The 221303-nt window shown below is 52.1% G+C and overlaps 3 protein-coding genes and 1 long non-coding RNA gene across 6 annotated transcripts; 2 read left to right on the top strand and 2 right to left on the bottom strand.

Moving 5' to 3' along the window:
- Positions 1-10128: 10128 nt before the first annotated feature.
- Positions 10129-57380, bottom strand: MYO1F (myosin IF). The gene is made up of 28 exons (XM_073323651.1): positions 57220-57380; positions 44654-44791; positions 35315-35404; positions 34270-34364; positions 31961-32048; positions 31222-31311; positions 30216-30347; positions 29627-29761; positions 27779-27911; positions 27036-27232; positions 25909-25989; positions 25126-25212; positions 24517-24603; positions 23926-24093; positions 22901-22986; positions 22083-22164; positions 21888-21994; positions 20914-21012; positions 20561-20705; positions 19654-19768; positions 18180-18349; positions 17513-17658; positions 16761-16907; positions 16142-16290; positions 15523-15606; positions 14489-14690; positions 13720-13886; positions 10129-10420 (listed from the first exon to the last, which is right to left on the bottom strand). Exons 1-28 carry the CDS (start codon positions 57220-57222, stop codon positions 10344-10346), a joined length of 3300 nt encoding a protein of 1099 aa, XP_073179752.1. The 5' UTR covers positions 57223-57380; the 3' UTR covers positions 10129-10343.
- Positions 57381-63936: 6556 nt separating this feature from the next.
- ADAMTS10 (ADAM metallopeptidase with thrombospondin type 1 motif 10) lies at positions 63937-166607 on the bottom strand. Of its 3 annotated transcripts, XM_073324036.2 has the most exons (25): positions 166344-166607; positions 148008-148465; positions 134150-134514; positions 127020-127179; positions 120555-120772; positions 118415-118498; positions 117668-117813; positions 113203-113246; positions 111561-111666; positions 108057-108203; positions 104062-104203; positions 98107-98214; positions 94494-94639; positions 94266-94329; positions 91785-91887; positions 79474-79607; positions 77910-78033; positions 77356-77436; positions 75182-75345; positions 74578-74704; positions 73533-73662; positions 71900-72104; positions 67814-67990; positions 66313-66469; positions 63937-65809 (listed from the first exon to the last, which is right to left on the bottom strand). In XM_073324036.2, exons 2-25 carry the CDS (start codon positions 148126-148128, stop codon positions 65700-65702), a joined length of 3363 nt encoding a protein of 1120 aa, XP_073180137.1. In that variant the 5' UTR covers positions 148129-148465; positions 166344-166607; the 3' UTR covers positions 63937-65699. The 3 variants fall into 3 exon arrangements, 2 of the variants coding, with proteins under 2 accessions (XP_073180137.1, XP_073180138.1); XR_013635032.1 differs by lacking the exon at positions 63937-65809 and having other exon boundaries at positions 66382-66469; positions 67814-68043; XM_073324037.1 differs by lacking the exons at positions 134150-134514; positions 166344-166607 and having other exon boundaries at positions 148008-148088.
- Positions 166608-173274: 6667 nt separating this feature from the next.
- On the top strand, positions 173275-200455 carry LOC140903168 (uncharacterized). The gene is made up of 3 exons (XR_012156173.1): positions 173275-173412; positions 199086-199211; positions 200422-200455. It is a non-coding gene; the product is annotated as an uncharacterized LOC140903168 (long non-coding RNA).
- A 20-nt stretch (positions 200456-200475) lies between these two features.
- On the top strand, positions 200476-220603 carry ZAP70 (zeta chain of T cell receptor associated protein kinase 70). The gene is made up of 12 exons (XM_073324035.1): positions 200476-200877; positions 205644-205804; positions 206367-206505; positions 207975-208056; positions 209857-209897; positions 211281-211335; positions 212093-212273; positions 213228-213434; positions 214135-214327; positions 217115-217255; positions 217793-217905; positions 219489-220603. The coding sequence occupies exons 1-12, from the start codon at positions 200476-200478 to the stop codon at positions 219616-219618; spliced, it is 1845 nt and encodes a 614-aa protein (XP_073180136.1). The 3' UTR covers positions 219619-220603.
- Positions 220604-221303: the final 700 nt, after the last annotated feature.

Raw genomic sequence — 221303 nt, 5'->3', positions numbered from 1 at the left:
ACTGAGCCCATCTCACAACAGCCCTGAGCCAGCAACAAGGTCCGTGCAGATGGACCCTCTACTCTACCACTTCAGGGCCTAGCGGCAAGATTTTCCAAAGAGTTTATAGGATTTAGGCACCCCACTCCTGTCAACCTTCAGTGGGAATTGGACACCTCATTGCTTGAGGCACTTTTGAAAATCCCACCTTATGATTACATTTTAGGTTCTTTAAGAACTTGCTAGGCTTGACTAGGTTGAATTGGCATGGCTATTTGTACTGCAGAAGTCCCTCCGAGCCCCAATCCTGTTCAGGGCCCCATTGTGCTAGATACTGGACAAAAACAGAACCACGAGACAGCCTCTGCCCCAAAGGGCTTTCACAGATCCTGGGTGACAGAAAAGGAGAATATTAGGTTCTCACACTTGCCAAAGCCAAAGATGTCTTTTCTCATTATTAAAAGGACCAGCAGCCCCTCCCTCCATATCCCCAAACACTGCGACTGAGCATAATGCTGTGTAAATGCTGTAATTGTACAGTAAAATCCTGGTACCTTGGGGCCTTAGAAAATGTTCACATGGGACCGCAAACCAGTCTGTGGCCCGCTGACCTGGGTCATCCACTAGATAGTGAGGGATTTCCTCTAATTATCTACTGCTTTGTCCAGTCTAGTTTTCAATAACTCTTAGTAATGGGTCTCGCAGGAATGAGATGAATGGCTGAGACTGATGTTTATGTGTTTATTAGATACAGAAGAAACCTCTGTCCTAGGTTACCTTTGTGCTATTCTTAGTGGGAGCTGTACAAACCTTTCTGAAGGGAGACTAGGCCCCATGTTTAGTAGCTCTGCTCCTTTAAGAGAGATCCTCGTGGCTCTTCTATTCCCAGCTCACCCACGGGCCTGCTGGGTGACCCTGGCTAAGTCACTTCCCCTCTCTGTATCTCAGTTTTCCCATCTGTAAAATGGCATAAGGATATTGACCTCTCTGGTAAAGTGCTTTGAGAGCTGCTGATGCAAAGGGTGAGTGACGAGCTAGGGGTTAGTATTGTTAAAAGGAGTCCTGGGATCAGTTTCTGGCTATACTGCAGACATGTGGTGTGACCTTGGACAGGCCACTGCTCCTTAATGGAGATAACACCCCTTCCATCCTTCCCTCCGGTGAGGAGCCTTTGGTCTTTAATGTACAGAAGATGCTTAGCTATTACAGCCATCAGCCCCTTGGAGAGGCCTATGATTAATGCACAGTAAGTCCTTCTTCTTAGGCATTTGTACATTTTCTGAGTTGCCCTTTGGGCCGAAGTTTCTCCAGTTATTCCCAGACCAAAGGCATGTTTAGCTCTGAGGAAGTTCCACAGGGTAGTTTTTGCTGTTACCAGGCATGGCTCTGGGTGGAAGGGGCATGTGGGGTCAAGCAGCAGTATAGACTCAGAGGCTTTAAGGCCAGAAGAGAACCCTATAATCATCTAGTCTGACCTCCTGCACCTTGCAGGCCACAGAACTGCACCCACCCACTCCTGTCATAGACCCATAACGACTGGCTGAGTTATTGAAGTGCTCAGATCATGGTGTAAAGATTTTAAGTTACAGAGAATCCACCACTGACATTAGTTTAAGCCTGCAAGTGACCTGTGCCCCATGCTGCAGAGGAAGGTGAAACCCCCTCAGGGTCTCTGCCAGTTTGACCCAGGGGAAAATTCCTTCCTGACCCCAAATATGGTGACCAGTTAGACCCTGAGCATGTGGGCAAGACCCATCAGCCAGACACCTGGGAAAGAACTCTCTGTAGTCATAGAATCATAGAATCATAGACTATCAGGGTTGGAAGGGACCCCAGAAGGTCATCTAGTCCAATCCCCTGCTCAAAGCAGGACCAATTCCCAGTTAAATCATCCCAGCCAGGGCTTTGTCAAGCCTGACCTTAAAAACCTCTAAGGAAGGAGATTCTACCACCTCCCTAGGTAACGCATTCCAGTGTTTCACCACCTTCTTAGTGAAAAAGTTTTTCCTAATATCCAATCTAAACCTCCCCCACTGCAACTTGAGACCATTACTCCTCGTTCTGTCATCTGCTACCATTGAGAACAGTCTAGAGCCATCCTCTTTGGAACCCCCTTTCAGGTAGTTGAAAGCAGCTATCAAATCCCCCCTCATTCTTCTCTTCCGCAGACTAAACAATCCCAGCTCCCTCAGCCTCTCCTCATAACTTATGTGTTCCAGTCCCCTAATCATTTTTGTTGCCCTTCGCTGGACTCTCTCCAATTTATCCACATCCTTCTTGAAGTGTGGGGCCCAAAACTGGACACAGTACTCCAGATGAGGCCTCACCAATGTCGAATAGAGGGGAACGATCACGTCCCTCGATCTGCTCGCTATGCCCCTACTTACACATCCCAAAATGCCATTGGCCTTCTTGGCAAGTGTCTAGGTTAGTAACTCTAACCTTTTCCTTCTGCCTCAAGTAATGGCTTCAGATTAAACATGGCCTCCCGATCCGTCCCCTCCCGATCTGATTTGTCCAAAGCCAGTCAGTTTATAAATAATGAAGACATGAAAAATCACTGGAAGCAACAGCCTATTGTGCACCTTTCCAGGGGGTTGTGACTCCAACAGCTGCACAGAGATGGGAGACCCAGCTATGCAGATGTTCACGCAGCATTTATTACAGTGATGAGTTCGTGACCTCACTGGGAGGAACCATGGTTGACTGGTGGCAGCATAGGGACCCAGGAGACATGGTGCAATCGGCCTCTGTCACTGATTGCATGCAGCGGTGTTGTCACCGTGTCAGTCCCAGGATATTAACGAGACAAGGCGGGAGGGGTAACATCTTTTGTTGGACCGACTGCTGTCTCTCTCACCAACAGAAGTTGATTCAATGAAAGATATCACCTCACCTACCTTGTCTCTGTCACTGATTGGCTGTGTGTGCAAGTTACACACACAGGGGCAAGTTACTAGGTCCCAGCTCCTCAAAGGTATTTAGGCACCTAATTCCCATGGGAGCTAGGCACCTAAATGTCTTTGAGGAGCTGGGCCATCGCCACACTGTGCCTCAGTTTCCCCAGCTGTAAAATGGCTGCTAATACTAGATGATCCCCACCACGCCTGTGCATGAAGGGTTCTCAGCTCTGGGGGACCTGGAGTGCAGGCCATGGCATGGGGGAGAGCCACATCCTTGGTATCGTGTCCCCTCCCTGCAGAATCTCCCCTGCCAGGGGGTTTTGCGGCCTGGTGGGGCAGAGCAGGCCACCCCCTGCTTCTGCTGATGTCTGAGCAGCTCTTTAACCGGGAGATTCTGCTGCTTGAAGAACCCATGCAGGAGCTGTGCTGCTGGAGAGGGCAGGTGCAGGGAAGCATCCAGACCAGATGCCCCGGTCTGTTCAGGATGGGGGCTCCCCTTCCCCTGATCAGCATAACCGTGGGGCACTTTCCCAGCCGCCAAGGGTGCCTAAGAGGTTTGATCAAAATGTAGCACAAGGGATTAAACAATTGCGTCTGCTTCACCTCCTGGCTGGTGAGGTTCTGGGCTTTCTGGCTGGGCGCATGGTGCCATCTAGCGTTAACTGCAGTGAATTAAAGTGATGTAAAGGTTACTACTTTCAGAGTAGCGGCCCTGTTAGTCTGTAGCCGCAAAAAGAAAAGGAGGACTTGTGGCACCTTAGAGACTAACCAATTTATTTGAGCATAAGCTTTCGTGAGCTACAGTTCACTTCATCGGATACAATCGGATGAAGTGAGCTGAAGCTCACGAAAGCTTACGCTCAAATAAATTGGTTAGTCTCTAAGGTGCCACAAGTCTTCCTGTTCTTTTTAAGGTTACTACTGTTCTTCGTATCATTAGAAATATCACATGGTAATGTCCTCGCCGGGCTTCTTGTTTAGTGTTCATGGACGCTTTCTAATAAAATCTAACAAGGCAATTCCCTGACAAAAGCTCCATTGAGGTGGAGGTCAGGCTGAGAAGGGAGATCAGTAATTTAGGGCAAACGATGTTAGGGTTTGTTTCTTTTTTTACGTTGTGGGTTATCAGCAGGCTTTGAACCCAGCCCCGTCACATGCAGAGACAGCACAGACCTCTTCCACTGCACGAAGACGGTGGCGATCCTGAAAGCGGGGTGGGGGCGGGTGCACAGTGGAGGCCTGGGGGATTTGTTGAGTGTGGGGGACCAATCTCTCCCCTCCATGTATTCTCTCCCCCCACCCACAGGCACATTCACTCAGCCCTCCTCAATGCAGGTCCCTGCTGGCCATTCTCATCTCCAGATGGGGTGGTTTTCCTAAAAGATCGGCTGTAGGAGTTATTTGGGGGAAGTTCTCTGGCCTGTGTGATACAGGAGGTCAGAGATGATCCCAGTGGTCCCGTCTGGCTTTGGAACCTATAAATCACCACCCTCCCTCAAACATTGAGCAACCCCCCCACCCCCTTGTCCCCTGCCCCCCTCCTTTGGTCTCCCACCCTCCATCCCTTGTCCCCTGCCCCCTCTTTCATCTCCTTCCTCCCCTTTTCCAAAGTCAGTTTTGCAGCAACCTGGGGGGAAAAAAACTTCATCTCCCAGCAACCCCCGTGCCTGTGTCTTGTCACTCCCCGCCCCTTCAGAGAGAGAATCTACCCCACCCTAGAGAGAACTAGCTCTAGGGTGACCAGCTGTCCCAACTTTATAGGGACAGCCCTGCTATTCGGGGCTTTGTCTTAGACAGGCGCCTATTACCCCTCACCCCCGTCACGATTTTTCACACTTGCTCTCGGGTCACCCCGACTAGCTCCCACAGCCCCTGCTCCTGCATCTCCCCTCCTCACCTCAGAGAGTCTGCCCCACCCTAGAGAAAATGCCATCACCCCCCTCACTTCCGGAGTGGAGCATCTGCTTGGCAGGCTTGGGGCTGAATGTGCGGGGAAGGGCTCCCGGGGATGGGGAGCAGAACTGGGCGGGGGGGCAGAGAGAAAGCGGGCCTGGAGGGGTTACTAGTCCGACGACGGCTGGCTGGCAGCGGGCTGGAACTGTTTGCACAGTGGGGGTGGGGAGAGCCATTGAGCCAAACTGTAAACCCTGCACATGATGGAAACCACTTCAAGCCAGGGGGTGCGGCAGCCCCCCCGGGACCCCTAGTTCCAGCCCCTCTGCCGGCTGGCCAGGCAGGGAGCACTGCGCCTGCTAGCACTGACCTTTTCATCACCTTCCCCCTGCAGACTTCCTCAAAGCACAACCAGCAGATCGCAAATGTACACACATTTGCATATATACATTTGCATAACGATAGAGAGAGGAAGGAAAGAGGGCTGCGGTGAGGAGTGATACCCCCAGCCCCTGGGGTCTTTACCCTGTCCCCACCCACAGCCATTTCGGCCCTTAGAAACCCCCTCCTCCCAAAGCATACCCTCCTCTTGTCCGGCAGCACCAACAAGCTCTCTGCCCCACTGCCCCACAGAGCGTTGGGAAGGGGAGGGTGGAGGCAGGGGGGAGTCTGAGGCCAGCCTGGTGTGTTTGGAAGAGTTACTTTGGCCCAAGGGGGTGCTGAGGGGCGGGCAGCCATAGGGTGGCAGAATGCCAGCGGCAGTGGATGGGCAGGGTAGTTGCAGCAATGGTAAACGTGTATGGAGCGGCTGGAGGAACACAAGAGATGTCCTGTCAGGTGGCCCCATCTTCCCATTTCTCTGTTCTGTGGAGCGCGTGTTATAAGATCGTAAGAACATGAGAACGGCCAGACTGCTCGGACCAATGGGCCATCGAGTCCAGTATCCTGTCTTCCGACAGTGGCTGGTGCCAAGTGATTCAGGGGGAATGAACAGAACCATGCAATTATCGAGTGATCCATCCCCTGTCATCCACTCCCAGGTTCTGGCAGTCAGAGGTTTAGGGCCACCCGGAGCATGGGGCTGTGTCCCTGTCCATCCTGGCTAATAGCCATTGACAGATCTTCTGAAGTGCTTCACACCACGGGGAATATTTCACTACAGAGTTAACTTGGGTGATGGGGTCTCACAAGAACATTTTTGATGGCCTCAGAGTGCGGCCACCAACTCTCCCCCCAACCTGAAGCAAATACTCACCAGCAACCACACAACAGAGCCACTAACCCAGGAACCTATCCTTGCAACAAAGCCCGTTGCCAATTGTGCCCACATATCTATTCAGGGGACACCATCACAGGGCCTAATAACATCAGCCACACTATCAGAGGCTCGTTCACCTGCACATCTACCAATGTGATAGATGCCAGCATGTGCCAGCAATGCCCCTCTGCCATGTACATTGGTCAAACTGGACAGTCTCTACGTAAAAGAATAAATGGACACAAACCAGACGTCAAGAATTGTAACATTCAAAAACCAGTCAGAGAACACTTCAATCTCTCTGGTCACGCGATTACAGACCTAAAAGTTGCAATTCTTCAACAAAAAAACTTCAAAAACAGACTCCCACGAGAGACTGCTGAATTGGAATTAATTTGCAAACTGGATACAATTAATTTAGGCTTGAATAGAGACTGGGAGTGGATGGGTCATTACACAAAGTAAAACTATTTCCCCACGTGTATTCCCCCCATCCCCCTGTTCCTCAGACGTTCTTGTCAACTGCTGGAAATGGCCCACCTTGATTATCACTACAAAAGGTTCCCCCCACCCCCCACCCCTCCACTCTCCTGCTGGTAGTAGCTCACCTTAAGTGATCACTCTCGTTACAGTAAAAAGCAAAGGAGTACTTGTGGCACCTTAGAGACTAACCAATTTATTTGAGCATGAGGTTTTGTGAGCTACAGCTCACTTCATCGGATGCATCCAGTGGAAACCTCTCATTACAGTGTGTATGGTGACACCCATTGTTTCATGTTCTCTATGTATATAAAGCTCCCCACTGTATTTTCCACTGAATGTGTGTGTGGACAGGAGGGGGTTGGGGCAACACCTGGGCACAGGGCTGGGCTAATGCTGCAGTGAAGACAGACCCAAAGGTCATACAAAGTGGGGCCGGGGTGTGTGTGTGGGGCAGACGGGACCGACGGCTTGGAGCACCCCCCCCCCCCGGGGAAAGAGCCTTCAGCTGGTACCGGGGAAAGATGAGGTACCAGCACTGAGGCCTGGTGGGGCTGGCCCCTGCCCCCAGCACAGCTCCCCCTCTTTGAAACAACCCATCTCAGTCTCCCCCAAACATCCCCACTCCCCTTCCTACTACCCCAGAGGGTCACAGCAGTAGGGGAGGCCTCTGGGATAAGAGGCTGCAGGGGATACCATGGTGTATTGTGTGTGTGTGTGTAACAGGAAAGTCCTGGGAGCAGGGAAGGGAGCATGCATGGGGGTCAGGAAGAGATAGTTATGTTGGGGTTCCTCCAGATTCACGCTTCCCTCTGCTCAGGCCTTCCTGCATTCATGCCCATCTTTCAGGCTTCTGCAGACATCACGAGAGGTCTTGCAAAAAAGAAACAGTTCCTCCTAGTGGACAGAGTGCTGTTCTGGGACTCAGGAGACCTGGATTCTATTCCTGGCTCCGCCACAGGTCGGCTTGGGGACCTTAGGCACGTCACTGCCCCGCTCTGTGCCTCAGTTTCCCCAGCAGTACAAGGGAGCTAATGCTACTAACCTATTTTGAAGGGGCTTTGAGATCTATGGATAAGATGAGCTAATTATTAGATTGCCACCTTGTAGCAAACAGCGTAAGACCCTGAGAAGAGGAGAGACGAGGGGAGAGCACAAGTTGTCAGTGCTGAAAAAGAGCCCAGTCTTTACAGCACACGGAATAGCCCAGCAGGTGAGGCCCCGACCCACAAAGAGACTTAGGCATTGTGACACTGAGCCTGCAAACATCTCCCTGGAAACTCACAGAAACAACACCGGGCCCTACAAAGCCTGAGCTGGGTGCCTACGGGCCCTGTGTGATAGGTGCCAAAACAGCCAGCATGCAGAGCAGGGAGCTGCCTACGCTAGCCACTGGGAGATGCCAAGGAGCGGGATATGTCCTAAGCCCCATTCCCCCATCGCTGCTTGCAAGCCACAAACTGGGAATGACAGGTGCTGCTTGCCTTAGGCCCCGGAGCACCCACAGGAAAAGCTGAGTGCTGAACATCAGCCTCTGCCCAGCGCCTCCCGCCTGCCCCACTGATCAGCGGGGGGGGGGGGGAGCAAGGAGGCGCTGGGGGAGGCAAGGGGGAGGAGCGGGGTGTGCCCAGAGGAAGGGGTGGGGCCTTGGGGAGCACCCCCTGGCACATTAGAAAGTCAGCACCTATGCCCCCTAACTTATGTGCAATCGACATGCTCGGAGGCTGCCTAACACCACATAAAAGAGCAACAAGGAGGCAAAGGCAGCCTGCCCTCCCTTGCAGCCTTGAGATCAGCAGTTAGGGCACTCACCTGGGACATCCCCCTCCCGCAATTCAAATCTCCGCTCTGCCCGATGAGAAGGGATCTGCTACCTCCCAGGTGAGGCCCCTTAGCACTGGGCTAGAGCGATTCTTGCGCCTTCTCTGGCCCAATTAATATTGGGTTATTCAGTGATTTAGTTAGAGTGGAACAACTTGTGGGAGACCTACAGCAGAACATCGCACACTACCTGTGCGGGCCCAGGTCTTACCGGCCACCCGCAGAGACTCCCACTCCCCGTTTACACGGATGTCAGGTCAGAAAAGAACAGGAACGAGGAAAAAGTTTTAGCCAACCCACAAGGACAGTTTTGCCACCTTGTTTCTCAACAAAAACCACTCAGCAACTGAGTGTGAAACAATATCCAGCCGAAGTGCTGAGGGTGTGAGCTGAGACGCTTTCAACCCATGCGGAGAAAAACAACAAAACCCATTTCCCAGATCCTGAAGGTGACATTTGCACGGGAAGAACAATGCAAATTCGGAACAATTTTGTTTCAGCTTCAGTCTGTGTTTCCTGCTTTACTAGGGATGAGACTGACGAAGATAAATCAACACAGGCTGCCCACCAGAAATCCTCTGACCATATAAGATGAGCATCCATTCACACTCAGCCCAGCATACAAAAGAAAGCAAAATTCTCCCTTTATTGATCTGCTAATTTGGGGCAGTCCAAGCTCTTTATTAGCCATGACAAATCCCTACATCGGTTGAGCCAGTGCTTTTGGAGCATCCCAGTCAACCAGGGCCATGAGACCGGACTTGCCTGAAAATAAATTCCCCTCCCCAGAGAATAATTGGCTCGCAGCACTTCTGCTAAATATTCCCCGTGACTCTTTCCCCAGGTAGTCAGATAACAGCAACACACACACACGGTTCTGTGACACCAGGTTGCCCAGGTTCTCGCACAGCCCGTGCTTTTCCGGAGGTAGCGTTGTTAGAATTCCCTGACGAATACGCATCCAGATCCCCCGTGGGGCCCACATGGTTTGCCCGAGCAGTTCAGCCTAACGTTGCGCTGCTCAGACGTATCGAAAGGAGACTGTACCTGCGCCATCTTTGGAGAATGGCCAGTTTCCTTGCTCCACCCCCTCCAGCAAAATCGTTACAGAAATCGTTACAGATACAGAATCGTCTTCTTTGAGGTAACTGTGCAGTCTCAGAAGAGCATCCCCATTGTGTTGGTCCCAGGTTGGAAGGCAAGAGTTTCTATATCACTGCAGGGGGCCCTGAGGAAATCAGTCGTTAACCATTGCTGGGATTAACCATGGCTGAAATTTCGGATCCCCCATCTCTGCTTTCCCCACAGCTCCGGGTTCAGGATTCACTGTGCAACAGCAACAATGTATGAGCGCGGTGTGCCAAGTCACACGGTCAAAGTCACCACTGCTATAAGTGAGGGCAACATCATTCTTACTTACTATTTGTCCTCTTCCTGTCCCGCCGTGCTAGGAGCTGCACAGATGTGTAACAAAGAGCCAGTCCCTGCTCCCAAGAGCTTACAATCTTAACTCGCGACAGAAATCAGTGCAGGTGACTTCCGTGGACAACGCAATGTGGCTCCAGGTCACGGACAACAGCAGAGCAGCAGCTCGGGCTGGGCAGCAGATCCACACCGCAAGGGAAAGGAAACCGGAAAGGGAGTCGAAGCACTCGGTAAAATGGCAGCTTCAGCAGAAGGGCACAACAAGCAGCTGCCAGCAGCCATCTGGAGTTAACTCTGCCCCCACCCACCCACCCAACTTTAAATACAAGCATAACTGACAACGCCAGCGTCTGGAAATCCAAACAACGCTCGTGCCATAGTCTCTGCACCATACTTGGCTGTTGAAGAGCTGTCCATCTGCTACACATCTGGCCTGCAGCTGCTCTCCCCAGCCCAGTCGGGAAGGGGAGCCGATGCTCACTGGGCAGGGTCTGTTTTCTCTTGATCAGAAGATGAGGTTGGATGAATTCATTTGTCTCTCTCTCTGCTCCACCCGCCTGGGCAGCCTGCAGACTGAGGCTTGCTCAGATCTTCTTCACGTAATTCCCAGGGAAGAGCCCTTCTTTGCCATGAAGCCGACCTTTCCACCATCCAGAGGGATCTGGAAAAAAATTGATGGGATCATTATTATTCAATGCAGGGCAAGAGCAGTGCTGTTGGCATGCCCTGCAATCTCCATCTTACTCGGGCAGGGGTGGGCGAGAGGCAGAGAGCTGGGTACATGTCTGTGTTTGTTTGGTGAGCTGCATGGCAGAGTGGTACATGTACCCATGGCTCACCGTAGCAAGCCTATATGGGTACGGCCCAAACCCAGTACGTAGCTCAGTAGCCACCTGGCTAAGAAAGCAGCCCTTTTAAGGATTGTTACTCATCCCTTTTCAGGAAGGGGTTAGAAACTATTGTCCAATTTAACCTTAACCAGCAAGATTACCACCCTGGCAAAACCATTAGCCATCTGACAAAATCCTATGGCCTGTGTTGAAGTTCTCTGGCCTGGGTTACACAGGAGGTCAGAAGACAGAACTGTATCCATCCCGTCTGGCCTTAGAAATCGACGAGTGAAATGTTCTCCAAATAGATCGCATGCCAGCCAGCTATGGAAATACAACTGCACACATCACCAACCCCTCGCAGCGGCTCCCAGGGAGCAAGCAAAGACCTCTGAGGCTATGAGCAGACTCCCTGGGGAAGTCAGATTGTCCTTGGTAGTTCACACTTCTCCGACATCGTGTGTTAATTCCACGACCACAACACGGGGAAGACGATTGTACATGACAATTCAGCTGGTTCCTTGGTCAGAGGCAGGAAGCCAGGGTGTGTCCTCAGCCCTGTGTTGCTCTGCTTGTCCATGGAGGGTCCCACTCCTGAACAAGTGAATAGGCATTCAGTACAGCACAGTCAGCTGGTACGAAGGGCAGCAGGGACCCCGAGATGGAAATACTCCCTGATGGTTGCACCGATGGCTCCATTACATTTTCCAGTCTCTGCAAACAGGTTCTATGCTTCTGCTAAGTTCTTTGGTCTTGATTCTTCCTTTTGGTTCTTTAGTCTTTTTGTCCATCTGAGGCATCTGTCTGCAGGTGACCCATATCCTCCACTGTCACCCAGTTAAGCGATACTCTGTTGGGCGCCATGTCCAGGTTCCTTTACCTAGACAGAAGCCTCTCACGTGACTGTGAGGTGAAGCAGCTACTCCTCAGGCCAATGCCCTGGTGGGCGGAGAGGGAGCATTTGGAATGTGCCTGACATAAGGATCCAACCCAAGCCATGTGGTGGGTTTCTCCTCTGCTTTATGATGGTGCAATTGTAAGCGGGGGAATAGTCCCGCTCTTGTGGGGAACTTTCCTGGCTTCTGCACGACCCCGGTGAAGTGGGCTAGCGAAAGGATCTGAGTCCTCGCTCCCCCCTCCTTTACCCAGTGGCCTCCCTGCCCTTGAGGACTCCCCTTCCCCTCTCCTGTCTGGCAGAGTCCTTGTAACCCCAACAAGGCTGGGCCCAGGATTCCTGGGGGGCTCGACCCCCAACCCTGCTGTGGTCACCTAGGACAGGGGCTAGGGCGTCCCCACTCCGGGGTACTCTCTCTGCCCTGGACACTTCTCTGACCCACTGACCATTACATACAAGTTAAAGCAAATGCAAGTTATTTAATCAACAATTAACTTGAAAAAGAATAAGGGGAAATGGGAAAGGTTAAAGGAAACACATCACCCCGCTCGGTGGCAGGGAACATCACAAACAGTGTCTCTGGAACATCAGGGCAGTTCACAGTCTGTTCCTCGTAAGTCCCAGGCCTCCTGCTCAGGCCCTGGCCGTGCTGCAGGGATGCTGTGGGTTGGACACTCGCTCTGGCGGTGGCCACACGCTCTCAGGCTCTAAGTGGCAGGACCCTTCTGCCCTGTGTCGCCCCCGCCCTGTCGGGGTTACGATCCAAGCCTGGCCTGCAGAGCCTCTTGGCTGAGGCGTCTCCCTGTGCTGGGCCTGCTGCCCAGGGTCCCCCTCGGTCTCCTCCGCTGCTCACCGCACCCAGCTCCGGACTGCTCCAGCCCCAGCTCCACCGCTCCGTCTCAGCACTGCTGCTGCTGCTCTGCCTCCAGCTCCCTGGGCTGCTTCTTGGCCCCTCTGGCTTTGGGGCTGCAACTCTGCTCCCAGGACAGGTCTGCTCTGCAGGCTGCTTCTGTGACTCTGCTCCCAGCACTGACCTGCTCCCTGGGCTGCTTTTCTGGCCCCTCTGGCTCTGGTTGCTGCAGCTCTGCTCCTAGGACAGGGTCTGCTCTCTCTGGGCTGTGCCTCTGGCTTTGGGGCTGCAGCTCTGCTCCCAGGACAGGGTCTGCTCTCTCTGGGCTGTGCCTCTGGCTTTGGGGCTGCAGCTCTGCTCCCAGGACAGGGTCTGCTCTCTCTGGGCTGTGCCTCTGGTCCCTCTGGATCTGGCCCAGCTCTGCTCCCCAGCTTAGCTCGGGCCCCTGCTTTCTCCTTAGCTCGGCCCCACTCTGTCTGACCCAGGCAAATCCAGCTCACACTGAGGGACGGGACCTCCCTGGCCTCCTGACTCCCTGATTAGCCGGCTTGCCCTGTCATTCTGGCTGACCTGGAGCATTGGCCTCTCCGCATTGTTCCTGGGGGCTGTCATCCCCATCCACCCATTCCCCATCGACCCTTCCCCCTTTTTAGTACTGGGAGCTAGCAAGTAAAACACCCGCACTGACTGTTAGTAAGGGGGCAACAGTCCCCCCTTACACAATGAACAGGCAAAGAGCCGGTGCTGCATTAACCCTCCACGCATACAGCGATATACTGACGATAAACCAGCCGGACGGCCAGTGCGTAACGTGTTGCTCATGACAGCACAAGTGGCTGGCACTGAAGCCCCGATGGCGGAGGATAATCGAGATGAGCATGTTCCTAAGGTGCCTATTGAGAAGTTCTTAAACAACTAAGCAATGGAAAAGGCTCCCAAGAGAGTCCGAGAACTATGCAAAGCTGCTAAGTGGGCAGCCAAAAAGTGTGTAATGTCCCATCGCCCAGAGCAAAGGCCACACGGGATAGGGAAGAGGGTGTCCCAGCTAGCTGACAAAGCCACGTTCCTCATGCCAAGGCCACCTGCACTGAGCAGGATCCCACACTCTTTGGACATCCCTGCTGATGGCTTGTGTATTGCCAAGACCCAGAGCAGGAGGGATCTCTAAAGACACGAGGACGTGGCTAATCAGCCACAGAGACACCTTCGGATTCCCTGGCAGCCCAGCTTGCAGAGGAGGAAGGATGCTACACCAAGGCGGGGTTGCTGCGTCCATAGACTCCTCTCCTTTCCTTACATCCCTTCACCCACTGGGCTGCACTGCCTGCCCCTGCTCAGGTGTATGACACGGGGTGGGGGGCGGACAGCAGGTGCCTCATACGTACCTTCCAGCAGGATGTCTATGACGTCCCCGACGTTGAAGCTGAGCTCATCCACGTCCTGCCCGATGTACTGATACAGAGCTTGGCAGCGTGGGCCGGTGACCTTGGGCTCGGGCTTGGGGCGTCCTGCCGGAGGGGGCCGCTGATTCATGCTTCTCTTCCTCTGCATGCTAGAGGGGCAAAGAACAAAAGGCACCGGCTCAGCGTGGTCCGTGCAGCAGCAGAATGCGGCAGGAACAGGGCAGTGGGGACCCAGAACGCACAGCTGGCTACCTTTCCCTTCCAAGGGCAGGAGGGTCACAAGCTCCTGTGGGTGGATTCCCCTGACCCCGAGCATCCAAAAGGGAAAGAGGCTTTCCAGAGGGGCACACAGGTTAGAACGCTCTTTGCTTATTCCCTAGTGCCATTGTCTGGACTTTCCCTCCCGAAGTCTCCCATTCCCAGGCTGCATGGGAGCTGGTAGGGTCACCACCCAGGGGGTAAAGCTGCAAGGGAGAAGGATGTGACAGAAACTCTCTTTCTAAACAGCCTCTTGGATCCTCTCTGCAAGGTCACACAGCCCGGGGCTGGAGATGTGATGCTGATCTCCCGCACTGTGATGAATGGGCAGGCTGTGCTGTGTCACGGATGAATGCAGCAGGAGGGAGCTGATTAGAAAGAGGAGAGGAAATGTCCCAGTGCCCAGCTCCGAGGCCAGGGAGGACCCAGGGAGTGGTAGCACGCAGTATCTCGAACAGGCTGGCAAGAGGGGCCCGACTTTTGCAAAACCTACCCTGCCACCCCTTGGTCGGGCACATTCAGGAACTCCAAGTTTTGCTCAGAGGGGGGTCGTGCCCTGGTCCTGTGGCTCATGCCCTGTTTGGGCAGCATGGCGGAGGGAGGCCCCCGCGCCTGTTTCTGGGTCGTGGAGTACATCTGCTCCCGCTGCCTGTTGTCATTACGGGGGAACTGGGCAGCTCCGTTCCTGCAGGTCCCTGAAAGAACCACCAGACGGGGATCGGTTACCCAGGAATACTTCCCACCCAGCCAGCCAGCCAGTGCCATCCGTAGATCTACGTGCCGCAGCCTTATGTATCCCATTTCCCAGACAGGGAATCTGAGTCAGTGGCCAAGCCAGGACTAGATTCCGGTTGTCCTGATTCCCAATCCAGGGGCTGCTGGCCACTGGGCCCGCTGCCTTTTCCTTCTGAAAAGGTAAAGCCCAGGACTAGATGACCTCCAGAGGTCTCTCCCACCCCTAATCTTCCCTGAATCTATTCTCTGACTTGAATTAACCCCTCGGAGGCTCCGTGGACACTCAGCACACTTCCGAAATGGGGGTGCGAGTATAGGGGCTCTGCTGAAGTGCCTTTGCCCAATCTTGCCCCTTTAATGTGAGCTTTGGGGCTGAATTCACAGCACTGGAGACAGCCCTCTAAGTTCTCCACCGAAGAGGGACAGCTCAAGGCAAGCTGCCGCCTCTGACCTGGGCTGCGCAGGGCTGAGATAGGAGCTCAGCGTCCGTAGCCAAAGCTCGGCCCCTCTGCGGAGACTGGCACCAGGCCTGTCAGCCAGAACCATCTGAGATAGTTGTTTTTTGCAACAGGGTCACCTGCTCAACAGGGGCTGGTCTGAGAACTAGCAACTCATTTCATATGTGCCACTCAACAGCCATCAGATGGCGACAGCTTTGGGTGCCAAGGAGCAAACTTCTGTATCCCCCGTCTCAATCCCCAGAGCCACTCATTCCTGCCCACCCCCACCCCCGAAGGTTTGCCTGGGGATGGCCCCTGAGGCAGTGCCCCCCTTTGGCTCTGTCCGTCTCACCTCTGGGGGCTTGTGGGGCACTTCTGGAGGGCGCTGGTTGCTTGCGGTGGCCTCTGCTCTGCTGGATCCCTTTCTTAGTGGGCTCTGTTGGGACAGAAGAGAGCAGGGTGGATGGGGGCTGGTCCCAGGCTCATAATAGAACCCAGGCGTCCTGCCTCCCTGTCCCCCTCCCTCCCCCCCGCTCTAACCACTAGACATCACTGCCCTCCCAGAGCTGGGGATAGAACCCATGCGTCCTGCCTCCCTGCCCCCCCCCCCTCCACTTTAGCCATGCGGGACAGAGACCAGAAGCCCAAATTGTGTGACATTCCTCCTGACCCCAACGACTGGGGAGTGCAGGACGCCAGGCGCTGAGCGGAACCCCTGCCAACCCGGCTCGCAGCGGGTTTCCAGGTGGGCCTATGCTGCTGTTAGGGAGGGGCACCATCGCGCAGCTGGAAGGGCCTGCAGTCGGTGTTGGAACAAAGGGCCTGATTCCGTGCAAGCGCTCGGGACAACAAGACCAGGGCGCAGAAACGGGGGGGTGCTGGGACTCCAAAGAGGCACCTTCCCAGCAGCCCACGCTAATTGCAGAACAGCCCCCTGAGTGCAAAGCCCAGGACCTGCCGCAGACACTCACTGGAGTTCTTGGGGAGCCCGTCCCCGATGCTGATGGTCAGGGTCTTGCCTCCTGCTTTGAAGACGGCCACGTCGCCCTGGCCCCTCAGGAATGTCACGCTGCGGGTGCCGCCCCCACCCCACCCGACCTTCTTCACCCGGAACTGTAGTCTGAGCAAGTGGGGAGAAAGGCTGTCAGGGCTCAGGGTTCAACCGGGGTCCCCCACACCTGGCGGGGGGGGGGGGGAGTCTTTGTTTGAAAAGCCCTAGTGCCATTGAACTTGACAAATCAGGGTCACAGGCTTCCCCTAACTACCCACAGAGCCCCCAGACTAAAATAATGACTTCCCCCACCAGCCATTCTACAACCCCACTCCCGTCTCAGAGCTGGGAATAGAACCCAGGAGTCCTGCCTCCCACTCCGCCCCCCCACTCTAACCAGTAGCCCCCACTCCCGTCTCAGAGCTGGGAATAGAACCCAGGAGTCCTGCCTCCCAATCCCCCCGCCCCTCGAACCAGTAGCCCCCATGCTCCTCCCAGCGCTGGGAACACTGGGCTCTCTAATACGTTGGTGGAGCCGAGGGGCAGATTGGCCCCAGCTGCACCCCCCAACCCCCCGGCCCTGCCCCACCGCCGCTCACGTGTCAGCGAAGCTGAGCTGCATCTTGCGCTGGGTCAGCTCCTCGTAGCGTTTACACAGCAGGCTGATGAGCTCGGTCTTAAAGATGGACTCCAGGAAGCTGTCGGCTTCCTCCTCGTGGAGGATGAAGAAGTCGTCCTGCCTCGTGCTGGCCAGACAAAGAACCAGAGAAGAGGGTGTCAGAGCCCAGCTGGGAGGAACCCTAGGGCTGGCTGGAGGCCACACGGACCCATCTGGAGGCCACAAGGGCCAGGGAGCTGTCGATTTGTGAAGCTGCCCCTGGTTGTAGGGGTGTCCACGGACTGTGACGCTTTGCCTGGGGCCTCCCCCTGCAACCCCTTCCTTGCACCCCCACCCCGGTCTGTGATGTCTTCATCTCCAGCAGGGACAGGGAAGTGTCCACGGCTGCCACGCTGGCCCTGAGGCTTTGGAGAAGTTCTTGCAAAATGCGGGGTGGCCACCAGGAAGAAGGGAGACACTGGAAAGGACAGCAGGAGAGCCCGCCCACCAATGCGCCCCGTGCTGTGGGCCCGGGGCATTGGTAGGAGGGGTTGAGCTGGGTGCCCATAGGGCTGAGGCCATAGCAGTGGGTTGGTTCCCTGGTGGTGGGGGGTGAAGCTGAGGACTTCTGGAGGAGGAGTCACTATGCCCACATGCAACCAGACCCATATTTGTGGTCCCAAGACCTTACAGGGGGCTGTGGGGGTGGGTGAGGTCCAGGCTACTAGGGGCCCTGGCAGCTGCAGGGGTCACCTGAGCGAGACTCTGCAGATGGCCTGGATCTCCACCTTCTTCTTCAGCACCTCCTTGATCTGGCCTTTCTCGGGACCCTTCTTGACCTTCTCACGGCCAATCAGGTAGAAGTACTTGGGGGTCAGGATGAAGTCACGCTTGATGGGCTGCGGAGAGAGATGGGGCAGCAGTATGAGGGGAGGTGAGCGACAGTGGGAGAAGCCTGGACCGACCCCGGGGAGTCAATTGCCACGTCTCACAGGGAGCAGCACCGGCGACCCCAGGGCAACAGCGGGCGAAGCTGGGGAGGGGAGGCCAGCACTTTAGGGTCATTGCTGGGGCAGAAGTGGTTAAACCAATAACTGTCTGCAGATTTCAGAAGGGGAGAATTCCCACCCCGCTCCCACGCCCCTCCAAAATCTCTCTCTGTTTCCATCTGGGCAAGGGGAAGCAGAGCCCATTTTCAAAACCCAGCGGCTGCCAGCTCCCGGGGAGGGAGCAATGGACACATCTGAGATCTGACCGACTGCAGCCCTGCCGGAGGAATGGGTATGGGATCCCACGGACAGCAGGGCCCTTGAGAGGACTCTCCCGTCCCTACAGCGCAGCCTGGGATTTGCCTCTCCCTTTCTGAGAGGAGGAGGAATTCCGCTGGCCCCTGCCCCCAGCCCCGGATGAGTCCAGTTACCTTGAATCTCCGGTCGTACTTGGTGACCGAGTCAGCGAAGTCTATCCGCTCCCTCTTCCCCATGAACTGACGCAGCTCAGGCCTGTCCTCCATGCCCAGATAATCGCCCACAAAATTCCGGTTGATGCTGTTCTTCCTCCTCTCCTTGAAATTGTACAGGATGTGGGAAGCTGGGCAGGGACACACATCAACAAGAGTCAGTCACAGAGCGGGTCAGTGACCCGTCCAGGCAGGTATGTCGTCCCTGTGTTGGATGCTTTCAGAGGATGGTGTTAAAAGTCCACAGAATACTTCACTGTGTAACCCTATGCCATGGGGGTGGACATATCTTCCTGACCCACAGTGTATGACCTGAAGCCTGAGGATTTATAGCTCATGGGATTTTTGTCCTAGCTATTCTAACTGCAAGTGCTATTCTTGGTCATATAAATGTCCCATCTCACTGAGCTGCTGGCTCAACAACATCCTGCAGCAGCAAGTTCCACAGGTTAATTATAAGTCACATAAAGTGTTTTCTTTTAGCTGTTTGAAGCTTGTCAACTTTTAACGATGCTGACTACCCTCTAATGCTTGTGTTGTGGAATGGGAGTGCATGCCTGGCCTTCTTTGCACCATCATTTTAGGTGCTTGTATATCTCCTTTCGCTTTTGGCGTGAACAATTTGAGAGTATTAGTAAACATCTGCAGTGGTATTAGTAGTACAGGTAGGAATACCTGCGCGTCCATATTACGTTACAAACGTTTATTAATTAATTAAGCTTCTTATCACCCCAGTGGAAACAGAGGCATGGAGAAATAAGTGGCTTTCCGGAAAACACAGAAGAAATCACAGAAAGCTTGTAAAAGAGCTAAGGATTCCTGCCTCCCACTCCCCTACCTCTCTCCCTCCCAGAGCCAGGAATAGAACCCAGGCGTCCTGCTTCCCAATTCTCTCAATCCAGACCCACAGCCAGGAATAGAACCCAGGAGTCCTGCTTCCCAATTCTCTCAATCCAGACCCACAGCCAGGAATAGAACCCAGGCGTCCTGCTTCCCAATTCTCTCAATCCAGACCCACAGCCAGGAATAGAACCCAGGAGTCCTGCTTCCTAATTCTCTCAATCCAGACCCACAGCCAGGAATAGAACCCAGGAGTCCTGCTTCCCACTTCTCTCAATCCAGACCCACAGCCAGGAATAGAACCCAGGAGTTCTGCTTCCCAGTCCCCCAAATGCTAGATATATTGCTTTTTAAACAAAAATGTATTAAAAGGCCTTGACAAAAGTTGGCAAGGGCTAACTTTGTGCCCTGCCTGCTTGTCCCCCGCCCCCAAATGGCTCCCCAGCTGCTCCTCCCTGTGCAATCCAGCAGGCGAGAAGGTGGAACGCCCAGCCGGGCTAAGTGCACTTTACCCCAGGTTGTATCAGCTCCCTGCTCAGTGTCTCCACAGAATTTCCCGCCCTGGGTCTGCTGGCACAGCTCTCGGCCCTCTTACCCTCCTCTCGCATCTGTTCGTACTTTCGGATGGCGATGTGCTTCCGCCAGGCCTTCTGGATAACGCGGGCAAAGCCATCAAACTTCCGCTCCCGCATCTCCTCCAGCAGAAAGAGCTGGTGGCAGAAAAACACAAACGCACAGGGAGCGTGAGACCCAGCCAGACCTATGCAGAGACGGGGTCGCAAGACAGAGGCCAACCCGTGCTCTCCTTAGGGGCTGCAGAAATGGTGTGAGTCGAAAGACGGACAGACAGGCAGGTTTCTATCTCATCTAAACCTCTCTCTGTATCAGCGATCACTCCCTCTAGGTTGCGCTGGATGATAGAGGTCACCAAGCTGGCTTTACAGGGGCTGCGCCCAGTTTTCTTCATTCCCCACGGGGGGTGGGAACCAGAATTGCAGCCTCCCCAAAGCCTCCTCCCTTCTACCCATCAGCTGAGCCCCTGTAAGCCAAAGGCTGGGGAAATTGATGAAAACATTTGACACCGATTCAGTTCACGTTTTTTTTTGCACCCTCTAATGTTGGGTGTTTACCCCAAAATTAACGAGCCCGGGAGCTCTCTGCAGAACCCTCCTCTCTTGGAAATGCTTTGTCATTCCTTAGATCCCCTCTGCTGATGTTCCACCCATTAGCTGCAGGGCAGCCCTGGGAAAGAGCAACACAGAGTCACTGAGACCAGGCGGGAGGCCCTTTGCCCCAATTTCATGGCGATGGCTGGTGACCGGCTACCCCTTCCGGCATCTGTGCTGGCTGGAGTCGGGTGATTTTATGGGGGCTGCTTAGCACATCCATTGCCCCACCCCCCGCCCCAAATCCTTGATAATCCTTGGGGGGCAATGGGTGAACCCACATTGCAGCAGGCAGCTCCAGTCTTAGGGGAGATGGGCCGGAGCAGGGACACTTACCGATTCTGGGTTCTTGACAAAGATCTTGCTTCGGCCCATCTGATACTGGTCGGCATCCATGTTAACAGACCGCAGCAAGTGCTGCACACCCTGGCGCTCGTCCCCGCGCCAGCACGGCCACGTCTCCGCCGTCAGGATGGCGTACCTGCCAGGAAAGGGGCAGGTTAGCTGACGGGCTTCCGGTGACTGCAGCTCAGATGCCTTCAGAAACAAGAGGTCCTCTCTGGAGCTCCCAGGCCAGGTGAGGATCTAGCTGCACTGATTCCTGGCGCAGTGGGTGGGGGCCCAGCCCTGGCAGAGGGCACCGTGCCGGGGGGGGGGGGGCCCTGCAGCACTCACGGAGATGGCCTTACCTTTGTAGAAACTTGTGAAACACCCGGCGATAGGCAAATCCTGCCCTGCGTACGCGGATGTTCTCTTTCAGCCCCAGATATTCCACTTGGTGCTTCACCCTGAAAAGCGATGAGGGGAAGAGAGACGCTCAGCGCAGGTGACCGACGCGCCCTGCGGATGGACTCTCGGACTGGAGGGGTGCCACCTGGATTTTGCCGAGTCTTGCTGGCAACGTGGGGGTGGGCATGTACATGCAGGTGTAGGAATGAGAGTGTGTGCATGTATGGAGGAGCATATGTGAGTGTTTGCATAAGCCTGGCCTGCTGGTTGGCTGTGGGCTCTGTGCCTCAGTTTCCCCCTCTGTAAAAGCTTTGAGATCTACCGATGACAAGCGCTGTATAAAATTATTATTATTAGTATTAACCCTGTCCGGAATCACAGAAACGAGAGAGAGAAAAAACCTCATGTGAAATTTTCAAAAGGGCTTCAGGGACTTAGGAGTGCAAGCCTATTTTCAGAAGAGACTCATTTTCAATTAAATTTTGGCTCATAGGGGCCAGGTTCATAAAGGCAATTAGGCCCCGAAAGATGAGGATCGTGGGGTTGTCCAAAGCACCCGAACAGATGAAATGCCTGACACCCATCAAAGTGGGTTTTTGGGTTTTTTTGTGTGCAGATAAACGGTTTTTCTGGATCTGCGGGCAGTCCCCTGGAGCTGCCTAGTAATTAATCTTTGGCTTCTTGCTCACTCACCCGCAGTGAGGAGCAGTCTGACCCAGGAGGCACTGGTGTTGACTCAGGAAACCTAGGTGCCATTCCTGTTTTGCTCCTCAGAGACCTCGGAGAAGGTGTTTCCCCTCCCACCCTTTGTTTAGACCATCAGCTCTTTGGGGCAGGGACTCTCTCTCACGAGGTGTATGTGCAGCGCCAAGCACAACAGGCCCCCTAGGCGCTACTTGTAATGCAAGTAACGAACGGCGAAGGCCTCTCTCACCTGCTTTCCTCCCAGTCCTTGGGTCTCTTGGTCTCATTGGGTTTGATGCAGCGGATGTAGTGTGGCGTGCATTTCATGAGCGTGTTCACCAGGTCGTTGGCCTGTTTCTGTTGGAAAGACCGACGTCGACAGTGTTAACAGTCTCACCAGTTCCCCGAGGGAAGGGAGAAGCTCTCCCGTAACCTCCTGTCGTACCTTGATCTTGGAGCTGGCTGTGGTCGGTCGGCCCTTCTTGTCGGCATCTAGTTTTTCTGGGAAAAGCATCCGGATGAAAGCACTAGAAGGCAGAAAAAGTCACCAGCATGAAACCATCAGGGACCCACCGAGTTTCGGAGCTCCCTGCGGCAGGGTCTGGCCAGCTCAATGAACTCATTTCAGCTCTGGATCAGGCAGGTGCAGCTGCTGTTGAAGTTCACGGGAGCTGTACCTGTTTACACCAGGGCTGAATTTTACCCCAAATTTTCCCAAGGGGGCTGACCAGCAGCAGATGGGAATAGGGAGATAGGAGATGCGCTATCAGATCAAACCAGTGGTCCACCCAGTCCAGTGTCCTGCTTCCTACGCTAGCTAATACCTGATGCACCCCAGGAAGATGAGCCCCACCCTCCCTTAATGGACTGGTGCAATGTTGCACATGAAGGGGAGACGCTTGCCTGACCCCTGCGAGCTGCTATGCCAGAGGCCAGTGTATAACCCAGCGGGCTGGGACACCACTTGTCCGAGGCCAACAAAGGGTTAACCTCAATTAAGCTCTGGGGAAGGGCTGTTTGGGAGACAGAAGGGAGAGAAAGCCACTGGGAAGGCCAGGCTCCACACTGGGAGTAGGGAGGAGTCACAGCCCTGTCCTGTCCTCCTCCCTGCAGGGACAGGGCTCACTGAGTGCAGCTGGGCTCGTTTCTCTCAGCAGTTTGCACTCAGGCACTTTCGGAGGCTGCACGTAGACAGAACTCAGGACAGTAACTTTAACAAGACCCCTGTGATGGGACCGGCTACATGGCCAGTGCGGCACTCACTATTCGCTGCTCTGCATGAGCTCAATCAGGTCAGTGAAAAGCACGTCCCGGTTCCGTTCACAAAAGCCATTCACGTCATAGGAGACCTGGAAGGAAAAGTCAGAAATCAGCCCTCTGCAGACCAGATCGACTGGTCACATGAGCCGCAGCGCCCCGTGCTTTGGAAGAAATACACATTTGCCGTCAAACGTCCCATGAGCAGGTCGCATATTTCTTGCATTTATTCCGCGTTATCCCCCCAGCGATTCCCTCGGGTCATGCTGGGTCTACAGCCTGTTTGCAGGCTCTCTGTGGGGAGCACTCCCTATGACAGGACGAGCGTCACTCTTGGAATCAGGCATCTGGAACAAATGCCTCTGATGCCAGGTGACTGCAGCTTTGCTGAGGTGCCTGACTAAATGCAGTCTATGGATCCGGAGCAGTAATAACTGCATGTGTCCATACGGTGCATATCCACATGTATACACGGGAATCAATGGGACAGCTGGACATTATCCATGCAACAGGTGCGCATCATTCGCTCTCTCTGGGCACTTACCTGGTCCTTCGCACCATCATACCCGCATCATACCTCGCCCCTGTGAGCTAGGGAGGTGTTATCCTCATTTTACAGCTGGAGAACAGAGGTACAGGGTAGATTGAGGGATTCACCCCTGTGGCAGAGGTAAAACTGAAAGCAGGTGCCCTGAGCCCTAGCCCAGTGCCCTATTTATTATTATTTGTATTATCGTAGCACCTTGGAGCCCCCTCACGGATCAGGACCCCACTGTGTTAGGTGCTGTACAAACACTGAACAGAAGGGCAGCCCCTAAGAGCTTATCCACCAGACCACCCTTCCTAGCCATTCGCTGCATATCCCCAGGTATCCATGCAGTGGGCGGCTGTGTCCACGTGATGTGTGTGTACTCCCATCGGATTAGATGCAGACGCCTGTCCATGCAGCGTGAGCGGACAGGTATCCATCCCGCGTGCTGGCGTGTGTACCCGTGTACAATGTCGCTAGGCCCTGCGTCCATGCAATATACCTTGCCTGCATAGTGGTGTATTACGAAGCCCGAGTTCCAGCTGTTAAAGTGCTCGTGAGTTCCCACCGCCGCCTGCAGCTTCTGCAAGAGGGTCTGGTCCGCCCCTTCCCCCGTCGCATGCATGGTGGCACAGACGTCATCGAGGACGCTCATGATCCCAGGAGGATTCTGGGAGAAAGAGCAGAAACAAAAGCAAGGAAGAACGTGGATGAGGGGCCCTGTGTTCGCTGCATCACTGACCTGCAAACCTGGGAGCTGCCAGCAGCAGTGCAGGGAATGCCAGTCGCACAGTGTCAGGGATTGCCCCTGAACGCTAGGCCAATCCCCGTGCCAGGCTTTGGCCGCTTCAGCCCAGCCACCTGCTGAGTGGGGTTATTCTCCACTCAGGTCAAGCGAATTAACCCCTTATGCAGAGCATGTGGGGAACAAAGTCTCTCCCCAGCGCTGGCTCTTTCCCTGCCGTTCTGCAGCTGAACACTGCACAGGGGCTTCAGCCCCCTTCAGCGCCCAGTGGGTTAAGCACCTTCCTCAGGGACAGACCCCCCCCACCCCGCCCCAACCAGGAATGACAGCAGAACTCCACTCTCTTACCAGCTTGTTCTCTATCAGGTCACACACCACTTTGTTATTGAAATACTGGATCGGGGTCCACTTGATCCCCTCCTGCACATACTCTTCCTAGAACAGACAAGAGAGGCCCAGCTGATCCAGCTGTGCCAGGCAAGGACGGAGCTTTGGAACCCACAGCTGGGGCACAAGCTGATGGGGGAGGGGGGCAGTTTCCTTTCTGGGGCGCAAACCACCTGCCTTCCTTTCATGCACATAGAGTAATTCCCTCAGGCGCAAAATTGTCTCTGGGCCTTGGGCTTACTGCAGATGCATTCAGGACTTTTGAGCCAAGATTTTCAGGAGTGGGGGCCTCAGGTGAAGTTCCTACATCCATACGGAAGCACCTGCTTTGCAAAAGTGCCGAGCACCTTGCAGCCCGCCCCCGTTTCCCTAGACTCTGCCAGGGGGCCCATCACGGAAAAGAAAAGACCATATGCAAATGAGGTAATGCATACACACAATTATGCAAACAGAGCACTACCTCGTTTGCATAAATTCTCCTGATTTCAGAACCTCCAGCCTTAATGGGTCTGTCTCTGCTCTCTCCCCAGCCCTACAGCGCTTTGCCCCGGTGTGTACCGTGTACCGTACCTGCTCCGCTTTAAGGGTCAGCTCTATAAAGATCTGCTGTAGCTTCTCATTCACAAAGTTAATGCAGAATTGTTCAAAGCCGTTTTTCTACAGAATTATAAAAGAGAGAGAAAAAGTGAGATCCCAGCTGGGGGGTTGGCTCCCCCCACTCACACCCTGCCGCTCCCAGGTCGCTCCTGTCGGGCCTTATGGGGCGTTGAGAATAACCAGCATTCTGCAGGGGGCTCCCCGTGAGAACACCCAGCTCCAGCTCGGGGCTCTCCCTCTCCTGGCTGGTGGGTCCCACGGGCACTGTGGCTCTGCAAGGCCTGGCGATTGGCTCCCCAGCTGGCTTGCAAGGGGAGACATTGGCATGGGGGTCTAGGGTGATGGCCACTGACTCCAGGGCCAGTCAGTGGGGAGGACGGGCACCAGGAGGGGCAGTTGGCAGGCTGGTCTGTGCAGAACTGGGTGTTATACAGCGGCGGGGCTGACTCACAGGCAAACACAGATCAGTCCCCAGAACAGTGGAGCCCTGAGGAGGAGGTGTGTGCCACCATTTTGGGGTGTGTGCCAAGAAGGAGCCTGGGGGAGAGGGGGCAGGTGGAGGGGGAGGAAAAAAGGCTTAGTGAGGAAACAGTGACTCTGCAAGGGAGGTACCTTTGGGTTCTGCATCTGGGAACCCCTCTTGGCAGTCTAGGCGGCAAGGGGAACCCCCGCCTTTCCCTCTCAGCTGTTCTGTACGGAGTGATCATGCCCTACGGGAGGGGGGAGCTGGCACCTCCCTTCAAGTGTAAGAAGTACCTGGAATATTTCAAAGCCGTAGATATCCAGCACCCCGATACTGTACTCCTCATTGGGCTTCTGCATGGCCCTGTTAATGGACTGCAGGGGAAGAAACGGAGAGAGGAAGTGAGTGAGCAAGCGAGCAAGATAGAGAAGTGGGAGAGGAGCAGGGAGAGCTTCATCACCAGGACGTCTAGTTCTCTAACACTTTACAGTGCGTCTTTCTGGCCTCGCGGCTCTCATGCATGGGCTGACCCTGGCCCTGGGGGAAGGGAGAGGGACCCTGGTGAAAGCCAAACCCTGTCCCTTACTCACATCACACCTAAAATGAAAGCCAGTCACAGTGGCTGCTTTGGCCCCAGGGACATCGTACCCAGCGGAGAACGTGAAATCTAAGTCAGACACGTCCCCTCCGTCACAATTCAACACACCATTCGCCACTGCTAATCCCAAGTGTGTTGGAGGGTGGATCTATCTATCCATCCATCCCCATATACCTCTCTATCTATCTATCCCCATATACCCCTCATATCCATCCATCCATCCATCCATCCCCATATACCTCTCTATCTATCTATCCCCATATACCCCTCATATCCATCCATCCATCCATCCATCCATCCATCCCCATATACCCCTCATATCTATCTATCTACATATACCCTATCTATCTATCTACCTATCTATCTATCCCCATACCCCGCCCTCCTCCTTGGTATCTGAGTGCCAGCCAGAAGCCCTGCCCCATACTCAGACATGGTTTGACAACTTCTGTAAGGGAGGGGCCAGCAGCTGCTTCTTGATGAGGAGGCGGAGTAGCTGCTGCTTAAGAGACAGGTTGAAGGGGGAGAGATAGGACCATCATATCCTCTGCCTTCCCCTCAAGTGTTGGGGCAGGGAGGCTGAGGGGAACCCCGGCCATGGGCCTCTTCAGGCAGCTGCTGCTGGACCCACAGCTGGTGAGATGGGAAACCTGAAACCACCCCTGGGTAGATGGGACTCAGTTTCCAAGGGGCATCCCATCCTGGGGCTGATCTCCCCCAGATTCCTAGCCAGGACTCGGGAACAGCCACAGAAGAGATTTCACACAAAGCCAGGGACCCACAGGCTCTGGTTAACCTGGGAGCTTGGGGCACGACCCTCACCTCCACGAGGAAGTCAAAGACCCGCAGGTAGAGCCCCTTGGCCAGGGCGTCGCGGGTGTAGGACGCCTGCTCCACGTTGAGGGTCACGTTGATAGACTCTGACCGGCCACCCCATTTGCTGTCCATCTTCCTGCTGGTGACCTTGTCATTGAGCCTGTCCTTATCTATCCCCAGCAGGTAGGCAGGGAAGGCGAGCACTGCGCACAGGGAGTGAAAGTCAGGGTGTCTCTAGACACCCCATCAGCCCATACAACTCCCTCCCTCTGCCGTTAGTTGTTGTTCCCCAGCTTAGCCACACCCTCATGGACAAGGGGTGGCTGTAGTCTAGTGGTTAGAGCAGAGGTCCTGTGTGCCAGGATTCCCGGGTCCTATTCCTGGCTCTACCAATGTCTTGCTGAGTCACCACGATCCAATTCACTTCCTCTCTCTGTGCCTCAATTGCCCCATCTCTAAAATGGGGACAGTGATGCTCAGCCATGTCTGTATTGTGCTTTGAGACCTGCCGGGTAAGGAATTTGCATACAAGTTCAAAGCATTATTAAAAGCATCTCCACCTGATCTCACAAACTGAAAAGGCTAGCTTGAGGCATTCCGGTTCTCTGTCCATCTTTAAATCCCGCCTGGATATTGTAAGCTGCTTATCTGCCCTGACACTGGATGGAAATCTGCTCATTCAGCTGCCTCCTAGTCTTCTCTACTGGCCCTTTCCCGGGGGGGAGACGGATTCAGGCTGCCGGACTCACGGTCAGGGTTCTCCACCTGGGCATAGTTGCCCTGTTCTCGGAAGCTGATGTTGCCCAAGTGCAGGATTCCAGCCACGATCTGTAGCACCAGCTGCTGGTCCTCCCTGGCGATGCCTATCACCTGCATGGCATTCTAGCGGGCAGAGAAAACATCCCATCAGCTTGATTTAGTTGGGGATTGGTCCTGCTTTGAGCAGGGGGTTGGACTAGATGACGGGCCCCACACTACAAGAAGGCTGTGGAAAAATTGGAGAGAGTCCAGTGGAAGGCAACAAAAATGATTAGGGGGCTGGGGCACGTGACTTATGAGGAGAGACTGAGGGAACTGGGATTGTTTAGTCTGCAGAGGAGAAGAATGAGGGGGGATTTGATAGCTGCTTTCAACTACCTGAAAGGGCGTTGCAAAGAGGATGGATCTAGACTGTTCTCAGGGGTAGCAGATGACAGAACAAGGAGTAATGGTCTCAAGTTGCAGTGGGGGAGGGTTAGGTTGGATATTAGGAAAAACTTTTTCACTAGGAGGGTGGTGAAGCACTGGAATGGGTTACCAAGGGAAGTGGTGGAATCTCCTTCCTTAGAAGTTTTTAAGGTCAGGCTTGACAGAGCCCTGGCTGGGATGATTTAGTTGGTGTTGGTCCTGCTTTGAGCAGGGGGTGGGACTAGAGGGCCTCCTGTGCTCCCTTCCAACCCTGATATTCTATGAGTCCCTGGTGTTATGGCTGTAAACTTATCTTGGGAAGATTTGGAAAATAAAAAACACCAGCAAAAATAAACCTGCCATGAACATTTCGGAAATGGAATATTCAGCCAAAAAAAAAAAAAAAGAATGTGGTTTTTTGACACCGAAAACGGTTGGGGTGTCCTGCGGGACTCCCAAGGGGTATAGGCGTGTCCACACATTCAGAAATGTTGCCCGAGAAGAAAGCAGCTTCTGCTCCCGGGACACAGTGAAACCCGGACACGATCAGCCCTGCTGTATCAATCTACCACCACGCTGACAGCACTAGTGAAAAGCAGCCACCTCTGGGGTGGGAAGAGAGCGACGAGGTGGCAGGTAGCGCCCTGCACAGTAGTGGCTGGTTGACGTTGGCAGAGGACACACCTCTGACAAAACGTGCCAGGGGCTCATTCCTGCACACGCAGAGCAGGCGGGATCAACCAGGTGTAGAAAGCAGCCTGGGATCCAGGGTACCTGCCTCAGGCAGGAAACCGAGTTGGTGTTAAGAGGGAGCTTGGTACATTTATAAATGGGACGGGGTGGCCCGTGACAGCAGAGGACTGGACCAGTGACCCAGGAGGTCCCTTCCCATCTTGGGTTCCTACAGATGTGGCTGAGTGGACCTTGGAGGCCCTTGGCAGCTTTGCCCCTAAGGGGTGCTTTTGGTTGCCATGCGAATGCTGGGGAAATAATACAAGATGGCAGCACCCCTGGTTCAGAGCCCGACCCCCTCCCATCTCCAAGTGTCCCCCTCTCAGACGGCATGCAGGGAGCCCAGCCTGGCTGCATATGGCCATGGGCTCTCGGCACATGCCCAGCACAGTACAGGAGGCCCAGCTCCGCCAGCCGGTCCTGTTGATGAGCTGTTATCTGGCATGTGGCTGCAGGCAGGTTGCCACTGTCCCCACCTGGATGTCCAGCCCTTTCTTTCAGCTCCAGCCAGCCCCTCTGGAATACGGGGCCGGAGGGCCTCAGGAGTGGGAGAAGATGGGGCCCAAAGAGCTGCCTTCTTGGGGGTCAATCCTGTTTTCATCCACAAGCTGGGTTAGGTCAGATCAGTCCAAAATGTACAGAGACACATTCTAACATGCCCCACTGTGACCACCCTCCCGTCCCCCCGGGCCACTCACCATGGTCTCGTGGAAGTCGCTCCGGTCATCGGTGCCGTCCACCTTGTAGGTTTCGGACTGGTTCAGATAGTAGTAATAATCGGGGGTCATGATCCCCAGGTTCTGCTGCTGCTCTTGGGAGGCCCCTTCAATGAGCTGCCGGTAAAGGAGAGGTGCAGAAGCAGGGCTGGGGTCAGCTCATGGAAACGAACCGGCCCTCAGGGACCCCCTGCTCTGCCGCTTGGGGCCGGCTGTCCCCACTTGGAGTTCCATCCCCTGCTCAGCCAGAAACTCAGGCCTATCAGCGGCTCTAGGGCACAATTCTGCTAGAGACACTACACGGCATAAACAACGCATAGGGGCACGCGCGCTCATTTCCATGCACGGATGCCAATACACAGGCCAGTCCATTTGCACACTCAGACGCACCACGGTGCCCACGTGAACGCATATGCACGTTCACTTACTTGCACGCGCACACACACACACTCGCACGTTCGTAGGCAGTCTGGCACCCACGTGCTGACGTGCACGTTCACACTCAGCCACGTTCACGCTCCTGTTCACATGCACACTTGACCGCAGCGGGCGCCCTGGTTTGTCAGGGTACCTGGTAGTAGATGTGGAAGTTCCTTTCGCTCTCATTCTGGTTCACCACCCTGGATTTCTCCAGCAGGAAATTGGAGATCTTCCCTCCATCCGGCTCACCGCCCCGGCTGAACTGGATTTCAAAGTATTTCCCCTGCCGAGGGAAGACATTTCAGCCGTGAGGCTGCAGGGCTGCGGTTCTCTGGGCACCAGCCAGAGGCTGGGCCATCTTGTTTCAGGGGCCACCCCCCCCCCCCGTCTATGGAAGTCTCTCCCACCTCCTCCCAAGACCCTCTGCCTTCAGGCCTCAGCATGTTTCTTTTCCCCACACCTGCTGTCTCTTGTCACTGGCAGCTTTCTGGGGCAGGGCCTGTCTTTGATTACATGTATGTACAGCACCTAGTACGCCAAGCTTTTGACTCCTGATCGGGGCTTCTAGGTGCTACTGTAAAACAAATAATAGCAATAGACAGGACTCGGGGCAGGGTCTTTCTTTTTGGGTCATCTCATCTCTGACTTTCTTCCTGTCCCCTGAAGGGTTATCTTTCCTTCCCCTCATCTGGGGCCCAACCCTGAGAGGCGCTGACCATCCACAAGGGCAATGCTTATTTAGGTCCTTCCTACAAACACTGCCCCGATCCCTTTCCAGGCTGCACCGCCCACAGAGCCAGCCTTCCCACTGGCAGCAACCCGAGCAAGAGCCCGTGCTGCTGGAATGGGGAAACTGAGCCATGAGTTGCTGATGGGAGTATGGGGCTCTGATGGTGAGTCCCAGTGCTGGAGAGGGATATAAGCCAGTCTGTGGGATTCAGAGATTGCACACGCAGCCTGAAGGATAAGTGTCCCGAGTAGCCACTTGCTTTGCTTGTACTTCAGGCCAGCTCTGTTCCTATCAGACTTCCCCAGGGGATGGGTAGGCTGCAGAAATGAGCCAGATACCAGTGTCTCCCATGGAACTATCACATCTCCCTATCCGCACACCCCTCCCCGGGACCGACTAGCAGTGAAATCTGGCCCTGGAGACTTACAAATCGGCTGGAGTTGTTGTTCCTGACAGTTTTGGCGTTCCCAAAGGCTTCCAGTAGAGGGTTGGACTGCAGGATGATGTCTTTCACATGCTGAGGATTAGAGCAGAGACTGGGCAAGTCAGAGACGGGGCAGGTCCGTTGGCTCCTGGGGGACTAGTCACAGCTTGGTGAGGTGCAATGGCAAAGGGCTGCCAGAAAGCTGGCAACGTTGCACTTCACTGTTTAGGTGCAGGGGATTATTGCTAGCTCTTGGCTTGGAGCGGGTTTGCTATTTCCAGCTCTGGGTTAGTAGGATGGAAGGGCATTGCTCGATGGTAGGCTGGCACAAGGCGGGCACTGCCAGCTCCTTCTTAGTGTGCGTGTGGGGGAGCGCTGCCGGATCTTTGTTGGGAGCGGTTGGTTTGGAAGGGCCAAGTCCTGGATTAGAGCAAGGCAGGCATTGCCAGCTCTGAGCATGGAGGGCAGGGTTTGAAGAGGAAGCATGGTCTGCTGCCTGGCACGTCATCACCTTTCCCGGGCTAACCTAATGTGATCTCTGCCGGCGGGGAGAGCTGAGGAGCTGCAGAAGACGGGGAAAGAGGAGCTGTCCTCTGGCAGAGAGAAAGACGATTCAAACCTAGGAAAGTGGGTGGGACGGAAGGACGGGATGGAGCGAGGCGGGGGAAATGGAGAGCAAGAATGAAGAGAAGACGAGTAGAGAGAGGGTCAGAGAGAGCCCGGGCTGCAGAGGGAGCCGTACCTGCACTTTCTCTCCACCTCCGGACACTTTGGAAATGTAGCCCATAATGTATTTGGCTGCCACAGTTTTTCCAGCCCCGCTTTCCCCACTGCAGAAACATTCAAACAAAACAGGGGAAAGTGAAATAACCTGCTCAGTGTCTACATTTCCAGACAGAACCACTGCCCTGCTGGAGGTTTCAATCACTTCTAAGCCTGCTGTGGGTCTCAGAGGCAGATTATGCTTTTGTGGGGCCCTGGGCCACAGCAAGGGGGGGCCCTCCCCACCCCTTCCACCTGCAGTGCCCCCCGTACCTCTCGTGCTCCTGCCAGGGGGCGGGGTATGGGGGCTTCCCCAGCTTCCTGGCAGGAGCATCGGGCGGGCAGAGCAGGGCAAGCCCCCTCACCCTGACCCCGCTTCCCGGCAGGAGCGCTGGGCGGGCGGGCAGAGCTGATCCATGTGCGGGGGCGCCCATTTTTACGGGCCCCCGCAGTTGGCCGGGGCCCCTGGGCATGGACCTCGTTGGCCCAGTGGCTAATCCGCCACTGCAGATGGGCAAGGTATCTCCTTGCCCAAAGACAGAATATTCATTCCTACCCTAGAACGGGGTGCAGACAGTGACAACCGTCCATTGATGACTGAACTTTCCTCTTTGGGCCTGTTTTCCTGACCTTCCTTTGTCTATTTAGGTAAACACTATGGGATAGGGATGGTCTCTTGTTCTTTCTGTGCAGCGCCCAGCACAATAGGGGGCCAGAACTCCCTTGGGGCATTGCAATAGAAATGATAAATAATTTTATAACTCGTAGACCCTTCTGTATTCTCTCTGTGTCTGCGGAAGGGGAGCTCTTGCTGGGTACAGGAGGCTGGTCCAGTTTTGAGTTAAATAGCTCTTCCTAGTCCCTGTGCCTGGTATTGCAGTGAGGAGGAGCGGAGGTGTGCAGCGATATGTAATCCTGGCTTGACGGCACTGCAGCAGGGTGGCGACGAGATTCCAAGCACCGCACACTCTGGCTCCTGGCTGACACTGATGCCTGAACTGTTACTAGTCCTGGTGCCTTGTACCTGGAAGGGAAGTCTCTGGACTTGCCCACATCCGGACAGCTTCTTTGCAATATTCAAACAGACACATGACTTGCGTCAAGGTCATTTCCTGTGCTGAGCTGCCGTCCTCTTGCATCCCAGCCAGTCATATTCGCTTTTAGCAATGTGGTCCAGGGGACTGAATGCAGCACTCAGATTCAGTAAACCTGGGCTCTATTCCCAGCTCTGCTGCAGACCTGCGGGATGACCTTGTGCAAGTCGTGGCCCTTCGTTGTGCCTCAGTTTCCCCTCTCAACCTTTGGCTGACTTGTCCGCTTAGACTGAAAGCCTTTGAGGGCAGGAACTGTCTTTTACTAGGTGTACATACAGCTCCTGGCACAACAGCGGGGAGCCATGATCTTGCTTCATAATGAAGCATGCATAGTGGCAGTGCGGTGGGTCATGTGAGAGAGGAAATACATTAGGGCTTGTCTACATGGGAAAGGTTAGCTAGTTATACCACTATATAGTCTAGTTAAAACCGCGATAGCTATACCAGTGTCCACACACACACAGGTATAACTCTAGCAGTTTAAATTCACACCTTCGCTTATACTGCTCCAACTTTCCCCTTGGGCTGGTCTGGAAGCTTGTTCTCTTTAAAGTGGATGGGAACCACAACATATAAAAGCCTAGTGGTGATGACCGGTGACGGCAGGACACAGACCCTCTCCTAGCCCAGCGTTTCATTGGACACCGTACCAACGTGCTCCCTGCTAGGAATGCAGAGTCCAGGACGTCTGCCAGTTCCTTTGATGACAACACTGATGAACAACTTCACACTGCGATGGGGCTTTCCATCCCCGAGCACTTTGCAGATTACACACATCCACGGGGCTCGCTGCACCCCACCACTGCAGGGCAGCTGCCGTTGCAAGGCAGCCTACCCGCGGCTTCCCGGCGCATAGCAACGTAGGAGAGGAAGTGAAGAATGCTGTACCCAGTCAAAACTGGAAGAGGAATTTAGGGAGGCGGGACTGGAATTCAGCCAAGACACCAGCACTAACAACCCTGACCATATGAAAAGTGTCGTGGAATCTCTAATGACCCCAAGGGGGCAGGACTTTAGCCCCACTCTTCTGGTTTACTTCTTCTCCCGAAGACGGCACCGCTCCCTATAGCACCGCAGTGGGGTATTGGGTCAGTACTGGCCTTGGGAAACAGACCTGACCCTGCTCCACAACGGAGATCGACCCCCACGTCCTCCACCCAAGTCTCTCTTATTTGGGAGTCGGCGTTCTTGCTACCTGATAATGACGCACTGGTTCTCTCCATCGATCAGCATGTTCCGGTACATGTTGTCGGTCAGAGCGTAGATGTGGGGCGGATTTTCATACTGAGCCTAGAGGCCAACAAACAGACGACGAGAACAGTGGTTACTAACTACAACGCAGAGTCTAACGCATAAACCAGAACCCTCTCGGTGAGCAGCACTTTCCCTCCACTTCCCTTCTCCAGTGAGGCAGTCGAACAACCTTAACTCTGCCCTACAGCAATGCCATGTGGTAACTATACAAGTATGACCAGTGGCTGTCAACCTACTGACCATTGTGGGCCTCGTATGCAGCACTGTGTGTGTTATGCGGGCTGCATCCACACAAAATATATACTACCTGTATGGCCCTGAGGATGTCAGATGGGCTGCCGCTGTGTGTACCTGACTGGGCTGCAAGCAGCCTGCGGGTCACAGGTTGAGAATCACTGAGTATGACAGTGGCATGGTAATGCTTGTGACTCCAGGTTAGATTAAACTGATTTTTAAAGACACATTAGAGGTTTTAAATCTTTTCCCCCCTTCAGGGCAGAATTAAGGTTTTTTGTGGGGCCTTAGCTGTGAATTTCCATATCTTAATACCTTTGGGGTTTTTTTAAGTGTAACCTTAACTCTGAAGTTCCTGGGCTTATAAAGCTGTTTTTTGGAATAACTTCAACTGCTCAGTAATATTTTTTTACCTAAGTTGCTGACATGTACTTTCAACCTGAACACAGGTTTTATTTGGAAATATATACTGCTGTAACCCCTATAGGCCCCAGAGCTGGAGAGGAGAAAGACACCCAGGGAGCTGCCCACGGTCACTCAGCAGATCACAGAGTGAGCTGGGACCAGAGCCAGGCCTCCTGACTCCCAGTCCGAGACCCTAGCCTAGCCTGGGGCCCGTTTATACAATCCGTTAGAAATGTGTCCACGCCTTGCACGTTATCCAAAGGTACAAGACAGAGTAGCCCGAACAAGGAGTCATGTCAAACAGCCCCGCCGCAGTTCTAACCCCCAAGACCAGCCAGCCTCCTCACCGCTCCTTGGTAGAGCTCAACCTCCCGGTCCGTGAAGTAAGGCATCTGCTTGAAGGGATTGACTGAGATAAGAACCGAGCCAATGTAGGTCTGAGCTCTTTGTTAAGGTCCATCAGCTTTCCTCGTGTTTCTCCTTCCCCCTTCCCACCCAGCCCTGCGCACCAGACATGCCATGGTACCCAAAGCCAACAAGACCCAAAAGGACCGCGGTAGCTTCAGGAGCGCGGTGAGGACTTTGATACAAGGTATGGGTCCAGACCAGCTCCCCCACCCCCACCTGGGGGGATTTGGGATCTGGAACAGAACTTGGCAGAGGTGCTGGAACTAGGGGTGCTGCAGTGGTTTCCATTAAATCCAGGGTTTACAGTTTGGTTCCATGGCTCTCAGCACCCCCACTGTACACATTGTTCCCACACCCCTGGAACTTGGCAGCTTATTGGGGGGGCTCACTGCAAAAAATCTCCCCATGGCGCAGTTAAGGCCCAAGGAGAGTGATGGCAGATGGACAGTTCTGGGCTTCTCTGGCTCCTTCTAACCCCGGGGCCACGGACTGGTCACACAGATTGCCACCCCAGGGGAAGGGGCCATGACGCGGCACCTTGATCAGCAGGAGAATTAAGGGGTAGCAGCAAGCGGGGGTGCTGGAACAATTTTTATACCGGGGTGCTGAGGAGGGAAACCATGGGAATCGTGTAGTTGGTGTTTGTTATTACTACTTCAAGCCAGCACCCCTAGCTCCAGCACAGCTGGCAGTAAGTAAAACACATGGTGTGCCTTCCCTGCTCACGGTAAGGGAAGAGCCGGGCTGCAGCGGGCTCGGGTGACCAGATAGCAAGTGTGAAAAAATCGGGATGGGGGGGTAATAGGGGCCTATACAACACAAAGCCCCAAATATTGGGACTGTCCCTATAAAATTGGGATACCTGGTCACCCTACAGAGGGCTAATGGCACAGCCCCTGTCCCTCCTGGCAACTTCTGACATGGGACTGCAGGAAGGAGGCACTGGATTTCCGCCAGGGGCAATGTTGGAGGAGTTTGTTCTTTGGGACCAGTTCAAAAGGCAGAAGGAAAATTGGATTCAGTGCCACCCAAGGGCCACATTTCAGGTGTTCGGCTCCCATTTTGGCACCTCGAGAAGGGCTTGGATTTTCGCCGGACTTCTGAGCTCTTTCGAAAATCTGCCCACTTAGGGCCGGTGCTTTTGGAAATCGGGCCCCAGCTGTAGGTGCTGATGTGGAGCATGAGTGAAAACTCTGCCCCTTGTGGCCAGGAGGTTTCCCGAAGCCCGCCCTTGCCCAGCAGCACCTGGCGGGTGGTCTCCCTCCAAAGCCTTGTCCTGCGGAATAACAAAGCGTTATTGTGGCGGTCTTGAAACGGGCTCCACTCACATGACATCACCCCGTGGCGAGGCTGCGTTGCCACCACAGAATATGCAGAAGGCTGGCCGAGGTAGACTGTGGGTTTGAGCCTGTATTGGAAAAAGGACACTGCACTAGACAGACCAGTGGTCATCTCCTATGCAATAGGAGGTTGGGCGCTGGGCGAAGATGGGCCAAGGGTCTGGTCCAGTGTAAGGTGGCTCTTCTCTTCTTAAGACCTCTCCTCATGATGCATTTGCAGAGTTTTCGCCTCCTACCCAAGCTCAACAGGAGCTTTCTGCAGCCTCGGGCTGGACGAGTGCCCATGAAAACGGGGGCCGCCCTGCAAGATCAGATACAGGTGATGACCCCGTTTGTAGGCACCCACCACCTCTGAGTTGTGGCCTCCCCAGCGAGTATGTCGCAAGCGAAACAAGCGGTGAAAATCGCAGCCTGTTTTGGAAGGGCGGCCCCCAGCACTGCTTTGATGTGGCAGAACAGCTGTGCCACATGAAGGGGGCAGGAGGCCCGGCTCTGCGCAAGGAGCAGAGCATCGTCATTCCAGCCTGGAGGTTAACTGGCCACAGCACTCTTGCCAGTAGCACCCTCCAGGGTCCCCAGTCACTGTGGCTTGGCCAGGGTCCTCAGGGGAGGGTTCGTGTGCAGCACAGTCGGGATGGAGCACTCTGCTGCTCATCACACGTTACCACTACTTCCGGCCACCTCGGCGACACTTGCCCCTGTCGGTGATGACAGCTCTGTGTTCTGCAGCCCATCTGGTCGCCCGAGTTCCTTCCTTCCTCGTCAGCTCCATGTACAGCAAGCCTGTCTGCACAAAACCCCTATAAAAAGCGCTGAAGTCGGTAGAGATACGCGGATTCACGCTGGCTGAAGATCTGGGTCTAACGAATGACATTTACGACACTCTGTGTGCACTTCGCCCAGTTGTTATGACCGACACTCAGCACTTCGTAGGTCTCAAAGCCCTTTATAAAGGGGGTACAATTACTGCCCTGTTACAGATGGGGAAACTGAGGCACGGAGACACCTCACGGCTTGCTTAGTGAGCCGGGGCGGGGCTGGGGAATAGAACCCCCGTGTCCTGACTCCTACAGCTGCACCTTCTGCATGTACTTGGGCTGCCTCCTTCCTATAGACCTGCCCTATGGTATCTGCCCAAGGTGGACCAAAGATGGAGGCACATGCACAGGAGACCCCAAAGGCGGACAGATACGAGGTGGTGAGCGGGAGGGGCTATGAGAACAGCAGGGCTGGGGAGAGCAGGGGGGACCGTTGCAATGGAGGGCTCCGGGAGAGGAGGGTGGGTGTTACGACGGGACAGCGTGTGGGGTCATACAGAGCTAGGAGAAGCCTCACTCCCTGCAGCAGATGTTTAAAGCAGGACCTGTCCCCTTCATGCCCACCTGGTTCAAGAGGCCAGGTGTGGCTTGTCCCCCAAGAGAGGGAGTGACAGTGGGGAATAGCGTGTCTCTTACAGAATGGGAAAGGGTGATGTAAGAGGAGGAGGAGGGGCTGGTGCTTCCTGGGTAATGCAGAAGTGCTCTGGACTGACTCATGGCTGGACACTGGGCCCTTACAGAGCAGCAGGAAAAAAAAAACCCCAAAAAACGGAAGAAGCAGGTTTCTGGGGTTTGCTTCTTTTCTAAAAAAAACCAAGCAGACCAAACAAATGAGCAGCTCCAGCCTTTCTGGGCTGTTGTCACAGGCAGGAGGAGCACCCGCTCCGAGCTGTCGCAGAGCACAGCCTTGTAAGGACACAGCCTTGCCTTCGGTGGAAACCGCAGCCCACTTGAGCGCAGTGAGCTCTCTCTCTGATGTGCTCCTCTTCCCTGAGACCTGCTGTAGCTCACTGCTCCCAGCTCCCCTGCGGGGGAACATTGTTTCCAGCCTGATAGCCAGGGAATTCAGTGCTCGGCCAGACCTAGAAAGATTTCCCTGCTGCCAGCTGGCTGCCTCCTAGTAGGGATGGGACGTGGGAGCAAAAGGCGCGCTCTGGATGGCCATTGGGATGGTGCAGGCCCTTGTCTGGGCACAGGGCCAGGCTCAGTCTCATGCTTCTGTGGGTCAAACCCCATGATAATCAAATAGAAGGTCAGGGGGAGTTTATGTTCTGAGACTGGTGAGCAAGGAACTAGCCAAGCAAAGAGCGACCCTGCAGGGTTGTGCTGACTGTCTCCTCCGATTGGCCTCGCAGCGAGCTCCTTAACGCCACTGCCCTGATATAGGCAGGATCAACATCCACGGCCAGGCGGCCGTCAGAGACTCGAGCAGGAGGGGGCGCTTCAGGCAACTCAGCCCTTCACAGAAACCTTCGCCCTTCCCTGGTGCAGTGCCCCATGTGGACGAGCGCCAGGGAAGTGCATGAGACTGAGATCCCAATGCAGGAGGCTAAGCAATATCGCAGTGACAGAACTAGAACCCTGAGCAACAGCTGGGCTGCCAACGAGCATCTGGCTGCGTATGGTCCTCAAAGACCAGCTGGGCTAGGGATGGAGGCGAGGCAGGGCAGCGTGAGGTGCAGTGGGACATCAGGGCTGGGACAGCAGGGGGTCTTGGCCTTCACAACTTCCTCTGGCAAAGAGTTCCACAGGTTGACTGTGCATTGTGTGAATAAGAACATACGAACGGCCATGCTGGTCGTCTAGCCCAGTCTCCTGTCTTCCAACAGTGGCCAATGCTAGGTGCCCCAGAGGGAAAGAACAGAACAGGGAATCATCAAAAGATCCATCCTCTGTCACCCGTTCCCTGCTTCTGGCAGACAGAGGCCAGGGACACCATCCCTGCCCATCCTGGCTAACTGCCATTGATGGACCTATCCTCCGTGAACTTATCTAGTTCTTTTTTGAACCCTGGTATAGTCTAACAGGTGCCAAAGGACAAGGCTGGGGTGCATGGGCAGAGATGTGGGGCAGGCCAGGACTGGAAAGGCAGGGGGTGTTGCAGGGGAAGCTTGCTAAAATTGCATTGGCCGAGCTGCATAGAGGGCTCAGGACTCAAAAAGCAAGGGGAGCGCAAGGGCAGGGACTGAGACCCATCAGCACAGCTGCAGTCAGGTTGCCCATAACCTTGCGAAATCCTCCACGCCATCTTCTCCTGTTTCACACCCCACCCCTCTCCGCCCTGAAGAGCCAGCTGCCGCCCGTACATGCCAGATGAAGAGGAACAGCTGAAGCGACTTTTGGAGTCCATTAGCCTATTCCCCAAATCCAGGAAGTGCTTCCCCTCCCCGACACAACATTGCCACAGAGCGCTCCCGGATCGCGTCAGAGAAGCCCGGGGCCACTTCTTGAGCCTGCTCAGCTGGATTTGCTCTCTTTGCTGGCATCCACTGACAGGGACACGTGAAATCAGCGAGAGCCCCAGAGCCGCCGAGCATGCTGTATGCACTGGGGCAGTCCCAGGATTCTGCAGAGGCCCCCATTTTGGAAATAGCCTTCGGTTGGAGCAGTGGAAAGCGTTGTTCTCTAGAATGGCTGACGCCAGAGAAGCAGCTATGGGCCACTCGAGAGGCCTTAGCATAAATCACAAAGTCAGCCACTGGATCACAGTACTATGGGGGAGCACAGCCACACCGCCAAGGTGAGGGGCTGATAGGAAACACAGCTGTGTCAGGGGACCAGGGGCAGGAACCAGGCCAGCGAGGGCTGTCTGCCTGTGCCACAGAGCACAGAAACTTTGGGCTGGGGGCTAATGGTCTTGGCACTGGGATCTGGGAAGGGTTCCAGTACCGGCCCCAGAGCCTGAGCCCTTAGGCTGGGGGTGCAAGGTAGGAGGACACCACATGGAAAGAAATAACAACCATGCTTCCTCCCTTTAAGCCCTCAAGGAAAATTCTGTCCAAGGACCTGTCTGGCAGCAGCTCTGGTGTGACGCACAAAGGCCCGGGGGCAGGAGTTGAGAGGGACTGCACAGCTTAGCTCATGGGGGCTAGCTGAGGTTGCTGCTTTTTGGGGTTTTTTTTTTGAGGACACTATTAGCTATCCTGGGTTGCAGAGCTATTTGCTAGACAGCAGAAAAAACCAGCAGGGCTCATGCTTCCTGGGTTCTGTCCGTGGCTCTGGGAGAGGAGCGTGGCCTTGGTGGTTGCACAGAGAATAGCCAAGCACATAGATTGGGCAGATTCTTTCTGAAACACAGTGTGGTTGAGACTTGGGTGTGCTATACCAGAGAACTGGATTCTGTTCTCAGCTCTGTCCGAGGTTACTTTATCTGTAAAATGAAGGGAATGGCACTTGCCTGTCTCATAGGGAGCGGTACGAAGCCTCGCTCAATTGTAAAGGTTGCACAGAACAAGTGGAGGGTGAAAGAGATGAGCCTGGCTCTCGTGGTCTCCTGGCTCCCAGCTCAGGGCACCTTCCCTGTCACAGAGATGAAGGAGGCAGAACAGTCTCCTGAATGTAGGGACCGCCTGCAAAATTTGCCAGGTGGTGCAAGGAGGCAAGGAATAGGGCCCCGATGTCCAGACCCAGCAGGGGTGCGGATCTTGCCACTTGAGCCAGTCCACCCTGAGATAAGGGGATGCGGAACTGAAATGAATTCCTTCAGCAGCGGTCATGGTGCATCGGAGGCCCAACATTTAGATTTTGTAAAGATAAAGCTGCTAAATACAGAAAGGGCCTGATTCTCCATCATCCTGCCTCTTGTGCACTCATTTACACCCGTGCAGTGGGAGTGCAAAACACAACCGTTCAGCTCTGGGAAGATTTGACACCACTTTGCACAGTCTAAACACTGGCACAAGTCACAGGGCAACACAGCACCTGGCCCACAGAGTGATGATACTTGCCTGACTGTAAACCGATATTAAATGGCAACGTTATTTCACGATTGGGGTTGTTTTATATCTTGTCCTGCTGCAGTGCTGGGAACCAAAACCCCAAAATGCTGTCCAATGGATGAGAGCCAGGAAGTGAAACTGACCAGTGTGGTTTCTGTATCTGAGCAGACTGAGAGGCACCAAGGCAATAAGTAGCATCAACGATAGGTAAACCGGTTTCTGTGCGGGGCAGGGCGGTGGGAGCATGTTCCATTATGCACCATACTCTGCACTGGCTGTCCATTCATATCGGGGGCAATGCCAGGTACCGCAATGGTCTGTGCCCCAGGTGTTTCAGAGGATGCCTCTCTCCCGGGCTCTGTTGCCAGCAGGTGTGCTCCTGCTGTCTGTCTGAAGGCTGGAGCTCATGGGAGCTGGCCGTTGGCTCCCATCAGGAATACATTCAACTCTTTTACGGCGATGCAGCTCTGCGTGCCGGCTTTCCCCTTGGTGCAGGTTCCGGATTCTCCCATCACTCAGCCTTGCTTTCTTTTGAGGCTCCCGGTACTGTCCATGCCAAACTCAAGTGGGGGGGTTCAAGCCAGCTACAAAAAGGCAGAGGCTTAACTGAAGTGCCGATGTGTTTTCCCATGAAACATGCCCTGGTGCTGCGGTGTAAATACTCATCCTTTTATAACGCAGATGGACTCTGGCAGATCGGCTCCCAGCTCTAGTCAGCTTAGTTATACTTGGCCTCATTATCCCACACCCTGGTACCCTGTGTCTTCCAGCCAGCCCCCTGCACCGGGGAATTTATACCAAGGCTGCAGTGGGCTGGCCGCAAATAGAAGAGATTGTTCTGCATGTTCTCGCTAGGACTGGTTGGAACCGTTTTTGACGGAAGATTGGGTTTTCAACCAAAGAATTTTTGTGTGTGAAAAGTGTTCAGTTTCTGCAGAAAATTTAGAAATTTCGTAAAAAAACAAAACATTTCACTTAAAAATGTCTCCTGGGAAGGGTGCAGTTCAGGTGGTGTACGTTCCCATTCTCCTCTGTGGGCCCGGCTTTCTGGCCAGACTACATCTTCCATGATGCATCGCAGCTAGGGACTCCTAATCACCAGCTCCCTTCACCAGCAGGGTAGAAAGTGGTCCACCATGGGAGATATATTCAGGTTCCTTATACTCCTCTTATGGCCAGCCAGGCTTTTTGGCTGGATTACATCTCCCATGATGCACTGCTTTCTACCTTATTGGTGAGGGGAAGAGAGAATCATAGGAAACCCTGGCTGTGATGCATCATGGGAGATGTAGTCTGGCCCAAAAGCCCAACTAGAATCATAGAATCATAAAATATCAGGGTTGGAAGGGACCCCAGAAGGTCATCTAGTCCAACCCCCTGCTCCAAGCAGGACCAATTCCCAGTTAAATCATCCCAGCCAGGGCTTTGTCAAGCCTGACCTTAAAAACCTCTAAGGAAGGAGATTCTACCACCTCCCTAGGTAACGCATTCCAGTGTTTCACCACCCTCTTAGTGAAAAAGTTTTTCCTAATATCCAATCTAAACCTCCCCCACTGCAACTTGAGACCATTACTCCTCGTTCTGTCATCTGCTACCATTGAGAACAGTCTAGAGCCATCCTCTTTGGAACCCCCTTTCAGGTAGTTGAAAGCAGCTATCAAATCCCCCCTCACTCTTCTCTTCTGCAGGCTAAACAATCCCAGCTCCCTCAGCCTCTCCTCATAAGTCATGTGTTCCAGTCCCCTAATAATTTTTGTTGCCCTTCGCTGGACTCTCTCCAATTTATCCACATCCTTCTTGTAGTGTGGGGCCCAAAACTGGACACAGTACTCCAGATGAGGCCTCACCAATGTCGAATAGAGGGGAATGATCACGTCCCTCGATCTGCTCGCTATGCCCCTACTTATACATGCCAAAATGCCATTGGCCTTCTTGGCAACAAGGGCACACTGCTGACTCATATCCAGCTTCTCGTCCACTGTCACCCCTAGGTCCTTTTCCGCAGAACTGCTGCCTAGCCATTCGGTCCCTAGTCTGTAGCGGTGCATTGGGTTCTTCCGTCCTAAGTGCAGGACCCTGCACTTATCCTTATTGAACCTCATCAGATTTCTTTTGGCCCAATCCTCCAATTTGTCTAGGTCCTTCTGTATCCTAACCCTCCCCTCCAGTGTATCTACCACTCCTCCTAGTTTAGTATCATCCGCAAATTTGCTGAGAGTGCAATCCACACCATCCTCCAGATCATTTATGAAGATATTGAACAAAAACTGATCCAAAGAGGAGAATGGGAGCATAAGTAACCAGAACTATAACTCCCATGAGGCACTGCTGCCCCCATTTCAATTAGAATATTTTGGTTTTTGGCCAAAATATTTCACCAAAGATTCAAATGGCCAGATCATCACGACATGGAGGCCACGGGTCCGACTGAGCCCGTCCTGCAGAGCTGGGGGAAGTGAGCTTTCCAAGGGCACCTGGCCCGATTGCTAACACCAAAGGCCAAAATATCCAAATACCTCAGGGCTGGAATTTCAGAAGCGCTTCGCACCCAGAAACACCCACTGAGACACTACCTGGAACATTTTCAAGTGAGCTCAGCACCCCATGGGCAAAGCTCTTTTGAAAATCCAGGCGCTTGTTTTGGTGCGTAAAAGGGAGCGGACTTCGTTTGAAATTCCAGCCCTGATTTTGAGTGCCGGAGAATTCTGCCCTTAGGGGCCCAGGGGGAGTGCGCACTGGTCCATTCAGCCTTTCAGAAACACCAGGTGTCATTGCTTCTCTTGCCTTCCTATGCGAAAAGCAGGAGCTTCCATACACAGATTGAGACAGGCATCTGGTTTTGTGGCTGCTGTTGAGAGTGCCTGCGTCCACTGCTGAGTATTGTTCAGAGACTCACAGGAGATATCCCTACGCCTCCGACGACAACAGGACAATTGGGAACTATTTTCCCCCTGTATCTCCAACCCTGGAAAGACATTGCTGATATGAGAGCCTGAGCTAGCCCCCCTTTACAGGGCTACCGCTAGATCCACCCATAAAGGGGAGACCTAGAATGGCCAGAACAGACCCCAGAATTATTCCACTGAAAGGCACTTAGGTGCAGCCTTGCTACCCCAAGCATGGCCTGTTTTGGTTTCTATGAGATGCCCCAGTGCCCCCAGCATGGCCCCCGGAAAGGATACGAAGATGTAATCATCCATGAAGCGCTTTTTAAGATTTTCCACAATAGCGTCCTCGGAGATTTTGGAGAGAAGGACCATGTCATCCACTCCGCTTTGCTTGACATTGTGGCTCTGCCAGTGAAACAGCTCCTTGCTGCCCTGTGGAGAGATGGGGGAGAATTACTGCATACAGCAATGCAAAGGAAATGCTTTTGAGAAAGCAGTGTGGTCCAATGGCTAGGACTCGGGTCTGTGAGTCAGGACCGGTGTGTGTGTATGTGTGTGTCTGATCCTTTCGCAGCCACTGACTCACCATGTGACCTCTGTACCTCAGTTTCCCCATCAGGAACATGTGAATAATAATGTTCAGGCCCCTTTATAAGGTGCTTTCAGATCACAGGAGTTACATAAGAGCAAAGTGTCCCTATTATTTATGGTTCTAACTCATTTCCAAGATATTAAAAGCGAAAGTCTCTGCTAGTAAAACAGAGCACAGCTACAGCAAAGTCAAGGGAGCGGCGCCAATTTGCAAGAGCAGAGAATTTGCCCCTTAATTTAAATCAAGTACTGTTACCCCCACACCCCCACCCCCACCCCGCCTGCGTGGTATCGCAGAGATTGGCCTGACATTTGGCACTAGGCCGTATCACGCAAGCAGCACTTGTTGGACACGTCGCCTTTGGGGCCTGCTGCTCAACATCATCCAAAAAGCTCAAAAGGCTCCTCTGGGGAAACGAACGAGGGTTGGGAGTGTGGGGGGAGAAAGAAAAAGCAGAGGCCTGCTTTGGGTGCAGGCTTTGCCATGTTCTGCAGAATCTGAAATCCCAGGCCGCCCCGATACCAGAGCCTCCTTCCCCTCCTGTGAATCACAAGCTGGAGAGGCCCAGTCTCACAAAGATGACGCCAAGGAGAACCGCCATGTTACCGCCGTCTGGTTTTGGCCCCCAGGCCACCTTGTTTTGGCCCCCAGAGCAGTCCAAAGTCAGGAGGAAGCAACTGCAGTGTACACTTTAGCTGGTGTTGCCACTTCTGAGGACAGTGGGATGAGCCCAAGCCCATCGAACTGGACAGCAGGCAGCGTGTACTGAGCGCCCTGACCGATTTCCTGGGACAATACCTCAAAAACCGGACAATCCTGGGAAAACCTGGCCAGGCGGCAGCCTTGGCTTTAGCCCACTTCCATCCTGCTGGGCTGCAAGCCGGAGGAGCTGCATACAAATCTCACCCCACTACGCTATCGAAAACTAAGCTCACAAACGAGAATGCTTCTCTGTATAGCGCCAATGCCCTGTGCTCTCCCACACCCCATATCGGCCTGTCTCCACCAGTTACCTCTTGACTCAAACATGGTGTAGCAGACCTCACCCCTCACCAGGGCACCCCAGGCAGCCAGCCACAGCACAAAGGATGGGTCCTGCCTCCGTTTCCCCTGGTCACTGGGGCCGACTGAGTTATCCAGTCACCAGCCATCTCACCTATTTGGGAAAGGAAATATGTCCTCCTTCAAGTCCAGGGAAATGCCCACTCCTGGGCATAGTGTATAACTGCAAGCTTCAGCCGTTCTCTCAGAGTAAGACAATTCATCAACCCCAAACAGGGGCTTTATAGGGAGAGCCCTGATATTGGGGGCTCTGTCTTATACAGGTGCCTGTTACCCTCCCGCCACCCCCATCCTTGCTCTCTGGCCACCCTAACCCCAAAGCCTTCTCCAGCTGCGTTGCACCCAGTTCCTCCGTCATTCTTCCAGGCCCCATTCTCACGGCCCAAGAGTGAACAAACCCCGGCTCACAGTTTCCCACGCTCCTGTTCCACGGCTTCCACACCACTGGTCTTTTACCACACTTCTTGTGACTGTTCCCCTACAACCCTCGCCTCAGGGCTCCTCTGAGCAGGCTTCCCACAGAGTTCTACGCCCCTGGCCCCTCCGCCGGCAGACCCCCCTGGGGGGGTCACCCTTGTGCTAGCCGGTTCTTCCCCTTTACCCAGGGCCCCCCGCAGAACTCGTCCACCTAGTGGGGTTCCCCAGGTCTGTCACACCAGCTCCTCTTCCCTCCCAGAAGCTTCCAACTCCTGCTTGCCCAGGTCCCTGCCACTCTCTTCAAGGACCCACCCCCGCATTAGGGTGACCATATTTTCCCACAGGGCTGGCCCGAAGCACCCCCCGACCCATGCAGGCTGTCCAGAGCCCTCCCTGCCTCCCGCCCGCATGGGGCTCGCCCGAGGTCCTCCTCCCCCTGCCCCCGACGCGCAGGGCTGACCCAAGCCCCCCCAGCTTCCTGCCCACGCTGGGCCACTCCGAGGCCACCCTCTCCTCCTCTGCGTGTGAGGTGGTCTAAGCCCCCCCGCTGCCCGCCTGCGGCCACCCCAACCCTCCCCTCCAGTGCAGGGCTGGCATTGCCGCTTGCCCCCCCACATGTTCCTCCATACCCCGCTAGGGGTCGCACCCCACGGTTTTGGCGAAACTGTGTATTTGTTCAGTTTGCTTTTGCCAACTGGTGATCAGCTGGCAAGAGCAAATGGGACAAATGCTCAGTTTTGCCCACCCTCTGTCCTGTTTTAGGAAACCTGGCCTATGAGGAGAGGTGAACGAAAACTGGGTGTGTTGAATCCTGAGAAAAGAAGACCGAGAAGGGGACCTGATAACAGTCTTCAAATATGTTAAGGGCGAAAGAGGACAGCAATCAATTGTTCTCCACGGCCATGGAAGGTAGGACCAAAAGCAATGGGCTCCATCTGCAAGAAGGGGGTGAGTTAGGTTAGACAACAGGAGAAACTTTCTAACTTTAGGGGATTTAAGCTCTGGACCAGGCTCCCCAGGGAGGTTGTGGAATCCCCGTCATCAGAGATTTTTAAGAACAGGTTGGACAAACCCCCCGTCAGGGATGGTCTAGGTTGGCTTGGCCCTGTCTCAGTGCAGGGGGCTGGACTAGACGACCTCCCGAGATTCCATCCAGCCCAACCGTTCAATAGTTTTATGACTTTCCCTGAACGGCTGCATGGCTCTTTATAGCAGCCAGGTGCCCTCTATCAGGCCCCTATGAGAGGCAGCTGACGAGTCGCAAGTGAACTGGACCTGTTCCATCTTAAAGGAACCAGTCTCCCTGTGACACTTGGGCCCAGATTCACGAAGGTTTTGAGCCCCCTAACTCCCACTGGTGCCACAGAATCATTTCCTCTCTGTGAGAGATGAGTAGGAATTGCTTGTTTCCATTTTTCAGTGTATCATGGAGGAAGTCTCCTGAGGTTGTCTATTTATCTTTGTACTCCCATGGCAGCTGGTTGGGAGGGAAGCTGCGGCCTGGGATTTAGGACTTTCCAGGCTATGCAAAGGGGATCAGAATGAACTGGGTTGTGCCAAGTTACTTTCCCTTGGTGGCTGCCATTTTGTGCTAAACTTTCATTTTAAAAAAAAGTATCTAATACTTAAGGCAGCAAAGAAAACCTTCCAGAGGGTGACCTGAGTGTAAACTAAAAATGCAATGATGCCTACCTGAGTCTGCAGGCAGCCTGAAACAACAGCCCGGAGAGAGGTTGTCTTAATAGGGTGTTAACTCTGAAACTTACTAATGACAATTTAAATATCAACTTTGTTCATCACTTAGAACCTGGTCAAAGCAGACAAGAAAGAACTCAGGTTATTATGGTGTGATGGGCTGCCCAGTCCACTGTGAGTAGCATCTTGTTTTGGTGTCACAAAGTGGTTGTGCTTGGCCTGTGGGAGGAGTTTGCTATGGGGGTGGAGCTGTAGAGAGTACAACCATTTATTTGTTTCAAGGCTGACCCCCGCTTTGGTCACTCCTCGCTGGTCTCTTCCTTTCCAGCCCAGTTCATTGCTCTAGCAAATTTCACTACGTTTCACTCAAAGCAGGAGCCATCCGGCAGTCCCTAGCTCAGTGAATCTTCTGCATGTGGCTGCTGCTGCTCCGGAATTTCCTTTTTTCACTTGACGTGCATCAGCCCCAGCTTTCACTTCTCCCGTCAGCCAGTTGTTTCTTCCGCTTCCCCTTTTTCTTCTCTTCCTCTTTTGCTTTGTTTTCCTCTCTCTCCTGGAGCCACAGAGCTGATTTTGGACTCCTGGTTTCAGACTGTGCCACATATTACTATAACTCTGGCCCAAGGATCCAGCCTGATTCCCACAGGAAATCAGAGCCGGTGTGTCCCAAACACCTGCTCCCTTTGTCCCCTCCTCTCTCACACGTACCACTCTTGTGCAGCCGGACCTCGCCAGAGCAGCTGGTTTCAGGCATTCTCTGATGAGGTCACATCCACTCGTGCGGATCAGCCCGTTTCCCATCCTTGTCATTCCTGTACCTTCTCCACTGTGTCACCTGCCTCGTGGGCCAGCAGATGCATCTCGGCTGGACGCAGCCAGGGACATGAAGCCTTTGGTATTTAGGAAACTCCAGCTGGTGTAGAAGGATGCAGCAACACAGGCTCCTGGCAGCTCATCACACCTGTCCTCTGCTCTCTGCATCGGCTCCCCGCAGAATTCTTAATCAGGTTCAAGGTCTCAATGCTTATCTTCAAAGCACGTCACGGCTTGGGCCCAGGCAATCGGAAAGCGACTAAAGCTGCAGGATGAGGACTTGTAGTTGACAATGCGGGTACAATGCATCTCTCCAGCCCAGTGAAACTCTCGACAATAAGGGTACAACTGATTCGTGCAGCAGACAGAACTTTCTCGGGGGCTGGCCTGAGACTGTGGAATGAATGCCCCGAGAAACCGAGGCCCATCGCAAACTTCCCCACCTCCTGTTCCAAGTGCAAGGCGCCTTTCTTTGCCCTTGCCTTCTCCAGTGTAACGACATGGCACCGTGTAGATTTATAAACAACAGAACACTCCACTGCACATGCGTCTTGGGGAGAGGACAACCAACATGTGGTAGAAGCTGGTCAAAAGAACATAAGAACCGCCATTCTGGGTCAGACCAATGGTCCATCTAGCCCAGTGTCTTGTCTTCTGACAGTGGCCAAAGCCAGGTGCCCCAATCATCAAGTGATCCATCCCCTGTTGGCCATTCCCAGCTTCTGGCAAACAGAGGCTAGGGACACCATCCCTGCCCATCCTGGCTAATAGCCATTGATGGACCTATCCTCCAGGAATTTATCTAGTTCTTTTTTGAACCCTGTTTAATTGCTTAATACACGACTGGAAGGTGCTCAGGTGATGAGCACGGTGTAAGAACCTATCTAGAATAGACTAGGATAGCAAGATCCCCAGGGAACACTGGGGTTAGTCGTAGGCCACCGTATGTGACTTCATGGGCCAAGTTCAGCCCTGCTGTAACTGTACTGACATCAGTGGGGATGAGCGTGGCCCCCTCCTGTCCTGAGTCACATGAGGTTGGGGGTGGGGGAAGAGGGGGAAATGATACAGTCCCTAGGTGGAGACAGATGGAGGCCACCAAACTGTGCCTCCCCGGTGACCCGAGCCACATCACTTACTAGCCTCAGGACCTGCTGTGGGGCTGTAATACTAGCCGTGAAGCAGAGTCATGCAATGGGAAGCGTGAAGGAAAAAAAAAAGCCATTATTCCATATAAACCCAACTCCACCTCCCTCCGGGTCCCTGGGGCACAAAACTCTTGCTAGACAGAACTGTTGCAGGATTGCGGCTTGTTAGCCGGGATTCTTAGCAGGAAGGACTCGGTGTAGGCAGGATTTTGAGAGACCCTTCAGAGAACTCAGCCTGTTCTTCCCTCTTTCTCTAGTTCCTCATTTGAGTTCCTTCCTCTGCCTCACTCCCCCATACACTCTTTCTTCCTAGTAAGAAGTTATGAAAGAAACCCAGTGAAGATGGCAGGTTTCAGAGTAACAGCCGTGTTAGTCTGTATTCGCAAAAAGAAAAGGAGGACTTGTGGCACCTTAGAGACTAACCAATTTATTTGAGCATGAGCTTTCGTGAGCTACAGCTCACTTCATCGGATGCATACTGTGGAAAGTGTAGAAGATCTTTTTATACACACAAAGGATGAAAAAATACCTCCCCCCACCCCACTCTCCTGCTGGTAATAGCTTATCTAAAGTGACCACTCTCCTTACAATGTGTATGATAATCAAGGTGGGCCATTTCCAGCACAAATCCAGGGTTTAACAAGAATGTCTGGGGCGGGGGGTGGGGGAGGGGGATTAGGAAAAAACAAGGGGAAATAGGTTACCTTGCATAATGACTTAGCCACTCCCAGTCTCTATTCAAGCCTAAGTTAATTGTATCCAATTTGCAAATGAATTCCAATTCAGCAGTCTCTCGCTGGAGTCTGGATTTGAAGTTTCTCTGTTGTAATATCGCAACTTTCATGTCTGTGATTGCGTGACCAGAGAGATTGAAGTGTTCTCTGACTGGTTTATGAATGTTATAATTCTTGACATCTGATTTGTGTGCATTTATTCTTTTATGCAGAGACTGTCCAGTTTGACCAATCACCATCACAGGGCCTAATCACATCAGCCACACTATCAGAGGCTCGTTCACCTGCACATCTACCAATGTGATATATGCCATCATGTGCCAGCAATGCCCCTCTGCCATGTACATTGGTCAAACTAGACAGTCTCTACGTAAAAGAATAAATGGACACAAATCAGATGTCAAGAATTATAACATTCATAAACCAGTCGGAGAACACTTCAATCTCTCTGGTCACGCGATTACAGACATGAAAGTTGCGATATTACAACAGAGAAACTTCAAATCCAGACTCCAGCGAGAGACTGCTGAATTGGAATTCATTTGCAAATTGGATACAATTAACTTAGGCTTGAATAGAAACTGGGAGTGGCTAAGTCATTATGCAAGGTAACCTATTTCCCCTTGTTTTTTCCTACCCACCCCCCAGACATTTTTGTTAAACCCTGGATTTGTGCTGGAAATGGCCCACCTTGATTATCATACACATTGTAAGGAGAGTGATCACTTTAGATAAGCTATTACCAGCAGGAGAGTGGGGTGGGGGGAGGTATTTTTTCATCCTTTGTGTGTATAAAAAGATCTTCTACACTTTCCACAGTATGCATCCCATGAAGTGAGCTGTAGCTCACGAAAGCTCATGCTCAAATAAATTGGTTAGTCTCTAAGGTGCCACAAGTCCTCCTTTTCTTCTTCCAGTGAAGATGGGATCCTAGTTCAGATTAATCATGCTGTTTTCCTGTTATGCTATTATTAGCTGGACAGTTGTATGACTATTCATAGCATTTATAATTGTGCAAGCGAAGCAAGGGGTTAATCGAGCCTCATGCTTCAGGGCATGGTCAGCTGGTCCTGACAAAGGTCAGGAAGGGATTGTTCTTCCATGCACAGCAATTCGCAAAGGGCCAGGTGCATTTTGGGGCTTTCTGGCCTTCCTCTCAGATCTCTGGGATTGGCCATTACCAGAGCCAGGATACTGGTCAGTCTAGGCAGGCGAGTGGTGTTATCTGGTGTGCGCATCCTGAGCTTGCTGCATTAAAGGATTACGGCAAATAGTTCAGTTTCCTGTATCACAAACAGGCTTTTGATCAATAATACACTCAATCCATTTCAGCCACACACTTGACACCATGGGACTCCAGACAGGTGGCTGGTTCTCACCCTTAGACATAGACAACTCACTGTTTCTTGACCAAGCTACCCTGCACATGCCTTCCTGCTCCCACATGCATAGGTGGCTCCCTGATGGAGTTAATGTGCCTCAGTAAACAGCCGCAATGGGACAATCCTGGGACAATGAGAGTTTTGTCACTGGCTTTAGCGGGAGCAGGAATTGTCCCCATGACAGTACTTATACAGCACCTTCCGTTGGAAGAGCTCAAAGTCCTTTACAACTCCATGTGAGTTAGGCCTCACCATACCCTGTAAGGCAGGTCAGCCTCATCATCCCCTTTTGCGGGTGGGGGAACCGAGGCACAGGGAGGTCACACTGCAAGTCACGCACCCAAGGTCACACAGTGCATCAGTGGCAGAGTCTGGAATGTGTGATGTGCAGGCTGTGGTCCTGACCACTATCCGCACGCCCTCCCTGTCACATACTAACCCCTGCCAATGAAAACTGTGAACACAAGTTTGTGAATCTGACTCATTCTTCACAATAAAGCTACAGGGTGAAGGGAGGCCCCTCCGTGCTAGCTAGGCCTGCTGAGGGAACTCACATGCTCACGGCTGGAGGATAGCTAGCTTCTGACTGGACAGAAGGAAGTTCTGGTCTAGGGCTTAAATCATAGGGCTAGCTGCCAGGAGGCCCAGGCTCTATTCCCAGGCTCCGGCTCCCCCTTACTGGCAGCCTTAAGTAACCATCAGCCAAGAAGGGGGCAATAAGTGAGTTTGCTTTCACAACTGTTAGCCCCCAGTTCCCCTTTTCCTTCCGCAGTAGCATCTTGTGGCTGCAGCACAAACCTCAGGCCCAGCCTCTTGCAAAATCCCAGAACTCAAGAACTAGGGCTTGAAAATGTTGCCTGCAGCATTTCAGATGATGTCAGTGGAACAGTCACATACATGCAGCCCCCCACCCCCGGGAGGAGAGGGGTTAAGCCCTCACTGCCAGGGGGCAGAAAATGCCCGACCAGGGTCCTTTTCCTCTACGTTCTCAACAGCAGGGGCCTTTCAGATACCCTGGACGTGACTCAGAGACCAAGTTCTTTGGGGGCAGGGACTGTCTTTTAGTTCAGCATACAGCGCCTAGCGCCACAAGCTCCTGGTCCATGGCTGGAGTGCCGAGACACGACTGCAATACAAACACGTAAGTAATGACAATTGTGATCATCACTCTAATCAGAAAAGGTTCCACCTTCTGTAAGGCTCCCAGGGGCTGGATTGGCCTCCCACTGGTAGTTTTAATTACTAGGGCCCCGATCCTCAGCTGATTTTTGTGGAAGTTAGGAACCTAAGTACCTTTGAGGACCCGAGTCGAGGACCCTTGGCTTGGAGCCAGGGGGGTCCGATTTGACATTCCAATGATTGGGAGAGGTTGTGTTTCACGCCCACCTTGCACTGGTGCAAATGACAACACAAGGTACCAGGCGATGGAATTTAGCACTTAGTTTGTCTCCCTGGCTTCTTAATTTCTCTCTCTTCTGCTGTTATTTCTCTTTGAAACCGCCTCATTTAACTGGGAGACAGTTTGTACGTTTAGTGTCATCCCAGCCCAACGGCAAGTGCCTTCCTGCATTCACCCAGCCCAATGAGTCTAGATCAGATTTACAGATTTTGTAAGGCCAGAAGAGACCATTAGATCATCTACTCTGACCACCTGTATAACACAGGCCATTCCATTTCACCCAGTTACCCCTGCACTGAGCCCAGTAACATGTGTTTGACTAATACACCTCTTCCAGCAAAGCAGCCAGTCTGGATCTGAAGAGATGGCGAATCCACTACTTCCCTTGGGAGCGTGCCCCGTTGATTAATCACCCTCACTTATTTCTCTGCCTTATTTCTCATGTGAGTTTGTCTGGCTTTCACGCCCGACTATTTCTCCCACACCCTCGTGGAGGAGCTGGCTTTAGGTGTGAGTCTAGTGGCTGCTACTCATCTGTTAGCTGCGATGAGTGAACACTAATAACGAAACCTAGGGCCTGATGCCCCATTACGCGGCACCTTGTGCAGCCAGCCATTCACGACAGGATGCAGAGGGTGTAAAATACTGCTAAATTGATGCCGTCAGTGACGATACGATACGCAGGGCAGCGGGGATTCTAGACCCACTTGTTTGTGCCCTAGTCTGACACGCGATGCTTCATCACTGGCTGTCACCGGCGCTTACATTTGCTAACTGCCTCTCCCCCCACTCTCCCCGACAGCTCAGAGTTTTTGCACAGATAAAGATCTGACACAACTTCACCAGCGATCTTGAACACCCTCTCAGCCTTGTTTCAAAGTGCAATTCCAGTCGGGAAAGCAAGAAGGAAAAACAAAGACAGCACAAAGCGGGGCAAAGCATCACTTCCAAAAGGGGGGCAAACTTAATACCCCCTGAACTATCCAAAAGACTGAGAGAAGGATAGTGCATTACCAGCCAGGAAAATCAAAACCAATCCAAATGACTAGAGCAAACAGGAACGGGGTGTCCAACTGCCCCAGCACAAAACCCCACCTAGGACCTGAGAACCCAGGTGTGTTTGATCTGCCACTTACGGGAGTACGAGTGACAGGAAGGATGAGTAACCTTGAGGTCAGAGCACAGAGGGGGCTGTCAAATGCCCAGTTCCCAGCTCTGCTATCAAATTCTTGTACGGCCTTCGGCTAGTCACGGAACAACGTCGTGCCTCAGTTTCCTCATTTGCAAAAGGGGGCTGATACGCCTGACTCGCCTCGCCAGGGCAGGGGTGGGAGAGCTATGTGAAGTGCCTTGAGATGCTCAGAGAGGAGCGGGGAGCATCGGAGCTTGCGGGGCAGCCAGCTAATGCGGAGGGGGGTGGGGGGTGGCAAAGCCTCTAGCTCGCTCCCCCGGCTCTGCAGGACCAGGAGAAGGGAAGGATGGAAGACACAGAGGGAGTATGTATCTTGGGGGAGGAGTCCTGCTTGTATCCGCAACCACACTCTGAAAAGGTGCACCGTGCTGCTGCTTCTCTTGTTCGGGGTGTTTTTTTTTTAATCACACCTCTCGGCATGACTGAGAGCCATCCTCACGCTGTCTGTATTTAACCCAGGGGCAGATTCAGCTCTGCACCGACACTGGGACAGAGGCAGCTGGCATCTCACCTATTCAGGATCTCCTGGCACAGGCTAGGGCAGCCTCAGAATGACTTTCAATTGAGACCAGCCAGGCTGGTGGGGTGCATAGGGGTCGTTTAAAACCAGACAAGCCAAAGGCCTGACTGTAGGGGCAAGTCTCACACTGCTCCCCACCCAGGGGACCTTTCCTGGTGTGTGGATATTGTGGGGATGGGGTCTTTGGAATCCCCTCGAGAGACAGGGCCTGCCCCTGCCTCAGTATCGGCCGCGCTTTACCCTCTGTGTTCACACTCGCTGCTGTGTCCCGTCCTGGGGAGGCAGAATGGGATTGTCCAAGCTGGAATTTTGCCTACAAATTTGACTCCTCCAAAACGTGTCATGGGCTCCTTGATGGTCAAAGCCTTGAGAGATGGTCTTGTGGCTACAGGACAGGCCTAGGGATCAGAAAACGTGGGTCCCCCAAGGTCTTATAGACTGTGATCCAATCAGCCCTTTACTTTCGCTTTGTTAAGCTGAATAGCTTGAGCTCCTTGCATCTGTCACTATAAGGCATGTGTCTAATCCTTTAATCATTCTCTCTGCTCTTCTCTGACCCCTCTCCAATTTCTCAGCAGCCTTCTTGAATTGTGGGCACCAGAACTGGATGGACTGTTCCAGCAACGGTCGCACCAGTGCCAAATACAGAGGTAAAATAACCTCCCGCCTACCACTCCAGGCTCCCCTGTTTATGCAGCCAAGGATTGCATTAGCCCTTCCGGCCACAGCACCACATCGCGTCATAAGAACATAAGAAGGGCCACACTGAGTCAGACCAATGGCCCATCCAGCCCAGTATCCTGTCTACTGACAGTGGCCAATGCCAGGCGCCCCAAAGGGAGTGAACCTAACAGGTAATGATCAAGTGATCTCTCTCCTGCCATCCATCTCCACCCTCTGACAAACAGAGGCTAGGGACACCCTTCCTTACCCATCCTGGCTAATAGCCATTAATGGACTTAACCTCCATGAATTTATCCGGTTATCTGTCTCGCTGGTTCTCTCTCCTACGCCCCCACGTCTTTTTCGGAGTCAGGACGTTAGGCGTTCCCTGCTTTGGCCTTCCCATCTGTATCTCTGGAGGGCAACACTGAGCTCCCTCTCGGTCATGTTGTGATGCCCAACAGCTGGCCAAAGAGTTACAGCTTTCTGTAGCTCCCAGAGATGGCACCTCCTGACACCAGGTTTGACAGCAGCGGAGAGGTCCCCCATTGCAACACCGACACAGCTCACACCTGCCTAGCTGGCAGAGCACGAGCTGGGCTGTGGTCTCTGCCTTGCTCTCTTCGTGCGTGGAGATGACGGGGCCGCTGAAAAGCCGAAGCAGCAGGAACTCTTCTGAGAAGCAGGGCCAGCACGTCAGGGTCCCTCCAGCCCCCTGGGTAGCTCACAGGCCCCGGTGGGCAGGGCCAGGGAAATCAAAAGCACCACGCTGCCTGAACCCCTCCATCACCATCAGTCCCTCACCCCCAGTGCAAACAGCCCCCGACAGCCAGGCCCTACCCTGGGCAGCTGCGGGTGAGAATCCAGCTGAACAACAGCCACAGATAAGGAACAAGCCAGCGTGCGGCCAGTAAGCAGAACATCCCCCCTGCTGTCAGCATCCAGCCCGCTGGGCTCCCCAGCGCCCCCCACTTCCCTGGCCCTCCCCTGCAGACCTGGATGACGCAGGGATGTTAATTCTCATTCATCCCCAGCCCCACAGGGGCTCACCTGGCAGCCCCAGGGTGTTACTGGGGAGGGAGCAATGACTCCAGTAGGTGCAGGGGCAGGGCGCAGTGACACGCGGTGAGTGCAGAGCAGGGCCAGGTGCAGTGACCCCAGTGGGTGCAGGGATGCCCAACAGTGGCAGAGCAGGGGGCAGTGTCCTGGCCTTTGCAGCATGGCTCTGATCTGCTCTACTTACCATGGTGTCCCTGCAGCCTGGGGGTCCTGCTCTTCCTGCTGCAGCCCCGAGACGGGGTGGGATCGGGTCCTCGGGGAGGGGCTGCTCTGGGCTCCTGTCACTGGGGATCAGGGAACATGGTGACTCCCTGACACTGACTCTCCTCACTTTGCTTTTCTGCAGCAACTGACAAAAGTGCAACTAAAATGAGGACTGATTTCCTTTGTCACCCCTCCCCCCCCCGCTTCCTCATTTGAAGCTGAGTGGTGAAGGGGAGGGGGGGAGCAAGTGCTGTCCACCTGTGAGAGCTGGCACTGGGCACGGGGAAGCACCCACTGGGCACCCATGCCTGGGGTGTGGAGCAGGAATAGCGCCCCGAGGAATAGCGCTCTCGAACAGCCTGGCATTTGGGCAGCAGCTAGCTGCCTGGGGAAGCATATGGCTCTGGAGGGGCTCTGAGCAGTGCCTGCTGGAAGTTGAGATTACAAAACAATTTCCATTCTAAGCAGCTGTTTTCCGACTCCCATGGATTCTGGGCCGAAATGAGCCTCCGGGCTCAAGCGGATTATGGTTTAATTTATCTACTGTTTTGCTTGTGCAAAGTTTGAGCAAAATCTCCTGGATCAGTTTTGACTGGCTGAGCCCCACCCCACTCTTGCCCTCCCCTTCCTGTCTGCAGAACTGATGGCTGCTCTGGGTGTGGGCTGCAGAGATAACTCCAAGCCGGCTGCGCTCTGACACCCGCCTGCCCAGAGCCCTCGGCAAGGAGCATGGCTTGCGGCTGGGACCATGCTTGATAAAATGGCCCGGCTAAAACGGGAACAAATCCATGGCTGCCTAGCACTTCCCAAGCATTGCCATGTGTCACGCTGCAGCCGAGCAGGGGCCGAACTCACATCCCCCCTGTGGCAAAAGCACAGGCCCCTGCCTCATCTGCTAAAGGTGAATCTCCTTTAAGCAGTACGGGGCCTATGCTACACAGCTGAATCTTTCTAATCCATCTGCTCAAGGACAGTGGTCCAGGTAAGTGCACACACACACTAGCCAGTTCATTGCAGGAATACACCACAGGCACCGGAGCCGGGATCCCAGCTTTCGGCCGAGCCCCCTGATGTTTAGGGCTGCTCTTGTCCTGGGTGCGAGGCTCAGGGCCATCGCTAATAAAGCCACAGCCCTTCTGAGCACGCTCAGTCAGGAGCCGCTAATGTACTTGTGAAAACAGCCCCTAGTGAAGCCCTGCCCATTTGTGACATCACAACCGACTGTCTCCGCCCAGCCCCAATCGGTGACAATGGAGACAATGGGCCAGGAGACAATGGGCCAATGGGCAATGAGACAATGGGCTTTGGAGACAATGGGCCAGGTTTTCGTCAGCGCCCAGCCAGTGAGCTCCCTGGGGCTCCTCCCTCTGCAAAGGGGCCGCTCCCTGCTTGGGCAGCACGTTACCGACGGCGCCGCTGGCTGGGCCAGGGCCGCCCCCTGATTCAAATGCAGACAGACAGTGGGGGAAATCACCTGCTAACTAACCAGGAAGTCATGGCATGGCTCCAGCCCATAATACTCTGGTGACCACTTTACTGCATCCCTCTTAATGTACAGCCCGGATATAGCCTTATAAATAACCAGGGGCTCTTCTCTCACGCACAGCGGAGCACCTCTCTGTGGCAGTGGGGAGCAGTGGTCCAATTCCCCCAGGCTCCTGGTCCACCAGTTCTGTAGATACCCCCGTCTCGGGCATTCCCAGCAAAACTGCATCTGTTCCTGGCCTTGGCTCCTCCAGATGGTTGCCACCCAAGGACGGAGGTGCCTGCACGTCATTCTGCTCCCAAGGGCCTTACCATCCAACCATCGCTTCACTGGACTTGAAAAAACAAGGGGCCAATTTGCTCGAGGATGGTACCTGGAATTGACGCTGGCTGGAGTGTATTGAAACGTTGGGTACAGCCCATCCCATGTCATAGAATCATAGAACATCAGGGTTGGAAGGGACCTCAGGAGGTCATCTAGTCCAACCCCCTGCTTAAAGCAGGACCAATCCCCAATTTTTGCCCTAGATCCCTAAATGGCCCCCTCAAGGATTGAACTCACAACCCTGGGTTTAGCAGGCCAATGCTCCAACCACTGAGCTATCCCTCCACACTTGGGCCCAGCTCTTTGTCTTTAGTGTAATAGGCATGGGGTTGTTTTCGGAAAGCTTGTTGCCTTAGCACTTCCCCCTCCAGGCTAGGATGGATTAGATCCACATGAGCTCTTATCTTCCTGCCCATCGATAGCCAGGTGGGCTCGCACCCAGCGCAGTCAGAGCACTGGTTCTGTATTTCCAGAGAAATCGAGCTAGCTTCATTCCCGAGCTGCCATTAATCATCTTTTCATCCCCTCTTTAAAATCCTCTCAGCAATCTCTGTGAGGCCATTGCAGGCTGGATGAGATGTGGAAGTTTGCATAGGTTTAATCCCATGTTTGTTCAGAAAGTCTTTGAATTCCATGCTTGTAAAAGCTGGTCCGCTGTCTGTGCCGAGGACTCCCTGGTAGCCCGTGTGAGGTTTAAGGCTGTTAGAGCCGTTCCCAGGTAGCAGTGCAGGTTGTTGAGCTCATCCCATGCTCATGGGGCAGTTTGATGCCTGGCATCAGGGAGGGACAAGGGAAAAGCGTCAAATCATTGCAGGTCTCCTGGGCCTTGGGCCATTGGCACACGCTGTTTGCTGCCGTCTACAAGAGTCTGCAAACTTCCGCTTTCAAGGTGGGACCTGCAAAGCGTGTGCATGTACGTGCCCACGTGTATGTGTGTGGCATGTATGTGATGTGTGCACACACGTGTGTTTGTGAGCAAGCACAAGTGTGTGTGTGTGTGTGTGTCCATACGCATGCATGTGTGTGCATTTTCTAGCCAGTGCCGATCTGACCCCCGAGCAGTAGTGTTTGACGGCCGTTACCGTCGCACAGCTCTGGGCGGCCTGTGCAAAGTGTGGGTGAATTCGCTGCAGTTCCTAGGGGAGCCCCACACTTGTCCCCCCTCGTCGGCAGCCTCGTGAGAGAGGCCCCAGCACTGGGCTGCGGAGTCGGGCCTCCCCTCTCGCATCCAGAGACGCTCACTCCCAGGGCGGGCCGGCCAACTGGCTGAGTCAAAGGGGAGTGAAGCAGGGCTGGGGCTGGGGCTAAACAGGGCAGTTCGGGGCTTGCGAGCCTTTATTTGACTCCACATTCTTGTAAAACCCCAAAAGGCTGCTGCTGATCTCGCTGGCAAAGTCAGCGAGGAAAGGACTGGCAGATAACGACCAGCTTTGCTGCTCCCACTGGTGGAGGACGCTGATGGGTCGTGCCTGGGGAGAGGCTTGTCCTGTCCTGCGGAGCTGTCCTCTCTGCAGCGCCTGAGCGATTCCGCTCATCGGCCCAGCGAACAAGACTGGCCTTTTTCTCAACCCGTAGGGGAGAAGGGGCTGGACAGGGCTGGGCTTCTGGGGCATCGGTTAGCTGTGCCTTGCGCTGCTGCATGTCTCATTGCGCCGATGGCGGCGCATTAAAGGGTTATGTCACGCGGGTCAGTTCGGCGGATGTCTATGATGGAGGGGCGCGTGTGAAACCAAATGCCAGCGAAAAAGCTGGTAGGCAACTGACACGCCTAAGCCAGCCTGGGAGCTGCATGCCGGCTAACCTTGTCTGTGCAGAAACAAAGGGAAATGATCAACGAAGAACCACTGACAATCACAGGAAACGGACGCCATTGAGGTACACCCACGGGTGGAGCACTATGAATAGCCAGGCAGAGATGGTCTTTAGAAACGCCTACTGTGTCTAGTCTCAAACCCCAGGGCGATGATCAGAGGCACCGGTCACAGCGTAACCAACAAAGGGCTACGTACCCGCTCAGCCCCCATGGGCGTTAGCAGGGATTGAAACTTGGCCCATCACCACTACGGGTGCAGGCCGCAGAGTCTCGAGCCAAACGAGAGCTCCTGTAACTGGGCTACAGTCATAGCCTCGTGCAGCTGGATGCTCAGGAAACGATACCGTTGCCTGTATTTGCAGCAGGCGTCCAATCTGACCCAGGAGGAATTAATGATCTCCGGGCAGGTAAATAGACAGGCAAAAAACGTCCCAGTTGTTTTGTTGGTTTGCTGGAGTTTTGCTCATTTACCAGGCTCAAGTCCCGCAGCGGCTCAAGTCCCTCAAGCCCCTTGTCGTTCAAATGCGCTGTTGTCAGAAACGTTCAAACTCAGCTGCCTGGAGCGAGACCCCTCCAGCTGAACGTAGCCACCCACATGTAGAGGCAGCCTGATTTGCAGAGGCACCGAATGCGCACAAACCCGCTGGAGCGGGGGGTGGCAATCAGCAAATCAGACTGCTTATTTCAGCCTGGGCTTTGAAAGGCTCTTTAAGGAAATTAGGCAGTGGGGGAAGGGCACCTATGGATTTAGGGGTCCAATTGTGGGCCCTCAGGGTTGAACATTTTGGCTTGTGTTTGCCCCTTTTCACGGCTTGGGGCCATCACTCACAAGGGATAACTAGTAGCATTTGGCAAAGAAAAGAAACACCCGTGGAAGGAGCTGGATTGTACGTGCGATCGCTTGGAAAGCCACATGCACTGCTGCGGTCCTTGCTCAGCAGGTGCAAAGAGTAGCTAAGAAGCGTAAGGGCTTATCTCAGAAGGATCTTACATCTCTGCAAGTGAAGGGGTGACTCTGTGATACGCCCTCCCAGGGCAGGGAGGGGCCCAGAATAAACAAGCAGCCAGGGTTAACGGATCTACCAAGCTCTGAACACTACAGCAAGACCCACATAACTAGGGCGCTGTTCTTCTGTGTCTCTGCAGTGTGATGCTGGTGAGCTGGGACAGGTCACCCTCCTGCTATTGATTGCTCCACACACAGGACCATATTATGGAATAAGTCTCTTAAATTCCGCCTGCCCACTGACAAATCCCTGCCCATTCGTAAGAACAGAGTTATAATGCCAGCCTCTAAATGGTAGTGAACCCACCACACCTGCAATTCTTTAGCATGCAACCAGGACTGCAGGGCCTGTCTATGCTGGGGATATCTGCATCCCTGCAATTGTACACCGTAGCGGCAACCCAGAGTAAGCCATACGGGGTCAGCCCCATAGTGCATCAGTGCAGGATGTCTGCACTAGGGGGTGGGAGGAAGGGATGTTGCAGAGATGGGATAAAACCCATAAAACCCAAGAAGCCATAAATCTGGCCAGTGGGGAAGCTGGAACAAGAGGTGATCAAATGAACTAAAGTCCTCAGCTCCACCACTGTGTTAAGGGTCATTTAGTGTCTCAGGCTTTGCTGTTAGATTTGAAAACATTATAAACCAGCACTAAGAAACTCAGCCTCCTGTTGGGCAATCTGGCCATGGCAAGTGATGGTTTGATTTTTGTTTCTCTCATATGGAATAAGAAGAAAGCAGGATTTCCTGCCCCGAAACTATTTCAGACTTGGAGGAGTGTTGTGCATGGTTGCGGAAGGACATCTAGTGGCTGATAACTGCACGGCACCCCAGGTTCCTACAGGCCGGTTTCCTTCCCTGAGATGATCATCTGGCTACGTCTGGAGGACAGAAGTTGGACAACGGTGACAGCTATTGAATCACCCAGGCCAATTCCTGAAGCAGTTCAGGTTTGATCCTCGCTGCAGCTGGGCAGAGGCAACTAGTGTTGCCAGCGCTGGGGATATTTGGGGGTTTTCTTAAAGCTCCAGCTCCTGGAATCAGGCTAGTTTGCCAGAATCCCCACGATCATTTCAAAAGAAAAGGTTCCAGCCATCATGGCAACAGAGATGGAAAACGTGAGGTGAGTGCACCTGAGAGGCTCAGAAATGAGAATGCAAATTAAAAGCCCCCCCCTTTACTAATTAAAAGAATCTTGTGATTTGGGGGGTCTGATTCCTCATTTTTGAACCCATGGAGTTGGCCACATAATGTCTTTGGGAGCCTCAGGATGCTGAGCTAAGCTGGCCACTTTCTCATATACTCAGTGTCTTTCCTTTGGCTTCTTGCTCCTGCCTGATCGCAAGACTGGCTGCATTCATCCCTTCTCCTCATTCCAGCCAGGCAGGACCCAGGTAAAACACTCCCCACCTGCCACTCACCGTGATGTCCTGGTCCATCCTTCAGGGTCATGGCGTGTGTGCACGGTGCAGAGATAGGCGTCGTCTGCTCCAGAGATGGGTGGGAAGCTCCTATGGGCTGAAGCCATGAGACAAACCTGCAGGGAGTAGCCGGCTGGGATCCAATGACAAGGCAGGAGGGGAAGGGAAGAGCGGGCAAGTCACCTGGCAGAAAGGAGGCAGCAAAGCAGGTGCAAATTCAATGTGTCCTGCCCCCAAGCTTAGCAATCATCCACCCTCCTCTGTGCCTCTAGGGATCCAGAGCTCGCCTTGTCCCGGGCCGCTCCAGAGACCCTGGGGAGGAATTTCTCCAGTCCACTTCCCCACCTTGACAGTAAACACTTTTAGATCCTCTCTTGCCTGGGAGTTATGGGGGAACCCCCGCAATGCCGATTGGGTCAGGGGAGGACAGGGATGGCAAAGGTGCGCAGTCCTGTGTCAATCCAAAACACGTCCTGCTCCCCAGGGTGGAGGGGGATGGGGGGGGAGTCCGCAGGGTGGGTGAGGGTGGCCTGGAACGGGCCACTGGGCAGATGGGAGGCAGCTGAGCACCCAGCGCAGGGCTCCAGGCCATCGAGGCAGGTGCAGGGCGAGCTGAGAAATGACACTCGGACCAGAAGCTGCCCGGGATGGTAGCTACTCCTTTATTATAAATCATGCCGGTATTTTGCGCCTTCTTCTCAGAGTTAGTATTTTAAACAATTTTTGTTATAATATATTTATATAAAATCGTGAAAACAACGCCTCCCCCCCCGGAGTAAGCGTCGGAATGGAACATTCCACCAGGAAGGAAGACAATTAATACCCACGCGCCAGCCTATCAGGAGCCAGCCAGCACCCGAGAGGCTGTGATTGGCTGGTGAGTGGATGATGCTGTAGCAGGTATATTAATAGCTAGAGACACTGGGGCAAGGGAGGAGAGAGATGTTCGTTGTTCCTGCACCGGACAGGCGGTCTGCAAATGGAACAGACCCCCGGGCTTGGGCCTTGTGTTGCTTCGTTATGATGGGATTTAAAAAAAAAAAAAATCCATGTTCTTTCCACATTGGAAACTCAGGTCCTGTCTAGCCCTGTTTTTCCTGGAAGACGCTGTGGAGAGCTGGGGAAAATCACAAGATGATGACACCACACTTAGCAAGGCAGCGGAACCTGAATTTTGACAGGAGACAGCTCTGCTTTCCACGGCTAAGGCCCCAGGCCCCAGAAGGCAGGGCCCTGGACTGGGATTCAGGAGACCCAGGTTCAATTCCTGGCTTTACGGGTGACCTTGGGTAAATCACTTCCTCCTTGTGTTTCCTCTTCCAACCTTTCTCTGTCCTGTCTATTTAGATTGGAAGCTCGTCTGTCTCTTATTATGTACACGTACAGCACCTGGCACCACGAGGCCTTGACTTCAGCTGGGGTTTCTAGGTACACCCCTGTGATACAAATAATAATAAAAGGCTTCAGAAAACCCATGTTTTTAACACCCTTCCCCTCCCAATTCATCCGGTGTCACTTCCTTGGGGACGATCAGTATCCGACCGCTTCTCCAGTCATCCACAGAGTCTTCCAGGGGAGACAAGGCTTGAACGAACCAAACAATCCCGCCCCTCCCACCCCAGCAGTCTTGCCTCATCCATCATAAAGAAGCCCAAAGGCACAAGCCAAGGGTTGTCCTTGGCAGGTTGATGCTCCACACAGCTAAAATCTTTCTCCTCTTCTTGCTCTCCTGGTTTTCCCCGGGCTCCCGCTGGCATAGGGCAGGACGGACTGCTCCATTCACTCAGTCCCCCTCCCCGGCCCGAGGCCTGCTTCCCAGCGCCATGGCAGCCATGGAGCACGCTCGGTTTCCCAGAGGCAGACAGCGATGCCCTTCAGGAGACCTGGCACGGAGCAAGGCGAGAGCAGGACCAGAGCATGCTGATTGGCTGTCGAGGACCACCCTGCCCTCCCCAGTGTGGCGGGCAGGGCTGTTGGCACCATCTGGAGGCTGTTGGCTGGTGCCCGCAGGACCCAGCTGTGCTACTAAATAAATAACAAATGTCAGAATTTCAAGTAATGTCCTTGTTGCCACACTCTCCCCAGCTCTGCTCTCTCCCGGCACGGTGACCGGCTCCGTTGTGGCTGCAGAGATCTCCCCGCTCCTCCCGTGCTTTGTGCTGCCGGTCTCCGGAGTGGCACACGCGTTGGCAGTGGTTTAACTGAGGCTCCCGCCACGGGGGTTCTTGTGGGGTTGGGGTCGGGGGGTGAGGGGGTGTCGCCGGCTCCCACCAGAAGCACGACCAGTGTTTGGGTTGAATCCTTTGGAGATTCCCGGGGGTGGAGGGGAACGGCACGGCACGGCACGGCTCGGCTGCCCTCCGGCATTGCTTTCGCCTTCCAGTTTTCCTACAGGGGTCGCCTTGCTCCTTTAATGCCCCTGGCACGTTTTACAGCACATCTGTCGGAAGTAGGTCCGACTGCAGAACTTGAACTTCAACACCAGGGGGCAGTAGGCGACCTTGTTCACATCCTTGCATTCTGCAGGGAGCCCAGAGGGAAAGGGATTAGAGACCCAGCTGTGCACTGGGGGCGGGGGCGCTAGTCTACATAAGCAGGGTAGAGAATGGGCGCCGAGCAGGCCCCCCCCCCCGAGCGGAACTCCCCCAAACTCTGGGAAAGTGTTGTTGCTCAGGGCCCAGTCTCCATGGACTGGCTGCCAAGGAGCAAGTGGGGTGAACCCCACACAAGGGCAATGAACCAAGCTTGGGATGGGGAATCTTACAGGGAGATCGAGGCCTCTTTTCCCAGGGGTCCCACAGTGCTGGGCAGGCTCACCCGGACAAAGTACATGCAGGAGCCACTTCACCCCGCCCCCCATGAGGGCTGACCCAGAGGGGAGAGCGCCCCTTACTGAGACCCACAGCTCCGTGCAGGGAGATTGGGGTCAGCACAGACCCAGAGGGGAGATTTCGAACCCGGCTGTTAGCAACGGACAGGATTTAGATTTGAAGCTCTCTCTCCTGCATCGGCGTGGCCGGTACCTTCGGGGCTCTCGGTAGGTCCTGATTTGCACCTCGCTTCACACTGCTGCATGCCCGCAGGCTTCAGGCTCTCCCCGCAGTCGCCGGATGGCTGCCCCATGTGGGTCAAGCACTGGACGGAGCGCCTCTGCTGGCCGAGGCCGCACTGGGCGGAGCACTGTGGGGGGACGGGGGACAGGGCAGAGTCAGACCTGCCCTGCGGTGCACCGCTAATGGGGAGGGGGCTGGGCCTGGCTTCTCCCAGGGCTGCAGCCCGGCCACTGTGTTTAACCCAACCCTTGAGGGCTGCAGATTGCTGTTTCCAGCTGGCTACAGGGATTTCTATGCACCGAGTGGATCAATGCAGTCCAGCTGCCTTTATAGGCTTGATCCAAGCCTACTGGCCCTCCCCCTGCACACCCCTAAATAGCTGTTATGTTGGAGAGTCCAACCCTCCACCCCTACACTGCCCTGAACTACAGAGCCCAGTTCTTGGTACATTTACTAATCCAGCCGTCCACCCATCAGTAACTGAGGCACTGCCTAGTCCACGGAGACAGAGGCGGCCTGCCTGTGCCCGAGTGGAGGGAAGATCCATCAGCTCAGTTTCCCTGGCTGGACATCCCTTAGTGGTTGATAGCAGAGGGCTTCAAAGGCTGGACTCCTGGGCTCTCGGGGAAGGGGCTGGGATGCTAAGGGGGTGGGGACAACAGCCATGCCCAGGTAAATAAGGGCCCCTTTTGGGAAGGAAAGAGGAACAGACTTAAGGGCACCTCTCCCCTTTATCTGCCCGGCTCCCACCTGGCCACGGCTTGCGGGCTCCTTGTCTCACTTCTCCCCATTGCAGGCAAGAAGCAGGGGCTGAAACTTCAGGGCTGAGTAGGAAGAAGGTGCCTGGCTGACTCCAGGAGGGGGCCTGGCGGCTGGGACACAAGGCAGCCTGATCGCTCCACCTACCCCGGGGAAGGGGGACAGGGAGAAGGAGCCCCAAAGGTGGCAAAGCAGCAGCTCTGAGCTCGCAAAGGGAGGCGTTTCATTTGCCCAGTGGGCTAGTCAGCACAGGGACCCCAGGGACCAGGCAAGAGATAAGGCCTGAGCAGCTGGAGGAGGGCAGAGCGCGGGGCTCAACTGAGAGGCGTCCCAGGGGCACACGCAGCAAACCCCCGCCAGCCAAGCAGGGACTCCAGCCAGGCCTAGGCAAAACTGGCCCAGACGACCAGGAGCCACCGCCCGCCACCGTGCTGGTGACCACTGGAAGCAGAGCGCTCCCTGGCATGCAGCCGGGTGTCTGTCTGCGGACTCCAAGGGCACGTCTACATGGCTGCTAAATTGCCGTGCAGACGTTGGGCTCAGGCTGGAGCCTGGGCTCTGGGACTCCATGAGGGGGGCGGGTCTCAGCCTGGATGCCAGCCAGACCCAACGTCTCGTCGCTGATATCATGGGAGATCACCTGGGTTCCCCACCCCAAGGCCACTGAGTGGGCTGGGAACTCCTGGGACTGTGGCAGGAGATCATTCAGTACCTCTCCCCATTCGCCAGTCACCCACCGCGGGGGCGGGCAGCGTCGCAGGTTGCACCTCATGCTGGTCGGGGGCTTGGTGTTCTCAGGGCACTGCGAGGTTGCCAGGGTCGTGCTGTGGTCGCCGCTTTTGCAAAGCACAATGCGGTGGCGGAAACCAGGCCCACAGCTCGGGGTGCACTGCAAAGAGGAGACCCATGAAACTTGCGGTGCCCTGCAAAGGGCAGGCTCAGCTTTAGGGGGCACAGGAAAAAAAAGTTTTAAGAGTAGCAACCGTGTTAGTCTGTATCTGCAAAAAGGAAAGGAGGACCTGTGGCACCTTATAAGAGACTAACAAATTTATCTGAGCATAAGCTTTCGTGAGCTACAGCTCACTTCATGCATCCGATGAAGTGAGCTGTAGCTCACAAAAGCTTATGCTCAAATAAATTTGTTAGTCTCTAAGATGCCACAAGTACTCCTTTTGTTTTTGAGGAAAGAAAAGATATACTGATCTCAGGGCGCATGGAGAATCTCCCCATTCCCTCTCCACCCAAGGGCGTGCAAGGTAAAGGTCTGAGCAACAGCAGGCCCCATGCCCTTTGTCACCCACACATTTCAGCCTGCCAATGCCTAAGTGAAGAAGACACCATGCCAAAAAGATAATACTGAGTCCCGCCACGAGTGCAGGGGACCGGACTAGATGACCTCTCGAGGTCCCTTCCAGTTCTAGGATCCTAAGATCCCAACTCCGGGAGGCAAATATGGGTCATGCAGGAAACTTACAAAGGCCGTGGGATCCCTTCCCTTAGCACAGCTGAGTTTGTGAGCTCAAGGCACTCCCATCCTGCTCAGCACTCCCGACCATGTACACCCCAGGCTCACACATGACATTACACAGAGCAGTATCTGGTCCACTAACAGTCAAGTATTAGCATCTTCGTGGCCTTGGGCTGTGCCACTGGGCCACTGCCCATCACGCTGGCCAATACGGCCTATTGTTTCCTTGCGCTCCCCCATCTGTCTGTGCCCCAGGGGTGTCGCTTGTCTATTTAGAATGGAAGCTCTCTGGGGCAGAGACTGTCCTTCCATTGTTTGTCCAGCGCCTAGCCCAGGGGGGTCCTGGGCCATGACTGGGGCTGCTAGGAGCTACAGTAATACAAAAATAAAATAATGAATAAATGACACTTTCTTTAAATTAGGTGCCAACCAGGACCTTGTTTCGAATGGGGGGGTCTCTTCGACCAGAGTTTCTAAAGCGATGGCTCAGTACCTTTGGATTTCCCCTTCTTGAGGCAAGCCACAAAGCCAGCAAGCTTTATCCCTCCTGGCTGCTTCGGCATTCCGGGCTGAGATGCCAAACTCATTTCACTTGTGGTCAGAGGCTAGGGACGTACTGACCCTCCGCGCTACCTTAGCTCTCAGAAGTTTGTGGTAACACTAGGCTAGACATGTCAGCTAATGAAGCCCTAGGCTTGGCCCTCCCAGCTCAGAGGATGGCAAAACTTAGAACTGGAAAAGGTACCGAGAAGCACAACCAAAATGATCCAGGGCATGGAACAGCTTCCGTATGAGGAGAGATTCAAAAGACGGGAACCGTTCAGTTTTGAAGAGAGACGACTAAAGGGGGCGATAGGCTGGAGGTCTATGAAATCAAGACTGGGGTGCAGAAAGTGAATAGCGAAGTGTTATTTACTCCTTATCAGACCTAAGGCTGCGAGTCCATCATGGATTTCGTGACTTTCCGTCACGTCTGCAGCGGCCGGTGCTGGCTCAGGGGCTGCGTGAGCCGGGCAGCTCCTGGGCCAGCAGCAGCAGTTGGGTGTGTGGGAGGGGGCTCAGGGCTAGGGGTCGGGCGGTGCAGGGGGTGCTTACCTCGGGGTTCCCCGGCTCCCACTGGCATGGCCCTGCAGGTCCTCCTAGGTGGAGGGGCCAGGGGGCTCCTCGTGCTGCCCGCGCCTGCAGGCCCCGCCCCTGCTGCTCCCAATGGCTGCAGTTCCCAGCCAATGGGAGCTGCGCAGCTGGCGCTTGTGGCGGGAGCAGCGAGCAGAGCCCCCTGGCCCCTGCGCTGCCTACGAGCTGCAGGGACACGCGGATTGGGTGGGGAGCCCCTGCCAGCCCGGCCAACCCTCCCGCTCCCAGCACCAGGGGGGGGTCCTGGGCTGCGCGCCACTGCCCACTCCCCCCAGCGGGATCCTGGGTCACCTCTCCCAGCACCAGCGGTGCCCCCGGAGCACCCCTCCGGAGCACCCACGGCTCCCGCCCAAGTTTTAGTCAGGGGTATATAGTACAAGTCATGGACAGGTCACGGGCCGTGAATTTTTGTTTACTGCCCGTGACCTGTCCATGACTTTTACTAAAATACCCTTGTCTAAAACGTAGCCTTATTCATAACACAAGAACTAGGGGCTCACCCAATAAAATGAATAGGCAGCAGGTTTAAAACAAACAAAAGGAACCAAATCAGAGGGGTAGTCGGAAGTATTTCTTCACACAATGCACAGTCAACTTGTGGAACTCGTTGCCAGGGAATGTTGCAAAGGCCAACATTATAACGGGGTCCAAAAAAAGAACTAGGTAGGTCCTGTTAGGATATAGATATTCAGGCCTGTCTGTAAAGGCCTATACTCTAAGAATTTAGGTGTATTCTTATCACTTGGCTAGTGATAGAGGTATAAAAGAAAGAATCAAAACCACTGTCTGCCAGTGTAAGGGCCTTCTCTTACTGTGACAGTTTGTGGCCCTGTGCTTAGGCTCAGGCCTTTGGCTAAGCAGCAGAGGCGGGGAAGCTGGGAAGCGAACGGTCACATCCTCACATTCCAAACTAGTCACATTGAAATAAGGTGCTATTGGGCTGTTAGGCACTATCAGGACAGGATTGTATTCCTATCACCTCCAGAGAAAGGGAAGTGCCTAGAAAATGTAAAAGGAAACTTAGTTTGATAGCATCCTGTCTGGCAAGAACTCACTTATCAATAGCTGGGATGTGAAATCCTCACTTCTGTATTGTTTTGTCATTATAGTTCCCACTTTGCTGTTGTTTGTCTGTATAATCTCTGTCTGGTTCTGTGATTGTTCCTGTCTGCTGTATAATTAATTTTGCTGGGTGTAAACTAATTGAGGTGGTGGGATATAATTGGTTACATAATCATGTTACAATATGTTAGGATTGGTTAGTTAAATTTCAGGAAAATGATTGGTTAAGGTATAGCTAAGCAGAACTCAAGTTTTACTATATAATCTGTAGTCAATGAGGAAGTGACGGGGGTGTGGGTGGGGGTGGGCATGTGGGTGTGTGAGATGGGAACAGGGAATGGGGGTAAGAAAATTGGAATCATGTTTTGCTAAAGGGGGAAATGGGAACAGGGAATGGGGGTAAGGAAGTTGGAATCATGTTTGGCTAAGGGCAGGAATGGGAACAGGGACACAGGTGTAAGGCTTTGTGGTGTCAGAGCTGGGAAGCAGGATACTAAGGAAGGAAACTGGAATCATGCTTGCTGGAAGTTCACCCCAATAAACATCGAATTGTTTGCACCTTTGGACTTCGGGTATTGTTGCTCTCTGTTCATGCGAGAAGGACCAGGGAAGTAAGTGGGTGAAGGAATAAGCCCCCTAACAGGTCCATCAATGACTATTAGCCAAGCTGGTCAGGGATGTAACTCCAGGCTCTGCGTGTCCCTAGCCTCTGACTGCCAGAAGCTGGGAGTGGATGACAGGGGATGGATCACTCAATAATTGCCCTCTTCCGTTCATTTCCCCTGACACACTTGGCATTGGCCACTATTGGAACACAAGATACTGGGCAAGATGGACCATTGATCTGACCCACTCTGGCCGTTCTTAGGACCTGATGCAGCCCAAGTGCTCAGCATGGGGCAGACACTGTGAAGTCACCCAGGTTCCCACCCAGTGGCAAAGCCTCGTTAGGTCCCACCTAGTCCATCTCCTTGGTAAGTGCAGGACTGTGCCCTGCATGGGGCAGTACCCCTCCCTCAATGGCACTGTAGGCCCTGGACAGCCTTAATGAATGGAGCCGTAATGAATGGAGAAGAGCAGGGCCCAAGCTATAAGGAGCCAGGGGATTCTGAGAGCCTGTGCGATGGGCCTTACCTCTGACCAGTCCAGAGCAGCCCATTCTGGGGGGCACGTTTGATTGTTGCACGGCTCGTGCATCTTGGGCCTGGGTTGGGCACAGGAGCCATCGTCCAGGATTTTCTCTTCTGTGGCAGCGATTTTCCTGCGGCAGACGACGCTGCGGGTGTGGACGCCCTCGTTGCAGCTCCGGCTGCATTCGGACCAGTTCCCGATCACCCAGCTGGGCAAAGAGACAAGCGTTGGCAGCTAGGAGCAAAGCTTGACCCTGGGCAGCCGTTGTCTGAGCCCAGCACTAGGAGCCAGCAACCCCAGAGTACATCTACGCAGCCCGCGCAGTGAGCCTCCGAGCCTGGGGTGACAGACTTGGCTAGCTCGGCTCGTGCTAGCCCTCTGAAAACAGCTGTGTAGACAGTGCCTTGAGGTTGTGGCTCGGGCTAGAGCTCGGGTCCTGAAGCTACACAGCTATTTATACAAGTCCTGCTACCCTTAGGCTGTCTGCACCCTCTGGGCTAAGAGGCTGGCTCCCACAGGCTGAGTACACATACCCCGAGTCCTCCCCGGCCTTGCACGGACTGGCTTTGCACCGGTCATTTAATCTCTGCACGTACAGCGGGGACAATAACACCAACTTGCGGGGCTGGGTCTGTGCATGTTTCTAAGGAGACGCACAGAGAAGATGCTAATATTGCGGGGAGAGGGGCACATGGTGGGGAGAGGGGGTACAATGACTCTTGGAGAAATTCCGCTTTACCGATGAACCTTCTGGCCAGCAGACCCCCCCCACTCGATGAACCCATCCCCTGCACTAGTCTAGTGGATAAGGGCCCCGGACAGGGACTGGGGTTCTAGTCCTGGCTCTGCCACTGACCTTGGGCAAGTCACTGCCGCTCTGTGCCTCAGTTTCCCCCGCTGTATCATAGAATCATAGAATATGAGGGTTGGAAGGGACCCCAGAAGGTCATCTAGTCCAACCCCCTGCTCAAAGCAGGACCAATTCCCAGTTAAATCATCCCAGCCAGGGCTTTGTCAAGCCTGACCTTAAAAACCTCTAAGGAAGGAGATTCCACCACCTCCCTAGGTAACGCATTCCACTGTTTCACCACCCTCATAGTGAAAAAGTTTTTCCTAATATCCAGTCTAAACCTCCCCCGCTGCAACTTGAAAACTGTAAAATGGGGACAGTGCTATTGTCCTCCTTTGTGAAGCACTTTGAGGTGAAAAGCTCTGGATATTATTATTAGTGAGAGAGTGGAAAGATAACATAATACCACACCCTTGCCATCCTCTGACACCTTTCCTCTGGGGAGCCCAGTGGTGCCACACAGGCTTTAGTGCCTTGCCGAGTATGATCATCACCCCCAGAGGCTGGATTGACTCCACCCAGGAGCCTGGGGCCATGTCTGGAATGGAACCACAAGGATCATCCTTTCTCCCAGAGGGAAGAGAGACGGGAGAAACTGATTCGGGGGAAGAAAAAAGATGGGAGAACCTGCTTCGCTGATTCAGGGAGAGAGCAGGCATTACATCCATTCTCCACCTCGATCCAGCCCTGCTTCTCCAGCCGAGAACCCCGCCAGTAGTTCCCCAGCCCAGCCGCCCCATGATCCCCAACAGCAGACACCGTTCCCAGACCGGTGACCGCACTCACGTGGGCGGACATGGCTCAGTGTTGCATGGCCTCTCCTTCTCCGGTAATTTGGTTTCAGGGCTACAGAAATGGTTGAAGACTGTGGAGCTGTCGGCCTGTTTCTTGCATATGACGGTCTGGACTTGGCTGCCTGCGGGAGACCGGGGGGAAGGGAAAGGGAAGAGAGGAATAGCTCTGGCCTGGTTCCAGAGTTTAGGATGCACCACCCAGCTGCTCACTCTGGGACTACAGGGGGGCACAACCACTTGTCACTCCAGAGACAAGGATGCCCTTAAGTTTCTATTTAAAGCCAAGTTTTCCATCATCTCTAAAATCTACAACACCTGACAGGTTGGGCTGAAAACTGGTAGGTCGGGTCAGGGCCCAGGGCAAAGTTTGTCGAGAAAATTTGAGGGCATTTGATCAAGGGGTTCGTGCACCCAGAAAAAAAACAACCTGGTTTTGAAAGTCTTGTAACCCTTTTTTGAGGAGGATTAGGGGGGTCTATCCTGCAATCCCCTTGCTGAGGACTGCTGCCCCGTGCAAAACCAAGGCCCCTAACATCAAAGTTGAAAGATCACTCAGCCTTGGTTTTGAAAGTGCCTCTGTCTTCTTCTGAATATTTGCTCAGACCTCGCAGCCAGGTTCTGCCAGACACCCCACAGAAACCACGGCTTCAGCCCAAAGGATTCTGGGAAGCATCTGTCTGAGGCAGACCAGTTCACAGATGCAGAGATTTAAAGGCCAGAGGGGACCATTAGTCCAACCTCCAGCCTAACACACGTCTTTGAATTTCAAGTGTATCATTTCAACCCAGTGACCTTTATCAGCCACTCTTGGGGTCCAGCCAAAGAACAATGTCCAGGACATGTGACAAGACCTATTGTCCATGCAGCTTTGTTGACTGACACTGAGTTGCAAGCGGCTGAGTGTGAGGTCCTGGTCTGAGAGCCCCATTAGACCAATATGGCTCCCAAAGCAAGTCCCCATGCGTGGCATCTTGTGCCTGGGAGTCAAGGGAGTTGCAGACACTACACTGCTGCCAAAGTACAGTCAAACCTCTCACCCCCTGCACAGATAGCTGAGCATTTGGTCCATGGGGTGTAGTGCCAGGAGTACTGGGTCAAGGAGCCTCGGGTGATGGGCGCGTTGAACTTGTACTGAATCCCCGGCAGCTCTGCCCGCACGAGAACCTGTGGAGAAAGGGGCGGTCAGTGCACTGGGGCCAACGCGCCACCAGAGCCGAGCGTGGGCCCATCGCGTGGTGTGTCCCAGGACCCCCACCAGTCTCTCCAAGCTCTGCTGGGCTTCCCTTGCCTTCCCAGCTCTGAAACCACCAGGAGTCGATATCCATCGACTCTGGCCACGGTGCAGCGGGGCAGCATGGAGGCGTGAAGCCAGTGTGCTCAGCAGAGCAGTGATCAGGAGGGACCACGGATCCGGGGCAGCCAAAACCCGCTTTCTTTCCAAAGCCTGGCTCTGTGGTGTAATGGGCCCTCTGCTCCAGGGCAGGGATCTGAGAAGAATTTGGCCCCTATGACGCCAGTGTCCCTGTATCCCGGATTAGCGCTAATTGTGATGCATGTGTCAGGAATGGGGATAATCGATTGGGATGGGTTAGCCGTGGCCAGGCAGGCAGGGCCAGGGGGACGGAAAGGGCCATTACCAACCATGACAATGAGAGTGGCATTGGTAGGTCCTAAGGCCTCCAGCGATTCGGGGTCATCCTGAGATCTCCTGTAGTGGAATGTCGTCCCGGCGACATCAAAGTGCCTGGGCGGGTCGATGGAGAGCTTCCCGTTGATGAAATACTCGTCGTTCTCCCCTTTCAGCGCTGGAAGGACAGGCAAGGCGAGGGTCCTCAGTGCGGAGGGGACTGCCAGCTATTTCCCAGCCTGCACTGCCTCCCGCAACCGAGTTAATGGGTAAAGCTAGGAGGCTATGGAGTCTCTTTGAAAGCAGCTCTGCCATGGGAATCACAGGGCCTGGCTTCTAATACACCCCACACCATAGTATCAGGGCACTGGGATTTCCTCCACCCCCCGTGACACCATAACAATGCTTAGCCTGCCATCCAGTGCTTTCCAGCCATTGCTCTTCATCCACTGTTACAGCCGGGGAAGTACCATTGTCCCCATTTTATAGATCGAGACACTGAGGTGCACGCAAATTAAGTGACTTGGTCAAGGCCAGGGACAGAGCTGGGACTAGCAGCCCAGTATCTGGATTCACAGTCTGTGCCCAAGCCACACTAAAGATGCCATAGTGGGACAGGGCTTAACCAGCCAGCTTGGTGGCACCGGGGATAGTAACCAGGGCACCAGACTAGCACATGGCAGTTCATACCCCGGCAGCGTAAAACAGTGGCCACAGGCTATACGCAGAGGCCCCAGCACAGCTGGGACCCCACTCGAGATCTTCCAGGCCCGAAATGCAGCTTCTAGACCCTGTGCTAAAGGAATACCCCGTGGGCGGTGAGCGAGTGGGCGGGACTACAGCTGGCTATTGTAGTCGCCGAAGTCGGTCACTAAAGGGAGACATGATCTCTCTCTCACACACCCACCCTCAGCCCGTGTGTTACACGAAGGTTCACGGGTAAGTTTGTAATGGTTGCACTGTTGTTGTTGTTAATGTGCTCTTTCCCATGATGCTTTGGGGCAGGGTGGATGGTCCCGCGTTGGTGAGAAATGCGGGGGAGACTCGTTCCCCTCCAGGCTGGAAATCGCACGAGCACTGCCTGGACAGGCACCGCAGCTGCAGGGGACTCCACGGTCCTGTGCTGGCCGCAGGGAGAGATGCTGGCTGTTACCCCGGGGACAGAGGCAGGTTTGGGTAGTGCCTTTCCACAGGTATGATGGGCTCACAAGTGTCCCAGCCAGGCAGGCCCCATTAGAGGAGGGCGTAAAATCCCAGCCTGCACCTTAGCCAGGAACATCTTCGGTGACGTGTATGCACCAGTAAATCATTCCTGATGGACTGGAAAGACTAGGGGAGCCCCGGTCTGTCCGACACCAGGGCAGGCTCTGCTCCGGGACGCTGCTCCCCTGGAACCGGCACAAGGGAGCCGGCCCGAGGGGTCCTTTACCCGGTCCGGCACCAGCGCGGGCCCTGTTGGCAAATGCTGCTCCCCCCAGAACTGCAGGGAAACCCCAGCTTAAGGGAGCTCCCTCCCATGGGACCTCAGTGCAGGCTCTGGAATCTGCCATGGTTTAAGCTCACCTGGCAGGTGACCTGCCAGGGGATGTTTACATTCCCCTCCCTTCCTCTCCCCTCACTGTAATGGCTGCCGATCGCTTGAGAAAATTAACAGGCCAGAGTCTGGCTGGAAAGCCGAGCCTGAGCAAAACGCGAGACGGTCTCATTTTGAACCCCCAGTTGAACATGCTGGCTCCAAGGGAAGTGCCAAGGAGCCGGGGCGTGGGGTTTGTGTGGGGTTACATTGCTGACCAGAGGTGGAGCTGCAGCGAGATAGGGGGCATCTAGACCACACACAAACACACCACTGGCCCCGAAACAGCTCCCCCATCATGCTTTGCAAACCTCACCAGGCACCAGGCTTTGCCAGCAGATGCCACCCCTGGGGAGGGGGAAAAGCTTTTCTCAGTGGTTAGCTACCGAGTGTTGAGAATACTTCACCCAACTGTTCCCTCAGGCTGGCACCTAAAACCCTCCCAGCTCCCCCTCCAGAGGAGATCTGCCAGGCAGGTCTTGTCCACACAGCACCCACAGAGAAGCGTGCCTTGGCACTGAACAGGCGTCTGACTGGGATTTCATTGGCTCTCCATCGTGACTCTCCCTGACCACCAGCGTCACCCCTGAGCTGCAGACCCTGCTGTTTTCTCACCCAGATAGTTGAGAGAGAGGTTCAGCTCCCGGATATCAATGTGCACCGAGCCCTTGGGGATCCAGATCACCTCCCTGTAACCTGGAAGACAACCCCAGGGCGTGGGGTTAGCAGGGCAACCAAGCCATGCTGGGATTGGAGAGACTGTGTGGGATTGCCTGGGTAGGAGGAGACCACCTGAGCCCAGCGCAGGGAAATCAAGTCAAGGACCCCAGAATAGCCCAGAGGCATATCGGCACCCCAGGGCAGGGAGCCCATGGGCATATCCAACCCCCACCTCAGGGAGCCCATGGGTGTATCTGACGACCCCCACCCCACCCCGGGGACCCAATGGCTGTATCTGACCCCCATATCCCTGGGAGCCCACGGGTGTACCCGACATCCCCCACCCCGGAGAGCCCACAGGCGTACCCGACCCCCTCAACCCCACCCCAGGGAGCCCATGGGTGTATCCAACCTCCCCATCTCCTGAGATAGAGGCATTGAACCAGAAGGAAACGAGGGGTGGGTAAATCAAGCCTTGTTGTGTCCCAGCTGGGCCGGACGCTCCTTACCCCCCTCAGGCAGGGACTGGTTGAAAATGCCTTCGATGGTCTCGCAGGTACTCCCGTCTCCCCCACACACGCGGCACTTGTCCTCCTTCAAGTCAGAGCCAAGGACGCGGTCACAGCCCACGTGCTGGAGGGACAAAGCAGGGGGGATTATGCGCCTGCAGGGGGTGCTGGCCTCCAACTGACCAGACCTCCAGATGGCCATTCTGGTGTCACGTGGGGGGGTTCAGACATCCCCTTTGCCTCCCTTTTACTCCTGCCCCCTACCCCTCCCAGCTGTGGGGGCTCAGCACGGCTCCCCTGTCTTTCTGCCACCCCTGGGGGCTGGCAAGAGAAAGGGGTGTGAGCATGGGGCCCAAGGACGAAATCCGCCTCTCCCCATCCGCACCCCGAGTGCCCTGGGTGAAGGGCTGAGCATGTGTGTGTGGGATGCCGTGATGGAATCCACCCTCCTTACCGGGGGGAGGATTCAGCGCGTCCTCTCCACAATCTGCTTGGAGGCTCCTGGCACATGGAGCTTCGGGAGCTCCCTCTCCATGCCAGGCCATTTGGGTATGAGGGGTGCCCCCTTTTCCCGTGCACAGCCCTGCCACTTCGTGAAGGAAATGCCCCAGGTCTCTCTGGCAATGGCCAAAGCTGTCCCTGATATCTGGAGGGCTTGGCTCTGCAGCACCTGGCTGGAAATCTCATGAGGAGAGGCTCCATGGTCCTTCTGTCCTCCGGCCAGGCTGGGCCCTTCACCCTTGCTGGGTCCTGGACCTCCTGCTGCAGGCGCAGGGTCAGGCCAGCGTGTCTCCGGGCCCTGATGCTGAACGCTCATCGGCTGGAGGCGGAACGTGCAGCTGCCCCGAGGGAGGAGGACGAGGAGGAAGGCGACATTTTCAAAGGGAGGAAGGAAGGGACGCCCTGTGCTTGTAATTAGCAGCCCCTGTGTGACAGGCTGATTCCTGCCGGGCTTCCACCGCACTCTGGGGTCCTTCACAGCACAGGCCCCAGCAGCTGGAAGGGGTAGGCTGGGCCTACCTCCAACTTCCCAGAGACTCCTGCTTATGTAGCCATGTCCTCTCAGACCCGGGAGGGACTCTCAGGCTCCGCCAGGTCCCGCATACCTTCTCCAGAGCTCTGAGGGCTTTGTCTGTCTTCTTCTCAGGGCAATGCACAGCTACCTTCATGGCCACCCACTCACCCACTCACGTGGGGGAAGCCTCAGGCCCTGAGCCTGTCACACAGTAATGCTAAGCACCCACAGTGCACTCCCAGACAGGGCACGCCAGGACTATAGCCCGCGCTCCACAGATGGGGAAACTGAGGCACGAGAGGTGGGCTGACTTGCTCCAGGTCACAAAGAGTCAGCAGCAGAGCTGAGTCCATGAGACCCCAGGCAAGTGGGAGAGTAGCTGGCTCTGCTCTTTAACTGCTGTGCCGTGAGGGGGCAGCTGAACTCCCCACTGACAGCCAAGGCACATGAGAAGGGCCCGCAGAGCACAGGAGAGGGGCTGAGTGCCTGCAGGGAAGCCCCCGCCTCATCCCAGCTCCCGCCCCAGCACCCCCTGACCTCGGCAAGTACCTTGCACTCCCCATTGACACAGATGTCATTGGAGTCCTGCCGGCAGGGCGTCCCGTCCACCACGGCCGCTGCCCGCTCCGTGTAGAAGTTGAAGCCCTCAGCCAGGCAGTTGAGAGAACAGGATTTCACACCCCCTGCAAGAGAAAGGGAGGTGGTGCCGCCTGCTCCAGCACAGCGACGGCCAGAGGAGAAATGGCTAGGGCCCTCCCAAATTCACGGTCCACTTTGGTCAACGTCGTGGTCATAGGGCTTTTAAAATGGTAAATTTCACGATTTCAGCTATTTAAATCTGAAATTTCAGTGTTGTCATTGTTGGGGTCCTGACCCAAAAGGGAGTTGGGGGGGGTTATTGTAGGGGGCGCTGCGGTACTGCTACCCTTCCTTCTGCGCTGCTGCCTTCAGAGCCGGGCGGCTGGAGAGCGGCGGCTGCTGGCTGGGATCCCCGCTCTGAAGGCAGATCTGCCGCCAGCAGCACCGCAGAAGTCAGGATGGCCCTGGTACGGTCTCGCCACCCTGACTTCTGCCCTGCTCCCTGCAGAGCTGGGCGCCCGGCAAACCACCGCTGCTCTCTGGCCGCCCAGCTCTGAAGGCAGCGCAGAAGTCAGGGTGGCAATACCGCCCCCCCCCCCCGCAAAATAACCTTGTGATCCCCTTGCAACTCCCTGTTGGGTCTGGACCCCCAATTTGAGAGACGCTGGTTTCCCCCGTGAAGTCTGTATAGTATAGGGTAAAAGGACACAATAGACCAGATTTCACAGTTCGTGACGCATTTTTCATGTGCGTGAATTTGGTCAGACCCTAGTGATAGAGCTTCCCCACCCAGCCAGCTTCCCCCTGCTCTCCTGACGCCCTCCACTCTGTGCCTGGCCTAGGCTGCTCCGAGGGGTCAGGAGGCCCCACTGCCAGGCAGCAAGTTCAGAGCAGCGTCAGGCCTGTCGCTAACTACCCTGTGGGGCTTCGGAGCAGAGACAGCCCCCCCCCCACGCCTTCTGGGAGCAGCCACTCAGAGCCGTGCAGCCCTCCAGCCTGACAGGGTCTTCTTCCTCCGGGCTCATACCGCACTGAGCCCCAGCTCCCTGGGAGCCAGGACTCGCCCCTCCTCCCTTCAGAGTGCACATCTCTGTGACACAAGAGCACCCCCACTGCGTTGCTGTTTGTACTATGGCAGCGCCCTGAGCCCCCAGCCGAGCCTGAGCCCCATCGCCCTAGGTGCTGTACAGGCACTCAGCGAGAGACAGCCCCTGCCCCAAGGAGCCTGCAAGCTAAATAGAGCAGACAGTCCAAGGGTGGGAGGTGCAGAGACTTACCCAACCTCCCACAGCCCGGCATACGCAGAGCCAGGAATAGCCCAACCTAGCTCTCATGGAAGTCACTGGCAAAGCTCCTACGGGCCAGCGAAGGGAGCAGGACCGGGCCTGAAGCAGATACTGTAGCGTGTGTCATTTGACAAGATCTCAGCCTTCAGAGAGCAGCTGAGCATCTGCCGGTGACTGGAAGGCTGTACCCTGTCTCCTACCAACTATGGTGTGTTATGATTTCACCTGCACCGTCTTCCGCAGCACTGGTACTAAGCAGGGCAGCGGCAGGAGATCTGAGGGATTTTTCCTGAGATTCAGTTCTGGAAGAAATTGCAGCAGAAGAACTTTCATCCAGCGAACAAATTCTGAGCCAAGTGGCAAGGTTAGACCAGATGGACTGGCAGAACCCAGGACTGGCTGGACCAGTGGCCTCACTCCTCTGGTAGGGCCCAGAGCCAAGGCGCTCATCCAGACTCCAGGAGTGATCTGAAGCAGCCTGGCAGGAAGTGGGATATCAGTGAGAGGGACGAGCAGGTCCGATCTGTTTTGGAAGAAGGCTGCCTATGGGACTAGACTCATGGCAGAAGCAGATTCCTAGGGTCTGGGGACAAAAAGAAGAGGCTCAAAGTGGCTAGAAAACACACACACTCTCTCTCTCTCTCCCGACTGGACCTGTGCATTCAGGTGTTCACTCAGTACCGCAGTATCCTAAGGCAGGTCAGCAACATGTAGGAGACTCAGGGGAAGAGGCATCCCCCAGGGCTGGGACACAGGCAGTTTCCTCCTTGCGGTACCGGCGATGCTCAGGAGACAGTAGCTCAGAACCACCTAGCTGAGTGAGAACCCCAGCAACTGAAATCTGCAAGTTGTTACTGAAGATCAAAGGGGCAGATGGAGGGAAGAGGCAGCCCAGCTGCTTGTCTGGGAGCCTGCAAGTTCAGTGAAAGCAGATGGAGGGGGAAGGAAGAGGGAAGTTACATGGGGGGCCGTTAGAGGGGAGTTCAGCTAGCTCCGGGCAAAGCCGTTGAAAATGATGCCTGGGCTAGGCACTTGGTGAAGGGGGTTGCATTATCCCGGACTCTCTGAGAGCCAAGGACTATCATCTACCGAAACTCTTTCCCTTTGACCTCCCCTCTATCCTTGAAGGATGCTGGACTGACAGTGCTACAATCAAATCACAGGCCAGGGACAACATGGGCAGGAGCCATACAAGCTTCTCCTTCAGGCTCACCACAATGTGCCTCGACGCTGGCTTGGGGGATCCTTTTTAAAGGAGAGCGACTCCACAGCACATTCAATCCTCAGCTTCCTGTCTGAGCTCACCAGGAGTGGCGATCGACTCTGTCACACCGACCCCCATCCGCTGGGCACTCCACTGAGGCCACCAATTCATTTCACAGAGGCCACCAGGCAGCCGACAGCTGGGCAAGGCCTTTAGGTGGGCTCTACCCTTGGGTGGATTTGAACTTGTGACTGGAAGGTCAGAGGCTCAGTGTCCCACCCTCTAGCCCTTGAGACAGCTGGGCCTCTGCCGCTAGTTTAGTTCTCTTGGCCACAGCATCCCAAAGCTCCTGTGTCCGAGAGTTCCTTCCCCGAGAGCCATTACCGTACGAGACAAGTCTGCATGCTGTTACTTGACGTATTTTAGTGCCAGCAGGTGGTGGCTTCCCACGAGGATAGGGTCTAGTGATTTGGGCTAGTTCAAGGGCTAAGTGCCTGCCCAGACCATGGCCACAGGAGCACCTTTGACTGGCCTTTACTGAATGTATTTGATACCCTTGTCTTACTCTTCTCACTTCCAGACAAAACCACCCCAGCCCTTGCAGCCTCTCCTCCGCTGGAACCTCATTATCCCCTCCTCCCCCCGGAAAGCAGCTAAATCATGACACAGCCTTGCTTCCTCCCCCTTCCCTGTCTCCTTCTCCATTTCAGCAGCTGTGGGGTCCTCTCGCTCTTTCCTAGAATACTCTCTGATTGCCGCTGTCCTATGCCCAGCCTTCAGTGGCCCAAACACCTAGCCGCAACTGGCCCACGGCGGAATCATCACGGGCTCAAAAAAGCAGCCAAGACGGAAAATGGGAATGAAAAATGTAATACAACGAAGAGGAAAAAAAAGGGATCAGGGATTGGTGGCGTGAAGGCCAAATTTCTTCCTTTGCCTCAAGTGCCCTGGCTTTGTTGCAGCACCTACAGAACGGTGCAGGGCGTAAGAACTCGGGAGCGAGAGGGAAAAGCTGGCAGGTGTGGATCCAGCTCTGGGGGGAGGCTCTGGAGTTTCCTCCTGGCCTTCTCCACATTACAGCCCAGGAGGGTGGTTTTTTTCTTTCGCTTAAATCCTTCAGAATTCAACCTTCTTTCCAAGGGAAATCAGCAACTAGAAAAAGCGAGCGAGCGAGTCCTCGAGCTGAGGCCAGCAGAGTCTGGCTCCTAGCAGGTCAATCAGGGGTAAACTCCCTTTAGGCTCAGCTGCCGATGGAACACCAGCATCCTGTGTCATGTCTTGGCGGTGGCTATGTGCAAAGGGAGCCCAGCCAGCAGGCAGGCAATCTGGCCGAGCAGGCTAGTCCGCTCAGGTGACTATAAAATCCCAGGCCTCCCGGCCTTCTGCTAAATGTGCCTAGCTTATTAATTTTATCTGAGGGGAAAGTAAAACTGGAAACCGTTCATTTTGATCTACTGGGTTGTAACCGGTTAGGCAAATTGACAACCCATTTGCCCAGCTCAATGGGCAAGATGCCCCAGTAGAAGGGAGCAAGCCAGCTTGGGCTACTGCATGGGAGATCTGCTCACCGGGGTGAATTATCCAGGATAAAATGGAACAGAAGCTCCTACAGTGGGTGTCTATGCCCTTTCCCTGGCTGCTTGTACCAGCTACCCTGCATGGTTATATGCAAATACCAAGCAGCTAGTGTCAAGTTGTGCCATCCCGAGAGGTTTGTCTTGTAGATAAGGGCAGCGGACTAGGAGTCAAGAGAGCTGGGTGCTATTCCCAGCTCTGCTGCTAACCTATTGTGGGCAAGTCATTGCCTATATCTGTCTCCACTCCTGCCCTTGGCCTGTCCTGTCTGTTTAGACAGTGAGCTCCTTGGGGCAGGGGCTGTCTCTCACTCTGTGTCTGTGTGGCACCTGGCACACGGGGCCCTGATTTAATTGGAAACCATTGTCACACACAGAACATTTCACCACGGGACCACGATGCCTCCCCGTGGCTATGATGCATCCCCCTTTATGCCTCACGCCCTGGGCCATCCTACGGTTCCCTACGGCTTGGGTTCCGGTGTGGAGGGGTTGGGGGGTGGAGTGGCGGGCAAAAGAGCGGATCTATTGAGAGGAAGCACATCTCGGGGGGCCTCCCACAGACTGCTCCCTGCCAAAGCTCAGGATGGCCCAGGGTCTGAGAAATCGCCCTGTGAGCAGAGGATGGTTTATTGGCATCTTCCCCTGGCCAGCTGTTTGGCGGGGGATTTGAGAAAGGCTTGCAGCTGGGAGAGCTTTTGTTAAAAAAAAAAAGGTTTTAAGTGCAAGGAAATTGAGAGAGAAACCTTCTCCCACACGGTTCTCTGCCTCGCTCACTCAGGGCCTCATCCAGAGCCCACTGAGGTCCCCGACAGTCTTTCCGCTGACCCCAACGAGCTTTGGATCAGCCCCTAAGCACGCCGCTTGGCGAAGGCTTCCCAAGCTGTATTTGTCCAAGGAAGCTCATGGCAAGCAGGCTGCGCTCCTGCGAATCGGTGGCAGCACCGGCCGGTATCCCGGCGCAGCCTCCAAGAGAAATAAACAAACAGGCCACGAAGCAAAGCCGCTCGGCTCCTTTCTAAGCCAGAAAACAGGGAGCTCGTTGCAGCCTTCTTGCTATTGGCATTAGCCGCGGGCATCCTGATCACCCCCCTTCAGACAGGGATGGTCCCTCCTAGACCACTCTGCCCCAGCACGGGCCACGGAGCACAAAGACTCGTCCCTTCTCCCGCAATGACTGTTTATGATTTTGCAGCATCGGTAGCTCCGGTTTCGGTTCGTGCCGTGCACACACAAGGCAGAAGAGCTCGCCGTCCATCGGGGCACAAACAAGCCACTGCTAAATGGGAAACGGCTCTGCGGCTGGGACCCGATCTGGATCTCCCCGGCAGCGGTGTAAAGCCTGGTGGCGGAGTTACTTCGGATTGGCGGATCCGATTCTGGTGGTGGTTCATGTATTTGGTTCCTCAGTGGAGGGAAGATTTAAAGAAAAGAAAGCATGCGAGCTGCTGTGCAAATGAACTGATCCCCAATGGTTAATTTGCGGGCTGCCGCCAGGCTACATTCTGCTGTGATCACGTAAACAGCAGGGCCAAGCCACAATTGTATTTGGCGGGGGGAACGACTGAGCGATGCAAGAAGAGGTGCCAGCTAGGAAGTAGGCGGCAATGGCCCAGCCTGGTTCTGGGGGGTGCTGCGCTGCTCTCTAGATACCATCATCCAGCTGAGAGGTGAAATGGAATTTCATGGTACTTGGCGAGCCTTAATCCTGGTGTCCTGGCCAAATTCCGACTTGGGTTATTGCAATGGGCCAAATTCTCCCCTGGCTGACGTGCTGGGCCATGCCACTGCGGCAAACTCTGCATTAACTTACACCAGTTGAACCAGCGACAGGAGTCACTAAGGGCAGAGTTAGCCTTCAGACTCCAAGGGGATCACAAGGGCAGGCAGTGCCAGACTTGTCCCATTCTGTTTAACTGATTCGCACCCACTGCTTCCCTGGGCTCCTGTGACACTCCTCACTTCCTGTCCCAATTCTGAGGAGTGCTGGCTCACTCCACGCCCCTTGCCTTTCCATGGGGGGGTCAAAGGATCTCTGTCTATCCCTTACACACCTCACAGGGACGCTATGGGGCTTTCTCAGTCTTTGCAAAGGGTTTGGAGATCCTCCGATGACAATGCAAATTAACGAAATAACAGCGATACTGAGAACCGACTGGGCATAGCCGCGTGGAACAAAGCGGCTGGAGTGGCTGGACTGCACGGGGCCGATTAGCGCTTTGCCGTCTCTGTCTTCCGTGCTTCGTCCCGACCTGCCTGACTCCCGCTGGTGGCTGGCCGTGGCTTTCACCAGCACTCTTCAGAGAGGTGGCTTTCACCACCCTGTGTGTAAAAGCAGGTACTGCCCAGGGATGGGGGCAGGGGAACCCGAGCGGCTGCGACTTGTCGCTGCTGCTCTCCGGGGTTTCCGATGCTGCGGTTTCTCTTTCCCTCAGCACTGGATGCTGTGGAGTAGCTGAGCTGGCTCAGCAGGGCTCCCAGGCCATTCAGTAAGGAATGGAGGAGTGACTTCTGCCCCTGGTGTGGGTGTGTGTGTGTGTGTGGGGGGAGTGGCCCAGTTCCACATTCTTAAAGTCCATTCTGGGGGGGCCTTTGCGAACATGCTCAGTGGGAGAACAGACAGAGACCAAATCGGTGACCCCAGGGGCCTTGCTGACAGCTTGCTGGGAATCTAACTGGCTTGCGAATTTCAGAAAGACATTTCTAAACAGCAAAATTCAAACCCAGTCCTGAATTCTCCCCACGTTCAAGGGGGTTTGGATCCAGCTCATCCCCAACTAAAGGCACTTCACTGTATTACCTGCCATATTTGTTTGCACTTGCATCTTTCTGGCTGGATCAATCGAAATGGCTCGTGGGCTGCATTGACCAGCAGGGAAGTTTTGCTGATGATCAGCTTTCTCCTGACTGCAGGGGCAGGGGCTGGTCATACTGTAGGGTCCTGTGATGCTCCTTTAGGGATCGGGGCATGCTTTGGGCTTCCCCCATGTGGAAGCTGAGGGCCAGATTTTCAGAAGCATTCAGTATCTGGCAGCTCCCATTGTTCTCAGTGGAAGGGACAGGGAGGGGGAATTGTTCGCAGGAGTCAGTGCTGGGTGATGGGCTCTTTTGAAAACCTGGCCCTGGCTCTGACTCCAGCTGAAGTGACCATGCCCTGAGAAGAGGGACACTGCCATGTCTACCAGGAGTAACGCTGCTGCTCATTGCGAGCGGCACGGCCACGTCACGTGGCCTGCGCTTGTCTGAGAAGCCACTGACTGCGGGATTCATCTGGGGCCTTGCAAAGTGGCCCTGCTCTGAAAGGTGACTCTGGAAAATGGCACAATGGGATCAGGCTCCATGCTAAGATTGCTCAGTTTATGAGAATGGGGTGGTGGTTGGGGGGGTCGCCTTTCTGTGCCGTGTGGTTCACCTGCTGGGATCATCTGGGTGCATTTCATCTAATCAGTTCCTTGCCATTTCAAAGTCAGTGGGCTCTTTGATCTCTCCTGCTCTCTGCCTGTGGCATAGACTCCAGTCACCTGAGGACTGAAATAGCTTAGTTTAACTAAGGCCTTTGGGTTTAATACAGGGGTGAACATTAATGGCTTGTGTTATACAGGAAGTCGGATCTAATGGGTCCTTCTGGCCGTCAACTCTATGATATGGGTTATTGGTTGTTGTTTTTTACCTACCAACACTACAAATTCAACTGGGCTCTGAGATTCAAGTGGGACTCTTTACTTCTCATACATCCTGGCCAGGAATAAAGGTCTACTAGCCTGAATCCTGCCTTCCTTAATTATTACTATGTATTAATTTAAAGAAAAGTGCTAGGCCCTTTCCAAACCCAGAGAATCAGTCCCTGTGCCAAAGGGCATCCATACCTAAAAGCCAAAGATAGATGAAAGAGGCCAGGGGATGCAACATACAAACAAAGGGCCTGATTCTGCTCCCTCCTACAGCAGCGTAAACCAGTTCCACTGAAGTTAATAGGGTTACACGGGAGTAAAAGTATATAAACAAGAGAAGAATCAGGCCCAAGGATGGCAGATCTTTTGTTACCCTATTGTCTTCAAATTTGGCCCTCTCTTACTAGGCAACCTTTCAACTTCATTGCAATTGCTTGGGGTTAAGTGAGATCAGAATTTGGCCCTGCATCTCGAATGGAGGTAACCACTTGTGTTGGCCATGCTGAGCCAGGAGAGAATCCAGCTCACTCTCTCCCAGCCGAGTTGGCTCTGCAGGGCGAATAGGGTTGAAAGCTTCTTTGTGCTGAGCAGCCCTGGCTCTGAATATACCCAAGGGGTGGGTTTGCTGTGTAAGAAGGAGCCACTTTCCCCCACTCCTTTTTCGGGGCAGAACCATGCTGGTTTGTTGGCTTTCTAGGTGTTATTCTGCACCAGCTCATAGGCAGCTGGGAAACCAAAAAGACTGATGGGACAGAAGCTCCTGAGCAACAAAGGATCATGGGTAAATGGTGTGAAAATTCCATATTTTGAAAACTAGGCTGATCCACAAAACATTCATCAGGAACACCAAGATGTGTGTTCTTCGACTTTGGTCCGGTCCATCCAAAGTCAATAAGAAAGAACAGCCATGGGTGCTTGCATTTACCCACAATGCTTTGCCGCAGAGGACGTGTTTTGTTCCCGTCCCCCCCTTACCTCCCCCAGGAAGGAATTAAAGTGCATAATAGCTTATGATGAGCAATCTCTCCTGTTTTCAGCAGACCCCGCTTCCCCACCCCGACCCCATGAGCTGCTCCCCGCTCCCTTGGCTCTGACATTTGCCAAGAGCCAAATGAATAACTAAGTGAATAAAACAAAATAAACAAACAATTAAAGCCACATTCCAAGAGGTATCTGCTGACTGTTAAACTTGGACAGGCTGAGCTCAGTGCTTCTCACTGGGTCTGTGTATCCTGCACTCCCAGGGTCTGGGTTCCAGGACTGTTATAAATCACCACCAGGAAAACACGCCATACCGGCCCCATGCAACACCCAACCTCAATTCGCCAGTGACCCGGCAGCTGGCGCCAGGCTTGCAGCTGACTGCTCCTACCCTCCCTGGGAACCGGCTCCCTCCCCCAGCTGAGCCACAGGGATGCTCTGTGCCTTTAAACCTTGCTAATAAAGACAAGGGTTGGCCCTAAGCAGGATCTTGCCCAGCACAGGGCCTCCCTCCCTCCCTGTCCCATGCAATGGCAGCCATGTTGGCGAAAAGGTGGCATCCCGGTGCAATCACACGCGGGACATCTTGATGACCCTTGCTGGGGGAGCCGGCCAAGATCTGAGAGCCGAAGCTGGTTACCTCAGACAGGAGCCTATCTGAGGGAGCTAGTGGAAGGGGGAACAAGGAGCCAGAGGCACTTGGAGCTGGCTTTACCAGGTGCTGGGTACCAGATTTCCCTGCAGGGTGAGGCAGCAGCTCCCAGAGGGTCTATCCCAAGATGGCACCAGCTGAACGAGCAGAGAGAACTATGGGAACTCAGAAGAGACTCCAGGACGGAGCAGAGTATGTCCCAAGGGTGGAACTGATGCCTGGGAGAGAGAAGGGGACCGAATCCCTCTCCTGTCCAGCAGCCAGACAGGAGGGAGCACACCCCAGACCAGCTGGGCGGCAGAAAAGGAGAGAGAGAAGAGCATAATCCCTGACGGATCCTTGGAAGCTCTGAGGGAAAAATATCAGATGCAAATGGAGGCACCTGGACAGGCCACTCGGCCTCCTATATCTGGGAATGTTGAGTCTGCCTCTTATTCGCTCAAAACAACAACATGGCAGATGGGATTGCCTGAGACAACCTCTTCCTCCTCCAGACAGACACGTAGCAGGCTCCCCTCTGGGGTCGCACCATGGTCTTCAGCAGACTTGCTCCCACTCCCAAAGGACACCCAGCATCACTCCCTCTGAGCTACCCTGATCCCTGGGGAGTTGGCCGGCCAGGCACCATTGCTGGCAGGGTCACCTCAAACCAGCCACTGGTATTCTCATGCGCAAAGCAAGTTGCGATAGTCCGGCTAGCGCCACCATCCCCACTGAACTCTGGGGCCTTCATACGGGGCCCAGTCAGCATTTGCCTCTCAGTCCTCAGTTTCCCTTTCTTGCACTTTGGTGGTCGGGAGTGTCCTCTAATAATACTGACAACAGTCACCATTCAACATGCTCTCTGTCATTGTAAACTAGACAGCATTATCACAATGGACACAGTACTGCCTGGCTGTTCCCAAGGTAGATGGAATACCTTGGTAATATCTAGCCAGTAGCTGGGACAGTAGGTTTGGATTTGGGGTACCTAGGTTGTATTCCCACCTCTGCTGGCATGACCATAGGCAAATCGCTTCCCTTCTGCGTGCCTTGCTTTCCCCATCTGTGCAATGGAGCTAATGACACTGACTTGTCTTTGCAAAGAGCTTTCAGGTTTGTGCATGAACCGGGTGCATAAGAGCAAAGTATTGTTATTATTAGTTATCATCACAGCCAAAAGCAAAACCAGGATGTTTTTAAAGAGCGACAACTCCCCAGTGCTTTGCAGACATTAACTTATGATGTCTCGTGTCCTCCTCAGAGGAAGAGGAGTTTTATCGTCTTATTTTTCAGATGGGGAAACTGAGGCAAGGAGCAGGGCAGCACCTTACTCAAGGTCACAGAAGAAATCAGAGTCAGAGGTAGACTGGAATGCAACCAGCCAATAGTTCACTGCACCAAGCCCCGTAGTCAGACACTAGGCCACGCCTATCTCTCAGCTGGCACGGAGCAAGAGGTCCAAGCAAGTATTTCAACTGCATTTTCCACTGTGAAATCCCTCGGGGGCATTGTCTGACTTATTGCTTTGCCATTTTATTACATTTTTATTGATCCATTCCCTGCAGCCACAGCACATCTGTTCCTGATGCAGGGTCCCCCCAGGGAGGTAAGCTTATTTACACAGCTGCAAAGGAGTTCCCCAGTCAAGTTCATTAAGTACATGAAGGAGACGCACTGTTCTTTCTCGTTATTAAAAGATTTCTGCCACACAGATCTCCCCCTACCTCCTCCCTTTTAGCCAGTCACTTCTACAAGACCCGTTAGAACTGACTGAAGAGACGAGGGGGGCACTGCTAGCCACCAGCTATCTCAGAGGGTAGACTCCGCTCTCTTCCCTAGTTGGGCTGGACACAGTCTAAAATGCCAGGTGGTGAAACGTGAAATCTGTGCGTGTGAGTGAGCCTAGTGCATTATGGGAAGAGCTGGGCAAACATTTCCCAGTGAATAGTTTATTTGCTGAAAATTACAACTTCAGGTCAACCGAAATGGTCCACCAATTTCGGTCGAATAATTTAGGCCAGAAAAAAACCCAAGGGGTGGGTGGGTGGAATTCTGAAGTAGTCCAACCGTTTCAATATTTTTCAATATAAAATGGGTCAACTTTTCATTGAGGAACAACATCTCATTTGGAAATTAAGCTAAATTTCTCTAAACAACTCCCCAGAGGGTAGAAACGTACCCATAAATGGAATGTTTTGTTTTTTCATTCGACCCCAAACAAAATTTGTCTGGTTTTACATTCTGACAAGAAACACTGAAAAACTCATTTCATTTGACTCAAAAATACCCTGCCTCCCCCGCCCCGGCACCAATTGTCCATCTAGCCCTAATTATGGGAGGATTTCCCTTTCCCTCTATGCCCATCAAGTGTTGGCCACGGCCAGAGGCTGGGTAGTGAACTAAAGTGAGCAGTCAATACGCAACTCCTGGTTTTATGTCTCTGGTCTTCTTGTTTATACCACTCAGAGATTAAGGAACAATCGGATCCAAAGAAATAAACTAAACAGCCCCTATCCTTTTGGATTTTTGTCTGCATAGCTAGGAATTTAAAAAGCAACTGCATAGAGTAACACGAACAAGAGCAGGAGAACTGCTAGGTAGTGTCATCATGCCAGTTTCTGGAGGAGAACAATACTTCCATCAGCGAAGTGTGTTTCCACTTGTCACGCAAGAGTCACTCTAAATGTGGATGCAGACAGCTTTTAAAAAGGGACTGGGATGCCACAGGAACGGGGGACCCCTGGAAAGACAGATTTGACGAAATGTGCGAATCTGCAAATTTGATGAGTTTGCACATCCCTGCAGAAGGTGTGAGTGAGCTCCTATTAATAAGACTCTGCTCCAACTCCGGCTGCCAGAGCTCCCGAGGCCCAGAGATGCACTGGGGAAGCAGCAAGAGGACCATTGCCGAACAAGTCCTGTGCCACTCACCTCCTCGGTACGTTTTCCAGGTGTAGTATTTCCCTCGGAAGGGGATGTTGTCGAACTCGGCGCACTGCAGCTCTCGGAAGTCATGGGAACCTGGAGGGCAGTCCTGCGGGACACAGATTCAAGTGAGATTAGTGGCTTCCCTAGAGCCTAGTGGAGAGCCAGGTTGACCATGCATAAGACCTACAAGGAGGAACTGCCGTATCAAAGCAGACCCATGGTCCTTTCAAATGGGCATCTTGCTTCCAACAATGGCCAATGCTTGGCACGTCAAGGAGAAAGCCAATAACCCCTGCCAGTGATGTCCCTGGCCAACTGTAGAGTGCTATAGCATGGGAGGGGCATCTTCTTTCTAAACCCAGGGGTAGCATGAAGGCCAATGGCACCTGCCATTGGATCCCAACCAGCATAGGCACCGACTTCTCCTCTGCCCAGTGGGTGCTCAACCCCTGCCCAACTCTGGCCCTGTCCCCATTCCACCCCCTTCCCCCAAGTCCCCGCCCCGCCCTGCCTCCTCCCCTGAGCACGCTGTGTTCCCACTCTTCCCCCTCCTTCACGGAAAGTCCTAACTGCCACCAAACAGCTGTTAGGCGGTGGGCGGGAAGCGCTGGGAGGGCCGGGGAGGAGCAAGGATGTGGCGCGCACAGGGAAGGAGGAGGAGGGGGCGGGTGGAGCTTGGCTGCCCGTGGGTGCGGAGCACCCGCTAATTTTTCCCCGTGGGTGCTCCAGCTCTGTGGAATCATTTGTGAATCATGTTAGGGGCCTGATACATAGCCAACTGAAGGCAATGGGAAGGCTCTCAATGACGAAGGGGGAGGTTCTCAAACTGGGGGTCGTGGCCCCTCGGCATTGCAAGGTTATTAGGTGGCGATCACGGGCCACCCAGCTCTGAAGGCAACTCTGTTGCCAGCAGCAGCGCAGAAGTAAGGGTGGCAGTGGAGTGCTAAGTCTGCTGTGAAAAGTGAGACTGGCAAAGTTTCTTCGCGCCCCCCCAGTATTAAACAATCATCATTACAAAAAACAAACTTTAATGCTTATAACAATAATTCAATACAAACGTGTTTTAGTCTTAATTTAAAAGTGGCAAGAAAAGGTACATTCATTTTAAAAAACAGGGTCATAAATTTAGCATTTCAAATAATGTTAAATATAAAAATGGGGTTTTAATTTATAAGGGGGGCTCACACTCAGAGGCTTGTGTCGTGAAAGGGGTCACCAATATAAAAGGTTAGAGAGCCACCGGACTAATGCCATCAATGTCACTAGCAGCCTGCAAATGAATATAAAAGTCACAATGGTTGGAGAATTGCACAGATACAGACTGTGATCTGAGAGCTGGCAGCAATGAAATCCCAGAATCATAGACGTTAAGAGATGGCAAAGGCTCTATTCAGTGGCTCTCAACCTTTCCAGACAGGAGCCTGATTTGTCTTGTGTACCTCCAAGTTTCACCTCACTTAAAAACTATTCGCTCCCACAATCAGATATAAAAATACACACAAGTGTCACAGCACACTACTACTGAAAAATGGCTGATTTTCTCATTGCTACCCTATAATTATAAAATAAATCGACTGGCATATAAATATTGTACTTACATTTCAGTGGATAGTATCTAGAGCAGTATAAACACGTCATTGTCTGACATTTTAGTTTGTACTGACTTCGCTAGTGCCTTTTATGTAGCCTGTTGTAAAACTAAGCAACTACCTAGATGAGTTGATGGACCCCCCTGGAAGACCGCTGCACACCCCCAGAGGGACCCACACCCCTGGTTGACAACCACTGTTCTAGGCCATTCAGTCACTGTCCTTGGGACAGATGCAGGATTGTCCTCTACCAGATGCCTTCTAGTCTAGCTTTACGTTAACTTTCCATTGGCCTCTTATAAGGCTTTCACCCCTTCCCTTGGGACACTGCTCTGCGGTTTAATGGAAGATTTGAGGCAGGGACTTTTTGTTATGTTTGTCTTCAGTCCCTAGAATAGTGGGGTCATGATCCCTGACTGGGGCTTGGAGCCGCTATTCCACCACAGTCATCAGCATTATCTCAGTGTCAGAGAGTTCCCCTCAAATTCTCCTTCGTTAATTTCACCCCATGGTTCCTTGGCCTTGACTCCATCGACCACACCAAATAGCTCCTTTCCTGTCCCTGTGCTGAACCCCTGCCAGTATGTGTAAGATGTTGCTGCACCATCTCCTCACTTAGCCACATCACTCCAAGCTTCAGTCACAACTGAATCCCTCTGATCGTCTTGTGGCTCTTTTCTGCACTGCCCCCAGCTTGTCAGGGTATTTCTGCTTCTGTGGATGCCAGCACGGTACCCGGCATCCCCCGAGCCATGCAGAGAGGAACGACCATCTCCCTGCTGTGCGATGTAACCCTTCCCCCAGTTGCTTTGGCCTGGGTTGTAGTCGTATCCCATTGCAGAGCCATATCTGCCTCACCGTCCACCACCCCCCTGAGAGCACCTTTGCTACTTACATCAGTGTTGCATGACCGGTAGCGTTTCCGTTCGCCCAGGCAGTACTTCCCTCCAATGGTCGGCCTTCCAACAGAGAACAAGAGGGGAGAGAGGGGGCGAAGTGAGATGGGTCGTGCTGTGAAGGCAAGGATGCCCTGTGCTGCTCGCAAACTGCGGTGGCAGGGCAGGAATCCAGGGTGCTCCCCAAGGCGAAGGGCTGCATTGGGGAGCGCGAGCAGTTTACCTACCGTGGGCTGTCGCAGTGGCGGATGGATGACGATACGCCTCCCCCGCACGTCCTGCTGCACTCCCCCCAGGAGGACCAGGCCCCCCAGGCACCGTCCACTCCCTCTGGCCGCGTCCCGAAGGGCACACACTCCCTCTTGTAGCACCACTGGGGAAACACAGAGCGTCAGCGTCCGAGAGCGCATGGCCTCCTCGTGGGCAGCTCGTCAGGCCGGCGCTGCCCAGGGGACAGCCGGGATGGAGCAATGTGAGATGGCCAGGAGCGAGTGACACTAAGCACGGGGCCCAGTTCGGCTTGTGGAGGTGCAGGGATGGGTCGGACAGGGAGGCCTCCGAGGTGCATTTTAGGGGGTGGCAGGGTGGGCTCTGGAATTTTGTCAGCTCTTTGGAATCATAGAATCATAGAATCATAGAATATCAGGGTTGGAAGGGACCCCAGAAGGTCATCTAGTCCAACCTCCTGCTCGAAGCAGGACCAATTCCCAGTTAAATCATCCCAGCCAGGGCTTTGTCAAGCCTGACCTTAAAAACCTCTAAGGAAGGAGATTCTACCACCTCCCTAGGTAACGCATTCCAGTGTTTCACCACCCTCTTAGTGAAAAAGTTTTTCCTAATATCCAACCTAAACCTCCCCCACTGCAACTTGAGACCATTACTCCTCGTTCTGTCATCTGCTACCATTGAGAACAGTCTAGAGCCATCCTCTTTGGAACCCCCTTTCAGGTAGTTGAAAGCAGCTATCAAATCCCCCCTCATTCTTCTCTTCTGCAGGCTAAACAATCCCAGCTCCCTCAGCCTCTCCTCATAACTCATGTGTTCCAGTCCCCTAATCATTTTTGTTGCCCTTCGCTGGACTCTCTCCAATTTATCCACATCCTTCTTGTAGTGTGGGGCCCAAAACTGGACACAGTACTCCAGATGAGGCCTCACCAATGTCGAATAGAGGGGAACGATCACGTCCCTCGATCTGCTCGCTATGCCCCTACTTATACATCCCAAAATGCCATTGGCCTTCTTGGCAACAAGGGCACACTGCTAACTCATATCCAGCTTCTCGTCCACTGTCACCCCTAGGTCCTTTTCCGCAGAACTGCTGCCTAGCCATTCGGAAAGGGAGGAGGAGCCCTATTTCCACTATTTCCAGAGCATTGGGGTGGGGGGCGGAGAGAGGGAGGGAAGGGCAAAAGTGAAGATATTGGGGCCTGGATTGACCCTCCTGCCATGAGCCACTGCTGCTCAGGAGCCTTTGGATCGGCAGCCCCAGGCCACATCCAGCCACTGAGGCAGACAGTGGCCATGTATCCATTCCCCGTGCCCAGGGCTAGCTGGCCTGTTCTTCCCAGCACTTGCATATTCTGACCAGCAGCAGTCGGGCGACCAGACAGCAAGTGTAAAAAATCAGGACGGGGGTGTGTGTGTGTGGGGGGTAATAGGTGCCAATATAAAAAAAAGCCCCCAAAATTGGGACTGTCCCTATAAAATCGGAACATCTGGTCACCCTAGCAGCAGTGGAGGAAGGAAAGAAGCCTGCCCAGTCACACGGGGCAAAGATTATGTCAGCTCCAACACCCCAGAGTCCTGCCCTTCTTTTCTCTGACTCATGTCTCCCTCCCCAGCTCTTCTGCGATCTGCCTACAGAGGGTGCCAAGGAGCAGAACAGGCAGTATGGCCTGGACCCTGGGGTAAGCGTGAGCAGCAGCAGCTCTTGGTACCAGACACCATGCAGGAGCCGATTCCCAGAGAGCAACTACGACAGTCCATTGGAAAATAACACAGAGAGCCTCGAATCTGGATTATGCAGAAATCTCAGGGCTGCCATAACCCAGAAGGCTGGTGAATCAAGAGAGTAGGCAGAAGACATCTTTATGTACCACTTAGAGCACAGCAGCGCCTCTTTCCCCTTCAGTCCAATCTCTGATAGCCAAAACCCTTTGCTGTTTCTTACAGCTTGATCCTTATTCCCCCACCAGCCAAAAGGGGAAAAGACAGCGCAGACCTGAAGGTGCAGATCTAGCAAGGTGTTCAGAGTTCGGGGCTGGCCCAGCAAGCAAACCAAGGAGGGAGACAGCCAAACTCTGGATTACCAGGAACTTTGGCTAACCGGGGTTCTGAAAAAGCAACCTTCAGTTGAAGGTTATATCAACCAAAGACCTCAAAACACTTCATAACCATTAATACATTAAGCCTCACATTCCATCTTGAAAGATTGATCGGTACCATCATACCCATAATACAGATGGAGAAACTGAGGCATACAGAGGTGAAGTGACTTGCATAGGGATATATAGTGAGTCTGTGTCAGAGCTGGGAACCCATGAGTCCTGGGTGCTCTAACTCCTCGACACATTGCCTCTCTTTGGAAAGCTGCCAATCACTAGCTGAAAAAATGACTGGTAGAAAAGGGTAAAAAAAGAAAAAATTACTAGAAAAAAAAATCATGAAAAATTTTTTTTTCTCATGGTGTATGGCCAAGCCTGACCAGCAGGAATGCCCAGTTTCTAGGTGCTGTTTAATACATTTCAATCTGATTTACAGCCGAACTGAGTGGACCATTTGCAAGGAACAACAGGCTTATCAATTTCTGCCTCTTTTTCTGCCTGAAACTCACAAACCTATTAATGATTTGAAACGGTTCTTGAATTTCTTTGCAACAAATTTCCCCCTATTGGAGAAACTCATGTCCATTTCATTGTGAATGTTCAGAGCCTGATTCTTCATCATGTACATCTTGCAAACGGCACGTTAGTCATTAATAGCCAGATTTAGTCACCCTCGTCACCCTGTCTGCATGAGGTCCCGGGCAATGGAGAACCAGGACGTCAGTAGTCAAGCTCTGAAATTCATGCTGGGTTAGCTAGTCACGTGGTGTTGATCCTCTTCCCTGATTGGGTGGCAAGCAGCTAACCAACACAGCGTGAATGACGACCTTCAATTTCGACCTTCAATTTCACAGCCTGACGTTAGCACTCAGCAAATAGCCGTAAACGTCACCTTACTCTAATATCGGCAATGGAAATCCTGAGCGAACACAGAAGTGGCGTGGATGCTGCCAAATCACAACTCACTTTCCAAATAAATAGCCATGGCAAAAACCAAAACCAAAACCGTCCACGCTCAGCTGACTGGAAAAAGTGATGGGTTAATAACACTGAGCTTTATCTAGCCCTTTTCAGCCGTAGATTTCAAAGCGCTTCACAAGCCATTATCCTTGCTTTACAGAAGGGGAAACTGAGGCATAGAGAAGTGACTTGCCCGAGGCCACCCAGCAGGCCAGAGGTGGGAACAGAACCCACATCTCCTGAGTCTATCCATTACACCACAGGGCCTACCTACCGCTGGATTGTGCTGTGGATAATTCTGCCATCAATAGACTTTTTGGGCCTCATGAGGGGGGTAATATAGTCTCTCACTTGAGCCTAAAATGAGTTGAAATTCAATTGTGCTCCTTGGTAGATTCCAGCCTTAATCTCCCCTCCACACTGGGATGCAAGAGGCAGGGGTGGGCACACAGTGCTTTTAAATCGCTCACCAATGCAAACAGTAATCACACGAATCATCCGACAATTGCTTCAACCATGCATTGTCAACTCACTCTGGGGCCCTGGGCTTCCTTACCCCCTTTTCAATGGTATTGGTTTGGCATATGGTCCCCTCAGCAGCCGGTATGCTGTTGGTAATGCAGCGGTTGCTTTTGCTCAGACACCATAACTCACTGCAGACTTCCTGGAAAGGGAGACGTGGTCGGGGCGGAGGAAAGAGAAAAAAGAAACAAACAGATTAGGAATCACTTGTGCTCGCAGCAGCTAGGATTGCAGTAGCAGCATGTTGGTGTCTTTGAGAAGCTCCAGCTGGTCTGGGACATTCTCATAATGGAAAGATTTTCAGCAGGGAAAATACAAAGATGGGGTCATATCTGGAGAGGCGCTTAGACCTCGCAACGCACACTGAGTTCAGCCCCTCTTGGGATCTGGCCTGAGGATATTTCTGGTTCTTTGGACGCCATTCATTGTCCATTCGGAGACATGGGAGCAGAGCTTTCAAAGATTTGCACCTGTGTTGGAAGCACCAAAATGGCACTAAGGCAACAAACTGCGCCTCCACCACATCTGAACTCAGTTTTTAACAGAGGATGCCTCGCAGAAAAAGTGTCTCCCAGGATTACCCGGTACATCCAATTCTAACCCAGTGCGTCCAGCCCTTCCCCTTCTCCCAGTCCTTTCCTTCTGGGGTGATGCTCGCGGGAATGTCTCCTTCTCTGGATCTCCATTATGAATGATAAACACGAGGGAACAGATCCTGGCCCCTCCTGGTGCCAGGTGGATGGAGATCTGTGTTTACAGGGCAACTGGGAATCCCCAAGAGGTGTAAAGCTGGTTTAGATGGTTTATGCCACTTTTCTCCTGGCTCCCCCAAACACCACAGGAAGTCCACTGTCCCCAGATGGTGTAACGGTCCTTAGGGGACTGTTCCCGCTGGAAGAATTTAGATCTGCCTTTAGGAGGCTCTCAGTTATGCCAGGTGCTGAACTGGCCTTCAGTCAGCTCCAGGACTGGAGGAGACAGAGGCTGGCTTAGAGTCTCCTTCGCCTTTTCTCTCATCAGGTCCTGTCCTGAGTGCATCTCGGCCCTAAAATCCCACTCCTCCTTTGGAGCAGCTCTCTATCCAAGTTCCAGCTTCTCAAACCCAGTCCCACCATGACCCCTCCTGGGCTCCAGGCGAGCTAAGCTCCCCTCGGCTGGGCCTTTTCTCCCATCAGTCCATTTAAACCCCACCCAAAAGTCAGTTCTATCACAGAGACTCTGCAAATCCATCACAGCGGCTCAACTGGAAAACGCAGACCCTCGGAACCTGCTCTGGGCCCCAATCTTTAAATCCAGACTTCAGCACTTGCAAACCGCAACGCAGCATCTAAGGAGGGTGGCTGAGTTGGTTGCCGGATCTCTATGGTGGCCCTATGGTTATTAGAACAAGCCTATTACACAGAAAATGACTCCCTGGGGGGAGTTTAACTAGGTTTGTGGGTATTTAAAACAAAATTATAGTTTGTTTTTTTATTATGGTAGAAACACGGCCTGAGATGTGAGAACAGGAGCTAAAGGGCCATGGCCCTCCATTAACCCAGCCTCGGCAGGGCAGGGATATCCGGTATGCTTGTGGTGAATAAAGGCTTTATGGCGTGGATTGCAAGACCTCTTAAAACACTGCCACCTACCAGCTGAGTCCTTTGCTCCAGCCACTACACGGCATGAACAGAGCGGCAGACCCGCTTGGCAATGTCCCAGCAAACAGGAAGGGGGGGGGTAAGCAGCACTTGCTGTGGCCGCAGATACTGGCTTTGGTGAGTCTGGCAGCGGCCAAGATGACCAGGTGCTGGAAGGAGGTTGGCAGCAGAGAAGTGAAGGCCACTGGCTAATACAGAGGGAGGACCAAATGGGATTCAGGATCTAGGGAAGGTGGCTGCTGGGCCTTCCCCAGAGATGCAGGGACAATGGGATTTGGAATCCAGTGCCATACGCACAGAATCAGGACTTCATCAGAGACACGGGGCTTACGGCACGGAGGACCCGGTGGCACGCACATCACGCTCTCAGCCCGGCCGGCTGTGATCGAGCAGGAGAGCTGAGGCCTTAGCTATGTTCAGCCAAAGAAAGCCTTCGCTCATCAGCACTACAGGCTTAGTGCTTAGGATTGCCAACGCTCCAGGATAGTCCTGGAGTCACCAGAAATTAAAGATTAATCTAAATGAAAGATTAAGTCGTCGGATGAAACCTCCAGGAATCTGTCCGACTAAAGTTGGCAACTCTACCGGTGCTGCTGATAGAGAACGAGGCAAAACCCTCCCCCACTCTGGCCTCCCCCTGCATCCCCAAAGCGGCAGGACCTGACAGTACCACGCTCATGCAGGCCGCCAACCTGCAGTCAGGTGATAGGCCATTAATCCCGCCTTCCTCTCTTCTCGGAGCGCTTCAGTAGGAAATTCTTTGGCCCCAGTGCAGGCAGCGCTCAGAACAGGAACCGACACCCTGTGATCATCAATGAACTTGTTCAGCAAGCGGGAAATCCTCCTGATGGGTGCCGAAGGGGGCAGGACACTGTGGTGCTGCTCCCGTTGTTACTAGAGTTACCATACGAGGGGACTAAGGAACAAGAAAACCGCAGCATCCTGCGGTGATGGCCCAACACCCTACAGCGGCTGGGCGTCTCAAAGGTCTGTAAAGGATTCCGGCACCCAATTCCCACTGAGGTTCAGTGGGATGCGGGCAGGCGCCTAACTCCCTTAGGCAAATCCCAGCCTATAACATAACTACTGCCCCTGATTAGAGGAAGGAGAAGTCATCTCTGCTTATTGATGTGTCTAACACTCTTCATGCCTGTTCGCCGATACGGGGATGGGAGAGGGAGTCGGCTCCTTCTTGTGCATCATCAACAGAATTACTTGCTAAGCTTCTACCAGATACATCTGGGCAGCCCACTGAAGGGCAGAGGCTCCACAGGCACCACTGGGTGCGTCTACACTGTACACTAAGCCCAGGCTCTGACTCTGGTTTGATCCTAAGCCCCCTTAGGTCCCCACACCAATCAGTCTGACTTGGGTCACCCAACACTTAGGACTTGGGTTCTAGGACCCTGCTAGGGGAGTGGATCAAAGCCTGAGTCCCACTGTGACTGGGTCCAAGCCCTGTCATTTTGCAGTGTGGACGCAGGTTGAGCCACAGACCTGAGATAGGTGGTCTGTGTGATGCAGGACGGACAGGTTAGCACAGCTGGGAGACCCAGCTCCAGCAATTGTAAACCCAGGTTTACATTACAGTGGGGACACAAAAGCACAGACCCGGGTTTAGTGTGCAGTGTAGACAGACCAACGGAGGGCAAAACTGGAAGATGACCTTTCTGTAGTAACTTGCTTTTTACATGACGCCCATCACTATAGTAACAGAACTCCCAGTAGGGCTGCAAAGGTGTCACATGAGGACACAAGTCTCCTTACTCGTGATGAGGAGCAAGGAGGAAAGAACCCAGCTGCTCTCAGATTCCAGGCTGCAGGGCTGGCAAGAAGAACAGAAATCTTTTCACACATGAACGGGGCACATTGGATCTAGACTCAGAGAGAGAGAAATAAACATGGCATCGACAGACACAGTTTCTGTAGTCGCTGTTCTGGGTAGAACTCTACTTGAATTCATTAAGGTGAATAAGGAATGTGGAGGTCCTTGGGCATCACATGGTTATGGGAAGCTGTAGTCTTTGGCCCCATTACTCTAGGATACTGCAGGTGTTTGTTTTTCTTTTTTCACACAGGAAGCATCTACATAAGCTAAAAACGAGCTGGGGAATGGGCATGTGAACTTGGAAAGGTTCCAGTCCACATTTGCAAGTACAGTAACAATCAGCAAAGCCTCCCTGCTAGTATCAACCCTTGTCCATGGATTCATTTAAGACACTTTAAGGCCAGAAGGGACTGTTAGATTATCTACTTTGCTCTCCTGTATAACACAGATCATAACATTTCAACCAACCTTGACTGCATTGAGCCCAGTCACTTCTGCTTTAGTCGAACACACGCTACAGAAAAGCCTCCCATCTTGCCTTGAAGACCTCAGGATATGGAGAATCGACCACTGCCCTTGGTAGTTTCTTCCAACGGATAATCACCCTGACTGTCAGAAACGGGGGACTTATTTCTAGTTTGAATCTGGCTTTAGCTTCCCACCGTCAGTTCCTGTGTTCTTCCTTTCTCTGCTAGATTACAGACCCCGGTGAGATATCCCGATGAGTCCAAGCTGATTGATAATCATCTGTTTTAATCCTGCCAGTCCCACAGATCTGACACGGCCACAGGAGGGTGAGCAGGATTTTCTTCTGTCTTAAGCATCAGGTCAAATGACCAGTTAAGTTCTGATATCAGAATCGTTTCGGTTGCTGATGATGCTAGAAGCAGAGAGAAACCAGCGTGGCCATCAGATCCCCACAATGAGCTGATGGTGGCTGCCAATGAAAAAGAAACTCACTTTGCCTTGTAAGCAGAGTGAACTGCCGTGGAAGCTGCTGATGGATGCAGAGACGCCATCATTAGAGAATCGTCCTCTGGGTCATAATTGCAGTAAGTGAATTGCATCCAAGGGGCTCTTTGTGCATCTCTAGAGCAGGTGACGGGCCTAACTCTGATCTCAGTTACACAGGTGTAAATCCAGAGCCACTCCATTGGCTTCTGTGGATTTCCTCTGGATTTACATTGGTGTAACTGAAATCAAGATCTGGTCTTACTGTCTTTTCTTCCGGGCTGTTTTTCTTTTCTAACCCTATGTTGGCTTCCCCCACGGACCCACCAGTGGTGAGCAGAGCTGGTAATTTTACTTTAGCCTCTGCAGTTTACTCCTCATTTCTCCTTGGCCTCCCCAACGCCAACAGCTTGAACAGACCCATTGTGTGATGCCCTCTGAGACCTGCAAACCGCTCCTCCATTGATCGGTGTGGAGGCCTGAATCCCAGGCCACATCCCCAGGCTGAAAGGCAGCACCCAGCCCATCTTTTCTCCTTCCTCTTGGGATGGTCTGAGTCTTGTACTTTTCATGCTGGAAATGAGTGAGTTTTGAATCCCTCCACCTCCTTCCCCATCTAGGGTGAGTCCTGCTTCCCCCCACTAACAGGACACACTTGCACTTGTCCAGCTACATCCCTTCCAGCCTGACAGCAGAGCTACTGAGGCACCTTACTGCTGGATTCAGCCTCCTACCCAGGTGAATCTTCTGTCCCCTCTATGGGAAACTGGGCCTTTCACACACCACATTTAACCCTTTGGTGCACAGGCCTCCCAGCTGAAGTTCCAATCAGATGGGCTGTTCAGACCCAGCGCAGGAGGGGAATGGATCAGTTATGGCAGGCATCACTTCAGGGACAGGCCCGGTGGCCGATACGGTTCACCTCCAGAGGAGCCTTGCCTCCCACAGCAGACATTCCCTGGCTTCAAGCAGCTTCCCCCTGAGTTGATTGGCTGAGCGTGACAGAGGCGGAGGGGAATTCCGGGAAAAGGCAATGGCTGGTTCATGTTCCAAAGCACTTTCACTGCTGGCATCTGAGCGAGACCGATCCTCTGTGAAGGGCATGTGCCAGTCTCCCCAGGAACGAATTCTCACAGGAGGGGTTTCTCCTCCTAATCGCACGTGTGTGAGGGATTTCTCCAGCCAGCTCCCAATAACCGCGATGAAAATGACCAGTGTGACCAAACCCCGGCCATCACCCACCATCTGCAGAGTGGATCAGATGAGAAGACTGCCACCTGGACTCCAGTGAGGACTATGGTGCCCCCTCGGCAGCAGGTGAAGCAGGCGAGCGATTTGCTTCTGCCAGAGCTGAGCAGATGGAAACCGAGCTGAGCTGAGCTCACCCTTCGCAGACCTGACCTGGCCCCTTCCGCCCTTTCCCAGCAAAGCTAACGGGGAAAGCGCTTTCGTTTCACGCAAGCCAGCAAAGCATCGTGGGAGGTGGAAGAACGGCCCCGACGGCCCAAGCCCTTCGCGGCCCAGCCCTCCACCCCCTCAGAACCGATAGTAAAGCAGGAAGGCTCTCTACCCCGTATTTACACTGGCGAGATTTAACTCCGTACTGGAAACGGCACTGCTCATCCGCGTCGTAGGCCTGTCCGGGAGCCACCGTTGGGTAGACGAAGTCTTGCTTGGGAGGAGCGTTGTTCAAGCACAGTCCCATGCCTGAGCTGGAGAAGAAATAGAGAATCACAGATGGGAAACCTGTGCAGACAAATGGGGTTATAACCAGCCGGCTGAGAACGAGTGGTGGGCAAACAGCTACCGGCTTGGAGGTTTGGCTCAGGTGAGCCTGGGCTACCTCACCAAGCAGCTGGAGTCTGCACAACCAGGATGGAAACCTCAGTGGGACAGGCTTCGTCCAGGTCACGCAGCGCCTCCACCTCCAGACAGAGCTGGGAAGTGCAGAGGCTGCTGGGAAACTGACATGAAACAGGCGGACAAATGAACCAAACCCTTTGGAACCTCACAAAAGGATCCATCTGAGTTTTCGGCAAGGACCCAAATATTACAGTGATGGTAGCAGTGGAGATACCATAGACACAGGGACCTAGAGCTTCAGACTGGTTCTCCTGCTACTCAGACGGGAGTTGCAAAGCCTGGATCTGAGTTTCAAGCTTTTCTTGAACTCTAGGCCATATGGTACTGGGGTTTCAGGTCTACCCATTGTGAAGTCTGGACTGATGCACTCACTTCCCACGGGCCCCCAGGCAGAAGGAAGAGAATAAGAGAAGGGAAGGGAGTGGGAAGGTTAGTCCTGTGACCAAAACGCAAGGCTGGAGCTCAGAGGAACTGGGGTCTGTCCCCAGTGACATGCTGGCCGACCTTGGGCAAGTCACCTAGGGCAAGGTTGTCAAACAGGTTGGCCTAAACTTAGGCAGCTAAATCCATGTTTGGGCCCCTGAGTTTCTGAAGATGCTGAACACACCCAGCCTCTAGCGGCTGCGGCAGGATTTGCGTGTGTTCAGCTCCTCTGACAGGCCGCTTCCATTTAGGCACTGAAATATGGGCTAAGTTTAGGCACCTAAGTTTGCAAATGTTGGCCTTAATCTCTCTGGAGGGGAGTGAGGTGCCCAATTCGCTGTGACTTTCAGTGGGTGCCTAACTCTCACAGGGCCCTTTGAAAAGTCAGCCCTCTATCTGTAGGCTGGAGATAATTATACTGACCTACCTTACAGGGGCAATTTTGGGACTTACTTAATGTTGATAAAGTGCTTGGAGACCCACCCTCTGTAAGGGCAAGGTACTAAGGCTCTGATTCAGCACATCCTTAAATTTTGGTATATAAGTGTGGTTGTGTGGGCTGCTGGGTTTGAAGCACCAGCCGATGGGCTTTGTGTCTTGTTGCCCACCCCGCTAAGCGATCCACTCTGACAGCTGGCCAGTTGGGTATCAGATCCGACAGAGAATGCATGGCTGGAAGGAGCAGGTCTGAGTGCAGAGCTTCTGTGCTTCTAGGGCCCAGTATCAGGTGCTTGGAGTTAGCTGGAGCCCTTCATGCAGAAGGAGCCACATGGCACAAAAATGCTACAATTAACAATGGCTGGAACACTCCTGCTTTTCCCAGCTTGCCCCTGTGTGTGCCAGGCCGTTGTGGGGATGCCCAAGTTTTGCAAGAACTATGCCTTTTCCTCCCGAACCACGGTCCCTCCTGGCTGCCATGTTCTTTTCTGAAATCAAGTCTCCAATCATCACTCCCATGGCCTTGGGTTCCATGGCCGTGTCCTGTGGCACAAGAGGACCGTGCAGGTCCATGCATCTAAGTGGGGGTGGATGGAAGGGATGGCAAAGGGGACTAAAGTCAACTCCCCATTCCCCGCCAACCAATTGAGACTCTTCAGGGCTCTGTGACAACAACGGAAACCTCTTTGGTGAGGCCACATTTCTCCAGCACTATCAAGGGAACACTCTTTGCCATGTTCTGTGTGCAGAGATCAAGGGGCTAAGAGGGAAGGAGTTCACTGCAGCCAAACACGAGCTGCCAGAACTGGAATTTCATGGTAAAGCCTCATGTCCCAGCCAAGGGGAGGAAAACTTGGGCCCTCGGGGTCCCATCGGAAAGGTTTGTGTTCGTTACATTCTTTAAAAATTGCAACTGGAGGAGTCTTTGTTTTACCCCTTACTCTAGAGGGCTTTAATGCTTGGACCTTTTTAAGACTGGACCAGTGGCTGATGACCCCAGTACACTGTTTGCTCCTATCCAGCTTCGGTTTAAAGTTAACACCATCTTTTTAGCAGAGACAGGGGTCCACATCACACCAACAACCCACCATCGCAACTGATGCTAACCAGGGCCTCTTTGATAGGAAAGCTGAGGACTGCATGGCCACAAAAATGGAGCCTTCTTGTCCCTGGGAGTCCTTCTTGAGCAGGTCTGCAGTGCATTGCTAGGATGGGGGCGATTTTCAAAAGCACATCAGTGGCTTAGGAGCGCATGTCCCATCAATATTCAATGGGACTCAGGGGAGAGAAGTTCAAAATTACTGAAGGAACTTTGGTGCACAAATCTTGGTGATAGTAACTAGGACTTGTGCACCTAAATCCCAAAAGGTGCTTATGAAAATCTCTTCTGTGGCTCCTAAGTTGCTTAGCTCAGGGGAGGGCAAACTACGGTCCACAGGCTGGATCTGGCCCATCAGGGCTTTCAGTCTGTCCCACGGGACTGCCAGTCCTGTGGTGCAGCGGGGCTAAGGCAGGCTCCCTGCCTGCCCTGGCCCCGTGCCGCTCCTGGAAGCGGCCGGCACCATGTCCCTGTGACCCCTGGGGGAGGAGGAGGCAGAGGGATCCATGCACTACAGGTACCACCCCCCGCAGCTCCCATTGGCTGGGAAGGGGGAACCGCGACCAATGGGAGCTTCCGGGGTAGCACTCGCAGGCGAGGGCAGCTCATGGTGGGGCCGCCTGCTCTGCCCCACCCCACCCCCAGGAGCCATTTTCGAACTTGCTGGCCACTTCCGGGAGCGGCGCGGGACCAGGGCAGGCAGGGAGCCTGCCTTAGCCCCATTGCATACTGCTGCCACCCCGGAGCCGCTCGAGGTAAGTGGCGCTGGGAAGGAGCCCGCACCCTGAACCTCCCCTGCACCCTGCACCTCAATCCCCTGCCCTGAGCCCCCTAACCCCCTGCCCTGAGCCCCTCCTGCACTCTGCACCCCCTTCTACAGCCCAACCCCCTGCCCTGAGACCCCAAACCCCTGCCTGAGACCCCTCCCGCACTCTGCACCCCCTCCTGCACCTCAACCCCCTGTCCTGAGCCCTTTCCTGCACACCATATCCCCTCCCACACCACACACTCCCTCCCGCATCCCAACCCTCTGCCCCATCCCTACATTCATGGCCCTGCAGACAATTTCCCCACCCAGATCTGGCCCTCGGGCCAAAAAGTTTGCCCACCCCTGGCTTAGCTACATCTGAAAATCCCCTTCCACAGCGAATGGGGGAAGCAGGTTGTGCTGCTGTGGATAAAGAGAGGAGCTGCATCTCCCGGGCACCTTTCCTCAACACACAACCCCCTCTCCGCACTTCCTGGCTCAACCAAAATCCTTTGAAACATCTCAGAAAGCTGGTGGTTTATTTGGGAAATTCCTACAAGGGGGGGGGGGAGGGAGGAGGAGATCTATGGAAAGGTCTGGATGCTGCAGGGCCAGGTAAGTCGGGAGTAGGGTGACCAGATGTCCCAATTTTATAGGGACAGTCCCAATTTTGGGGTCTTTTTCGTATATAGGCTCCTATTACCCCCCCCACCTCCTGTTCGGATTTTTCACACTTGCTGTCTGGTCACCCTAGTCGGGAGGGTTAGTGGCATTAGCAGATGATAATGCAAACCACAGACAAATGTACAGAGGGGAGGGGAAATGCGTTCTTGGCTGGGAAAGGGATGGATCCTGGGGGCCCGGGAATAGAATGTACACGCGGCATGATCATGTGGGGTAATTTATGAGGATGGGCAAGGAAATCACTGTCAGAGGCTGGAGAAGTCTCTGCTCCCAGGGGGAAAGGGTGGGCAGGGCTGGCCAGGGTTCTTACTCCAGGAAGCTGGTGATATAATCCCGGCTGCAGGTTGACCATACGAAGGGGTTGGTCTTCATGGTGATGTGAGCCGCCATGAGCTTGGCTGTTTCCTGTCCGCGGGAGCCGCAGCTGTTGCCAACTCCATCATGGTTCATGCCGAACCTGGAAAAGGTCACAACAACAACGACAAAGACGCGAGCTGCGGTTACAGGCAGCTGACGTCCCTCCAGCATGTCTGTGCACAGAGCCATGGGAGGCCGGACAATGCCAAGATGGCCAGTCTCCTTGGGTGGGGGAAGCCAATAAGGGATGCTGTGCCGATGGAAGGTGCCCTGGGAGGTGGGGACTTTAGGGTGCAACCGGTCAGCTTTGCCTGCCCCTCCTGGGTACGCCCTCTTTCTCCAGGCCTCCCACCGCTTCCGGTTTCTGATCCCTCCCTCAGGTGAGGGACTAGGGGTGGGAAAGCATGGAAGAACGGGAGCGGGGAAGAACAGCGAGGATCTGACCACATGGCTGAGTGGGGAGACAGGGCTGGTGGCAGAGAAGATGGCGGGGGGGATGTAGGGAGGTGTGTCCTGGCATTCACTGGGAGGTAGCGGAACCTCACTTGGTCAAAGGGAGGGAGTGGGACTCTGTCTGGGAGGAGGGAGATGGACTGGGGAGGAGTTTACTCAGCTCTAGTCTCTGAGTTCCATATCCTGTTAACTGTTTCAGGATCATGGAGACTGTTCTCGTATAGTTTCTTTCCTCTGCTTCTTCAGCTTCACTAGCCTTACTTTCTATCCAATTTCGCTTATCTTTTTTTGCATTGTTTCTTTACTGCTTTGTCAAGGAGGAACAAGAAAATAGATGGGTGGAACACTTCCAAGAAGTGCTAAACCAACTAGAACCAATGACAAGAGTGGAATTTAACAATGATAAACCATTAGACCTAGATATAGATGTATCTGAGGTAAAAATCGAAGTAGTAAAAAAAGCATTGCAGAAGCTGAAAAACCACAAGGCACCTGGTTTGGATGGCATTCGTCCTGAGATGCTTAAATATGGAGGCAAAGATGTGGAATCAGTCATCTGTTCACTGGGCAACAAAATATGGATGGAGGTAAAGTGCCGGAAGAATGGACCCTCGGTATCGTAATCAAGTTACCAAAGAAAGGTGATCTAAACAATTGTTCAAACTGGAGGGGAGTAACACTTCTATATGTCACAGGAAAAGTATTAGCAGTGGTCCTCCTGAGCAGAATGGAAGGAAAGATGGATACCATCCTACGTGAACAATCCGGATTTAGACAAAGGAGATTGTGCGCAGACACTATTTTCACCCTGAGACTGATTATTGAGAACACAATTGAATTCCAAGGCAGTCTTGCCATCGATTTCATGGACTTTCAAAAGGCATTCGATAGTGTAAATAGAGAAACAATGTGGAAAATTGTGGAACAATATGAAATTCCAACAAAATTAATTAACGTTATGAAGGCATTCTATGCCAATTCAAAATGCTGCATTAAAATGGAAAATGGATTGAGTAAGACATTCAGCATGAAGACAGATATAAGACAGAGGTGCGTCCTGTCTCCTTTTTTGATTATGCTAGTCATCGACTATGGATTAAAACAATGTGACAGTGATACACATGGCCTAAAATGGAAAAATTCAAGACTATCTGATCTCGACTTTGCTGACGACATCGCTCTTATCAATGAAGATGCCAACGGACTACAAAAATGCACAACCAAGTAAAAGAAGTAATGGAGAAGATATCTTTGAGATACAATGCAAAGAAATGTAAAGTCATGTTAATGGAGACTCTAGGGACAGAAATCAAAATTGAAGAAGAGAAACTGGAGAAGGTGGACAATTTTACGTATCTTGGAAGTAGCATCAGCCAAGATGGTACTAGTTCTGAGGAAAGAAGAAGAATGGGAAGGCAAACACTGCATTTGGAAGACTCAAAAACATCTCCCTCAAGACAAAACAGAACGTACAAAGCAATTGTTATCGCCATCACAACATATAGCAGAGAGACATGGCAACTTACCAAGAAAGGTACGCAAAAGCTGGATGCGTTCCATCACAAATGTCTGAGAACAATATTGGGAATAACATATAGAGATGGGAAGATGAACGAAGCAGTCAGAAACATTACTGGACAAGGCACCCTCTCATAAATAAGCTACAAAAGAAGACCTCAGTGGCTGGGACTTGTGCTGAGCATGGGGAAAAGAGCGCTCACCAAATACCGCCCTTGATGGAAGCCAGAAAATGCAAGAAGAAAGAGAGGAAGACCGTGAATAACATGGAAACGAACATCAAGTACCTCAGCATGAAATGGGAAGATTTGGAGAGAAGGACAGTTGACAGGCAAGGAGGGCAACGGTGTGTAGCCCAATGTGCAGCAAAGCACGGGATGGGCTAAGGTCTAAGGTAAAGTAAGTCTCTGAGTAATGAGTGCTGAAAGCTTGATCCGGCGGGGTCATCGCCTGTTGATGGCAACAGGAGTTGTGTTGCCACAGCATTTCACAGGATTGGGCCCTTACTGACTAATAGTCTCCCCTCCCCTGAATTAATGAGACTCACTCTGCACTGGGCTTGTAACACAGTATTATAGGAACATGGCATTTCCTCTGTTTGACCAGACCATTGGGCTGCCTAGTCCAGTGTCCTGCTTCTAGCTCCAGAGGATAGTGTAATAATCCTGACCACCCACAATGCACCTCGACAACTGTGCATAAAAGCATGTGGGGCAAAAATTCCTTCCTGACCCATGGAGGTGGCAACTGAAGACATGGAGCATGAGATTTGACTGCTCTTAGCTTAGACCTACATAACTACAGGATGCTATTCTTGTCATTCTTGATATTTGTCATTGCTGAGGCACATAGCTAAGCAGGATTAAACATGAGGAGGTGATAAATGTATTCATTATTATTAAATATTTCTACTGAGGAGCATGTACATGTGAGGTAACTGGGTGGGCCCACCGTGCAAGGTGTGGTACAAACATATAACAAACAACAGTCCCTACTCCAAAAGTTTACACGAGAGAAGATAAAGTGTCAAGGGGCTATTAGTGCTTAGGCTTCAGGACACCAGCGCATCACTAAGGTCAGGAACAAATTTCCCTTCCCCACAGTATAGGGCCGGACATTGGTCCAGGTGCATGAGGCATCACAAGTTTTCCTATGATGCACGGAGCATTGGCCACTGCTGGAGACAGGATGATGGACTAGGTGGACTACTGGCCTGGCCCAGCATGAGCAAGAAGGTGAGATCTCAGACTACATGCACTACTGGTGTGATCTGCTTTGGCCCGGAGTGGGGACACTGGCCTATCTGTTCTGGTGTGGATGTGGGATATTGAACTGGATGGACTGTTGGTCCCACCTCGCATGGCTATTCCAAGGTCTTTACACTGAAGACGATTCTCCAGTTGGTTACTGGTGAGAGCAGCCAAAAAGGGGAGGTCTTTCCTGTTAAGCGACTCCCCGGGGGAACGCTTCCGGGTGTAACACTCACGTGTGGCCGATCTCATGGGCAATGGTGAAGGCAGTGGCCAGCCCGATGTCCTCGTTGATGCTGCAGCTTCTCTCTCGCTCACACATTCCTCCCACTGGGGCCAGCCCTAGGAAAGGCAGCTACGGTTGGTACGGGGACAGTGAGGAGCACTGGTGGCGGGGTGCCAGGCCACGGGCCACGTTTCAGGGTTCAACAGCGTGCTTTGGGCTTAATGTTTATTCGGCGCGTTAACCTGGCCTGGAGGGCCTGACTCTTCTCATTGACTTCAGTGGATTGTGTATCACGCACTAGAGCAGGACAGGAAAGTGGTTTGCTGGGCTCCGGCACCCAGGTCTCCAGCTACTCCCAGTGCTGGCCACGAACTCGCTTTGCCGCGAGATGGCTGGCAACAGCAGGAGGGCTTGGAAATGCCAAGTGCCAATAAAACTCCACCAGACTTCAGATCTGCTCCCCAGATTGTCTACACAGTGAGGAAGCGGGGCTGGTCACACCAGATGAGCTCAGTGGGGACAGAAAGGCCCATCCAAAGCCTGTTTTCAGCAGACTGAATATCTGTCTATAAAGGGCTGAAGCCACAGTCCTGCCACTGCCCATTGGAGAGAGACAAAGCCCAGATCCTGGGCTTCCACTGAGGGGGGGTTGATTGGTGCCCATCACCACTAGAATCAAACCTGTGTCCATCTGTGCTGCTCAGCACCCCGGAAATATCTCTGGGTTCCTCTGTACCTCTGCACACAGAACGCCCCAGGCACTGTGCCTCAATGCTGGGCACCCTCCCACCCGCAGAGTCGGACACAAGGCAGCGGGGTGAGGGGGGGAGTTTGGCTATTTGTTAAGAGCATAGATTGCTACCGACAGGTGCCATACTAAGACAAGGTAACCCTCTTTTACCTACAGAGCAGGTGCAAGCTTCCCACCCTACCCCACCAACCTACCAGAACAGGACACAATCCCACGATGAGTGAGGAGTTCGTCCTCAGTTCTTGGCCTCCCGGCTGGATCACCTAGCCTCTAAGAAGTTGCTTTGAGATCCACCCTGTCTATTTTACTTTGGGGGAGTATACTCGGCCCTCCCTTCCATGACCGCTCAGTTTAGACCAGAACTTAAGGAGACCCTGTGTATGGACAGCACAAGAGGGCAGAGCCAGAACTACATGGTCTGTGTCCAGCAGCGGCAATAAAGAATTCCCTTTGTGTACATCACAACAGAGTCCTAGCACTCTCCTTTGCAGCCAGGGAGACTCCTGACCAACCTTCAGACGAGAACCGTTCTGAGTCACTGGGCTGGAACTGAACAAGGGATAGAACAGTGAAATGGTCCAAAGCCAGTCACCAGACCCTTGGCATGAAGTAGATTTTTTTTTTTAACACTTATTGAAGTAAGGAGGCAGTGTGGCCTAGACGATCAAGCACTGGACAGGGACTCCGGATACCAAGGTTCTGTTCCCAGCTCTACCGTAGGCCTGCTGGGTGAGCTTGGGCAAGGCACTTTGCGGTTCTTTGCCTCAGTTTCCCTATCTGTAAAATGGGGCTAATGATACCGATCTCCTTTGTCAAGCACTTTGAGATCTACTGATGCAAAGCGCTAGAGAAGAGCGAAGAATTAGTTACAACAGAGTCTCTGAGCTGGGCTCTTACCTACCTAAGGTGCCACATGGCTTGTTCTTGTAGATGCATATATCGTATCTGAAAGAGAAGAAAGGAAAAACACTAAATTAAACCAAAACCCTGTGCAGGCTGAAAAGATGGCAGCTTTCATTAGATCTCCATAGTTTCTGCCCAGTGGGAAAAAAAGAACATGGTTTTCTGGCTAATTGCCAAAGTATCTTAACCCCATGGGATTTCCCCCTAGGATAGGTGTGCACAGATCCTTTGGATATTTGTCATCCAGCAGCTCTGAGCACTTGTATTATCACAGCCTGGGGCTCTGAAGGTTTGTCTACACTGCACCGCATGGCTGCAACTGGCCCGGGTCAGCTGACTCCAGTTCATGGGGCCCAGGCAGGGCAGCTATCAAACTGCAGTGTAGACACTCAGGCTGGCGTCTGGGCTCTGAACCCCCCCACCCGCTGCAAGAGATCCCAGATGCCAGCCTGAGCCTACAGGTCCACGCTGCTATTTTTTAGCCCCGCGGCCCAAGCCCTGCAAACCTGTCAATTGATCGGCGCGGTGGTGTTATTTATGGCAGTGCAGCCGTCCCCTGAGATGCCAGGAGATCTTGGGAACCGAGCAGCAGCAGTGCCCCTCCAGATGGAAAACACCCTCCTTATTTCATTTGATCGAGAAGAACATGATGCTGAGATTGAAAGAAGGAAGCGGGCAGCGATTTGGATTATAGCCAATCACAGCACCTGTTTCATTGACCTCTCTCCAGCTGTAGCACCTGCTACCCACGGGGCACTGATCCCAGTGCTTGATTTGTGCCAGGCCTTGCCAGGGCTGAGCCCCCGGCACCTCTGGGCCTGGCAGTTCAGAGCCTCCGGCACCTCTGGGCCTGGCAGCTCAGAGCCCCCGGTACCTCTGGGCCTGGCAGTTCACAGCCCCTGGCACCTCTGGGTTTGTGAATGTAAAAAAAACTGCTTGAGTCCCGGCACCTTTTTAATTACAAACGAAGCACTGCAGGCTCCCCAGGAGCCTTTCCCATAGCCCCCGTCACACACGTGTCCAAAAGCCTCACATGCCCCAATTCATTTACCCCCCCCCAGACTACCTGTGAGCCACTTTTCACAGATGGGGAAAGCGACGCACAGGGAGGTTCCGGCAAGGCCTACGTTTCCCAAAACAGCTGCTCTTTTTGTGCACCTCGGTTTCCGGAGGAGTCCTTTACCCAGGCTCAGACTGGGGGACCCGAGCAAACTCGGGGCCGCTTTGGACAATTTTACGACAGCTAAGATCTCTCGGGCCACCCTGATCTCAGCACGGCTGGAGCGGGAGGTGACAGAGGGCTTGGAACAGGGCTTGGCTCTGCAGTCCACTTTCCCCATTAGTCAGCCCCAGCCCACGTTCACTGAGCTTCGAGGCGTGGAGCGGGACGCATAGAGTCTGTCAGGATTTTTTCACCTGGGGCACAGGGCTGGGGGCATAGGTCCAAAGAAAGGCCAGAGCCAAGCTCCAGATAGGAATACGCATGGGCTTTGGGAACTAACAATTCAGTGATATGGGCCTTTCTTGAATTTTTATCCGTGTGTGTGTGTGACAGAGAGAGAGAAGATGGTGGCGGGTGGGCTGCAACAGCAGAGGTGTTGCTGGTCAGGAGTGAGGTGGATTGGCAGGGCTGCGTGTGGGCCCAGGGCTCAAAGCATGGAGGACGCTGAGTCCAGGCAGAGCCGTGGAGGGGGGAAGCTCAGGTGCCTGTCAGCACTGTAAATCGGCCTTGCTACTGCCTCACAGACCCTGAAACCGGGGAGAAAACCAGTGTACAGCAGGTGATGGGTTAAGAGGGACAATTGCCAGTAGATGGCTCCTGGCCCTCTGGCCTCCCCGCTTGCTCAAGGCGTCCAAACCCCTCGCCCCCCGACAGGAAACCGAGCGAGGGGAAAACATTCGCCGCTTTGTTTCGAGCGGATTCCGCTAAAGCCTTCGGAGGTTCTGACTTGACACGTCTCCGGCGGAGGGAAAAAAGCCCACAGCTCAGCAAGATGTTATCGGGAGACGGGGAATTTATTACAGACAGCTCCAGATGCGGTAGGCCCTTCCAAGGGCTGGTGCGGGAGCTGGCCCCGGGGACTCGGGCCCAGAGCGTCTCTCAGGGTTAGTTCAAACATCTGGCAGGAGGCCGAGGAATTCGGAGTCAGCGTCCGCGTCCCACACGCAGCAGCCGCTGCGAGCCAGGGAAGGTGAAGTCGGGGCTGACAGGGCTTTGGCTTGTCCCCCCCCCCGCCATCAAAAATTTCACAAGCTCCTCTGACATGAGCCAGGCTCTGTGCAGCTCCTGCAGCTGAAGGGAACTGGAGCGAGAGTGCAGCGTGCTGGGGAAGCCAGCAAGAATCGGCTCCTGCTTGGAGACTCCCGGCCCTGCTGCTTTCGTTTTATGACCTTCCCCCCTCTCCCCCCACTTCCTGGAGGAAAAAGGAAGGCGCAACCCCTCCCTGCTTGTAGCCCACTGCAGTCGCCCCAAACTTGGCACACCCAACCTGTCTCCACCCTGAGCCCCCCGCCATTAAAACTGAGTGTTCAGGTAGGCGAGGGGCAGGCAGGGCTGGCTGTGGGCGGGCATCGAGAAGCCGTGCCGAAGCCGTCCAAATGTGCCTGTCAGCACCCACTGACATGCAAGTCTCACGCCCCATAACAGTCCGGCTGGTGCCCTTCAGTCCTGGGCTCTCAGGGCCCCCAGACTTTTGTCTTGCTCAGCCAACATGTCACAGGTGGCTGGGTCCAGTAAGCGAAGCAGGTCCAGCATCCCAGTGCCAGAACAGGTGCGCCCTGTTTGGCCAGTTAAGAGAATATAGGATCAGGGTGAACCTGAGAAAGGAGAGGGCGGAAGCAGCTGCTGGGAGTGGAGCAGGCTCCAGTGGTAAAGCCCCGATAAAAGGGCAGGAGCTGGACTTCAGGGGAGGGTGCAAGGAGGCCTTTAAATGAGGACTGGAGCCAGGAAAACGAGGGGGATGAAAAGTCAAGCCCAAGGAAGGCAGAAGTGGGGTTTATTGTTTATACTTCTAGTTTGGGATTTTGTGGGGAATTCCAGGGGAAAGTCCTGAGAGTCCCAGCTCTGCAGGACGGGAAAACCTAGAGAGGCTGTGGGGGAGAAGGCCTGACAAAGGTCACCTTAGGAAGAAAAGCCTATGGAAGCAGCACCGAGGAGCTGGACTGAGCAGACCTTGGCTGGGGGTTGTAGGATCCCTGGGCTGGATCCCAGTGTACGGTTCCCTGGCCAACCACTAGTACAGCGGCAGGAGGCTGGAGATGGGGACAAGGACACCTAAGAGACACCGCGGGCTTGGCTTAGAGCAGAGACTGCGTTAGTCAGGACAGGGCCGGTGAGAGCTGCCAGAGACCAGGAGGCTTTGGAAGGTCCCCAAAGTAAGCAGTGGTTGGTTCCTGGGAGAAGGCAGGAGAGCGGCAAGAGGGGTTTGCTGGCTGACTTCCCCTAGCCAGAGGGCCAGGGCTGAAGACGGCTGAAGGCCAGAAAGCAGCAGAGGGAGTTGCCTGCTGGCATCTAACCTGGAGAGCTGAAGCCAAGGGCTGGAGAAGGCAGAGGGGCAGTGGAGAAACTTATCTGCTGATGTCTCCTTGCCGCAGAGCTGGACCCAGGGAAGAGTGGGAGGACCAGGGGAGTGAGGGATGCTCCCCTGGTGAGGATGATCTCCCAGAAGAGAGGCAGTGGGGGTCCCACTGGGAAGAGTGGGGTTACACTCCAGCTGGAAGGACTGGGGTGGCTGCCCTGGCAGAAGGACAGGAGAGGACCAAGCCAGGTATGACAGAATACACTGGAGAGTGGAACGTGGGGCCCCAAGGGCCTAGAAGCCCTGGGATTTTAAGGACTCTATGTGCAGGAGGTGACAAATGGACTATGGGTTGCGACTGATGTTTTCGGATATTTGCACAATGTTTTTGTAATAAACTCGAGTGGGAAGGGTATTATTGAGGCAACAGAACCTGGAGTAGAGTTATTGGGTCTCCGAAGGAGGGAAACTGAGGCAGATGGGCCTGTTGTGCCATGGCATGGCTCAGCAGAGCACTCCAGGTGGGGCTAGCATATGACACAATGCCCCAGGTTAGTAAAACCCTGCACAGCTCTCATATCTGCACTGTGGTCATACTTTCACAGGCAGAACAGTATGGCCCAAAGCACCTAGACACGTGCTTATATCCCACTGATTTCAGCACATATCCTTCCGGCCAGGCCGGGCGAATTCTGGGAAGGCATCAAAGGACTGTCAGCACTCACGTCGTTTAGCCTGCATCCTCACTGCAAAGCGGGTGGGTTCCCAGCCTGGGCGAAAGCCTTGCTTGGGCTTTCAAACCTTGGGGTAAAGCAGCTCCACGCTCGGGAGAGGGGGTTTTGTGTCTGGAGGGAAGAGGTTTAGGGGCAACACCTGGTAAGTGTCTGGGTCACCTCTGCAGCGAAGATGGACCCAGAGAGCACAGCCCAGCAGCGGGGGCCTTACCTGGTGATCAGCACAGCAGTGTCGTGGTTGGCTATGCCGTTCTCAGGGATGGCATTCCCATTGCCGTTCCGGTTCACAATGGATTTCTGCCACTTGCAGAAACTGTCCAGGGATTTCCCAGCATGGTGGTTAATCTCCAGGGTGGGCTGGAACAGAAGCAAGAGGAGAGCATGACATGGGGAAGGTGCACTGCCCCTCCCCAGATGAGCAGGGGGCTAAGTCCAGCACTGCTTCCCTCTCCCATTGCACAGTGGGGCTGTGGGGAAGGACTAGTTGGCAGGCAGAGGCGGGGAAAGTACAGCAGAAGATGTGGGACATCTCTGCTGGCCTAAGGTCCTGCATGGAAATAGAACTGCAACTGGCTCCCTGCAGCAACCCCCACTCCACTCCAAACAGAGAATCAAGCCCCCAGTAAATACCCAGGTCCATTCAGGGGCACAGCAGGTGAGCTCCGATTCAAGACACGGTCTGGTCTCTAGCACAGCAGGTAGCTGGCACATGCCCAGCAGGTGTGTTGCACCAGGGAGAACCTGCTTTGTTGAGCGGCGCACCAGGTGCACGCTGCATGGAACCTGGACCATTCAGCAGCAGTTCACAGCTTTACCACACAGGAAAAATACAAGATTTCACAAAGCCAGGGCAGCACTCCCCAGTCAGGGGGTCATGATGACGCTGCACAGCTGGGGGGTGTGCGTGTGGGGGTTTGGCAAAGCTCCCCACTAGCCAGAAGCTCCATTGCCACCTTACCTGGTCCTCAGTGAGAAGAATCAGACGGGTCACAAGGATATTGACAATATTGCCCAGACTTGAGTCCTGGAAAAGTTTGGCAACCTGACCTCCAAGAAACAAGAAAAGACAAGTCTTAAAAATGAGCTCATCACTGGGGACATGGCGTCTCACATACCCACTGTTGCTTTCTGCTGGAAGGAACCAGGTCTGCTCTAGCATTTATTGGTGTGTAGAGGTCTCGCCCCCCCCCTCCCATGGGGAGGCTTGAACTCAAGATAGATGGTGGCCAGCAATGGGCCTGAGCCATCTCATTGGGATCTGGATTTCGGAACCTAACAAAGGCTGAGGATGTTCAGATCGGGGCTCTGGTTCTGCCCTGAATCTAACAGAAAGCGCCACCTCTCTGGATCTTCTGCTGGAGCTCAGAGGGTGAAGGCCTCTGGCTTTGGAGCTGCATTGTCCTTGGGTCTGAGCAGTGCTGGGAACAACGTGGTGAATGTTTTATACCACATGCAACAATCAGAAATGGGCTTATTTTAAAATCTAGCACCCACCTTAAACCACACACAGAGCAAGCCCCCAGTCTAGTTAAACAATGTCCTGCAGGGGACTGGGCAAAGAGCCAGCAAAGACAGGCTTTCACACATGCTGTCAACAACTTCCCAGCCTGTCTCCCCCTCACAGGAACACAGGAGTCAGCACACCCAGCTCACCCCCTTAATCCATCTAGCCTGGTATCCTGCCTCTTTAATAATCTGCACCTGGTCCTATTGGGTTCTGGGGAGGATTCACTGAGTCTGGAAACTCAAATAATTACGGGGGACAACAGAAAATAGAACAAGGGCAGGTGTGAACATCAAAGGGTAAAAAAAATGGAACCTGAAGGGGACCATCGAGCAGAGAACCCCAGACACCGCCCACTGCTCCTCGAAGGTGTCAAGGGAGCCAGCTGATGCCACCCAGAGGAACTCTGCCCAGATGCGCAAACAGAGGGAGGATCGGAAATAGGCCCCACAGTCGCAGAGAACCCCCTCAGACAACCTCCTCTCCTTGGTGTTGTAGAGGGACACTTTGGCCATCGCTAGGTGCTGCAGAGGAAGTCCTTCCCTGTCTATAACTCACCTGGAGACCTGAGCAGCTTTGCATGGAGGGATGGGATATAGTCCTTCCTAACCCTCATGTTAATCAGCTTATGCCCTGAAGCATAATGATGGCCCCTCTGTTTTCCCACGTGTTTCGCCGTTTCTCCTGCCCTATTTGCAGTGCGGATCATAAGGGAGGTGCTGTTTAGAGAATGGCTTTTGGTCCCCCCATGAGATCTAGCCTACAGCTGGGGGCTTCAACCTATTTTTGTTTGCAGACCCCTCAAACAATTTGAATGGAGGTGCAGACCCCTTTGGAAATCTTAGCCATAGTCTGCGGACCCCAGGGTGAAAACCACTGCCCTACAGCATGGCTGTATGGGGCTAGACTTTGCCACTCCTACTCAGATACATTAGCACCTGACTCCAGAAGTGGTCCCTATGGGCTACACGAAGAACTTTAGGCTCTGCCTGGAGTAAGAGGTGGCGTGTAATCGCTCCACCCCAACTATAGCTGTTGAGGGCCTTCTGCTCCCGACACCCCTCACCCTGGAGGTGGGGAGTAAGTTACTGCAGGCCTCCAAAGGGTCCGCCCATTCCCCAGTGCTCTCTAGCCTCTCCCTATTCATGTGCTGGCAGTGGGAGCATTGGGTCTGCCCCACACTAAACCCGGACCCAAGAGCTGGCTGGGTAAATATTACCTGCCTGAACAAGGAGGTGGGGGCAGAGCTTACTCCTGCTCACTGTGCCCTGCTCGGCCGAGTGAGATACGGGCACAGTCTGGCCTGGTGTGATCCCCCCCGCCGCAGCAAATACACAAGTTGGGCTTTGGGTCACCGTGTTTTAGGCCGACCAGGCCATGTCTAGACTTCAGTTGTGACCTGTCCCAGGGCTGCCAATGATCCTCCAGGAGATGGGGGGCCCTCTGAGTGCTGCACTCTGCAGTCTACTTCCCACCTGCTTCCTGGCAGCCTATCCCGGTTCACCAGCAGCGTGGGCACATGGCTATCCCCATGGCTCCCATCCCGGGGGGCCACAGGGACCCCAGGGGGCTGTGAAGTGGGTGTAACACTTACAATATTCATGATGGCCAGGATGTATTGCTCTATGTCCCGCCGCCCGTGGTACCCCACCATCATTTTGTCGGCCACCACTAGGGTCTCCACGTAGCGCTCGGTGCTGACGGATCTCTTCAGGGGCAGCTGGCCTCGTTGGCTGTTATTGCTCGATGGTTTCAGAGGGGGGGGCTTGAGTGTCCGCAACCACCAAGGTCTCCCCTTCCAGGGCTTCTCATCTGAGGAGAGAGAGAGAAAGGGGCTTTCTGGCTTTGGGGTGTGTTTTGTGGCACGTGAATGGGATTCATCACAACCCTGTCCTGCCAGTTCCTCTTGCCGCCCAGCCCTAGTATCCACCCTCCTCGCCATCTGTGCTTGCACTTCAATGCTGAGGCAGGGGACACTTTCTGCTGCCCCGAGCCAGAGCCCTCTCCCCAGCGCGGGGAGCAGCTGCGCAGGTTTAGAAACTACAAAGAAATATCCTGAAAACAAGGCAATGACCAATCCTTTTCTTTCCCTTTTCCCTGCAGCAAGAGCAGCAACCTCTACGGCAATGGTTCTTAACCTTTGCTGCACCCTGCACCCCTTTGGTTCTCAAAACGTGTTCTCGCACCCCTTATCAAAAATCATCGAAGGAGGTCAGTTCTTTAAACCTAGATATAGTTGTTGTTTGTATATGACAGTAATCATTAAAAAATGTCTCCTGTTAATAAAGACAGAGATTTTCTGAAACAAAGTAGTTGTATTTACATGCCTGTGCTTAATTTGTGTTTTCGACGATTTACCTTCCAAAAAAATCTGGCCTGTCTCGCACCCCCAGAAAGGGCATCTCGCCCCCGCAGGGGGTGCGTGCACCCCAGATTAGGAACCACTGCTCTAAGGGTAGGTCTACACTGTAAAAAAAAACCACCAACAACAAAACCACAGCAGCGAATCTCAGCCCCGGCTCAGCTGACTGGGACTGGCAGGGCTCATGTTAAAAACAGCGCTACAAATAGCAGCGTAGACGTTCCCGCTCGGGGAATGGGGCCTGGGCTCTGAAACCCAGCAATGGGGTTATTTATTTTTATCCTCTCAGCAGGAGCCTGAGTCCACTGATCTGGGCTCTGAGACTCACTGCTGGGGGTTGTATTTTGCCGTTTGGACGTACCCTGAAGCAGGACTGTGGTATTTTGCTGCAAGCTTCAAGAGCGGTTGGTGCCACCAGCTGGTGCACTGAGCCCTCTGCCCCCCAACTGACTGCCTCCCAATGGGTACCACCTCACTGGGCATGCTCCTTCCCCACCGCCACACACCCATGGTGAAGTCCCCTAGGGAGAAGCATCTTGCAAGGGACTTTGGGAGCTGTGGTCTGCTGGAAGGCTGTGGCCAGTGCTCCCACTGACCTCACCGACTGGGAAACCAGAGGCAGGGTGAATTCATGTCCTCTCTGCCCCGACGTGGGACTCAATCCAAAAATTCCCCCCGGGTGGGAGTGGGCTGGCCATCAGGGAGAGGTGACTCTCAGTCATTGCCTTGCGGCAGCTCGGGCTGGCTCACTGGGGCTGATGGGGGAGAGCTCTTTGTTGCACACAGGTGAGGCTGGGCTGCTCAGGCAGGTCAGGGGTGCAGGGGATGGGAGGGAGAGTCGCCGCTGCGGCCAGTTGTGCTGTGGTTGTTCTGAGCTGTATTTGGCCTGTGGCTCTTACTCTGTGGTCTTTGCTTTCCAAGAAACAACTGGGAACAGGCTCGCGTTCGTCTGGAAGCCGGGGAATGTGGCAAAGAGTCAGCACAAGGGGACTCTGCTGGCTGCCTCGCGTAACGTGGTGGGAGGAGCGGGGCCAGGAGAGTCCAGGTCATCTCCTGATGCTCCAGCGGACTTAGCTCTCCTCAGACCTCTCCTCAGGCACCAGCCCTTACAGCTGCGCTTGCTCAGCGGGTCAGGGAGATGCTGGATTTACGTGCTCGGAGTCAAACGCATCCTGCGGCAACACTCAAACTTGCCAAGGGCCTGGGGCAGCTGGGAGCAGCCGCCTCTCTGCATACTATGACTCTGTCAGAGAACCCTGCCGGGGGGAGCTTCTCCTTTCATCTTCCTTTAGTGCGATCAGCAGGAGCCTACACAGGGCAGCCTAGGGTTGGGATTGTCACCTTGCCACACACTACAGACAATGGGGATGACTCTCAGATCCCCCTGCTCCCAAAACAGAGCCCTGGCCCCAAAGGAGAATCTCTCCTCCCACTGCAGGACCTACCACACGCACAATGTATTTCAGGTACATAGATAATATCCAAACATCTCACAATCTTTAATGTATTCTCCTCACCACACCCCAGGGAGGCAGGGCCGTGCTGCTCTTCCCCATTCACAGAGAGGAAACTGAGTCACAGAGGCTAAGTGGCTTGCCCAAGGTCACACAGGCAGTCTGTGGTAGAGAAGGGCGCAGGTGACCCAGGTCACAGGCTAGCGCCCTAACCACTGTTCTTCATCTACACACACACACACACACACACGTGTGCATACACCACAGAGTTCATTAGAATATGATGCAAAATCAGATCATTTCGTTTGTAGGCTCTCTGTGGCAGGGAGCAGTTCTCTGCCGGCTGATTGCAGGCCTGCGATTGCACAGTACTGAGGATTGGCACGGGCTGGCACGACAGAAATGATTCACGATAGCGAAACGGGGACTGTCCTCTGCGGTTCAGCATCGTTCTGCAGAAAGGAGGCCGGCATAAGTTGAAGGCTTCTGCAGCTGCAAAGGACACTTCTGCCGGCACCCTCTGGGCCATACGTACATGGGGGTTCATCACCTCTAAAGGAGTCCTGTCGTATGCTCTTCTCGGGCACCAATCATAAGAACACAGATGGGGAGGAAAAGTGGGAGGGCCTCCCAGTGGAGGGGTAAGAGAGGAAGGTGACTACATAACTGCCCTCCTTTCCCAATACCTCCCAGAGCCTACGGTAACTCTCGGGAGCTGCTGTGGTCTCTCCTGTGAATGGCTCCGGCGTTCTCACCCTATCCATGGAGCATCCTACAGCCGAGCGACACAAATGTGACTCAGACTGACAAAGGGAAGCGTAACACTCTAGCCCGAACATGGGCCAGGCCTTGGGCTCAGCCCACATGGTGAGCAGAGGTCAGAGCTGCAGCCGGGGCCAGAGATCCAGGAGCAGCACCATCCGCAGACGGACTGACATTCCTCTGCCCTGAGTGTGCCCCTAGACACCAAGCACTGATACGCAGAGCACACCTCTACCACGCACACACACACAGACAGACACACACAGACACACTCAGCACCAGAGACTCACCCGAACAGACAGTGCCTCACCCCACACAAACACATCCACACAGAGACATGACCCCTACTCCCAACACAGAGATACTCACACAATGCACCTCCCTCCCAGCCCCGCCCCCCCGAACCTCCAGCCCAGATCCCCCCTCCGCGCCTCCCCCGACAGAACCTCCCTCCCAGATCCCCTCCCGACAGAACCTCCCTTCCCCCCAGAACCTCCCTCCCAGGTTCTCTCCCCTCAGAACTTCCCTTTCAGGCACCCCTTCCCCCCAGATACTGCTCCCCCAATCACCAAAACACCTGGTACTATAAAGACACCCCCACCTTGTACCTAACCCCACACAAAGAATCACCCAATCTACAGTAAAAAGAAAAGGAGGACTTGTGGCACCTTAGAGACTAACCAATTTATTTGAGCATGAGCTTTCGTGAGCTACAGCTCACTTCATCAGATGCATAGTGTGGAAACTGCAGAAGACATGGTCTCTGTGTATATAATGTCTTCTGCAGTTTCCACAGTATGCATCCGATGAAGTGAGCTGTAGCTCACGAAAGCTCATGCTCAAATAAATTGGTTAGTCTCTAAGGTGCCACAAGTACTCCTTTTCTTTTTGCGAATACAGACTAACACGGCTGTTACTCTGAAACCAATCTACAGTCTCTCCTCATGCCATGTACAGACACTCTCAGCTGTGCTCACCCCAACATAACAACAACCACTCACGCACAGAGAACGGAGAGGCCCACGAACACTCACTGGCATACACAGATACCCGCACACACAGGACATGCTAAAGATGGCACCTAAGATGCAAAGTCTGGATCCAGGTCTATGGTTTGGGGGTATCGGTGTCACACAGACACTCATGCTCACCAGCTCAGAGGCTCATTCTCAGACTGCGAGGGGCGGGCATGAGATGAGGAGGGATTCCTTTCTTTAACCCTAGCTATATATATTTTGATCACACACACACACTTTCAGATTATTAATCATTACCCCCTTGTGCATGTGCATCCTTTAATTACATGAGCACATGCTATTTTTCCACAGCACTCCTGCCTCACTCAGTGCATGGCATGGATGGTGCTCAATTAATGAGCAACTAGTCCATGTTTTCTTTTCTCCTCATTAGAATTATAGAATCATAGAAGATTAGGGTTGGAAGGGACCTCAGGAGGTCATCTAATTCAACCCCCTGCTCAAAGCAGGACATCCCCAACTAAATCATTCTAGCCATGGCTTTGTCAAGCCGGGTCTTAAAAACCTCTAAGGATACAGATTCCTCCGCCTCCCTAGGGAACCCATTCCAGTGCTTCACCACCCTCCTAGTGAAATAGTGTTTCCTAATATCCAACCTAGCCCTCCCCCACTGCAACTTGAGACCATTATTCCTCGTTCTGTCATCTACCACCACTGAGAAGAGCCGAGCTCCATCCTCTTTGGAACTCCCCTTCAGGTAGTTGAAGGCTGCTATCAAATCCCCCCTCACTCTTCTCTTCTGCGGACTAAATAAGCCCACTTCCCTCAGCCTCTCCTTGTAAGTCATGTGCCCCAGCCTCCCAATCGTTTTTGTTGCCCTCTGCTGGACTCTCTCCAATTTGTCCACATCCCTTCTACAGTGGGGGGCCCAAAACTGGACGCAATACTCCAGGTGTGGCCTCACCAGTGCCAAATAGAGGGGTTATAATCACTTCTCTCGATCTGCTGGCAATGCTCCTATTAACACAGCCCAACATGCCGTTGTCCTCCTTGGCAACCAGGGCACACAGCTGACTCATATCCAGCTTCTGTTATTGTTCGATGTGGATCCCTAGGCCTTATTCGCTGCATGCTATTCATCCAGTCTCAGTCTCTCCTGCACCCACTGGCTCCCAGTCTCCCTCACCCAAACACCCAGTTTCAGTTTCCCTCTCCCCCCACCCTCCCACCATCCTCTGGCCTCAGTCTTCCCCTAAACACCTCCAAGCTCCTTGTCCCAATCTAAGGCCCCAACCCCAACTCCAGCTCTTGTCCCCGTCTGTATTTGAGTCAGGTGGCTTCCTTTTCCCCAGTGCCTGGGCTCAGCCGGGGGAGGGGGTCATTGAGACCAGAGTTGAGACTGGTTCCCAGCTCTCAATTCCAATGCCCGAACCAAGACCTGGCCCAGCCTGGAGCAGCCCAGTGCTGCAGTTACAGGGCAAGTCCTGTTCAGTGTGGACGGAAGCTTCAGGGCATTTAACACCAAAGCTCCCTGCGTTACCTAGGGAGGTGGTAGAATCTCCTTCCTTAGAGGTTTTTAAGGTCAGGCTTGACAAAGCCCTGGCTGGGATGATTTAACTGGGAATTGGTCCTGCTTCAAGCAGGGGGTTGGACTAGATGACCTTCTGGGGTCCCTTCCAACCCTGATATTCTATGATTCTATGAAAGTCTCCACCGAGCATGTGCAAACTGGAATTTTTCAAAGGCTTAAAACTTGGCCAAATTTGGGTGGATTTTCATGGGGGCAGCAAAAGCCACATCCCTGACACAAAGGCCACCCGCCTGCCAAACTTCAAGTCCCTGCTACAAAGCGTGGGGTTGCTAAAGCTTCTCAAAGAAAAACGGTCACCAGAATTTTTTTACGTGAGCAAAGCAATACATTCTGTACTGCGCCCATTCTCGGAAAAGGCTGAACTGCGTTGGCTGAAATGTAAAGTTACAAGAAACTGGGTCTTATAATGAAAAGTGTCAGGGAACCTTAATTATAGCCAGGTGCTGCCAGCCCTGCCTATAACTATCATAACTTCATGTAATCCCTGCTGATACTGAAGGGACTCTTCATCCTCGTGTAGTGACTATGGCATGTGTACAGAGTTAGTCCCTGTACGGGCACTTGGAACAATGTCCCTAGTCGAGTCATCTGCCTGGATTGAACTCATGACCTCTGGATCTAAAATCTCTTTGAGCTAAAGAACCAATCCCATTAGTTTACAGGCAGTAGCTGACTCGTGATCTTTTATTTGGGGCCTAACCATTAGAAGGGGACAGACGTACAGTGCGATAGACTGGTTTACATTTGGTTTCCAGAGTCAGCATTCCTGGCCTCTCTGAAACCAGCTCGGCAACGCCAGGTTCTCATGGACGGGAGAGAAATTTGGCTCTATCAGCGGGATTATCTGGCATACACAGAAGTGAATATCACAGCGTTGGGGAGGATTTGAGGGTTTGTCTGTCGACATCGATACCTAAAACGCCGCAGGCCGCGTCCATGTGCGAGTGCTGGAGAGACGATCGCTTGTACACAACATGGGGGCTTCCCTCGCCTTCACTCTCTGTGCTCACGTTGGCTCCCAGGCTGAGAGGCTCAATGAAATACTCTTCCTCGTCGGCAACGATCACCCCGTGCTGTAAAAGGCGAGAGGAAGAGGGAGGGGGAAGTGAAAGGGAAGCAGGGTGCTGTCTCCCATCTGCAAAACTCCACCCTCCAGGGGACAAAGAGGGAGGCATCAGCTGCTGTGGATGAAATCAGAACAGAACTGAACCTTCACACAGAGTTTAAACCACAAACTCCCTGAGTGTCACCACAAACTCAGAGTCAACCCCACAGCTGCCCCAATGTTAGACTTAATGCCCTGAACCATCACCTAAACTCAGCCCAACTCCCGCAAACAGCCCAAACCATCCTCCAAACTTAGCCCCATTCCCCCGAACAGCTGCTCCAATGCCCCGAACCATCCTCCAAACTCAGCCCCACTCCCCCAAACAGCTGCCCCAACACCCTGAACTATCCTCCAAATTCAGCCCCACTCTGCAAACAGCCGCCCTAACATTAGACCCAATACCCTGAAACATCATCTAAACTCAGCCCCACTCTCCTTTTTAAAGGTACTTAGATGACTAGAGACTTAAATGTTTCTGAAAATATCACTAGGCACCTAAATACCTTTGAAAATTGAGCGTAAAGTCACCCAGCAATCCAGTAGCAGAGATGGGAATAGAACCCAGGTCTCAAAAGTCCCAGGCCGGGGGGTCTACCCACTAGGCCACACAGCCTCCTCATTATGTTTCTTCCTTCACACTAGGTGATTGGCCAGCTAAGGCTTGGTCAACACTGAACATTTAGGTCAACTTAGCTACGTTGATCACAGGTATGAAAAATCCACACCCTGAGCAACAGAGCTATGCTGACCTCACCCTCAGTGTAAACGCAGCTAGGTCAATGAAAGAATATTTCCCCCGACCTAGGTACCGTTGCTCGTGGACGTGGTGTCCCTACCCCCACCAACAAACCCCTTTGGTTGGTCTAGGCTGTATCTACACTTTGGGGTTATGCCGGCACAGCTAAGGTGCTGTAGCAATGCTAACAGAGTGCTGTAGTGTAAACGTGGCCCAAGTCCGATGGCATTGCTTCTGGTCCCTGATTAACTGACTGACTTCCACGTCTGATTCCCCCCCGCCCCTTGACTGAACATATCTCAGCTTTGGGTGCACAATTCGCTTTCTGCAAACAGGTGTGCAAGCAAAACTCTGCCCTTGTGAAAAGCAGTCAAGAGAGGGTGGGGACCAATCGACGTGCAATTCAGAACCAGCAGTATGCCTGCGAATACTTTTCCCGAGAGCCTGCCCGGCTCGGCTCGTTAGGCCAGACTAATGGTCTCGGTGACCTAAAAGGATTTTTGCCAGCCTAAATTCAATGATCAGTTCAGCTCTGCATGGTATGGGGGAAGCCTATCTATCTTACGTGCTTATTTGGTCACCCTTATGCTTGTACACAAGCACCTCACAATTGATAATGTCTTTATCCTCACCCCACCCCTGTAAGGTACGAAGTGCTGCTAACCCCATTTCACAATCGGTGAACGGAGGCAGAAAGAGCCTAAGGGCTTTGTCTACACAAACCTTTAGGTCCCAGCAAGTCAGGGTGTGAATCTGCCCTGCAGTCGCCTGCCGCGGACCAGTTGTCTGTGTGGACCCTGCTGGTGCACATTAATACACTTTGAGCCTTTTTGAAACAGGAGTAGATCAAAGTGCATTAAAGAACTGTTCAGATGGGTCCAGACAGTCCGTCTGTGGGAGATTCACGGCCTGGCTTGCCACAGACTAATTGCGCAGGTAGACAAATCCCAAGCGATTTCTCCAAAGTCACGCAGGAGATTGGTGGTGGAGCAGTGAATTGAACCTGAGTCTCCCCAGCTAATCCCCTAACCACTGGGTGATCCTTCCTCTCGGTGCTAATGATTAGAGCACAGCCCTGGGAATAGCAACATTTGGGGTCCCTTCCAAGCTCTCCCACTGCTTGTTCTCTGGCAAGTCACTTCACCCCTCTGACCCCAAGCTTCTCGTTCTGTGGAGTGAGACTGGAGATCAACAAAGCCCCCTGAGATCCTTGCATGGAAGGTGCTATGTAAGTAAAAGAATGATTGCTGGGAAAGTTGGGGTGAGCATTCTTTGGGGGGGGTCTAGGCTGCCTCCTTAATAGGGCTCTCTGTCTCCTTCTCCCCCCCCCCAACTAGGAAAGCTGAATCAGGGCAGTGTGTGCGCCGCGAAGTCCCCATCTCCACCGAGTGCTGGGGGATTTCCTTCTGCACCAAGCTCTGTTGCTCTTGGCCCGGCTCCACCTTTTCATACACAAGCGAGGTAGTGTGAGGTTAGCCTGGCGAGGATTCCAACAGAAAGCCAAGCGTCGGCCGGCAAAGCCAGCTGGCTGCTGGCTTTGTGGGACAGGGGGAAGGAGGTCACCGCCGGCTTATGGTGGAACAGCGGGAAGGGAGAGCACAGAACGGCCTGGAAATTGTGTGCTGCTAGAAAAGGACCCTACCGATCTGCCCAAGACATCATCTCTGGGGCCGATGCAGAGTTTCTAGCGTGCAGGGGATGCCACCACCTCTCCTGCCCATGCGTGTGTGAAGCTCTGTCCTTTCTGGGGTCCAAAAGCTGCTCTGCAATGGGCCAGGCTGGGTGGCTTGGGTTGCTGACATGACCTCTGGTGGCTGAAAGGGGGCGGAACGGAGTCCTTTGAGATGTAGCTGCGGTTTGTGGGGGAGATGAGCTGAAATATCCTGTCTGCGATTTGCTCAAGTCACCTGCAGAGCAGGGATGGGCTCTGAACAGGTCTATCCCATTCGCTGATCGCCAGGCTTGGGGGGGTTTGAGGGCTGAGCCGGCAAACACTTACACGAGATATTGTTAACGACACTTGCCTCCTTTGTGAAGTGCTTTGAGATCTGCAGATGCAAAGTGCTATATAAGAGCTCGGGATTATTATATAAGCTTCATGAGTAAAGTTTAGCACACCTATGTTTGGAGGACTGGGCCTTGATTTGTCATTCTTACGAGTTTTGTCTCGCGAGGGATCCAAGCCACAAATTTCAGGTCTGGATTAGGCTCTGGATCCAAACTTTCCCAAAATACAGGGAAGTTTGGAGTTGGGGGCTGAGTTTCTCAGATGCCACAGCACTAAGGGGTTCAAACACTAGGGGGATGGGCTGCCTTACAAAAATGAGAAAGACAGACAGGCTCAGTCTAGACACAGGGGCCAGTAGTGAAAAATCAGATAATGATCTTGACTATGCCAGAAGTGGGGGGAAATTCACCAGAGCAGAGGTCTTGGGTCTAACTCGGATGGAGAGCGAATGATGTTTTTACTTCCAAGGTCTTTTCCTCCCAGCCCCTGAGTCTTAATGAAATTAAAAATGTTGCAATCAGGAAATTATCCCCACCTCCAACATCAACAGATAAAAAGGGCCAGATTCTACTCTTACTTCCCTTGGTGTAAAAACCAGAGTTAATTCCAACAAAGTCAGCAGAATCACTCTGATTCACCCCAATGCGAGAGCAGAATTTGACCCCAAGTATTACTCATTCCAAATGCAAAGGCCTGAAAAATTCAAGATTCAGAAAGAAAATCAAACTGTTGCACAATAATTAACTCCATATTCCTTGACTGTCAGTTGGAACTGACAGCAAAGGAGGGCCCCCACAGCCTGTCTTAAGTATTTACACAGCTCCAATTACTAGCGTACTTATTAATTATTATTATTTGTACTGCAGTAGCACTTAAGAGACTCAGTCATGGACCACTCTCCACTATTCTAGGTGCTACACAAACACAGAACAAAAAGACAGTCCCTGCCCCAAACACCTTACAATCTACAGTATTTATTGGTCTACAGGGATAGCATGTTGCATCATAGGGTTTTATCGGTCCCTATCTCTACTGCAAGATTATAAACCATGGAATTCTTTTGGGCAGAGGCAAGAATGGATGCTGCTTTTTACTCTGTGTTTGTACAGCCCCCAGCACACCGGGGTCCTGATTTGGATCGGAGGCCTGTAGGCCCTACTGCAGTACAACACATAATAGTAATAACTGACCAATTAAATCAAACTCTTTCTCAAACCCGTTAAGAATTAGAGTTAAGGAGGAACTGAAACGTTTTTTAACCCTGTCAAAAGCTCAGAATTCCACATGCTATGCCTCCCCATGAATATTAATGTTAATACCTACCCGGTCTCCAGTCCTTTTCACTCGTAGCTCCCGAAGCACTTCACAAAGGAGGGTAAGCAGCATTAGCCCCTTTTTACAGATGGAGAAATTGAGGCACAGGGAAGCAAAGTGACCTACCCAAGGCCAGCAGCCATTCAACAGCAGAGGAGGGAGTAGAATGCATCCTGATTTGCAGGCCAACTTTCCTAACTAGCAGACTACGCTGCTCCTTGTCCCTAGCAGCGACAGGGGGAATGATGTCTTGTGAACTCAGGTCACGGGAGGCAAAGGAAGGAAAGTGTGATTTTCAACTCTTTCCTTCTGAGCTGAGGTTATTTGTGGTGCTCCCAGGCACCTGGGTCTCGGGGATCCCAAACAGCCAGTGGATTGAAATATTGCTTTGTGTAATGCAAGGTTTTCAGGTCCCCTTTAGGGCCCAGGCAGAGAGAGCTGCTGGGGCTGCTTTCTGTCACCTCCAGCTGTTTTTCGTTGCAGGCTTGTTGGCGGCCTTCCTTGCTGGCAGCGAAGAGCCTGTGCATGTTTTGGAAGCCTGACCATTCTGCCCTTCGCTTCCGACAACTTAAGCCTCGGTAACTTTGATTCTGTTCAAAATGAAGCGTAGCAAAGAGCACATTGCTTGAGGGAGCTCTCAGTCCTGGGATGTGTGCGCCTTTGTGGGTAGCAATGGATACAATAGATAGATGTGTTCAGCTCTGCGTGTGTGTTCAGATCATTGTGATTGTGAGTGTGGTGTAGATGTCTCAGTGTGTGTTTAGATAGCAGGGTACAGGGTGTGTGTACACACAGGTAGCTAGCAATTTGCGTCAATGTGTAGCTATGTCATTATCAGTGGGCCAACTCAGAAGTGACATAAAGTGTGAGTTATACACCATTAAGTGGGCGTGAGCTGGTGTAACTTACATGCTGAGGGAGTGGTGGGTACGACAGGGGAGGAGTAGCGGGAAATTCAGAGAGCAAGGGATGGCCTGATTTAGGTTACCCCTTCTCACCCTCTCTCGTCATGTCAGTTTGGGGGTGACTGGGGGGTGAGGGTGCTGGGGCGGTTGGGAGTGACAGCTGGACAGTTCTGTTCAGTGAGGAGAGACAGCAGAGTGGGAAAGGGGAGAAGCTCTTGGGCTCTGTTCTGGCATCTAGGATCCTGTTTCCTCTGCCAAGCAGTCCTAGCTGCCTGCCCTCTGAGGGCCCAGGGGAGGACGCACTACGGCCGAGGGGGTGATGTGGGGTGTTCAGTGCCTGATGGGGTCAGCTCCCCGGAAGGCTGCCCTGTGGGGTGGCTGGGTGCAGCTGGGATGTTGCCAGACTCCCCGCACCAAAGCAGCTAGACTCCCTTCCCCCATCCCCCACACTGATGTCCATAAGCTCGTCAGGACAGCGGGTAATGCGGAGATTTCTGTGCTTGGAGAGGGTTTATTTCCTGCCCTGTCGCACCCTCCCAAGGAGGGGCTGGGCGTTAGCCTGTCATCGGGATCTCTCCATCCCCCGTCCCTTTCCCTGGGACATGCTGGGCTTGGTCAAAGTACTGTCTGGCCATCAGGTGTCCTGAGATGCGTGGGCCACTGTGGGAAAGGCATTGACACCAGATCCCTTATGAGCCAGCAGTGCCCAACGCACCCACCAGCTCACCCAATGAGTCCTAGTAAATCCACTAAGACATCACTGGAACTCTTACCCCCAGACACCTGGAGAGCCCGCTCTGATGCAGCAATCAGGGGAGGGGTGGGGGGAAGGATCCAGGTGCATCCTGGTGGCGGGGGCAGGGTGGAAACATGGTAAAAGGATCTTTGACATAACGAGCCAGATTCTCATTACACTAGGGCCCTTTCAATGGCAACATAAAGCTGCATTAAAGGCGGTATAAATTCATGCCCATGTTAATGCCCTTTTACACTGCCCGAGGGGCCTTGGCATAAAGGAGAATCAGGCCCACAGAATCGATTCCTGTGTATGTTTACCCCACTAAAGGCATGTTTGCTCCATCCCTCTCTCTGGGGGCAACAGGGTATCATACTTGGCAAGCTATTCTCTGGAGGCAGCACCAAACCCCATGTGTGGGGAAACCCTAGAGAAACCAGAAGCAGAAGGTGACAAAGTAAATGCTAACGTGACCAGTGAAATGCTGGACGCAGCCCTCGTCCACGCAGGAGGCACTGGGGATACTGGGACCGTCTCACAGCCCAATATATCCTCTCTGTGACTCCGCTCAGACTACACACTGCATCCCCGCCCGGCAACGTTAATGTCACAATGTGACAGCACTACCTTGCCTCTCATTAAGGCATCGTCAGGGCAGAGCGATGCAAGGTTGGCAATCCAGCTGTCTGGCATCACTAGGCAGTTCTTTTTTTCCAGCAGTTAAAACACAACTGGGTGGCAATCCCTAAGGACAATTTATTAACTACACAGGTCTGGATAAGCATCTGAGTGCTTATCTCTGAGCATCCTGCAACCTCCTGGAATTCACGGCTCTCTAGTATATGCAGAACGCGGCGAAGAGACAAAGGAGCACAGGGCTGAGGTCTCTTACAGCTCAAGTAACCAAAGTGTGGTCTAAATGTCTCCCTATCCCATGCCAATTGATGTGAATGGAAACTGACTGACTTCCAGGGGAATTCTCCTAGTTTTTGGTCACCCTCAGCTTTAAGAGAGAGATATGGCCAATGGAGACCCATCTCAGCTCCTCCCGCTTGGCCAAGCATATCACAACGGAGCACTGCATGCTGGGACCAGTAACCTTAGTAGGTTGCACTTCTGTAATGAAGATCAGGGAAGCTGCAATCTGCTCCATTTTATGGGCAGTCTTAATTATTGATACCGCCCTTGGCTGGGCAAACTGGGAGGGCCTGTCTTACGATTCCCTTGGAAGCTCACCAGTCCGTTGCAGTTGCTGATGGCGACTTTGGAGTTCAGGTACTGATCTTGCAAGTGGCCTGCGTAGTGGCAGTCCTCGTGGAAGTCGTGCTGCCAGTCCACCCCGTCCCGCTTCCAGTACTCCACAGTGAAGTGCTCGGACAGCAGGTTGGAGTGCAGGGTCAGGTTGAGGAGGAACTGGGTGCGGTGGGCGGAGACTTTGTAGAAGACCCGCCGCTCAGCGGCCTCGTAGGACAGGGAGCCCAGGCTGCGCCGGGAACGCCGCTTCAGCTGGCTTCTCATGTCGAAGGTGAGGAAGTCCCCGTTTTGGTCCACTTGGATGGGGAAAGCGATTTCATAGTGATCGAGGCTGGAGAGGAACTCCTCTGGAGGGCAAAGCAAACACAGTGACAGTCACGTTCTGGAGAGACAGGGAGGCCAGGAGACCCAGGGGCATAGTAAAAGCTAATGCAGCTCTCAGCTGCAGGGGCATGTCAGAAGTAGGGAGAGGACCATCCTTCTCTATGGAGGTCTGGCAAGATTGCAGCTAGGGAAATGCACTCAGTGCTGCACATCTCAATAGCAAGGATGGCCCAGTGGAGGCAGGAAGGATGGTTGAGCGGTTAGGGCACAAGCCTGAGACAGAGGATCCCCTGCTCTGCCACAGACTCCGGTGAGACCTTGGGCAAGTCACTTAGGGCTAGTCTACACGAGAATCGCTACAGCGGCGCAGCTGCATGGGCGGCTCTCTCCCGTCGGCATCACGACTCCACCTCCCCGAGCAATGGTAGCTCTGTCAGCAGGAGAGCGTCTCCTGCCAACATAGCACTGTCCACACCAGCGCTTCGGTCAGAGTAACTTACGTTGCTCGGGGGGGGCGGGGGGAGAGGGGTGGCTTTTCCACACCCCTGAGCGACTTAACTTATACCAAAGTCAGCGCTAGAATGTACAAGTCACTTAATCTCTCTGTGCCTCAGTTTCTCATCTCTAAAATGGGGACAATTCCCTACATCAGAGGGGCACTGTGAGGATAAATATGTTGCAAATTGCCCAGTGTTCAGACACCACAGGAATGGGAGCCAGGTAAGCTGGAAAGCTGAAGGCAGAACGGGAGGATTGATTGGCAAGGAGGGCTAAAAAGCACTAACTAGGCAGAGCTAATCCAGACGGTGACCACGAAGCTGGAAGAAGGTGACATCTACCTACAAGCTCCTGAAAGGTGTAAATAGCAGAGGAGGAGCAACAAACCTTAGGAACAAGAGGCTAAAACCGAGCAAAGGAAACTGGGCCAATTTTCCTTATAGTTCAGTTGTATTAGTTTGCAGATCAATCTCCCCAGGGCAAGGATGGAAGCCTGATTGCTTGCGTTATTTAAACTAGACTGAACAACAGCCCGCTGTGAGGAACCACCTATGCTCTGGCCAGAGGATGGACTGAATGACCATAAAGGGCTTTTCCCATCTATCTTTTAGGATAGATTCAGAGGGGCATTTGAGTGTGCTGTACTTGGAGAAAGCCACATTCTCTTTTGGCAAATTACAGCTATTTAGTTCTGAAGTTCTTAGATCGGGGGTTCATACCCTGGGGCTCTGGGCTTGCAAAGAGGTGTCAAGGGATCGCGATCACCCTGCTGCCTTTCCCATATTGCTGTATGGGCCAGGGGTAGGCAGGATGTCCCCCCTGGAAGACAACTCATCCAGACATTTGCCTTATTTTACAACAGTGCTACATAAAAAGCACTAGCGAAGTCCGTACAAACCAAAATTTCATACAGGCAATAACTTCTTTATACTGCTCTATATACTACAATGGAAGTACAGTATTTATATTCCAATTGGTTCATTTTATAATTATATGGTAAAAATGTGAAAGTGAGCATTTTTTTTTCGGGAATAGCCTGCTGTGACACTTATGGGTTTTTATGCCTGATTTTGGAAGCAAGTCGTTTTTAAGTGAGGTGTAACTCGGGGGTACACAAGACAAATCAGACTCCTGAAAGGGGGACAATAGTCTGGAAAGGTTGAGAGCTGCTGTTCTAACCCTTCAGCATAGCCAGCGATTCTGATAAGCGACTGGGCATTTTTACAGGTTTCAGAGTAGCAGCCGTGTTAGTCTGTATACGCAAAAAGAAAAGGAGGACTTGTGGCACCTTAGAGACTAATCAATTTATTTGAGCATGAGCTTTCGTGAGTGAGCTGTAGCTCACGAAAGCTTACGTGCATTTCTGTTAGCAACTCAGCTAAAAGCAGTCTTAGGTTCCTTCAGAACTTTGGGATGTCCCATCTGGTCCTGATGACTCATTGCTGTTCTTATTCTTATTCTTATCATTTATATGACGGTAGTACCAAGAGAGATCTGGACCCCGTTGTGGTAGGCATGATTCAAAACCATGCTCAGAGGGTCCCTGCCTTGAAAATCTTACAATCAAAATAAGAGAGACAAAGGGAAGGGAAACCAGAGTTCAAGATCACACAACAGGCTAGTGGCACAATCAAGAATAGAACCTGCCCCAGCCAGTACTCTACCCACTAGGCACTTCTGCCACTTCAGCCACTTGTTGCACTTTAACTTATCAACTTCTTCTATCACCTCCTCCTATGACACTTCAGTCTCTGAAACAGTCTAACACCACTTATCACATGTGATCTAACAAGGTCACAGTCCAGAACGTCTGACTGCACTTGCAGGGGAACACAACACCTTCCTCCATCAAAGAGATTGGCTCCAGATAACTTTTAGTGCCTTGGTTCCCAAACTTTTTCATACCACGACCCCCTCTGGGCTCACCTGTGTTAACCAGGCCCCAGGGTCTGAGACAGAGCCCTGCAACCCAACCGGGACTCTCTGGGACCAGACTACACGTGTTGGGTTCGGGTTGCATCTAGGTTAACCACCGGTCCCTTATTTTAAAATGTATTGAAATGTATCAAAATGGATAATGACGGATACCATTTTAAAGATGAAATTGAAGCATATGATAATTGCATGATGTACTCAAGGACAGTAGAAATGTACATTTCAGTGACAAATCCATGCTGTGCTACGGGAACTGGGGTTTCCCTAAAATGTCCCTAAAAATGAAATGTTGTCCCAGATTTTTCACATGGTTTCCCCTTATTTCCATCCAACGAATCACCCTAGTTGGGCCAGGTTGTCTTCTGACCCCCTTGGGCTTGGCTTAGGTCAGCTCCCTTGCTCCTGCTCATGGGGTTGGCACAGTGGTGGCTACAAGCCCCATCCCTGCTGGCTGCCACCACCTTGCTGTGCCAATCCCCACACGGCGCAGCCAGACAGTGCTGGACAGTTGGAGCAGGGCAAGCAGCTGCCCTTGCAATTCAGCACGCACATCCTGTGACCTCCTGATGCTCTTTCATGACCTCCTTCCCTCCCGGCAGTATGACCCACAGTTTGGAAAACACTGCTCAAGAGGAAAAGGAGTACTTGTGGCACCTTAGAGACTAACAAATCAAGAGAAACTTCTCGTGCAGCTAGCAAACCATCACAGGAATTGGCAGAGTGGTTCAGACCTGTGCTCTAGCGAGCCCAGTATCCAGTTTTGGGGTAACCTACCTGCAGGGCATGTCCTCCTAACCCCCAGTAGCTAGAGGCTGACTTATGCCCTGAAGCATGAGCTATTCATGGCCTGGATCAGGAGAAGTTCTACCTGATTGGACTCACCCACACATTTTGTCCAAGGGACTTGCTGTTCTGTTTGCATCCTTTTCCTTGCTGTTTTCTAAGCAACCAGGGAGAAGCCAGGCTGCCCTGGCGTGGCTGCATTTTGCCTGGCTCCACAATGCCCATCTTCAAAGCCATCATAAATTTGGACTCCAAATTACACTGTCGCCACATGCCAAGTTCTGGAACGTTTACTTTCCTTCTAATGCATTTTCCAGCGTGGGATCTTGACAGAGTGGTTTCTTCGGCTACGGCTAATGGAACAATCCTTCCCACTGGCTGGGTCTAGGGGTTACGTCCCGACCTTCCAAACCATAAATACCTCTGGCATCTATTCTTTGGCCTGACCAACCAGAAGCGATGGTTTTATTTTCACTCCTTCTGCCTCGGCTTCCCCCACATCAGACCACATCTTGTGCGATGCAGCCGGGCAAACAAGAAAAGCTATTTCCACTTAAGGAATGACTGCAAGCCTGGAGAAACTTGCTGCTACCGGAAACATTTTGTTTTTCTTTGTCCTCTCGAGCCTGCCACATGGGCAGAAGGAAGCCTGGTTAGGAGAACAGGGGACTGGGAGCCAGGAGCTGGGCTCTCTCTGTAGATAAATCTCTGTATTAAGCATCTTTGCATAACTTCATTTGACTTTGTATTATGCCTCTTCAAATAACCTTGTATTAGGTCTATCCACGTGTGACCGCTGTTTTCATGAAAACTTTGTATTGAGCCTTGGTAAATGGGAACTTTGTATCAAATCCTTATATAGAAGCTTTGTATTGAGCCTTGGTATAATGTTATAGCCCCTAAGGATAGAATAAGATAGAAGAAAAATGTCTTTTTGCTCAGAAAAGAAAAGGAGGACTTGTGGCACCTTAGAGATGAACCAATTTATTTGAGCATAAACTTTTGTGAGCTACAGCTCACTTCATCGGATGCATGCAGTGGAAAATACCTAAATGTTGCTAAAAGAGTAGAATAAGATCACCCCCCTTTTTAATCAGTGGCCCTGTTGAATGAATGAGGTGTGAATGAGCAAGGCGTGGAAGGCAAGCACCTCCAGACAGCTGCAACCCTTGGAGAGCGGATGGAAGACAGACTCAAGAACAATAAAACTTGTCAAATGGGCTCATTAAAGAAGATCAGACATATTGACGGCCTTGAGAGTTAGACACGAGCACCTTCTTTTGAAAAACACCCTCTCTGAAAGTAAATATGGCAGCATTAAGACAACACCCAGAGGGAGACGCCACAGATGACCAATTGACACAGACACAGATTTTGGATCTGGGATAGACTTGCGTGAGAGGGAAGCTGCTATAAATGTGAGGTGTCTTGCAGAGGACCCCGGGTCTCGTCTTGTCAACATCGGAGCATCGATCTGGATCGGCAGAAGCCCGGCTCCACGCCTCCCCCATCAAACTCATCTGGCCAGCGAAATTAAGGGGAGAGACTAGTTGGTAACAACAAGACAGAGTGTGCTTGTGTGCGTGTGTGTGTGAGAGAGAGCATGAGTGTAATATATATCATATGCATATGATACAGTGTTGATTGATACATGGATTACCAATAAACTTATCCCCCCTGAAAAGACCCTGTGCAGTACTTTAAGTACAACATCTGCCACCCACTTGTTGTGTGAGGCTAATCACAGAACAGAGAGATGGCACTGTCCACTGGTTAGGGCACTAGCTTAGGCTGAGAGAGACCCAGGTTCAAGTCCCTGGTTCAACACAGACACTCTGTGTGACCGTGGTCAAGTCACTTTGCCTTTCTGTGCCCCAGTTTCCTATTAATAAAATAGGGAGAACAGCATTGCTCTACCTAGCAGGGAGGTTGTGAGGATAAATACATTAAAGATTGTGAGGTGGTTAGATAGGGGGCTATGTATTCCTATTGCGTCTAGGAGCCCGTCAAAGACCAGCACCCCACTGCGCTAACCGTTGTACGAACACAGAACAGATCCTGCCCCGAACAGCTTACAATCTAAGTACCGAAGACTGACAGACACAGAGAGGTTCTTTCTATCAGCCTGTAAAGTGGGGATAAAAATTACAGTCTGCCTGATAGGGGGTTATGAGGGTTTATTAATGTGTGGGAAGTGCTTTGAGATCCTCAGCTAGAAGAGGGGCAAAGTTACTATTATACCCCCGAGATTCAAGCAGCTAGAAAAGTGGGACTGGTAGGTGTCAGGAGAGGGACCTCCACCTGCCCCCCAGTTCCTGGGAGAGAACGGATTTCACGGGCTGGTCTGACATGCTGCAAGCTCACGCCCGGCAAGGCAATCCAAAGGCTCCCGTTGAACGAGGGCTGGAGAACACTGGGGGCTGGGAATCGGCCACAGAGACTCTCTGCTGTAGGCCACTGGTTGGAATCTAGCCCTGCTTAATAGCGATCAGATGTCTGGTGGTCTCTCTTAAAGGGGTATTGTCCATTCACAGGCTGCACGTCTGTTGGAAAGTGGTTTAGCAGCTCTAGATACATCTGCCCCTGGGACCTGCTCCTGTGCTTCTCCCTTCCCTGCAGCATTACAGGGGCTCCCCCTCTCTTCCTACCCCGCTCCATTACAGGGGTTCCCCCGCTCCTCCTGCCCCGCTCCATTACAGGGGCTCCCCCTGGCCTGCTTCACAGTAGGGGCTCCCCTATCCAGCTCTGCCCTGCTGCATTACAGGGGCTCCCCTGCTCCCTCCTATCCTGGGGGACAACGGAGGCTTCCCCACCTATTGGCGTTATGGGGCCCCTCCACTTCCCTTGCCCAGCGTTACAGGAGAACTAGCCTGTTTGGCCCTTAGCCAGCCCTGTTCTTCCCAGGAAATCCAGTCCTGTTCTCTCTCCCCTTGCAGCCACTCATGCTGTATTAATAGGCCTTGGCAGACATACGTAGCATTGTGCCCACCTGTACCAAAGAGGTTTGCACAGGTGATAAGACGCCCGCTGTTTCCAGCAAGCTCTCTAGCAGCGAGCACATTACTAGAGGGAGTCCATACTAAGCCCCGGGGGAACAGAACCCGGTAGGATGTTCAGGCTGGAGGGCAGGAACACGCTCAGCCCCCATTCGAGGTCTCCCCTCCCACCTAGAGAGGGAAGATGGATCTGCAAGGGCGTGCGAGGGGGTCCAGGTAGGGGGGCAGAGATAGACAGAGAGGAAGCAGCAGACACAGAGTAGGAGTGTGGGGAGGAAGGGAGACAGTGAGGAGGAGCTGGAAAGAGGTGAAGGGGGACTGGGAAAGAGGGAGCCAAGGCGGCCCAAGGAGGGGAAGAGAGTGAGCATGACCAGGGAAGGGGAGATGGGAAGGAGCTCCCTACCAAGTGGCGTCCTTCTTTCCAGATAGCCCAGGACCTTGTCTCAGTTCCTGCACCTCGTACCACCGCATGGTCACCGCTGGGATTATGGGATTAAAGGAAGCCACAGCCTCCTTGGCCTTGTTACCACAGCAGAGACGAGCCCCGGCAGCAGCCCACTGACACGTTTCATAATGGATCGGTGAGAAAAATGTGCTCTGGGACCCCACACCTTGAGTCAGCTTGGCAACACAGAATGGCAGTACTGGGTCAGACCAATGGTCCATCTAGCCCAGTATCCAGTCTTCTGACAGTGGCCAGTGCCAGGTGCTTCAGAGGGAACAAACAAAACAGCCATTATCAAGTGATCCACCCCCAGTCATCCAGGCCCCGCACCCGTCAGTCAGAGGTTTAGGGCTACTCAGAGCATGGTTTTACATTCCTGCCCATCCTAGCTAATTGCCATTGATGGACCTATCCTCCAGGAATTTATCTAGTTCTTTTTTGAACCCAGTCATACTTTTGGCCTTCACAACATCTCCTGGCAAGGAGTTCCACAGGTTGACTGTGAGTTGCATGAAGAAATACTTTCTTTTGTTGTTTTAAACCAGCTGCCTATTAATTTAATTGGGTGACCCCATAGTCTTGTGTTATGAGAAGGAGTAAATAACACATCCTCATTCACTTTCTCCGCACCAGTCATGATGTTATAGACCTTGATCATCTCCCCTCTTAGTCGTCTCTTTTCTAAGATGAACAGTGCCAGTCTTTTTACTCTCTCCTCCTATGGAAGTGGGTCCATCCCCTTAACCAATTTTGTTGCCCTTCTTTGTGTCTTTTCCAATTCTAACATATCTTTTTTCAGACGGGGCAACCAGAGCTAGACACAATATTCAAGGTGTGGCCATACCATGGATTTATATAGAGGCATTAATGATATTTTCTGCCTTATTATAAATCCTTTTCCTAATGGTCTCTAACATTCTGTTAATTTTTTAGACTGCCGCTGCACATTGAGCAGATGTTCTCACAGATCTATCCACGCTCACTCCAAGATCTCTTTCTTGAGGGATAACAGCTAATTAGAGCCAATTGTTTTGTATGTGTAGTTGGGATTATATTTTCCAATGCGCACTACTTTGCATTTGTCAACATTAAATTTCATCTGCCAAATTTGTTGTCCCATCACCCAGCTTACGGAGAGCCCTTTGTAACTCTTTGCAATCAGCTTTGGACTTAACTCTCTTAAGTCGTTCTGTATCATTGTACATTTTGCCACCTCACTGTTCACCTCCTTTTCCAGATCATTTATGAATATAGTGAAAAGCAAGGGTCCCAGTACAAATCCTGGTGGGAGAGCACTATTTATCTCTTTCGAATGTGAAAATGGACCATTTGTTCCTACCCTTTCTTATCTTTTAGCCAGTTATTGATCCATGAGAGGTCCTTCCCTCTTATCCCATGACTGGTTACTTTGCTTAAGAGGCTTTGGCGTGGGACCTTGTCAAAGGCTTTCTGAAAGTCCAAGTACACCATATCCACTGGATGACCCTTGTACACATGCTTGTTGACTCTCTCTAAGAATTCTAATAGACTGGTGAGGCATAATTTCCCTTTACAAAAGTTGTGTTGACTCTTCCCCAACATATCGTGTTCATCTATGCATGTGATGTGTCTCAAGTCATCTCCCACTGCTTTCTATTTTCCTCTGCTCACACCAACACTGACTAAATCCTGCCATTTCTGTCTCTAGGGCATCCATTCCTCCATACTCCCACAGAACGGCTTTCACTGTTTCACACCCTGACTACTGCAGTCCCTGATCCTGGGCTTCCTGCTTCTCACCTCACTCCTCTCTAGTCTGTCCATAAATGATCTAATCCTGACTGTGTCTAGCTTCAACTTCTAGATATCAGATCTTTTTATACCTTTGTCTGCTAGAATGTTCATCATGTGTAGGTACTCAGACACTGGGATCAAGTCACCTTTAATCTTCTGTTTGAGAAGCTAAATAGATCAAGTTCCTTGAGGCTATCACTAAAAGGTATGTTTTCCAGGCCTTTAATCATTTTCGTGGCTCTTCTCTGAACCCTTCCCAATTCATCAACATTCTTCTTGAATTGTGGACACCAAAACTGCACACAGTATTCCAGTAGCAGTCACAGGGGTTACAAACACAGAAGTAATATAGTGCCTATTCCCGTCATATTCTGACTCCCTTTGACAGACATTGATCTACACCTCCACTGATGGGTTGGATTGCATCTGAACAGCTGGGCCCCCCAATCCACCTCTAGTTTGCAGAAGTGACAGGAACTGTCCGTGGTACCATAAATTGGTGGATGTCTATCCCATGAATATGGGCAGCAGCTTGGATTGCTCTAGACCAGGATCAGATCAGATCAGATTACTGCTCTGGCACCATGCCTAGTCCAGCAAAATCATACCAAAATAATGTTCCACAATTGAGAGTGCTGGCTAAATGCATTTACACGTGGGTCCCACCTATAATGAAAGGCAGTGTGCTTTCGTGACTGGAGCACAGGGATATTATAGATTCCAAGGGCAGAAGAGACCAATCTGATCATCTAGTCTGACCTCGTGTGTAACACTGGCCAGATAACTGCTCAGAAATAATTTCTGCTTAAACTAGAGCACATCTTTTAGAAAAACACACAACCCTGAGCCAAGACATCCAGAGCTCTAATCCTACTCTGATACCAACTAACTGAGCAGCCTTGGGCACATCACACAGGCCAAAACTAGTGGGTGCTCCTGCAAATGTTGGTTTTTAATTGCCCTGTGCCTCAGTTTCCACATCTGCCAAATGGGGAGTGTCGGGGGATCCACTCACTGCGGATGGTGCCTCCTCCTGGTTGCTCTGGGGGTTAGCTCTTTCCTGGTCTGAGGCCCCCTTCTGCCACTCTCACCCTTGCTGTCTCTCTGGGGCCCCGCTCTCTCCGGGAGCTGCAGTCTCCTCTTCTTGACTTGACCCTCCAGCCAGCTCACTAGCCAGGTTTCCTTCTTACAGGGTACCAAAGTATCTCCTGACAAATGGGCTCAGGCAGTCTTCCCAGTCACTGCCCAGCTGGTGCCACTTCTTCAGCAGTTGGTACAGGAACCTGGGACCTCCCTCTCCTCCAGGTTCCAGCTCAGGTGGCTTCTCATCAGCAGCCAGGGTCTGCCCTACCGTATCTCTTGCTGCTTTTCCCACCTTTCTGAGTTTGCCAGCCCAAACTCCTCTCCTCCCAAGGAGTAACTGTGGACTACCCTCTATATTACCCCAAACACACGTCTCTTCACTCAGGGAGCGACTGCAGCCTACTTTCCAATCCCTGCAGCCCCTTTCTGCTATCAGGTCCCTGGCTTTATAGAAGCCCCGCCTGTTCCCACATAGGAGAGCTTCCCCCAGTTAGGGCTTTCCTCTCAGCCTTAATTCTCCCAGCCTGCCACTTAATAGGCCCACCTGGCCCCCATTAACCCCTTCAGGGTGAGTGTGAGGTGGACACCCTCTCACAGGGAAGCTGCTACTTTGCCCCTTCCAAGGCTGCTGTGAGGATTATTTACTCCCTCTGTGGATAGCGCTGTGAAGCTAAATGCTAAGGATTACTATTCCTAGCAGGGAGCCTAGAATTCACAAGAGGGAGACAGCCTATCAAAATATTTTGATACCAAGAGGTGGTTTGGGTGGTCCCGTGGAGAGGGCACCGGGCTTGGGAATGAGGAGACAGAGTTCTGTTCCTGGCTCTGCTACTGACCTGGCTTGTGCTCTGCCCTGTAAAAGGAGAGAGGAAGGGGAGACACACCCACTGCCCCAAGCCTCAACCTCCTCCCACGCCGCTCTGAGCACCGGGAATCCTGGCTGCCCATGACAAGTGCTCCAATGCAGCTGTGTGTTTTCAGTGCACAACTCTGGGGTATAGCAAACATTTGAGGCAGCTTAAAATAAACTGAATTGATGATCAAAATCAATAACCTCGGGGCTGTTGTCCTGACTGACTCTTCACGGACACATCAAATTCGCTCCAAATGCGCTGAATTTCCAGCGCCTCACACAACCAGGGGGCCTTGCTGCAGAACCTTGCCACGGAACAGGGGGTTATATAGCCCCTGAAGAGAGCATGGATCAAATCCTAGCTCTTAGTTCATAAAAAGTGTAGTTACTACTGGCAACTGCTGCAAAAAATGAAAATCTAAGACCATCCCTGGCGTCTATTTCAAGTGGTGCAGAAATCATATTCCACTAGCCACAGGCTGAGGAGTCTCTGGCCCCATTTAATAACAGGGCTGATACAAGGTTGGAAACCAGGGATGTAAATATCATTTAAAAAGTTAACCATTTAAACAATTAAAATGATATTGTTTAACTGGTTAACTGATGAAAGGGGGAGGGGCTAGGGCTGCTCTAGCCGGCCCAGGGCTGGGGTCGCTCTGGCTGGCTTGGGGCTGGGGGTTAATGGTTAGGATGGGTTAATGGTAAGACTAATGCTGACCGGTCAACTGTTTAATATTTTACATCCCTATTGGAAACATGACCTTGAAAAGATGATTAAGAACCTGCCTTTGGTTTCACAAAAGGAATCCACAATATCTGTTCCAAGTGTGAGTTAGGTTTCAGAGTAGCAGCCGTGTTAGTCTGTATTCGCGAAAAGAAAAGGAGGACTTGTGGCAGCTTAGAGACTAACCAATTTATTTGAGCATGAGCTTTCGTGAGCTACAGTTCACTTCAACTGGGAATGTATCCAATGAAGTGAGCTGTAGCTCACGAAAGCTGATGCTCAGATAAATTGGTTAGTCTCTAAGCTGCCACAAGTCCTCCTTTTCTTTAAGTGTGAGTTAGCAAGCAACCTCCCAAACGATTTGGTATTCAGATGCCCCGCATCCCAAATACCCATTCAAAACGCCATAGGGTCCAACCCCAGGGGTCGTCACAAAGGCATTTACTCAACAGAGAAGTCCATCAACTTTTCAAGTCTGGAGACTGGGTTTCAAATCCTGGCTCAGGTCAAATGGTGGTCAGGGCTCTGGTGATCTCAGCAGGCCACCAAAACAACTCTACAGTGTAGCAGAATTGGCAGTCTCTGCTCTGCATAAGTCCAGGGCTAAAAGAGTAGTGGGTGCTGCAGGTCAGGGCTCTGGAGTGAGGTGCGCTGAATGAACTGCACCAGATCCCAGGACTGAAGCTGCAGCAGGTACTGTAGATTTGGACTGAGATGCATGGACAGAACTGAGTGGGGGCCAACGCTTGGCAGCAGGGGGTGTTCCAGGTGAGAACTGAGGTGCTTTGACAGAACTGCATGGGGTAGGTAAGTTTTCATTGGAGTTTATTTAGTGCAGTGAATAAGGTCACGCAACTGGAGCGAGGTGTGAACTCACTGATGCAGGAAGCCCAGAACATTCAGAACAGGAATTGCCAGAGCCTTTGGCTAAAAGCACCAGAAACTGTGTTTGTTTCCGATTCAATTTCTTTTCTGCCTTTATAAAACTGTGAACTGCACAGCAACAGTGGTGGTTCTGCTTTCAGTCACCTCTTAGTTTACCCCCGCACAGGCTGCAGCTGGAGGAGGCCGTCCCACGGATTTGGAGCACAGATGTGGCACTCGGACTGTATTCAGAACTCAGAATAGTTTTGTGGCTTTGTCCTTTCTCTTTGTTCATCTCTGTTAGAACTCTGTGTAACAAGCAGACCACAGCCTGATGGCATTAGCCATGTGTGCGAGGGGCCTTAATATAGCATTGAATTTAGCCCGACTGCAGCTAGCCCCATCACCCTGAGTGCACACAATTCCCTGGGGATAATCCAACACCTGTACAAGTTCACTTAAACCCATGCACACTGCATACAGACCGACAATACTCACATCCGTATCCACACACTAACTCATAAATGCATTCAAACAGTCACTGCCAGATGACACGCACATGTTCACAAAAGTACACAGACGGTACAAAAGTACCACCCACACGCAAGCACGCTCAAACCCATAAAATCACCTACACAATTGCAGCCATCTGCACAGACACAGACATTCATATGCTAATACAGACATGCACACACAGAGAAATGCCTGCAAACACACACACACGTCGATATGCACATACACACGCGTCTCCCTTTTCATAAGGCTCTTCGCTATAAAGCTCTTACTCATACTGGGATGCTCCACTCCACTGAAGTGCAATGCGAGGACCCTCATTCTGCTTGCTAAAAGGCACCTACCTCTTGCTCTCTCTAGCTGTCATCCTGGGGCTTGATACAGCCCTTATCGATTTGCTGGCTAAGCACTGCCTAAAATCAAGGAGCATTAAATCCCACAACAAAGCATCTCTCTTTTCACAGGCAGAGAGGGGTCTATATCTATGTTACAGGTGTAACAGAGCCAGCCCTAGGGATTCCCCTACTGCAGGCCAAGCAGAGGTGGATCCAGGGGTTCCCTAGCACGGTGGCTCTCAACCCTTCCAGACGACTGTCCCCCTTTCAGGAGTCTGACTTGTCTTGTGTACCCCCAAGTTTCACCTCACTTAAAATCCCCTTGCTTACAAAACCAGACCTAAACATACAAGTGTCACAGCAGGCTAGTACTGAGGAATGGCTGACTTTCTCATTTTTACCCTCTCCTTATAAAATCAATCAGAGCAGTATAAACAAGTCACTGTATGGAATTTTCGTTTGTACGGACTTCGCTAGTGCTTTTGACGTAGCCTGTTGTAAAACTAGGCAGATATCTCGATGAGTTGATGGACCGCCTGGAAGAGCTCTGAGTACCCCCAGGGTACATGTACCCCTGGTTGAGAACCACTAGACTACTACAGCAGGACTAGCTTGCAGGTTTTCCCACCTTAGAGCCACCACTAGGGATTCTCCCCCCCCCCCCCCGCCCCCCAATTCCAGCCCATCTTCCCCTCCCCTGGGGGAAATCCCTACCTTGTGACTGGAATTTGTAACCGGGAGAGTCGCACACCGCTGTGGTGAAGATGAGAGTCCATGTCAGAAGCCTCCAAGCTGTTGCCATGGTTAGCGATGCTCGTCTCAGCGCAGGGAGCATTGTACCAGCCTAAAGGGCTCTGTCCCAACATGTCTCTCTTTGGGCCACCGCTTATGTAGAGACAGGAGTCCTTGGTCTCTTCCCAGACATCCTCAGCCGCTCCGTGCTCTCCCCAAAGCAGCGAAGCCGATAGGGTCTTTGTAGTGCGCTGTACCCGGGCCGGCGTAATGGCTTCAACATGTGCTAATTAGAATCAAAGGCTCTCGGCGGCATTGCCTCTGCGGAAGAGAGGGTGAGGAGAGGGAGTGGGAGAAAGAGAAGCGGAGTAAAGGAGAGAGAGAGGGAATGGTGGGGAAAAATGGAGAAGGAAAGGAGAGAGAAAAAAAGGCAGGGGAAGCTAGGGAAAGCAGAGTGGGCAGGAAGGGAAGAGTGAGTGTGTCAGAGAAGGAAAGGAAAAGAGGGGTGGGGGCGGGGGAAGGGTATAAATTAAATCAACCCCGTCATTTCATAGCATATTAAAGCCCCGTTAGTCAAGGGGCCTGATCTCCGGGATCCTTCCCTTTGGGTCATCATTCATACCAGTGAAGAGTGGCTGCCTTTCTCACTGGCTGGCGCTGTACCCCCTTTGCACCCGCCGGCCTGAATGCTCAGCTATACCGAGGTCCCTTATACTGCTTGGGCCATGTAAAGGGACCTTAAAGTAATGGCAACTGCCATTTGCACCCACTTTGAGGCCCCTTTGCCCTGCCAACATGGTATCAGTCGTTCTTAGTGTAAACGAGGCCCATCCCCTTTCTTGTCTTTGTGCCAGGCAAAGGAGCACCAGGCCCAAGATCTACTTGATCTCTTCAAAACAAATGACCAATGCAGGCACAACACTGCTGCTCTGGCAGAAACGTTTTAAGGAGGCGCAAGGGTTATGTTTCAGAAGCTGCCGCTCAGAGAATCCCCTCAGCAACACAGCGAGCTGGCTGGCTCAGCAGCAGAGATCTCAAGAGAGAGAAACAGGGCAGAGCAGAAGTAGAAGGCACAAGGTGGAGCAAAGGGTCTGAGTTCAAATCCACGCCCTAGGGCAGTCTCCCCTCAGAATGTCATGTGTCCCCTAGAGGGGAATATAATTGCTCATGGGCCATGGGAGTCCAGAGAGCACCCCACTGCTCAGATGCTTATCAGGCCATCTTCAGTCTAAATAACGGGGCTGGAAGTTTTGGCATATCCTCCATTCGGCTCCAGGTGGCAATACCAGTGGTCTCTATGAAAAAGTCAACACTTACCACCCAGTGGCATCTGAGATGCCACCACCATTTTCAGTCCTTAGAACAAGAAACAGATGAAACAAATGAATGGTATCATGTGGGAAACATTGACTCTGTAATGCAGTGATACTCAAACCTCTTTGGTTCGGCAGCCAAATTAGCAATCATCATTACCCCAAAGAGCCACAGTCGTGTGAATTCATTGTCGATTTGCTATATATTCAATCACACAGGGTTTTAATATCACATGCTGCAAAGAGCCGCAGGAGATGCATTAAAAAGCCACTTGCGGCTCCCGAGGCTCAGTCTGAGTGTCACTGCTGTAATGGTTCCACAGTATTGTGAGCACAGCCACCTCTGTCAGGGTACTCAGTCAGAGCTAAAGGATGCAGTCAGTGCATTTTGCCTTTTGAGCTGTTCCTAAGTAGATCAGGAGATTCTTGATAGTATTTATTTGAAATGATTTGTGAAGAGTCTTGGCCTCTGGATCAATTCCACACAGAAATATCAATTATCCGCAATGGCAATGTAAGGAATTCACATGGGGTTGGATGGTTATATAGGGGCGTGGTTTCATTTCTGTTTGCTGATTGGATGGCCTTTGCAACTGCCCAATGCTGCACAAATTTACCGACTGGATACAGAATTCCAAATGTACTCCCTAACAATATTTGACTTTAAATGTCCTGTTTGCAAGTATCATCTCTAACCAAGCACAAATGTTCCTGGAAAGAGAACACAAAAGGGTGAAAGCTGCAATCAAATTGAAACTGGATTTCAATTTGAACGGGTAGTCACGGACATTGTTTTTCAGTATTTGCTCAATTCCAGCAATGGCCTACTCCATTGCTGGATGGGAAATGCAGAAGGTGTGTTTTTTTCAACCTTAAGATAGTTATTTTGGGTCCGAGTGAGAATTTTGACTGAGGGTCTGCAAATGGGAGTGACTTTTATGTTAACCAGAAAGATCTGAATAACTACTCATCCCTCTGAACACTTTGAATAATGAAGCATTTTGAATCATTAACCACTAGTCTTGTCCCATATTCTTAACGCCTCTTATGCTTTTAATTAGTAAAGGAGGGAGGTATAGTCTAGTGGATAGACTACAGGATTGGGGAGTCAGGACTTTTGGGTTCTATTCATATCTCTGTCACTGACTGACTCGCTCTTTGGTCTCAGACTGGTCATTAACCTCTCTGTCCTTTGGTTTCCCCATCTGGAAAATGGAGTTAATATTATTTATATTATTTTATATCTTAAGATTCTCCACTGTCCATTTACACCCAGATCATAAGCAAGAATTTGGCCCAAGAGCCACCATCCTCTCACCCCTCACTCCCTGGGTCCTGCTGTAGCATGGTGATGCATTATGCAGCATTTGGGATGTCACTGCCAGATCTGGGGTGACAGACTGGGATGCTACAAAACAGATAGAGCGTGTGAATGCTCCGGCAAAAGGCTGCGGAAGATGGGCTGCGTAGAAGAATACGTGAATTCAAACAGAAAGAGCTTTTATGCTAACAGGAGGATGGCAGGTGATGGGTAAAGGGAATGGCCTGCAGTTCACAGTAGGGTTGTGCATTCTGCAAGAACGGGAAGAAACCTGAATTGCTCTGTGTTTTGTACTTCTGTTTCTAGGTTTGGGGAGTTAATTTTGCTTTAGAAAGATAAAATAAACCAAAGACACAGCTTCCTTGTGGCATTTCCCCCAAGAATTTAAATACCACAATCTTGTGTTTAGTCCCATAAGTGGTTCCTTCAGACATTATGATAGTTAATATTTTGTTATATTAAATACTAATTGGACAGGAGAAGGAATGATGCAGTATCTATCTGTGAACACTAGAGGGAATCTGGGGGAAAAACAGGAGATGGTGCAGAGCCTGCTGTAATTTGTGTAATTTGTCTCAAAGTTTCTTTAAGACCCCCCTGGCCCCATCACTGCAGCCTGACTAGCTGACATCACAAACCCCGTCATGGCTCACCCTGTTTTCTCAGGTTACTCTGTCCACTACCAACTGAGAAAGACAAGCCTGGGGCAGGGTGGCTGTGTCATTCCCATCCCACCTCCATGCAAGAGAGGTTCCCTTGAGCAAGAACAAAATGTCCCCTGAGCCCATTATTCACTTGGCCTGTGAATCCAGAAACGTCTGGGATCTCCAAAAAGCAATGCTGTCCTGGCAGAACTGAGAGAAGTATTCTCCAGGCATGATGCTGGAGTCCCCAAGGCTTCCTGATTTCAGTGCATGCCCGAGCAGCTCTTCTGAGAAACTAGCATGGAGCTTCATCTCAACCTTCTCCTCCCAGAGCTTTTCCCGGGTAGTGTCCAGTCTAGCTGTTTGGCCAGTCACACTCTAGACATTATCTTTAGCCTGGATTTGGGCACTGGGAGTCCTTGTTAGACAGTCAACTCATCCAGGATAGCGTCAGCTCTTTCACCCTACTGATAACAGTCTGACCATATAGACTCAGGAAGCCAGCCAACTTTCAGAACATCCTAAAAGAAACTGGCCATCCAAATAAGCAGCCACGGCATGGAGATCTGGTCAAACATTTGGAACATATACTTTCCACTGTCACTGAAACCTTAGTACCAAAAGTCTCTGTCCTATCACTCCATAGACACCCATGGCTCTCAGATGACCTGTGGAAAGGAAGGAAGCATGAAGGTCAATAACAAAAACTGTGAACAGACGGTAACAGAAGCATAAGCAATTTGTTGCAAAGAATGTTGATCTCAGATCAGGTCACAAAAATCCAAGAGGACCCCTCAGGTATACTGACGGACACATACAGAACCCGTGATTCCATTTCTGTCCCCATGGATTTGGACTCTTCATATCAGATGCAAGTCCTGGAAGCACTGCAAGTTCTCAGAGACACCACATTCAACTTTGTCCCACATCCTTTTTGGCTTAAGGACAGCCTGTAACTCTTGGGCTCCTTGGATGAATGTAGACGTCTTCCCTCTCAAAGCCTTGCAAACTCCAGCTAGTAATTAAGAAACGATCGCTTGACACAAACTTGGCCAACTATCCAGTATGGCTGTCTACAGGCTGGTGTCTAACCTCCCATTTCTAAATTAGGTGGATGAGAAGCTAAGCTTCCAACCACACCTGATTGCCATCAACATTCTGTATCCCTTTAAATGGTAAGCCAGGTATGGCTCAGAGATGACCTTGGGTGTGTTATTAAATGATTGCTTCTTTGCTATGGACAGCGGGGAAGTGTACTCCTGGCACCAGGCCCTCCTCTCAGTCCAAACCAACCGAGTTGTAATGGGTATCTTCAGTTCTCTCTCTTAAATTCTCATTGGAGGAGTCCTACAAGGTTTTATCTTCTCACACATGTCGAAAAGACTATTAGAAACCCTGGGTCCAAATGCCAAGAGTAGGCAGATAGAACACAATTGTCTATGCCCTTCACATCCTACGCAGAAACCATCATCTCCCAATTATGCCATAGCCCCAGTGAAGTAAGTACATGGCTGCAGAACAGCTGGCCAAAGCTTGACCTTGGGTTACTCTGGTCACCAAGAACAGAGAAATCTGGGGGTCTGATAGGCAGGACTATTCCTGATCCCACCTCTCAATAAAGTAAGGCCGATGTGGCCCATGCCACGGGGTCACGAGGCAGTGACGTAGTGGTGTCCAACCTAGTGACGTTGCCACATCGCAACACGACCTCCAGACGTACCAGAGAACGGAGAGTAAATTTCAGAGAACAGCAAGTGCAATCCTGCAGCCAAACCGACGCAAAAGCTCAGAGTTTGTCCATCATGATTCCCTTTAAAGCTGCATGATTTAAACTGCACAAGGGAGAAGGGAAACAAAAGCCCAGCATGGGCTTGCTCTCCCAAGTCAGCATTTTTAGACTCTATTAAGCTTTGAGATTCCAGCTTTTAAACTTTGTCCTACTTCCAAGGTTTCTGGACAGAAAGCCTCTCAGCTGAAGTATATTTCCCCTGGGCTTTACACTCCTAATTTGTGTTGTTTTTCCGTTGTTGAACCAGCTTCCTCAAAGCAGTTATTATTTCCTGTCGCTCTTCCACATCTCCAAGACCCTGAGCTGCAGTGGCCATGACTTCTGACCTCCCTCCTATCCTCTTCCATCTTTCCCTCCCCCTTCCCCTCTCATTTATGTTAGCAGCTCCCTCATCCACAAAGGCATCAAAGCCTGGGAGAGGTTGCAGAGCAAGGAGAACCCTTCAACCCTTGACCTCACAGGGAGGAAGGTCTGTTTTTAGCACCACAGGTTGGGAATTAGGGCTGTAAAATTCCCCTGAACTGCAGTGGGGGAAGGGCCCAAGCATTGATGCACAGGGTGGTAAAAATGCATCCCCTTTTCCACAGCACTCCACCTCTGAGACCCCCAATGAGCCTTTATTCTGGGAGGGAAAGACCCAAAACAAGGAGCAGAGGAGGAGGGAAGCTGGAAGACCAGTGGGCTCCTCAGTTTCTTTAATATGTATAAAGTTTTCCAGAATGTTCGTTTCAAGATTTAGCCTTCAGGATGTCAATAATACACAGGCACAAACAGGCAGGAAGCCCCCAGCTCTGTGCACCGGGGGGGGGGCTCCAGAATCTTCGGCTCTTATGAGGCGGGGCCATGTCCAGCAGTAATGAGGCCCAGGGTACAGCGTGACCTCTCCGGGTCTCGTGCCTGCCTCACTTGGGTCGGTTCCGATTTGCTCCTTTCCTAGGAATTCATTGTACTTGGCGGGCGCTGCCTGATAGCTAACACTCCCAGCTGCCTGTGCCAAGGTGGCTTTCGCTGTGTGAACTCTTGGGTTGTGGCGTGAGTACAAGGCGGCTGTTTGGATCCCTGGCTCTCAAGAAAGAAAGACAGAAAGAAAGAAAGACAGAAAGACAGAAAGGACAACTGTTACTAATTTCAACATCGGGTCTGCAGACAGAATTCCCTGAAAGCCTGGCTTTTTGGCTCGGGAGGCAGCTGGATGGGAAGGTAATAGAAAGCAGATGGGCTCTGATTTGGCCCAAGAGGAAGGTTCAAGGTGCCTCCTAGTGCAGAGGAGAGGAACTTAAATACTTTTAAAGACGCAGGGGCTTGCTGGTTCCAGGTTTCTCATCCAGCGTTTGCAATTTATGAGCTCAGGTGTCCCTTTCCCTTTTTGAGAGAGAAATAAAGACAAACGCAGATTTCTGCTTCCAGCACACCCCGGTGGGAGGAAATACTTGCGAGCCCTTCTTGCCAGCCTGTCCCCTTCCACCTACACACCTTTCCTGATGTGCAGTGCCAGCTGCTGAAAACAAGGAGAACATAAAGCTCCGGAATCCGAACTTCCAGACGGTGTTGTTCTCTCAGCTAAATAATTAATGAATGAATCAATACCTGGCCTTTGTCTATGCCATCACAACGTAGTAACAGTTCGTGCAGGCTGGATACACTCTCCAAACCAGAGGAACTCAACCACAGAGCACTTAGTTAATGCACCAAGTCTGCTGCCCAGATCCAGTGCGGGTGGTTGATATCATAGAATCATAGACTTTAAGGTCAGAAGGGACCAATATGATCATCTAGTCTCACCTGCACAATGCAGGCCACAGAATTTCACCCACCCACACCTGTAACAAACCTCTATCTAACCTATGTCTGAGCTATTGAAGTCCTCAAATTAGATCAGGAGCACACAGCTCAAAGGAGGAGGAGGTTCCAGGGGGTTAACGTGCTAGGTTGGAACTTGTGGGACTTGGCTCCAATTCCCTGTTCTGTGTCACACTTCCTGGGTCACCTGGGGCAAATCACCCAAGCGATGTCTACACTCTGGACCTCGCATCGCCATGGCTGTAACTCTGCAAGGTCTCTTGTGTAGCCGCTCTATGCCAACAGGCGAGTGCTCTCCTGCGGGCACAATTAGACCACCCCCAACGAGCGGCGGGAGCTGTATTGGTGGGACAGCCTCTCCTGCCGACATAACGCTGTCCACACCAGTGCTTTTGTCGGTCAAACTTATGTTAGTGTGTTTTTCACACCCCTGACCGACAAAAGTGCGAGGGTAGACATAGCCTTAGTCTCTCTGTGCCTCAGTAAAATAGCACTTCCCCAAAACACAGGGGTGCTCGGAGAATCCATGCATGAAAGATTGAGGTGCTCAGGGCCATAAGTACCATAGGTAGACACCATCCAGCCGGATAGTTTCCTTACGCCAAGATTTCTCATCCTAAACAATCACCGTAAACCAAATAGCCCCATCAATCTGCTGCACTCCTATCACCACTGCTATGGACCAAGACCAGAAAGATGCCACTGTAGGTCAGCAAGGACCTGAACTGAGGAAGGACCCAGGACTGCTGCAGAGCAAAGACCTTGCAGCGGGAGAGGTTCAGCATTCATCCAAATAGTCATAGACTCATCCTGAGATTATCCTAATCTCTTCTCTCTAAAAACCAGCCTCTTTCATTAAATGCTAGAGCTGCTGCATGGAGACCTGGAGAATTCTGGTTTGGAGCCTTTGCTGAAACATGGCTCGCAGACATGGACCAATCCAGTCAAAAGGTGAAGGAAGGGTAGTTCTATGTCATCCCAAAGTGCGGTCCCAAACCTAGTCTGGGTTATTCTGCTCATGGGTATATAGTAACCAAGGCCAGTATCATGGATTATTGCATAATTGTCCATTATCAGCCCTGAATCATAGAATATTAGGGTTGGAAGGGACCTCAGGAGGTCATCTAGTCCAACCCCCTGGTCAAAACAGGACCAATCCCCAATTTTTGCCCCAGATCCCAAATGGCCCCCTCAGGGATTGAACTCATAACCCTGGATTTAGCAGGCTAATGCTCAAACCACTGAGCTATCCCTCCCCCCGAAGAGTGGAGTTTTGTCCACCCTGATGGAAATAAGATACTGAGCTGGGCCATTGGTCTGATTTCTGTGTTCCTATGAAAGGAACAAACCTGCAGGGATCATTCAGATAAAATGTGAAAGTTGAGAAATTTGTGACCAAGAGAACTCCAAATTGCTTAACGGGGGACTGGCATTTCTTGAAAGCCAAAAGCCAGAGCTGCTGTTACCTTTGCCAGGCAGTAGCTGAAGGTAGGCCATGGCTAGATCTCCAGAGACAGCCCTTCATTCATTCCTGATGGCCCACCTGCACAGCACCCCTAAGCTATCAGTGACACGGTACCACAGAGAGGACACCTTCCTCAAGGGCTGTACCCCCTAGTCAAGCCTCTCTTTATTAGGATGTTCATTATTTTAAACATTAATTTCCCAGACACGTGAAACTCATTCCTACTGACCAACTGCACATCTTTGTTCTCTGCTCTTTGAAAGGAGAAACAGGCTGTCCGGTGGGCTTGTTCGCATGGTGAAATATCACCAAGTCACCAACTCCAACTGGCCACCTGGCTCCATGCGCCTGAACCCGATTGGCCACCTGGCTCCATGCGCCTGAACCCGATTGGCCATTCAGTTGGATGAGAAGCACAGCCAGAAAGGTCTGTTTTGAAGTGAAAAATTCATAAAACACAGGGATTTTAAAACTGACTTGAATTTTGTTTTAGTTATTTTGTTGAGGGAAATGAGCCCTTTTCTGAGGTTTTAACCACATCCAAACTCCATCAAGTAGCTTTGCCTCTCATTGCGAAGTTCTCACATGCCTCAAATGTAGCAAGTTGTTTGTTACAGGTTGGAGGAACAAGACAACCGGCCTGCCACTCACACACCAGAGAAATCAAAGTATCGGCCCCAGAAGTGAATGGCGTGCGCGTCTGCCTGGGGTCTACTACACCCTTGGAAGGTGGCTGTCTAGCTGGGGGTTTCTGCTGACACTGATCATGGCAGTGTCTGAACGCCTGGCCCATAAAATCAACAGCAACATCCCCAGCGCACGAAAGGCTCAACACCGGTCCATTCTACAGCGGGCAGCATGGCTCCTGGACTGGCCACAGCTGCCCGGTTGGTTGCACTGGGATCAGTTTCTCTCTGGGTGCAGGAAGGCTGGAAGGAGCTGAAACAGAGGAAGGATTGCAGGAGACACCAGCAGGCTCAGAGCTGGAGAGTCTCCTGCCTGCCAAAGTGAGGGCATAAGGACTTGAAAAAGCCTGGGTTAGAAAAAGCCTCTCAAGACCAACCTGCCTGCTTGCCTTTGAAATGAAGCCCTCAAAGCAGATCCCATTTCTCATGGCTCCCGCTCCGCTGTCTCTCTGCACGCTCCTGGCTCTCTAGGAAGACACCAAGCTGCCTCCGAAAGGCGTTGGTGAGTCCCAACTGCAGCCGCTTGGCTGCTCGCAAGCTGGGCAGTGCTGGACAGTCTCAGTTTTCCGGTGCTGCCAGCCAGCCAGGGGCGTTTGTGTTTATTCTCCTAAGCTCTCTGCAGGCCCGTTCGGGCTCCACAAGAGAGAACACAGTTACCCTTCACTTCCCTCCCCCCACCCACAGCCTCAAGCAAGGAGCCAATGTAGAAGTCATTGAGAACTCAGCCCTGCTCTCACTGGGGAGAGAACGCCAGCCAGGAGAGCAGGGCTCTGATTTCCCCGGGCCTGGGCAGAAGGCACCGCATTTTAGTGGGAGGCAGCCGAGTCCAAGACAGGGGGTCAGGGATTCCTGGGGTCTCTTCCCTGCTCTGCCACTGACTTGCTCTGTGATCTTGGAGGCATGCCTTGACCTGTCTGTGCCTCACTTTCCTCATCTGTCCCATGGGGATCATGTTACTTGCCCAGCTCCCTTGTACAGGCTTTGAGAGCCTGATCCAGGAGGTGCTATAGACATGGGGGCAGCACCTCCTGTCCTGCCTCACATGGCAGCATCTGCACTGGGTCTGAACCCTAGTCCTTGGACAACCCAGGGTAACCCTCTAGGCCAGAGATAAGACAGCTATGGACTGAGTGACACAGGAAGCTCCTGCCCTCGAAGGAGACACCGGCCCCGGGACGTCTTTTGCTTTAAGGAGATGAAGCGAAGCGTTCCCAGGCAGGTCCCCTCTCAGACAGGAGTTATGCAACGGCTTGGAGCAGTTCCATGTGATCCAGACTTGCTGGCCCCCACTGGCTTCAAGGAAAAAAGAACAGACAGTCGCTGAGCGACCGTATCTGCCACCGACGTGCGTGCGCCTGCGAATGCCATCGAAGCGTGGGCACGCACACGCCACCTTTGTACAAGCGTGCGAGCCATCAACCCATCGGCTCGGGCGTGTGTGGGTGCCATCCACGTGTGCATGCATCTATGCCTAAGTGTGTACGTCCGTGTGTGCTGTCTACACATCCGTGGATATGAGCCATCTCTGCGTGTGTGTGTCATCCATGCACAAGCATGTGCGCCATCTACATTACTGTGCCCATGTATGTCTGTGGGCGTATACCACCTACGTGTGTTTGTCCGTGTGTATGCCACTCCCACGCCTGAATGACTAGGTATGTATTCCATCCACACAGATGAATCTCTCTACATGTGGGTCCCTGTCTGCTACCTGTGCTGGGGGGGGGGGGGGGGGGGCTACAAAATTATAGGGGCCGAGCACTTGAAAATCTGACCCTGAGTTCTTTTGAAAATCTAGCTCTACCTATCTGACATGTGTATGTAATACTTAGTCCTGCCAGGAGAGCAGGGGGCTGGATTAGCTGACCCCTCGAGGTCCCTTTCAGTCCTACGATTCTGTGATTCCGTGTGTGTGAGAACACGGGACAGAGTGGCACAAGTCCCACTGATTTACTTCAGAGGAAGAACTTCAGTACTGAGCCCTACAATGGGACGCAGGTCGAGTGACACGGCAATGCCTTGCAACTCCACAGCACCTGTCACGCCCAAAGGTCCCGACATATTTTAACCGCAAGTATACAGCGAATCTGACCCTGAGTTCTTTTGAAAATTTAGCCCTGCCTATCTGACGTGTGTATGTAATACTCCACACACACACACACACACACACACACACACACACACACACACACACACACACACGTTTATTACAGTCTCAGCTGACAAAGAGAGCTTCAGGATACAACCATAAAATAAATCAATCAATCAGCAAACCCTATTTCCACCGGATCCAGAGCCACAAACACCTGCTTGAGTTGTTACCGTTCCACTGTGCAGACTGATCGTTTGGCACTCAGGGCCTCCACATTAGCTCTGCGGCCCCTGCACCCTCTCCCGTCAACTGGATCGTTGACTGCTTCATGGTTCGCAGTTCAGCGGGATCGCCGCCTCCGGCGTCCCGTCCTCAGACATAAGCTGCACTCGTGTGCAACTGTGAGCAGCCCCACTATGCTCTGAACAGTTTATGGGGTTCGGTGTGGGCAGGAAATATGGACTTCCCACCTTCATGGGTGTCAGTGAAGGCAGCTTCCCTCCCACTCCTCTTACTGCCCCCGTCCCCTTTCCTTGGCAATCAGCAGCGTCCGCGCTACCCAGCACCGTCGCTGGCTCCACTTGGCTTGCAATAAGCGTGTCGAGGCTCGGAAGAGGATGGAGCATTCATGGTTCTACACAGACATTGAAACACCACCCCCTCCCCCCGGCCCTCCTACACACAAAACCTCATGGCCTGATTCCCCACTGCCTAGAGCCTTGGGCAGCCAACTACACCTGTGCAAGCCTCATACACCCACTGTCCACGGGTGTTAATACCTGCACGGGGCCATGGAGAATCAAGCCCACGGGCTCGCTGGGCGGCACAGTGACCAGGCCACCACAGAGCCAGTCTTGAGCTCTTCTTTCAAGCACAAGTCCCACTGATTTACTTCAGAGGAAGAACTTCAGTACTGAGCCCTACAATGGGACGCAGGTCGAGTGACACGGCAATGCCTTGCAACTCCACAGCACCTGTCATGCCCAAAGGTCCCGACATATTTTAACCGCAAGTATACAGCGAATCTGACCCTGAGTTCTTTTGAAAATTTAGCCCTGCCTATCTGACGTGTGTATGTAATACTTAGTCCAGCCCCCTGCTCTCATGGCAGGACTAGCTGACCCCTCGAGGTCCCTTCCAGTCCTACGATTCTGTGATTCCATGTACGTGTGAGAGAGAACATGGGACAGCTGGAACGTGTGTGTGTGTGTGAAAGAGAGAGAGAGAGAGAGAGAGAGAGAGAACATGGGTCTGCTGGAACGTGTGTTTTCACGAGGAGGGTGGTGAAACACTGGAATGCGTTACCTAGGGAGGTGGTAGAATCTCCTTCCTTAGAAGTTTTTAAGGTCAGGCTTGACAAAGCTCTGGCTGGGATGATTTAATTGGGGATTGGTCCTGCTTTGAGCAGGGGGTTGGACCAGATGGCCTCCTGAGGTCCCTTCCAACCCTGATATTCTATGATTCTATGTGTGTGTGCGAGAGAGAGAGAACATGGGACAGATGGAACGTGTAATCACTTCACTCTCTCTGGAGTGGAGCGCAGCAGGTGTTTAATGCTGGACAGTGACACTCCAAGACAGCAAGTGGCGTGGGATTAAAGTGGGTGCACAGCTGTACTCAAAACGTGGGATGTGCTGGAATGCGGCGACTCGGACCTCTGGGGGGGTCACGGTGGATAATCAGCCGAACAGGAGCTCCCAGGGCTGGGGCCAAAAGGGCTAATGCAATCCTTGGATACATACACAGGGCATTCTCGAGTAGGAAGGCTATTATACCTCTTGGCACCGGTGCGACCGCTGCTGAAATACCGTGTCCTGTTTGGGTGGCCATAATTCAAGAAGGATGGTGATAAATTGGGTTCAGGGAAGAGCCACGGGAATCATCGAAGGATGAGAAAACCGGCCTTCTATTGAGAGACTCCAGGAGCTCAATCTATTTAGCTTAACCATGAGAAGGATAAGGGATGCCTTGATCACAGTCCATAAGTACCTGCTTGGCGAACAGAACTTTGATCATAGTTTCCTCAATCAAGATAGAACAAGATCCAATGGCTGGAAGTAGAATCTAGATACAGCCTAGAAATAAGGTACGAGTTTTTAATAGGAGGGTAAGTAACCATTGGAACACCCCTGGCAAATTTTGGATCAAGACTGTACTGTAGGCTCTGCTCAAACAGAAATTAATTCAGGGACATCCTATGACCCGTGTTATGCAGGAGGTAAGACTAGACGATGATCACAACCATCCCTTCTGGCCTTAGAATCTCTGACTATTGTGGGATGCGCTAGCTACCTAAAATAACAAGGGGTGGTGGGGGTGGTGGGGGGGCTAGGGGATTCTGAGCGAGTATCACCGCTCTAGGACCTATGGGATGAAATTAAGCAAAGGAAAAAATCTACACTAAATAGCAGGAAAAACTTCCCACTGCTGAGATCTGCGAGGCTGACAGGAGGGAACTGGTCACTGCTTTCATTGTTTGCATTACTTAAACATGGCCTGGACAATACACTGCGTGGAACCAGGCCTCACTGGTTGAGGGTGGGCGTGACTGATTGAGGACTTCCTTCTCCACGGCCCTGTAACTCTCAGTCTGGTTTTTCTAGCTTGGCCCTGTGCAAATGTCTGTGGTCACCACCCCGAGGCATACACCATCCCAGTCAGATGCCGACAGATGGTGGCTAAAGGTCCCAGACGTCATGGGGGGAGCGTGTCTGACAGAGGGAGCTGAAGGAAGAGGGGTGCGTGAGGGAAGGAACATCCGTGCTCTTCAACTCCCAATAGATCGGTGAGCAGAAATCAAGGCTGGAGTTAACACTGGCCCAAGAAGCTCCTGGAGGGAAGGGGAAAGGTACCTTGGAGCAGCAGGAGAACCAGCGACAGTATGGGCCTGAGGAGGAGTGCTGCCCAGGAAGCATTGCAGAGGGAATGGGAGTCACATTGCTGGGCCCTGAGTTCTAGATGGATCTGATGGAGTCACAGGGTTTGCAAGTCATGTCTCTTGCCTCTGGCTCTGGGCTCCAAATCCCTCTTCAGATGGGAGCATGAGAGGTCAGCTCGGATGGCTCTCACCTGCTGAGATTTAAGCGTCCCTTTCTCCCCCATCTGTGGGCTCTTCCATGGAGGAAGCATATCAGCCAGACTATTTAGTTTTGATGGGACAGGGCAGACTTGCCAAAATGTGTAGGTTTCTAATGAGGTAGCTGCAACTCAAAGGCCACGCAGCGTGCTATCTGTGCCTAGTCACTGACGAGACACTGCGGTTCATCGCTTTGGAATCTGGGGCTGTTAGCCGGACAGGGGATTGAACTAGTTCTTTTGTTCTGGTTTCAACTGAAGGGTGAAATCCTGGCGCCATTGCATGGCAAAACTCTAGGTATTGCATGCACTAAGCTCAACGCATGTTAGGACCAATACTGATGAAGATTTTGCATTCAGTAGGGTTTTGCAAACCTAAAAGGAGCAGAATCCTGTTAGTGACTTTCTTTTTCTTTAAAAATTAACTGAAAATGGAACAGAAGAACAGTCATCCTGGGTCAGACCAAAGGTCCATCTAGCCCAGTATCCTGTCTCCTGACAGTGACCAATGCCAGGTGCTTCAGAGGGAATGAACAGAACAGGTAATCATCAAGTGATCATAGAATCATAGAATATCAGGGTTGGAAGAGACCTCAGGAGGTCATCTAGTCCAACCCCCTGCTCAAAGCAGGACCAATCCCCAATTTTTCCCCCAGAGCCCAAATGGCCCCCTCAAGGATTGAACTCACAACCCTGGGTTTAGCAGGCCAATGCTCAAACCATTGAGCTATCCCTCCCCCATCTGCTGTCGTCCATTCCCAGCTTCTGGCAAAGAGAGACTAGGGACACTATCCCTGGCTAATAGCCATTGATGGACCCATCTTCCATGACTTTATCTAGTTCTTTTTTGAACGCTTTTATAGTCTTGGCCTTCACAACATCCTCTGGCAAGGAGTTCCACAGGTTGCCTGTGCATTGTGTGAAGAAGTGTTGGAAACCCAAAAGCAACAGCTTTGGCCTAGGACAATCAACAGAAAGTGAAAGCGACTAGTAAGGGTGCCGCTGAATAATCTGTTTTCACGGCCCATGCTGACTGAAACCAAAAAACAAACAACCCACGTCACTGGAGAATAGTCAGATCCTCAGCTCGTGTCAGTTGAAGTAGCAGTGCCACTAACTTCCATGGAGTTATGCTGACTGTGGAGGGATCCCATCAAGTTAGGGATTTCTCATCTCAGTTACTATTAACCTTGGATTAGGTCTGAAGAGAGTTTCAGTGTGATTCTGCTCTGGAAACGGACCCTCAAAATGGCCCCATGGGTTCCCATGTTTCTTATGTAGGAATGACGCCACATCAGATCTGATCGGCTTACAAACCAGAAGGTGGTTTTCCGAACTAGCCGCTCTGCAGACCTTGCCCGGAATCGGAGAGCCAAGCTGTGTTCTTTCTGGTTCCTGTGTCACCCAGACATCTGAGCCTAAACTTCGCCATAACAATCCAAATCCGCCTTGAACCTTTCTGAAAGTTGAGGAAGCCTGGTTCGCTTTCTGTGGGTTTTCACCCGATTGGCACTGCCCCTGCGCTTCCTGGACACGGTTGGTCTGGGAAGTGACAAATGGCTGAGAGGCACTTCCCATGGCATTTCTGGCTTGGCATGAACTCAGAGTTGGTCTATGGAGGTTTTCAGAGTTAAGGGGGCTTTGGATAGGCTTTAGATACGGACGGAACCATCCCACTGACTGATGTTCTCCGCTCACGATGGCCCCAATACAATTCTTCTGGAAGTCAATGAAAAGACTCTCCCATCGGCAGAGGCCGCCTCAGAGCCGCACAGTGCTCACCATCTCTTGGACCGGTGGGCAGCCAGGACTGACAGTGGCAATAAATGCTCCCCTCTGGGTCACCCGACTCCTCCAGAGCATTGTATTCCTCCATTGTCAGGGGCTCAGTGTTCCATCTTATGGCCAATGGGTCCCTGGTTCTTTGCACTTGGTGCTGCCATCTAGTGGCCGGCTGCTTAAACTAACAGACAACACCCGTGACCTCTACGCTTTATAAGTACAGGAAGTCAAGGACTGCTGGTTATTCAGTGTGGCTGCTTAAAGCACACTTATATTCCTTGTATGGGAGGGGGAATCTGTAAACCTCAGGGCAGCCAATAGCCCTCCCTGAATCTAACAGCTCTCGTTATCCTGAGTTTTGTTTGGGACATTCCAGGCCCAAATGACAAGTGTTCTGCTTCCAATGCCTTGTCCTTGTGAACTGGGAAAAGGGGTTGGTTTACCCAGAAGATTACAGGAGCAAAAATCTATGTGATTTTGACCATATGGCTAAGAGTGAGTAGGGCTAGAGAACCAAATATAAGTGTCTGGAAGGTTTAAACATCAAGAAGGGGAAAGGAATGTACAGGGAGGTCCAATAGGGGTATAACTGAAAATAATTGGATGAAATGGAGCAAAGGAAACACTTGGTATGTTTAATATAAGGAACTCTTCCTGACAGTGAGATTTATAATCAGGGGATCATTTCAGAAAAATTCTGGGGCAGGACAAAGTTGTGTCAGCAAATATAACATTATATGTGATATTATGTCATGCAAAGTCATAGTGGGGGTTGGGGTGGAAGACATAATCAAGCCTATAGACCTATAAAAGTCGGAGAGGGGCAAAACAAGGTTTAGGGGAGCAACTGCCCCCTTGCCCCATACCAAATGATGCCCCCGTCTATAATTTTCTGGAAACATGGGACCAGCTGGGACACACACAGATACAACACCACCACTGCAAACTATAATTCAGTGGAACTGTCTCCCAAGAGAAGCGACGACAGCATCACTGATGGAGACATTTGAAACTAGACTGAGAAAAGCACTGGCGAACAGACAGTAGGGAGGAATCTTGCGCTGGCTGGGGAAATTGACTAGATGGCCCAATAAGTCATTTCCCTTTCCCACAGCTTCCAAGCATCTATGTTGGATCCAAACCAAAGGACCAACAGAAATCACAGACCCCGAGAACCCTCGTGACCCTCCGCACAGCTGATGCCAGACCCTGAGCTGTCAAAGTCTAAACGCTACTGACAAAAATGGATAAAACCGGGACAGAAATCCCATCTGGCTGGTGTGTCCGAGCAGGATAGGGAGTCTTCTTCCATGTAAACAGGTAGCGGCTGCCATTAGAAAAACTCAAGGCTTACAACCACTTTGATATTTGACCAAATCACTGCTGAGAACAGCCTCCCCCAAACTGGCCCCAATTTGAAAATTTAAATCTTGCCGCACAGCCCTAGCTGGCGCCAAAGGCAGAGGGTAGCAGCCCTTCCCCAGCGCTCAGACCAGCCCAGCATTCAGTGCCTCTCTTGATTTTATTTTGTTGGACTGGATCACCAAGGTTATTTTATAAACTCCTTTCTATTTATAGTACAGCTCAACAAACCCTAATGAGATAATCTGCTGGCATTTCTCCATGGCTAATATTTACCTTGATGTTTAAAATAACATGGTCCAGGGGATTAAATTAGAAAAAAAAAAAACCCTTTAAAAATATAATCAAGGCAGAGAAACAAATGACCAGTCTGAACTGCCAAACGCCAGATGCTGCTCACAAAATTAGCGGCATTGTAACTTTTTGGGGGCAGACAGTTTATAAGCCACATAGTACAGGAGGGAAAGCAAGCCTTGGCAGTGCATGAAGTCAGAGAGAGAGAGAGAGAAAGCAATGTGTGCTTATTCTCAGGAATGAGGGCAGCTAAGAACATATAATTCTCCAGCACGATTACAGCTTTGGGGCTTGGTAATTAAGAGTTTCACCCCGTAGCCGCTTTGCAAAAGGGACTCCGATTTTAGAACAACAAACATGCAATCAGAGGGCTTAGCCCAGTCAAAGCAGTTGACTGGTGTGTTTGGGAGCGACAGAGAGCAAGCGAGAGCAAATGCCTGACTCCCGCTGTTTGCAGACACTCTGAAACACAACCCAGAGGTTTTATGGAAACTCTGAATGTTGGAGACGGGTGAACATGGTTTTCATTCTCATAAATGTTTTTCCAGCATGCAGTATTCCTCAGCCTCATTCCTTCAACCGGAGACCATTTGGATTTCAAAGAACATCTGCATAACCCCCCTCCCGTAACCCCCACAAGCCCAACCGCTGAGAGTTTGCTCTGTAAAGATTTCTTTATTAAGAAAGCATATTACCTTGGCTATCTTTTCCCCCTTTTTCTTCTGTTCCCCCCTTCTAGTCTGCCAGGATCTCTTCTTTTTCCCAGCAGCAGCCAAAAGCTTCTTTCTCCCTCCTGCGTGTGTCAGAAACTTTCCAGGCTGCCAGGGTGTGCGTCGCCCTTGCTCAAGTCACAGCAGAATAGCCTTCTTCTGTCAGAGGTCGGCAGCTCTTGAGTGAGAGGCTTTGCTGAAAAGTCTCCTTTCAGGAAGTGAGCGGTAATCAGAGAGCAGCTTGCAGGCAGCATGGATAGGAGCTGTTAAAAAAAAAAATAAAAAAATCACCGCTCGCTCAGGAATTTTGCCAGGGATACACACACACACACACAGAAAAGTCAAAACCCCACAAGGCCATAAAAGCCCTGCCCAGACTGATGAAATCACTAAAGAAGGCAGGCCTTTTCTGCTACAGAATAAAACTACTCAGTTTCCCTGTTCTAAAAGGAAACACTCCATCCTTTACTTGATTTAATGGGACCAACTTTTTGCGCTGTGTTTGTAGCGGGTCTATCACGGTGGGGTTCTGCTCCGTGACTGGCGGTCCTAAGGGCCACCGTAATTACATATGGTAAATAATTATAATAATTAATGACCAGGAAACTAGAGCAGTACGTGTATCCCTGGGGGTACGCAGAGGTCTTCCGGGGGGTCCATCAACTCATCTAGAGATTTGCCTAGCTTTACAACAGGCTATGTAAAAAGCACTAGCGAAGTCCGTACAAACTAAAATGTCAGACAAGGACGTGTTTATGCTGCTCTAGATACTATCCACTGACATGCAAGTACAACATTTATATTCCAGTCGATTTATTTTATAATTCTATGGCAAACACGAGCAAGTCAGCCATTTTTCAGTAGCAATGCGCTGCGACACTTCTGTATGTTTATATCTGATTTTTGGAAGCAAGTCATTTTTAAGTGCGGTGAAATTCAGGGGTACACAAGATAAATCAGACTCCTGAAAGGGGGACAGTCGTCTGGAAAGGTGGAGAGCCCCCAAACTAGAGGAATGGATCGGAAGGTGATGTGCAACAGGTGTTTTAGAAATTGAGCTGCTTTCCTTTTTCACCATGAAGAAAGAAAAGGTCCTGCCCTTCCAAACGTCTGCATTTCTTTTCCACTGAAAATTTAACCATAGAAATATCAGAAACATCAAATCTGGCCGTCCCTGGACCATTCCGAGGCATGTATCATGAGCTCTCACACCTTTACGAAAAGGGATGGGGGAGGGGTTGGTTCTTTAACAAAAACATCCTTTCTCCATGTTACTAGGCATTGGAGTTCAATCACAAAACACTGAGTTTGATGGCAAGGGCCATTCCATCATTCGGGGGATTGCCACCCTTTCATAGAATCATAGAATACCGGGGTTGGAAGGGACCTCAGGAGGTCATCTAGTCCAACCCCCTGCTCAAAGCAGGACCAATCCCCAATTTTTGCCCCAGATCCCAAATGGCCCCCTCAAGGATTGAACTCACAACCCTGGGTTTAGCAGGCCAATGCTCAAACCACTGAGCTATCCCTCCCCCCATAAGTCCCCATAAGTCCCTCCCCCCTCCCCCCATAAGTCCCTCCCCCCATTCAGTGCAGCCTTGTCCGCAGTGCGTGCCCCCCACCAGCTTGCTGGAAAAGTTCAGGGCCCAGCTGACCCAGCACAAACGTCTGCTCTGCTGCGCGTGACAGTGGTACTTAAATCACTCGCTAGCCTGGGAAGGTTAGCTCTGAATAGCCTTCTGCTTCCCTATTGCCTCAGGGAGACCACCGAGGGGTCACTCTAGCCACGTGGCCTACCCCTATCAGTCTGGAAACACAGGCTGCAGGGTTTCGTGACTGCTGGGGACCAGCAGGAGCAGACAGAGAGGGTGAACTGGGGAATGTAGCGCTGCAGCCCGTTACCTTGCATGCCTCCCCAAATCCTGCAGCCCACCACACTCCTAGCTCAAACCGTGTACTCGGAGAGGGTGGCATCTTGGAAAAGAGACATCAGGTGCAGTGACTTAGTGTGCACACAGGCCAAAAGAGCCTATAGATTAGCGGTTCTCAACCAGAGGTACATGTACCCCTGGGCGCACACAGAGCTCTTCCAGTGGGTACATCAGCTCATCTAGGTATTTGCCTAGTTTTACAACAGGCTACATAAAAAGCACTAGCGAAGTCCGTACCAACTAAAATTTCATGCAGGCAAGGGCTTGTTTACACTACTCTGAATGCTATACACTGAAATGTAAGTGCCGCGTTTATATTCCAGTTGATTTACTTGATAATGACATGGTAATAATGGGAAAGAAAGCAAGTTCTCAGAAGCAGTGCGCTGAGACACTTGTATTTTTAGGTCTGATTTTGTAAGCAAGTTGTTTTTAAACGAGGTGAAGCTTGGGGTTTGCAAGACAAATCAGGCTCCTGAAAAGGGTACAGTCATCTGGAAAGGTTGAGAGCCTCTGCTGTAGAAGATAAAAGCCCTATTCTGGGGGCTGGAAGACACCCTTTAATTCAAGTAGCAGTGGCTTGGCTGGTTCTATTCCCAATGCTGCCGATGCACCCTTCAGCCAAGGACCCAAGCCAAGGGGGGGAGGGATAGCTCAGTGGTTGGAGCATTGGCCTGCTAAACCCAGCATTGTGAGTTCAATCCTTGACGGGGCCATTTAGGGATCTGGGGCAAAAATTGGGGATTGGTCCTGCTTTGAGCAGGGGGTTGGACTAGATGACCTCCTGAGGTCCCTTCCAAGCCTGGTATTCTATGACTCTGATGTCTGTATACAACGCAGCCATGATTTCATTCTGAAAGCCCCAGCAACAGGCCGATGTTCTGGGGGGTGGGGGCCGGCAGGTGGGTCACACACACATGGATACTTTGGAAGCACAGACAGCAGAGGCCAGAGCTGCTGGCGTCTCTGCACGATGTGACTCTGGAGCACAGAAAATGTCAGGCAAGAAAACGCCTTTTCATTTACAGAGGTTAGAACCCCAAAGGAATGGGCCATTTATTGAATAGAGGAGGTAATTGTTGGGTTGGATTCCTGGCCAGCTCCCTTGGTGGGTGGGAAGAGTGGCTTCCTTCCTTCCTCTCCATACAGTTCATGCTGCTTTGGCCATTGTATGAGCCCCAAAGTACATGCATAAAAGAGCAGCTAAACAAAGTATTTGGGGGCTTAATTGTTGAATGGAACTGCTTCGGGCCAGGGGAAAACTCACTAATTGCATTGAACGTGGCCTGAAGCCAGGCAAAAGGACTTTCAAATGACTTCTCTGCTAAAGCTTGTCATCAAGCACACTTCATGGGTGATTACAAGGAACGGAGGTTTCAAAGATACATCTTTCCTGCCCAGGAATTTGCTGCCCTGCATTCTCTCTCCCCCCCACCACCCCGATACTTGTTTTTTCCCCTTGTGGGAAAAGATTCTCCTTGTATTGGAGGTTGGATTTTGTGGTTTCTCAACTGATCTGCAGAGATGCCACTAGAGACCATATTGTAACATACAAGGGGGCAGGGTTGTAGGCTCGTCTGCCTTAAGTGCAAAGCCTCCTAGCCCTGCATCCGAGCACAGAGCCATTCTGGGTGACTATCTTCTGCCCATGCAGTCTCCCTCTCCTTGCAGGCCACTGACTGTCACTCGCAGCCCGAGAGAGGAGTGGGTTTCCTGGCTGGCATAAACCTGAGGCCCTCTTGCCCCTGGTAATAGTGCCTCCAAACCTAAGAACTGGCCAGGCCTAAGGTGACTTACGCTGGAGACATCTGGGAGCTTCCTGGTTGGGCCTATCCTGCATCTTGTGACCCCTTGGAGATCCACAACAGCAGGGATAGAATTCAGACCCAGCTCCTTTTGTTGCTAGCGCAAACGGAGAACCTCCATCAAGCTGTTAACAGTGCATGGCGGCAGACACACAGTTATACAGTTCAGATTCTCTCCAGTAGAGGGCAGCGGTGATGAAATGAAGATTTCGGGGAGGACCGGCATGCAAACCCCGCCATTCAACTAACTACGCACACAGTTGTTTCTGGAGCCTCTCTCACTCTCGCAATGAAGAATTTCTGTCCTGTTTCCAGGAGACACTCAAAATCCCACCCCGCTGGCTTTGCTGCAATCTCACTAGTTTGGACTGTCACCGTTTGGAGCCGGAGAATCAGCAATTAGGAACAGCACACACTCAGATGCTCAGTTACACTGTGCCCTCATGTGGCCATGACTGGCAATAGTCACATAAGGATTCTGCCACAAGGACTCCTCGTTGTTTTTATAAGGATTCAGGTTACCATCAGATTTCAAATGCACTCTATGCCTCTCATCTTTTCCCCACGTGACATTGCATTTGGCCTGAACAGAAACTTTTGCTCTAAGGTCCAGGTCACTTAGTTTTCACCAGTAGTTAAACGCGGAGATCCCGCAGAGCTGCCAAACGGAATCTGATCACGTCCCTCTTGAAAGGTGGTAAATGGGATCACATACAGCCTGATGCACGTGGCAGTCTTCGCTGCTGGATACTGTTGTCAGATTCCCCCAGATCTGGGGGGTGCTCCTGAGTTTTCAGGGGCCTGCGCCACAGCTCTGACTCAGAGGATAATTAAAGAGCCCCTGATAGTATTTTAGGCCTTGCAACACAGGAGAAATCAGACTCCTAAAAGGGGTACAATAGTCTGGAAAGGTTGAGAGCCACTGTCCTATACTACCGAGAGATACCCCTGGCTTCCCTTGAGCTCAAGTGCACTGTGGCCTTGGACCAGGAAGATCTGGGTCCTATCCCTACTGAGGCTGTGAAGTTTTGAGTGGGGATGGTATGCAGTGTAGCAGTCCTGTGTTTTGTGTTAAACCTTGAATATAGGTTGGTGGTTACAATCTCATGCTGCTACAGAATTTAACGTAAGAAAAGAAATCCCAGATTGAAACCTGGCAATAAAACCCCGTGGCGGGAGAGGCGGAGCAACATTCACGGGCAGCTGGTCTGCCATCTGCTTTATCTTCTATTGCACCTTTCACTCGTCCGAGGACCTTAAAACATTTTAGAAACATCAGTGGATTAAACCTCTAACCACTGGACTGGTATGCCTCAACATTTTCCATACTGGTACCTTTCTCCCCTCTTCCATACCGGGACACCCTCCCTGGAATCACCTTCCAAATCTAGCTGGGATCTAGCTCAGACCAATCTGAGAAGGGCAGGGTGGTTGTGACCCTCCTAGGTTCAGAACCCCTCCACTAAACATCTCAGCCCCCTTCCTTAAACAGACAGAAACCAAACCCAGGAGTTATTTGACCATGCCGGTCACTGGGAGGCCCAGGCTGGTTTCCGTATGGCGGAAGGGGCTGTGTGACCACTGCCTTCTAGTAGATTGAATCAGAGCCATTTTCATGCTTGTGCTGCCCTCTCATGGCCGGAGGACTATGAAGAGGACCGAATCCAAAATCCAAATAAAAACATAGAGCCAATGCAGCTTCTCCTACATCCTCAAAGGCTGGGATTTTGGAGGCAAAAGGTGCTAAGCTCTGTTCCTCACATTGTGACTGTGGTGTGGACAGGGCCTTTGCTGCACGTCTTTTCGGGGGGGGGGGGGGGGCTCAACAACGCTGTCTGACGGAGGAACGGGATAGGCCAAAATGCATCCACAGAACCAAGATTGCCAAGGCAAGGAGCCATTGCCTAGGAGGCTCTGGGAGAACCAGGATGTGAAATACCTGCAGCATGCTCAGGGAAACTGCAGAAAGGGGCTATGTGAGCCAAAGGACTGGGACACTTATCATGGGTCTTTTCCACGCAGCAGCACAGAAGATGGACAAAGCTAAAGCTAAGCTGGACTTTAACTCGGTCACTGTTCTGCGTCTATGGAGGAAGAGGCACTGAGTTTTCATAGAGGTCTACAGAATCGTGAATGATGTGGAGAAAGTGAATAAGGAAGTGTTATTAGCCATTAACATAATACAAGAGCCAGGGGGTCATCCAATGAAATTAAGAGGCAGCAGGTTTAAAACAAACAAAAGGAAATACTTCTTCACACAATATACAGTCAACCTGTGGAACTCATTGCCAGGGGATGTTGTGAAGGCCAAAAGTATAACGGGGTTCAAAAAAGAATTAGATAAGGTCATGGAGGATAGGTCCATCAATAGCTATTAGCCAAGATGGTCAGGGATGCAACCCCATGCTCTGGGTGTCCCTAGCCTCTGATTGCCAGAAGCTGCGAGTGGATGACAGGGAATGGATGTGAGATCCTCCCAACATGCCTTCTGGGTGCTCGCAATGAGCTACTGTTATTACTGCTACTGCCCTGTGAAGGTACACAGATACTTCGATAGCTTTTCTCAGAAGGAGGCAAGGTCTGCCTGCTGACAAATAGCATAGAGATGGCTGGCTGGGTAATGGGATGTGGATCTTTTCCCCTCTCGGACAGGGATTTACAGCCAGCGCAGGGCTAACCCTGAGTCCTTCCCATCCGAGGCTGTTTAGCGTGAAATGGGTTTGGTGGATCTCAGCCCAGCTCTTAGTGGACAGGTGTCCCCATCCCAAAAAGCCATTAGCAGGGCAGTGCAAATGGCCCTTTCTTGGCGGTCTCAGTGGAGTGGCCAGACACAGATTCCCTCTGGAGACTCGGCTGTGCTCTACCTCCCAGTGATTTCCAAGTGAGGGGCTGTGGCATGTTAGCGAGGTGCATTTGTGCCAAAGGGCTCATTTCCCAGATGACATCTGCTCCGTGGATAAACTTTGCTCTCCAGGCAGGGCACATCAGTTTCTTCATTTGATTTTGTTTTCCTCCATAACAGACAGTTATGCAGCCATGTCGGGCTTGTTCTCAGAACTCTGTACCCCTTGAGAGCTGCAGAGCTTCTCTCTTCTTTCCTTTCCTGTCTTTGCGACAAGGAAATAGGTCACATTTCAAAGAAACCTATAGGCGGGGGTTTGTGAATGTCAGTCCGCACAGGGGTTGGGACCTGGCCCGTTTCCCTTTTGCTCTGAAACCATCACGTTGCTTTTATGCCCAGGAATGTTGTTCACTTTCTTTCTACGTATTTGATGTAAAGAAATCCAGCCGAGACCCTCGCCCCATCCTCAAAGCCAGGTAAGCTACGGTGCGCAGCTCCAGGGTTATTGCGACCCTGCTGCTACTCTCCCTTCTCTTATGTCTGTCTACACGTCCTCCGAGCACTGGGGGCCTGTTAAATGCACTGAGCCTGATTCACCGCTGCATGGCTCCAGTTTTACCCTAGGATTACTCTGTTGATTTCAGGAGCATTACAGCAGAACAAAACTGGAAGAAGGTTAGAGTGTTTCAGGGTCCCTGAGTTTTCTTTTCAAAACAGTGGGGAGTTAGCCATCTTGGGGTAGTGATTAACATGGCCTGACATCCTGTTAGCCAGTGGTACTCAAACTTTTCCATACCAGGACTTGCCTCCAGAGCCTTTTCTCCCATCGAATTGGGATCTAGCCAGAACTCCTCATCCCAGTTAGCAATATGGGAGGGAGAGCCTGGCTGAGATTCCCTGACACCTATTCACAAACACCTTTAAATAAAGAGGGGGCCTTCCTAGGCTCTCCACTTACAAATATCGACATAAACTATACTCCGCAAGACAGGCTGTTGGCAATTTTTCATCCATTTCCCTTAATTTCTTTGTCATCGCATCTCTTCTTGCTCTGCACTTGTCTAGTGAACACAGGCAACATCGCAAAATCCCATCAATTCGAGCTTGGTAATGGGACAAAACGGAACAAAAGAAATTTGAGGTTCAGTTTCCGGAAACCTTTCTTAATAGTCAGATTTGTTTGACCGTGGAATAAGCTCCCAAGGGAAGCGGTGGAAACCCCATCAACGTGGGTCAGTTATAAGTAGATCAGGAAAAAGAACTGGAGAAAAGATCACAGGGAAGGCACCTATCTTGGCAGGGGGATGGGACTAGATGATCTCAGCAGGTTTGTGTCAACCCTGTCTGATTTCTGTATTTTTTCCATTCATTATCCTTTCTCCACTCGCGTCGGGGAGTGGCACAGCTTCCTGTATGCCATGCTGATATTCCTGTAAAATGATTTGGCACCAAAACTGAATACACACTTTCATAAACAAATAGGCATGAAGCCACAAGTGCATTAAGTGTTAATTTGTAAAGTGGATTTTATGAGATTTTATAAAGGTTATTTTCCACCAAGACCATAATTAGGAGATGCAACGTGACAAGGTCCCTGCTGTCCTTGGGCACCTGTCTTTTAACCAATACCCTGGGCACATTTGTCCTTTAATTGGCCAACGCCTGGGTATTCTGGGGAGAATGTTAACCCTTCGTTACCTATCTCTGCTGCAGCCTCTGTGCAGCTGTAGAATGGGGCTGGGACCTGTTACGAGCAGATGTCCCACTGGGAAATTAGCCTGTAAACGTGATGTGTGTGGGACACGGGTTAAGGGCCACGTCACGTTTTGCACCGGGTACCAAGTACGGCAGGCAGCACCGAAGTGGCAAAGGTTTGGGAAGATTGACTTGGCTCAAGAATGGCAATAAATATCTTAGCAAGGATGGGTCTTGACTAACACAAACCTTGGCCACATGGGGCCAGCAGAACAGGAAGCAAAGAGATCAGGGACTGGCCAGGCCAGTGAGACTGAACCATTTTTCACCCCGAATGAGGGCCTTGTAGGTCAGAGTTGAACCATTTTACCGGGGGCAGGGGGGAGGGAAGCTTGTATTTGCTGCTATCCATCTAGGTGAAGAAATCTGTAAGCATGTTGCAGGACACCAGTCGTGGGGCCACTGAGGTGTGGCTTTCTAGACAGAATGCGTGGAATCAATATGAAATAACTTGAAATTCTACGTATGCTGTAGATCACCTGCTTTCCTATGAACCGTTGTTAATCCCAGCTACCATAACGAAGCAATAGACAGACTGCGACACACAGGGTCAGCATTATGGCTTCTGCTGCATGCTATTCTATTTGGCTGTTCGGGATCGTTCTCTCTGCCTCTCAGTGATTAATCTGTATTTTTAAATTTAGCTCATCCCGGCTAATGATCACCAATGATTTCATTTCTATTACACTACCATCCCTAGGCCCTGTCCGAGGACCAATTTGCTAGGCACCGTACATCCCTAGAAGGAAATGTTGGGCCCTGACCTAAAGAGATTATGGTCGAAATATTAGACTACAAACAAGTACAGTAGAGATCTCAGAGTTATGAACACCTCGGGAACGGAGGCTGTTCAGAACTCTGAATTGTTTGTAACTGAACAAAAACTTATGGTTGTTCTTTCATAGAATCTCAGGGTTGGCAGGGACCTCAGGAGGTCATCTAGCCCAACCCCCTACTCAAAGGGGGACCAATCCCCAATTTTTACCCCAGATCCCTAAATGGCCCTGTCAAGGATTGAACTCACAACGCTGGGTTTAGCAGGCCAATGCTCAAACCACTGAGCTAGCTCTCCCCCCAATTAGTTTACAAATGTTTACAACTGAATGCTGGCTTAATTCAGCTTTGAAACTTTACTACGCAGAATTAAAATGCTGCTTTCCCTTGTTTTTTTCGGTAGTTTACATTTACACAGCACCATACTGGCTTTTTTTTTTTTTGCTGCCTGACTGTGCACTTCCGGTTCCAAACGAGGGGTGTGGTTGACCAGTCAGTTTGCAACTCTGGTGTTTGTAACTCTGAGGTTCTACTGTAGATACAAGCAGCTGGTAGGGGGGGCGGGGGAGCGGAGAACGAGGTTCATGTCACTTATTCATTAACTGCAGCGGGAGAAAAGAAGGAAAGCAAGATGCTCTCCTGGAAAGGACAGGTCCTAAAGAAGAAGGATGGACCAGTGGTTAGAGCATCAGCCTAGTTCTTGGGAGACCAGGGTCCAATTCCCTGCTGTACCCCAAACGTCCTGTGTGACCTTATATAAGACATGTGGTCTCTCTGTGTCTTGGTTCTCCTCTGAAAAATGTGGAGAACAGCCCTGCTTTACCTCAGAGGGGTGCTGTGAAAATAAACATATTAAAGATTGAGAGGTGCTTGGATAGTGAAGTGATGTAGACCAGCTAAGTCCCTAAGATAAATTGTCTAGTGAGACTGATCTTTCAATGCCTTTTATCTCACACACTGGCACTGGGATTGCTTCATCTACCAACGAAATGCAGCCCTCTCTGGGGTGAAACAGCAACCGTTCTTAACAGAGAACAAAAGTCAGCCACTGAATGAGGCAGAAAAAAAAAGTTCTTATCCAAGCGGATATTTTGCCACATACACGGTGGTTAAACACCCCTGTTTATGCAGGAAGCGCCATGGATCTTTGATAACCACACAGGATGGCCCGGGCCATAAGCCCTTTCTGAAAGTCCACACCCCTAGTGTCCCTACTGCCCCAGAGGAGCATGGCTTCGCTGCTGATCCAAAGGGAACAGTGGTGCCTAGTGAACTGGAAATGCCAGTTCATGACGAGCCCGATGTCCCTTAAAAGTCTCCCAGTCCAGTACTGACCCAGTCCAGGGGGGGACGTAGCTTTGAGGTCTAACAATCACAGCCCAATCCTCAATCTGTGCATGGGCCCACGAGACGGAACAGAAGCAGCCTCAATGTTAGGTCCTCGAAGATCCCCACCATTTTTAATGGGTTTCCGCCAGTTAGCTGCTGGGGTGGAACGGGGTCGTAAGTGGCTGTCATTTCTGGGCAGTACGACAGGCTGGTTATTTGTCTGTCAGACCATTAAATATCACAAAGCATTTTACTATTTCAAAGTAGCCCCGAGATCCACTGGGTAAGGCTGCTGTGTCGGCTGTCTGGGCACAGAGGGATCCTCCCTGCTAGGGTGTGGTTTGCAGTACAGGAGGTAGGATCTATGGGGGAATCTGAGATTCCTCTGGGATACCCCATCCTAGACCATAGGTACGTACTCAGCAGGGCTAGCCTCTCCCGCTGCTTGTGAAGCTGTGGCTACCCATTGGTTCGACGAGAGCTAGCACCGGCAGGTCTCCTCGAGCTGCAAATCACATCCCCAGCTCTGTGTGTAGATATACCCTGGGTACGTGCAGAACATGCAGCAAAAGGGCAGATTGGCAATGGGAATTTAGTCCACAAGCAGCTGTGTCTAGGACTTAGCGATGGCCAACGTGGATAGGAAAGCATCCCCATTCAAGGCAGCACGTAAGATTGGCTTCCTGGGGTGCAAGCACGTGCTTAATTGTTTCCCTGAATCAGGGCTAAAAATGTTTGTTGCTCAGCCTTTGCCATGCAGCGGATGTTAAGGACTCAATATTTCAAAATTCAACATCCAAGCCACTTCCACGACCACTGGGCCTCGCCTGCAAAAAATCACTCGTGCATTTGCACACTCAGAACGGACCCTTTCACACAAGAAATAGTGACCAGTGTACACCAACATCCATTTTCATGGAGTCACCGGCTTTGCACAAAATGCATGCTGGTCTCACGCAAACATCCGTTTGCACGTCAGCGCCTATGGTGTTTTACCAGTGCAGCAGAGCTGACGAAGTTTGAATCTTTATCCCCTGGTGTCTTAATGCTACCCGCTGAAAAGGAGAGAGCCCATGAACGGGTCTTTTAAGCATGTGCGTTAATGGGAGTTTTACACGCATCTTTGGATATTAACAAGAAAGGGGAAAAAACCCTTCTGCTTAGAAAACTGCGTTAGTGGCATGCTGTCCTCCAGACTCACAGGGCAACGAGACGGATGTGGCAAATCAGCCCTTCCCACCAGCTGTGGATCTGCCGACCGGGGTCCCAGCCTGCATCACGTCCAGCAGGCATTTGACAATCACTCGCTACGGATGTGAATATTAGTCAAATCTTGCACTACTTGTATGGGCTGCCGATACAGTGGTGCATCAACTATAAATTAAGCGTATGACTTAAGGCTCGTCAAGGAGACACATCGGTCGGCTCAACTGATCGGTTTTTGCTGTTAGTCCCAGATGATCATTCGGTCTGGGCTGGCTTGCTATTTCATTTGCCCCAATTAGAACCGTAACCAAAAAAATGGAAGCTTTTTAGGTCTTTCCTCGGTGCACTGCCCATCCCCCACTGCTCTGTAACTCACAACCAGCCTCAGTATTTCAAAGCAGACTGAGCACAGGAAGTGTGATTCTTATTTATATTAAGGCCCCTTAAGGTGTAAATGAAAGTCAAGCCCTACATTCACTGCTGTCTTTAATTGTTCTTAAGCTGGCATCACTGTTTGCAAACCCAGCCCCCAAATGTTAGGCAACTAGCGTAGGATTTTTCAAGAGATCCGATTCAACTCCTATTCAATTTCAGTAGGACTGGGTGCCTAACTCCCATAGGCTTTGTGACCATCCTGTCCTTCCATTCACGTTAGGGCACCTAAATCATTGGCCTGATTTTCAAGGTTGCTGAGCACTCCCAGATAGACTTGGCTGGGCCTTTCTCAAAACAGTGGTTTTTTGGTCGACAAACGCCAGTGAGTTGAATTGGAAACCTTTTGCGGAAAAGGGCCAGTTTCAACTAATTTTTCTGCTCGAAAAAAAAAAGGCAAAAAGAAAGAAAGAGTTTCCCAATGGTCAAAACACAAGGTTTCAACATTTATAAACAAAAATTTCTAGAGTTCCAGTTTAAAATGGCTTTTCCTTTCAAAATTAAAAACTAAACTAACACTTTAAAAAATAAAAAATGGTCAAAATTGAAATGACTTCTGTTTGCCAGAAGCTGGGAGCGGGGTGTCAGGGGATGGATCACTTGATGATTCCCTGTTCTGTTCATTCCCTCTGGGGCACCTGGCACTGGCCACCGTCGGAAGACAGGACACTGGGCGAGGTGGACCTCTGGCTGACCCAGGGTGGCCGTTCTGATGTTCTTCGGTGGAGCTGGAGTGGTGTTGGTCCCAGGCTAAGACAGACAAGGTGCGGGAGACAGTACTTTTTATTGGACCAACTTCTGTCGGTGAGACATTACCTCACCCACCTTGTGTCTCTCACTCTGAAATGAAACGTTTCAATGAACCTGAACGTTCCCGCACCCCCCACGATTTTGGTTCGCTGACATTTTTGAAATTGGGCCTTTTTGTCCCAGTTCAGGTTGGGAAAGTTTTTCCGATAGATTGAAACTTTTCGCAGGACAGGAAAACCATTTTTCATCCAGTTCCACTCACAACTGGCTGGGATTTCAAATGAGCTGAAGGGAATTAGGGGCCCATTGCCTTTCAGTGGGATTCAGGTGCCTAGTTTGCTTACGGTATGTCTACAATACAACAAAAACACAACAGAGAGTCTTAGAGCCTGGATTTCATAGTCCAGGCTCCAGTCCAAATTGGGAAAGTCTACACCAGGCTCAGATTGGCCACCCCGGGAAGGAGACTAGAATTTACCAATGTACATTGCCAAAGAGCCACAGTAACACATTGGCAGCCCCCCCATCAGCACCTCTCCCGCTCCCAGTGCTTCCCATGCACTGACAGCCCTGCTGATCAGCACCTCCCCCTTCCTCCCCGCACCTCCTGATCATCTGTTTCGTGGCGTGCAGGAGGCTCGAAAGGGGAAGACCAAGGCCACAGTAGGGTCAGAGGAGGGAGCGGGAAGTGGTGGAGTGGGGGCAGGGCCGGAGGCAGAGCCAGGGGTTGAGCAGGGAGCACCCCCCGGCACATTGGAAAGTTACCGTCTGTAGCTCCAGCCCCGGAGTCGGTGCCTAGACAAGGAGCCGCATCTTAACCTCTGAAGAGCCGCATGTGGCTCCGGACCCACAGGTTGGCCACCCCCGGTCTACGCCACTATTTTTAACCCTGTAGTGCAAGCCCGAGTCAGTTGACCTGGGCTCTGAGACTCCCTGCTGCACAATTTTTTGGTAGCATAGATATACCCTTAGGTCCTTCGAAAAATCTTCCTGTAAATGCCTAAATGTATATTTCTCTAGGAGAGGCCTATCCTTCAAGCACCAGACCAGGTGCAGGAGAGTTCTTTGGGTTCATAACTAATCAGGGTCACGTTCAGCAGTATGCGCTGGCGGCTTTACAGTGCTCTGCTGACACAAAGGAGCCATCAGCCTGGGGAATTGACCGGCTCAAATGGATTTATAACTGCTGGGGCAGTGCAAAGCAGCTGGAGTGCAGGGGGGCTGGAACAATTTGTATAAGGCGGCGGTGTGTGTGTGTGCTGAAAGCCATTGAACCAAACTGTAAACCCCGTATATGATGGAAACCACTTCAAGCCAAGGGGTGCAGGAGCACCCCAAATTCCAGTGCCTATAGAGCTGGTAACAGATATATCTGCCAGCAACACACTGAGCTTCTAAAATGGGAGGCTTGTGTAACCCCATGCCTGCTGGATGTGGTGCTCTGTCCCTCTCGAGTGGCACCTAGACCATCTAGAGCAGGGATCTCAAACTCAAATCACCAGGGGGGCCACATGAGGACTAGTACATTGGCCCGAGGGCCGCATCACTGACATCCTGCCTCAAGTCCCTCCCCTGCTCCATGCCTTCCATGAGGCCCCACCTATTCCCATAGAATCATAGAATATCAGGGTTGGAAGGGACCCCAGAAGGTCATCTAGTCCAACCCCCTGCTCGAAGCAGGACCAATTCCCAGTTAAATCATCCCAGCCAGGGCTTTGTCAAGCCTGACCTTAAAAACCTCTAAGGAAGGAGATTCTACCACCTCCCTAGGTAACGCATTCCAGTGTTTCACCACCCTCTTAGTGAAAAAGTTTTTCCTAATATCCAATCTAAACCTCCCCCACTGCAACTTCCATCCCTTCCCTTCCCCTATTCCAACCCCTTCCCCAAATCCTCACCTCTTCTCCACCTCCTCCCTGGAAAGCGCTGAGAGCCGCCAAACAGCAGTTTGGCGACGGGAAGCACCTGGAGGTAGGCAGAGGAGTGGGGACACGGTGCGCTGGGGGAAGGGCAGGAGGGGAGCTTGGCAGCCTGCAGGAAATAATCCTGTGCACCATGTGTTTGAGACCCCTGATCTAGAGCAGGGGTGGCCAACCTGGGGCTCCGAAACCACATGCGGCTCAGGTTGGCCACCCCTGGTCTACAGCAGTAGCTCTCCACCTTTCCGGACCCCTGTACCCTTTTCAGGAGTCTGATTTGTCTTGCGGACCTCCACGTCTCACCTCACTCAAACGACTTGCTTACACAATCCGACACAAAAATACACAAGTGTCTCAGCACACTAGTACTGAGAAATTGCCAACTCTCTCATTTACCACAATTATAAAATAAATCAGCTGGAATATAAATATTGTACTTACACTTTAGTGTATAGTATCTAGAGCAGTATAAATACGTCACTGTCTGTATGAAATTTTAGTTTGTACTGACTTGGCTAGTGCTTTTTATGTAGCCTCTTGTAAAATGAGGGAAATCCCTAAATGAGTTGATGTACCCCCTGGAGGACCTCTGCGTACCCCCAGGGGTACGTATATCTCTGGTTGAGAACAACTGATCTAGAGATTAATAAGTCTGCTACAACTTTGGCTAAGAGCCACGTGGCTTTTAGCTCATGCAATAGAGACTGAGGCACTAAGCTCCAGCGGCCCCAGGTTCAAGCCTGTTGGCCGACGACTGGGGTCTGTCAGTATTACACATGTATTTCTGGGCACTGACACCCCTGGGGAGCAGAGTTCAAAGCCTTTACCAGGCAGTGCAATGCTGACGAGACAGTTGCACTGGGAGATTGTTGTTGGAAAACTGCTTATACTGGTACTTCTACGTCCACATTGGCACTCTGCTGGTAGAGGGCTGTACATTGCTCAGGAGTAGGGGGAAGAGCTGTGTGAGTGGGAAGCAGAATTAAGTGCAGATGCATGCAAGGCTGTGCCAAGCTGTAACATGACCTACACCCCTGATCTTGCAATTGCTAGGATGCAGGTGGACTGCAACTACATGGTTAAGCTGGAGCTCAAGGGAAGCGGGGATGGTTTACAGGCTTAGTAGAATTTGTTACCGGGTTAGTTTAGCAGGGATAATTATGTATAAACAGGCCAGGCCGGATGCAAGTAGGAGCAGCCCCTTGGGGCAGTGCCGGTCTTTTCTATCCCAGTGTATTATTACTATTCTCTCTTGCTATATAAATAAATGCACCTTTTATCCTGAAGGACCCCAAAGGGCTTTGCAGAATGAGTAATCACATCACCTGCCTCTCAGGTAGCACACAGCCACATGACACAGACCTGTCAGGCAGCAAGAAAAACAGTGAATGAATGTTTCTGAAATACAAATTTCCCGTTGTATCAGGTAAAATCTACCGCAAGTCTGTCAGTCAATGGGAAAGGAGCCCCTGGCTCTCAAGGGCCCCTCTTCTCTAGCTCCTTCCAGGGCTCTCCAGCCAGGAGCACTGAAATACAGCGAGATTTCACAAAGAGGAGGAGAGGAATTTTAACACTCCCCTTGATGCACATTGAAAAATCCTTCAGTCACAAGGGTTAAAACCAAAGCAGAACTTTGCACCTTCCATTTCATCTACACTGAGACTTGGTAGGCTGCTCGAAGAATTCCACAAGGCCCAGTCGTGAGATGGATTCTACAGGATGAGCTGGATTCTTCCAGGGGCTCCTGGAACGATCCCAATTCAGACAGCTTTCGGGGTAAGCAAAACTCGGTAGGCTGCATGGTAAAACAACTGAGCTCGTGGATTCCTGGAGCTATACTATCCACAAGCTGGGCACTAGTGAAAAATGTGAACGAATCTCGACTTTTCAGGAGAATTAGCACCAATGATTATTCAGCCAAAAATGTACCATTTCAAAGTGCTTAGAAATGTTTTGCGTGTGGCAAAATCATTGTGGATGAAGAACGAGATGACAAAGAGCAGGAGAGGGGAGAGGAACGACTCATCAGGTGGGGTACAGGGATGGTGCCATTCAGCTGTGAGCATGGGTTCAAATCCTATACTGGTCCAGAATGAACATCTGGTGGCACGTGTGAAATGAACATGGTGGGCCTTGATCCAATTCTACCCTCCCTGAAAGGTTTTGGTCTCTGTTAGACAGCCGGTGAGACTAGATGATCGGTGAGGTCCCATGAGATCTTAAAATTGATGAATGAATACAGTTATTTGGACTTTCCAAAAGTTGTTGACAAAGTCCTTCAAGAGGCTATGAAGGCAATGTCTCATAAGAGACTATCCAGACTGGTTCATCCACCCCAGCTTTGCATGACGCCAGTTGCGTCACTTTTAAAAAGACAGATTCATCACATTCTCCCTGCCTTTCTGTTACTCCATCAACCGCCTCCTCTCCCTCCCGTCGTTCTGCTTAAAGCGCCTCTGATTGCACGTTTCTCCAGCAGACCAGACTGGAGCCTCTGAGGGGTCACTAGGGCAAATGGAAAACTGAGAAGAATTTCTCATTTCAACACCATGACACTTCACAGTGAAAGTCATTACACCCTTCTCCCCCCAAGATGTTTGTGTGGAAAAAGCTGAGAAGCTGAACACTGTGTGTGTATCGGTGCACATATATGGCCTGTTCCTTATCTGGGAAGATTGTGATCACCTACCCACACACACACACACGAAAGCAGAGGTGAGATGCCAGCATGGCTATTTGATCATTATTAATTATTTAAAGTGTGCTTTGTTTTTTAAGTGAATTTGGCATTTGACAAAAGGTGCCAGCCCACTTGAACCCTGAGTTGATGGGTGGAGCCTACCAAAATAACTGGCCCACCTGCCCTCAAATCAGGGAGGGGGCCATAGAGTCCAAAAAGCAACAGATTATGGAGGACAAAATGTCAAAATAGGCATGGGGGTGCAGGTCACGGGATCAAAACAAGCATTGCAGAGGGGGACCCCGGGCAGAGAACCCTGGTCAAAGTCCAGAGCTCTGAGAACAGATTCAATGGACACTGCCCGGGCACATGAATGGACAAGAGACTGGCTAAAGGCCCCATGGTCATAGAGAACCGCATCCCCCTCTCTCCCAGTCCAGCTTCCTCCTTTTGGACTGAGGCTTGCCAGAGAGGGCTAAAGATTTTCAGATGTGCTCAGTGGGAGTTTTAACATTGACTTCACTGGGCGCCGAGTTAAGCCAATGCTGAGTGCTTTTGAGAATCCTACTCTAATGTCCTCTCTCTACGCACAAACAAAAAACAACTTGGCTGTAGCAGGGCAAACTTCCACATGTCCTCCAAGCAACACACTTCACTGTGACCTGGAAGGATTCCCTCAGAGGGCAAGTTCAATCCCCCAAGTCAATTCAGTTCTTGGACTCTGCTGTGTGTGTGTGTGTGGGGGGGGGGGGGGGGGGTTGGGGGTCAACTAGATCATTGTGTCAACCTAATCATTGTGATGGGGGCACTAGTCCACTATGAATCAGACCAAGACAATTGCATGCATTTCCCCTCTGGGCTACCAAACAGCTGTCAGCCTGGAATAGCCAATCACTTCTCATCAGAACTGGCTTCAAGCCCGTGACCTGGAGGTGAAAGACTCTGTGGCAAACACCCAGTTCCTTGAGCAATAATGTTCCCCCAGGAGAGTTCATTTTCATGGATTACCACCAGATGATCTAAGGAGCAGCCTGCACATTGGTGAGATAACTGGACATTGCTGGGCACCGCAGAAGGGTGTGGCTGGAGATGACAGAGGTCTGAGGGTTTTCTGGGGAGAACGTTAACCCTTGGCAGCTGACCTCAGCAGCAGCCTCTGTGCAGCAGTAGAATGGGGCTGGGACCTGTTATGAGCAGATGTCCCAGTGGGACATTAGCCTCTAAACACAATGTGCTAAAGGTTGCAGTGAGTTTGCCTAGGGGGCCAAGTATGCGAAGCAGCGAGGACATGGGGAAGGCTTCGGAAGATTGCCATTCTGGAGCCAAGTCAATAAATATCCTAGCAAGGAAGGGCCTGGAGTAACTCAAACCAGACACCCGGGACCAGCAGCACAGAACATGCAAAGGCTAGGACTGACCAGGCCACTGAGACTGAACTCTGTTTTCTCCACTTGTGACGGACTTGTAGGTCAGGCCTGAGCTGCCTTCTAGGAAAGGGGTGAGAAAAGCTTGTATTTGCTGCTCTCCCCACTGTTCCCATTCTGCGTGTGGGCAGAGGAGCTCATTCTTCAGGGATGTCAGTTCAAGCTCTTTAACAGCCAGCAGAAAAGGCGACCAAATTCCAACCTATGGAAGCAGATCATTTCTCCATCAAACCTTTTCCAGAGTTTTCGAAAGAGCAGTCGCTGAGCCTGACCTTACGCTCAGGCCAAGATGAGAAATCCGGAGAATCATTTTCCCCAAGTGGAACTCGCAGAATTGCAGAAATTAGATATGGGAAAGTCCTATTAGCTCATCCCATCCATGGCCTGCCAATGTGGGATTATTCCCTATAGTATATTTTCTAGTCCAGTTTCAAATGACTCAAGTAATAGGACTTCCACCACTTCCCTCGGGGAAGACGGTTCCACGCTCAAATGGAAATGTTTCCTGATAATTAGCCTACATTTTCCTTTGCTTAATATCAGGCCATTCCTACCAATACCCCCTTGGAACAGGTTAATAAACTGCCTCCTCTCTCTCCTGAGTGATCAAGCTCTTCAGGCGCTTGGAGTTGGCGATCACGTTTTCCCCCCAGTCATGCTTGGCCAACACACCATGTGCAGAGTTAGTTCCTGAGAATTATACTCATAAATCAGTCCCGCCAGCCCTTTAGCAGTTTTACTGCTCCTCGCTGAATTTTTGCTAGTTTGTTGACATTTTTCTGATATGGAGATACCAACTGAAATAACAGCAGGATCAGGATGCCTTGCTCCTTCCTTTGCCGGGGCAGCTGCATCAGGGGCCAGGTGTCCACTTCTTTTTAAAAGAGCAACTTCTTAAAAGGTTTATTTCATACAAAGAAGACTTGTCTTTGTTTGAGAACTGATGAATGCACCCCAGGCCCTACTGGCTTTCGCCCCAGATAGCGATGGCTTCCATTCCAGCCACTCAACCATCTGCGTTCCTACAAGCGAACTGCACACTGCTTAGTGACAAACAAGCTATCTAAATAAAAGGTATCGTCATGCCTGGATGTGCTGGATCCGCTTGACTGCCCTTTCGAATGGGATACAAACGCCTTGCGACTCGGGATCATTAGAGATCTCTTGGCACATGTTGCAAGAGTAGAGATGTTAACTGTGATGTCCTGGCCAGATTCCAACTTGGGTAATTATGTTTGCCTGCTCTACATCCCCTCCTGCAGTTTTAATTGGAGAATGTATTCTTCCCTTCCCCAGGCACTTGTGGAAGGTCACAGGAGCAGAAGGGCTGGGGCAGCCCAACTCCGAGGGACATCACAGCCATTCTGCTCCATGAACTTTACATTGCAGAGGTGGGTGAATGATCCATATAAACAACTTGCAAAGTGCTCTGGGACCTTTCCTGACAAAAGATGCTATCTGCCTGTCACATTAGGACGACGACCAAAAAAAATGGACTTCTCCAGCCAATGGCTACACACATTTGGATCCCCCTGCGAGTGGAAAGAAGCACTTCCACTGGGCTGAGCCAGAAGTAGGTGTCCTAAAATGAGCTGCTCCTAGAAGTCAAATGGGTAAAATTGAGAGGACCAGCACACAAGGCTATTGCATCACAAGTAAGGCCTAGACCTCCTGCTGCCCTTTGCAGGATTGTGGATTTCCACCAGACCAAGTTGTGCTAGGGGCTACCCAAACACAGCACAAACACAAAAAGACAGTCCTCATCTTTGTGCATCTCTGAGTCAGTCTACTGCACTTGACTGTTTGGTGGGTTAATCTTGACAAATGCTGTGAATGGATTTAGAGGTGGAATAAACTGAACATGAGTGGAAAGGGATGCATCTGGAGAAGACATCCAAGCTAAGTAGCTCTTAAGGCAGTGAAGCAGAGGTGCTGGAATGAGGGGTGCGGGAGCACCCCATCTTGAAGTGGTTTCCATCATATACAGGGTTTACAGTTTGTTCAACGGCTCTCAGCACCCCCACTATACAAACAGTTCCAGCCCCCCTGCAGTGAAATAGAGCAGTTAATACAGTGAAGGACAGAGGAGGAGCTCCACTGTACTGACAAACCCAACTTCACATGTCCCAGCGGTACATAAGGCTAGTAGATCGTTGGCTTCTATCACACAGGGACACAAGACAGAAATGTAAGGATATTGTGTGATCACGGAGTAAAGCTCCTCTCAGACTGCACTTGGGATAAAGTCTCCAATCTGTCCTACCTGAATGGAGGACAGATACAGTTAGACCGAAGGGAATGGACCATAGGGAGATTAGCAAGATAACTAGAATGGAGGAGTTTGCGGACTTGGAGGTAGGGTGGCATGGACTGAAACAGATTGAGGTGATGATTAAGAAGGGACATGACAAAAATACTGAAGCCAGCTCAGGGTTCTCAGTCAAGCTGGTCAAAAGTTTTCTGATACAAACAGTTTTCAAATGGAAAATGCCGATTCAGTGGAACGGAAACATTCTGTGACCGTGTTGATTCCAGTGAAACTTTCAATGGAAACTAGGTGGGTAGACTGGCCGGGTAGACTGGCCAGTCAGCCTGATTTCCTGCTAGCCCACTGGCCAGCCAGCCAGCCGGTGGGCAGGGTCCCAGGCTCTGTGGGTGGCCAGCTTCCCAGCCCACTTACCAGTAAATACCAAGATATTTCCAGTCTGTGGAAAAAAATTGCATTTCCAGCTTTTCTGTCCAGCTTGGAACAATTTCTTTTTTCTGGAACTGCATGATTTCCCACAGTTCTCGCACAGCTCTAGCTATCACACGTTTTAAGCCTGATGATCTATTGGCCTTTGCTGGACTGACTAGAATTAGAAATCTTAGGGTTCAGTTAAGGAGGCATCATTTTGCCGAGAGATTGGTGAAGATGTGGCTGACAGGAGCCGAGTATCGCTCATGTGTTTGAGCACAACCCGGGAGGACAATACAGAATGCAATTAACAAAAGGGGCATTATTATTATTTTGTATTATTTGCACTGCAGTGCAACTTGAGATCAGCGTCCCATTAGGAGAGGCGGTGTGCGCTGGTGGCTAGGCTGGCAAACTAGGAATCAGGAAACCTTGAATCTATTGGCAGCTGACACTGACCACCTGTGACCTCCTTGGCACGTCCCTCTGCCATCTGTTTTGACTGTAAGCTCTTCAGGGCAGGGACTGCTCCTTGCTGTGTGTTTATACAGCACCTAGATCTCAGTTGGAGCCTCTAGGCGCTACATACGAACAAAAAAACTAAACTAGAAGATTAAATATCAACCCCAGGATATTTAAAGATCCCCCTTTTTAACAAGAAAAATATTCCAAATTCTTGTAACATGCAGAGGATTAGGTCTCTGGCGGGGTCATTTTGTGGTTGGAAGCACACATTTCTAACAGTTGCTTAAGCATGAGGCATATATGTCGGTGAGAGGCTGCGGTGTAAAGTGTCTCCCGCAAAGGATGGCTGCCTCTTCAGCATGCAGCGATGCCTCCAGCCATGTGTGAGAAGGAGCTTGTTAAATGCATGATCAGAACAACTGGGGTCAGTGTGGGAGATGAAAGATAGTTCTCATTTCTCTCATGCTCTTACATGGCCCCCATTACCAGGATACCCGAGTGCCTTATGGTGGTGCTGTGAGTGGGAAGCACTGTTTTCCTCCTTTATCCAAAGAGGCTCAGTGACTTGCCCAAGGTCACACTGGAAGTCTGTGGCAAAGCTGGGAATTGCACCCCGCCTCCCTCCTCCCAGCCTAGCACCCTAACCATTGGCCCATCCTTCCACCTCATTTCTGCTCTGTCAGGCCTCTCTCCTTTGCACAGTACGTGCCATTGTCTGGGAGCCCAGTGCTCTGTACTGGAGGAACATCACTCACTTGGACACTCAGCCCAGGAGGTTATGGTTGCATTGCACACAAGTACACAGTGCCAGCTTTATCTGGAGCATCCCACCACTGGGTCACGAGACAGAAGTCATCCTACCACTTCAGGGAAAACACTGCTCTAGAAATGCAATGGCCATACGCTATCACACGCCAAAGGCCAGGCCACATGACATGATTCCCTTTGTGCCCAGGAATCCCAACCCTCCACTTACTGAGATGCAACGACTTTGCCCCAGAATGAAAACCCTGGGGAACGACTATCTTGGTCATACAGACAATGATACTAAGAGAGATAATCATGCTTAATTTTGCAAAGAGATCCCCTAGGTTACTGTTCCTACATGAGATAAAGGGTCCATCGCCTGGCGATTCTGCTGCAGGAGAGGGACCTTATATGGCTACTCCACGGCAGTATTTTGCAGTCGCAACTTTAGTGGAGACACTTTTGGTAATAGTCAGGATCCGATTGAAAAAGTTTGGGTCCACTCTGTGGTCAGTCACTGACCGCTGCAGAGAGTGACTGCCTGAAAGCAGCCACGTTACATAAGTTCTCCTGTTTCACGCAATGCTGCTTTCAGAGTAACAGCCGTGTTAGTCTGTATCCGCAAAAAGAACGGAGGACTTGTGGCACCTTAGAGACTAACCAATTTATTTGAGCATAAGCTTTCGTGAGCTACAGCTCACTTCATCGGATGAACGAAAGCTTATGCTCAAATAAATTTGCATTGCTGCTTAGCCCCTTAGAGATCAAGCTAATGTCTGTGGACTCTGCTGTCCTCCCCTTCCCCCTCATAACAGGGGACAATTAGCTAGTGAGCATTTGTGAAAAGGAACAGGAGGGTGCTACTGAGCAGGGTCTCCCATACTACATGGATGGGGGCCTAGGAATACCTGGCTAGGTAGGGAGACAAGTAAAAGCATAAGGAGCTCTCTATAGGAACCTGCTCAGCCAGCAGCCCTCAACAATAAGGGGTGTTCATGATGGGTCAGCACAAAGAAGGGACACTGCCACCAAGTCAGTGGGTGCACGCTGTGTGGCTATTTCTCAGACAGTCCTGACCACTGCTGGGTCTTTAAAGACTCCCTGGTACTGTTTGCAGCACAGCACTGGCCAAACTCCAGCTTGGGTGACTTCACACTGCCCTCCAGATTTACCTGGCCGTAGAACGGTCCTTGCCTTAGCCTCCGGCTGATAGGAGCGTTGCTCCGCCCTGCCAATCAGCTGCCACATTCCACCCCAGAGGTGGCTGCATTCCACTCATTCCTGTGGCATACAATTGGCACATCCATTTGTAAAATGAAAGGCGCTCTATGAATGGAAGACAACTTCCTTGTAACAAGAAAAGGAGGACTTGTGGCACCTTAGAGACTAACCAATTTATTTGAGCATGAGCTTTCGTGAGCTACAGCTCACTGCATCGTAGCTCACGAAAGCTCATGCTCAAATAAATTGGTTAGTCTCTAAGGTGCCACAAGTCCTCCTTTTCTTTTTGCGAATACAGACTAACACGGCTGTTACTCTGATCCTTGTAACAAGGAGATCCTCACCATTAAAGCCTCAACCCATGTATACACACACAAAAATCAGCTCAGATACAAAGCTTTCTTGGCTGAGAATTGTGCTTTCAAACTGCCGACTAAGCCATGCCCACCAGGCCGCCTCCCCCCCCCATGCAGGTGGCCTGCCTCCCTCCCCACACAGCAATGGGAGCTAATTGCTTCCGCTCATTAGCATTTGACAAATAACCACAGAGAGAGAAAAAGTCCCCAGCAGGATATGAGCAAGCTTAGGCCTTCACTGCCATCTGACAGCGCCGATCAAATGTGTCATTATTTTTCCATTCTTTATCACCTGATCTCTCCTTCGAGCGGAATCAGGGGGCTCTTGCCAGCTCAGAGCGGCTGTGTCAAAGCACGGGCAGAAAGTGAATGAATCGTGATGAAAGGGCAGGACGGGACTGAAGTGTGCAGGTGGCAATTCCTGAGCCTGGGGGAGCAGATGGGGGGGGGGTGTCTGTGTGTAGGGGTGCACTTTGCATAAAGGTTCGTGAGTTTCCTCCCCCCTCACAAATGTGACAAGCTTCCCCTCAGTCATCAACTACCCATCCAGCTGCAAGTAAACTCAGCAGCTGCTGGGGTGGGGGAGAGGGGGTCAGTGCAGGCGAGACAGAGCCTTGCTAGCCAGAGCTACCAGATCACAGATGGAAAGAGGCATAAGGGACGATAAGGTGCTGAGCAGTCGGTGGGTCAGTCAGCAGTGCCACAGGGAGCAAAGGCCCAGGCTGTCAGCGCGTTGGGCAAAAGTTCCATTTATTGAACAAATAAAATCCTGGTAATTGAGGGGTCTGGGCACCATGATCGGGGATTTAGTTGGGGGCTTGTGATTTGGCTCAGCTCCCAATGGATACAGGCCCCTCAGGGATCTGCTGCGGCTCTTCAGGGAAGGCTTGCTGCAGCTTTGGAGCCTGTCTGCCCGGGCTGGGAGGCTCGCTTCCAGCTCCAGTGTAGACATCCTCTAAGTAGAACGTGGGCAATACAGACAAGGACACAGAAGCAGCTGCCTGCCACAGACCCTTCCCTGTACCCAGAAGAGTGATCCTGTTTCAATGACAGCTGAGAAGGAGAGGATATTTACTGAACCCTGATTTCTCCTCATTTTCCTGCCTAGAATAGTATTTTCCTAACCTCCCTCCCATGGTATCAGAGAAATTATTCTACACTTTACTTCCTAAAAATGGTGCATTATTACTAGGGCAAAATGGTCACCATGTTCCACACCAGAAGTGGCTGCATTTCAATGGTGGATGAAAGATCTCAAATTGCACAGTCTGGGATCCATAGAGATGAAAGAGACCTCAGACTTTAGTTATTATTTACCCTTTTAAACACACAGCCAAGTACTATCCTCCAAGTTAATAACCTTACCAGCTCACTTCCTTAGATGAGCGAAGACCAGGTCCCAGCTGAAGCCCGAGTGGTGCAGGTTTCCAAAAGAAAACCTGGAGAACAAGCCTCTCAACATCTGTTCTGAGGGGTTTCTGTAAACATGAACACAGACCTAAGTGAAATGACTAAGCCTGAATAAAACCCTCTTCCAGGGAGAAATGACTCCTCTTAGCAATATCTATTCAACTGTATTTGACTTGTGAACTGAAAAAAAAACAGAAGCAAAATGTAAATGAGCCCACACTGTATACTAATGTTCTATTTATCAGGAGCTCAGAAAGCTTCAAGTGTTAGATGTTTTAATGAGAGGTTAATCAATTGTTACGCAGTCCAATTGATCAATAGACAGCTTATAACCACCTACACCACCTTTGACGGATGCGCTTATAACCCTGTATAACGTACTATTCATGACTGTAACATGCTCATATTTATCCATCTTGTGTGCCACAGTTTCCCCTTCCACAAAAATGGGGATAACGATATTGACCACTTTTGTAAAGTACGTTGAGACCCACTGACGAAAGGCCCTACAATAGCTAGGAAGTATTCCTTATTAGGCTTTTGTAAGCAGACCCTTGACACGAAGCACGACCATGCCCAGTGTAAGATGCTGAGCCCGATCCCCCTGTTACTTATGTTAGGGCAGAGGGAGTGCAGAATGGTAGCAACGTATGCCCCCTTTGCCCGGATACAAGTGACAGGGCCAGGTATTACAGCCAATAGAGTCCAAAGGAGAGGCAGTGGAGAATCCGGCCCTACGTAGTTAGCAGGTCAGCGAAGCCAGCTCCTTAGCCGATATTTCAGTTCTCTAGCTTAAAGTGCTGCTCTTGTTTGTGCAGAATAGGGCCCAGTTGCTGAGCATGCCCCTGAAATGCTACTCAGCCATACACGCAAGCTATCTACCCTGACTGGCTTGTGTCAGCAGGAGGGCCAGGAGTGAACCAGGGACCTCTAAACGCTCTAAAAAGCAGGGGTCACTGCCCCTTGCGCTAAAGGAAGCCGCTTGGTTAGAAAGAATGGCCTTGGTAAGTTATCTTTAAAAAAGGGAAGAAGGAAGATCCTGGGAACTACAGGCCAGTCAGCCTCACCTCAGTCCCTGGAAAAATCATGGAGCAGGTCCTCAAAGAATCAATCCTGAAGCACTTGCATGAGAGGAAAGTGATCAGGAACAGCCAGCATGGATTCACCAAGGGAAGGTCATGCCTGACTAATCTAATCGCCTTTTATGATGAGATTACTGGTTCTGTGGATGAAGGGAAAGCAGTGGATGTATTGTTTCTTGACTTTAGCAAAGCTTTTGACACGGTCTCCCATAGTATTCTTGTCAGCAAGTTAAGGAAGTATGGGCTGGATGAATGCACTATAAGGTGGGTAGAAAGCTGGCTAAATTGTCGGGCTCAACGGGTAGTGATCAATGGCTCCATGTCTAGTTGGCAGCCGGTATCAAGTGGAGTGCCCCAAGGGTCGGTCCTGGGGCCGGTTTTATTCAATATCTTCATAAATGATCTGGAGGATGGTGTGGATTGCACTCTCAGCAAATTTGCGGATGATACTAAACTGGGAGGAGTGGTAGATACGCTGGAGGGGAGGGATAGGATACAGAAGGACCTAGACCAATTGGAAGATTGGGCCAAAAGGAATCTGATGAGGTTCAATAAGGATAAGTGCAGGGTCCTGCACTTAGGACGGAAGAACCCAATGCACAGCTACAGACTAGGGACCGAATGGCTAGGCAGCAGTTCTGCAGAAAAGGACCTAGGGGTGACAGTGGACGAGAAGCTGGATATGAGTCAGCAGTGTGCCCTTGTTGCCAAGAAGGCCAATGGCATTTTGGGATGTATAAGTAGGGGCATAGCGAGCAGATCGAGGGACGTGATCGTTCCCCTCTATTCGACATTGGTGAGGCCTCATCTGGAGTACTGTGTCCAGTTTTGGGCCCCACACTTCAAGAAGGATGTGGATAAATTGGAGAGAGTCCAGCGAAGGGCAACAAAAATGATTAGGGGACTGGAACACATGAGTTATGAGGAGAGGCTGAGGGAGCTGGGATTGTTTAGCCTGCAGAAGAGAAGAATGAGGGGGGATTTGATAGCTGCTTTCAACTACCTGAAAGGGGGTTCCAAAGAGGATGGCTCTAGACTGTTCTCAATGGTAGCAGATGACAGAACGAGGAGTAATGGTCTCAAGTTGCAGTGGGGGAGGTTTAGATTGGATATTAGGAAAAACTTTTTCACTAAGAGGGTGGTGAAACACTGGAATGCGTTACCTAGGGAGGTGGTAGAATCTCCTTCCTTAGAGGTTTTTAAGGTCAGGCTTGACAAAGCCCTGGCTGGGATGATTTAACTGGGAATTGGTCCTGCTTTGAGCAGGGGGTTGGACTAGATGACCTTCTGGGGTCCCTTCCAACCCTGATATTCTATGATTCTATGATTCTATGATCCAAGGGACCCCTTTCCAAGGCCTGGCAATAGCTGATAACAGCAACGCCCCTATTGGTGCAAACCCTGCAAGGCCAGGGCTATGGCAGAGCCGTGCACGCGGCTGCAGGGGCAAGGGCGAGGCAGTTCCTCACGGGGCCTAGCAGGAAGGTTCCATGGCAGTTGCAAGCCGCGGCCGTCGGTTGGGAGCCTGGCAAGCAGGGGAGAGTTTCTACCCTGGAACGAGCCAGCCCTACCCCACTCACCCCGGTCACTGCTGGGAAAAGGCTCAGCAAGTCCGGTATGTGGCCATGTCAGGCTTCCAAGGGCACTGCCTCCTGGTAAGCAAACACAGAGGTGGAGGGAAGCGGTCTGGAGATGGACCAAAAGCTCCCCTCAGACTAGCTCCTCGTGCCTCATTACAGGGGCCCCCCCATCTGCATCCCTGTTCTTGCTCCCCCTTCTCCAGCCTCATGTCTCCACCTCCCTCCCCGGGTCGCTCTCACTGCTCTGCCACCATGTCTCTCCTCCTTAAGCACCTGCCCCTTCAAACAGCCCCTCCTTGCGCTCAAGTGCGATCACACGTCATTCCTGGCCTTTGCCTCAAGCCCATGGCCAGGCTGGGGCTTGTTTGCCTTCCCCAGGGCCCGGGGCCACTGTAGCCAGTGGCGTTTTACCAGTGGTACTCCCTCATGGTATCATCCCCACTAGGGCTCTGAAGGAATTAGAGTCACCAGATGTCCAAATTTTATAGGGACAGTCCCGCTATTTGGGGATTTTTCTTTCTAGGTGCCTATTACCCCCCACACTCGGTCCCGATTTTTCATACTTGCTATCTGGTCACCCAAGGAGGAATGTTCCAGCAGGGAGGGTAGGAAAATCAAAAGCAATGGGGCAAGAAAATACCCCCCCCGCCCCCCAGCATTACTGGCTTTCCAGAGAGACACAGCTGAGCTCTGGGGAAGGCAGGCATCATCTTCACCAATATCACCCTCATCCCTGCTGCATTTCCTGGGATGAGAACAGGCACTCACAGGGAGTCTATAGGGCCAAGCCCAGACTCAGCAAGAGGCACTAACAAGAGAACAGTCAAGGGGATTATTTCTCTTTCACCCTCATCGCCTTTCCTCAAGGCAACACCAGCCCTGGAGCTGCTGCAGCAGGCCTTCCTCATGTGGCTTCAGGCACATCTCCATTCTCCCATCTCCATCACCCTATTGTTGGTGTCTGCTGAACACGCCTCCTCTTTCCAGGAGCCTGGTTTACTAAGGTGGCAGTCAAACACTCACAAATCTCCCCACAACTCAACCCACCTAGCTGGCTCACACCCTTGGGGCAGCATTCTTAGTGCTGGCTCCACTAACCCTCTTCCTGCCTGGCCTGGCCTGGCCTGGCCTGGCCTGGCCTGGCCTGGCCTGGCCTGGCCTGGCCTGGCCTGGCCTGGCCTGGCCTGGCCTGGCTCCCTGCAGCTTCTGCTCAAGCACACCAGAGAGTTACCACTGGCCTTATATTCCTCAGCAGGCCTAGGGCTGAGTCACACGCTCCCATTCCCTTGCCCCGGCCCCTCTCCATTCCCTTCACCTGGGGAGGCAGGCTACACCTGGCACAGGTGATGCTGAACCTCATCCATCTTAAAGGGCTAGCTCACACTGTGAGAGCTACATTACTGGGATTTGTTGTGACCAGGTTAATCATAAATCCTAATAATAATATCGCCAACAATAATAATAGGAAGACATAAACAGCCCTCATGACAGGCTCCATACTTCTCCCTGCATCACGGATCCAACCCCACTGACTCTGATTGATTTGCACGAGTGTCACAGACAGCAGAATTTGGCCCAGCCTGTTGTGTTTAGATGTCAGGAAGCGATACACCGTTGCTGGCAGTTTTCTCCCATGCCGAGGTCTGTGGCTGGCTATAGATAGCTGTAAATGACAGATATCTCAGAGATCTTTCTGTTTGTCGTGCCCACCTAAATGTGGTTGCAGTTTTGATCAGACCTAATTAAGTGTGGGAGAGGCCTTTCTCAGTGCAACTTTGGCCGGAGGGATAGCTCAGTGGTTTGAGCATTGGCCTGCTAAACCCAGGGTTGTGAGCTCAATCCTTGAGGGGGCCATTTGGGATCTGGGGCAAATATTGGGGCTTGGTCCTGCCTTGAGCAGGGGGTTGAACTAGATGACCTCCTGAGGTCTCCAATGAGATTCTATGACTTCACACATGAAGGCCAACATGTCCTAAAGTGGCCACTGATTTTGGGTGCTTCTGGTTTTTGGTTGCTTGACTTGAGACACTTTGGGCATGTGGAGATTCTCAGCCCCTCTGGAAATTCAGGCCCCGACTGCCACCCAACATTTAGAGGCAGCTTGAAAAATCAGGGCCTGATTTTAGCAATCGGGGGGAGCTGAAGATGCATAGCACCATATAGGCCTCACAACATGGTTGCAAGATGGGGACAATAATGCTGTGCCTATTTCACAGAGAGGCAAACTGAGGTACACAGCAGCTAAGAGAGTTGCTCTGGGTCACACGGTGAGGCAAGTGGCAGTGTAAGGAACAGAACTCATTACTGCACAATATCTTTGCGGCCAAGTGCTTAGCAGGATTCAGAAAAGGACCAGAGATGTATATAGATAACAAACATTTCCCATATCCTGGGACCAACATGGCAACAACACCACTGCATACCACAGTTTCCATAGTTGTATTATAATAGTCAAGATTAAACACAAACTTTGGAAGGGATATAAACCCACATGTGTCAGGGCCTAAACCACTCCCTAAATATCAGTGGTCAGGAAGTAAATTTAACGGGGGGACTAGTTACTCCATAATTGTTTCCTTCAGGGTTTCTTGCACTTTCCTCTGAAACAACTAGTATCAGCCACTGTTGGTAACAGCATACTGGGCTAGTTGGACCCCTGGTCTGATCCAGTCCAGCAATTCCTATGTTCCGAACTCAGGTCTCCTGCCCCTGCAATCCTGCTTGCTGGCCCATTTGGTCTCCGTATCCTCCCATTTCATGCATTTGATTAAAGGGGCTTCACAACGCAGGCTGAATTTTGCTGAGTCTGACACAGTTTAATCTACGACTTGTACCCAAGTTGCAAACCTCCCTGACTGTTTCCGGCCGTGGTTTCCTGCAATAGTAAAACGCCTCCACTGCTCAGCCTGCTTTCAGTTATCGGATGGCCCTTTCTGGGCTTCAGGCAGTTAAAAAACAAATCCGGCAAAAAAAGCTGGTGGCCATAAATCCAGCTCCCTGTGCAGGCACCTCCTTGCCTTGCTCCTGAGCAAAGCGGGGGAGTTATGGCAGGATGGCGTCTCTCCAGCAATCCCCCTCCATCCCCATCTCACATACACTAGGCCAGTGGTTTTCAAACTTTTTTTCTGGTGACCCAATTGAAGAAAATTGTTGATGCCCGCAACCCAAAGGAGCTGGGGATGAGGGGTGTGGGAGGGGCTCAGGGCTGAGGGTTGGGGCATGGGGGTGAGGGCTGTGGGGTGGGGCCGGGAATGAGGGGCTCAGGGTGTGGGAGGAGGCTCTGGGATGGGGCAGGGGGTTGGGGTGCAGGGGGGTCAGGGCTCTGGGCTGGGGGTGCGCGCTCTGGGGTGGGGCTGGGGATGAGGAGTTTGGGGTGGAGGAAGGGGCTCTGGTTTTGGGGGGGGCTCAGGGCTGGGGCAGGGGATTGCGGTGTGGGCTTACCTGGGGCGGCTCCTGGTCAGTGGCGCAGCGGGGGTGCTAAGCCAGGCTCCCTGCCTGTCCTGGCACCATGGACCACACTGTGCCCCGGAAGCGGCCAGCAGCGGGTCCAGCTCCTAGGCCGAGGTGTGCAAGTGGCTCTCGCCCGCAGGCACCGCCCCCCTCAGCTCCCATTGGCCAGAAACTGGCCAATGGGAGTGCAGAACTGGTTCTCGGGGCAGGGGCAGTGCGTGGAGCCCCATGGCCCCCCTGCCTAGGAGCCGGACCTGCTGCTGGCCACTTCCAGGGCGCAGTGTGGTGTCAGAACAGGTAGGAACCACGGGACTTTTAATGGCTCAGTTGGCGGTGCTGACCAGAGCCGCCACGACCCATCTCCTTCCATTCCGTGACCCAGTACTGGGTCGTGACCCGCAGTTTGAAAACCACTGCACTAGTGTATATCATCTATAAGGTCAATGCTTATTATCATGATTGATTATTTGTATTATGGTAGCACGTAGGAGCTCCAGTCACGGATCAGGACCCCAACTGGGCTTGGCACTGTAAAAACACGGAACAAAAAGACAGTCCCTGCCTAGCCCACACACTACCAGGGTATGGCCAGCCCAGCTCAGAATGCCATATGACCGTCTAAGGCCTGGTCCTTTCTGTGCTGGCCTTTAGTGTGCAATAGGTCTGTCCCTCAGTCGACCAAGAGGCCTGGCCGTTGGGACAATTTAAAATCTTGTTGGTCTGTCTGTGTCCATCTTCGTCTGATCGACTGTCAGCTCTGTCAGGCAGGGACTGTCCTTTTTGTTCCGGGTTTGTACAGCCCCTAGCACCATTGGGTCCTGATCTCTGATGAGGGCTCCTGGGCACTATGATACTATGACTACTACTAATAATGAATTAAAAATGTGTGCAGAAGCACGGAGACCAGACACCGCAACCCAAGGAGTCGGGTTGACTGTATTCTGAATGTGACCGACACGTCTGTGAAAAGGAGACGCCAGCTCAGCTCTTCTCACGTCACGCTACATCCCCATCAAAGGTCAGCGCCCAGGGAGCCAATGTACCCCCTGGAGTTCACTGGTGTTTCCATTAATTAACGGAAACTGGCCGGGGTCTGTGGGTGGGATTTAGATACCAAAACCAAGAGCACAGATAACAGCTCATTGGTGGAGGAGACTCGTCACAGGCTCAGCCAGCAGCGTGACATGGTGCATTGGGTTCCTATTGACAGCTGGCTCTACCGGGATAGGTGGTAAGTCCCTTTCTCTTATTACTCTGTCGTGAGTCTAGGGGCCTCTGGGGACATCTGCAGATTCCAGTTGGAAAAGGGTGGGAGAATCGCACAGAATCCAACCTGCAATGATGGATTGTCACACTGAAGTCACAGCTTTCTCTGGGTTGACAGGCACAGAGGACCAGCCAAACTGGCTCAGACCACTGGTCCGTCTAATGGACAATCTTTGACAGGGGCCACTGCCAGATACTCTGGCGGAAGATGCAAAAAATTCAGCAACAGATAGGGAAAGGTTCTTCTTTGCCCTTGCCACTTGGCGGTTGGATTATGCCTAGAAGCATAAGGGTTTTATATCCCTTATAAACTTGTATCCTATCTAGTGGAAATGTCAATGTTCTGATTACCCATAGAACTGTCTAGTCCTTTTTTTGAGGCCTGCTAATCTCTTGGCCGTAACAGTATGTTGAGGTAGCGAGTTCCAGAGGTTAATGATGCATTGCAAAAAACGGTATTTCCTATTATCATGATCTACAGGGACCTCTCTGGAGAGAAGATTTTGGGTAGCAGGGGGCTTTTTAATGTAGACAATAATGGCATAACTAGGGCAAATGACAATGTCAGGCTGCAATTTTTTAACAGTGAGGATAATTAACCATTGGAACAGCTCACTAGGGGAATGCGGTGGATTCTCCATCACCTGAAATCTCTAACTCCAGTCCAGGTGTCTTTCTAAAAACCACATTCTGGCTCAGTCAGCAGTTAGGGGCGTGATGCAGGAACCACAGGGTGGAATTATCTAGCCCGTTACGCAGGAAAGGAGATTAGATGACCAGAATAGTCCCTTTTGGCCTTAGATTCTACTAATTGACCCTGCGGTAATGGCTTGTGGGCAGATGGATGGAGATGGCGACGCGGGCCCTGCAGTCCCAAGGGGTCCTCTGCCAACAGCTTCCCTTTTTCTGTGGCAGCGTTGCCATGCGATGTCTCAATGAGGAATTCTGCTTCCGTTCCCTAGGCCCAGCACCCAGAGCGTCTGAGCAGGTCCGAGGAGCCCCGGTCAGCGTACGAGATGCCGGATGCAGCCAGCCACCTGCCCTTCTTCTACGGCAGCATTTCTCGGTCGGAGGCCGAGGAGTACCTCAAACTGGCCGGCATGTCGGACGGCCTCTTCCTCCTACGTCAGTGCCTGCGTAGCCTCGGGGGCTACGTCCTCTCCATGGTCCACAACCTCCAGTTCTACCACTACCCCATCGAGCGCCAGCTGAACGGCACGTACGCCATCGCGGGGGGCAAGGCCCACTGCGGGCCGGAGGAGCTCTGCGAATTCTACTCCAAGGACGCCGACGGGCTCTGCTGCACCCTCCGCAAGCCCTGCAACCGCCCCAGCAGCGTGGAGCTCCAGCCCGGCGTCTTCGACAACATGCGGGACAACATGGTGCGCGAGTATGTCCGGCAGACGTGGAAATTGGAGGTACTGGCTGGTCCCAAGGCAAAGGCTGTCTTCAGTCTTGCTGCCGCTGGTCACACTGTCCCTCAACTCCTCCTCCCTCCGTTCGTCTTACACCGACTCTTCTCGAGCCCTTTCCACACGCTCAGCACAACTGGGGCTCCTGCCATTTGGAAAAGCCTCCCTGAACCTTCCTCCCTTTTCCAGTTCCCGCTGCAGACATAGCTCTGAGCCTTTGCCTGTGCCTTCAAATTCCTCTCTCCCTCTGCTCCGGCTTAACAAGATAGGTCCTGTCTGTCCTCCGTGGCCATTGCAGAGCTCACAGCATAAGAGAGGGGGGCTAGCCCCAGTGTCCTTAGCCTGGCTACAGCAGGGTAGGTGCTACTGTTTGGGTACTCAGCCCAAGCTGGCTGTGCTTCAGGGGTGCTGTACAGGACTTGTACAGAGCCAGACCCTGAGATGCTGATTCCGCTTTTCCTTGGTTCTTCCATCACTGAAGTCACGGGGAGTTTTTCTTGTGGACGCAGGAGTTGGTACATCGAAACAGAGCTAGCTATGTGTCTGTTTATTCCCATTATGAAAAAACTAGAATAACACCTGTCCAAGGCTCTAGGCAATGTACCAGACAACAGTGCATGCAATTTAGATCTCGGCAGCATTAATCTGATCAGGTCAGCGAGGGCTCAGCCAGCCCTGCACAGAACTCCTTTCTGCCCTTCCTCCTCTGGGAAGCACACCGCCAGCCTTCTCCCCAAACCCTCGCAAACAGGCAGCTTTTGCAGCACATCAACAAGGTCACCAAAAGTTCAGGCTAATTCAGACCAAAGGGGAAAGCACATTCTAAAATCTCTAGGCCCTCTCTGTCAGGGAGATTCAGCTCGCAGGCCCCTGCTGACTGCAGCTGCGGCAGTATGGTACTGGGAGAGAGGAGGTCCTAGGCCATTTAGGGCTTTATAGGTCATACGACCTATCTATGAGAGAGGCAGTGTGGCCTCGTGGACCGAGCCCCAGACTGGGATCTGGAGACTTAGGTTCTAGTTCCAGCTATGCTTGCCAGCTGCTTGCTGTGAGCAAGTCACTTCACAGCTCTGTGCCTCAGTTTCCTCATTTGTAAAATGGGATAATGATACTGCCCTCCTTTGTAAAGTGCTTTGAGTTGTATGGATGAAAAATGCTAGTTAAGAAGTTTTATATTAATTATTAGTATGACCCATCTGATCCAGTGTCCTGTTTCTAACAGTGACTGGTACCAGATCCTCTGCAAGAGCAGATGCAGTAAACTCCATAATGGACAATTATCAAATAACCTGCTCACATGGGAAATTTCTCCCAGTCCCCAGGCAGACTGATTGGCTAATGACTTATAACATATGTCCGTTACACAATTTTACCCTCTGTCTAATGTAATGGTGGATGTACTTGTTATCCATAGAAATTTCCAATCCTTTTTTGAAATCTGCTATGCTCTTGGCCTGAATGAGATATTGTGGCAGAAGGTTCCGCAGGCTAATTATAATTGTGTGAAGACATACTGCCTTTTATCAGTTTTAAATTTGACACTTTGTTTCATTGAACATCCCCTTGTTCTTGTATACCAAGAGAGGATGATTAGAAGTTTCCTCTCTACCTTCTGTTTATTATCCAATACTTTGTATATGTTATTACGTCCCATCTTATTCACCTCCTCTCTAAGGAAAATAGTCCCAAACTTTACAATCTCTCTTCATATTAGACTATTCCACGCCCCTAAACATGTTGCCCATTTCCAAACCTCCTCTAATTCTGCAATATCTTATTTTTAGATGGGGTGTGTGACGGGTTCCCTGGGGTGCAGCCTGGGATTGTGGGACTGCTGTGTCCCCTGGACTCACTCCAGCCTGGGCTGTCTCTCACAATGCCTTGCTAGTGACCAGCAGCAAACCCCTCCAGGCGCTGTGATCACTCAGCACAACCACATGTGGAGTCCCACACCTAGCTATATTGCATGAATGCTCCCAGAGCCACTCATGAATCACACAGAGAAAGGCACCAGCCGAATCCCCCCAGCTCCCAGCACTGTACCCCAGGAATATACCGTATTGCACTGCTCAAGATGGGCAGTGCAAATTTATTAATTGGTTCACCACTTCATCAGTGGAAAATGGATATACATCAGCCTTTGTCAAACCTGAGCAGATTTGCCCCACACTTCATACAAATTCACTGGTAAAGATAAACAAATGTATTGACTATAAAAGGTAGATTTAAAGTGATATTAAGTGATAAGGCAACAAGTCAAAGTTAGTTACCAAAAGAAATAAAATATAAGCATACAGTCTAACCTCTCAACCCTATTAGACTGGGCAACAACTAGATTAAGCAGTTTTTATCACCCCACTGGATATTGCAGTCCTTAATATACAGGATTGTTCCTTAAACCTGGTCCTATTTCCTCTGTTGGAGTCTTGTCTTCTTCTCACTGTCTTAGTTGCTTGTAGCGTAGGTTGGGGCAGGAGAAAAGTCCCAGTATGTGTCCACTTTATCTGTTTTATACCCCCAGTCCATATGCTTGGAAAACACAAGTCCAGGCATGTCTGGGTGGGCCTTGCTGAGTCTCTAGGCAAGGCTGAGAAATTCCCCTCATGTGGCCTCATGCAGGTGAGTCATTGTATCGTAGCTCCCTTGCTGGACAATGGTTGTTGATGGATGGTTTGACACCCCACCTGGGTGCTGGCTACTTTCCTTGCTGTTGCCTCTGGGGAGCTAATGTCTGGCTGATTCTCCAACTTACAGCATGTCTTAGTGACCACCATACAACACAATTCTCATAACTTCATATGCATTAATGATATACACATATGAATGGAGAAATGACTTTCAGCAGGTCATAACCTTTCTCTTGATACCTTACAAGGCATGCTTTATATGTAAGATCACAATCACATATAAATGAGGAATATGGGGGTTACAGGGTATTCCCGCAAGGTACAGAATGTCACAGAGTGACCAGATCTGCACATAGTAGTTCAGAGCCAGATGCACCATTGATTTGTATATTGTATATATATGTGGTATTACAGTAATTTCAATATCAGGCTCCCTCCCCTTCTTTATGCATCCTACAAGTTTTGCTTTGTCAGCCTCTGGTCCACATTGAGCAAAGTCTTCACTGAACTGTCCATAACAATGCCAGGGTCCTTTCTCCTAGCTGATACAGTCAATTAAGAACCCAGTTCATATTATTCCCTCCAATGGCCATTACTTTGCCTTTGTCAACAATGAATTTCATCTGCTATTGTGTTTCCCATTTCCCTCTGAAATTCCTTGCCCGTTTCCACTGGTGTAATGTATAGATTTCAATGCAGTAACTCCATGGTCTATTGCGGTGTGAGAGCAAAATACGGCCTCAAATGGTTAATATGGTCCCACTCACCGTTCTAAAAGAAATAAGCCCTTGCAATAGGGTTGCCAACCTTCTAGGATTGTACTGGAGTCTCCAGGAATTAAAGATCAATCTTTAATTAAAGATTATATCATGTGATGAAACCTCCAGGAATACGTCCAACCAAAATTGGCAACCCTGCCTTGCAACAGAAAGGCATCACCAAATCAATGGCTTGTCTATGTTATTAATAGTATTAAAAGAGCACCTAGGAGCCTGATCCCCAGTCCTGGACCAGGACTCCATTGTGCTAAGAATGACAAGACATCCTTTGAGGGTGGGGTGGCAAAATCACCTAGGAGATTTGGGTACCCATTGCCCATCAGAAATCAATAAATCTCAAAGGTGGCTGGGAAATACTGGAGTGCTCCACAGGTTCTTACCTGGTGTTCTTGTAGCCGCCAGGTGCAATCCGAGAGGGGTCATAGAGAGGCTTGGCAGGATGGGCATCATCCACATGCTGGGCTGTTTGGGCTGGTCTACACTACGGGGAGGATCAATCTAAGTTACGCAACTTCAGCTATGTGAATAACATAGTTGAAGTCGATGTACTTAGATCTACTCACTGCAGTGTCTTCACTGCGGCGTGTGTCTCCCGTCAATTCCCCTTGCGCGTCTCGTTGAGGTGGAGTATCGGAGTCGACGCTAGAGTGATCGGCAGTCGATTTATCGCATCTATACTAGACACAATAAATCGACCCCCGCTAGATTGATCGCTGCCCGTCAATCCGGACGGTAGTGTAGACAAGCCCCTCAGACACAAAGGAGATATAGGTGCTTACATACAAGACCAGGTTGTTAATATAAAGTGTGCCATCTACAGGCAAATAAGAAAATGTAATAGTCCACATATCATAAAGTCATAAACTTGCCGTGCACTGTGAATGGCTTCAAGATTACATTGCTCTTAACAGGGAGTAGGGAGCAAAGTAAAGGGAGACAGAGCAGCCAGGAGAGATTTTAAAAGGCCTCTGGTTTGACAATGGAAGACAGACCCCAAGGCTTGTGACCAGCTCTAACAATAGTCCTCTTCTAAAGGCCACCATGACCTTCTGCTTCTCTCACCTGCAAGTTGGTGAGATCCCTTCCCTTCCCCACAATGGGTAGCGAGGGGCGGGAGGGACAGGGACACCTTTGGACGATGGAGTCACTCTGGATTTAGACGGGAGCAGAATTCAGCCCAGTATCACTCCCATGGTGTGGGCATCCAGAGCTTTATCGGCTACCAAGAGAGGGATTCTGAGGTCTCCTGAGAGTTCGCTATCACCTGCCCAAGAGGGTGCAATAAAAACCAGCGCTGCCCTGCAGCAGCTGGCATGGTGCCTAGCAGTAGCTGGGTAGAATGGTCTCCCTTCTTGCTTCCTTGCAGGGTGATGCCCTCGAACAGGCCATCATAAGCCAGGCCCCTCAGGTCGAGAAACTCATTGCCACCACTGCCCATGAGAAGATGCCCTGGTACCACGGCAACGTCTCCCGGGAGGAGGCTGAACGCAGGCTCTATTCCGGAGCACAGCCTGATGGGAAATTTCTGTGAGTATCCAAAGCGCTGGGAGATACCTGCTCCTATTACTGTGACCCCCCAACCCCGTTCCGCCCCATCTGCTTGTTTCCAAGGCGACGTAGAGAGGGTGTTGTCAGGTCAGGGCCAGCAGCTGAGCCCGTGTCCCAATTCCCCACATTTCAAGAGGTGGGGGGCAGAGGAATGAACCTTGTGGAGCTCCACGGGGGAGCTCTGGAGGCCCAGGAGCAGCTCCCCTTGACACTTAGACGTGGGCCCAGAAAGGACCAGAACAGTGCTGCTGTGAAGTGCGTGCAGGGAGATTGGCGAGGACAGGGCCAGTGTGGCGCGCCAGATCTCTGCATTGAGATTAGTACCCATCCAGGAGATGTGAGAGCCCCAGGATTTGGAAACCAGGCTTCTGGCCTGTTCCACGGGGAGCAAATCCAACCTCCCCATGGAAAGATGCGGCCCAGGTGGGAAGGGGTGACCCTTCCCAGAGCTCTGGTACAGGAGCCTCGTGAGGACGCACGGTAATTTCACGGGGTGAGCCCCAAAGCCAGCCCCTCTGACCCCCTCCTCCTTTCCACCCAGACTGCGAGAAAGGAAGGAAAATGGCACCTACGCACTGTCTCTCGTCTATGGGAAAACAGTGTATCACTACCGCATCGACCAGGACAAGTCCGGCAAGTACTCCATCCCCGAGGGGACCAAGTTTGACACGCTGTGGCAGGTATGATACTGTGGGACGCTCTCCCCAGCCCTCCCTGCCCCCAGTCAGGAGGAGGAAAGTTCTCTTGTCTCTGTCTTGGGGGATAGAGCCTAAGCTTCAGAAGCCTTGTGCAGCCAGACCAGGAGAGAAGAGCTCTCTCTCCAGAGGCAGCATTAACCCTTTAGACCTCAGTTTCCTGCTTCCTATATCCATCCCCCAGTCAGTTCTGTGCAATAATAGGAGCACTCTCTGCTGTAGATCTGAACACGGCCTCTCTGAAATAACCCTTGCCTTGCTGCACCCTGGGCACTTCTTGGAAGGACACCACCACATTGTGTTTCTAAAGGAACCGAGAGGAACAATGCCCTTTATTTCTAGCCCCCTGGCCACGACACTTTCATGGTCAGGAACCTCGAGGTGGCCCTGTTAACTAAGCCTGTACTCTATGGGCATACATCACATACCGAGCCACAGGATCAGCCCACATAACGCTAGAGATTCCTGCCTATGAGGCCTGACTCACCTGCTTATCCCCTGTCCCTCCCTCCTACTGTGAGCCACCTCCTGCTGCTGTGATGTGTCTGTAGCCAGGGAACTCAGATGCCTTTTGTCTTCTTTCAGAGGAGCAGCCGTATTCGCAAAAAGAACAGGAGTATAAATTTGTTAGTCTCTAAGGTGCCACAAGTCCTCCTTTCCTTTTGCCTTCTGTGAATGCCACCTTTATTTTTCAAAGATCTCTCTCGTGTGCATAGACAGCAGCCATTTTGGTCTCAGAACTGCTGCAGTCTGCTGCACAGAAGACACACACCATGCTCTCTCCTGGACAGAGCTGTCCAGAGGACGACCATTCCGTTTCAGAGCGAGTCTTGAGGGTTTTTAACGTGTTTTCATTCCGCATTTGAACGAAAACAAAATGTTTTCACACAGATGGAATTGTGTTGACTGCCCATTGCTGGGGGGGTGGAGCGACAGAGAAACTTCTCATATGCTGTAGCACCAGCTTGGGAGACCCAGGTTCAAGTCCTGGTTCTGCATGAGCCAGTGATGGGGGATGAGAAACTCCACTTGGAATCAGGCACCTGGACCTAGTGTCTCAGGGACGTGCCCAGCCACCAGGCTATAGGGTGAAATGAGAGTCTTACTCACAATCACGGGAACCAACACCTCTCTGTGAACTGTTTTGGCTTCAATCCCGTTTCATTTAACTGGAAATGTTCCAACCGGTTCTACTCCTACAGACTTTCCTTTTCTCCTTGTTCTCTTTCCCTTTGTGTAGTAACAACCCAAGTCCCTCTCCCCAGCTCTCCCAGCCAGTGGGGTTTGTAAATACAGAGCAAAGAGGGTCCCGAGTACGTAGACAGATGAGAGGAACTAATGGGCTAATGGGGGCCTGTCCGCCACAAACCTAAGAGAAAGAGATACCATAAACCACAAATGTTGCCTGTAAAACAAAGCGGTGATTTTCCTCTTTTTCCCGATTCCTCCCCCAGCTGGTGGAGTACTTGAAACTCAAGCCAGACGGACTGATATATTTCCTGAAGGAAAGCTGCCAAAATCCCAATATGCCGGCAGGTGAGTTGAATCTTAAGGGCAGGACCAGCCATCTTTGGCTGCGAACACCTAACCTCGCCTTCATACTGGGGATCTACCTTAGCTCCGGGGTTCTTTCAGTTTTCTGGTGGATCTGCTCAGCTGTTCTCTTGCTTCCTGCCATATTAGACCAGATCATTGGGACCATTTCATTTAGTATCCTGCCTCCTGCCCGCCCTGTCTCTTTCTGGGATTTTTGCACATCTCTCTCTGAAGAATCAGGCAATGGCCAGTGTTGGACAGAGGATACTGGGCGAAAGGCCCTTCATCGGCTCGGGACAGAAATTGCAATGTGTGCGTGTTTCATAGCAGGTTCCGGCATTGGCCTATCCTGGCTCTTGCTAAACCACAGCGTAGTGTCACTTCGTCTTGGCCAAGGGCTATGATAAGGGCTAACAAGGTAGGAGCTCAGCTCCCAGGCCTGCACTCCACACTGAGACAGCTCCCCTCCTCTCCCGTGGCTGCGGGGAGAGCTCTCCTGACTGTTTCACTGCACATTAAGCACTGCTCTGGTCTGTTATCCAACTTCTGCCTTAGCAAACCAGCCCCCGCATCATGCTAGGACGATGTCTGGCCTGCTGTTAGTCCATCGGGGCTGGAATTCTACTGCTGCCAGATTGAATCAGTCTGGTGCCCTGCAACTGAAAGGGAGTTGATATTTCAGATGAAGGCAAAACTGGTCCCTCCAAGGCACCTACAGGTAGCCCGTTGCGCAAAGCTGAACATCGTGGAAATAAGCAAAGACAGGGAAGACAGCGATGATGAAGCCAGATCCAGAGATAGGACAGAGGGGGTCAAAGCCTCAGCTGGCGTAAATTAGTTTAGCACCATTGAATCCAGCCACTGGTTTTCATTTCCACACTGAGGTATCAGTCACCCAGTGCCCTCGTTTAAGGAGGAAGGACAAGGGGCTCTGTCTGCCCCATGATTCCTGATCCACCACCAAGCATGTTGAATGGTTCTGGCTGTGTGTCCAGAGGAAGGGAAAGGGTTTATTTTTTATTTGCTTCGTTTCTGTCTCTCCCTGGCTGTTTTAGTCCCATTTTTGTTTAAGCTGAGTGTATCTCCTGCTGGGGAGTGCTGCCAGATGGACAGCCCTGGAGTCTTAAGGCCTTTTATCCCCACAGCAGGGTCAGTCTGAGCAGCAACAGGGTAAGCTCCCCCGCACCGTACCCAGCCAATATGCCTACATTCTGGTCAGGAGAGACACACAATGTGGGCGCTTAGCACCTCGGACAATCAGGGCCACAATGTTCCAAGTCGGGCAAGAATTAGTGGCCACTTAGGCAAACGTTGGCCTCCGGAGCTTGCCGGAGGTCACTGGGAGACAGTGGCAGAGCTGGGAAGAGAGCCCCAGGGCAAGATTTTCCAAAGTGACTCATGATTTTGGGTGCTCCACTTGAGACACCTTAAAGGGGCCTGATTTTCAGAGGGCAGGTGCTCAGTGCTCCCTGGAAATCAGGCCCCTTTAAGGTGTCTTAAACGGGGCCCCCCAAATCAGGACCATGTCTAGTCAATCTCAGATCAGTGCCCTGTTCGCTGGACTGCAGTATTTCTCCTGGGGCAGGAGCAGAACACTCTGTCCCTGCTGCTAGCCACGGGGTTCCCTGCACCCGTCTCCTCCCACCCACACCAGGTCTGTGGGCCTCATCCTCATTGACTCCACTTTGTCAGCGCAGTGCGAACTGGAATTAGGCCTGGGCTAAAGAGGTGCATGGAAACCCCTTTGCGCCCAGAACTTCGAGCAGGGCAGCGAGCTAACCTCTCTTTCCTGATTTTCAGCAACCGTGGCACCAATCCCGCCGGCCCACCCCTCCGGAACCGTAAGTTTGGGGCAGTATCTCCTCTCCATCCCTCCAGAGCTTCTCACATCCTTGCCTTTTAGGCGTGGGGAGAAAATCCTGCCTTTCTCTTACTGGAATGTAATATGGGCAGCTTAACCCTGCGGCCCTTCCCGCTTTGGGGCAGAGGGGGAAGGGGTAGTGGCTGGGCACAGATACAGCTGGAGATGGAAGCTGGTTTCCGCCATGCAACATGTGGGCCTATGATTTGGGGAATCAAGCTCAGCCCCAGGCCGGCCTGCCTGGCGGAGGCTGGGAACACTCAGGCAGACCTGCCTAGCCACTGGCTTTTGGCCCGATCTTTGTGCTCCTCCTTCTCTGCCTTTCTGACTGCAAAGTGCTGCAGGGAGTCTCAGGACTCTGGGGTGGGAGAGACACACAGGAGGACTGAGGAAGGGGACTCCCAGCTCTATTGGGCATTCGTGTACATGAGTCTCAGTGCCTGGCTAATAAAGGATGATTCATCACAGAAGGGCGCACTCGACTCTCCAGACAGCCTGCCCCTTCTTCCAGGTTTTGTGCCTAAGAATCCACCTCGGAATATCCACTTCCCCCAGCACTAGGAGCGGGATCTATAGATTTATTGGGGGCAGAGCTGGACTCCAGATTGGCAGGAGAATATCTGCCACCTGATGGATCCCAGACTGGCTCCAGCCGATCTGCCCCAGGGGTGCACACAAGCCATGCCTGGAGAAGAAAAAGCAAGCTCCTTACCAGGGTTGAGATGGTGGCCTGGATCCCTACTCCCCACCCCCTTCTGTCTACAGATGTGTGGGGTGGAAGGGACAGCATGGTGGATGGGGCTGCCCTCTCTGTGTGTCCTTGGGGCACAGGCAGGGTATATGTGCTGCCCCAGTAGATGATGCTAGCTAGAAAGGTCTGCATATGTGCCAGAGAGTGGGCACACAGAACCAGTGATCTCCTAGAGCCGTAGGGATCACGGGAAGGCACTGGTTCTGGAGGGTCCCTGTCCCCCACCCCAATTGTTTCCCTCATGGGCACTGAGTTTTTCTTTTCCCCAGGGGTGCTCCACTCCTGCTTTGCCCCGGGGCCCCACCCCCACCCCAGGCCTCCCCGAGACCCCTCTCCCCGAGGCCCCCACTCGCTTGCTGCTTTCTACCCTCCCCCAAGCCCCTCTCCCAGCTGCCAATCAGCCGCTTGGCAGTGCCTCCAGTCAGCTGTTTGGCAGCACCTTGATCAGCCAATCAGAGGCGCCGCCAAACAGCTGTGGCTGGTGGGTGCTGAGCACCCACTATTTTTCCCCCATGGGTGCTCCAGCCCCAGAGCACCCACGGAGTCGGCGCCGATGGTTTCCCTCCTGTGTTATTAAATGCATCATTGACTTTATGACTGTTTCTCTCCCAGGCCCAGAGACACCTGGGGGCTCTTAACGCAGACGGATACACCCCGGAGCCCATAGGTGAGTATCGCCGCAGAGGCGGCTCTGCCTGTCGGTACAGATCCAGCCCAAGCTGTGGGACGCAAGCTAGCGATGCCCCGTGAACCTGCAGCTACAACAATGCAAGGGAGCGTTTACACAACGCCGATACACAATACACAATGCACATCAGCACCACCGTCTGGCTAAGAGAGGCGCTGCAAGGCTTTCATAGAATCATAGGAGATCAGGGTTGGAAGGGACCGCAGAAGGTATCTCGTCCAACCCCCTGCTCGAAGCAGGACCAGTCCCCGACTAAATCATCCACTCAAGGCACCCGAGGGCAATCCAAAGGACCCATTTGTTTTACAGGGCCCCAAACCACTTGCATGAATGCAATTAAACGATCGCTCCCAGGAATAAACCAAGCCCAGCCCAGTCCTGCCCCCCCCCTTCCCCCGCCTCACTACTATCTGTGGGCTCGAATCCACAAACACTGAAACGTGGGCGTAATGCGACTTCAGAGGCACTGCTCATGTGTGAGAAGCCGTGCACACGGCAAGCGTGTTTAGGATCAGGGCCCGGGATAGTGGGAGTACTGACATACGCAACTCCACCCAGCAGTAGGAGTGGGAGGGGCCGGCACAGGCTGGAAAGCCGAGAGGTGACGGAGAGGGAGGCTGGAAGGTCAGTGCAGGGAGGACAGTGGCCAGAGGGAACGGGGAGGCTCTGGATTCTCCTGAGGGAGTGACAGGCAGGGGGCACGTGACAGATCCCTGAACTTGTTCTCCTGTGGAAGGCTCAGGGAAATCACGCCTCCTGCCCATGGACACCAGCGTCTACGAGAGTCCCTACAGTGACCCAGAGGAGCTGAAGGACAAGAAGCTCTTCCTGAAGAGGGACCACCTGATGATTGACGAGGTGGAGCTGGGGTCAGGGAACTTCGGCTGTGTCAGGAAAGGAGTCTACAAGATGCGGAAGTAAGCGCTGTCCAAAAGGGACGAGAAGGGGAGCATGGCCAGACTGCACCTAGGATATAGATGGGCCAAACCCATCCCATGTCAGAGGTGTTTGGGCCCAGGGCTTTGGTTCGGACCCATCTCTAGAGCAGATGTGGTAACAGGGATGGAGACAGGAGTGTCTGTGCTGATAGGGGGAGGGGAGGGCGCGTGCATGGGAAAGCTACTGGTGAAAGTTGCAACAGCGACTTCATGTGCACTGGGGAATGTGGTGAGCATTGGAGAGGCGAGCGATGGGAACTCGCACATTGACTGCCAGCACCAGAGGTGTCTGCTGGCCAGAGGTGAATTCAGAGGGGGAGCTCATGGTTTTAAGAAAGGCACCTTGATCCAATAGATGGGGTATGGGATTGAGAAGGAGGAGACGGGTTCTATTCCTGGCTCTGCTACTGACTCCCTGTGTGACCCTGGAAATGGTCCCTCCCCTCTCTGTGCCTCAGTTTCCCCACCTGTGAAATGGCAGTAATCATACTGATCCCTGCTTTGTAAGGTGCCTTCAGAACTATAGATTATAAATGCTACGTGTTATTACTGTGCTAGGAAGGGGGAGGGAAGAGACTAACTGCCCCTGATTGCACAGTCTGAGATAGAATTGTTGTCATTTTATTTCTCTAGCTACCGTTTCCTGTCCTTGCATACTCGAATAGGGTTCCCCAGCGGCACTGCCGCAGGAGCACCTCACCCAGAGTTAATCTGCAATCGCCTTGCTTCACAGACCTATAGCCCATGACCATAATTGGGAACGAGATGCCCTAATAATATCATTATTACCCCAGGCATTGTAGATACAGCCTAGTGAGCCAGCAGCTTTAAACGGTACCACTGATCGGGGGTTCACGTTACTGGCTGTGATACACTCCATCATCTGCAGCTTAACCCACCCCATGTGTGCCCCTCCTCTCGCCCCCTGGCCAGGAAGCAGATTGACGTTGCCATCAAGGTGCTGAAGAGCAACAACGAGAAGGCCGTGAAGGATGAAATGATGAAGGAGGCACAGATCATGCACCAGTTGGATAACCCCTATATCGTCCGCATGATCGGGGTTTGCGAGGCAGAGTCCCTGATGCTGGTCATGGAGATGGCCTCGGGCGGGCCTCTCAACAAGTACTTGTCTTCCAAGAGGTGAGTGTTCTTTGGGGTATTGAATAGCCATGGCTGGCTGATTCCTCTCCCCTTCTGGGCACTGTCCCATCAGGCTCACAGTAATGGCAGATGACTTGCTTTGAAGGTGGAGGGATGTGGAAAATAGTCCCAATAAAACACTAGGGAGCTCTCTGAAGCATTCCTAGCCTAGTCTGGGCGTGGCACATGTAGGACGGGTGGGGTGAGACAAATGGGTTCTTGGCACACATATGAGGTGACCCACAGAATGCGCTCAAGCTTTTGCCTCTCAAGGGATGAGACGACATCTCAGACTCCTGAGACGTTTATATCGCACATTCAGGTATCATTTGCCTGCCTGCCCTCTGACCTGATCTCATCTAACACAATGCAAATAATAAGGAAGAATCAAAATGCTCAAAATGTTCTGTTGGGCCTTTCCATCAACAGCCCAATAAAATATTGTACTTGCTAGTGTGTGCATATCATGGTCTTCTATTGTGTGTAACCAGAACTATGCAGCTGTGTGTCACAGGCCCTGTACTGCTAATAGCTAATGGAGATTTTCTTTTACCTTGGTTAGTAAGGGCTGATGCTTCTGGAGTAGGAGAGTCTGAATTCTCTGCTCACTGTGGCTGTGAAGCTCCGAGGGCCATGGTAATGAGTTTCCTACTTCTCCAGAGATTTCTTGCTGTATTGCCCTCTTTTTCCTTTGCCCCAGAGAGGAGATTCCAGTGAGCAATGTGGTAGAGCTGATGCACCAAGTGTCTATAGGGATGAAGTACTTGGAGGAGAAAAACTTCGTCCACAGAGACCTGGCTGCCAGAAATGTCCTGCTCGTCAACCAGCATTACGCCAAGATCAGTGACTTTGGACTTTCCAAGGCTCTTGCTGCTGATGACAGCTATTACAAGGTAAGTGTAAGCACAGCCGAGGAATCACAGACCGGGGCACATCTACAGAGTCAGCCCCGATGGAGTCTGTGCCCTTCACTCCACCTGTTAGCAGAAACCATGCATGCATCTCACACGCATGCCGTTGGGACGCTCACCCCGAACACCCTGTGACCTGACCCTTTCTGGCTTGCTGCTGAGACCTAGAGCCATTCCCAGGAGCTCTGTCTTGTGATCACCCCGAGTTCTTATCATGCCTGTTGTTTATATAATACCATAGCTGTACAAGGGGCTTTGCAAACGTTCAGAAAGCCGGTCCCTGCCCCAAGGAACTTACAGTCCAACACAGACAGATACAATGGAAGGCTAAGGGTCAGGGGTAAGAATGAAGATGCATAATGCTGGAGAGGAAAGACACACACCAGAGGAGAGTTCTGTGAAGGGATCTGAAAGAGGGAGGGGGGCTAGGTATGTATCAGGAATGGCTGGAGGAGGGTGAAGCAAGAAACAAGAGCTGAGATGCTGGCAGCCGGGAGCTTTGCTGAGCCTTGAGGGTGACAAGGGGCTCGAAATACACATGGACAAAGGGAGGAGGGAACCAAACGGGGGGCAGGGGCGGTGGGTGATGTGGTGGAGCTGTGGGAGAAGAAGGTTATTGTCACTGCAGCCATGTGGAGAAGTGAGGAGCGAAGCAGAGAAGCCAGAGAGCGAGGGGAAGAAGGAGCGATGCTGAGTTGATTGGAAGCTTGTCAGGGCAGGGACCAGCTTTCTGTTCTGGGTCTGTAGAGTGCCCAGCACAAGGAGCCCCATTCCCCAAGTGGGGCCCCCAGGTGATCCCACAGTAGAGACAGTAAGTAACAACAATTGCCAACATAGCCGGATGTGCCTGCCACACGATGGCACCATTCGCACAGTGATCTCTCCAGACACAGCTTAGGCCCCAGTTTCATTTCTGAGTGTGTGTGTGTGTGTTTTGTCATGTTTTAACCCAGTGGCACATGCATCTGCCAGGTGACACCACAGAATCTGGAACGCGTCCAAGAGGCCGCGCAGGAGACCGTGTCCTCTGGATTAGCTGTTGTTCCACCCATCCTGAGATGGGCGCTATGGATCACGAACAGGCGTGGCTCCTGGCTGGAACACTGCCTCCAGAGCCCACCTTCTGGGAGAAATACATATCTGGATTGGATTCTGCATTCAGGGGCCCCAGAGGACACCCTGGGGCTCTGTAAACGGCTCATTAGTCACATGGAGGACAGGCTGCTCCCAGGCTCCGTTTCAGACAGGGACAGAACTTCCTCTTACTTTCATCCTCCATCCATTCTGGCAAACAAAGCCCTCTCCCTTGTTCCCCTGGAGAGCCAGAAAGGAGGTGGCTAGTAGGACCCTGCGCCGATAGCTCAGCTTTGAATTAGCGATGGACTCAGTGCACCATGTGGACTCCAATCCGGATCCAAACAGCCCAAACTGCAGGGGTTTCCAGCCCTGGGCTTTTGGTTCATCCCAGTATAGTGATAGCGGACAACTCATAAATTGATAGCAGCCTTCAACTACCTGAAGGGGAGTTCCAAAGAGGATGGATCTAGACTGTTCTCAGTGGTGGCAGATGACAGAACAAGGAGCAATGGTCTCATAGAATCATAGAATCATAGAATATCAGGGTTGGAAGGGACCTCAGGAGGTCATCTAGTCCAACCCCCTGCTCAAAAGCAGGACCCATCCCCAATTAAATCATCCCAGCCAAGGCTTTGTCAAGCCTGACCTTAAAAACTTCTAAGGAAGGAGATTCCACCACCTCCCTAGGCAACGCATTCCAGTGTTTCACCACCCTCCTAGTGAAAAAGTTTTTCCTAATATCCAACCTAAACCTCCCCCACTGCAACTTGAGACCATTACTCCTTGTCCTGTCCTTTTCCACCACTGAGAATAGTCTAGAACCATCCTCTCTGGAACTACCTCTCAGGTAGTTGAAAGCAGCTATCAAATCCCCCCTCATTCTTCTCTTCTGCAGACTAAACAATCCCAGTTCCCTCAGCCTCTCTTCATAAGTCATGTATTCCAGACCCCTAATCATTTTTGTTGCCCTTCCCTGGACTCTCTCCAATTTATCCATATCCTTCTTGTAGTGTGGGGCCCAAAACTGGACACAGTACTTCAGATGAGGCCTCACCAATGTCGAATAGAGGGGGACGATCACGTCCCTCGATCTGCTCACTATGCCCCTACTTATACATGGGCATCTCAAGTTGCAGTGGGGGAGGTCTAGGTTGGATATTAGGAAAAACTATTTCACTAGGAGAGTGGTGAAGCACTGGAATGGGTTGCAGTGGGGGAGGTCTAGGTTGGATATTAGGAAAAACTATTTCACTAGGAGAGTGGTGAAGCACTGGAATGGGTTACCTAGGGAGGTGGTGGAATCTCCGTCCTTAATGGTTTTTAAGGCCCATCTTGACAAAGCCCTGGCTGGGATGATTTAGTTGGGGTTGGTCCTGCTTTGAGCAGGGGGTTGGACTAGATGACCTCCTGAGGGCTCTTCCAACCCTAATCTTCTATTCTATAAATTGGATATTGGTTCCGGTCGTGACCCACTGCTTCCCTGACCTGCTGGGGTTGCTCAGATCCAGGATTTGGGGCTAGGCCCTTTGAATCTGCCTTTGGCAGTGAACCCTCACTCGAGAGGTCTTGAGCTCATTGGACTGACAGATACGGCAACGCAGACCCAAGACAACAGGCTCCGGCTCAGGGCATGGGAGTGTGTCAGACAGTTTCTGGGTAAGCCACGCTCTTCTTTCTGTCTCTTTGCTGCAGGCCAGGACGGCTGGCAAGTGGCCCCTGAAATGGTACGCGCCAGAGTGTATCCTGTACCACAAGTTCTCCAGCAAGAGTGACGTGTGGAGTTACGGTGTGACCATGTGGGAGGCCTTCACCTACGGGCAGAAACCGTACAAGGTGAGCAGAGCAAGGGCGCACTGCTGAATCAGAGTCCGCTTTACTGACCCAGGGCAGCTCCTTGGCCGTCCCAGCCGAGTTTGTGCTCCCACCCCCATCCCCGCTGTTTCAGTGCATCCCAGGTAGCAGTCCGATAGTAGAGAGAGTACCCAGAGGGCAGGCGGACAGAGCTGTACGTGGGCAATGAACTCTGGGATGTCTTTCCTCCCAGGACAGGGAGAAGGAGGCCAGCCAAAGTAATCACCCAGTTATGGTGAGGGGGTCCACCCTACATTGCCAAAAAGCAGGATGCTGGCCAGGTTACGGGGGTCAGACCTGTACCAGGGCAGGTATGAGATACTAACGCAAGGTGCTGTGATTACTGACAGCATCATCACAGGAGGTTGGCCACACCCAGTGCCATTAGCTCCTTACACACTCAGTGAAAAGGGCCCTGGGGGGTGGAGGTGTCTAACCTGCCCTCTCTCAGCTGCGCTGTCGGCTCCTGTGCTTGATGGGGAGGGCAGGGTCATTAACAGACTTCCCTACTCACCCTAGAAAATGAAAGGCCCCGAGGTGATCAGTTTCATAGACCAAGGGAAGCGCATGGAGTGCCCAGCAGACTGCCCGGCAGAGATGTACAAGCTGATGCTGCAGTGTTGGACCTACAAGTAAGGCTTTCCCCCGGCTAATCTCCCAGCTGACTGGAGCAGGCCCCTTTGGGACTGGGCACATTGTCTGCAGGAGGGTGACGGGTGTGTGGGGGGGTGTCTCCTGTCCTGATCTCCCTCTGGCGAGGGCTGCAGGGTCTGTAATGAGTGATGATTTCCTTTTTGTTCTTCCCCTCCCCTGGCCTGCAGTTCCCCTGGACAAGATTGGAGCCCCTCTGGGGCTCTCTGTCTCAGAAACAGTCTCAGCCTCTCCAAGGAGGCCACCATGCCAGGCTGCAGCATCTGTGGTCAGCAGGTGCCTGGGGATGACCCTAAATGAAACTGACAAGAGCCGGATGTTTGTGACAGGGTTTTAGCTGATCAGTCATTAGGTACCACGATGCAAAGCAAAACAGGCTTGGGCAACTCTAGATTTAACATAGCAGCTCCTCAGGGCTAGCCCCTCTCGGTGACTCACCTCTCTGCTCCTCCTGGGGTTTCCGAGCAATTGGAAGGGCATCTCCCTTTGCCACTGACATGTGAAGGAGGGTCCCTTTGCTCTGCTCTGCCTGGTCTAGTCAGTTACTGGCCTTGTTGGTCTTTCTTACCAGGGTGCTAAGCAGCAGGGGTGGTAACTCCCAGGGCGGGCACCCCTACCCATGAGGGTCCCTTTCCCAGTAGCCTGGCAACGCAGCAGAATCAATGCTCACAGCCAAAGTAGTCAGTGGTTTCCCACAGTCCAGCAGTGGCTTTCCCACTCCGCCAACTTCTGCAGCTTGGGCCCATTCCTGGATTCTTCTTGGGGTGCTGCTGGATGTCTCCTACCACGGGACACAGAGCCTGTCGCTGAGCTGAGTCCAGGCCAGGTCAGACGTGACAGGCATCTGCCTTCTCAGCGCAGAGTCCACATCCCAGACCCGTTAGCACAACTGGCTTCCTTGCCTGCAGACTCAGCAGAGAGGCTAACGATTAATAGACCACGGTGGCCAAACTCTCCTCTCAAGCCCCGGTGCAAACGTGGTGCCAGGAACTCTTCCCACATCCCCCTCTCTCCCTGCCCCACTGTCAGTGGACTGGGTCGTAGGCGGTCAGGCCTAGTGGTCAGAGTCTGAATGCCAGAGCCCAGGGGCGAGACAGAGTCAATATCAGGAGTCAGAGCCGAATGCCAGAGCCGAGGGTCGGAGCCGGATTACCAGGAGTCAGGGAACTTAGGAGCAGGGCTGGTTCTGTGGCTGGAACAGGATGGGAACAAGATGGGGTGCAGGGCAGGGTCTGGCTGGAGCTGTGGAGGAGTGGAGCAGGGCTTGCAAAGGCGAGCACAGGGAGGCAGAGTCCATGGGCATTGAGCAGCCAGCGAGCTGTGGCCGCTGCTAGGTTTAAGAACCGGCCTGCTGGCTTCCTCAGCCAATCAGGCTGGGCGGGCCATGAGGCGCCGTGGCTGGCTCGTTAGGGCGTCAGGCATCCTGAGCAGGTGCAGCTGAAGGTCTTACTCCTGACACCGACACTGGGCCCTCTCGGGGAGCGCCTGGGCTGTCCCCCCATCCTGGCCCATTTGCGTTGCTCCTTCTTGCTGATCTTTCTTCAGTACCGCCCTTCTCTTCCAGGTGGGAAGATCGCCCAGGGTTTGCAGCGGTGGAAACCATAATCCGTTCCTATTACTACAGTATCGCCGCCAAGACAGAAAAGGGGCCAGAGGAGACGGAGGAGGACAAGGCAACAGCAGCTTTCCCCTGAGTCTTCCTCTCTGTGCCCAGAGGCGTCCTCGGCACGTGCGCGCTCTAGTCTTGGTCTTTCGGGAAGGGAGCTGGAGATGCCCTGGCTAGTTTGGGTTTGGTTTTCTCCTGCTGGTGCTTCTTGGGGAGTCACGGAACTGAGCCCTTCGGAAAGAACGGTGCTGGCTGGACTGGCATGGCAAAGAGGAGGCTCCCAAGGGAACTCAGCCATCGTTCAATCTCTCGGCCATGATTTACAGCCTTTGCTTGTGCCACCTGAGGGACTGGGCAGAACAGTACGGCAGCCCCCTCCTGCACACCACCTAACCACCGTCCCTGGCTCTCGGCCCTCAGCCCTGCCCTGTGCTCCCCCGGGGTTCCCCGCTTTGGCTCCCGCCTCCAGCTGCACATTGCATGTCCCCTAACTCCCCCGATTTGTTATTGGGCTGATTATGGCCTTTCCAGTGAAGGGCGCACAGGGGTGGGGGGCAGAAGACAGGGAACCGCAGCCCCTGCCCCATGCAGCTGGGCAGGAGGCTGCTGGCATATTGCACTCCCAGAGCACAGAATGAGCTGTTGTATGCCCCAAAGGAGCCTGGTTGGGGGACGGGCTGCCAGCCACTTCCACACCTGCTCCTTCCACACCTGCTAGCAGCACTGGGAGGTGGGTGCTGGGGAAGCGTGCACTGCTCCCATTCCGTGGAAGGGGTGGGAACTGCCCGGGAGCCCACTCCCCCATGCCTGCCACAGCCTCTGCAGGGCCGGCACCTCCACCAGGGCTGGCCAGAGTGTCTGTGGCCAGGCCTGTGAAACCTTTTTCCACCAGCTAAACCCCTTAGCTCCCTGTGCTCCCCTCCGGCCCCTACCCTGGTACACGCCCCACCATGACGAGTGTTGCTCTTTCTCAGCTGGAAGATCTGCTGACCCTATAAATAAACCAGGCTCGTTCTTACCCTGAAACCCATCTCAGACTATTCAACTACTGCAAACGTTGGCAGCTGTTCGCACCCAGGCACGTCCACAGGGCCTTGCTATTGGCCTTGGATTCTGATTCTTCTAGCAGACTGTCACGCGTGAGGCGTCTGGCCAGCCCCCATTCAGCCGGTAGCATCGCAGAGCTCTAGGGCCTTGGTGACTCATTCAGACCTCAGGGAGGCCTGGATGAGTTTAAGGTTCAGGGAGCTCTAGTCTGCTCGTCATAATAAAATGCGCAAGTTTCCAGTGGGGTGGCAGGTTTCGTCTGTGTCATTTCAGCCCCACGACTTTGCACCTCCTTTGCCAATCCCTCACCATCAAAGGCAGACGGATTATTTAGTGTCAGGGTCACAGTGGGTAGGTCTGTACTGGAATCACAGGGTGAGACTGCAGTTTGAGTAGGCCTCCCTGAGCTTGTGTAATTTAGCAACCTTAGGGCTTGCAGCTGCAACAGGTTACACTTCAGCGCCAGCTAACCTCCAGGGTCCCAGGACAGCTGGGTAGTGCTGAAGCCATTAGGGTGACCAGAGAGTGTGAAAAACCGGGACAGGAGGTGGTGGTGTACAAGACAAAGTCCCAAATATTGGGACTGGCCCTATAAAATCAGGACATCTGGTCATCCCGCCTGCCATGACTTCACTGCTCCAGTTCTGGAGCTGGCTAGCCTCTGGCTTTAATCCCACCCCTCAAGGGTGCCACATCAGAGCCAGCAGTTTCGGTTGGGGGGCCTGC

Source organism: Lepidochelys kempii, chromosome 25, assembly GCF_965140285.1.
Source record: "Lepidochelys kempii isolate rLepKem1 chromosome 25, rLepKem1.hap1, whole genome shotgun sequence".
Lineage (NCBI taxonomy): Eukaryota > Metazoa > Chordata > Testudines > Cheloniidae > Lepidochelys > Lepidochelys kempii.
The sequence above is the reverse complement of the archived record's forward strand: the minus strand, read 5'-3'. Positions and strand labels throughout refer to the sequence as shown.

Coding starts and splice junctions, on each gene's coding strand:
- ADAMTS10 (XM_073324036.2), bottom strand. CDS start 148,128: ATGCTCCCTGCGCTGAGACGAGCATCGCTAACCATGGCAACAGCTTGG. Junction 118,499..120,554: donor TCCTGGCCATCATGAATATT/GTAAGTGTTACA, acceptor CTTGGAGGTCAG/GTTGCCAAACTTTTCCAGGA. Junction 104,204..108,056: donor TATATCACCAGCTTCCTGGA/GTAAGAACCCTG, acceptor TTTCTTCTCCAG/CTCAGGCATGGGACTGTGCT.
- ZAP70 (XM_073324035.1), top strand. CDS start 200,476: ATGCCGGATGCAGCCAGCCACCTGCCCTTCTTCTACGGCAGCATTTCT. Junction 208,057..209,856: donor AAATCCCAATATGCCGGCAG/GTGAGTTGAATC, acceptor CCTGATTTTCAG/CAACCGTGGCACCAATCCCG. Junction 217,256..217,792: donor ACGGGCAGAAACCGTACAAG/GTGAGCAGAGCA, acceptor TACTCACCCTAG/AAAATGAAAGGCCCCGAGGT.
- MYO1F (XM_073323651.1), bottom strand. Junction 25,990..27,035: donor TCTTTGACTTCCTCGTGGAG/GTGAGGGTCGTG, acceptor CTTCCCCTGCAG/TCCATTAACAGGGCCATGCA. Junction 24,604..25,125: donor TGACCCTTAAAGCGGAGCAG/GTACGGTACACG, acceptor TGTCTGTTCTAG/GAAGAGTATGTGCAGGAGGG.